Source organism: Argentina anserina, chromosome 2, assembly GCF_933775445.1.
Source record: "Argentina anserina chromosome 2, drPotAnse1.1, whole genome shotgun sequence".
NCBI classification, from domain to species: Eukaryota; Viridiplantae; Streptophyta; class Magnoliopsida; order Rosales; family Rosaceae; genus Argentina; species Argentina anserina.
Genome location: NC_065873.1, coordinates 27,864,801 through 28,136,696, shown reverse-complemented (window position 1 = coordinate 28,136,696; position 271,896 = coordinate 27,864,801). Strand labels below are relative to the sequence as shown.

General features: G+C 38.3%; 46 protein-coding genes and 1 long non-coding RNA gene across 61 annotated transcripts in view; 26 read left to right on the top strand and 21 right to left on the bottom strand.

The window, feature by feature from the left end:
- LOC126785010 (glutamate receptor 2.8-like) overlaps nt 1-4,657 on the top strand; it is a 4,871-nt gene extending 214 nt beyond the window's left edge. Inside the window, exons 1-5 of the mRNA XM_050510577.1 lie at nt 1-1,202; nt 1,327-2,669; nt 2,916-3,228; nt 3,368-3,774; nt 3,903-4,657. The exon at nt 1-1,202 is cut by the window's left edge and continues 214 nt beyond it. Of these exons, the coding sequence (XP_050366534.1) occupies nt 905-1,202; nt 1,327-2,669; nt 2,916-3,228; nt 3,368-3,774; nt 3,903-4,496 (2,955 nt within the window). The 5' untranslated portion in view covers nt 1-904 and the 3' untranslated portion in view covers nt 4,497-4,657. The remainder of the gene's footprint in view (nt 1,203-1,326; nt 2,670-2,915; nt 3,229-3,367; nt 3,775-3,902) is intronic.
- Nucleotides 4,658-7,753: 3,096 nt separating this feature from the next.
- Nucleotides 7,754-11,561, top strand: LOC126785012 (glutamate receptor 2.2-like). Its single transcript, XM_050510579.1, has 5 exons — nt 7,754-8,051; nt 8,179-9,524; nt 9,749-10,061; nt 10,203-10,609; nt 10,740-11,561. Exons 1-5 carry the CDS (start codon nt 7,754-7,756, stop codon nt 11,337-11,339), a joined length of 2,964 nt encoding a protein of 987 aa, XP_050366536.1. The 3' UTR covers nt 11,340-11,561.
- Nucleotides 11,562-19,459: 7,898 nt separating this feature from the next.
- On the top strand, nt 19,460-24,382 carry LOC126785011 (glutamate receptor 2.8-like). Its single transcript, XM_050510578.1, is given in 5 exon segments — nt 19,460-20,973; nt 21,098-22,452; nt 22,679-22,991; nt 23,127-23,521; nt 23,656-24,382. Coding segments are annotated over 5 exon segments (2,940 nt in total). The 5' UTR covers nt 19,460-20,690; the 3' UTR covers nt 24,250-24,382.
- Nucleotides 24,383-25,084: 702 nt separating this feature from the next.
- On the top strand, nt 25,085-29,851 carry LOC126785013 (probable alkaline/neutral invertase B). Its single transcript, XM_050510580.1, has 5 exons — nt 25,085-25,252; nt 26,186-26,688; nt 27,401-27,832; nt 28,166-28,724; nt 29,420-29,851. Exons 2-5 carry the CDS (start codon nt 26,254-26,256, stop codon nt 29,713-29,715), a joined length of 1,722 nt encoding a protein of 573 aa, XP_050366537.1. The 5' UTR covers nt 25,085-25,252; nt 26,186-26,253; the 3' UTR covers nt 29,716-29,851.
- A 5,787-nt stretch (nt 29,852-35,638) lies between these two features.
- LOC126783663 (glutamate receptor 2.8-like) lies at nt 35,639-39,591 on the top strand. Its single transcript, XM_050509169.1, has 5 exons — nt 35,639-36,029; nt 36,162-37,486; nt 37,793-38,105; nt 38,250-38,656; nt 38,842-39,591. The coding sequence occupies exons 1-5, from the start codon at nt 35,666-35,668 to the stop codon at nt 39,406-39,408; spliced, it is 2,976 nt and encodes a 991-aa protein (XP_050365126.1). The 5' UTR covers nt 35,639-35,665; the 3' UTR covers nt 39,409-39,591.
- A 1,013-nt stretch (nt 39,592-40,604) lies between these two features.
- Nucleotides 40,605-45,609, bottom strand: LOC126782853 (histidine kinase 5). Of its 2 annotated transcripts, XM_050508183.1 has the most exons (12): nt 45,497-45,609; nt 44,329-45,146; nt 44,189-44,245; nt 43,849-44,076; nt 43,449-43,749; nt 43,211-43,341; nt 43,055-43,104; nt 42,506-42,843; nt 42,320-42,423; nt 41,438-42,229; nt 41,185-41,355; nt 40,605-41,093 (listed from the first exon to the last, which is right to left on the bottom strand). In XM_050508183.1, exons 2-12 carry the CDS (start codon nt 45,052-45,054, stop codon nt 40,956-40,958), a joined length of 3,036 nt encoding a protein of 1,011 aa, XP_050364140.1. In that variant the 5' UTR covers nt 45,055-45,146; nt 45,497-45,609; the 3' UTR covers nt 40,605-40,955. The 2 variants fall into 2 exon arrangements, with proteins under 2 accessions (XP_050364140.1, XP_050364139.1); XM_050508182.1 differs by having other exon boundaries at nt 40,605-41,355.
- An 8,289-nt stretch (nt 45,610-53,898) lies between these two features.
- On the top strand, nt 53,899-58,336 carry LOC126783109 (ubiquitin carboxyl-terminal hydrolase 18-like). Its single transcript, XM_050508511.1, has 11 exons — nt 53,899-54,399; nt 54,919-55,093; nt 55,197-55,285; nt 55,386-55,471; nt 55,565-55,730; nt 55,844-55,967; nt 56,366-56,523; nt 56,668-56,752; nt 56,924-57,136; nt 57,219-57,280; nt 57,426-58,336. The coding sequence occupies exons 1-11, from the start codon at nt 54,146-54,148 to the stop codon at nt 58,111-58,113; spliced, it is 2,100 nt and encodes a 699-aa protein (XP_050364468.1). The 5' UTR covers nt 53,899-54,145; the 3' UTR covers nt 58,114-58,336.
- A 262-nt stretch (nt 58,337-58,598) lies between these two features.
- On the top strand, nt 58,599-61,546 carry LOC126783110 (F-box only protein 13). Of its 2 annotated transcripts, none has more exons than XM_050508513.1 (2): nt 58,599-58,805; nt 60,055-61,546. In XM_050508513.1, the coding sequence occupies exon 2, from the start codon at nt 60,072-60,074 to the stop codon at nt 61,335-61,337; it is 1,266 nt and encodes a 421-aa protein (XP_050364470.1). In that variant the 5' UTR covers nt 58,599-58,805; nt 60,055-60,071; the 3' UTR covers nt 61,338-61,546. The 2 variants fall into 2 exon arrangements, with proteins under 2 accessions (XP_050364470.1, XP_050364469.1); XM_050508512.1 differs by lacking the exon at nt 58,599-58,805 and adding an exon at nt 59,308-59,490.
- Nucleotides 61,547-62,048: 502 nt separating this feature from the next.
- On the bottom strand, nt 62,049-64,087 carry LOC126783416 (MATH domain and coiled-coil domain-containing protein At3g58360-like). The gene is made up of 4 exons (XM_050508881.1): nt 63,842-64,087; nt 63,608-63,730; nt 63,356-63,513; nt 62,049-62,974 (listed from the first exon to the last, which is right to left on the bottom strand). The coding sequence occupies exons 2-4, from the start codon at nt 63,727-63,729 to the stop codon at nt 62,313-62,315; spliced, it is 942 nt and encodes a 313-aa protein (XP_050364838.1). The 5' UTR covers nt 63,730; nt 63,842-64,087; the 3' UTR covers nt 62,049-62,312.
- Nucleotides 64,088-66,215: 2,128 nt separating this feature from the next.
- On the bottom strand, nt 66,216-67,246 carry LOC126784324 (F-box/FBD/LRR-repeat protein At3g26920-like). The gene is made up of 4 exons (XM_050509794.1): nt 67,152-67,246; nt 66,662-66,790; nt 66,395-66,590; nt 66,216-66,253 (listed from the first exon to the last, which is right to left on the bottom strand). Exons 1-4 carry the CDS (start codon nt 67,191-67,193, stop codon nt 66,216-66,218), a joined length of 405 nt encoding a protein of 134 aa, XP_050365751.1. The 5' UTR covers nt 67,194-67,246.
- Nucleotides 67,202-69,395, bottom strand: LOC126783174 (putative F-box/FBD/LRR-repeat protein At4g00315). Of its 2 annotated transcripts, none has more exons than XM_050508590.1 (3): nt 68,167-69,395; nt 67,724-67,852; nt 67,202-67,651 (listed from the first exon to the last, which is right to left on the bottom strand). In XM_050508590.1, exons 1-3 carry the CDS (start codon nt 69,172-69,174, stop codon nt 67,382-67,384), a joined length of 1,407 nt encoding a protein of 468 aa, XP_050364547.1. In that variant the 5' UTR covers nt 69,175-69,395; the 3' UTR covers nt 67,202-67,381. The 2 variants fall into 2 exon arrangements, with proteins under 2 accessions (XP_050364547.1, XP_050364548.1); XM_050508591.1 differs by having other exon boundaries at nt 67,498-67,646.
- Nucleotides 69,396-71,396: 2,001 nt separating this feature from the next.
- LOC126783470 (E3 ubiquitin-protein ligase AIP2) lies at nt 71,397-72,928 on the top strand. The gene is made up of 3 exons (XM_050508946.1): nt 71,397-71,923; nt 71,997-72,442; nt 72,546-72,928. Exons 1-3 carry the CDS (start codon nt 71,560-71,562, stop codon nt 72,693-72,695), a joined length of 960 nt encoding a protein of 319 aa, XP_050364903.1. The 5' UTR covers nt 71,397-71,559; the 3' UTR covers nt 72,696-72,928.
- Nucleotides 72,929-73,402: 474 nt separating this feature from the next.
- LOC126783499 (uncharacterized) lies at nt 73,403-76,597 on the top strand. 2 transcript variants are annotated; one of them, XM_050508975.1, is made up of 9 exons: nt 73,403-73,936; nt 74,022-74,225; nt 74,302-74,359; nt 74,450-74,512; nt 74,595-74,670; nt 75,166-75,281; nt 75,535-75,624; nt 75,725-75,856; nt 76,218-76,594. In XM_050508975.1, the coding sequence occupies exons 1-9, from the start codon at nt 73,581-73,583 to the stop codon at nt 76,350-76,352; spliced, it is 1,230 nt and encodes a 409-aa protein (XP_050364932.1). In that variant the 5' UTR covers nt 73,403-73,580; the 3' UTR covers nt 76,353-76,594. The 2 variants fall into 2 exon arrangements, with proteins under 2 accessions (XP_050364932.1, XP_050364933.1); XM_050508976.1 differs by lacking the exon at nt 74,450-74,512 and having other exon boundaries at nt 76,218-76,597.
- Nucleotides 76,598-80,726: 4,129 nt separating this feature from the next.
- Nucleotides 80,727-84,940, top strand: LOC126783306 (uncharacterized). Its single transcript, XM_050508752.1, has 2 exons — nt 80,727-83,937; nt 84,590-84,940. Exons 1-2 carry the CDS (start codon nt 82,736-82,738, stop codon nt 84,636-84,638), a joined length of 1,251 nt encoding a protein of 416 aa, XP_050364709.1. The 5' UTR covers nt 80,727-82,735; the 3' UTR covers nt 84,639-84,940.
- A 475-nt stretch (nt 84,941-85,415) lies between these two features.
- On the bottom strand, nt 85,416-88,108 carry LOC126784577 (probable flavin-containing monooxygenase 1). Its single transcript, XM_050510043.1, has 5 exons — nt 87,626-88,108; nt 87,141-87,381; nt 86,360-86,538; nt 85,906-86,255; nt 85,416-85,799 (listed from the first exon to the last, which is right to left on the bottom strand). The coding sequence occupies exons 1-5, from the start codon at nt 88,106-88,108 to the stop codon at nt 85,451-85,453; spliced, it is 1,602 nt and encodes a 533-aa protein (XP_050366000.1). The 3' UTR covers nt 85,416-85,450.
- Nucleotides 88,109-90,514: 2,406 nt separating this feature from the next.
- LOC126784413 (uncharacterized) lies at nt 90,515-93,769 on the bottom strand. 2 transcript variants are annotated; one of them, XR_007670922.1, is made up of 3 exons: nt 93,583-93,769; nt 91,311-92,736; nt 90,515-90,832 (listed from the first exon to the last, which is right to left on the bottom strand). It is a non-coding gene; the product is annotated as an uncharacterized LOC126784413 (long non-coding RNA). The 2 variants fall into 2 exon arrangements; XR_007670921.1 differs by having other exon boundaries at nt 91,311-91,377.
- A 6,799-nt stretch (nt 93,770-100,568) lies between these two features.
- Nucleotides 100,569-103,291, bottom strand: LOC126782075 (3-ketoacyl-CoA synthase 10). Its single transcript, XM_050507237.1, has 3 exons — nt 102,860-103,291; nt 101,745-102,373; nt 100,569-101,441 (listed from the first exon to the last, which is right to left on the bottom strand). The coding sequence occupies exons 1-3, from the start codon at nt 103,289-103,291 to the stop codon at nt 100,877-100,879; spliced, it is 1,626 nt and encodes a 541-aa protein (XP_050363194.1). The 3' UTR covers nt 100,569-100,876.
- A 1,905-nt stretch (nt 103,292-105,196) lies between these two features.
- Nucleotides 105,197-109,501, bottom strand: LOC126783247 (DNA cross-link repair protein SNM1). The gene is made up of 10 exons (XM_050508677.1): nt 108,694-109,501; nt 108,421-108,576; nt 107,937-108,335; nt 107,751-107,814; nt 107,371-107,588; nt 107,170-107,283; nt 106,801-106,906; nt 106,356-106,567; nt 105,890-105,993; nt 105,197-105,515 (listed from the first exon to the last, which is right to left on the bottom strand). Exons 1-10 carry the CDS (start codon nt 109,261-109,263, stop codon nt 105,371-105,373), a joined length of 2,088 nt encoding a protein of 695 aa, XP_050364634.1. The 5' UTR covers nt 109,264-109,501; the 3' UTR covers nt 105,197-105,370.
- A 1,590-nt stretch (nt 109,502-111,091) lies between these two features.
- On the top strand, nt 111,092-115,192 carry LOC126782426 (3beta-hydroxysteroid-dehydrogenase/decarboxylase). Of its 2 annotated transcripts, XM_050507668.1 has the most exons (12): nt 111,094-111,403; nt 111,498-111,587; nt 111,677-111,810; nt 111,923-112,093; nt 112,224-112,349; nt 112,594-112,673; nt 112,916-113,114; nt 113,620-113,725; nt 113,835-114,009; nt 114,127-114,283; nt 114,415-114,481; nt 114,700-115,186. In XM_050507668.1, exons 1-12 carry the CDS (start codon nt 111,172-111,174, stop codon nt 114,843-114,845), a joined length of 1,683 nt encoding a protein of 560 aa, XP_050363625.1. In that variant the 5' UTR covers nt 111,094-111,171; the 3' UTR covers nt 114,846-115,186. The 2 variants fall into 2 exon arrangements, with proteins under 2 accessions (XP_050363626.1, XP_050363625.1); XM_050507669.1 differs by lacking the exon at nt 113,835-114,009 and having other exon boundaries at nt 111,092-111,403; nt 114,177-114,283; nt 114,700-115,192.
- Nucleotides 115,193-116,090: 898 nt separating this feature from the next.
- On the top strand, nt 116,091-120,177 carry LOC126783699 (uncharacterized). Its single transcript, XM_050509215.1, has 10 exons — nt 116,091-116,607; nt 116,689-116,789; nt 116,951-117,053; nt 117,169-117,431; nt 117,742-117,873; nt 118,159-118,281; nt 118,471-118,599; nt 119,175-119,392; nt 119,506-119,659; nt 119,753-120,177. Exons 1-10 carry the CDS (start codon nt 116,409-116,411, stop codon nt 119,969-119,971), a joined length of 1,641 nt encoding a protein of 546 aa, XP_050365172.1. The 5' UTR covers nt 116,091-116,408; the 3' UTR covers nt 119,972-120,177.
- Nucleotides 120,178-120,882: 705 nt separating this feature from the next.
- On the bottom strand, nt 120,883-122,645 carry LOC126782829 (transcription factor MYB1-like). The gene is made up of 3 exons (XM_050508156.1): nt 122,456-122,645; nt 121,834-121,963; nt 120,883-121,734 (listed from the first exon to the last, which is right to left on the bottom strand). Exons 1-3 carry the CDS (start codon nt 122,586-122,588, stop codon nt 121,071-121,073), a joined length of 927 nt encoding a protein of 308 aa, XP_050364113.1. The 5' UTR covers nt 122,589-122,645; the 3' UTR covers nt 120,883-121,070.
- A 1,786-nt stretch (nt 122,646-124,431) lies between these two features.
- On the bottom strand, nt 124,432-126,978 carry LOC126783651 (replication protein A 32 kDa subunit A). The gene is made up of 10 exons (XM_050509157.1): nt 126,800-126,978; nt 126,570-126,680; nt 126,392-126,489; nt 126,181-126,222; nt 126,002-126,079; nt 125,334-125,403; nt 125,114-125,218; nt 124,955-125,034; nt 124,727-124,798; nt 124,432-124,622 (listed from the first exon to the last, which is right to left on the bottom strand). The coding sequence occupies exons 1-10, from the start codon at nt 126,905-126,907 to the stop codon at nt 124,541-124,543; spliced, it is 846 nt and encodes a 281-aa protein (XP_050365114.1). The 5' UTR covers nt 126,908-126,978; the 3' UTR covers nt 124,432-124,540.
- A 1,285-nt stretch (nt 126,979-128,263) lies between these two features.
- LOC126782935 (protein ACTIVITY OF BC1 COMPLEX KINASE 1, chloroplastic) lies at nt 128,264-133,067 on the top strand. The gene is given in 15 exon segments (XM_050508291.1): nt 128,264-128,817; nt 129,050-129,256; nt 129,428-129,517; nt 129,648-129,756; nt 129,759-129,793; nt 130,091-130,255; nt 130,381-130,521; nt 130,605-130,784; nt 131,028-131,223; nt 131,388-131,515; nt 131,693-131,764; nt 131,957-132,069; nt 132,155-132,302; nt 132,406-132,475; nt 132,627-133,067. Coding segments are annotated over 15 exon segments (2,028 nt in total). The 5' UTR covers nt 128,264-128,508; the 3' UTR covers nt 132,692-133,067.
- Nucleotides 133,068-135,073: 2,006 nt separating this feature from the next.
- On the top strand, nt 135,074-140,707 carry LOC126782288 (uncharacterized). 4 transcript variants are annotated; one of them, XM_050507505.1, is made up of 13 exons: nt 135,074-135,143; nt 135,380-135,536; nt 135,652-135,755; nt 136,061-136,219; nt 136,645-136,866; nt 137,042-137,119; nt 137,505-137,926; nt 138,028-138,138; nt 138,242-138,720; nt 139,100-139,268; nt 139,816-140,055; nt 140,155-140,286; nt 140,393-140,707. In XM_050507505.1, exons 3-13 carry the CDS (start codon nt 135,656-135,658, stop codon nt 140,522-140,524), a joined length of 2,244 nt encoding a protein of 747 aa, XP_050363462.1. In that variant the 5' UTR covers nt 135,074-135,143; nt 135,380-135,536; nt 135,652-135,655; the 3' UTR covers nt 140,525-140,707. The 4 variants fall into 4 exon arrangements, with proteins under 4 accessions (XP_050363462.1, XP_050363461.1, XP_050363463.1 ...); XM_050507504.1 differs by having other exon boundaries at nt 136,058-136,219; XM_050507506.1 differs by lacking the exon at nt 136,645-136,866 and having other exon boundaries at nt 136,058-136,219.
- Nucleotides 140,708-142,049: 1,342 nt separating this feature from the next.
- LOC126782995 (uncharacterized) lies at nt 142,050-144,820 on the top strand. Its single transcript, XM_050508369.1, has 4 exons — nt 142,050-142,195; nt 142,758-143,797; nt 144,220-144,256; nt 144,463-144,820. Exons 2-3 carry the CDS (start codon nt 142,902-142,904, stop codon nt 144,254-144,256), a joined length of 933 nt encoding a protein of 310 aa, XP_050364326.1. The 5' UTR covers nt 142,050-142,195; nt 142,758-142,901; the 3' UTR covers nt 144,463-144,820.
- Nucleotides 144,821-145,521: 701 nt separating this feature from the next.
- Nucleotides 145,522-147,924, bottom strand: LOC126782876 (cytoplasmic 60S subunit biogenesis factor REI1 homolog 1). Its single transcript, XM_050508214.1, has 5 exons — nt 147,679-147,924; nt 146,762-147,337; nt 146,496-146,665; nt 146,067-146,282; nt 145,522-145,908 (listed from the first exon to the last, which is right to left on the bottom strand). The coding sequence occupies exons 1-5, from the start codon at nt 147,781-147,783 to the stop codon at nt 145,749-145,751; spliced, it is 1,227 nt and encodes a 408-aa protein (XP_050364171.1). The 5' UTR covers nt 147,784-147,924; the 3' UTR covers nt 145,522-145,748.
- An 847-nt stretch (nt 147,925-148,771) lies between these two features.
- Nucleotides 148,772-153,864, top strand: LOC126782833 (protein KAKU4). 2 transcript variants are annotated; one of them, XM_050508160.1, is made up of 10 exons: nt 148,772-149,163; nt 149,467-149,537; nt 150,149-150,234; nt 150,688-150,767; nt 150,858-150,979; nt 151,216-151,392; nt 152,056-152,245; nt 152,445-152,534; nt 152,895-152,982; nt 153,090-153,864. In XM_050508160.1, the coding sequence occupies exons 1-10, from the start codon at nt 148,911-148,913 to the stop codon at nt 153,508-153,510; spliced, it is 1,578 nt and encodes a 525-aa protein (XP_050364117.1). In that variant the 5' UTR covers nt 148,772-148,910; the 3' UTR covers nt 153,511-153,864. The 2 variants fall into 2 exon arrangements, with proteins under 2 accessions (XP_050364117.1, XP_050364116.1); XM_050508159.1 differs by having other exon boundaries at nt 152,886-152,982.
- An 812-nt stretch (nt 153,865-154,676) lies between these two features.
- On the top strand, nt 154,677-157,782 carry LOC126782517 (COP9 signalosome complex subunit 5a-like). Its single transcript, XM_050507774.1, has 6 exons — nt 154,677-155,120; nt 155,737-156,018; nt 156,102-156,249; nt 156,364-156,446; nt 157,235-157,312; nt 157,426-157,782. The coding sequence occupies exons 1-6, from the start codon at nt 154,722-154,724 to the stop codon at nt 157,513-157,515; spliced, it is 1,080 nt and encodes a 359-aa protein (XP_050363731.1). The 5' UTR covers nt 154,677-154,721; the 3' UTR covers nt 157,516-157,782.
- Nucleotides 157,783-165,684: 7,902 nt separating this feature from the next.
- LOC126785025 (plasma membrane ATPase 4-like) lies at nt 165,685-171,950 on the top strand. The gene is made up of 16 exons (XM_050510598.1): nt 165,685-165,949; nt 167,302-167,421; nt 167,524-167,760; nt 167,854-168,615; nt 168,707-168,829; nt 168,915-169,019; nt 169,102-169,246; nt 169,367-169,531; nt 169,715-169,953; nt 170,050-170,082; nt 170,178-170,259; nt 170,346-170,506; nt 170,590-170,763; nt 171,016-171,198; nt 171,316-171,497; nt 171,653-171,950. Exons 1-16 carry the CDS (start codon nt 165,890-165,892, stop codon nt 171,747-171,749), a joined length of 2,868 nt encoding a protein of 955 aa, XP_050366555.1. The 5' UTR covers nt 165,685-165,889; the 3' UTR covers nt 171,750-171,950.
- Nucleotides 171,951-172,084: 134 nt separating this feature from the next.
- LOC126785026 (peroxidase 16-like) lies at nt 172,085-174,087 on the bottom strand. The gene is made up of 3 exons (XM_050510599.1): nt 173,801-174,087; nt 173,477-173,674; nt 172,085-172,757 (listed from the first exon to the last, which is right to left on the bottom strand). Exons 1-3 carry the CDS (start codon nt 174,008-174,010, stop codon nt 172,185-172,187), a joined length of 981 nt encoding a protein of 326 aa, XP_050366556.1. The 5' UTR covers nt 174,011-174,087; the 3' UTR covers nt 172,085-172,184.
- A 2,094-nt stretch (nt 174,088-176,181) lies between these two features.
- On the bottom strand, nt 176,182-181,766 carry LOC126784323 (disease resistance protein At4g27190-like). Its single transcript, XM_050509792.1, is given in 4 exon segments — nt 176,182-177,168; nt 177,529-180,378; nt 181,540-181,661; nt 181,664-181,766. Coding segments are annotated over 4 exon segments (3,900 nt in total). The 3' UTR covers nt 176,182-176,343.
- Nucleotides 181,767-187,374: 5,608 nt separating this feature from the next.
- Nucleotides 187,375-192,041, bottom strand: LOC126783342 (uncharacterized). Its single transcript, XM_050508795.1, has 13 exons — nt 191,869-192,041; nt 191,684-191,731; nt 191,496-191,544; nt 191,343-191,391; nt 190,727-190,797; nt 190,171-190,229; nt 189,904-190,002; nt 189,615-189,672; nt 189,054-189,190; nt 188,913-188,969; nt 188,374-188,471; nt 188,033-188,217; nt 187,375-187,739 (listed from the first exon to the last, which is right to left on the bottom strand). Exons 1-13 carry the CDS (start codon nt 191,944-191,946, stop codon nt 187,675-187,677), a joined length of 1,053 nt encoding a protein of 350 aa, XP_050364752.1. The 5' UTR covers nt 191,947-192,041; the 3' UTR covers nt 187,375-187,674.
- Nucleotides 192,042-193,183: 1,142 nt separating this feature from the next.
- Nucleotides 193,184-195,787, top strand: LOC126783138 (uncharacterized). The gene has a single exon (XM_050508542.1). The coding sequence runs from the start codon at nt 194,006-194,008 to the stop codon at nt 195,263-195,265; it is 1,260 nt and encodes a 419-aa protein (XP_050364499.1). The 5' UTR covers nt 193,184-194,005; the 3' UTR covers nt 195,266-195,787.
- Nucleotides 195,788-198,582: 2,795 nt separating this feature from the next.
- Nucleotides 198,583-202,735, bottom strand: LOC126781997 (uncharacterized). 3 transcript variants are annotated; one of them, XM_050507136.1, is made up of 6 exons: nt 202,512-202,735; nt 199,881-201,093; nt 199,734-199,784; nt 199,559-199,657; nt 199,172-199,333; nt 198,583-199,030 (listed from the first exon to the last, which is right to left on the bottom strand). In XM_050507136.1, exons 2-6 carry the CDS (start codon nt 201,066-201,068, stop codon nt 198,845-198,847), a joined length of 1,686 nt encoding a protein of 561 aa, XP_050363093.1. In that variant the 5' UTR covers nt 201,069-201,093; nt 202,512-202,735; the 3' UTR covers nt 198,583-198,844. The 3 variants fall into 3 exon arrangements, with proteins under 3 accessions (XP_050363093.1, XP_050363094.1, XP_050363095.1); XM_050507137.1 differs by lacking the exon at nt 202,512-202,735 and adding an exon at nt 202,087-202,501; XM_050507138.1 differs by lacking the exon at nt 202,512-202,735 and adding an exon at nt 201,967-202,079.
- Nucleotides 202,736-206,809: 4,074 nt separating this feature from the next.
- On the top strand, nt 206,810-208,096 carry LOC126784322 (uncharacterized). The gene has a single exon (XM_050509791.1). It carries the CDS (start codon nt 206,810-206,812, stop codon nt 208,094-208,096), a length of 1,287 nt encoding a protein of 428 aa, XP_050365748.1.
- Nucleotides 208,097-208,703: 607 nt separating this feature from the next.
- On the bottom strand, nt 208,704-209,081 carry LOC126784321 (uncharacterized). The gene has a single exon (XM_050509790.1). The coding sequence runs from the start codon at nt 209,079-209,081 to the stop codon at nt 208,704-208,706; it is 378 nt and encodes a 125-aa protein (XP_050365747.1).
- A 614-nt stretch (nt 209,082-209,695) lies between these two features.
- LOC126805502 (trans-Golgi network-localized SYP41-interacting protein 1) lies at nt 209,696-219,695 on the bottom strand. Of its 3 annotated transcripts, none has more exons than XM_050532274.1 (9): nt 219,554-219,695; nt 218,390-219,316; nt 212,956-218,208; nt 211,757-212,633; nt 210,995-211,677; nt 210,690-210,831; nt 210,486-210,567; nt 210,282-210,396; nt 209,696-210,120 (listed from the first exon to the last, which is right to left on the bottom strand). In XM_050532274.1, exons 1-8 carry the CDS (start codon nt 219,602-219,604, stop codon nt 210,294-210,296), a joined length of 8,118 nt encoding a protein of 2,705 aa, XP_050388231.1. In that variant the 5' UTR covers nt 219,605-219,695; the 3' UTR covers nt 209,696-210,120; nt 210,282-210,293. The 3 variants fall into 3 exon arrangements, with proteins under 3 accessions (XP_050388231.1, XP_050388232.1, XP_050388233.1); XM_050532275.1 differs by having other exon boundaries at nt 209,696-210,101; XM_050532276.1 differs by having other exon boundaries at nt 218,399-219,316.
- A 4,242-nt stretch (nt 219,696-223,937) lies between these two features.
- LOC126782065 (probable WRKY transcription factor 17) lies at nt 223,938-225,672 on the top strand. Its single transcript, XM_050507225.1, has 3 exons — nt 223,938-224,788; nt 225,064-225,189; nt 225,312-225,672. The coding sequence occupies exons 1-3, from the start codon at nt 224,049-224,051 to the stop codon at nt 225,475-225,477; spliced, it is 1,032 nt and encodes a 343-aa protein (XP_050363182.1). The 5' UTR covers nt 223,938-224,048; the 3' UTR covers nt 225,478-225,672.
- A 2,791-nt stretch (nt 225,673-228,463) lies between these two features.
- LOC126782572 (exocyst complex component EXO70A1) lies at nt 228,464-231,589 on the top strand. Its single transcript, XM_050507840.1, has 2 exons — nt 228,464-228,684; nt 228,994-231,589. The coding sequence occupies exon 2, from the start codon at nt 229,001-229,003 to the stop codon at nt 231,038-231,040; it is 2,040 nt and encodes a 679-aa protein (XP_050363797.1). The 5' UTR covers nt 228,464-228,684; nt 228,994-229,000; the 3' UTR covers nt 231,041-231,589.
- A 6,441-nt stretch (nt 231,590-238,030) lies between these two features.
- Nucleotides 238,031-239,366, top strand: LOC126783341 (protein OXIDATIVE STRESS 3 LIKE 4-like). The gene is made up of 2 exons (XM_050508794.1): nt 238,031-238,739; nt 238,834-239,366. Exons 1-2 carry the CDS (start codon nt 238,417-238,419, stop codon nt 239,231-239,233), a joined length of 723 nt encoding a protein of 240 aa, XP_050364751.1. The 5' UTR covers nt 238,031-238,416; the 3' UTR covers nt 239,234-239,366.
- Nucleotides 239,367-240,626: 1,260 nt separating this feature from the next.
- LOC126784453 (uncharacterized) lies at nt 240,627-241,705 on the top strand. The gene is made up of 2 exons (XM_050509915.1): nt 240,627-240,962; nt 241,325-241,705. The coding sequence occupies exons 1-2, from the start codon at nt 240,627-240,629 to the stop codon at nt 241,505-241,507; spliced, it is 519 nt and encodes a 172-aa protein (XP_050365872.1). The 3' UTR covers nt 241,508-241,705.
- A 375-nt stretch (nt 241,706-242,080) lies between these two features.
- LOC126783715 (uncharacterized) lies at nt 242,081-242,736 on the bottom strand. The gene has a single exon (XM_050509230.1). The coding sequence runs from the start codon at nt 242,469-242,471 to the stop codon at nt 242,265-242,267; it is 207 nt and encodes a 68-aa protein (XP_050365187.1). The 5' UTR covers nt 242,472-242,736; the 3' UTR covers nt 242,081-242,264.
- A 1,285-nt stretch (nt 242,737-244,021) lies between these two features.
- LOC126783279 (F-box protein AFR) lies at nt 244,022-246,033 on the bottom strand. The gene has a single exon (XM_050508719.1). It carries the CDS (start codon nt 245,240-245,242, stop codon nt 244,097-244,099), a length of 1,146 nt encoding a protein of 381 aa, XP_050364676.1. The 5' UTR covers nt 245,243-246,033; the 3' UTR covers nt 244,022-244,096.
- Nucleotides 246,034-248,604: 2,571 nt separating this feature from the next.
- LOC126783251 (pentatricopeptide repeat-containing protein At5g10690) lies at nt 248,605-252,500 on the top strand. Its single transcript, XM_050508685.1, has 12 exons — nt 248,605-248,807; nt 248,890-249,072; nt 249,137-249,269; nt 249,422-249,519; nt 249,680-249,841; nt 249,952-250,020; nt 250,212-250,347; nt 250,600-250,832; nt 251,124-251,201; nt 251,590-251,658; nt 251,856-252,032; nt 252,154-252,500. Exons 1-12 carry the CDS (start codon nt 248,661-248,663, stop codon nt 252,424-252,426), a joined length of 1,758 nt encoding a protein of 585 aa, XP_050364642.1. The 5' UTR covers nt 248,605-248,660; the 3' UTR covers nt 252,427-252,500.
- Nucleotides 252,501-252,835: 335 nt separating this feature from the next.
- On the top strand, nt 252,836-254,437 carry LOC126784448 (uncharacterized). The gene is made up of 2 exons (XM_050509911.1): nt 252,836-253,090; nt 253,686-254,437. Exons 1-2 carry the CDS (start codon nt 252,891-252,893, stop codon nt 254,152-254,154), a joined length of 669 nt encoding a protein of 222 aa, XP_050365868.1. The 5' UTR covers nt 252,836-252,890; the 3' UTR covers nt 254,155-254,437.
- A 346-nt stretch (nt 254,438-254,783) lies between these two features.
- LOC126784455 (probable sarcosine oxidase) lies at nt 254,784-256,340 on the bottom strand. Its single transcript, XM_050509918.1, has one exon. It carries the CDS (start codon nt 256,267-256,269, stop codon nt 255,064-255,066), a length of 1,206 nt encoding a protein of 401 aa, XP_050365875.1. The 5' UTR covers nt 256,270-256,340; the 3' UTR covers nt 254,784-255,063.
- Nucleotides 256,341-259,846: 3,506 nt separating this feature from the next.
- On the bottom strand, nt 259,847-263,457 carry LOC126783536 (trifunctional UDP-glucose 4,6-dehydratase/UDP-4-keto-6-deoxy-D-glucose 3,5-epimerase/UDP-4-keto-L-rhamnose-reductase RHM3-like). The gene is made up of 3 exons (XM_050509018.1): nt 263,333-263,457; nt 261,304-262,892; nt 259,847-260,294 (listed from the first exon to the last, which is right to left on the bottom strand). Exons 2-3 carry the CDS (start codon nt 262,840-262,842, stop codon nt 259,851-259,853), a joined length of 1,983 nt encoding a protein of 660 aa, XP_050364975.1. The 5' UTR covers nt 262,843-262,892; nt 263,333-263,457; the 3' UTR covers nt 259,847-259,850.
- Between the last annotated feature and the right edge of the window lie 8,439 nt (nt 263,458-271,896).

Below are 271,896 nucleotides of genomic sequence, written 5' to 3'. Positions count from 1 at the left end.
TAGTAACTTCTAAAGCTTTCAGCTTTCAACTCCATTATTTTCATATTAATTACTTCCTTATTGTCACATCATGTATATGGTTAATCTTGTTTTGTCTGGTTGAATTCTCTGAGTTTGTGAAGCTTCCTGGAAATTATGCTTATTTAATACATACAAATGTAGACTACGTGACCTTCCAACTTCTACAAATTGGTATGCTTCTTATATCCTCTAGTTGCCAAATAAAATCTTGCGGAATATTTACAGCTAATGTTGGCTCTGTCATAACAAAGACTCATTCTTCATTGGGAATGTTCAGAAATAATACTATTAGAATTGAGATTTTAACATTTTACTAAAACTAGTCCTGCGTTGCTCACCCAGACGAATTTTTACGTTTTTGATGTCGATTTAGTTTGTTATGTTTGAATATTGAAATTTGAAGTTTGAACTAGCGGCACCAATACTAAACTCGAGACTGCTAGAGAAGCTTCCTGGTAATGTTACACTGGTCTTGATATCCCTTCTTTATTCCATGATTGCCAGCCCAAACCGTTATTAAATTGCTATGACTTCCTCTTTTGTAGCATTTGATCCTTTCTGTGTCTTTCTCTCAAAGTTACATTGTATGATAACTCTATTATAGGTATATGATCTTGTCAGAGTGTCAATTACTTTTGGTTTATTTAGCATGCTTGTTTTCCAAGATTTTTTCATATTTTGTCAGATCTCCTTGATGGATTTCATTTGTCAATCATGTTTACATCAAACGAAACACAAGTAGTGTTTGTTCTTCTCTGCATTTAAAGCATTCCAATGCCTGCGTATATAATGGGTTGCTTGCTGCTGCTTCTAACATCATTCCAGAGTGACTCTAGTATAAAACCAGATTAAGCAGCAGGCACTCTAAATATTCTGATTTTTGATGAGGAACAAGCATATCAACCTTCACCTCCTTATTCCTATTATTTTCTTATTTCCTTCCTGTTCATGGGTTTCCTTGGCCCTGGCACAAAACGAAACCATTATCCCAGTGCATGTGGGGGTTATTCTTGATGACCTTGAATATTCATCCACAAAGGATATTTGGTTGAGTTGCATCAATATGTCTGTCGTAGACTTCTATACTAATCATCCTCACTACAGCACAAGGATTGTTTTGAAAACGATTGTTTTGAAAGCTAGTCATAGCAAAGAAAATGTTGTCAGTGCAGCTGCTGCAGGTTCTTACTCGCTTGTTCTTTTCGCAATTCATTTATAATGAGGGTGGTTCATCTCTTAACTTTCATCTATTGGATTCATGATATTCACTTTTACTTATAATTTTACTTCTCTGTTGGGCTGCAGCTCTTGACTTGATAAAGAAAGAACAAGTGAAAGCCATCATCGGGCCGGTGACATCCATGCAAACAAGGTTTGTTATTAATCTTGGAAATGAAGCACATGTTCCTATTATATCATTTTCTGCAACAAGCCCTTCTCTTACTTCTCTCCGGATCCCCTATTTCTTTCAATTTGCACAAACTGGTTCTACCCAAGTGCAAGCCATTAGTGCAATTGTTAAAGCCATCGGATGGAGACAAGTTGTGCTTATCTATACAGACATCGAGTATGGGGATGGAACCATACCGTGCTTAACTCACGCTCTGCATGAAGTAAATGCTCATGTGTCATACCGCAGTGTCCTTCCCCCATCAGCCACCGATGGTCAAATTGATCAAGAACTTTCCAAGTTGATGAAAATGGAAACCAGAGTCTTTATCGTCCATATGACAACTAATCTATCCTCTAGATTATTTGTCAAGGCAAAAGAGAATGGGATGATGAGTGAAGGGTATGCATGGCTCACTACTAATGAGATACTTAATAGACTACAGTCACAAAGTTCTAATGTCATTGATTCCATGCAAGGTGTATTGGGTGTGCAAAATTTTGTTCCACCAACACAGGATCTTGAAGATTTCAAGATAAGGTTGAAACAGCAATTTCATACAGACAGTCCAGCCGTTGGTGCTGAATTGGATGTTTTCGGACTTTGGGCTTATGATGCTGTTTTTGCAGTGGCCATGGCAATTGAACAAGTAATTGGTCCTCCAAATAGCTTTCCTGTCCAAGAGTCAAATGCTGCTTTCAACAGCTCCACCGATGTTGGAGGTTTACCGGTCTCTCCCTATGGACCGAAACTTCTCACAGCTCTGTCAACTGCTGGATTTGAAGGCATAGCTGGACCTTTCACAGTTGTTGGTAGGAAGCGTAACTCTTCTAATTTCCGGATAGTCAATGTAAGTGGTGGTTCGGCAAGAACAATTGGCTTTTGGACAGTGAAAAAGGGCCTTCTGCAAACATTGAATACATCACCAGGTTCGAGTAAAGTTTCAAATTCTAAATTTGACCCTGGACCTATTACGTGGCCAGGAAATTCTCACTCTGTTCCAAAAGGGTGGGAGATCCCAACCAAAGGAAAAATACTGAGGATTGGAGTCCCTGTCAAAGTTGATTTTAAGGAGTTTGTTAACGTAACATGGATCAGCACCAACACTGCAAATGTGACTGGCTTCAGTATTGATGTCTTCAAGGCTACACTGAAACTATTACGATATGATCTTCCTTACGAGTTCATTCCTTTTGCAAAGCCTGATGGCACCAGCGCTGGCACTTACAAAGAGTTATGCTATGAAGTACATCTTGGGGTAAATTCTATAAATCTATTAGAATAAACAACGTCATGAATCATGTCATATTGTTCATATACATCCATAATTTTCTTTGTTTGTTTTTCGTATCATACATTTTGTAATTATGAGCTTTTGATACTGATTAAACTTCTGTTTCTTTTGCCAAGTTCTTAATGGAGACAAGAAAAAGAAAAGAAAAGGCCATTCATTTTATTTCCCCCTTTGCTGATCGAGATGATAAATATTCTTATTACTTTACAGAATTTTGATGCCGTGGTGGGAGATACAACTATTAGACCAGACAGGTCATTATATGTGGACTTTACAATGCCATACTCAGAATCTGGTGTAGCAATGGCCGTGCCAGTCATCAACTTGAAGAGCAAACATGTGCTGGCTTTCTTGAAGCCTTGGACACTGGACCTGTGGCTAACGATTTGTTTTTTCTTCATCTATATTGGTTTTGTGGTTTGGGTTCTTGAGCATCGAATTAATAAAGATTTCCGCGGCCCTCTCTTACATCAAGTCGGCACCAGTTTATGGTTCTCGTGCTCAACCGTGGTGTTTGCACATAGTAATCTCTCTCTGTCTCTCTTATCTAGTTACTAAAGTTCAGTACGTGTATTAGCTGCATATATATTATATTTAATTTTTTAATCAAAAGTTTTCAGGTATTATTTTTTTATTGATTAACTTTCATTTGCTATTTACAGGGGAGAGAGTTGTTAGCAATTTGGCTAGATTCGTTATGATTATCTGGCTGTTTGTTGTGCTTATATTGACAATAAATTACACAGCCAGTTTATCGTCACTGTATACAGTAGAACAACTCCAGCCAACCGTTACTGACTTAGAGGTTCTATTAAGTAGAAGGGAAAACATAGGCTACATAGAGAATTCTTTTGCTTACGATCTCTTGAAACAAGTAGGTTTTGAAAATTCTATGCTGTATAAATTTGGAACAATGAAAGAAATTGATGAAGCTCTTTCAAAAGGAACTGCCAATGGTGGTATTGCTGCTTTTGTTCACGGAACCCCCAAGATGAAGCTTTTTCTTGCCAAATATTGTTCTAAATATTCTATGATTGCACCGATCTTCAAAACTGATGGATTTGCCTTTGTAAGATCTCTCTCCTATCTGCCTACATATACACAGTGCATCAGAAGATTTGACTCTTATGTTTGGAATTTTTCATGTTTTTAATTTTATAACTAGTTTTGTGCATGATTCTGTTTACTTGCTTACAGGCGTTTCCTAAACGTTCCCCACTTGCAGCCGATATTTCACAGGCGATCCTAAACATGACCAGAGGAGTTGAGATATTGAATCTTGAAAAACAATGGATCGGAGAAGAATCTGGTTGTCAAGACTCGAGTGATGCGACCATTTCCAGAAACAATCGTGGGCTTGGTAGTTTTTGGGTCCTATTCCTCATTGCTGGTTTGACTGCAGTACTTGCAGTAAGCGTGTATGTAGCTTCCTTCATTTATAGGCATAGGTACGTGCTGGTGCAACCAGGTGATGCAGAACCCTCAACATGGAGAACTATCCAAGCTCTATTTAAAATTTTCAATGAAAAAGACCTCGACTCTCACACTTTCAGAAGGAGTAATCGACAGGAAGATGCAGTTATGAACTCACCCAACAACTTCCCAGGAGCTTTAGTCCACCACATTCCGGATCACACTGATCAAATGTACTCTTCATTTGTTGGAGAGCAACAAACAAGCACAATCCCTGAAGCGCCTTCAGACGTACCACTTCCTTCAGATACTGAGGTCCTGATCAGAGTTGAGGAAATGCATAGAACTACTTCAAACACGGCTCAAGAATACAACTGATCAGTGTCACATACATACATTTCATCACTGTATGCAGATTGAATCCAATTGATTCTCGTAGTTTATAACTTTTGATATGACCATGTAGCTGCATGATGGGCGAGGTCCATATTTTTTAGTTGGCTTCACCTTTTCTAAGTATTTATTAGCTCATTGATTCAGGCCCTCCAGTTCTTCACTGATTCTGAGAAGGAATTTTCGTAATAGCATAGGCACGCCTTCATGCAAGTAACTGATTCTTTTAAATATCTGACGCTCTATCCGGGCATTGTTCAAACCAATGAAAAAGACCCCAACGATCAGGCCTTCAAATGCAAGTATCAGCTAATATTCAAGCCGAAGAGATACCAAGTCTGTAATTTCTGGAGAGCAAAACATCCTCAACTGAACAGGCCTCTAAAGTTAGCGATGTTGTTCTTGGCAATAATTCAAGAATTCCAGAGTTGGACTAGTGTAGCTCAAGATGGTCTGGTCTATCGTATTTTGGTCCCGGCCCACTTTGTGATATTGGACCTGGCTATGTTTCATAAACCTAACTGTTATGACTTAAAATCCACAACCTGATTCTCGAATTTTGGGTTAGGGCAAGTCTGACTCTCATTTTCTTTATGTTGCATCTGATTTACTCCTATTTCTGTTGCTATGATTATGAAATTTACTCCAAGGTAATTTTTTTGTTTTTTTTGTTTTTTGACTTGGTACAATGTGCTTGAATGGATTCAGTGTGGTGTGCTATTCATTTTCATTGATAAGGTTCCTTCAATTTGAAATTGTATGCGATTTAATGTGAATTTCATAGTCTGGAGCACAATTGCTCTTGTATGATAGCTGAAAGTGACATTGTGCTTTAGTAAAATGAGCAGCTCCATTAGTTGATGGTACAAGGAGTTGATATGAACTCGGATCACGAGGAAGAAGACGTATTAGATGAATAAATGATTCAATATCGTCATGCAATGTACTTGAGAGTTGAGTCTAGTTATATAAATGAAATTCACTTATTTAATCTGCCAGATTTTCTGACATAATCCCCATATATCATTATGTACAATAAAACTTAGTCATTACTTAGAACTTAATAGTTTTTAGTCAAAATCATATGGCTTTTATATGGGTTCTAGATTTTGTTGTTAATAGATGTCCAGGAGACTCCTCACTTATATATCACCTAATTTCAAAAGATGTTTCATTTGACACTATTAGCAGATTTTATATGTTTTGTTTATTGTTACTTGGGAGCTTCTATTCATTACTCCTAAAATGACATTTGAACCTCAATCTTTTTCCTTCATAGTTTTGACTTAGTCAATACATATGAAATTACCAAAAAACATATAATAATAAAAATACAAGAAGGGAAATAATTTATTACTTATCTATTATAAAATACAAATGTAGATAATTATCTTTTATATTTATTGCTAGACAATCCAAAATGGGATATCTAATTGCATTAAATGATTTAATTGATTACATTCTTTTTTGATAAACATCATTAGTCAATAATTAAATGTAGTTGATAAACATCAAATTGAATGTGGACGATTTAATATATAAACTATATAACTATATCGAATTTCTTATAAATTTCAATTTGAGTCAAAAATTAAAACTCGTTCATTAGAGGTTAGAATATTTCATATACGTTGATGTTATTATCAATGAATGAAAAATATAGTTTATCAATTTATTATGAATTTAGAAAACGAGTGAAAGAGTAATCGATTAATTCGAGAAGATAGTTTGTGTAATTATTATGCATTTTTTGAGTTGTATATAATAAATAATTTTGAAATAAATTAGGAAGAAAATTAATAGATAGTAGTATGATTTGATATATCAAATTAGATAATAGACATTTTAGAAAAACTTTAGAGGTCTAAATAATATTTTATGTATCTATAAAAGTAAAATGGATGTCTACTAAGTACGAAGATGTAAGTATGAATAGAAACTCTCTTTTTTTACGTACGTAAAATACTGTAAAAAGAAAAGAAAAGAAAGATCGATTAAACAACTTCAAAGATTGAGAGATGTTTTCCATCCTAAACCTAGTAACTACTAAGATTGCTCTTTCACCTCTTTGTATCTTTTGTTCATGGATTTTACCAGGCACATGCCACATTAAAAACCAGCTGAAATGTCAAAAGCAGCCCATCTCAACGTCAAAGCAGGCCCAACTTTTTAATTGGGGATTTATCTTCATCAATCATCAGTCATCATCATCACTCTCCAACTTTTCATAAACCCAGCAACAAACCGTCGCTTTCTTGCAGTCTCCGATATGTCAACGCCGTTCGCCACCGTAAAAAAAGTCAACTCTCCAAGAAAACGCGGGCATATTGTCCATATTAAGACAACTTTGATAAGTAATCGAGTCTCTGCCGTTTAAATTGAATTCTGCTCTGCTTTGATTTTTGAATCCCTTACTCCGGTGAATCAATGAATCATGAAGATCAGGACCAAGTCTTTTTCAACTCCGTTATTTTCATAATAGTTGCTTCATTATTGTCACATTGTATGTTAATCTTGTTTTGTGTGATTGAATTCTCTGAGTTTGTGCAGTTTCCTGGAAATTATGCTTGATTTAATGCATACAAGACTAGATTAAGTGACCATCCAAGTTCTACGAATTGTATGCTTCTTATTCTTGTAACTGCCAAACAAAATCTTGGAGAATATTTACAGCTAATATTGGCTCTGTCCTAAGAAAGACTAAAACTAATAATACCACATTTCTTGTGATTCTAACGTTTTACTAAAACTAGTCCCGCGTTGCTCACCCAGACGAATTTTTACGTTTCGATGTCGATATAGTTTGTTATGTTTGAATATTGAACTTTGAAGTTTGAACTAGTGGCACCAATACTACACTCGAGACTGCTAGAGAAGTTTCCTGGTAATGTTATTCAATTGCTATGACTTCCTCTTTTGTAGCAATAGCATTTGATCCTTTCTCTGTCTTTCTCTCAAAGTTACACTATGATAACTCTATTTTAAGCATATGATCTTGTCACAGTGTCAATTACTTCTGGTTTATTTAGCATGCTTGTTTTCCAAGATTTTTTTTTTAATATTTAGTCAGATCTCATTGATGGATCTCATTTGTCAATTATGTTTACATCAAACGGTTGCATTTAAATTTTTCCAATGCCTGCGTATATAATGGGTTGCTTGCTGCTGCTTCTAACATAATTCCAGAGTGACTCTAGTATAAAACCGGATTAACCACCAGGCACTCTAAATATTCTGATTTGATGAGGAGCAAGCATACCAACCTTCACCTCATTGTTCCAATTCTTTTCTTATTTCATTCCTGTTCATGGGTTTCCTTGGCACTGGCACAAAACGAAACCATTATCCCAGTGCATGTGGGGGTTATTCTTGATGACCTTGAATATTCATTCACAAAGGATATTTGGTTGAGTTGCATCAATATGTCTGTCTTAGACTTCTATGCTACTCATCCTCACTACAGCACAAGGATTGTTTTGAAAACGATTGTTTTGAAAACAAGGCATAGCAAAGAAAATGTTGTCAGTGCAGTCGCTGCAGGTTCTCAATTCTCACTATTTTTTTTCGCAATTCATTTCTAATGATGGTGGTTTAGCTCTTAACTTTCATCTGTTGGATTCATAATATTCATTTTTACTTACGATTATACTTCTCTGTTGGGCTGCAGCTCTTGACTTGATAAAGAAAGAACAAGTGAGAGCCATCATCGGGCCAGTGACATCCATGCAAACAAGCTTTGTTATCAGTCTTGGAAATGAAGCACATGTTCCTATTATATCTTTTTCTGCAACAAGCCCTTCTCTTACTTCTCTCCGGATCCCATATTTCTTTCAATTTGCACAAACTGATTCTGCCCAAGTGCAAGCCATTGGTGAAATTGTTAAAGCCTTCAGATGGAGACAAGTTGTGCTTATCTATACAGACGTCAAGTATGGGGAAGGAACCATACCGTGCTTAACTGACGCCTTGCATGAAGTAAATGCTCATGTGTCATACCGCAGTGTCCTTCCCTCATCAGCCACCGATGGCCAAATCGATCAACAACTTTCCAAGTTGATTACAATGGAAGCCAGAGTCTTCATCGTCCACATGACAACTGATCTATCCTCTAGATTATTTGTCAAGGCAAAAGAGAAAGGGATGATGAGTGAAGGGTATGCATGGCTCACTACTAATGAGATACTTAATAGACTACAGTCCCAAAGTTCTACCGTCATTGATTCCATGCAAGGTGTATTGGGTGTGCAACATTTTGTCCCACCAACACAAGATCTTGAAGATTTCAAGATACGGTTGAAACAGCAATTTCATACAGACAGTCCAGCCGTTGGTGATGAATTGGATGTTTTCGGACTTTGGGCTTATGATGCTGTTTTTGCAGTGGCCATGGCAATTGAACAAGTAATTGGTCCTCCAAATACCTTTCCTGTCCAAGAGCCAAATGCTGCTTTCAACAGCTCCACCGATCTTGGAGGTTTACCGGTCTCTCCATATGGACCGAAACTTCTCGCCGCTCTGTCGACTGCTGCATTTGAAGGCATAGCTGGACCTTTCACAGTTGTTGGTAGGAAGCGTAACTCTTCTAATTTCCGGATAGTCAATGTGAATGGTGGTGCAGCAAGAACAGTTGGCTTTTGGACAGTGAAAAAGGGCCTTGTGAAAACATTGAATCCATCACCAGGCTCGAGTGAAGTTTCAAATTCCAAATTTGACTTTGGACATATTAGGTGGCCGGGAGATTCTCACTCTGCTCCCAAAGGGTGGGAGATCCCAACCAAAAGGAAAACACTGAGAATTGGAGTACCTGTCAAGGAAGATTTTACTGAGTTTGTTAAAGTAACTAAAGATCCAAGCACCAACACTACAAATGTGACTGGCTTCAGTATTGATGTCTTTAAGGCTGCAGTGGAACTATTACCATATGATCTTCCTTATGAGTTCATTCCTTTTGCAAAGTCTGATGGCACCAGCGCTGGCACTAACAAACAGTTGTGCTATGAAGTATATCTTGGGGTAACTTCCATGTGAACAAAGTCATGATCGTATTGTTCATATACATCCATAATTTTCTTTATTTGTTTTTCGCATCATACATTTTGTAATTACGAGCTTCAGATACTGATTAAACTTCTGTTTATTTGGCCAAGTTCTTAATGGAGACAAAAGAATAACAAGTGAAGGCCATTCATTTTTCTTTTTCATTTGCTGAGATAATAAATATCCTTATTTCTTTACAGAATTTTGATGCTGCGGTGGGAGATACAATTATTAGACCAGACAGGTCATTATATGTGGACTTTACAATGCCATACTCAGAATCTGGTGTAGCAATGGCCGTGCCAGTCATCAACTTGAAGAGCAAACATGTGCTGGCTTTCTTGAAGCCTTGGACACTGGACCTGTGGCTAACGATTTGTTTTTTCGTCATCTATATTGGTTTTGTGGTTTGGGTTCTTGAGCATCGAATTAATAAAGATTTCCGCGGCCCTCTCTTACATCAAGTCGGCACCAGTTTATGGTTCTCATGCTCAACCGTGGTGTTTGCACATAGTAATCTCTCCCTCTGTCTCTCTCTAATATATTTACTAAAGTTCAGTAGGTGTATTAGCTGCATATATTATATTTAATTTTTTAATCAAGAGATTTCAGGTATTATTTTTTTATTGATTAACTTTCATTTGCAATTTACAGGGGAGAGAGTTATTAGCAATTTGGCTAGATTCGTTATGATTATCTGGTTGTTTGTTGTGCTTATATTGACAATAAATTACACGGCCAGTTTATCGTCACTGTATACAGTAGAACAACTCCAGCCAACAGTTACTGACTTAGAGGTTCTATTAAGTAGAAGGGAAAACATAGGCTACATAGAGAATTCTTTTGCTTACGATCTCTTGAAAGAAATAGGTTTTAAAAATTCGATGCTGAAGAAATTTGGAACAATGAAAGAAATTGATGAAGCTCTTTCGAAAGGAACTGACAATGGTGGAATTGCTGCTTATGTTCACGGAACCCTCAAGATTAAGCTTTTTGTTGCCAAATATTGTTCTAAGTATTCTATGATTGCACCGATCTTTAACACTGGTGGATTTGCCTTTGTAAGATCTCTCTCTTATCTGCCTACATTACATAATGCATCAGAGATTTAATTCTCATGTTTGGAATTTTTCATGTTTTAAATTGTATAACTAGTTTTGTGCATGATTCTGTTTACTTACTTGCTTACAGGCGTTTCCTAAACATTCCTCACTTGCAGCCGATATTTCACAGGCAATCCTAAACATGACCGGAGGAGATGAGATATTGAAACTTGAAAAAAAATGGATCGGGAAAGAATCTAGTTGTCAAGACTCGAATGATGCGACCATTCCCAGACACAGTCGTGGGCTTGGTAGCTTTTGGGTTCTGTTCCTCATTGCTGGTTTGACTTCAGTACTTGCAGTAAGCGTGTATATAGCTTCCTTCATTTATAGGCACAGGTACGTGCTGGTGCAACCAGGTGATGCAGAACGCTCAACATGGAGAACCATCCAAGCTCTAATCAAAATTTTCAATGAAAAAGACCTCGACTCTCACACTTTCAGAAGGAGTAATCGACAGGGAGATGCAGTGATGGTCATGGACTCACCCAACAACTTCCCAGCAGCTTTAGTTCACCACATTTCGGATTACACTGATCAATTGAACGCTTCATTTATTGGAGAGCAACAAACAAGCACAATCGCTGAAGCGCCTTCAGACGTACCACTTCCTTCAGATACTGAGGTTGTGATCAGAGTTGACGAAATGCACAGAACTACTTCAAACACAGCTTCAGAATGCAACTGATCAGTGTCACATACATACATTTCATCATTGTCCAAAATATGTGTATGCATATGGACGAAAGATCGTCAACTAAACTAGACCCACTTCTATTCATTTCCTTCTTGTATCAGGGTAATCAGCCACATATGTAAGTATTTCCTCAACTAATTAATTGAAGTCCCATAATTCTTGTATGTATCCTGATAGTTTATGGACGAAATTGTCCAGCATTCCTTTAAAGTCTAAAGTCTAAACACCCTCCCTGGCCTCCCAGTTTGTAGAATTCACTTTCAACAAAATATGTGATTTTTATTAGAGATGAAGTAAAAAAAAAATTATTTTCGATAAGGTTGCACAAACCGCTTGTGTTCAATGGGCCGTTAATTCATAATAGACATCGTTTCCTTCATTTTTGTTTTTCTTTTTTTTAAATCATTCCTAATTTGAGGGGGACAAGAATCACAAGTCAGTTTGTATATTGCTTGTGTGACTAAGATTTGTTTGGGCATCTCTAAAGACATGTTGCATGAGCTGCTCTTAAAACAATCACAAATTTGCTTTTGAATTATTGTCGTGAATCTCCAAGAGATATTTCATCCTTGCTCTTTATAGACTTATGAGACTCCATAGTCTGGTTGTCCATTAAATAGAGTTTATCTTGTCCTATTGGTCAAGAATGACTTGAGGAGCTAGGTTCCGTCCCACCAACACAATGCAGACATCAACAAAATATAAACTAACGAAAGCATCCCTATTAGATTAGTGGAATGATCACCCTGTTTTTTTTTTTTAAGAAATGAATCGAATTCACCCGCTAGGAAACGCCATAACGACCACAAATGATCAAGAAATAGGATGACAGTCATCCTAAGGCCAACTTACACTAGGAATGTAAATAACTGCGCACATAGCGCTTATGCAAACTAAAAATAAGATAAAAAAACGAAATTAACTCCACAAAACCTAGAATTTAGCAAATCAAAACAAACGGCAAGCCGAACAACAATTGTGTACTAAACAATGCTTGATCTGAGAGCTATAGGTTAGGGGAGGATCTTCCCTAACAGAAACTAAACTGAAAAAACAGAAAACCACACAACCCTAATTATCCGCATCCACGGATCCACCTTGACGAGTTTGAGGTATCGGACCCTCCCACGCCTGAAAGCAGTAGCTACTAGCTACCTTCAAAACAAGGATTGTGGGAGGCTTAAGTCGTGCATGGCCCAAAATGGAGAGGAAACAGACTAGGCCAATACGGGGAAAAGCCAATAAATTCACCCACCACACCCAATCCCCCCGGCCCACCTAAGACCAACCGTATGGCCTTGCCGGAAAAACCTCCGCCGACCATCATCGCCGGTGAACGGCTTCCGGAGGTCTGACTTGACCCTCCACCATATATAGGTCGACGCTACAGCCTACAAACCAAACAAGGTAAAACAGAAAACCAGCGTTCTCCAACCGAAGTTAGGCTAGCCTCCACACCTCCGCCGTGACCTTGCTAAACCAGAAATTCAGATCACCAATCTCAGCACCGCCCAAGGATGGAAGAGTAGATTGATGAAGCAATCCCGACAAGACGAGCGCCGCTCCCGTCCCTACAAACACCCGGATTCAGATCTCAAAAATATGAGATTTCACCACCTCCCATGCCGGAAGTCGGAACCGTGAGCGAGCTCCTACCGGAGGAGGAGCGCCGTCACCCTAGCAGACCGCGAGCGTCGCCCTGCCAAAGCAAGCGTGCCGCCACCTCCACAAGCAGTACTCAGTAGCACCATAAAAGCCAGGAAACCAGATAAGGTTCTTAGTTATTCAAATTAATTATTGTACAAGGCCGGCCTCGTCTCAACAAATTTAGATGAGTATGCTTCCTACTTTGTACTGCTTTTGACAACAAGAAAAAAAAAACAGCTCTTATGTGGACTCGATACAAATGATTAACGCCAAATCTGTTCTCCTACTCAGAGTGTACTGATGGTTCTATCTATGTAAAGTTGTAAACAACAGAAAACTAGTAACAGCAACTATCGTTACCTACTTGAGATTAAAAAAATGTTTATCCCCATTTCGTTCTGAACTGGCGTACTTACCTATTGAGAATTTACTAAATTACGTACTTGGTGCTTGTTCTTTCTAGCGTCCTAATATTCCATAGCGACTGAAAACATGATAACTGTTATAAATATCTCCGATATATCTCCGATATATCTCCGATATTAAAAAAACGATACGATAAGTTGCTTATCAGTCTATTATATCGGTGTTTTTTTTATTTTTATTTTTTAAAACCACGTTGTTTTGAAAAAAAAAATTAAAGAAAATAAAAGTTTCGTCGATAACATTCGATGACAACAGAGTTTATGATAAATGACCACCTCTATTTTTATTAATTAATATTATTTATGTATTTTAATTGTCGAAACAATCAAATATTTTTTTATGAAGTTTATTTAGTACATTTACTTTTATAAGTTTTAATTTCTCAAGTTTATTTGGTATATTTTGATGTATATGTTTATAAATATATTAAATTTAATTAAAAATTTATAAAAACGATAAATCCGATATATCTCGATATATCCCCGTTATATCCTTATTTTACAAAACTGATACGATGCCGATAACCGCTATTTAGACCATTGGCAGCATGTATCGAAAGATTTGCAAATGTGTTCAAAATGGGCCTTTCCAACCTCAATCTTGTTTTTTCTCTGTTCTTTTTCCTTCTCTTACTATCACTTTCAATGGCCAAACCTCAAAACAAACCCAGTAATTTGGTGAATGTCGGTGTTCTGGTCGATGATCTTAATCAATCTGTGACGGGGAATATTTGGTTGAGCTGCATTCAAATGGCCGTCTCCGACTTTTATGCAGTACAACACTAGATTGAACTTAAAAGTTAGGGAAATCGAACCGAGTAGTGTCTTGATGCAGCTGACGCAGGTTAATTTTCTGAATTTATATGGTTTCAACTATAAACCATACATATATATAAATATGTAGTGTGTGTGTATATATAGACTTTCTAATCATGTTATCACGTCTTAACAGTTTAGTATCAAGATATATTTGAGTAAATCATCTCAACAAATTTTCAGTCAAATTGATAATCATCAAAGTATCTAAACAGTGAATTTAACTACATGAACGGTTCTGGCTAAACATATTTTATTTGTTCATTGATCTAATACATTATTACATTTTCGACACCTTAAAAATTACAAATTTACATAAATTTTGCAAAGATAATCAAGACTTCTAAACGTAGAACGGCTATTATCGAAAATTATGATCATAAAGAATGAAGACCTGCATATATGTCTAGATGATATGCTTGTAGTTTTATTTTATTTTGTGGTTCATCTTCTTTCTGAAACTTCCTTCTTTCCCATTGGGACACAGCTGAAAACCTTTTAAAGAATGAAGGAGTTCGGGCCATCCTTGGGCCCGCAACATCTATGGAGACAAGCTTTGTTATTAATCAGGGACAAGAAGCTAATGTACCCATCATATCATTTTCTGCAACAAGTCCTTCTCTTACTTCACTCAGAAGCCCCTACTTTTTTTCAATTTTCTCAAAATGACTCCGCTCAAGTAAAAGCTATCAGTGCCATTGTTCAGACTTTTGGCTGGAAACAAGTTGTGCCCATTTACGAAGACACGCCATTTGGGGAAGGAGCCATACCATATTTGACAGAGGCATTACAAGATGTTGGTGCGCGAGTCCCTTACCGCAGTGTCATTTCCCCATTCGCCACTGATGATCAGATTAGAGAAGAGCTTTACAAGCTAAAGACCATGCAAACTAGGGTGTTCGTCGTCTACATGATGCCCGAATTATGCTCTAGGGTTTTTGAGCAGGCAAATCAGGTTGGCATGATGGCCGAGGGCTATGTATGGATCATCACCAATGGGATAACTAATAGTTGGAAGTCAATGAACGTCACAGTCCTCCATTCCATGCATGGAGTGTTAGCTTTGGAAACTCATATCCCAAAAACAAAAGAGTATGTTACCTTTAAAGTGAAGTGGAAACAAGAATTCCAGAAAAACCATCCAAACATCACTGGTGCTGAATTGGATATTTATGGGTGTTGGGCTTATGATGCTGTATTTGCGCTTGCCAAAGCTGTTGAACAAGTGATTGGGAGTTCTTCATTTTTCCACAAGCAAAATGATCATGAACAGTTGACACGTCTCAAAAGGTTTCCACGCTCTCCCTATGGTGTAAAACTTCATAGAGCGCTGTCATTATGAAATTCCCAGGCTTAGTAGGAGATTTCCACGTTCATGTTGCACCGAGGAAACTCATTTGGTAAAACTCCGGTAAATAGGGTATACCGGGGTTTTAATATGTCAAAATGTCTTTTTTTGTTCATCGTAGGTACAGACAATCAAACTATGTCTAAACGGACGAAATTTTTACGGGGTTCCTAAATATATATATATATATATATATATATATATATATATATATATATATCAATCACATTTGCTGGTGTCGATCGACCCGTATTTAGAACCGGAGTTGTCAATTGGCGAAGAGTCCACTTATGTATCATAACCTTTATACTAAGTTTAAAATAAAACCATCGCATTATGAAGTGACTATATGAATGAAACTTCTCGGGATTAATCGACACCAACCGATATGATCAGTACTTATATTTAATGACCCTGTAAAAATTTCATCCAATTCGAATCTCATTTGACCGTCGGAATTTCCGGTAAACCAAAAACACCACTAATATGCCCTAAGGGAGGACCAATTACAAATATGCGAACGCCGAAAGTCATTTGCATATCTGAAATCACCTAATTTTTGTTATCTATCGTGCGTGGTCGCACTAAGGAAACCCATTTGGCAAAGCCCCGGTCAATGAGGTTTCAATATGTGAAAACACCTCTTTTTTGGTTGATCGTACGATAGGTAAGTTTTAAGTTTTAATTTCTTAAGTTTATTTGGTATATTTTGAAGTATATGTTTGTAAATATAATAAATTTAATTAAAAATTAGCAAAAACGATAAATCTGATATATCTCGACATATTCCCGTTATCCTTATTTTACAAAACTAATACAATGTCGATAACCGCTATTTAGACCATTAGTTTTGATTATGAATTTTACTCCAAGGTAATTTTTTATAATAAAAAAAACTTGGTAAATTGTGCTTAATCTGGATTCAGTGTTGTGTGCTATTCATTTTCATTGATAAGGTTCCTTCAAGTTAAAATTGTATGCATGCAATTTAGTGTGAATTTCATAGTCTGGAGCACAATTGCTCTTGTATGATAACTGAAAGTGACATTGTGCTTTAGAAAAATGAGCGGATCCATTAGTTTATGGTACAAGGAGTTGACATGAATCTGATCACAAGGAAGAAGCCGTATCTAATGAATAAATGATTCAATAAAGTCGCCGCAAATCTGAGTGTTGAGAGTTGAGTCTAGTTATAGAAATGTAATTCACTTGTTCAATTTGCCAGATTTTTGACATAATATTCCCCATATTTATCATTACGTACTTGTTGTTAATAGATGTCATGAAACTCCTCACTTATATATATCCTAGCTAATAATATATACCTAATTTCAAAGATGTTGCATTTTACACTTGAGTAGATTTTATACGTTTTGGTTGGTTAGGGCATGACAATTTCTCGATGAAGTGTAGTGATCAAGAGAATATTGAATCATCATACCCTTTGTTTATTGTTACTTACGTAGAATACTGAAAAAATTATAAGATCGATTAAACAGCTTCAAAGATTGAGAGATGTTTTCCACCTTAAACCTAGTAAGATTGCTCTTTCCCTCTCTGTATCTATTATCTTGTTCTTTTCTTCATGGATTGCCCTTAAAACCGAAGTTTTAATTGGAACAAAATTTAAACATTATAGATATTATAAAATAGTTAAAAATATCAAGCAACGATAAAATGTCAGCAAGTGAAATGCAATATTTAAGGTATCGTCGTTTTCCATGTGCTATTAGGAATAACAAAATAAGCTAAGTCATTGACTTTGTTGATTGATTATGTTTCACTAAATGAACTGCTTGATATTTGAATCTTAATTATGTTTTACTATATGAATTGCATGATATTTGGATCACCATCATGGTAAAAATATATGGAAAGTTTGAGTGTCAAACTTTCTGTATTTTATCAATTTGATCTTGCTTGATTTGTGCAGTATGGGGGAGAAATTCTATATAAAGGAGCTTCTGTGCATATAGAACGTTGAACTCTTTGTGTGCCATAGTGCTTTGTGAAAGAGCTTCCTGCTATAGTCATTGTTATAATTGTTATTTCTGGTTATTTGCACTTAGTGCTCATTCTAGACTAGACTCTGATATATTGATGAAGGTTGTATTCAATAGTTGATAGAAGGGTTAGTTTGCTATGTTTGCTGATGTTAGCTGTTGTCAAGCTATAATTGATCAAGTAGATCTTGTTGGTCTGTAAAGTGCTAGTTGCACTACTTGAACAATTTGTAATCGATTTATCAATAGTGGATTGTTGATCGTGTACACTACATTGAAAGTCTCGTAGTAGTTTTACTTTAAATAAAATTTCCACAATAGTTAAGTCTTTGTGTTAACTTATTTTCTCTGTGTTTTATTATTAATTATTGTCTTGTTCTTCCATACGGTGTTTTCAAATTTTTACAATGATTCATCTACATTGAAATATAAATACTTCTCATAACCCATTCTAATAGCCCAAAGAATGTCTTACCCTTGATAATAATTAGAATTTTTTATATTAACGGCGTGTAATTTTAGTAGGATATGTAATCATTCATAATTTATTTATAATTTAGTAATATGGCAACAACAGAATATCCCCCCATGAGGCCTCGCGCCCTTCAACGGGTGAATAGTTGGGCCCCACGTGGAATGACATATATATTCATGTGAGGAGATACAGCTCAGCTCGGCACAAATGATCAAGTATTATGCATTTATACTCAGAGTCCCACATCGCCATCTCCTCGCCCTCTTAGGTTAGGCTAAGTCTGACTCTCATTTTTCTTTATGATGCCTCTGACTTACTACTTTTTTTTTTCTATTTTTCTGTTATGATTATGAAATTTTACTCCAAGGTAAATTTTGTTGTTCACTTAGTACATTGTGCTTGAATATGGATTCAATGTGGTGTGCCATTCATTTTTATTGATACGGTTTCTTCAAGTTGAAATTGTAAGCAATTTAATGTGAATTTCATATTCTAGAGCACAATTGCTCTTGTATGATAGCTGAAAGTGACATTGTGCTTTAGAAAAATGAGCGGATCCATTAGTTTATGGTACAAGAAGTTGACATGAATCGAATCGCGAGGAAGAAGATGTATCTGATGAATGAATGATTCAATCTCGTCGCTGTGAATCTGAGAGTGTGCAATGTACTTGAGAGTTGAGTCTAGTTATTAAAATATAATTCACTTATTCAATTTGTCATATTTTATGACATAATGTTCCTCGATATTTATCATTACGTACAATGAAACTTAGTCGTGGTTTTTAGTCAAATTTATATGGCTTTTATATGCGCTCTAGACTTTGTTGTTAATAGATGTCCATGAGACTCATAATTAATAAAAAATCACCTAATTTCAAAGATGTTACATTTGACACTTGAGCAGATTTTATACGTTTTTGTTGGTTAGGGCATGACAATTTCTCGATGAAATGTAGTGATCAAGACTCAAGAGAATATTGAATCATCATACCCTATGTTTATTGTTTTTTGGTTAACACCCTTTGTTTATTGTTTATTGTTTTTAGTCAATATTGTTACAGCTTCAATATTGAGAGATGTTTTCCATCCCAAACCCAGCAAGATGGGCTTGTCTGCTGTGCAACAAGGTATGGTATACACACATGTGTGTGGTGAAAGAGGCTTATCGTATAATGCACGCTGAACCGAATTTTCCCAGCAAGATTGCTCTTTCACCTCTTTTGTAGTTTTGTATCTTTTCTCTTGTTCTTTTCTTCAAGGATTTTTGCCAGGCCATGCCACATAACAAATCAGCCGACAGCCCACAACCCATCTCAACATCATGGGTTTATCTTCATCAGTCATCATCATCACTCTCACCCAGTTTGCATAAACCCAGCAACAAACCGTCGCTTTCTCGCATTCTCCGATTTGTCAACGCCGTTCGCCACCGTAAAAAAGTCAACACTATCCAAGAAAACGCGGGCACACTACATTGTCCTTATTAAGATAAGTAATCGAGTGTCTGCCGTTTAAATTTAATCCTGCTCTGCTTTGATTTTTCAATCCCTTACTCCGGTGAACAATGAATCATGAAGATCAAGACCAAATCTTTTAGATAGTAACTGCTAAATCTTTCAGCTTTCAACTTTCAACTCCGTTATTTTTAACTGCTCTGCTTTGATTTTTGACTTTTGAATCTCTTACTCCGGTGAATCAATGCATCATGATAATCAAGAGTTTAAGACTAAGTCTTTTTAGACAGTAACTTCTAAAGCTTTCAACATTCAACTCCGTTATTTTCATTATAATTGCTTCATTATTGGCACATCATATGTATGGTTAATCTTGTTTTGTCTGGTTGAATTATCCGAGTTTTGAAGCTTCCTGGACATGATGCTTGATTTAATGCATACAAGACTAGACTAAGTGACCATCCAAGTTCTACAAATTCTATGCTTCTTATTCTGTATAAATCTTGGAGATATTTACAAGCTAATCCTGGCTCTGTCCTAACAAAGACTCATTCTTCATTGGAAATGTCCAGAAATAATACCATAAGAAATGTGATTCTAACGTTTTACTAAAACGAGTCCTGCATTGCTCACCCCCCAGATGATTTTTTAAGTTTTGATGTCGATTTAGTTTGTCATGTTTGAATATTGAACTTTGAACTAGTGGCACCAATACTATACTTGAGACTGCTTAGAGAATTTTCCTGGTAATGTAACACTGATCTTGATATCCTTTGTTTATTCCATTATTGCCAACCCAAACCGTAATTCAATAGCTATGACTTCCTCTTTTGTAGCATTTGATCCCTTTCTCTGTCTTTCTTTCAAAGTTACAATGTATGCTAACTCTATTTTAAGTATATGATCCTGTCAGAGTGTCAATTACTTTTGGTTTATTTAGCATGCTTGTTTACCAAGATTTTGTCATATTTAGTCAGATCACCTTGATGGATCTCATTTGTCAATTACGTGTACATCAAACGAAACACAAGTAGTGTTTGTTCTTCTCTGCATCTAAGGCTTTCCAATGCCTGCGTATATAATGGTTGCTTGCTGCTGCTTCTAACATTATTCCAGAGTGACTTTAGTATAAATCCAGATTAAGCAGCAGGCACTCTAAATATTCCAATTTGATGAGGAACAAGCATTCCAACCTTCACCTCCTTATTCCTATTATTTTCTTATTTCATTCTTGTTCTTGGGTTTCCTTGGCCCTGGCACAAAACGAAACCATTATCCCAGTGCATGTGGGGGTTATTCTTAATGATCTTGAATACTCATTCACAAAGGATATTTGGTTGAGTTGCATCAATATGTCTGTCTTAGACTTCTATGCTACTCATCCTCACTACAGCACAAGGATTGTTTTGAAAACTAGGCATAGCAAAGACAATGTTGTCAGTGCAGCTGCTGCAGGTTCTCACTAGCTCGTTTTTTTCGCAATGCATTAATAATGATGGTGATTTATTTCTTAACTTTCATCTGTTGGAATTATGATATTCATTTTTACCTATGATTCTACTCTTCTGTTGGGCTGCAGCTCTTAACTTGATAAAGAGAGAACAAGTGAGAGCCATCATCGGGCCAGTGACATCCATGCAAACAAGGTTTGTTATTAATCTTGGAAATGAAGCACATGTTCCTATTATATCATTTTCTGCAACAAGCCCTTCTCTTACTTCTCTCCGGATCCCCTATTTCTTTCAATTTGCACAAACTGGTTCTGCCCAAGTGCAAGCCATTAGTGCAATTGTTAAAGCCATCGGATGGAGACAAGTTGTGCTTATCTATACAGACATCGAGTATGGGGAAGGAACCATACCGTGCTTAACTGATGCCTTGCATGAAGTAAATGCTCATGTGTCATACCGCAGTGTCCTTCCCTCATCAGCCACCGATGGTCAAATCGATCAAGAACTTTCCAAGTTGATGACAATGGAAACCAGAGTCTTCATCGTCCACATGGCAACTAATCTATCCTCTAGATTATTTGTCAAGGCAAAAGAGAGTGGGATGATGAGTCAAGGGTCTGCATGGCTCACTACTAATGAGATACTTAATAGACTACAGTCAAAAGGTTCTACAGTCATTAATTCCATGCAAGGTGTATTGGGTGTGCAAAATTTTGTTCCACCAACACAATATCTTGAAGATTTCAAGATACGGTTGAAACAGCAATTCCATACAGACAGTCCAGCCATTGGTGCTGAATTGGATGTTTTCGGACTTTGGGCTTATGATGCTGTGTTTGCAGTGGCCATGGCAATTGAACAAGTAATTGGTCCTCCAAATACCTTTCCTATCCAAGAGTCAAATGTTGCTTTCAACTGGTCAACCGATGTTGGAGGTTTACCGGTCTCTCCATATGGACCGAAACTTCTCACCGCTCTGTCAACTGCTAGGTTTGAAGGCATAGCTGGGCATTTCTCAGTTGTTGGTGGGAAGCGTAATTCTTCTAATTTCCGGATAGTCAATGTGGATGGTGGTGCAGCATGAACAGTTGGCTTTTGGACAGTGAAAAAGGGCCTTGTGAAAACGTTGAATCCTTCACCAGGCTCGAGTGAAGTTTTAAATTCCAAATTTGACTTTGGACCTATTACTTGGCCGGGAGATTCTCTCTCTGTTCCAAAAGGGTGGGAGATCCTAACCAAAGGAAAAAAAATACTGAAAATTGGAGTTCCTGTCAAGAATGATTTTACTGAGTTTGTCAAGGTAACAACAGATCCAAGGACAGGCACTACAAATGTGACTGGCTTCAGTATTGATGTCTTTAAGGTTGCAATGCAACGATTACCATATCATCTTCGTCTTCCTTATGAATTCATTCCTTTTGCAAAGTCTGATGGCACCAGCGCCGGCAGCTACAGTGATTTGTGCAATGAAGTATATCTTGGGGTAACTTCTATGTGAACAAAGTCATGATCGTATTGTTCATATACACCCATAATTTTCTTTATTTGTTTTTCGCATCATACATTTTGTAATTATTAGCTTCAGATACCTGATTAAACTTCTTTTTCGTTGGTCAAGTTCTTAATGGAGACAAGAATAAGAAAAGGAAAAGACCATTCATTTTTCTTTTTCATTTTCTGAGATAATAAATATCCTTATTTCTTTACAGAATTTTGATGCTGCGGTGGGAGATACAACTATTACACCAGGCAGGTCATTATATGTGGACTTTACAATGCCATACTCAGAATCTGGTGTAGCAATGGCCGTGCCAGTCATCAACTTGAAGAGCAAACATGTGCTGGCTTTCTTGAAGCCCTGGACACTGAACCTGTGGCTAACGATTTGTTTTTTCTTCATATACATTGGCTTTGTGGTTTGGGTTCTTGAGCATCGAATTAATAAAGATTTCCGCGGCCCTCTCTTACATCAAGTTGGCACCAGTTTATGGTTCTCGTGCTCGACCGTGGTGTTTGCACATAGTAATCTCTCCCTCTGTCTCTCTAATATATTTACTAAAGTTCAGTAGGTGTATTAGCTTCATATATTATTTAATTTTTTAATCAAGAGTTTTCAGGTATTTTTTTTATTGATCAACTTTCATTTGCTATTTACAGGGGAGAGAGTTATTAGCAATTTGTCTAGATTCGTTATGATTATCTGGTTGTTTGTTGTGCTTATATTGACAATAAATTACACGGCCAGTTTATCGTCACTGTATACAGTTGAACAACTCCAGCCAACAGTTACTGACTTACAGATTCTATTAAGTAGAAGGGAAAACATAGGCTACATAGAGAATTCTTTTGTTTACGATCTCTTGAAACAAGTAGGTTTTAAAAATGATACGCTGAAGAAATTTGGAACAATGAAAGAAATTGATGGAGCTCTTTCAAAAGGTGGTATTGCTGCTTATGTTCACGGAACCCCCGAGATTAAGCTTTTTCTTGCCAAATATTGTTCTAGATATACTATGATTGCACCGATCTTTCAAACTGCTGGACTTGCCTTTGTAAGATCTCTCTCCTATCTGCCTACGTATACATAGTTCATCAGAAGAATTGATTCTCATGTTTGGATTTTTTTTCATGTTTTTAATTTTATAGTTAGTTTTGTGCATGATTCTGTTTACTTTCTTGCTTACAGGCGTTTCCTAAACGTTCCCCACTTGCAGCCGATCTTTCACAGGCAATCCTAAACATGACCGCAGGAGATGAGATATTGAAACTTGAAAAACAATCGATCGGGAAAGAATCTAGTTGTCAAGACTCGAGTGATGCGACCATTTCCAGAAACAGTCGTGGGCTTGGTAGTTTTTGGGTCCTATTCCTCATTGCTGGTTTGACTGCAGTACTTGCAGTAAGCGTGTATGTAGCTTCCTTCATTTATAGGCATAGTTACGTGCTGGTGCAACCAGGTGATGCAGAACCCTCAACATGGAGAACTATCCAAGCTCTATTCAAAATTTTCAATGAAATAGACCCCGACTCTCACACTTTCAGAAGGAGTAATCGACAGGGCGATGCAGTGATGGACTCACCCAACAACTTCCCAGGAGCTTTAGTCCACCCCATTCCGGATCACACTGATCAAATGAACTCGTTATTTACCGGAGAGCAACAAACAAGCTCAATCGCCGAAGCGCCTTCAGACATACTACTTCCTTCAAATACTGAGGTTGTGATCAGAGTTCAGGAAATGCACAGAACTACTTCAAACACAGCTCAAGAATACAACTGATCAGTGTCACATACGTACATTTCTTCTCTTCATAGTGTACATATGACCATATGGTTCCTGTAGTACTGTATCAGGCTTCCCCCTGTTCTGTATGTATTTTCTTAACTAATTCATTGAAGCCCCATAATTCTTCGGAGTATCTTAATGGTTTATGGACTAAATTTCCCTACATAAGGACACCTCAAGTAACTAGCAATTGTAATGGTGAAAGATATATATGATAATAGATAGAAAAAACTTGCGTAGAAACTAGTATATACGTGTGCATCCGAACTATCTTTTATTTGTCTACTTTTCGCAATGTAAATAAAAAATTTTAACCGTTTAAAGGTAAATTAAATTAATAGAGATCATGTTTGCAAAAAATTGATGTAAACAAAAATCGTCTTCATAATCGATTGCATTAAACAAATTGACGGTTAGACTACTAACTTTCACCATAACCGTTCATTTGTTTGATGCAATCGACAAAACAAACGATTTTTGTTTATATTGATCTTTTACATAAATGATCTTTAGTAATAAACTAAACTTTTAAACGGTTAAAATCATGTATTTATATTTCCAAAATGTACAAATAAATGAGATTTTAGACGCACGCGTACATATTAGTTTGTACGCAAGTTTTTTCCATAATAGATTGCCAAACCCAACCTTAAACGGATTAGATGGTGATTAATGTTTTGTCATAACAAAATATTTTGAGGCTTTAATGGATACAATTAAGGTAGGCAGTATATATAGAAATTAATCATGTCGGGTATAAATAGCCCTCCAATAATAGAGCGTCGCGTGGAATGTCGTAAATATGATTTATGAGTTTGTTTTTTTTTTCTGTGAACAAAAGATAAAGTATAGAAGTGAGTCCCGCATCGCCATCTCCTCGCGATCTCCGCTGTCTCCACTTTTGCATCGAAAGAGCAACTCCCTTCGCTTTCAGTCTGAGTCTGCAGATCAACGAAGGTGACATGACGAATAATCCACAACCTGATTCTGGGTTGGGGTAAGTATCACTGTCATTTTCTTTCTCATGATGCCTTCATATTCTTTCTGTGCATGAATATGGATTCCGTGCTCAGTGCTCTTTAATTAATTGATATGGTGTGCTGTTCATTATGTTTGATGATGTTCTTTCGAGTTGAATTTGAATGCATCTGAGGCTTGGATGATAGCTGAAATTGACATTGTGCTTTAGAAAAAAGAGCGGATCCATTAGTTTAGGGTACAATGAGTTGACAATGAAATGGATCACGAGGAAGAGGACGTATCTGATGAATGAATGATTGAATCCCGTCGCCGCGAATTTACCAGCGCTGGATCTGTTGTAGGTTGTAGAGCAGATGCAGCCTCAGTAGCTACTAGCTCATATGCTGGTGGGACTTCAAAAAATCCAGTAGTAGCTAGAACTAGTGAAAGGGTAGTTCACCAGACCCCACCTTTCATCTTTTTGCATCTCTTTGTTTTGATGGCTAGTCCCTGAAAATGTCGTAAGTTAGGGAGTGGGTCTTAAAATGGTTGTAAAAGGTTTATGACAGAAGCAGGGTTCGTGAGCGAATAGCCTCCGCCTGCGTTTGATCAGAACCATCATTAGTGTGGCAGACGAGATATGAAGATGTGCTGGAGTGGAGGGCCATTGCAAGATCAACGCCATCGAACTTTAACAACTCTGCCCTCCGGGAAACCAGATATTGCATTTCTAGATTAATAAGGCAACATTTCTTTATGATTGTCAATTATCATTCCATGTGAATACTTCTATAAGTTTACATCAACTTTTACAGTTATTTACATTTGGTGTTATGTATGTTTTAAGAACGAAGTAGTTAAACTAAAAGCAGCTGATATGTCGTTTATAATCACCTAGGAGAGGTGGAAATGGATGATCAATGTTTTTATGCTACTGATGAATGGTACATCTATGGTGATTGATGTGCAGGTGTTGATCACTAAACTAGCCATTTGGGCGAGTCGCCAACTTACCATCCACTTCTAAAACCTACAGAAATGTCATCATTCAATGGGGATGTGTCTCAGAATGGAAATCAAAGAAATGTGGATTCCCTATTTACTGTTGGAGAAATTGAGGAAATTGAATTTTCAAAGCTATTAGAAAAACCTAAACCTTTGAATATGGAGAGACAACGATCATTTGATGAGAGGTCACTCAGTGATTTATCTGTGGGAATGTCTCCACGTCTGTCAGCTCGACATCTGGAGAACTCTTCCAGAAATTATGAACCACCTGAATTTTTATTTTCCCCATGTAGTAGAAGGTCAGTCATTAGTTGTACTCCTAGATCACAGGCTGGATTTGAGCCACATCCAATGGTGGCTGAAGCTTGGGAGAATCTGAGGCGTTCATTGGTGTTTTTTCGCGGTGAGCCGGTTGGGACAATTGCTGCAACAGATACATCTGATGAGAAGCTCAACTATGATCAGGTAGAGTCTCTGTTGCTCCTACCTGTGGTATTTTTCTAATCAGTATCTTCCTTCATTCGATTTATTCTTAATGTTTGGAAGCCTTGTGTTTTAATCTTAATGCTTAAAACTTGACTGTTGGATGTTTTCCATCTGTTTATTATTCATTCTTGTGGTTATACTATTATGAAAGGGGTATGTTCAGACAGTTACTTTTGTAATTCCCTCGAGAATGAACCATAATGTTTCATGATGCATCCAAGTTAGAGTGCGATAATTCATATAAATAAGCTTAAACGGTTTAATTTTACCATGATCATCAGTCTTCCAGATGTCTTGTGAACACTTGATATGTGATGACGACCATATTCATATCAAAACGTTTTGAGGAGCATGCATGTGGAAATTTGGGGAAGATTGTCTTTAGTGCAAATAAGCCTTTCGCACCCTTTGAGGAATGAGTGGCAGAATTTATTCATCACTCTTGGATTTTGCCACCTGTTCCCAGGTTTATTTATTAGCTGATTCGATGTTCTAACACTAATTTTCAAACAGTGAATGTGCTGTCTTAAACTATGCCCTTGATATTTTCATGTTGGAGATTATGACACGCGCACACACGCATAACTTATCACTTCCCTTTGTGTTTTTGTAATTAAGATTTACTACTGTAGGTAAATTCAGTTCTTTGAAATTGGAAACACTAATTGTCTCTTCTTATGAACGTCTGAAGGTGTTTGTGAGAGACTTTGTCCCCAGTGCGTTGGCCTTTCTAATGAATGGTGAACCTGAAATTGTTAAAAACTTTATCTTGAAGACTCTCCGTCTGCAGTCATGGGAGAAAAAGATTGATAGGTTCCAGCTAGGAGAAGGTGTAATGCCAGCTAGTTTCAAAGTACTGCATGATCCAGTCAGGAACACTGAGACTTTAATGGCAGATTTTGGTGAGAGTGCTATTGGAAGAGTTGCGCCAGTTGATTCTGGATTTTGGTGGATCATACTGCTTCGCGCATACACAAAATCTACTGGAGACACATCGTTGGCTGATCGACCTGAATGCCAGAAGGGTATGCGGCTTATTCTAAGTTTATGTCTGTCAGAGGGATTCGACACATTTCCCACCCTTCTTTGTGCAGACGGATGCTGCATGATTGATCGAAGAATGGTAAGTTTTGTAATAATGTTTTCCTATAACTTAGTATATAATAGATGCTGTTAAGCAAACTGTGGATGGATAATATTTTGACTAGTGACAGTCTTTTGTATATGAGAATATGAGGAATATTTTAAATTTTGGACTTGTAGCGTGAATGATTGTAAATGACTGTTTGAATTAAGAAAGTACATGGGGTTGCTCATCTTGGAGATATTCTTGATCTTTTAGCTGTTATTCTGTCAATAATAAAGGTTCCAAATCTATGTAATTATGCATTTGGTCATGTGCTGCCTACACTTCAATTCTTATACTGACTTACTGCATTGATTAATTTGTTTCTAGGGTGTTTATGGATATCCCATTGAAATTCAGGCGCTTTTCTTCATGGCTTTAAGATGTGCTTTGCTTTTGCTTAAGCATGATGATGAGGGGAAGGAATTCATTGAGCGAATAGTAAAACGCCTTCATGCCTTGAGCTATCACATGAGAAGTTACTTTTGGCTTGACTTTAAACAGCTGAATGACATATATCGTTATAAAACTGAAGAATACTCACATACAGCTGTCAACAAGTTCAATGTGATACCAGATTCTCTTCCGGACTGGGTCTTTGATTTTATGCCAACACATGGCGGTTATTTTATCGGGAATGTGAGTCCTGCAAGAATGGATTTCCGCTGGTTTTGCTTGGGGAATTGTATAGCGATTCTTTCATCCTTGGCCACCCCTGAACAATCAATTGCAATCATGGATCTCATAGAGTCACGATGGGACGAATTGGCAGGAGAAATGCCACTAAAGGTTTGTTATCCAGCCATAGACAGTCATGAATGGAGGATTGAAACAGGAAGTGACCCAAAAAATACTAGGTGGAGCTACCACAATGGAGGTTCTTGGCCAGGTATGTTGTCATCACTACTGTTCCCTTTGCACATAATTAAAGTAATATTACATCCAATATTTTTTTGGGAGATTGGAGATTAGGTCTATCAGCCAAATTGGAGTTTGGTATTTAGGGAGAATAGGGGACATTATGATTGTGTTCGAATTTTAAATTGAATGTGTAAAGGTAAGTTCATTTTTATAAATTATCAGTAAATGACTAGGAGACCTAGGAAGATATGTTTAGGTTCCAATAGAGCCACAACTATTTCTTTTTGCTAATAGTTTAATGGTTGTTATGCAATTGATTCAACGTTGTTGTCAACTGTCCCTATTTTTTGGTAATATGGTAGTGTATTTTCCTTTATACCTATGATTTACTGTTTGATACATTATCAAGACGTCAATGTTATCCGAAGTAATGATCTGAAGTCTGAAATAGTGATATGAAATGTAGCAAGAATGTAAGAATTTCCTAGGATGGAGTAACAGGTGCAAATGAGTTATAAGATTTGAATTCCCCATATTCATATGAAAGAGTTAACTCTATCTCAAACATATTTAAAGGGTTCATTGTTAAAGTGAAGTCTTTTGTCTCGGCTTAAAACTTATTACTCCATATTACATACCTGCTTAGATTTCTCATCAAGATACTTGGATAATGCTGAGACCCTTAACTATCTACTGAGTACATATTGTCTACGTGGTTTACAGTTCTACTATGGCTTCTCACTGCTGCATGCATCAAGACTGGACGGCCCCAGATAGCAAGAAGAGCTATTGAACTTGCCGAGAGCAGGTTGCCAAAAGACAATTGGCCCGAATACTACGATGGGAAATGCGGTCGTTACGTCGGGAAGCAGGCTCGCAAATTCCAGACTTGGTCCATTGCAGGTTACTTGGTGGCCAAGATGATGCTGGAAGACCCATCCCATTTGGGAATGATAGCGCTTGAGGAAGACAAACAGATGAAGCCTGCAATGAGGAGATCAAATTCGTGGACATGCTGATTTCTATTGTTCAACCTACGACCACTCTCCAGTAAAGGCTCTCCATTAAAGGGTTGCTCATCATGTGGGGAACCAATGACTAATAAAACTGATTGTAATATCATCTTTTCATAGTACAGAACATTTCTTTTTCTTTTTTTCTCAATGTGTTGTTTGTGTTGTTTTTAGGCCAATATGTAGCTTTTAAACTAGTGTTGTTAGTTACAACTTAGCTCAAGGTGTGACTAAAGGCTGTGACAAAGCAACTCTTCGCAAAACAACCCTTTTCTAGGAAATAACTTTGGCAGAGAAAGTGCTAATACAGACGGGAGTAGTCAATCTGAGAAGTTGAAAGGGGTTGAGGAATGGACTCTTCCAAGCTCCCGTCACTCCAATCTACGTGCCCATTACGCAAACTCCTTTCCAGACATCACTCCTGCAGTCGTGGAGCGGACATTGCCTTGACAAGTCAAGCAATGCAAAGTGTTCCTAGTACTACTCAAGTAAACAATTAGAAGTCACATACACTATGTTACTGTGAGAGCATTCACACCCATAAATTGAATTTGTTCAAGCAAATGGTATGGTCAGAAGCAAATTTTGCTTCAAGCAAATCGATTTCATATTTTGCTCAAGCAAATCGATTTTTTCACACACCCATTTACAATTTGCTTGAGCAATTCAATTTTGTCTTGTTGTGAAATAATTAATTTTTTTACCATATATATTTACAACCAATAATAATGTGTCACGTGTCATTATCGACTCGATATTATCCAAAATTTCCGATAAGATTTTCGACTAATAGATAATTGACAGGTGTCACTGCCACGTGTCATTGTCGGTAAAATAATTGGAGCAGATTTCCTATAAGATTTTCGACTAGTAGAGAATTGACACGTGTCACTGTCGGCAAAATAATTGGACCAAATTTCTGATAAGATTTTCTACCAATTTGCTATAAAACGTCTAATATCACTCATTCTATACTCACACTATTGTGAAGAATCCGAGCATATAACTCATCCTTCAATCTAAACACTTAGCAACATTTCCTTGTTCATCACTTTGATGAATCCTTTCAGCTTCCACAATTTTTTCAGGCGGAGACAACGTCAACAAGAAGAGGATGAGGATATGGAGAAATCATTCGTGAATCAGGTGGTCATGGCGGAAGCACAACACAATGATGAATCAACACGAGCAAGCGGTTCACGCCGCGGTAAAAAACTGAATAAGCCACGTCAGAGGCTATCTAGGAGACGCAATCTTATGGAAGATTACTTCATCGAACGTCCAATTTTCGACGCTCAAGACTTTCACCGGAGGTACAGGATGAGCAGAGACCGATTCAACATTATCATGACGGACCTCTGCAACCACGACATGTCTTGGCATCAAAGAGAAGACGCCACTGGTTTGCTAGGGCTACTTCCCCAACAAAAGATGACCGGGGCTCTATGAATGCTAGCGTACGGGTCAGTCGCAGATCAGTGTACTGAAATTACAAGGATGGGGGAATCGACTACCCTGGAATGTATGAAGGAGTTTTGCAGCCAAGTGGTTCATCTCTATGGTCTAAGATACCTCCGCAGTCCAACAGCGGCAGACCTCACACGACTACTAGGTAAAGGCGAACGCCGAGATTTTCCATGTATGATTGGAAGCATCGACTGCATGCATTGGGAGTGGAAGAACTACCCAACCGCCTATCAAAGGGCATACTCGGGGCGAAAGGGTCGCCCAACAGTTATCCTAGAGGCAGTGGCCTCGTATGATACGTGGATATGGCACAATTTTTTTAGGTGTCCTGGAGCTAAAAATGACATTAATGTGCTCCACCTATCGAATGTGTTCTCAGAGATCCTTGCCGGAAGAGGCCCAACTGTCGTATACGAAGTCCACAGACAGAGGTACACCACAGTTTATTATCTGGCTGACGGAATATATCCAAGGTACTCTACATTTGTCAAAACAATTTCCAATCCCCAGACGCTGCAAGATAAGCTCTTCGCAAAGAAACAAGAGGCATACCGGAAAGATGTGGAAATGGCATTTGGCATCTTGCAATCTATATGGGCAATTATACGTCATAGTTGTACATTGCACCACAAATCGGTAATGACTACCATCATGTTAGCTTGCATTATATTGCATAATATGATTGTTGAGGAAGAGTATGTGGATGATGAGAATGATGATGAGGAAGAAGAAGAAGACTTGCAAAACCCATCGAGGGCTTTCCGGGTTTATGATGGGCCGGTGAATGCACAAGGGAATCGAGTTCTTTTTGAGCCAATCAGTAGAGATGGAGCTAATATACAACGGTTTCACGACCGTGTTGCTGATCTCGAATCCGCTTACATCCATCGAGAGCTCCAGAGAGACTTGGTGAAACACATTTGGAGAGTGGAAACCGGTGAAATACTTTAAATATGTTTTATTGTGTGTTTTCATGATGTTTGTGTTTAATTATTAAGCTTGTGTTTAATTTCAGTATGTGTGTTTAATTTAATGTGTATTTCAATTTCAACTTAATAAATAAATTGCATTTTATTTCTCGAAAAATTTAAATTACATAAAATGACGAGCCGAGCCCAGATTTATTCTTAGTACAATACTATAACAACTATGGAAAAAGCACGCGACTTGGGTGATAACAATCCGAATATGTTTCATCGGTATGTTGCTCTTGACTAGCTTCTCCTTCATTAAGGATTGCTAGTTTCCTCTTGGTAAAATACCTTTTCGAGATTGGGGTCATAGCCTCCAAATCCATTGTCATGATCTTTGTGTCACTCTCTTGTTTCTTCAATCGTAACTCTTCTTCCGCCCTTGCTTCTTTCCGCTTTTGAATGTTTATGTACTCCGCATAATAATTAAGCTCACTTTCATTATGGGCTAGCCTCTTGGTATGCTATGATGCTTGGTCACTTGCAATGGTATGCAAAACCTCCACCCGTTGCTCAATAGGAGTCTTACCCTGTTTCTTTTGGCGCCTAGCTTCCTTTGCCGCCTTGGTTTCCATTGGTCTAGGTGGACTCGATGGAGCTGCTGTGTTGCTTTGAGGTATCTCATTCAATTGATCATCATCCAAATTGATGGTTGGAGATGATTCAGTTGCGGAAGGAGTACCGTGGTAACTACTTGCATATAGAGATAAAGTAGTAGGTAGCACCGCAACGAAAGATGGATGATCTTTAACCACTTCCCAACATTCAAAGTGTGTAAACTTTTTCTTCTTGGCATTATAGTAACATGATTGAGCTTGTCGTTCCTGATGTAAAAAACTTATATTAGGTACTTATTTAATTACATAATTTAAATAAATTGGATAAAATAAATAATGTAACAAATTAGATATATTAAAACAAATAATGTAAACAATGCTACATATTTAAACAAATTAAATAAAACAAATAATGTAAAAAAAGTAGATATATTAAAATAATTAAATATGTAAACAATGCTACATATTTAAACAAATTAGATATAAAATTACATAATTTAATTCATATAATCAAATAAAAATTATAATATATAATAAAACAATGTACTTACTTCGTCCATTAGCGAAGTGCCGCTAGCTATACGTTGTCGTGATGCCGCTAAACATTCGCCCCATTTTTGCAAGAGTAGGTTGAACTTGTTGTAGTGAGAAGCGAGCGCGATTCGGGTCCTCGGCTCCTTCGGAGGTTTCTCACCCGGTGCTAGCACTCAATTTTGCATATAATCGCCATGAATTATCTCCCACAATTTGTCACTCTTTTGTTTGTTACTGTCATATTCATCAATGCTATGACGGACAAAAGAAATGCACATTTGTAAATCTTCGGAAGGAAGCCAATGGGTGCCCATTATTTTAGAAAAAAATGCTAAACAAAATGAGAGAGGAGATGGAGAAAGATGTGAAATTTGTTATGCACAAATTGGTGTGAGTTGATCAAATATTGAAGTAGTATTTATAGGCAAATTTTTGGGAGAGTTTTGAAAATTTTGAGATTTTTTTACAATTTTTTTAGTTTATATCCGTTCTGATCAAATAGTAATCGTTGCCTATTAATTTTGACCGTTAGATCGAAATTTCTGATTCAAAATGGAAGGCCCAGATCTATTATACAGTTGGCCCATTCAGTAAGCCACGTGTCAGCCATTCATTGGCTCGTTAAATTTTTTTAACCGCGCCAAACAGAAAAAAAAATCAACTCGTGCCTGACGTCATCCACATGTCATGGGCTCCGCCAGGCGGTCGAGCAATCGCCGGAGCAAACTTTGCTCGAGTGGAGGGGCGAGCAAACCAGTCCGGTTGACTGGGCGAGCACCTCTCGTCCGGTGCGAGATCGAAAATCGGTTTGCTCGAGCAAACCGATCGGTCCCCGTCGCTGCTCGAGCACTAGCTCCTCCACTGCTCGCCGGTACGGATGCTCTGAGTTTAGATTTTAGACCCTAGTTGATTTCTGATTTTCACTTGAGGTAATCTAGATCTAGCCTAGCATTAGGCAAAAAGGAGTCTACTTGTGTAGGTACAATTAATAAAGCAGAAACTAATTGTTGGAGAGAGGAATATGATACATGTATTACTAAACTTTCCAAGCACACTGTCGCTTTTGTACAGAAAATACCATGAAAAATTTACACTAGGTTGCAATCTGGGAGATATTGCTCAAGCCTCTCTTTCAATTTTTGGCGCGTTACTGGTTTCGGCACAAATGAGTCCATCCCATTTGCAAAGCACTCTTCTGCGCTCTCTGCAAATGCATCTGGTGTTATCTGCAACCAAAAAAACACAACAATTCTTTATCAAAGTCGATCACATTGTAAACAAGACTCGAGTTCATAGTGTAACGGTTGGCAATGCTCACCCCATGCCAATGATTGGGATTCGTTTTGCACAAGGCTTATGTCCATGGCCGTTTTGTTGTGTATTTGAAGTAGGCACGGATTGCTCGATTCCAGCTTTCTCTGCAGCTTCAATTTCCAGCTGCCAGTTTCTTCGAAAGAGCGTATGGTAGCTTGTTGGCCGTCCATAACTGGCATATGAACATCTTGCAAATTCTGGACAAACCAAGAATACCAGGACCACACATTGATAACATAGTTGCCATGGATTACCTTAATTTGCAGAGAAAGAAAAGATGCAGACGAAGCTCAAAAGAGAGAGAAGAAGTAGAACCTTTCTTTAATATTTCACTAAATGAAAAACTGTACAGAGAAACAGAAATATTACAATACCACACTATTTATAGTCTCAGAAAACTTAACTCTAACAGCATAGTAATTTTAACATTGACTTTGACCTAGACAATATGGCAAGGCCATGAGCTGCGCTAACACACATCCCATCGGGAAAAGAAAAACAGAATTACACTGAATTCGCGTAGGGTTTCCTGGACATTTATGCGCCGTAGTCATGCGTATAGGACCAGGTACAAGTATACCTCATTTGTTAGTCATTCGTATAGGACCAGTTACAAGCTAGTATACCTCATTTGTTAGTCATGCGTATAGGACCAGTTACAAGTATACCTCATTTGTTAGTCATGCGTATTGGACCAGGTACAAGTATACCTCATTTGTTAGTATCCAGCGACTTTTCAACAAATTGGAAAGTAGACTGTAGACCAGCATGGTTTATCATAGCCGGCCAATTACAGACTCGCTATCACGTTTCTGGTAACCATAATTATCTTTCCATATGCCAGTCTTCTAACTCTTCTTGCGCTGCTGTCAATATTAAATAACAATTTATTGCAATGATAATTTCTGAGTACTTGCCCAGCTATTGTATTCAAGGACGATATAACGTTTGTGTGTATATTTTACTCTAAAAGCTTGGCTTCCCGGTCTTCGAATCGCATATCGATATATATTGGAGTTGCTTAGCTAGATAGGTTTTGTGCTATGAATGTCAACGGCTTATTTCCTATGAGAGGAATCATAAGTGGCCGGGTATAAATAAGTTTGCCTGGATATGCATTTCAAAAAAGAAGTTTGCCTGGATCTTGAACTGTCATTGAATCTGAAATTCAGAAGACTCACGATGATCAACAAAAAGCACCCTTCCCACCTTAATAAGCGTGCTCTTTTCTCAATCTTTGTCATATTTCTTTCTTTATCGATATCAATGGCCAAGCCCCAAAACAAAAGTCCTACTTTGGTGAATCTCGGGGTCGTTCTTCATGACCTTAATCATTCAGTTGGTGGGAAGATGTGGTTGAGTTGCATAGAAATGGCCCTGTCAGACTTCTATGCATCTCGTCCTCACTACAACACTAGGTTGGTCCTGAAATTCAGGGAGTACAAACCAAATAGTGTGCTCGGTGCAGCCAACGCAGGTTATTTCAGTCTAGCTACCTCTTTGTAATCTGGAATTCCGTTTATCCATCTCCAAGTTAAATTTATAAAGTTATTCGGAACTTTTACTCACGTTTACTATTTTTTTTTTCCTCTTTTTCGTTGAGATGCAGCTCTTGATCTCATAAAGAATGATCAGGTACAAGCCATCATCGGACCAGTGACATCGATGGAGACGAGCTTCGTTATTTCTCTGGGAGATCAAGCACAAGTGCCGATCATATCATTTTCTGCCACAAGTCCTTCTCTTACTTCACTCCAAAGTTCCTATTTCTTCCAGTTTGCACAAAATGACGCTGCACAAGTGAAAGCCATAAGTGCAATCATTAAAACATTCGGGTGGAGACAAGTTGTGCCTATATATGCAGACACTGTGTACGATGATGGAATGATACCGATTTTGACTGACGCCCTACAAGAAGTTGATGCCCGTGTCCCCTACCGCAGCGTTATTTCCCCTTCCGCAACTGATGATCAAATTAAAAGCGAGCTTTATAAGTTGATGACCATGCAGACTCGAGTCTTCATTGTTCACGTGACAAGTGATCTATGCTCTAAGCTATTTGCTAAGGCGGAAGAGGTGGGAATGATGGGTAAAGGCTATGTTTGGTTGATCACTAGTGGGATTACTAATCGTTTAAGTTCGATGAATTCTTCAGTCATCAGTACCATGAATGGAGTAGTTGGTGTGCAAACTTATGTCCAAAAGACAACAGAGCTTGAAGATGTCAAATTCCGGTGGAAAAGGCATTTCAGAAAACACTATCAAGATGTCGATGCTGAATTAGATGTTTTCGGACTTTGGGCTTATGATGCTACTTTTGCCATAGCAATGGCAACTGAACAAGTGCTTGGGACTACAAGTAGTATTGGTTTCCAAGACCCAAATGCTTCTAACAACTTGACAGGACTTGACACACTTCCTGCCTCTTCGTATGGTCCAAAACTTCGCGAAGCCCTCTCGACTACTGAATTTAAAGGCATTGCCAGCGATTTCAGCGTTGTTGATGGGCAACTTCAGTCATCAAATTATTATAGCATTGTCAACGTTGATGGTCGCGGAGCACGATCAATAGGATTTTGGACACCACAACATGGATTGGTGCGCAGATTGAATCCGGAAAGTTTTGAGGGCAATATTGGACCGATTATTTGGCCGGGTGATTCAGTTGACGCTCCAACTGGATGGGTAAATCCAACAGGTGGGAAGAGGTTGAGAGTAGGGATTCCTGTCAAGAATAGATATGATGAATTTGTAAATGTTATGAAGGATCCTGTGACTAATCAAATATCTGTTAGTGGATTCAGTGTTGATGTCTTTAAGGCTGCAGTGGAATCATTACCATATGCTCTTCCTTATGAATACATTCCTTTCGCGAACCCAGATGGCACCAGCGCCGGCAGCTACAGTGATTTGTGCTATCAAGTATATCTTGGGGTAAATCTTTTTTCGATCTTTTTTCCCAAGAAAAATCTAAAACTTTCTTATCAAACCTGCAAAAAAATTGGCTTAATACCATTTGATCTGGCAGCGCATTGGTTTCCCCTTTGCACTTATACTAAATTGGAATATTCGAGTCTAGGAAATAGAATTCAAATTTGACACTTCTTAATATGAATTTTTGAGGATGTGAATAATTCATATGTTTGTGAGCTCGATCAATATCTTTCTAGATTAATGATCGAGCGTTTATCTTCTTTATTAAGATATTGATTACATATATATATATATATATCCTCGCAGAAGTTCGATGCTGCGGTCGGAGATATAACTGTTACCAAAAACAGATCAAAATATGTAGATTTCACGACGCCATATATTGACTCTGGCGTAGCAATGGTTGTGCCCGTCCTGAGAAGAAGGAGCGAAAATGCATGGGTGTTCTTGAGGCCTTGGACATGGGATCTTTGGCTAACAACTTCTTGTTTCTTCCTTTTCATTGGTTTTGTGGTTTGGGTACTTGAACATCGAATTAATGAAGATTTTCGCGGTCCCCCTTCACATCAAGTTAGCACTGGTCTCTGGTTCTCCTTCTCGACAATGGTTTTTGCACACAGTAATGTCCACTAACTCTATCAGGATTCGGATTACTGAAAAATAGCTTTAATTGATATAACTCGCAGTAGTAATGAAATTCTTTCTTTGATCGATGGAGTTTCTATAGCCAGTGCTCAAAAGTTTATTTGCTTTCTGCATGCAGCTGCCAAAGTTGTCAGCAATTTGGGCAGATTTGTGATGGCTGTATGGATATTTGTTGTGCTAGTGTTGACAATAAACTACACAGCCAATCTGACTTCATTATACACCGTTCAAAAACTCAAGCCAACTCCAACCGGTTTAAAGGATCTTCTGAGTGAGGGGGAAAATGTCGGCTACACAACCAATCCTAATGTTTACCAGTACTTGAAACAAGTTGGTTTCAAAGATTCCAAGCTTAGGCATTATCGGAATTTGGAAGAAATTGCTGAGGCTCTTTTAAAAGGGAGTGCAAATGGAGGTGTTGCTGCTTTGGTTGATGAAACCCCCTACTCGATGCTTATTGCTTCAAAATATTGCGACAAATATACCATGATTGGACCCTTATTTAAAACAGATGGATTTGCCTTTGTAAGTTATATATATATTATCTCTCCTCTACTCTAATATGCATTGTTTAATAAGCAATATGATATAATCAATAGTCATTTTCTTTCCATTTCTGTCAAGGTATTCGTATAAGTATTTATATATACCACCGTTATGATTTTTTTTCTGGATTTCTCTTTACTAATTTGTCGAGGTGGCTATTGCAGGCATTTCCGAAAAAATCTCCTATCCTACCTGATATATCATTAGTTATCTTGGATATGATTAGGGGACAGAAGATGTCCAGCATTCAAAGCATTTGGATTAAAAATAATAGCAATTGTCAACGCTCAAGTGCTGAGAAGGAGTTTCGCAGTAGTATTGACACTGATAACTTTTGGGTCTTATTCCTCATTGCTGGGACAGCTTCAACACTCGCTCTCATCATATTTGTAGCCTCCTTCATTTACAGGCACAGATACATCTTCACGCAACCAGATCCAGATGGTTCATGCCCCTCTACTTGGACAAAGATTCAGACCATGTTTACTGTTTTCAACGAAAAAGACCCCAACTATCACGCCTTCAAATGTAGCCAACCCCCTAGTGCAATTGAGTCCTCACCGAGCCACCCGCATAGTCCAGAGGACGATCGTTCAAGCCACACTGATACCGATTTCGCATTTTCTGGAGAGCAACACACATCCGCAACTGATCAAGCCTCTCCAGAAAACGCTCCTGCTGCCCCTGACGTTGTAGTAGCCTTGCAAATAATTACTCCTAGTACAGCTTAGGACTACAGTTGTACGTAAACCATTAGATTGTAGGGCTATAATTCGGTCCTGGTTCCTTAAGGAACCCGTTGGAACTGAACCGGTTTTATACAGTTCAATTTGGTTTGTGTAAAAAAAAAGTTATCACTCGAACCGAACCGTTTTATATACAGACGGTTTGTTTCGGTTATAGTTATAAAAACATATAAGAACCGTTGGATTTAAATCATTATAAGACTAGATGTCTATGTGTTCCCCTTGAACTCTTGTTGCTCATTGCGAGTCTCTCAGTCTCTCTTTTTTTTTTCAGTCTCTCAGTCTTCAAACTCCTCCTCCGCCGCCTCCACCTATCAAACTAGGTCATCCCCTCCCTCTCCTCTACCTCCGACACTATCATCTCTCTCTCCTCCACCTAGCTTCAATAGACCATTCCGATCGTGGCATCCACTTCTCAGTTCTTAGTTCGCGCTGTCAATATGCACTGCGGCGTTCACTTGCTAAAGTCCGGCAACGAGTCGGCCCACCGAATCTCCACCAATAGTAGTCCACTTCTTCACGAAGTCAATTCGTGCCCAATTTCCAGGTTTGAGGTAAGATTCTTGATCTCCACCAACTTTTTGATTTCTAATTTGAACTTGATCTTGGATTTTTTTCAATCTTGTTTCTAATTATAATACAATGGAAAATGGGTTTCTGATCAAAGAGGGTTTAATATTTGATAAATAATTTTCAATTTTGTTTCTAATTATATTACAGTGGAAAATGGGTTTATGTTACAGTTTTAGTACGACTGATGCTTTCATTGTAATGTGCAGATCTTCAATCTATGGATCAGAGGGAGTAATTCTTCTTATGAATATGATTATGAAGTGACGATATTGAGATTGTGCTATGGTGGTTATAGATGATGCAACTCATGTCTTTAATTTCAGGAACCGTTTTGGAAGCGGAACCGAACCAATTCTAAATAGTTCGGTTTCTAACGGTTCCTACTTTCAAATACACATAATCTGAACTGTTTGAATAACACAGTTCGGCTCACGATTTCTGTAATTTTTGGTGTTTTTGGAACCGTTTATAGCCCTATTAGATTGTAATCTATTGATTGGGCCTAACCCAGATGGTAATGAAAGACCCAAGCCGATTGATTAAAAGCCCAAATTTTCCTTGTTCTTCCATCCTCCACTTCTCGCTCTATCGCAGTTACGCAGATGAGCGCAATCAGTCTCCGGAAAGTCATCACGCGGCTGCCGCCGGAGGTCAACCAGCAGGCCAAGATGGCCGATAATTTCGACCGCACGAAGACGAAATCGCCAGATTGCAGGACAAGTACGGCGTCTGCACCAAAGATAAGTAAGCGATCCAACACGACGTCGTTAAGACTCGCTAAGATTCCCCATTGTTAATTTCAATTCGAATTAGTAATCTACTTAGGACAAAAAGGATTTTGCTTGTGTATGTACACTTTCATAAGCTGAAGCTAATTGTTAGAGAGAAGGATATGATACATGGATCACAAAACTTTCCTAGCACGCTGTCGTTTTTGTACAGAAAAAACCATGAAAAGTTTACACTAGGTTGCATTCTGGTAGATATTGATCAAGCTTCTCTTTCAATTTTTGGCGCGTTACTGGTTTCGGCACAAACGAGTCCATCCCATTTGCAAAGCACTCTTCTGCGCTCTCTGCAAATGCATTTGCTGTCATCTGCAACCAAAAAAATACAACATTCTTTAGCACATTCAATCACATTTAAAAGAAGAATCGAGTTCATTGTGTAAGGGTTGGGAATGCTCACCGCAATTATTGGGATTCGCTTTCCACAAGGCTTATGTCGGTGGCCGTTTTCTAGCGTATTTGAATCTTGCTCGATTCCAGCTTTCTCAGCAGCTTCCCAGCTGCCAGTTTCTTCGAAAGAGCGTATTATTCTTGTAGCTTGTAGGCCGTCCATGACTGGCATATGAACATCCTGCAAAATTCAGAACCATGAATACCAAGACTAGGATTTTTTGTGTTTAAAGAAACCAACAAGTTGTGTAGAATTTGCATACCATCAGGATGAGATCATATCTACAGCGCTGAAATGCGCGCACGGCTTCAGCTCCGTTTTTCACAACCTCTATGCTTTGGCCCAACTGCTTCATCATTGACTGTGCCACCATAATGTTGATCTTGTTGTCTTCAACAAGAAGAATCTTAGGTTTCGATGTTGATTTAGGTATTTTCGAACTGTTGCCAGAGCTACACTCTGAATCTTCATCTGAATTTTCCTGTCTCGTACAAGTTCCTTGAGGTTCTTTTGTCTTTGCTGGTACACCATTTTCTCTGCTTGCCTCTGCATGATGATTTGAATCTGATGAAGAATTTTGGGATTGACTGTTTGAGTCATCTTGACCTTTTCTGCCTCTAATAGATGGAGTTTCACCTTTAGAATTCGAGGTGTGACTCACTGACCTCTCTGTTTCTGATAATGTCTCGGCAACATCATCAACTGCTGAACAGCAATTTTCAACTGAAATTGTCTCCTCTGGTCTGATGTTGTTATATGGAAAAGAGTATGTATTTTGGGACGGTCCATTGAGTTTATGTGATAGCAGTTTATGATTCCTGCTAGTGCCATTGGAAGAGAACAGAGAGCCTAATGTGAGTGGTTGGAACTGGATATAGCTTTCAGCTACTTCATCATCAGTAACAGCATCGTCATAATCAGCCATATCCGTGAGCTCATCAGGATCATCAGAGTTTTCGGAGGATGTTGAAACCTTGTAAGGTAATACAAATGTGAAAGTGGATCCACAATGTTCTCTGCTAGACACAGTTAGTTGGCCCCCCATTAGTTCAACCTACACCAAAAACATTCAAGCTGTTAGCTTATCTAACATTATTGGTTGCATTGTTTGATAATATTGGACACTGTGGACAGAAGTATTTACCAATTGTTTGCATATTGCTAATCCTAATCCTGTCCCGCCATATTTTCGAGCATGATCAGCACTCACTTGCATGTATCTTTTGAAAAGGGTTGGTAAAGCTTTTTCTGATAGTTAAAATCATAAGACCAATCAGTAACTTTCAAGGATAGGATCATTAAACTAAAGTTGATGAATCTTGAAGTTTACCTGGTATTCCAATTCCTGTGTCATATACATCGCACCGTAACCACACTGTTTTTGTTTCAGATGAATGAGGCTTCTCCTCTTTATCTCCATTCATTGAGGTTTCGCTCTTTACTGGTGTATTAGGTTCGTCTTGAATACAACTAATTTGGTAAGGTTCGTTCCCACGGAAAATTTCTCCATTACAACAATTTTGCAATGCTGATTCCTCTTCATTCAATCCACTCTCTAAAACTGTTGATTGAATCGTATCTGATTTTTGCAGACATCCAGAAGTTGGATCCTCTACCATATAAAGTTTTATCCCAACTTTTCCTTCATGTGTAAACTTGATTGCATTACTGCAAAATGAACAAATTATTAGAAATTCTGGCCCAATGCTCTCTGAATTTACATATCATATAGTGTTCATTAATGCGGCATATTGCAATTTCTCATTAGAAGGGTTTGTGAATCTTTAGAACCTATGTAACACAGAACCACTGCATAAAATAAGCTTTTCATATATGGAAACCTTGACTAGAAAATTAATTAATCCTCTGAATTACATACCTGATCAAGTTGGTTAGGATTTGACGAATCCTTAAAACATCTCCAATGACCTGAAATTGGTACATATTAAGGGATCAATTGTCATGTATAAAAGGTATAAATGCTAGTCTGTTGATTGCTGTCAACTATATGCTGAAATGTCTTCTGAATCCTCACCTCCACAGGAACATCCTCCATAATATGTCCTTCCAAGGTCAAAACTTTCTGTAATGATGCTGCTGCAGTCTGTAGTACATGCTTAACTACCTGTCTTGGCCGGAACTTCGTAGCCTCCAACTTCATAACTCCTACACCAATAAACGAAATAATATCAGCTTAATACTCAGAAATAAAAACAGACTCATATATATAGGGCAGATTCAACTAGAATTGTTTGAAGAGGAACAGCTCATACCTGACTCAACCTTAGAAAGGTCGAGGATGTCGTTTATCAGTTGGAGAACTAAATCTCCTGAAGATAACATGACTTCCAACAGCTGCCGTTGCTCGCGGTCAAGTTTTGTGGTGGTAAGAATTTCAGCCATGCTGACAACCCCAGAAAGAGGAGACCTTATCTCATGAGACATTGTTGCCAGCATCTGTTTTGCTCGCATAGTCTCCTCGGTTATGTGAATCGTCTTGTTCAGCTCAGTTTCTTTGGCCTTTTGGACAGCTATTTCCTCGCGAAGCTTTGCCATCTTCTCTCTTTTCCTCACCTATTATGCCAGAATTGTAACACAAACAAACGACCATCAGTATATATGAGCACAAGCCTTGAAAGAATCGTATAAGAAAATGATTGAAAACTTTGTCACCTGATCAGACACCTCCATCCCCATATAGTTTATACCAATTGTCTCCCCTGCCTTGTTGAAAACAGGTTCCACATATATCAAAAACGTCTTCGAACCAAATAATTCAGTCTCAAATGTAATCTCCCTTTTCGCAGGTATCCCTTTCTCCAGAACCTCTCTCTTGAAGTCTTGAGATTCCTTGACTCCAGCCCCAGTGAATATCTCAACATCTGTCTTCCCTATAATATCCTGATATAACAAAACCAAGATCTTAACTCTCTGTCTAGTGTCACTCACAGCATTATGTTAGGTAGCAATCTAATCACTCCCTTGAATGAGAACTTCAGTGACAATAATTTACCTGCTCTCCCAAACTTGGGAAGTGATTGTAGATAAAGCGATAACGCAATTCTTTATCCTGAGACGCAAAGTTATAAAGATGTCAATCTCTTGAAGGTAAAATTGATGCAAAATCAATGTGAGTAACGCTATTCGAGTAACCTGATGACCAATAACAACAGGTGCATTCTGAAGTACAAAATGCAAGAAATTATCTGCTCTTTTCAGAATCTCAGACAACTCATCAACGGGCGATGACTGTCTTTCGATACTCTTAATGCTTTCCTGCAATTGATCGACGAGAATCTGCTCTCTAGCAACACTTGCTTCCAATAACCTCTCCAAATTCATAGCCCTTTGTTTCCAGTACACAACACTGTCGTACTCGGCTTCTGTCTCAATTCTCTTCCTCTCCACAACAACATCAAGCCTCTTTAGAGGAACATCCGGAGCCCATAACTGATATACTTCATCCAAAATGGAAATGGGGCGTTTGTCACCTCCATAGCTTTCTGACTCGAAGCGGTGCTCTTCCAATATCTCCAATTTCTTAAGCTCAACTTCCTGCTTTTGCTTGCTGAGAATGTCGAGTTCTTCTCTCAGAAGGCGCACGACATTCGCCTGCTTGTATTCCCAGTGCTTTACAAGGTTTGCTAACTGGGAAGAGCCTGTATCTGTATGTTTGGTTAGTTCAAAGAGCCTCTTGAAATCAACATTAGTCGGTTTCTCTTTCAATGTGACCTCTTCTAACATGTCTTGATCTTGTCCTGGCTTTTCCATGTTGAATTGTTTGTCGGAATCTATATCCTCAGGCCACATAGAAGGGAGGACTTCCTCCAATTCCATTGCCATTTCTTCAATATTATCGATCTCCATTTCACAAACCATCGAATCCGGCTCAAATTCGCATCAAATTTAGGTGTCTCCAGAGCACATATCAAAAGGAAAATGCTACCCTTTCAGTACGTAGTCTCTGCAGTCTGCACATTCGATAATCAAAACAAAGAACAGAAAAATTAGCATAAATTACGAATCTAATCTCAAAAAGTAATTGAAGCCTGTCATTAACATATTGGTGGATTACTCTTAGTTTATTAGCTTGAAAACAGAAGTGTCTAAATCAAGAAAAGGTTGCACAGTTGCACATTCAGAAAAATCTTGACGAGATCAGCACAAATAGTCTTAAATCGTTTCAACTAATTTTGGATAAGGCGAGGCGAAAAACCAACTTGCCAAAATGATGACAATATCCATGAAGAGAAAGTCAAATACGACTTCATGGGCTTAAATCTTGATCAAGCTTCAGAATTGCATAAAAGCATATACAAACCTTTTTTGTGGAAAATTCAAAGCAACCCTTTCATGGTGAAGGAATCAAAGCAGACCCTTTGAAGAAGAAGCACCAGAAGAGAGTCTGGAAATGGCCAAAAAGGCTATAAATGCAGATCTGGGAGGAATCTAATAAACTGATTAATTAGTTAAAACTCAAAAGCCTAGCTTCAGTAGTAGTACTGGTATTGAATCAGTTAGAGAGAGAGAGAGAACTCAGAAAAGCATGTGAGGAAAAGAAAGCTAATAACAAATGTGGGAGAGGAAGAGAGAAAAACAAGGGGCCATGTGCATCTGGAGGTCAAAAATATTAGAGAATTATTGGGATGCCAATTTTTTAATCGAACCTGGAGCTGAAACTTGCTATTTAATTCAATGTGTTTCTGTGTTTTTGGGTTTTTGAAGTGATCAAATTCAGAGAGAGCTCATCTCTACTTCTGCAAAACAAAAACCCCAGACTTGCGATCAGCTATGGCTAATTGGCTAAGCTATAAGTCTTGGTATGAACTTAAAACGAAGAAGCAGTTGAGGACTTTGAGAAAGAGAGAAAAATAGGTTCTTGTGGGAGTTGGAGTTTTTATATGGGTTTTTAAATGGGGTTTGTTGTTCCCCGCCTTTTTCCCAGGTGATGACGTGTGTAGCACTGCACGTGAGGAACACGCGCTTTACTAAGAAAGGGAAGGGAAACGAAGAATAATTATTCTGTGTACCCGCCACACCACGTATCACTGTCATGTGTTGTATCAAGCCAATTATATTACGCCATGATATAATTAACATGCACGCGGTGAAAATGACAAAAGTTTATTTACATATAAAAACCAATCAGAAACAATCACAGTAAAAAATGAACCAATAACATTAAGAGGTACGGCACGTGGGATATGTGTCGGATATATATAAAAATTTCTCTGCGGTGAAAATGGTAAAAATTTATTTACATATAAAAACCAATAAGAAAGTCACTATAAGAAATTAACCAATAACATTTAAGGGATAAGACACGTATGATATGTGGCGGGTATATATAATAATTTCTCAGAAAGGAAATTGATTTAAGGAATCTTCTTATTTATTCACAAAGTAAGCTTTAAGCTTTTGGATTGTTTTTTTCGATTAATTTTCAAAGTAATTTAAGGGACTCAAATCACTCAATTCTATTTCTTTTGCAAAATTAGAATGTACAGGACTTTGAAAAGAAAATATTCCTTGCCACTTTTGGTACCTTTATATATGAACTAATTACATGCATGCAAATATTATAAAAAATGCATGGTATATGACTAAAAGAGAGTCCAAATAATTATTAATTCTTAATTCACCAGCAAATAACAGATAGCATATGATTAGTTGAAAATAATGGGTTTGATATAACTTTGTCAGATCCATGCATGGTACTATCTCAGTCTGTATAGTTGTCTATAGTTTATGTGTAACATCAGAAATGGAAATATATATATTACATGCATTGTGCATATAGTTATCTAAAAAATCGAAAATTAAATAAGTATTAATCAACTATGATAGCAATGTTACACGTGATTAGGCTGTGCATGGCATCCAGGGATGGCCAGGTGGGATGGCATAGATGACTTGAATATATAATTCACCTAATTAGTTACATTATGACAGGTCTATCTCTATAAGTCTAGTACTAATCACGACAAACGTTGTTTATGACCAACACGTTCAATGAACGTTTACCATGTATGTGTCTTCTTTCTTGATCAGATTAATCAACGTTTTGTCTCAGCAATTCCTTGATTTAAGACCTATAATTAGACTAATTACAATAATCAACTAATATATGGGCGGTCCATGCCACGTCTCGTCGTACATATCATCCTAGTTTACTGCTCTCTAAAGAAAACCTTAGCTCCTTTACGTGAAAATCCCACAAGATGAAATTTTAATCCAGGGATTTCCGATGCACCCGCTCCTCTTTTATTCTAATTTTTGTGTGTGTTTGCTTGAGACAGCTTCCCCTAACCAAGGGACTAAATAATCCCCCGTTAATCCATTGGTTCGATCCAATCCCATTCATCGTTCGTGTACTTGTCAAAGCACTGTCTTAGGGTTTCTGTTAATTATAGCAATTTGCATTGACATTTTTAGGGTTTCATGTTCTTGTTTTTTTAACAGCAACTGGGCAAATGGATTGGTGTTCGTATATCCTACACAAATGAAGACGGAGCACAACATGTGGATGAATTATAATACACGTATAAAAGAGAGTACAAAGCCCAACATGCAATCCACCATAAATTTTGGAGCCAAAAATTAACCAAAACCTTTGCTGCCATCTGATCTGTCCTTGTTTGGTCGGTTAATATAGATTATAGAAGGAGAGTTGGTTTAGCTTAATTAATCCATGTATCATGTATGTCAAATATTAAGCACATGCATTTACCTAAAGATATTGATATCAATTTGTTTGGTTCCGGCGAAGCTTATTCATAGTCATCGCCCCCGATCTACTAGTTCAATCGATCCACTGTAACAGGATCGGAACACGTCGTACGTGTTGGCCTCGGATCCATGCACTTCTATATCTATATACGAAAAGTAAGTATTATATTCCGAGTCTCTCAGACTGATCGAATGCTGACAGTGTGCCACAGAGGGGACGGAATCTGCAGTTCACAGTCGTCGCCGGCGAACATGGCTTCTTGGACGTGTTACGTTGAGTGCGGGGCCCATAAGTTTTCCGCATTAGTGGCGCACTGTTTATACGACAGCTATGTGATCCATTATATATCGTATAAACAACTCGGCTGCTAGCTGCTGCATGTATAATTTGTTTTGTTTATGTGAGAAATATAATATCTTTCTGCTGAAATTATTGAGATATTATGGTTAGAGACTTAGAGGTGTTAAATTGCAGTTAGGTCCGAGTTCAATGGAGGTCAACCTTGCATAATTAGGGAGTTGGAGACCTAGCTAGGCAGCTTGGAGTCTTGTACATTTCGATATCGCATCGTGTGCCGATCGATCGAACGACCGAGAGGAAAATAAATCCAAATGCCAACTGCGAGCTATACAGCCCAGAATAAGAACTGGCAGGGAATTATTTGGTATTTGGCATAATCACATCGATCATCCCTGTTCCATCAAAAGTAAGCATTTGCAAATTGGCATCAAAGTAATTAAGGTGGTCCAAAACATGTCGCCTATAATCATCGAGTACCTATGAGGCTATGAATCAACTGTGGAGTGATTTGATCACACTCTTCACTAAGGTTGTAGATCGATGGAGTGAATCATCAATAATGAGTGTATGATATGTCCCAAGCAATCCCGGATTTGGGAGCCAAGGAAGAGCAAGTCTAGAAGACACCATACCAGACCAAACACAATCCAGAAACTCCGGATTAAACAATCTAATCAACAACCTTAGTATTGGCCGGATTTATAAGAGGAATAGTCCTAAAGACAACTCCCTGACAAAATGACCTAACAAGTTCATATATTCACCTTACAATCGGACCTGAAATATTTAAGATGATATATACAAATTGTACGTTTAGTCATAAGGAAAAAGGCTAATTAAGAAGATCCAGGCCGACCATTGGCTAATTACGGATTAGACTAATTAAGGAAATGATGGATATGGGGATTGGACAATCAGTTAAGTGGCGGACAACGCCATTCCGGGTTTTCTTGCTTAACATGGTAAACTATCCCCACCTAGCTAGCATACAATTTGTATCAAAATCCTAGCTTTTTAGTGCTAGACTTTGATCCTCGAGAAATGTAAATCTATTGGTAAAGAAGAAGATCGAATGCATATCCCTGTCATCGTTCGTATTATCTACTTCTTACTTCTTAATTCCTATATATGATATCTATGTACTAAGCTAGTATGCATTTGTAAAATTTTAAAGACAATAATGGTGTGCGTGCACTAATTAGGACCAACATGCATTTCTTAATGTGGCAATGCCCACTCGTACCAATATATTAGTTTATATAGTTCTCTATGTACACTAAGAAAAAGATCAAAACTCGAAAGAATGTAAAGAGAGGTCCGGCCCCTGACCTTTTTCCTCTTTTATAGATTCGATGAACTTATTGCATTTTGCGGAATGATAAGTACCCGAAGCCTATATCAAACAAGTAGTTTTCGAGTTAGGACTGCAATATACTCGAGCACTAACTCAATGAAAAGAAACGAAATTTAGAAGAGATCGATGAATCCATTAGCATTGCTCCATTTATTTCCCATGAAACAATCAAACAATGGTTCGATGATTAAAGCAACGTAGCCTTTCGGAACAGGACTTCGGTTGTTGATACATGATTAACTGCTGTTCCAACAATCTAAGAGAATCATTAGGAAATAAGATTAGGTTCGTCCCCTCTTTGTTCAGTCGGAATCATTCAAAATTTCAAAATCGAGACAGAAGGATTTATATGGGCCTAGGGTGCCCAAATCCATAACAGGGCCACACCTATTACTGGCTTTCTAATGGGTCAATGTTTTCGGTTACAATAGACGAAGCAGAGGCCCAACACTGATCACACTCGTCACTCCTCAGTGATCCTCCTCCACTGTAAAACCACACTTCATTGTGAAAAACAGAAACCTAAAGAGCCGCACCAAAATTGACGAAGCTAAACAAGTCACCGACGTCGGAGAAGAGCTCCGAGAATACGAATTACTTCTGAACAAGACGAAGGTAAACTTCGCAACTGGTTCTCATAATGTGTGTGAAATTTTATTGCTTTAAGTTGTATAAGTGTTCCAAATTGCATGTGCGTTTGAGTTGATCATCCACAATATGAGTTTGTAGCGTTTATGAGTTTGGGATTATTACATGCACTGAGATCAAGATTCTCACTGTTATGGAGTTGTGCTTCATTTTTTCATCCTGGGTTTGATAGATAATGAGATACCCGCAGTGTCATAGTTGTTGATGCTTTTGCTTTTGATAATGAGATACCCGCTAAAGTCATCATTTCTCATATTTAGTTATCATATATATGATTGGTTGATGCTGAATTTTGGGTGCAGTGTTTCTTTGAGCTTTTGTGGATATTGTCGATTTGGAATTGTGGCATTGTAATTTTGGGTGCAGTTCTTTTCTTGCTGATATCAGTTGGGTTCCTTTGAACTTAATTTATCTGTGAACATGTCTACCATCAATGACCTACCAGATCATATATTATCTGATATCTTTGCAAGATATTACCTGTGAAACCAGTGGTGGATTCAGGATCAGATCATTGGGAATGCTTGAACTTAACAATAAAAAGATAGTGGAGAATCTCGACGGTGCAAAAGAATTTTACTAATTGAAATCAAAATCAATCTACCTAGTCAATGAATGTAATGAGGCTTACTCTTCTAATGCATATATACAAATAACGTAAACTAACTAAATAAATATTCATGTAACACATTGTAATCCATAATCATTTACAAGAGCTAGCATTTTATTAGCGGTTCGAAAGGTTAAGAAATGATCAATGAAAGATTGCAATTGATCAATTAATCTTAAGAAAGATAAGAAGTGAATATAGTTTAGATCTGGACTCGTAGACGAGACATTTCATGAAACCATGAAGTAATTTTTTTTTTCGAACGCTTGGATTTGGACTCAAATTTGTCATTTTAGTCTAATAGACACCTATAATCATTGAAAACAAATACTCATATATATCAGACAAAACGGTGTACATAGTCAAAATCAACCACAAATACACATTTGAATAAATAAGCAACGTACTAGCTAGTAATTAACCTAGCTAGCATTCTAGAAGAAGAGATATTTGGCTAAGGACACGCTATTGATGAAGAAGAGTAAGGTTTGGAAAGGAAGCAAATGAGTAGCATTGGTTATTTGGGGATGCTTGGCTAAGGAGATTAGGAGAATTCTAAAAATAAAAAATTTAAAACCTAGTTTTTTTTTCTCTTGTTTTGAGCTTGGAGATGCTTGACTGCTTGAGTCACCCTAAAAATAGGCTAGATCCGCTCCTGTGTGAAACCTGTTTTGGTGCTAGCATTTGTTTGCAAATCGTTCAAGACTTTGATTGCCAGTTCTGATTTCATACACCTTCATCGTGAAAGGAATATCATGAGAAATGCTTCAGATTATCTACTTGTCCGCAGTACAAAGAGAGATTTCATGTCATGCGTTTATGCTAGAACATTCGCCAGAGATTTGGATATACACCTTCATGCAGATGTTGTGTCTGAGTTGGGTAATGATTTAAATGTTTATGGTTCATTTGATGAGTTGCTTTGCATATCCATAAGGGAAGTGGATATAGATGCCCATATATACTTGTGGAATCCGTCAAGTAGAAAAAATCAGAAGACTTCCCTTCAGCCTCATCCCAGCCACATATGATACTCCAATTAATGAACAGGATTATTGAGTTACTCTTGGATTGGGATTCCATTCTGCAGGTGGCAATGACTATAAGGTTATAAAATTTGTGCACCTTGCAACTGACTCTGAAAATACTTTTAAAGTTGAGGTATACAGTCTTAATTCGAATTCTTGGAAAATAATAAGTGAAGTTCCCCAAATTCCAAGGCGTGCTTATTTTCGCCAAAAATGTACATACTTGATGGAGTTTTTTATTGGCTCCTACACGACGATCTCTGCCTGTCTCTTGTTTCTTTCGATCTGCAGCACGATTCATTTCATATCAGGAAATTTCCTGCTGACTTGCTCCCACTTATGTATCCAAATTGTATGCAAGTGTGGAACAATTCCCTCTCTTTGTTTCATCATAGATATGAGGGGTTGAACAGCTGCTGTCGAATATACATTATGAACATGGAAACGAGTAGATTGGATCTATTCAGGACGCTTATCATGGGATCATGGACCGTAAAAAACTTGGGGTTCAACACAAGTGCCAGCGGGTGAGACATTGATGTGATTATCAGGTTTAAAAATCATTGAGCAAGACTTGCATCAATGGTTACTGTAGGGGAATAAATTGAGCTAGGTCTGTTTGAGGCATGCTGGTACGTGGATGTTTATAGAGAGAGTCTAATTCTACTCAACTGAAATCTGATCCAAGTTGTGGTTTTCATTTGGGTTTATTAGTAACTGGGGTTTTGGTGGACTGAACTTCAAATTTAGCTGCAGAATTGGCTTGCTCATCAGCATGTTGTCACAAGTTGAAGGTCAAATCCAGATGTTGCAAGTTCCTATTGATTTGGTTATTGCACTTAACTTTAATGGTTTCGTTAGCTCCAGGGGTTAATGTGTGTCATAACTGCATACTGGCCTATAGTTTTGTTTTGCGTTATGTTTTTAGTGTAATACTCTTCATTTGCTGTTTGTTCTACCTATTGGACTTGAAGAATATGCTTTTTGAGTGTATTTTGGGTCCTTGGTATGGTCACTTTCGTTGGCCAGGCTTATCTTCTTACTTTTTCAGTGTCCGGAGGAAAAAAAAAGGTTCAAAAACAATATGCAACAAGAGATTTGCGGTGAGATTATGGATAAAAACAATTGTTTAGCTCTCAGAATCTCTAACAAATGCCATGTTTTAAGGCTATCAGTTTGATCATTTCAGGTTGAGATTAGTAACAAATAAGAAGATGGTGAATAGTGGATTCTGAGTTTCAGCAGTGTACTACGCCAAATTAACAGTTTATAACATTACAAAATACTGGTTCTATTCCATTAAAAAAAACAAACAAAAATGGTGAGTTGAGCCAGTGCGAGAAACATGAGTAACACATCGAACTCATGAAATATATTGCCAAGAAGACGCTAACAAGTGTTCTAATTGAGAATTGAACCGGGGTGACAAGAGTAATGAAACAAGTTTGTAGCATTTTAGGTGAGCTAAAAATTTCAATGGATACTTAAAAGTTTAGTTTATGTCTTATGATATGGAGGTTATCATTGAAGTGGCTTGTACACTAGTTTCGTGGGTGCTTGTCACTAGTCTAAATCAAACTCCAAATAGGAGTTATCAGAAGAAAGCTTCGGCTCTAGCTCGGCCACAAATTTATGCAAATTGAAGAAATTCTTAAAAAAAAAAAAAGGCAATACGAGTCGCGGTTTTCTTGTTTATAAAACTAAGAAACTAGGAACTTTCTTTCCTAATTCAGAAGTGAATTATTCACTCCCAAGTTCCATCACTCCCCCCAAACTCCAATGCAGTACATCAAAGCATCACATGTTCAGCTTTTTCCATATTAGTAAGAACTACCTGTATCGATAAATAATGAACGCAAAGCCTTGAAATGGCAAGGCTGAGTAGACCCAAATCGACAGAAATGACGTCGTAGTCGCTCCCCATTGGCAGTGACCTGCAACAGTGTGACAGGCACGTGACCCAATCATGAAAAAAAAAATCCCAAAGTTTAAGTCCAAACAAATATTGTTAACTTGACCCCAAAGCTAATAAATAAAACACACAGAAAAGAAGAAGAAGAAGAAGAAGAAGAGGAGGAGGAAAGAGCGAAGGTGTGTTTTTTGTGTATATAAAAATATAAGCTTTCTCCCAATTGGCTTTCCAAATTGGATTTTGGATTAAAACCCTAATCCCATAATCCCCCAATTGAATCCCCAAGAGAAGAAGAACAAAAAACCCTGATTGGGAGATTTGGGAGGGGGCCAAAAACCCTAGAAAGTGGGTCGTCGATGAGAAGAGGAGGGGGAGAAGAGAGGCGTAGATGCATGTCGCGGCGGGAGCGAGCGTGGATCTGAACTGGTTCCTGAAATTGATACTGACTCTGTTCGTTGCTGCGTTTGCGTTGCTTCACTTGGTCAAGAACACGGCCTCGAAGTACTTTGAGGTCGACGGCAATTTCGAAGCTGATCGGACGGCTCAAATGCCCGGCGTCCCCAACAGCGATAACCCCGCCTGCGCCGTCTGCGGCGCTAACGGCGTCAAGAAGTGTTCCCGCTGCAAAGCGGTGAAGTACTGGTAATTGCTTCAGTCTGTAAAGATTGGTTTTTTTTTTATATCTGATTGGGTTTAGTTTTTTGTTTAATGGGTGGGGTTAATTTTTTACTGTTTGAGATGAATTATGGTAAAAGGTTTAGTCTTTGATGATAGCTATCTTCTGTTTGATCTTAAAGGTTTAGTCTTTGTTATTTTTAGTTTTAGGGTTCTTTATGGTGATTCTTTGTTGTCTTTATACTACTTACATAGGGTAAATATTGCAGTTAACTAGGTTTTGATTCCGAAGAGGTTCTGAGTTATGATGGCTATCAAATATACTGTAGATCTTCTGTATATAGTAGTTTATAAGATCGATCGTAATGATATGATGAACAGGAGGTTTGTTAGGTAATCGTGGTTTCATGATATCAAGGTTTTCTGAATGGAGGAATTGGTGGGGAATGTTTGATGTTATGAAATAGTGTATGTGTGTTTTTATTAGGAAAAGTTTAGTGTTTGTATCTGGAAGTTTTTATAAAATATCCTTGCTTGTTTTCACAGCTCTGAAAAGTGCCAGAGGGAACATTGGCGATCACATAAGACTGAATGCGGCGCAGCTCAGAACACATCGAGCAATAGTAGATTTAAACCTCCTGTTGTGCGTAAATTTTTTAAAGGAATTGCACTTGTGCCTACTCATGGAATGATCTCTAAGCGTCTCAAACAGCCCAAAAAGGTAAAGTTCTAGTTCTTTTTTCAGGAGTAGTTTTTTCTTTCATATTCTTTGTAATTTCTTGTCGGACAGGCAGATGCATTGACAAAAACCTGATAATTTTCAGATTCTTTTCCCCTATGACGAATTTGTGAAACTTTTCCATTGGGAGAAGGCCGGACTTACTCCTTGTGGGCTCTTAAACTGCGGGAACAGGTATGTGTTTATCACTCACATTCTCACGCTCATGTGACTCATATCATACATGTTGTTTACCTACAAGCTTATTTATATATCTAATGTCATGTCATTGCAGTTGCTTTGCTAACGTTGTTCTACAGTGCCTTTCGTCCACTCGACCACTCGTTGCTTACCTGTTAGAGAAGGGTCATCGGAATGAATGTATAGTCTGAATCCATTCGTAAATTACTTTTTGTTCGTGGAGGTTATGACATTCTTGTCTTATTTAACAGTTGTTGTTTGTTTGACTTCCAGGCATACGGGATGATGAGTGGTGCTTCCTCTGTGAATTTGAAAGCCATCTTGAAAGAGCAAGCCAAAGTTCACAGGCCTTTTCACCCACCAACATTATCTCTAGACTACCTAATATTGGTGGAAACCTTGGCTATGGGAGGCAGGAGGATGCTCATGAACTCATGAGGTTTGTGTTACTTGTACTGTTTTATGTTGCTATTCTATTCAGTGCATTGTTGAATTTAACAATCTAGCGTTATATGATGGTTGGTCATATAAGTTCTTTGTATTCTTTTGCAGGTTTGCTATTGATACAATGCAGTCAGTGTGTCTTGATGAGTTTGGTGGAGAGAAAGCTGTTGATCCTAGCTCTCAAGAAACAACCATCATTCAACATATATTTGGTGGCCAGCTACAATCTCAGGTTATGCATCTTCTGGTCAAATGTTTTACCTCTAGTTTCATAATCTGTGTTTTCGCTACTTGTAATGCCAAGTTACTTACAACTGCCTGTATGTGTGGTGGTTCTTATCTTTATAAATTTGTATTGTTAGTTTGTCAGTGGTCTAGCTCATTTTGTTTATTCTGTAAACATTGTAATTGAATGTTTTTGTTTAAGCATGCGGACTTTGTGTATTGTTGTTTTGTTATCGGTCTAGCTTATTTATTCAGTATACGAAGAAACTGAATGTTCTCGTTTAGCATGTGGATTTTGTGTGTTTGTGCGTGGTACAAAGTCTCTTTTGAAGTAAATTTGATGCCCTTTTTCTACACCTGCCTATTGCCTTCTGATGTGTTTTCTGTTTTCTGAATATTCTCCAGGTGATTTGTTCAAAATGCAATAACATATCAAACCAATACGAGAATATGATGGATTTAACTGTTGAGATTCATGGAGATGCCTCATCATTGGAAGAATGCCTAGTCCAGTACACTGGCAGGGAGTCGCTTCATGGTGAAAATATGTACAAATGTGATGGGTATGAATGCTTCCTTATTCTGATCATTCAATGTTTCCCTACACTTCCTTGCGGTGCATTTATCTTAAGATAATTCCATCTATTATTATTTTTACTTTTCCATTATGTGGTTTTCTATGAGTTTTAATATGTTGCTGCTAATAGGTGCAATGACTATGTCAAGGCTTGGAAGAGACTTTCGGTTAAACGTGCTCCAAATGTGTTGACAATTGCCTTGAAAAGATTTCAGGTTGAACACTATACTCTTCTTATATGGGTGTTAATTTTGGTTGGTCATCTTGGTTGATGCACATAACTTCTTACGTCTTATTTCTTTAAATGTAGGGATTTATATTTGAATATTACTGCTATTTGATTACTTTCCTGATCCCCGAAATTATTATGTTGACAAACATTTCAGAGTGGGCGCTTTGGGAAAATCAACAAGAGAGTTACATTCCCTGCAATACTGGATCTCAGTCCTTACATGAGTGAACAAGGAGATGGTTCAGATATATATAACCTCTATGGTGTCGTTGTCCATGTGGATATGTTGAATGCTTCGTACTTCGGTCATTACATCTGTTATACCAAGGATTTTCATGGAAACTGGTACAAAATTGACGATTGCAAGGTAATTCCTATCGCTTTGATGACTTTTATATGCATAATCTGCCCAAGAAACTCTTTGGCTGACTTAGTTTGCTACTTTACAGGTTACATCTGTTAATTTGGAAGAAGTGCTTTCTCAGGGAGCATATATGCTTTTATATAGCAGGTGCATATCTGTTGTAGATTTAGTTTAATAAGATAGTTCAGGGTCTATATGTGATTGTGGCTGCTAGTCCAACCACACTGTACGTGGCAAAAGCATTATGTTGGATACTCTGGAAAATGATCCTGCTTTTTCTGTTGTTCCACAGGGATCAGGCACGATCACCTTGCCTAAGCATCTCTGAGTCTCCAAAGAAAGAGGGAGAAATGCCTGATGCTAATGTTGAAGTAGAGACCCTCCCAGATGGAGTAGTTAATTGTTCACCTATGGAGACTGCAGACCCAACTCACCATTATGTGTCTGAACCATCGGACATTAGTCTGTCCCGACAAACAACCAACTGTGTAGAAGACTCATCTGCTGTACTAGAGCATTCAAATGGTGTTACAAATGTGTCCCATCTAACATCACCATCATCTGCTTCAAAGGAGGTTGACATATATGAAGAGGAGACACTGAATTCAAGGTCGAGTCCATCCATTTCGTTGGAGATTTCTGGTTACTTGAAGTCTCCTGCATCAGATCTAGATGAAGTAAGACATGCAAATGGCGTTGATGTAGCTAATGACAAACCATGTCGGCCTCTGTCTGAGGAAGCACTAGAATGCTGTGAGAAGGATTGCTCTTCTGCAGATGATATGGAGTGGGAGTCGAGTACAGCCGTGGCACAGGCCATTGCAGTTTTCAAGAGCAACGGGACAGATGCAGTGGCACAGGAAATTGAAGTTTGCAAGAGCAATGGAACAATTGATGTGGCCAATGGAACGGCTTCTCCAGTTGAACATCTGGGCTTAATGAACGGAAACGGATTCTATAAACAGATTGATGACGGCTAAACAATCAAAGTTGGATCTCTGAACAATAATCATTGGTTGTTCATAATTCTTTGGCTCCCCTCATCATTAGAAGAAAAGATTGAGCTGGGATATTCTTGGTCTGGGGTTTCACTATTTTGCAGAAATCCCAGATGTCACTAAACAATTTAGCTGGGGAATGGTGTCATAATGTAATCGAAAGTTCGAAACATCATAATGAGTGGGAAGATGTTTTCTTTTTTGGCCTCTGTATTTTCATTTCAATCTTAAACCTCTACGGTAGAACATCGAAGTTCAAATTTTTTTCTTTGAATCTTCTCACTCAACCAAGATTAACCCTATGTAATGTATTGGATAATAAACTACAAAATGATAGGTCATGTTCAAGTGGAGACCCGAGCCTGGTAGAGGCATGTGAGATCTCTACGTTAAAAGCAAAAACGACTGCACGGTAAAATAGGAACGTAATCAGCGGCTTTGTCAGTTTTGTCTTTAGTTGTTTGTATTTTCTGGTCTGAAAATTGCTCGGTTGGTTTAGAGTTCTGAGGACTGGAACAAGAATCTGGTCCTGGAAGGCATTGACTTTGAAGACAGGACAGACAGTTTTTTAAGTTTCACGAGTGTGGCATTAGCATCAAGAAGAGCCAGTAGAGCCTTAGATTCCTCAACGAGGCCACGACTTCTCGCTTTTGCTTTGCTCAAAAAATGCAAAGGTCAGCACCACAGCATCTTATTTTAGCCCCCTTTGACAATGTGAGCTCTTGTTATTTTCTATTTGTAATTTTGTATTGTATTGTAATGCAAGCTATGCAAACATGCCCAGATGCTCTCTTTCTCTTTCTTTTAGGTTAAAAACTTGGGAAAAGAAGACTAAAGTGAGTACAAAAATGTATTCCAAATGCCCTAGTCTTTGTTTGAGCTTAAGGAATCCAAGGCCAAAGAGAAGAGGGTAGAGACTAGAGAGTAGAGTCAACTATATACTCTCTCTCTCACTCTATATGAGTCTCTACTTTCACACTACTGTGTATTTGGGTGTGTGAGTATGAAAAGCAATACTCTTTTGGTTATAAAATGGATGAGAAAGCAAAGCAAAGCTTAAAACCTTAGTGCTCCTCCTCCGCTCGTGTATTCTTATTCGGTTTTTGTTACATAGTGTCAACCCTTCTTGCAAAAAGAGCTACACTGGAAGCCTCCCACCTTCCTCCCCTCTTCACCTTTCTTTCTTTCTTTCTTTCTTTCTTGCTTTGCTTTGTTTGCTTTTTTCCTGTCTAACCCCATCTAAGTCTCAACGCCCCCATTTTAAAGACCCACCAGCAAAGCCTTTGCTACTCTCAACTATCACTCTCTTGGTGTTTTTGTGTTTCCATTTTAGACTCACAAAGCCATACTTAGGAGCAGGTACATTTGCTTAGTTTCTCTCTGTTCTATCTTCTCCTTTTTGTTTTCTTGTTCATTGTGTTTTGTTCTTACTCTTAAGTTCACTAATTTTCCTTTGAATTGTAATTATTGGGTAATTGTTAAGGTTATGCGTGAATGTGGGTTGCTAAGTTGATTCATTGGTCAAATTTGGAACTTTTTTTGTATGTTGAATTCGATCTGTGAGATTGTGTATGTTGGAATTCTGGGTCTGACAATTAGAAACCTTCAAGATTCTTCTGGGTCCTAGTCTAGTCTGTTTGATTTCTGTCTTGACAGCCCAGATAATGCATTTTTCTCATCAATGGTTACTGTTTTCATCCCAATCTGTTTCTTATTTCTTGCTTGCCGGTGTTTTTGAGTAACTTACTCCTCAGAGTGTTCTTTATGTCCTTGAAAGTTGGAATCTTTATTCACTAAACTCCAGAGTTCTCTTGAAAGTTGAACTCTTTATTCACAACATTTTGCAAGTGTTCGAAAATTATTGTGCAAGATGGGCATGAATATAGATTTCACAAGTAACACTCAGTTTTTTTATTATTGCAGTTGGTTTTGTCTAACTGATGGAGCCAGAAAATTGCTCAGCTTTGATGATGACTCGGAAGAGAAAGTCCCAAGAAGAGAACTGCATTTCAAGCACATTTTTGATGGATGAGCTTAATGAAGACCTTCTTGAAGGGGTCCTTTGTAGGCTACCGACCTCTGCATTTTTCCGCCTCTCTTCGGTTTGCAAGAGATGGAAATCAGTTGCAAGCTCTTCAAGTTTCAAGCTTGCATGCTCCCATATCCCTTCTCGGGATCCATGGTTTTTCATGGTCGACTCTCATCTTAATCGATCCATTGTGTTTGACTCTGCTGAAAGAGACTGGAAGAAACTTAACCATCCACCTCTCCTCCAGAAAAGCTCCAACTGCAATGCCATGCCTGTTTCAGCCTCGGGCGGCTTTATATGTTTCCGAAATCCATATGGCAACTTTGTCGTGTGCAATCCTGTGACAGGATCCTGCAACGAGCAACCTCCACTCGATCCAGCCCTCCAAAGTCTCACATTCCATGCCATTGTCATGAGCGCATGTCCCAACAAGCATGATCAGTCCTCGTACAAGCTTGCAGTTGTCTTTGGTGAGCTTCCGAAGCTGTCATTCCGTGTGTACAACTCCAGCAGCGGTTGCTGGGAAGAAGAGATTGCCTTGTCCAAGAAGTTCAACGATGATGATATTTCAAAAGAACTTGATGATTCCACTGAATTTGACTCGAATGATGACAGTGTGTACTTCCTCAGCAAGGCAGGAAATGTAGTGACGACCAATATGCAGAGAAGCCCATCTAAGCAATACTCATCAGTTATCACTAGCAAAGATGGCGAGGAAATAGTCCATTTCCTTAGCTCCTCGGGTTCAATTGTTGCTTGCAATCTGACCTCCAAGTGCTTCATTGAGTACCCGAGGCTACTTCCCGTCTTCTATGAGTACTCCATTGACTTGGTGGAGTGTGGAGGGAGGATGCTGGTTGTTCTGTTGTCGGAATTCTTTGAAAGTGCAAGCCTTAGGATTTGGTGTTATGATGAGGATGTTCGAAGTTGGCAACAAATTGCTGCAATGCCTCCATCGATGTCACATGAATGGTGTGGCAAGAATGTGGATATTAACTGTGTTGGGGCAGGTAACCAGATACTGATATGCTTAAGCTCAGCTGAGATTTCTAGCTGTGTTATGTGTGACTTATCTGCTAATGAATGGGATGAATTGCCCAAATGCTTTGTGGATGGTGAAGCCATCGAGTTCATGTCTGCTTTCTCATTCCAACCAAGGATCGAGGCTTCTCTATGATTTGGGGTTCTTGGCGTCGGATTTTTTTTTTCTCTTTTGTTATATTATTTCTCAAAATTCTATTTGCCTGCTGCTATGTTTAGGCAATTCTTAGCCCCTCATTAATTTGGCAGAAGTTCTTCTGTTTCTTACCTTGTGCGTTAGATTATATTATGATACATTGCTATTTTCAAAAATAATCTTTAGCAAAGGGGAATTGACCTCCAGGTTTATAGCTGAAATTGCTCTTGCATTTTTCGGAAGAGGAACATCAATGTTAAGTTGGTAACACATATCAATGCTTAGTACAATCAGAAAGAAGTTAATCCTGAATTTATCTAAATGATCTTATGAGCTACAATGTTAAGTATGTTCACTGCATCTGATTCTGTACTATTGTGTACCTTAAATAGATACTGCTTAAATTGTAATACAAACCATTGGCTCTACTTTTCTGAGTAGAGATATTGTGGAAAGAAGAATTTATGTTTTAACTAGCTATAGAAAGAGCTTTTATACAGTGAGACACTGAGACCAACTCTGCACCCAAAATGTAACTGTATTCGCTCTTTCTTCGTCTTTTATTTTTCCTTTGCCCAAAACTAGTTCCACAGGCTAAATAGATGAGCCTGTGGCTCTACTCAGAAAAGTTAAAGAACGTCCCTTCGGGGACATCCGATAAAATTAGAACGATACAGAAAAGTAAAAAAACTTGCTTAGCACTGTTATAGATAAAGCGAGAAATTCAGAGTTCTTGAATTACAGAACTTAACACAAGTGAATCATTAGAGTAGAAAATACGTGCATGGATATGATAACAAAAGCTCAACGAGAATGAAATGAAGTAATGACGATTACAAAGCATTATATTTTAAATGCAAACAACTCAGAACATACTGGTCTGATCCTACTGGAAGTAAAAGAAAGCAAACATAACATAACTGAGTCTTAATTGAACAAGATAGTACTTGACTGGATAACATTCAAATTCTACATTTAAGCCAACGGATAGCCAATTACACAATCCACATCAACTGCCTTGTAAAACCCCTGTTCTGCCTTTGCCAAATCTTCTTTTGCTTTCTCAAGGTCTAACTCTGCAGCTGCAAGCATAGCCCTCCGCCTCTTTATTTCATCCTCCAAAATATTGACATCTTCTCTCATTCTGCCCACTCTTCCTGCCATGTTCTTCATACCAAAAACAGATTCAACATGAGGCTGCAGCCAAGCCAGGTCAAATTTAAAGGTCTCGAGCTCCTCCCACAAAAGCTGAAGCCTCTCATAGCCATCTTGGTTCAAGTCCTTCACCTTCGTAGTCTTCAGGAAATGAAGGAGTCGACCAAATGTTGTAAATGCACATTCCACAAACGTACGACTTCTTTTCTGTTGGTACTCTTTCAAAATAGGGTGTGACAAAAATACTTCCTCTAACAGTGGATGAAAAGCCAACTCTATAAGTCCTAAACCCTTAAAATCCAGAAGCTCACCACTTTCTTGGTCTAATATTTTAATATCACACTTACGGATGGAGACATCGGCTTCAACAATACAAATGTCATTTACAAAATGGGTTTCAGAAAGGTCACGGATCTGACTTAAAGGCATGAATGAAGTGAATCCCCAGTCTGACTCCTCCGAATTAAACTCATGCTCAGTGACTATCAGAAGAAAAAGATCATATATCATTAAACGAATACATATGATTAAGAATTGCTAGCCAACAAGTATATTATGTTTTGCATCTAATATCGTGATTAATGAATAAAAAAACATGAAGAAGAAACAAACAACATGCATCAAAAATGAAAGAAACATATATCTCAGAGATTTGCCTTGCATGAAATAATGGGAAGTAAACAACATGAACTGTAAGAGAACGAACACACTGGTATTTACTTATAGCCGTCAAAATGTTCCAAATACCGGCGAGGAGCAGTTTTAAAAAAAATGATAAGATTAAGCAACTAAATAAAAAGATCACGAAAAAAATATTCATTTAGGCAACAGATATATATATATATATATATATAACATTATACCTTTTGTTATTGACAAGGAACTATCAAGTTGATTAACCAATGTTAAACTATATTTAGCATATATAGTCCACCCAGACGCCAATGTTGAGTGATCTACGACAGCTAAATACAAGGATATGTAGTCCACACTGTTCCCCTTCGGAAATAGAAGCACCCGCCTGATAACTTACAGTGAAAAATAAGTACGAATAGTTGCCTGAACATGTAGGAGAAACTGAAATATTTACGTTGGTATGTATAATTTATACGTACCATTTAAAACCGCCGATGGCAAAAATATCAGAATAACACTTGCGGTCCTTCAAGTTGGAGAAATTTTCAATTTTCCACTTGAATGTCCCAGATACAAACTCATCTTCTTCCTTCTTTTCCATCCTGCAAACAGCAAAGATGATTCTTATTTCGACTAAAAGCTGCAAAGATGATCTAACCGTAACAAGAACAACAACACAACGGAAATTAATTCGCCAAAAACCATATACATACTTCTTCTCTGATCTCTCTCCTCTCGCTGCTCAGCCCAGCTAATTTTATCGAAGACTAAATCAGGGGCTGTGTAGGAATCGGTGAAATCTTCCAATTGTAGAAGACAAAAGGCTACCTGTGATTGTACAGTGAACTTGATTTCGGGAAACTGGCGATGACTCTGAAAACGAAGACGGCTTTTATTTTTAGGGAAAGTTAATCATAACTTCCCACTACCTACAGTATTAGCCGTGTCTCTTCGTCTCTTTTTGAGTCTTTTCCAAAAGGCAAAATTTTAAGTATCAGCACCGAGAATTAAAGTGACTTTATTTTCTAATATATCACAGTGGTACATGGAGCTGAAATCTCAACCCAATTTACGTATATGCTGTCAGTTTTTCTGTTAAGCCATGCGTTTCCGTCAAATGTATCTTCACTGATATAATTATAAGTTATATTTCGTATCAACAGTTTCACCAACTTTTTAAACTTCCTACCATGTCCATTATTTGAGAAAATATATGTATTTATTGGGATTAATCAGTGGCGCAAAATCTCTATTTTAATTGTAGTATAATTACACCTAATTATGGTATATTTGTTAATAAATATAATATAATTGCACTTAATTAAGATATGATTGCTAAAATTATGATATAATTATATGTAATTATGGTATAACTTGCTTCTAAATATGGTATGATTGTGTAAAAATTAGTATTTAATTTAAAATTTCATACTAAATTGGTCCCTCCGAGATTTTCGGCCCCTGCAGAATTTGGTTTCAAGATCCGTCATTGGGGTTAATAATGTAAATAACAAGAACAAAACATAATAATTAGAAGAAAAAAAATATGGAAACGTGGGAGAGCAGAAAGATGGCTTCACGGACACGTTCAATTGTAATACCCTTCTTTTATTTCAACGCGAATGGAACGCGTGTGCGGTAGGCTAGTGAGGGTAAATATGTTTCTGTGATGACTAAAAACAAACAATGATCTTTTCTCATTTCTGCATTTCCATTAGTTGGCCGAGATCCCATTCTCTCTCCCATGTTCTTCTCTTTCTTTTGTTCTTCACTCTCACTAGCCAAACTAGCATAGATATGTGTAAAATCCCGCCGTCAACATCACTTGTAGTGAAAATGCTGCTTGAAAATCTCAGTTGCAGACTTGCTGCAAGTTTACGATCAACAACCAAAACTTTGAACTACGTCAATTTCCTTCGATTACTTTTGGTTGATTATCCTCTATATTTGGGGTTTTTTTTCATCTTCTTGTTCAATTATACAAGCTTGATTTGCTTTGGAGTGATGGTCATTGGCCCAAATAGAGAGAAAGAGACAGAGTGAGATGGTCGGGTGATCGATGATGATGATATGAAATTAAGCTGGTGATTTGTTTGTCTATTTTGTTTATATGAAATATTCATGAAAAAAAACTAAAAGCCTAAATTCAAAGTTTGGTGCGTGGTGTGTGCTGAAGAACAGGAGAGAGAGAGAGAGAGAGAGAGAGAGAGAGAGAGAGAGAGAGAGAGAGAGAAGAAGAAGAAGAAGAAGAAGAAGAGGAGATCAAGGTGAGAATGGAGGTAATACGAAAATACTAAATGGTCCTTTAATATTGAGTAATTACATAAGATGATAACACTGTTAGACTGTATGTATCAAATTTGTTTTGAATTTCAAACGACATAAGTAAATTAACTTTAATTCTCGGTAGCCTATATACTTTATGTACTAATCTTAAATTTTTGCCTTTCCAAAATTATATCTTAATTTTATTTATTTATTTATTTATTTTTTATCTTACGGCTCTTATATTTAGGAGGAGATGGAGATGAGGAGGTCGAGTGGGTGAGAAGGGGTGGTTGATCGGGTGTGTTGAGTTTTGTTTTGTTCTTTAAATTGAGAATCGTGCATTTGATCTGATGGAGGAGGTTGAAATTCTTCAACAACTTGGTGCTCAATAACAACACTCCATTTATGTTTATTTCTGAAAAACTAATGATAAAAATGTAGATTTCTTAGTTCGTATTTTAATAATACTCTCCTACTATATAGTAGTAGTTATATATATGGAGGGCAATTTTATAATCCCTTAGCTACAGTAAATCACAAAATAAGAAGTTCTAAATATCTCAAGGATTACTGAATCCACCTTATTCTGATCAAATCTAGTTAAATTTTAATTATAATCAAATTGATACAAGTTTATGTTAATTTCAATTATCACGTATGATACTATACTTTTTTTTTAAAAAAGACTCCTAATTAGTAGTTACGGTGTTTTGCGACCTCCACGGCCCAGCTCATCATCCAAAACCACAATTCCAGAAAGCAAAACATGTGACCTTTTAGAAAGAAATCGCTTAACTAGGGGGGAAAAAAGGGGTCTAGTCAGTTTACCACTGCAAATGATGCATACTTTCGTTTTTCTGCAAAAGATGTCCCCAGTATTTAACAAGCATGCCAAAAGATCCCCCAACCGACTGCAAGTTTATTTACAATATGAAGTGAACTCCCTGCTGAAATCCCTTCCTATGGAATACTGAAAACTCCTTCTCAAATTTTCTTACCGACACAGTCTGTGTAAATCAGCATTTTATCCAGAAAAGGACCATTGTTCAGGAGATACTTGGCTAAATCCCTCTCAGGCCACTGTCCCTTGAATCCACTTATGGAGATGGTCTTCAGGTGTGATAACAAGCAAATAGGCACATCCTTTGGCTCCCTCCATTCACTCCTCGGATATCGTCTCTCACACAGGGTTTTCTGACCATGAAATGAATAAGAATCAACGTGCTTGAACAATGTTGCATTTAATGAAAATCTATGATACTTACATTTTCAAAGACCAAATCTTCGAGATTAGGTGTAGAGTGCAGAAACTCAGGCAGTACTTCCCAGTAGTTGCAATTCGAAAGGACCAACTCCAATTGTTTTAAATTATCAAAAACAGGGAGCTGCCAAACCTAGATGTTAGACACAAATATGGTTTCAGATGAAAAGTTCTGATATAAAATATAGAAATGAAATAATACAGATGCATCTTTTCTCACTATGACACCATGTGTTGGATGATTTGAACAAAGTCCAAATGTGCGGATGTGCCATTATAAGGGAATGAACTATACAATCCTCTTATACACATACTCTACCACTCTACTTGACCTTGTGTCAAACGAAAACAAAACTAGCAGTTTCCACAAATCTATCAGCCATTCCTTCGTCTTATCATTACTCTTGTTTTGATTACAACTTTGATGAGTTTTATCTAGCTATAAAACCCCATTGGGAACGTAAATGTAAACAAAGTCGCCAATCCAACCATACCCAGTTTTCATCATCCAAAACCCCATTTTCAGAATGCTGCATTTCTTTACGTTGAAAAGTAACCGATTAAATTGAAAAACAAGGGTGTCTACCACTACAAATCATACGGCACAAGCTTACAATAGTTTCAAACAGTACTAAGCGTGCCAAAACTTTCACCAACAGACTGCAAGTTTGTTACATCAACTGTACAACTCTTCTGCGACCAGGAGATGGATTGAACTCCTTGGTTACATCTGAATGAACTCCACTCGGCCCTTCCTCTGAAACATTGAAAACTCCTTGTGAAACTTTCTTAACGCAAACACACAGTCTGTGTAAATCAGCATCTTATCCAAACAAGAACCATTCTTCAAGAGATACTTGGCTATTTCCCTCTCAGCCTGCAGTCCCCTGAATCCACTTATGGAGATGGTCTTCAGGTGTGATGACAAGCAAGTAGGAACATCCTTTGGCAGACTCCATTCACACCTCGCATTTTGTTTTTCACCTTGGCTTTTCTAATCATGAAAAAAAAATCAACTTATTGGGTATAAATAATGTTGCATTTAATGGAAAGATATGTTACTTACATTTTCTAAGACCAAATCTTCGAGATTAGGGGCGGAGCAAAGAAACTCAGGCAGCAGTTCCCAGTATTTGCCATGCACAAGAACTAACTTCAGTTGCTTCAAATTATCAAAAGCGGGGAGAAGCCAATCCTAGATGATAGACACAAATATTGTTTCAGGTGAAAATTCCCGATATCAAAAATAGAATGAAATGATAGAGATGCATCTTTTCTCAATATATGTTGGATGATTGAACAAAGGCGCTCAAATTCATCATCTTGTACATATATCCTCTACTTGACTTTGTGTCAAAAGAAAACCAAGCTAGCAGTTTCCACAAATCTATCAACCATTCCTTCGACTTCTCAAAGTTTGGAGATAGGAGATAAATCTTCTGAAGTTTTATCCTGTAATCTTTCCCAAAAAGTAAACAGTAAAAAGAACATAAGCACAAATATACTAACCTTTGACCAAGGAGCCACAAGAGACAGATATCTCACATTAGAAACAGCAACCAGAAGCGCAGTAGCACAAGAAGGAAAGTGAGGGGGGTGTTCTCTTCTAGAATCTTTGACATCTATACTGGCATTAACCAGGGACTTGGCTCTCATGAGAACATAATTTGTGAAACCATCCCTTCCAAGATCAAGTTTTTCAAGCTTTGGGGCATCGATATAAACATTAATACGAGTCTCAAACTGCTCTGAATCATATTCAAATACACGAGAACCTTTTCTCCCCAACCACACATGAAAACTTATGTTCAGTGTCTTCACTTGAGGCACCGAAACATTGAAATTGTAACCTATATCAGCGTCCCCAATGTCCACATTTCCGTCGATAATTAGATCTTCAAGCACAGAGCAGCACGAGAACAGATTTTCCATTTGAAATAGATTATTACCGGACAAGGCAACATGGAGGACTTTCAGACTTGGAAAACAGCCTGATGCAGGAAGATCAGTAGGAAAGTCGAAGTCCCACACAGCTAGCTTCAAAACCCTCAATGTCTTGCACATCAATAAGCACCGAGGTATCGTAAACACAAATTCCTCACCCATACAAAATTCAAAGTCCAATTCAACAACTTTACGCCTAACAACAGCGCAAAACCAGTCATCAATGACAGCTAAATCAATAGCAAAGTAAGGGGGTCTGACAACCGACAGCGAGAACTTTGCTATGTCTATGTTTCGAGCATATAGTACAGCGCAGACAAACCTCGCAAAAGGATTACAATCATCATCATCATGCTCATCAGGGAAATCTCTACGGTCGTCCAAGTCCAGATTGGGAACCAAGTTCCACATGTTGTTCCATCTTTTAGACAAAACAGAGGTCCTTACAGAATCTAAAGTGGGCATCAATCCAAGTATGTGAAGAACTATTTCATCAGGCAATGTACTGATCCTATCAATCCCACCCTTTTTTACTACCTTCTTCTTCTTCTTACTTCTGGACCCAATCCCCATTTCTTCTACCAATCCTACCCTACTCTATTATCAGCTCCAAATTTCTTAAAATTAACAACAGGGCTGAGAATGAAACGCAAACACAAATGAAAAGGAGGCAAATTTACCCGAAATGTGTGGAACTCAACCTTCCATTTTCGTTTTCAGCTGCTTGGCTCTGGTTAGGGCTCGTAGTTTTTCAGCTAGCTTTTTTTTAACTCAGCGAGACTCTCTCTCGCTCTCTCTCGCTCTCTCTTTCTGTGCCTCCGTGTGGCTTTATTGCTTTATACCGATTGGCAGGGGTCGACAAGCAGATCCAAAAATCGAAAAAAAAAAATCATATCCAAATTTAAATTGAATCTGAAACCAAAAAAAACGAAAAAAAAAAACTAATCGTACCGATTATATTTGGGTTAAATTTTAGATTCAGTCTCTCATAAATTGAACAATAACAAACCGACTTAAATAACTCGAATTTAACGGTTAATATCATCTTTTTTGTATATTTTACTTTTATTATTTTTATTAAAAAAAATAAAACTAAAACTACATAAACCTAATCGACCTAATCAATCTTACGGTCTCTCTCATCTCTTATAAAAAAAACTTACAACTTTTTTTTTTAATCATCACTTCTTAGTTTAACACTAAAAATTCACTTTATTCCGCAATATCAATCCACATAGCTCCTCTCTTCTCCCTTTTCTCTCCTCCATCCTCCCTTAATTTTCATTTTCCATCGCCTCTCTTTGTACCGTAATTCTAAAAATTGAATTTTCTAATCAATTATTTTATTAATGTTCCATATCCTTAATGAGTATCGATAACGGCTCACATGAGATGTGAAAAAAAGTTTGGACAGACTATGCGACCTACACGACAAACTTAGCGAGGTTCAATTACCTAAACTCACAGGGAGTGCGAACATTTTTGTTCCTCTCTAGTTTTAATATAGTAGAGTTTTTTGTATTTGAGCTAAATATAGACTGTGAAGATGTTAGAGTTAATCAGGCGTGGAATAATCAATTTTGAACTTTTGTTTTTCATCTTTATATTAAATTATGTATTTTGGAAATTAATGTTTAATATTACAAATTTTATATATGGGTAAAACCGAAAAAAAACCCTAACCAAATTGAACTGTACGGGTTGGATTGGGTTTTGAGTCACATGCAATCTCTTCTCAAATAGATTAGGTAAAATCAGTCACATTCACACGGTCAGTAGCTGACCATGAAATTCATGCTCAACTATTATTGGATGTAAATCCAAAAGTAAGAAGAATATTTTAAAAATTAAGTTATTTTGTTTTCAACCCTTGGATTTACATTAAATGGTGGTTGAGTAGGAATTTCATAGTCAGTTACTGACCGTGTGAACGAGATTGTAGGTAAAATAGGCAGAGACATTCGGTCAATACTTCACTCTTTCATCTTTCCTTTTATAGTCGAGTTTCGAAAGCTGTCATGTAAGAAACTAAAGAGGATTGCAAAAGCAGTGGAACAGTCAAATTTGAGTGCAGCAGGTTCAGTTTTAGGTCATTTAAAATATAAAAATTGAACTGAATCGAACCGAATTTAAATCATGAGTTGGGTTATAAGTTTTGTCTAAAATCGAACCGTATTGACTCGTGTCCACCCTTATCGATTGAAATGAGCCAACAATCAAGAGGTTTCTCGACCAACCCCGCAACTGCTATGGGCCACCAATAATTCTACTTGAATGAGGCCCAAAATAACATTTAATGTTAATTCTATCATACCGCGGCGAACCACGTATCTAAATTCAAATTTGGCGGACATTGATAAAAGTTTACATGTTAGTAGTTAAGGAGGTAAAAACTTTGGACATGACTTAGTGTGCACGTTGTTCTATTTATGATCGTTAACAACATAACCGAAAATTGATACTACAGCACATCTGCACATGTGGTGGTTTGATATATGATGTTCGTAGTCCAAATAAACTCATACGAATCAAATTTTATTCAGAAAATCTCGACCGGAACGTGCAACTATACAATTAAATCTTAATTTTCTATATATTTCGACCACCATACATCCCTATTAAGATTTATATTTACACACCACTGAAATCTCTATATTTATCAACCCATATCATAATGCTCATAATTTGGCCCCAAATTTTGATGGGTGACGACGTGACGTGGCTATTAACCGGGGCGTATATAAAACAATGTCTTGGGACTGTCCACAGGGGATTAATAATCACGTTCCCGGCATTCTTCGTTTCGGCTTCGGTGACCTCCTGGCCAAGCCGACCTCAGCATTTATAATCACATGTCCTAAACCCCAATTCCTACAATTCCAAATTTCTAATCCCAATTCTTTCATCGAAACCAACTCAATCACATATAGCAACTAGTCCAATCCAATCCAGACCCAAATGGATTCCGAAGACGAACAATACCTAAAGCAAAGATTAGACGAATTGCAGAGAGACGTCTCCAAGAAGCTTAAATTCGAACCCGCCGTCGCCGCCCTCACCTCTCTCCTCCGCGACCGCTACTCTTCTTCCTCCCCTCCGCTCCGCAACTCCTACTTCGCCGTCGTCTCCCGCGTCGCCACCGTCTTAAAGACCCGCTACACCTCCCCCGGCTTCTGGGCCGCCGGCCTCGCCCTCTTCCGCCTCGCCCTAACACTAGTCTCCGCTCCCGCCGAGAAGACCCAGCTTCTCAGCTACATTTCCGACGCCGAGAAAGTCGTTCGCCAAGACGACGAGCCTCCCAGCCTCTCGCCCCCGAATCAAGGTTTCAGACCTCTCCGAATCTCCGACCTCGATTCCGATTTGGTGTTTTTCTAACCCTAATTTTGCATTGCTAGGGTTTCTCTTCGAGGGCCATCTGACGGTGGATCGGGAGCCGCCGCAGCCGCAGTGGCTGGTCCAGTCGAATCTGATGGCCTCCGCCGCGACTCTTTTCGCGGCGGAGTCTTCCGGTGCGGGTCGGCCTGTAGCCGAGACCGGCAGCAACGACGGCGGCGGCGAATCCGAGAGCGCGGCGAATCTTCTGCAGTCGCTGATTGACAACCTGGACAGCGTTTTGCCGCCGGGGATTCTGGAAGACGTGAGAGGTGCGCCGAGGGTGCCGCCCGCGAGTAAGAAAGTGGTGGCGAGTCTTCCGGTGATTACGATTACGGAGGAGAAGCTGAAGAAGCTTGGAGAGGAAGCAGACTGCTGCATTTGTAAAGAGAATTTGGCTGTGAATGATAAGATGCAGGAGTTGCCTTGCAAGCACACATTTCATCCACCGTGTTTGAAGCCTTGGCTGGTAATGATTGTTACAATGTAGCAGCTTATGATGTGATTTTTTTGTGTTTTGTTTTGGATTCGAGTGAGTTGAAATGGTGTGTGTGATTTTTGATTTGTGGCAGGACGAGCACAATTCGTGTGCGATATGCCGGCATGAGCTGGAGACTGATGATCATGCGTACGAGAGCTGGAAGGAGAGGGAGAGGGAAGCTGAGGAAGATAGAAAAGGCGCCGCTAATGCGGTTCGGGGTGGTGAATACATGTATGTTTAATGTTTGGAAGAGAGGATGCTCTACTCGAATAATATGTTGAATTGCAGCTTCACTTATATGTTATGTTCATTCACATTGCACTGGCTGTGAATCCTGCTAGATATGTTGTATCTCTGTCATTGTAAGTTGTAATTTAGACATTGAATAGAGTAAATTCAATTCTACATTCATATATTTGTTTTTCTCTGTAATACATTCTTATAGATGATGAAATCAGGCTATCATTTGATGTTCCTTTTCACTTTTTACATCATATTTGCGTCATGGTATATTCAATTATTCATACCAAATACCTGGCCCGTAGTGGCTTTTTAAGCCATAAGAGCAACCATTATCTCAGACTTGCTTGATTGTGCTTTTCCTAGAGCCTTTGACATGGTTCAATTTTTGTTTTGTTTTTGAAAGGGATTCAAATTCTAGTTATTTGGATCGAGATGTGCAGCTTTAGTTCCGTGTTTTGGTAGCGCTATTGCAGCTGGACAATGCGGTTCAGATTTTGTTATGGAGAGCTAGAGCAAAATCCGCTGTGTGATTTCTACAGCTTGCTATCGGCTAAATTTGGAAACGAGTGTAAAACTAGGCCCCCATTCTGAAGTTGGGCTCAAGTCCAATACACTTTGTTTTGAAGTTTTCTTAAAATCTGGTATGAAAGAGACGTAATAGGATTCCTATGACCAGGGATTCTTGACATCAGGAAATGAAAAAAATGATGCGGCATTGCAATTAACGCGAAATCTAGTGGCTGTCGAAATTTGCCGTTTTGAGGCAAAGGGTTCGTTGAAACCGTGGCGCAACCGTCGCACACAAACCCAACTCACTCTGTTCTTCTGCTTTATCTCACTCTGACACTACTCAGCTCAGTACCGAACCCACCCATCTCATAATATGGAAGTTACCAATTGTCTCTCTTCATCTTCCTCCGCCAAATTTGGATGCGTGTACGACTTCCCTCAATCCCAAACCAATCGTAATATCCACAGTTGCTTCTTCCCATTTCCGGGGAAGACCAGAGCACTTGTCGCAGTCAACGCAGCTTCATCAGCTACCACCACCACCACTAGTGTCGGAAATGGTTATGTGGGACCTGGGAGTTCGACTCAGAGTCAAACCAACACCATCCGAAACAACACTCGGAGTGGTTCTTGCCTGGTAATCCCTCCGCCGGCCGGCAAGAAGCCCCGGGCTATCATCAAGTTTCTCGGCGGTGCCTTCATCGGAGCGGTTCCTGAAGTCACCTACAGGTCCCCACTCTATCAAAGTTTTCTTCTTTCTTTTTAGGTTTATTGTCCATAACATCATATTTATAGTGAAAATTGATTCTTGCAGCTACTTGACTAAGCTATTGGCCAAGGAGGGGTTTCTGGTTATTTCAGTGCCGTACAATGTGACCTTTGATCATGTCCAAGCTGCCCACCAAGTCTATGAGAGGTTCAATTCATGCTTGGACACCATTTTAGCCTCTGGATTGCCGAATGCTGATCTCTCACCAGCTCAACTGGCTGAGTTGCCAGTGTTCTCTGTTGGCCATAGGTAATTCGAATTGAGTGGTTATGAAGTTTTAACCTTTGCAGCATTCGTTTGATGAATTGTCTTGGCGTTTTTGTAGCAATGGTGCATTACTACAAGTGCTTGCAGGGAGCTATTTCTCAGATAGAATCCCAAAGGTAGGGTCTGTTTTCTTGCTTGTTACAAATTTTGATTGTGGACTGTTGTCTATTGAGTTTGACGAGAATATTATGTTCTGTGGTAGTTAGGCTAATGCCATAATCGCATACAACAATAGACCAGCAACTGAGGCTGTCCCTTACTTTGAGCAGGTGCTTAATATCAACCCCTGTTTCTACTAATATGTTAGAATTTCGGATAAAGGTTACTAAACCTGATGATGGTATTGTGCAGCTTGGACCATTAGTTAATCAGATGATCCCTATTGTGGAGGCATCTTCAATTCCTTCTATGGCTAGGACTGCCTCAGGTACTTTCTTGCCTCTGAAAGTTATGGTTTGCACATTCTAATAGAAGTAGATCCATGCCTTCGATCCTGTTTACCAAACTAGGAAAACTACCCTCTTGGTTTCCTATCATGCCACATAAATCATTTACAATTGCTTGCTAGAAGAGCATTTACTGCTTATATTCCTTGTTATTTTTATAGTCACATAGATGTTTATGTACGGTATAAACTATCTTTTAGTTGTCAAGTCTGTCCTTAAAAGGAGTGTTGTGTATAATTTTGTATGGTTCAGGGAGAGTAAGTACAGAATCTTCTTTATCCCATGATGTAATATATTCTGATAAGCCACATTTTTTCCCGATGCCTCCACATTTACTACCCATCATCTTCTTATAATTCTTTGAACATGTTTAGCTATTGAATTTCACTGCATGCTATGTCACAGATTGTGGGATTTCACTACAGTGATAAGATATATATCTGATGCTCCCTCTTTACATGTCCTCCCATATCTAGGAGATGCGTGGAAGGCCTTAATTAATGCAGCTGAAGCAGTTCTACCAGACAATGAAAAGGAAACTCTCAATTCATTCACTAAATTTGTTGATCAGTTGCCTTCGGTGCTGAATGAGGTATTTTAGTTCAAAAGATAATCTGGTTTCCAATAGGAATCATGGTTTGCTTTATTCAACTTGGAGTGGTGCTTGAGATAATCTCTTAATTTATGGGGATTCGCCGTGCACTAATAGAAGCTAGATCTGCTCATTGGTTTTTTTTTTCATTTGTTTCGGAAGAATTCAATTACTTGTACCTAAACACATAATGTCGGTGTTTAGTTATGTGCATTTCACCCTTGCTTATTCTACAGAAATAATTTTCTGTCAGGTAACCGAAGGGACATCAGAATTCAAGCCAACACCTTCTGAAAATCGTGACTTCTTTAAGTGCTCATACAATGTGAAACATACTCTACTGGTATGGATGATGTTTCACTATTGAATCATCTGTATCACAATCAAATTTAATGGCAATAATATGTCCTCCGGTTTCAACTAATATACCCTTTTTGCTATAGGTGAAGTTCAATTTTGACGGAATTGATGAGACAGATACTCTCAAGGAAACATTAGAGCCTCGTGTGGAAGCTATTGGTGGGACACTAGAAAAGGTCGAGATAAGTGGTAACCATATCACACCATGCTTTCAGGTGAACTAAATTCTTGTTGGCTGATGTAGTGTGCTTTTAAGCTTCTTTGCTTCTGTATATATCTTCTTCTTTTTCCTGTTCCGTTTTCTATAGAATCCAAAATATTGATTGAGTCTGGAAGTAGAAGTTTATGTGTCATTTTTAACAAGTTGAATTTATCAGATTGTAGGATTTGTACCTATAGATGCTACGCATGAACAATCTCTTAGAATGTAGTCTTCACATTTATAAGATCTCGGGTATTGGGATAACTGCATTTTGAGCTGCATTGCTGCTTGTTCGCTTTATAAAAAGCACTCAAATTTCCTACTCATTAATCATTATCTTTATATATACTCATTCCTATTCTTGGTATCTTCAGGAGCCTAAGTGGCAAGTAGGTGCCTTGTACACTCCAGCAGACGCTATTGCTCAGTCTCTTAAAACTCTTTCACTGAATGACATTAGAGTCCTATCCAGAACTATAGTCGACTGGTTTCAACGTTTTGAAGATTGAGGCACCTAAGCTTGAAAAGACAGATATACACATTTGAGCCCCCTAAAACCAACAGGGGAGCCAGACTGCATTACCGTAATTTTCATTGTTATAGCTGATTTGCTTGTATATTATAGGATTTATAGCCGATTACTTGCTCAGTGGCGCTGGTCTCAGTGGTTTGTATGTTTTAATGGGCCTCTGGGAATCTAAACACTTCAAACTTTATTGGGTTTACTGACTCTATTTATGAATGTTGAGGCTGTTGGCTCTATAAGAAGACACAATTTCCGATAAGAGGTATTCTGTCCTGGAAACTCATGCAATTTATTTTTATGGACACTTCTCATGCGTGTTCATCAGTTCATGTTCTTTCCCGCAATTTTCGAACGGCGAATTTCGATCAATATAAAGGACTTGTCATAGGAACAAAGCCTCGGTCAACAATAGGAGGCCAAGACCATTTTTTTTCTTTTCCAACAATTTTCTTGACTAGTTACATGGTTTCAAGCGGCCTTCAATAACAGTCAAATTCAGACGACATCACATGGCGTCAAGAATCGCTCTACCAATGAAGTGAGGGAAATTATCTACGTACTAAAGTAAGACCAGCACAGATTTTTATTTTTATTATTATATGAAATTGTTACTACAATTGTGTCATAGCTAGCAGCCTAGTAATTCAATCCCACCCAGAACCGATCTGTATATAATACCATTTCCCTTCAGTTCAATTATTCATCAAGAATTATGCTTTGCAAATAAATTAGCAAATGAACGGGACGGGGTTTTTGATTTAGGCGCAAGTAGCTAGCTATCCCCATTAATAATGTTTGTGAGCTATAATTATATGCACCGTTCTGTTGCTTTTGCATGCATGTCACCCAGCAGCCCTTATCATGTTGCCGCATTTATTCGACTCAGAAAACCAAAAACCCTAGCTGTAGCTGCAATGAGATCATTATATTCATCTCAATCCTGTAAGGAACATATCATCAACAATATTTTGCTGATGATGATATGTTTTGCTGATGGATAAGTGGATAAATATGCATGCATATGCAGAACACAGTTAGATCGATCAAGAATGAATCGAAGAATGGAGGGTATGCGGCTTTTAGTGACCCCCGTAATGGTAGTTTTGGGCCATAGCCATTGGTAGGTAGCGTGATATGCAGATGTGAAATATACAGGTAATAAGGATTGGTTTCGCTTGGTTTTTATTGGCTGCAACTTGGTAATTACAAGCCAAGTCGTTAAGGCAAAGGGCAGCTCCGATCCTCTGAACTGTGATGTTTTTTCTGGCCGGTGATGGATGATCAATCAGTTTCTTTCTAGAAAACACAGCAGTGACTATTCCATCTGCGTCGAAAGGGCGGGCGAGGTCGATCATATCAGAGTTGGTGATAGACTTATGGTCATGGTCCACCGCCACCCCCCACTTATAGCGGAAAGTGACCTTACAATATTTTGGGGGTTAAATGAGATCGATCCAGTGGGAACATCATCACCATTTACTCGCCAAAAGCATCGGTCGATCTCTTCTCTCTGTGTGTGTGTCAACTTTGAACATGCGGTTGAACACCTTATAATGCTAGCTAGCTTCTACTTGCATGAATCCTCTGCTGGCCTCTCTCTGAGGTCCCTAAGCTAGCTAACTAATTAAGTCCACTCTCAATCTTACCACTTTCATCGGTTCACATTTCACATGCACACCAAGAACATCGGTTCACACAGAGAATTTCTACCACTTTCATGAATCGGATTCATGTCCTCCCACTTACAAAGATGAGATGTTTGGAAATGGACTAAAAGTTTTCTCAAAAAAAAAAGAGACTAATTTGTACTAGGCCACCTAATACAATTTTAACCAATATTCTTTTTTGAAAGGTGGTAGAAATTCTCTGGAAAAAAGAAGCAGAAGAAGGTAAAAGGTAAAAACTACTGATGGGGTTAGGGGGTATTGATGGAATAAGGCGCAGGCTTTTGAAGCTGGGGTAGGCCGGGGTCACACTGGCTGCCTATTTTCCGTTCCGTTGTCTATATCCCACGTGGCAGCTTCGATCTGATTGGAGCTTAAACATCAGACCACGTGGCAGACACAGTAGCAGCTTCTTCAGTGGCAATTTGCCGTTGATTATGACGCGTCTCAGTCTTGCCAGTCGGCCCTACCCACCCCTTCTTTCACAAATTATTATTTCTATAAATTAATTAATCCCACCAACAGATCTCTTGCAATATGGTTATGTTTTTTTTTGGTAGAAAATTGTTCTAAGCTTCGCCAAGAAAGATGACAATATTTGTACCAAAAAAAAAAGATGACAATACAATGTGTTAGTGAACTTTCTAAACATTCAACATCTGTTTTAGACTCGTTTTAGAATCGATAATAATAATTGACGTTTAGAGATTTAGTCTCGTTTTAGACTCGATAATGATAATGGACGTTGTTAAATTAGAAAAGTATTAACATCCAACAATATAGTGTCAAAACGTTCCGCTCATACAAATGTCTATTATGTTTTCGCTAGGCTAGGTATCTTTTTTACGGTAACAGAAGCGGTCTAAATCTTGCCGGTGAGCTTCTTAATAAGAAACTCACTTACTCACCAATCAGGTCGGATAGATTCAATTCGTTCATTAATTTATTATAATTCAGTACTCATCAGATAACTAATTTGGGCGAAGATTTTCAGAGTGATTTCATCACCGTGAACTAACATATGTCCGGTGAAAATGTTGATGTGTAGTCAAAAACATGATTTAAGTCAATGTCCGATTAGGAAACTCACAAGTGAGCCACTAGATATAAGTTTTACCCTTCTTTTGCTATTTCCATGTACAGTGTCATCGTGCGTCTTCCGCTTAAATCAGATTCTCATTAACAGTCATAATGGCTTTAATAGCCCCAGAGAAAGAGGGGAGAACCTGCAAGTCTCTCTCTCTCGCTGAAGATCACTCTGAGCCTCTCTCAGAAGTACAAAGCTCAGTGGGCGCCGAGTGACCTTCCCTTCTCTTCTTTTAGTGTATGATACCCCAAAACCTATAATAAAGGCGTTTAATTTTTTCACAGAGCGGTGGGTGTGAATATGATACAATCTCTGTGTGAGAGAGAGAAGGATACAAGGTGCGAGAGAGGAAGAGGCGGTTGGGTTTTGGTGGGTGAATGTGATTCGTCAAAACCCATCTGTGGTTTTTAGTTTATAATTTATCTTCGAATTCAAGGAAGGCACCTGCTGCAATATGTTGCTGTGGAAGCAACCCCATTGGTGGAAGCTGGCTGCTTGGCTTTGGTTTCTATCATAAACAAAAACTCATCCATCCATCCATCAAAGCTTTTTTGATGTTATCCACAGACACACACAGCAGGCCAGTTTCTCTCTCTCTTTCCTTTCCTTCTCTCTTATTATTGCAGTTTGCTCATTATTTTATTCACCATTGTTATCCCACATCTGCATTGTCAATCCTAAAGATCCAAGCTTTGCCTCAAAGTTATCTGCTTGGTTTGCATTTTGTGATCTATATGGCTTGTTAGAACCTCCCAACTTATCGGAATGAGAAATGGCATAACCCTTCGGAGTGTTCTTATTATTAAACAAGAGCCACAGCAAATCAAAACGTAACTGTTAAACCTTGGTAATTCTTTGATGAAATGTTGGTCCAAATAAGGTTAGTTTGCAACTATGTACTAGTAGCTAGCTTCAGTTGCGTTTATGCAAGGAATAGTTTGTCACTTCGTCAAAGTTGAGGTCTTTGTATTGAACTCATCTGGATGGTTTTACTTGTTCAATTAGTACTGAGTTAAGGAGCTGCCCTTTTTTTCTTTAGGGAAAAGAGGTTACTTTCTCAACTCAATGACGTGAGTGCTTGCGTAGCTTGTCAATTTTTTTCACTCTCATCCCATTCTGCTATATGTTTGTTAGATGTTTTTAGATTGTTGGACGGCAAGACAAGTCAGCATCTTGTATAATACGTTTTATCCACTTGGATTCTATGTATTTCTGAGAACTGAACTCCCCAATTATATGAGGAGCTCAGAGATTGCATACATCAGGACTAGAGATCACATTGGAAGCTATTTCAATCCCTAAAATCTCTAGGGCAAATGTAAATGAGTTTGTCTTCGACTGCTGAGAAAGCAATTGGATTTTCTTACTCAAGTATTACATAAAGTCGTATACTTCATACGATGATGATGTTATCGTTAATGTTTGCTATTTCCTTTTCGTGATCTTGGAAGTTATTTCCAATGTTATTTTTTTTAGATAAAATGAGAAAGCTAATAAATGTGAAAGAGAATTTTGTGGGGATTAACTTATTTCTACTCAGCATTTAGAAATGTCTCTACTTCAAAAATTTCAGGTTTTTCTGAGAACTGAAGTGGTTTTTTTTTTGGGAGGGGGGGGGGTGTTTGATACCTTGCCTAAGCAATAGTTTTGATTTTGTGAGATTTGAATACTTGTAGTTTGATCTTCTAATCTGTGGAATCAGTAAAGAGACAATGATCTGGATTATAGCTATTAGTAATCACTTCTCACATTTGGATGAAACTTTCTGTGCAAATCCTCTGTTCACTCTCTTACATACTTGCATCTCGTTCTGCATACAAATCTATGCAGACATTTCTGACAGTCAAATAGGACGGGCAACTATTTGAACAGATATTGATGATCTCCCTCCTCTTTGGGGTATTTCCAACCTCCCAAAAAAAATTTGCTCACTGTTATTAATCCAGAGGTGTATAGCTTGATTAGAAGAAGCAAATTATTTACTGTACACTTGAGTAGTGGATGCTAACTGTAAGTGCGGCCAGTAAACTCTGATGTGAGGCAGAGAAGCCATGCCTCTGCCACCGTTACAGTAAACAAAATAGCAGTAAAAACTTGATTAGAAAAGGCAGTAATTAAAAGATCTAATAATTTGAGGGAAGGGGCTAGGAAGGAAGGTATGGAGCATTTCTGTCCCGTAATATGGTGTGGAAATGCCTTTGCAAATAGGTCCAAGTTATCTGTCTCACTATGAACAGATTCAAATCATGTTGAACAACTTGTATAAAACAGAAACTTTGGATGGTTTCCTTTTCTCACTATAAAAGAGATTATATAGAAGTTACAACAGTAATGGAGATTCTTCTGTCAGTCTATTGTAGGCTTCTGCTGACGTTTTCTGGAGAGTCTGGTCCCCATTTCACTCGTAGACAATACACTAGATTATCCCTCAATTCTTTGATGCCTAAAATGTCCTCTCTGTACCGTCCAGTTAATACGTAGAACCATAAGATACACAAATTAATATTAAGGAAATTACTATTGTCTTTGAAAACAATTGTTCTTCTTTCCATTTTCTCAGTTGGTTTGGTATCTGGTCTAGGGGATGGAGATGGCAATTCTTGTTTTTGTGATGTACATATTTATTAGAACACGCTGGGAGGTTTCTATGGTCTGTGACTTTGAATATTTGGTGAATTTATGTCCTGGTATTGCAGGCATGCCAAGTTTACACCATCTGTTATCACTTTTATGATCACTCATCCAAAATCAGTTTTAGGAAAATAAATGTCTGTTGAGTGGTCAATGTAGAATAATGTCGTAATTGTACACGGCAAAGCTTCTACACAAGAAATGGTTGAAAGTTATATGGCAACAGTTCACACTAGAATTTGTTCTGTTAGGCTTCAGTTGACTGCAGTTTAGTACTGGACTACTGGTTTAACGAGTGCACACGCATATGAGTCTTAAGAACATTGCTATAGTTTCTTAGTTTCCTTTTACAGAATGGTTTTTCTAGTTATATATTGTGATGTGATTCTATGACGATAAGCATTTGGTAAATTATTAATACTTGATGTGCATAATATATCATTTTCTTTGTTGAGATGATGATTTGAACTTATGATTTCCATTTTCATAAGTCATCACTTAGATTGAAACTAGTGAGTTACTTAATTCACACTAATGTTTTGCAGTCATTTTTGAACATTTTATTTAAAAGTTTACAAGTTTTACTCAGCTCTAATGTTCTGTAGTCATTATGGACACTTTATTAACATTACAACTTGGACTCTCAGAAGTTTCCTGCAAGAACTCTATTAATCAAAAGGAGGCCAATTTACATCTCTAGTGGTTATTTAGGCGAAACTTCCTAACTGCTATTTAAGGCGGGTAATAAAACGGTAACATATGAGGTTTGCCAAATCAGGGAAAAATACAAAGAAATTTAAAAAACCTAGACTGTCCCCAGCTATTTATAACATCCATGAGGGCCTCCGGACTTCTTCAGATCAACCTGTGCTTATCTGCTGCATAGTGTACTTTGTTCTTCAGAATATAGGAAAAACCCATGATTCTCCTCCCAACCTACCACCTCTTCCTTTCTTCCCTTCCTAGCTAAACACTAAGAGAGATATGAGGCAGAGTCGATACTCAAAGCAAGAGACTGATCAGTTAATGGAAATTGATGACCTTAGTAAGCTCAAAGAGGAACCTCATCATCTTTCTGGTGCTTATATCCGTAGCCTAGTGAAACAACTCACCTCTTCAAGAACCAGAGACACCATGAACCCCAAAGACCTCCTTCATTGTGGCACCAAATTTAGGGAAGGATTTAGTGAAACCCAAAATACACAGCAACCCCAACAACCTCAACAGCACAAAAAACAAGTTAGGAGGAGACTCCACACCAGTAGACCATACCAAGAAAGGCTCTTAAACATGGCTGAGGCTAGGAGGGAGATTGTCACTGCTCTAAAGTTTCATAGAGCGGCTATGAAACAAGCCAGTGAACAACAGCAACAACATCAAGAAGAAGAAAAGCAGCCACAATCGCAACAATTGCTGCCTCAACCCCACTACCCCTGTTCTGAGCCAGAAGGAAGGATTAAATCTAGGAGAAATCCTAGAATTTACCCATCAAATTCAACCAATTTTTATGAAACTCTGCCTTACTCATCCAATCTTTCTCATCAATATTCCTCTTTCCCTAATCAATTTTCCTGGAATTCTTCGAGAATTCCTCCTCCACCTCTTTATGAGAATTTCGATTTCAAAGCTCTTCCAAGCCAGACCCTCGGCCTGAATCTCAATATTAAAGATTTCAACAACATAAACACTACCCTTTACCACAACAGCAATAGCCCCCCATTTCACTCAACCTCAGGCTCAGGCTCAGGCTCATTCTCAGCTTCGACCTCATCCCTATCATCATCTTCTTCCCCAAGTCTCTCTATTGCCACTGATCATGAACTTGCTGGTTCATCAGCTGCAGTATCACGCATGGAAATGGAGGCCCCTGCAGTAGCTGATGCTGACGACTCTGGCATCACCACAAGCGGTGGAGATGGATTGCATGCAGCAATGGATGATGAGGAGATGGCGGAGATCAGATCAATCGGAGAGCAGCATCAGATGGAATGGAATGACACCATGAATTTGGTAACTTCGGCATGGTGGTTAAAATTCTTGAAGGCTGAAGATGATGATGGATACCACCTTCCATTTGATGAAGTCCTGGAGTTTCCGGCCTGGTTGAATGCAAATGAGGGCAGTTTTCAACAGCATTTGAATGATTACTACTCAGCAGACTATTTTCAAGATCCTGCCTTGCCATGGTAAGAAATCAAATAAAATTCATGAAAAGATGGCTTTTGTTCGGTGGCTTTCGTTGTTGCATAAGGGTCAATCACTTGTTTCAATAAAGTGGAAATATTATAAGTAATTGCGTCATTAGGAATCTGTTTCATTTTGTCAGTTTTCTCAACTTAGTAATTGTATGTTTGAATCTCACCAGCCATAGTTTTGTGTTGTTATTAGCATGATGTTACCTGGACCCATTGGCTGGCCATTAAAATGGGTGGAAGGCCATCAGAAACTGTTACCAGCTTGATCAGCTTCTTTGTTTCTAAGTTTTTTCTTTGATCAGTACAGCTGAGAGCCCTGTGAGTTTAATATGAGGAGAAGAAGAGCTGAGAGACACTCAGTGCCTCTAGTTTATATTGTTGAAGTTGGTAATCAAAATATTGTAGGTCTACATGTTCAAGTCATTATATAATGGCAATTTATTTAGCCTGCCTTAGTTCGAGTACTTTACCAACTCACAGGGAATTTTTCTTTTTCAACTGTTAGTTCTTTCTTCTTTTTCTTTGCTTTAACCTTTGAAGAAGGACATTTGTTTCGTTGCATGTCTCACCATTCAAGTCATTTGATAAGGTTGCTAACTCCTTTCTTGCTCTGTTTTCTCCTTGTGATTATTGTGACAAGCAGCATGGACATTGGAGAATTTGAAGGTTTTGATGGTGAATGGCTAGCTTGAGAGAATGACAAGGATTGATGTTTTTTATTTAATCAAATCTTTGGCTATTTTTTTATTTTCCAATTCTTTACATACTTTGTATTCCTTCCTTCTAGTTTCCTTTCATGTTGAGGATACAATAAAGGCTTTGCAATATATATTAAATTTGGCAAGAGCCAAGGCCATGGAAGAAATAATGAAGGAAGAGAAGAGAGGGGAGTGTCCTGCCTTTTGTCTTTTTGCAGCTTGATATTATATATTGAATATTTGATGCAGTTGTGTAAATCTCAATCTTTCAGGGATGTGGTTCTTCCGCCATATTTGATTTCCATAGTGTTATATTACCAACTTCCTTTATAATACTACCAAGAAAAAAAATGATATTTTCTTTTTCTAATAATGAATTCAAGAAACAATTGGCTCTGCAAATGGTGTTTCTGATCTTTATATGATCAAAAACGGCCAAAATTTACAGCTCCAGTTTTGTCTTGTGCATCAAAATAGGTTCATTCAAACAGGCAGATAAGTCACAAGTCTCTCCCAGAAGATTAGCCCTTCCGTCTTTGACTCCAGAAAACTTTGACATCTTCAATTACAAAAGGCAGCTTCTTGACACAGCAGGGTAACAAATTGAAAAGAATTCATAAGAACCAACTGTATAAAACCATACTTCCATTCTTTATTGATAAACATCATATTATAGCTTATGAATAATAAAAGATAAATGATAGATCAGCATCCAGGCCAAATGACCCTGAACATAAGTGATAGATGCATAGATGATAGACCAGCATCTATAGCATCTGTATGTTAATCTTGGGGTGCAAGAAAATTCAATCCTCCTCCTCTTCATTATAGTCTCGGCTGTTATAAGGGATAAAAGCCTCTGAAAACCAGTTGCTCTTCCTCCAAGACTTCCATCCCATCTCTTCACAAATCTCATCACTGTGATTGATGCTGAAAGTGGAAATGCAGTGTCTCTTATAAAACCTCGTCGTCCTCTTCATCACTTCCATCTCTCTGCTTATCTGATCAAGCATTTCTTTCACACTTGGAAGCTTGAACTCGTTGTCGACAACTCTTGATAGCCATTTGCACCTCAACTCTGCTGTGTGCAGATTTGAAACACTCTCTATGAAACCCACAAATGCCATGTTGGGAATCAATGGATGGATTGTACCCCTTCAAATAAACAATCATTCAAACAATCAATGATGTGAATCAATGCACACTACATGTCAACATGTCAACATGAAATCGATATTGGTATTTTCACTATTTTTAGTACCTGTATAAGGGCATAGTGCCAGAAGCGTCGAGCATGAGACTGCGGAAAGGTTCAGGTAATACTGATTGTAGCTTCTTCTTTCCCTCATAACCAGTAGCAAGAAGAACAACATCAGCCTCAAGTCTGGTCTTGTCTTCAAACTCAATTCCACCATTCCAAAACCACCACTTTGATGCTCTTTTAAACTGAATGTTACCCTTGTCTGCCTCAGGGAAGAAGTTCTCAGGCAAAATGGCCATCTGGCAAGAAGCATAGTCCTCCAAAAAAGGGTGCTCCGGTTTCAGGCCGTACTTCTCTAGAGGAAGCTTCCACAGCAAGTATGACTCTATGAACTTGGAAACTGCCTTTCTCTGTTTCACCAAAGTATCAAATTAGTATGAGTCTTATAATTCGATTTGATGATTCTACACTATGTTTGCGGTACAGATTAATGTAAGGGAAAACATGAATTTACCATTGGGGATGAAAAAAGGCAGAAGAGGGATTTGAGGAAGCTCTGGTTTGGTCTTTCATGAAGGAACTGAGAAGACCTTGTTGAGTAAAACAGAAAAAATGGAAGTCCCCAAATCCAATATGATGGAACAGTCCAATGCAAATTCCTCACTACCATAGTACACGGTTGCCCATCTGATCCTGTAAAATCCACCAACACAAACTTTTTAAAACCAAGCACACCAGAAAATGTTACTTTGAACACAAGATTTGAATCTACTTGATTATTTGTCACATTATATTTTTGGCTAAACTTCATAGCCAGTGTCATTTGGTGTGCTACAAATTGATGTCATTTTAGGGTTTAGCTGTTTTGCAACGTTGCATATTATACATACCGAATAGGACGGTAAATAGAGGGCTGTCTTAAAATGCACGTGGGTGTGTGAGGTGTGTTTGTGTTGGATTAGACCTGCTTCACCCATAGAATTTTCCGTCATTTTAGGCCAAATTAGGTTGTTCTTTGTTTTTATAATTTAGGTTGTTGCTGATAATGCTACAATAATTCTAGATCAAAGCGTGTGGTCAACTTAATTTAATATGTTGCTTCTGTCACTTTTCATACTGACAATTTTCACCAGATTGACCAACCTGTCCCCCTTTTCCTTCTAAGATAAGTTATAAGCTGAATAACAGGATCAATGTCATTTTATTCTCGCTTCCTGATTCTCATTTCATGTTAAATTTGCGAGTGAATATTTTTATATTAACCAGAGAGGGTTCATATGTCGTTCGATACGTACCTTGGTTAGCCTCGGCACACTCGAGTGCCAAATCTATGGCGGACTTCTTGTAGCCGATGACTGCAACCTTCTTGCCCTTGACGAGCTCACGTGCAGCTTCTTCGTCTAGCTTAGAGTAGTTCATGGAGTGCAGGACTTTTCCTTTAAACACTTCTTGACCTTTGTTGCGAGGGAAGCTTGGTATTCTTGGTATGTCTCCATATTTCCCGATGCACACCACAATGAACTCGAATCCATACCACTGCTTGTTCCAAAAGTATGTAAGCTTAATTAGTATCAGACTATCGAGCAGGAGTATTACGTATCAACAGTATGATAATAAGTATATAATATGGTTACATAGATGGTGTTTTGCTCTGTGATTTTCGGAAACATATTTTTACTTCGATCAGTTATGCAAATTTCAGAAAAAAACACAAGAGCGTGCATGCAGATGACGGAAAAACTACTGGTGCAACTTAAACATGCATTTTCAGAATAATAACCTCAATGGTACTGTCTGGATGATCGAAACTTTGAACCCCGACCTCCCAAACAGGGTGGCCGGCCAAAAGATTCCCATACTCCCCGGATTTCGAACTTTCAGATGTTTGAGTACTGGTGCTATCACCACCTACGTAGCGTATTTCCACAACCTTGGAACCGAACTTGACAAACTTCAAGAGGTCGAAGTGTGTGGCATAGCCATGCAAGTAATCCAAGACCTCAATATGGGAAGGAAAGTTTGCATTGTCTCTCTCAGACCAAGGATAGTCGGAGAACTCAAAATCACAACGAGGAGTTTGGAGTTTGGTGGAAGCGTAAGAGCAGTGTTTCCAAACTCCCCCGATCGAGTCAGTGGCCTCAAAGACCACTGGACTGTGACCAGAAAGTTGTTTGGCGGCTGCGATTCCGCTAATACCAGCTCCTATGATGCCTATTTTGGAGACTGAGTGAAGGTTGGTTTGGTTAAGAAGCTGCGCAGCCATATTTTTGGTGTATAGCAAAAGGCTATAGCAAGAAGAAGTTGGAGAATGTTGGTTATGGCGGCAAAAGCTATGAGATGGTAACGAACTCTTTTATGTGTTGGAGTAACGAAGAGCTTCAGGGTATATTTATAGGTGTAAGTATTGACATTTTCTTCAACTAACCTTAATTGTATACTACCAAAAATGGTATTATATTGTGCATGACTAAATGTTGTTGGTGACTTGGTGTATAGATTCAGTGGTAGTCAATTGACAATCTATATTATTTGAAGTATCCTCTCAGGTCCCGACCTAGCTAGTTGGTAAAATCTAATTTCTGTTTCATTCTACCTCTGTTTTGAATTAAGAGTGGCTTTCCTACGCATGTATTCCACATCTTTTTCTGCATTTGAAACTACTGCAATGCATATTAACTTGGCTCCTTAATCCTTATAATCTATGTTTCTATACTTTTGTCTCTCTAGTTTCAACATCTGTAATCGATCAAAACTAGTACGTGGTTCGTATTTTAAAACTTGAATATAAAGACTTGTAGTTCTAGTAGTTAACATAATAAGCAATTAATTGACTTGAGAACATGGAGAGTGAAATTGGCTCATACATGTACATTGCTAGGGATGAAAGCTATTCGTTAAAAGGTTCTCTTATACAGGACTTTGAACCCAAGATACATGACTTGAGCTTTGATCATTATAAGCTCGCGATCGATCAATTATTTTAGTCATATCATTTGATATGATTCATCCCACATACTAGTGTACTAGTACTAACCTACCTCATGATCATAGAGAACAAGTTAATTAGATCGTACCCTGTACCATATATCGTTTTTTTTAATTTTGAGAGGAAAATTATTCATTGAAGGACTGGGAGACATATATACATAGTTATATGTGGGATTGGATTAGTTAGAGAAACAAGACCAAGACTGGTTTGAAATGGATCGTAGCGTTCCCATGCATGAAAATTAATTACTACAAGTTGAAGTTGACCATGCATGTATATTAGAGTTTAGTAATCGATGAAGTAACCAAATTAAGGTCAATTAATGCACATGTACGTACGTATGTTTGCTCTTTGGGGTCTTCAAGTCCACTAAATTCAATTATAATTGAGATATATAAGTTAATTAGTTTCACTTAGCACAGTGATCGATCATATGTCGTCCCAGTGCATGCACTAATTAAGCTGAGAAGGGTCTGCGTGTCCTAATCATTGCATATTATAGTACTAAACTAATTATACGCGCTCTGTTCGTTTAGTTAAATTGTCAAATTATTCATAGCTAGGGCTTAATTAATCTAAACAACTCAATTGTACGTTCTCTGAGATTGAGTAGCAGAGTACGTATGGATAATTTAGCCGCGGCGAAGACCACATGCCAAACCCCAACGCGGTGTGTAGCACGTTGCCTTGCCCCATAAGGCTATAAGCTAACTAATTTGATTTGATTAGTTCAATAATCACTCTAATTTTCTGATTCAATTTATTCCATGATCATGTGCCTTTTTACTCCCAATTTACTACCTACTTACCTATATTTGAATAATCTGAGATTTTGTGCTGTAGTAATTGCCTTTATTAAAAGCCTTCATAGATTTATCATGCATTTATGTACATTGAGTTGATTCTCGAGAATAACATATCGCATTTATATGTAGTTAGAAATGAAGCCTAATTATAAGAAGTTTGTAACGGGTTATCACATCAAAATGACCATGAGCTCTACGTGATGAAATCTTGACCTATTATTAGTAGACTTTCCTATTTAAACTATCATGTAGGTACAAATTTCCGGGTCTTGATGCAAATTAATATGGGTTACGTTTAGAGAAGAAGCACTACAAAAAAAAATTTCTTTACCCACTTTTTTGTTTCGTGGGTATAGCTTAATTGCCCACGATATTCTGTCTCTGTTGCTTTTCCCCACGGTGCAGCGACGAAATTGGGAAATGTCGGGACTACTCCCGTGGCTATTGCCAATTCTCTCACGTATATACTACATTCGTGGGATTTGGGACCCACCTCCATATCTGATCAACTATCCCACGTTTTTTTTTGTTTCGTGCGTCTGACCTTTCTCATGTTCATTAAAATGGGCCCACTCATTAATTGTTTGTATCTGATTATGTATTCAGTACCATTTGACATAGTATTCTACTTTTATTTTCACCTCTTGAGGTAACTACTTAGCAGTAAAATAAAAAATTTCATATTTACCAATGACATAATTTTATATTATTTTTCCTGAATGTTCTTTTTCATTTAAATTGTATACAAGAATTTATCTCCAACTTTTCAACCTGTCCTGCGTAACCAATTTTCACAATCCAAGATTAGTCAAAATTATAAAAAAGAAGCAAATATTCATAAAACTGATATATATATAGATAAACAGATCTTCAACATCTGTTTTTGATTACATCTCCATCATATCAGTTGATGATAAAAAGATGACAACAATATTCACATAGATTCATCCTTAGCAAAAGTGCAGGTGGACAAGACTAGATTATAAATGACATATATTTCAATCTCTCTCTGCATCACATACATTTCAATCAAAATAACGGAAAACAAGACTAGATAACCATGTAGGACATAAATGACATAATTCTCACTATTGCTTTATCTGCGTTCTCATTTATTGTTGTTCCATCTTTCTTCAAGTGAGTTAGCTAACATTGTGCACCTACTTGGAGGCGTGCCTCCATTTGCCTTCTTCTGATGATTATAATTGGACAACATATGAGTTCATAAATACAGGCCTCTATAATTGTCTAAACATTTAGTATGATAGTTGAATAGCCTTTACAAGTGCTATGGAAGATATATTTGTAAACATACCAATAATAAAATGAACAACATCGTTATTAATGCATTCACATACTTCATATAACCACATAAATTTGTGTGCAAGGTCATATAATTATTTTTATGCTACATACAGTTGGATACAACTGTACAAGTGGCCAATTTGAAAATAAATAATAGAATAAGGTAAGTTTAAGCACACTGGGACATTGTTTGGCTGATATAATGGAAATGATAATGCTTCATTCTCAAATACCTACTTACAATTATTAAACCGTGTAGTGTAGGCAAATTGAAATGTCTCTGTAGTGTGTAGTCATATCTATATATTTAAATTTCTGGATCATCAATTCATATAGATTAACCGTCTAAAATAAATTTCACTTACATATTTATGCCTCAGCTGCACATATGTCGTTGTCCCTATTGTCAAACACTACTGGGTAAGATTCAGCCTGGAAAAGGCATAAACAGACTTAGAAAATCGCAAGGAAACAAATATGAAATATACATTATTACTCTGTTGACTGATTTATATATGAAACTTCTCATCAATTGAAAAGCCCAAAATGTGTAAAAAGTCTTATCGGAAACTTTGTAATTAAATTTTAGCAAACCACATTACTATTTGGTGTAATATGACAAACACAGTAATTAAATAAACTCTTGGTTAATTATTGGTAAAGAAGAGTACCCCAATAATTGTACAAAAACTTATAAGCCGTATCTTATTGAATTAGCTCATTGTGTGGAGAATATTGTAGCCATTGACTACTCCATAATTCTCAGCTATGTAGATTACATTTCTTGAATCACTGTGAGGTTTTCACTAATTATAGTGCATACAATTATATTGCTGCACATATTTTCTCTCAGATTTAAAAGAAAGTCCATACAAAACAAGTATAGGAACCACAATTTGTAGAAACCTTTGTATACTTTTGTATCTATCGTTAAGGATATGACTTTACCAAGAAACTTAGTCAGTATTGGACTATTGGTTATTGATATGAGGGAAAGAAACTCTGATTTAGTATAAATTTAATAGACAAAATTAAAACCTAAGATAAAGAAAGCAATTGTCCATTTTATTGTTTGCTCTGCTAAACTTTCCATATAACAAATTAGAAATTCATCAGCAATTTGTTGAGATATTAAGACTATGAAGACTAGTACAAGTTAATTATTTTGCGTACTATGAGTGGGTGCACACCAACTGTTCAATATTATGCCTAGCTGAAAATTGTGACAGGTTTGAAGCAAGATAAACAATGAAGACCATGTGAAGAAGCCTCAAGATATGCATGTGCTAGAGATATCACCTTAGTTTGCAATCTAAAAATAAATACCCAATATTAACTCGGGAGAACCAGCCATAAAGATTTCATGCCAAAATATTACAAGTCCATTAGCATAATAATAGCAAGAACATGGTTTCACTAGTAACTCATATTACACAATTAAAATTTCACCAAAAAACAACTAGTGAACAACCAAAATGCAATACGAATTTGAATTTCATTTGGGCACCTCCCTAGTAACTTAATTGCTCCTCAGGAGAACTCTAGGGTTCTTGCTATTAGATTATGCATAAGCAAGTATATCTTGATTAGAAAAAGCAAACTTACCAGAATGCTTACCCGCGCTGCAAAACCATGGTTAGCATGGAATAACTTATATTCATATTGCACTTATGAATTCTGATATGATGCTCATATACAACACTCACATATCAGTCCATAAAAGATGCCCTCATGCATTGCGGTGGTGTTGTATTTTTATGATTATTGAAATCTCAAGGCCAAACTCAAACTCTGTCCTAAACAGGGCACGTAAGTAAGTTAGGGTGTTTGGTCCAAGCACTCTTGGCTCAATTGTAGGGTGTAAAAGTTGTCATCTTTAGGGGAAAAATGACCAAACTGTTTTTGACTTCTAAAACCTCCATATGAGACCATTCTACAACAACTAGCCAAAGTACACGCTAATTACCTTTCACTACTAATCTATGTCTAAGCAGTGATTTGCCAACACATCTACACCTATAATTGATATCAACCTCAAGTGGTGTATGCATGTACTAGAGATATCACCTTAGTCTGCAATAAAAAAATGTAGGGGGAAAGATGCGCTCTAATTGACAAAGAGCCAGCATAATGCAATCAGAATAAGGTATATGCTTGACCTGATGAATTTCTTTGATAAAGCTTTATGAAATATGAACTCACCTCCAACAATGACGATTTTTGTGGATTTTATTGCAAAAAATGTTGGGACTTTATTGCAACCTAGCCTTATAATCCACACTCGTTACTGTCAATTTCACTCACCCTTTATCAATCATAGTTATCAAACAATACTCTAATTTGCAATTCGTTGGGAGAAAAAAATAAAACAAAAATAAGACCGACAAAGTTCATATATATAGAACATCAACAGATCATCCCTTTACTAATCAGTAAAAATCAAAATTATTAATGATTAACGCAGAATAAATTAAATTCATAATCTTTAATCGTTCCCAATTCATGTATAACTTCAGAAAATTATTATCAAATTAAAGAAAGAAGGAAGACTTTTGGTTTGTGAAAGATAAATAATGCTAGAGAGGCAAGAATTCTAGCTATAATAAGAGGTTATTCTCACACTAATTTGAAATTGACCTTTGTAGTAGCAAAGATGAGGAAGGAGAGGGAATTGCGTTTCAATGCTTTAGCAGTCAAAACACGAAGAAGACGTCAGGGAGATGAAGAGGTCGGAGTCGGAGGACCAGAGTAGTGGAGGTTGTTGATCGGGTTGAAGATGGAAGCTCTGATTGGCATCCCTCTTTCATGAAAATATTGCTGGGTTTGAGAGGAGAAGAGAGGAGGAGGAGGTGGTAAAGAGGTGAACACGTGCAATATACCCTAAAACATAATATTTGTCTTTTTTTTTTCTTTCATGAAAATATGCAGACCACTGGATTGAAAACATATTCTACTGTATAACAAAAATTATCCCACGAAAAATGTAATATGTGTCATGCTATGCCAATCTCAAAATTAAAAACAATATATAAAAAGAAACAGAGAACTGTTTCATCTTATCCCACGTTAATGGTATATTTTATACTTAAATTTTCTCACATTTGACCAATCTGTGAAAGACTCATTTTTGTTGACATATACCTATTCCATGGCCCATACAACAGTGTACTTTCTCACGAAAGATTAGTGCGCTTTGCCCCCATTTTTAGTAGTGAAGGCATATGTCCATGTCTTGCCGTCTTGTGTACGTAAATAGTTACTGTTATATATTGAATAGAAGTCTAAATGTTCATTTGACAATTTGTAAATATACGAACAAATTAAGTAAGCAATTCATGGGTAATTTTCATAGAGAATCGACAACACCATAAACTAACTTTGTTTAAGTACCTGTCCATGCCAGTGCTGTGTAATCAAGAATTTCAATTTTCTTCAGTACATAGGCATTAAGGTTAGGTTTTCGTTTGTTTATCTTTTATCTATCTGAATAAGAAAAAATGAGAACTACATAAGTATTTGACTTGAAATTAAAATAAGTGGAAGTTCTTGGGTGTAGTTGATGGTCCTTAATCGTGAGTCAATTGACTCAGTAATTGTGGAGAAATTATCCCATATACCAGAGTCCACGAAGATACCTTGTTTAATTATTAACCACTTGCAAATATACATTATTATGGTTTCCTGGTTTTCTCTGTATATTTTCAAAACCAGGGGATATGCTTAGCTTTTGGTCTTTGTTTGCTTATTTTCCAGACTCAAGGTCAAGAATGTGCATGAAACACAACGTTCCCCAGACTCCCAGAGGCCCAGAGGATTCATGTCTTGACTCTCTTGATTAATATAGATCAAACACAACATGCATTAATCAAGAAAAAAAGAATTTACCTCAGTCTACGATATTTATAAACGAGTTTTGCCCATGCAATGTCTGCACGAGCATGATGCTAGCTACATGGACTATTAGAAATGAGTCGTATGTACGTTTGTCAGTGAAACCAAATTAACAACTCGATCGTTAGTTTTGTTTAGTATTTTTCCAGCAATTTGTTTATGTTCATTGGTTCTTGAAGTGTGATATTACGTATTTCTCTTGAGAGAAAGAGGAGAGAGCTAACTATACTTAAATTGATAAGAAGGTTAAGCTAGCTTAGATCAGATGCTTCGTCATACAATGCTCGATGGGAATACAAGCTGTCAAGACATTTAACTAGCTACTTGTTATATATACTTAAACCATGCATGTCTTAATCAGTCAACCATTTAAGTCCCTCCAATGTGATCTGCTTGATCTGGGTCATGTTGTAATAATCCGAATTTTTTAGAAACTAAATGTCGAGTATTTTCAAAGTGTTAAACTTGTGAAATTAATTCAAGACGACAATTGGAGGTTTGCGACATTTCGAAATGAAAACGGAAACGTTCTCGGATCGTTTAATTAGAAAACGTAACGTTACCGCAACGTATAGATCGACTTTTATTCCGTCGCTCGGTTGCGAAAACTTCCTTCATGAAAGTCGTAGAGCTCATCGATACGAATTCGTGGACACATCATGCGTTCGAATCGGACGTCGGACGCGAAAGTTATTAACGTCAGAAGTTCGTTTCCGATTTTGGAAATAGTATAAAAGGAAGAAGAGGAGATTAAAAATCAGAAAATCAGATTTTTCTAAAAATCAGCTCGGGTACTGTTCACCCGAGCTCGGTCACTGTTCACCCGACCCAAAAACCTTCTCCGGCCGATTTCTCCACCATCCGACGTCGCCTCGTGTCGTGCCACCTATCAAACTGACGGGCTCGACGAGCTCCATCTTTTGGGCTACGCCTTGCACTCCGGCGACAACCACACACGGTGTAGCAACCGCCGGAAGTTACTGCTGTGGCGGTGCCGCCTCCTCCGGCCACCATGGCTCGAGATTCTTGGGGGGTTTTGCTTGTCTCAGTCCCAGCAACATACCCACAAAAGGAATCGAGCCAAATCGAAGTGTAAGTACCCGAATCAAAATTTCAATTTCTAGGGTTTGTGAATAGTGCCGATTTCATGTTCTTCGTTGTTTGGACTGTTTAGACTCGGATTTAGACCTTGGTGTCAACTAGGAAGTTGTTGGAAATGTTGTTTAGGTTGTGGTGGTGAAATTTGGTGATGATTGGTGGCGGTCGGTGAACAGTAACGCCGAATGAATAGGAACTGTGAATAGTAACTCCGCATGAATAGTGATCTGTAACAGTACTGTGAATAGTGATCTGTAACAGTAAATGTTAACAGTGTCACGGTAAAACAGTAACTTTGAACAGTGTTATGGTAAAACAGTAACTATGAACAGTGGTTTAGTAAAAACAATGATTAGTAAACATGAACAGTGTTCCGTGAACAATGTTTTATGAACAACATTTAGCTGTGCTGAACTCGTCACCTGATATTTTAAGTATCATTTTCTAAGCATTTATCGTGCTATTAGGTGACTGACGAAACAAGTGAGAAAATTACTTTCAGGGTCGTGGAAGTTGCACGCAGGAAAAAAGGTGAGTAAAATCTCACTTATTTACGAATCTACCCTTGCGGTGATTCAAGATTTTTGCAAGAGTTTTTAAGATTGAATTACGACACGTATACAATATAGTGGATTACATATATATCGTATAAATGGTAATAAGTACATATATATATAGTTTGCTATATTATATACTGTTATGAATTCATTGGAATTGGTCATTTCGAATGACGAGAATTAAATATTGAGCATGTGATTTGATTTTTGTACAATATGAGGTGTGATTATTGTACGTGGTTTTAACATGAGTTTGTTAAAATGTTTTGTCTTCGGACGAGTTTTTGTCTTCGGACGTGTTTATGAAATATGACATGTATATGATATAATGGATTATATATATATTGTATAAATAGTAAATATGTACATATATATATAGTTTGCTATATAATATACTGTTATGATTTTATCGTGATTTATGTCATTTCGTTGACGAGATTTAAATATCGAGCATGTGATTTTGATTTGTACAATATGATGTGAGATTATTGTACGTGATTTTAACATTGAGATTGTTAAAATGTTGATTTGTCTTCGGACATGATTTTGGTACAATGTGATGTGAGATTATTGTACGTGATTTTAACATTGAGATTGTTAAAATGTTGATTTGTCTTCGGACGTGATTTTGTACAATATGATGTGAGATTATTGTACGTGTTTGGCAAGTCGGAACCTAGTCTTTGGCCGGGCGAAAGTTACGATACAGTTAGAGCTCTAGTCTGTCTGCCTTAGTACTGCATGTGAGGTAACGGGTGGTTATCTGCTCATGGGTACTCAGTTTATTTGGATGTTGGGTAGCGGATGGCTATCCAATATCAGCGGTGTATTACGAGAGGGGTAACAGATGTGTACCAGTGTTCTTAGTACCCGTATTATAAATGCATTTGGGTAACCAGAAGGGTTACTTAATTTCTCATGAGCGCTTCTTTTTCTTTGGGACAACCAGATGGGCCGTCCACTGACTCATGAGTGCATTTATATTTGTTTGATTTGTGGATTTTCGTATATATTGATATGCGAGTTATATATTTTCATTTTACTCATACGAGCTGTAAAGCTTACCGGGTTTGTGTTTACAATCCCGGTGCACCAATTCGATGGTGTAGTGGATAACTCCGCAGGTGTGGATTAGCAGGAATTGACGGACCGCTCAGAGGACTTGAAGTTATTTATCTCCAGCTTGCGTGAGGATTTGGTGTGACTATCTTGTGAGGATTATACATTCCCAATTGATATAATGTTGAATTATATGTTTGGTTTGTAATAATTGGTTTTCTTAGTTGTATTGAGAACTCAGTGATGATCCGCTGTGCACGTTAAATGATTTCGATTTCATTGAGATTGTTTTGGTGTTCTAACGACTTTGAAATTTTGAGTTTTTAGGCTTGAAATTTTAGGGTCGTTACACATGTGGCCATAATGCCATGACTAGCTCATCCACTGTTACCTTCTAGCAGTTGGCTCATCCACCATAGAATTTTCCGTTAGCGAGCTATATACACATTTAAGCCCGGCCTGGCCATGAGATGATTATGCATTATATATAAGATCCACATTAATTACAGCCTGCGATAATTAATAAGAAGGCACATTAACTTTGGTTCATTTATCTAATTACAATCCAGTGTAGTCTGATAAAAAAGTAAATTTGCCGATCACCTTTATTTGACCACCTCATGTCCACCTACCTAGATAAATAACACATGTCATAAATTAACTATGGTATAACCATAGTTATCCATATAAATTAATAACAATAAATTCAATTTTTTATTCTAATTTTACATTTAACAAAATTTTTATAGTTTAATTTTTCTTACAATTTTCAGGTTTATAGTTTAAAGTTTAGGGTTTAGAGTTTTTTAATCATCGCAAGCTCTAAAATTCTAAAACTCTAAACCCTAAAACCTAAGACTCTAAACCCGAAACCCGAAATCTTAAACTTTTTATATATAATATATATTTATAATTATTGAATTTAGGTTAAAACAAATTAATAATATTTCAGATTTTAGAGTCAATTATAGTCTAACCATAGTAAATGAAAAAGACACATGACGTTAGTCTAGGTGGATGAGCATCGATAGACAAATATGAGGTGGTCGGCAAATTTGTTTCCGTGTAATAGAATTCATTATTGAACTTAGAGTTAAACACTTAGATCTTAGGTACGTACTAACTTAACTATAAATTGATTTGGTACGGTGGTGTTCCTCACTCATCCTATAAATTAATATTAGCAATTTAGCAGTATAAATTTTGACTCAAACCAACGTTCGAATGCTCACAATATATAGTTCAAAATATCAAACTCCAGATTCACTATATATTGATCCACTTAAGAAGGCATCCTTTTATTAAATAAACATGTGCCACATCCCAGGGGCCTCAGGGCACTTATCACTTGCGTACAATCATCTTATATATAAATGAACATAACTTAATTTGTTGATCAGTAACTTGGTTTTATTTCAGAGACATGATTAATCACTCGCTTAGCCAGCACCATGACGTCCTCTAATTTCTGATTCAGCGACATCACAACGGTGTAATCGACGTCCTGCAGCCCGATTTGGCACACGTTGCTGAAACTGGCAATGCGACTTAACACCGCACTCTTCAAGGCATTGACATCTGAATCTATGGTTGCCTTGTTAAGATGTTGCATCCTCTGAAGCACGCTTTGCGCATCGCTTAAGCTGTCGATCAATCCCACCACGCAACTACCAAGCGCCGCCTCATTAGGCATTGCCGTGGCCTCCATGGTAGTGAGCCGTGGGATACTGTTGATGAACTTCTGGGTGTCGCTAATCCCGTGAAGAGCTGTGTTTATGGCTTCACCAGCTGCCAATCGCATGCCATCTGTTTTCTCATGTGCGCTTACTACACCAACTGCTAAAATGGTGCTAATAACTAGAACCACGAACATGATCATCATATTCTTAGTTGCCATGGAAGTAATGTGGTACAATTCAATTAAAGTCTGTAGGCCAGTTTATCGAGATGGGAATACTTGATGAATTAGGCCTGCAATATCATTTTATATGCAAGATATAAAATACGGGGGCTTTTGCAACTGATGATTAATTAAGGTCATGCTTTTGGGATGGCGCATATATGAGTTTTGTTGAGTAAGGGAAATTAACAAGAAAGACAACCAATATTGCATGCCCCCACATTATGGTCATACGAACGGAGAGGCTCAGTGCTGTCGTGCCAATTTGATGATTTCGATCAGAAGAGATCAGTGTATTTAAGCTTTGGAGATTTGCGTTGGACTAACTCTTACGTACATTTCGTCCTCCAAAAAGAAATTCACACTTTTGATATGTTGCCTAACATATTCAAGTCGAAATTAAAGCATTAAGTTATGAACATGCGTATTTGGAGGAGAAAGCTGAATAAAAATAAAAGTTAATTGATTAGTAGCTACTTATTGATATCGGCTACATAGATCTGAATTTTTAGTATTCCCTTTTTGTATAGGACATGTACAACAGTGTCGACCTAGCTAGATAGCTGGGTCATGCATGCTTTTATTTGCAACTGAAAGCATCAACATGCATGCATATGTAAACAAGGTAGACATGATAATTAAGGAAGTATTATTGCAATAATGCGTGCCAGAAATACTATCAGCTAGCAAACCACTTCTTTTTAATGCGATAATTCGTTGACTATCGAAGTCCTAATTCATAAACAGTGAATTTTCGAAATCCTAATGCTATGATCGGTGTAACTAGATGAGAGGACGATGATACTCAAGCTAGTGTTGCTTTGAATTCGCAAGAAACTCATCAATATTTGTGACATGTGATGTCGATAACCCAACTAGCTAGCTCCTGCTTTTGTTTTGAACTCTAAGCAACAGCTAGCTTCTCCTTACAATACGTAATTAGTAGCACATCAGATCATCATTAATTAGAAGGTAACATCACAAGGAAATTTTATTGCAATCATTCAATTCAAGGTATGCATTTCATATATATATAATTCAGAATACGTACTATATATTCACACATCGTTTTGGAAGTGCAAATAACATTTGGCACGAACGTACAAAACCCTAATCCAGGTACTTTGAAAACAACTGCTTTACAACATCGATCTTTATGCCCGAAAATCCCCTAATTCTGGATGGATGTAAGCTGGGCAACAGAGTTCACATTCCAATCTGCTCCCCAGATACCTTCTTTATGCTGGACATATCGATGTCTTACGTTCAAAGAGAATTAAGGAGGATATTATTGAGGAGAATATTAAATAAAAAGAAAAAAAAATTAATAAGGTTTTTAGTCATCAGTACGTATTGTCCATATTAACTAGCCTTCTTCAACTTCAGTAATCTCCGATCACAACCCTAGCTTAGCTAGAGATCAATATCAATTCATGACCGGGTATCTTTCAATGCAATCGAGCCATGGATTCCTTGACGGTTTCCTAATCCGGCGCATGGACCGCCAAACAATGCTGTTACACTTGAATCCAGACCCGAATGCCAACTGCCAAACTCGGTCTCCTCTCTTCACTTTCTCCTGTGCTTCCATGTAAGCCAGCTCATACCATATGCTACTGCTCGAAGTGTTGCCAAATCGGTGCAGCGTCATCCTCGACGCCTCCATGTTCTCGTCGCTGAGCTCCAGGTTCCTCTGCAGCTCATCCAGCACAGTCTTGCTGGCCGCGTGCACGCAGAAGCGCTCAAATGCCAGTTTGAAATCAGGAATGTATGGTCGCTTGCTGGAGGATAAAGAGAGATGTGAATCTCCATTGTTGAACAAGTGCCTCGAGACCAATGTAGCGAAAAAGAGGAGCTGCTCCGATAAGGGTAGGACTAGAGGTCCGAGAGTGGTGATGTTGGTTTTCAGTGCTTCACCACCAATTTCCACCAGCTCTTTGCTGATCTTTAGCCCCTTGAGCCTTTTCTCATCTTCTTCTTGGTATACACATCTGCATGTTCAAAATTGAACTTTACGGTTAGGTCTAAAATTCAGTAACTAAAAGATGGTGTCCTGTACGAGAATCAATCGGATTCAGAGTTAAGTTTGGTCCTAGTTTTTGATAAGCCCCCTACACATTAGGGTAACTTCTCCTACTTAATTAGTGCCCGTCCTATAGAAATGCTGAAGGACCATTTAGGGTCTATATCTGCAATTATTAAGTTCCTGGATAATCTGGTACGTGACATATTTATAATCATGTTATGCTGTTACGCATAGATATAATGTTTTGAAACTGTGGTTGAAACCTAACCTGAAGCTACGGTCGTCGGCGCCTTTATGTGTTCGAACGATGTGTTCAAGGCGATATTTGGCACGGGGGTAGTCACGGCGACGATTGGAGAGAAGCACGGCAGAGCAACCCATGCGGAAGAAACAATTGGGAACCAGCATAGACCTGTCATTTCCCGGGTACCAATTATATCCCACCGTCTCAGTGCTAACCACCAAAGCATAGTTGTTGGGATTTGCCTGAAGCATGTCTTTAGCCAAATCAATGGCTATGATCCCAGCGCTGCACCCCATGCCACCCAGATTGTAGCTCAAGATGTTACCCCTCATCTTGTAGTGATTTATGATCATGGCGGACAAGGAGGGTGTGGGATTGAATATGCTGCAGTTCACCACAAGAACACCTACGTCCTTGGGACGGACCTTGGTCTTTTCGAAGAGCTCGTCCAGTGCTCCGAACATCACCATTGAGGCCTCCGCTCTACCTTCTTTCATGGTTGCAGTGTTCTCAGTGGAGGTGATCACTGACTTTGGGATGTAGGTCTCGTCTCCTAAACCTGATGACTTGAGAATTCGAGCCTGGAATTCGAGGCTTGGTTCATCAAACTTGCCTGATTGTCTTGCTAGCTCTATGAATTGCTCTTTTGACACCTAAAACATATCACTAACATAAGGTACTGTACAAACCAATCTGCCACATATAGCTAGCCAGCTAGAAGATAAAATCTCGATCATGCATGTTTGAAATTTACAATTGGCAATTTTTGTAAAATTCACTCGAATGAAATTTCATATTATTCCATAACTGTGAGGTAGGGAAATTACAGCTAGAAAGTATATTAACATGAGATTTCCCTGGTTCCGATCGTATGATATTTGCCTAGTTCCTTAGAGAGGAAAGTTCCATAAATGAAGTTATGAACACGAGATTTGCCGCATATAGCCCTAAATCATTTTCATCACCAAATATTTAACAAGGAACCTTGCATTTCCTAACACAACAAACAATATATATTTACGTAAATCATAAGTTTTAAGATCTATTTCAACAATATTCAAGTTCCTTGAATGATAATTCAGATTGACGATCTAACAACCTAATATATCAAATTGGTGAGAGAGTGAGGCAAATAGTACCTTTAGATCCTCGCTAGGGCGAAAGCAAGCAAAATCAATGAGGTAGATAGAGCGAGGGCGCGACATGAAGTAGACAGACAAGGTGAAGACAAAGACCCCGAAGAAGCCAAGCACAGTGGCGAGGTCATAACGTGCATCAAACCAGAGCTTCTTCCACAGCTCCTCCCTACTGAGACTCCCAACCTCAGCACTGAAAACCACGACTAAAATAGGTATGGTGGCCAGGTATATAGCATTGTTGATGAGGTGGTGGTACCCCAACTTGACGTACTTGAGGTTCACCGACTGGAGAAAGTCCGGCAGGCGCCTCCGGACCCTGACGGAGAAGGTGAGGGAGCCGGCATTGGGGCCGGAGGACTCGATTCCACGGTTGACTATCTCGGTGGATAAGAGATCTCTCTCACTGGCCATGTCTGATGGATTAACTGACATTGTTAGTGTCTGTTTTGAGCTTGATGAAGAGAGGAGGGTTATATGTATGAAGAAGAAAAGGTGGTGGTTGGAAGAAAGTAAATGCAAACACCAACCAGAGGCAGCTAGATGAGGCTGATTAGTTGGGACTTGGGAGGCTTTGAAGAGTCTTAAATTCTTCATTTATTGGGTTTCTTCAAGTCCAAATGGGAGTCTTCTTCTTGCCTTGGTTGTTTCACTCGTCTGGTATACATGGTCGACGATGATGAAAGCAAATTTGCCGACCTGTTATCTTACCACCCTCGTGCCAACTCACATAAATTATTGACACGTCCTAGATTAACTATAATATAATTATGGTTATTTTTATAAGTTAATAATAATAAATTATATTTTTTTCTAATTTTATACTTAACAAAAATTTTAGAATTTATTTTTTCTTATAATATTTCAGATTTTGAGTTTAAAATTTAAGATTTAGAGTTTTTACTCTTAAATATCGCAAATTCTAAAACCTTAAACTTTAATATCTATTTGGATATTAATTTTTTTAATAACTATTTTAACATGCATTTATTTTTCTATATCTACTGGGTACCCACGCCCTTGAACAACATTCTAATTTTTTTTTTTCGATTAGAACAACGTTCTATGTATGCTCAGTGTTCTAGTTCAATTTTTGTATCCACTGAATTGTTGTGGGTGGAGTTTGACTTAAGTATGTGTTTAAAGTCACCTTGGCTCCAGTTCTCGTTTCAATTTGTCATTGGAAGGTAAACGGTCAATTAATGGTAAATCACAAACTATTTTTCATCCTCAAAAACTTTGTTGGTCTTGCTTGGTAAATAGACAGTAAAGTTTTGTTGATAAAGTTCGTATAGATTTCTATGGATAATTATTCAGATGATCATAAGTACAATTGATTGAGGCTCATATATGCAACACACTTGCTTTCAATGTCATGTAGTTCCCAGCCTCTACTAAAATTTTTACTTTCGTATGGATCCTTACTTTATGTAATTATTTGTGGTTTGATGTTATTTTCTTAAATAATATATAATTCCTTCCATGCATGATGCAAAAAAAAAAAAAAAAGAGGAGAGAGCATGTTCGATGCGACCTTGAACGAAGCTCAAGTATGGAACTGTCTATCTCCAAGCGTGGGTCTTGTGACAAAATATCAGACCAGCAAATGGTTTTACATAAATGTGAGTTAAAGTCAAATTTTAAAATGGGTTAAAATTAAAATTAGAAGAAAATATAATATATTGTTATTAGAATTATATAGAGAACTATGATTTGATACTAGTTAAAGAAAGACACGACATTAATCTAGGAAATAGACATAAAGTGGATAAATAAGAGGTAGTCGGTAAATTTGGTTCGATCGATTATAAGTTGAGCTACTGGCGATTTGGTTTTAAGGAGGGTAGTTGAAGTGTTTTACGTACAGGTTACTAAATCTCATTAGCTGTCTACACCTTTACCATGCTTTGTTATAAGTTCAGCTACCATCCCCATTCAACTGTATTTACCAGATTTGTTTCATGAAATCTTCAGGGAATGAGAAGTGCCATGTCCTTGTTGAATCGAAGACACCAACAAAGAGAATGAACCAAGAATTCTCACTGATGCATACAAGACATGCGACTACTGTGCTAGTCTGTTTTACATTCAGGGTGTACCATATTCCATGACATTGGCTACTTGTGTTGCAACGACATCTACATGAATTCCGATCATGCATTCATAGCTTCAGGACCCCAATGGCTAGTCATACTAGACTACTAGTTGTTTGGCTCTAATACTTGAATATGAACGGCGGCCAACGAGCAAAGTCAGCTAGGTGCTCGATCTGTAATTAGTAATTCCAGCTCAAACAAGATATTGATCTAGCAAAATAGACTTCTTCGTCAACGCAATTTCGCAAGTTGCTGGGTCTTTCCTTTCATTATCATCAAACAAAGAAATCAAGTCCCCCACTGGCACTCTTATATTTGTTGGAATGTAACGTTCACTACAGAACAGCAATACAAGTAGTATTACAGATTTTATACATATGTTTGTGATGATACAGCGGGAATTATTATGGACAAAGAATTAAGAAGACAGAAGGGAAATCATGGATTTTGCTGAATCAGGGCCATGGTTGTTCACGCTCGGTATTATCTGTACGGGAGACACAAGCTTAACAAACTGCCTGAGTTCTGTAAAGCTCGAATGCTCACTGTATGGCACCTCATACCTGGAGGATAGAACAAAGGGAACATCATCTCTAATTACTTAAATCCTTTATTGTGCAGTTTTATTTGGAAAAACATGCATACAATTCATGGTGTTTCACAGTTCAAGCCAAAATGTCACCCACAACAGGCTTACAACTGGAACATGTTTGAAGTGAAAATGTAAAATTTGGCTGCAGGGGTAAATGTTCATTACACGAATGTTTATTAGTATATTTGAGCAATCAATCGAAATTTAGTTCACTTTTTGCTATTCAGGCACCATATCAAGAATGACTGTTAGTGTATGTTGATCCCTTTGTTCTAACCATTACTAGATAACATTCAGGAAACTGATAATTGACACAACTTAATCTTCAAGGAGAGTAAACGTTACCTTATAATGGTACCCTGCTGCCATCGTCTTCCAGGAGACTTCTTCTTTCCTTTACCAAAACTCCAGCCAGTTGGAGAGAAAGCAACAATAAGGCTGTATCGACTCTGATTATTAAGCACATACCAAGGATTTTGTCAACAACGGTCGCTTCTAAACTACAGTACACAAATTATTAGGACTAAATATCAGTAGAATTTGAATTCATGAAAGCAACTTTCTTAGTCATGAAATTGATGATCTGATTATACTACTTGACATCACATCAGGGTCAACTAGTCGAGTGCAATTCATGATCTGATTATACTACCTGACATCACATCAAGTCAACCAGTCGAGTATCTTATCCTAATCTAATGATCTGACAAGTTCTACCAAGAGATTGTGCGGACTTAATTGCAAATCTTATGATACATTTAATACATAATTGTCAGGTCTTAACATATGACTGAAAAAGGTAAATTCTAACCGCATATTGATTTGATACATGCTTCAGTCGCTTGAAGCTTGCTAGCGTCCACATTGGCACCGCATGAATTTGGCTTTCATGTTCATTCAATGTAAACCACTGCATATCCTCCTCAGGGAAGTCCAAACATTTTAAAATGTGCAGCTTTCCAGCAGTGACATATATCTTTTTCCGGAGCACACGAGCAACCTCCAAGTAAAGGCGTTCCTTTCCTATTGTAAAATGATAACGCAACACAAGGATGAGGAGGGAAGATGAGCAAAACCAGGTCAAAGAGATAATGGATAGCAAATCAACCACCACTTGTGGTGATCTGATGACAGAGCAAGGCAAAATATGCATTTAGACTCTTAGTGGAATTCATAAGCCAAAAGATACAAGGCTTGCCAACCAAGAAGATTAAAGGTTAAGAAGGTAGGAAAGATGAGAGAAAAACTGAGCTTACCAATTGTGTAGCTGCCAATCAGAAATAGAGTTCTAGGGTTGAAAGTTTCAGCTTGGATTGCATCGATGACAAACTGAATTACAGCCTCCTGCTTCGGAAAGTCATACTGCAAAGAATTAAAAAAAACAGGAGTTGATTTCACTTTGGTTCTTGATCCATATAATGTATAAAGACTTCATATGGGTAGGAGACCACAATTTGTTTAGTGTAAAAAGAATAAATAGTTTCAACTTGTCTCAGACAAAAAGTAGTTTATGCCTAAAGTTACTGTCATCATACAAACTAGCTTGTAGATTGAAATTCTTCAAATGATTACAACTAGAGCCAATTGCTTTTGACATAATGCAATAATCCATGTGCCTGAGTTACCTGTGGGTTACAGTAAGTGGTATCAAGGATAAGGGTATGAATAGAAGATGTTCGGACAACAGACATGCTTGCTGCATCCTCACTAAAGCGAAAGTCCCCTGTATGTAGAACAGCCTATATAGCCAACAAGAAGATGTGACAATTTTTCTTTCTTACAAGAAAAGAACACATCTTTAGTCATAGGAAGTACTTTTAACACACCTTACTGCTGGGAGGTTCAAAGAGTATAATTATAGAACCAGGACAGTGGTTTGCATCCAAGCATGTAACACCAACACCTGCAATATTGATTTTTTGGTTAAGGGGTACTACTTGTATGTTGTCCCATGGAATGCCAAGCTTCATGTTTACAAGCTTAGCTGTAATGGAGGAGCAGTAGATCTTTCCATGACAAAATGACTTTGTTAGACCTTGATAATCTGCAACAACAAATGCAATCCCATCAAACCAGACAACTGTTGACACACAAATAACTGCATATATTCAGTGGGATCAACTGCAGTATATGACCTATACGTCTCCAAACTCACAAAGCAAGATAAAATTCAAAAACAACATATAATAACAATAAAGCAACTTACGATCCATGTGAAAGTGAGTGAGAAACCAATGAGAACAATCTCGTCTAAGATATTTAAAAGCATCCTGCAAATATTAAGATGTATGAAGTTAGCAACAGTACCTGCTTTATGAGATAAATGAAATAAGGTAATAGCATTCATAACTTATCCTTAAGCTCAAGAATGGATCCTAGCATAGCCACTTACCACTCGAAATGGTGTTCCTGGTACGCAGCACCACAAGGGAACATCCCTGAGTTTCCTATTTGTCGCATGATTTTTCACAGCAGGACCTTTACCACTAGAACCTGACCGACGCTTTTCTGCCCTTGGCTGTTCTTTAGAGGTGCTGCCGACCTGCTTCCTAGCACCACAAAATCCTGAAAAGTAATCTGTAATCAACTTGTTTGAAGCTGATTTACAACTATTACCAACTGCTCCTCCTTCAAAACTATCATTGAGCACCTCGACTCCATTAACACTCCTGTTTCTTGGTTGTGCAGTTTGCGCTTGAGCTCCACTACTAGTCCCTTCTCTAAGTTGAGCAATTGCATGCATAATCTTCTTCCGCGGACCAAGTGTCGTAATGCCAATATTAATCAAATCCTAACACAGTTATACGAAACAAATCAATCAAAAACACAAACACAATCCAACATCCAAGCAAGAAAGCACATGCCAAGATCACTACCTCTTCAGTAAGCCACTGCAGCGCATCCCAATCAATCTCCTCCCTCACAAAAATATCCTCATACTTCTCCAAACCAAGACCCCTTATCCACTCAATAACTAGCCCACGAACTCTCGCCCCCATCGCCTCACCATCGATCTCAATCCCCTTGGGTTCCTGTCACAATATAAAAAACCAAATCTTTAGACCATCAAACACTTCATACTTACCTCCAACATTCAAATGTAGCATTTCACAATCAAAAAGACAAAATCTTTACACTTCAAAACTTACATCCAAAGGCTCGACTTCTTGTTTGTCGAGACAAGCATTGGTATGAACCTCTCTATCTTCATTACCCAGCTCAGAAATATCAACCCCACATAGAGGACACAAAACCAAACCGACATTCTCATCCTCCACAATCCCGTCACCTCCTTCTTCCTCAGCCCCATTCAGCCTCAGCAGCTCATCAATCTCCTCAAACTCATCCCCATCATCATCATCACCATAACCAAAACCCCAATCGCCTCCAGCCTTAATCAGCCTAGACTCTATCGAATTCCGCAGGTAGCCCCCTTTGAGTTTCGACAGCCCCTTCTCATTCCCCGCATGAGGAGTGACGTCAGCGGCCGGGAAAAAGTCGAGGCTTTCGGGTAGGGAGTCCAAGCTGCAGTCTTGGATTGGCGGAATGTTTTCCTTGCCGGGAGCAATGGGGTTGGCGGCGGAGAGCTTGGGCTTTTTGGAGGGGTTGCGGCGAGCTGCGGCGGTTTGGGTGAGTGGGGTTTGGAAATCGTCGTCGTCGTCGTCGTGGTAGTATTGTGTGGGATTGAATGAAGGTTTGAAGTTGGAGTTGGAGGCCATAAGTCCGGAGAAACTGTAAAGTTGTGATCTTTGAATTTTGTTGACATTAAACGGAGGGAAAACCAAAGTGAGTCGATTTGGCTTCGGCGCGCCTGAAGGCGGATCCAGAATGAGAGATTAATTTTTCCATTCAATTAATCCAACGGCTTTAATACGCCGCACCCATTCAGTAATATCTTTGACCTTTTTCGCAACAAACCTTAATATGAAGTATTTTCATATTCTCAAATCTCAATTACTAAAATTGCGTCCTATCATACACGTTGTGATACAAGATTTTTTAATATAATTCACGAACCAAAAGAAACAATACGTGTCTATTTCAAACCTCATTGAAGTATTTATATTTAGTGCGTTATCGATATTAGTACTTTGATTTTTATTTAATTTTTTTGTTAGAATCGTCGATAAAGTTATATATTAATGTAGGAATGTAATATAAACATGGAATACTCTCTAAGGCTTCGAAACAATGAAACCATGCGAGCTAAATAAGCAAAACATATCTAACTCTATGCTACCAAACTATCAATGAGAACTCATAAAAATAACCAAAGAAATCCAGAACCATAACCAAATATGAATCTACTCACTTATTATCCCACCATGGTCATCATACTCAGAAGAGATAACCTAGAAAGATCTAAAAAGACCATCCGACTCCTAAGAAATCCTCAACAAGGACAACAAAAATAGCATTGCCGGACTCACCCTTGCGCTTCATAAAATATCTACCCGCTATCACATATTTCATAATAAACAAAACTTCTAAACAAAACTTCATGATATAAGTACCAATGTGATACGTATGATAGACCAACTATACAGCAGTTCCGCATACTGCTGAGAAAAAATGGCACCAACTAGGTGCGAGCAACCAATGACAGGAACTAACACCAATATTAACAGTGTTAAGTTAATTAAAACTCATTACCTGGTAAAACATTCTGATAAAAAATGGTAAAAACATTTTACTATTGCTGTAATTCCTTGAAAACTGGAAAACTGGAAAACCTTCTGCACATTGCAGCCAAAGCCTCCACCGCCAGTCCGCCAGTCCAACCTACTCCTCATCCTATAACCCTAGTATTCACCACCGCCACCCCAATTTTCGACGTGAAAACCTTCTTGACCCACCAATCCCGTCGACTCTCTCTCTCTCTCTCTCTCTCTCTCTCTCTCTCTCTCCTTGCCGCAGGAGTGCATGAGTTTTTCTTGCAACGTTGAACTGGCACCATTACCTTTCTATCGGCGGCACGTGGGAAGCCAATCCTCCCTTTTCCAAATCAGAGTTCCTAACTAGTTGTTTGGTAAGTCAATTCCTCAGCCTGAAGCATCTGATGGTTGTGGAAAGGCGATACCGCGCGTTAAGGAGGATGAGATGTTGGTAAGTTTTAAGAGCGTTGGGCGGAGGAGATAGGAGGAAGAAACTTATCTGAGATTCGAGCCTCTTTGACCCAGATCCCCGACGGTATTGTCATATTCCGGTCATAGATCGGCGGCGGACCACCACCTCTAGCTTCGTACTTTCGGCTATAACGTCGATCTGGTTATAAGTCATCAGATTCTAGTTGGAAAAGAGCAGCCTCTGGAGCTCCAGCGTTTCACTACCAAGACCGATGACCACAAAAGGTGATTAAAACTTTTCGAATTCCAGTTGTGTTCTGACGTTCCTCAGTTTTTACTGCAGTCCAACTCTTTCATCGCTAAACGACGTTTGCAAACTGTTAGTGGGTTTGACCAAAAAACAAAAAAAACTGTTAGTGGGTTGGCGAATATTGTGACCCACCCGACCCGTCGTCAACCCGACTTCTCTGATTCTCTTTCTTCTCACTCAGCTCTCTGTCACCTTCGTCTCTTACTAGTCCAAACTCACTCACTCAGCCTCAGATCCATCGACATTTTCCGATGGCCGGCGATGACAGATGGTGCGTCGTCACCGGCGGCCGAGGCTTCGCCGCCCGCCACTTGGTCCTCATGCTCATCCGCCAAGGCATCTACCGCGTCCGAATCGCCGACCTCGGTCCTACCATCGATCTCGAACCTTCCGAGTCCGCCGGAGTCCTCGCCGACGCTCTCAACTCCGCCCGCGCCGAGTACATTTCCATCGACCTCCGCCGCAAGGATCAAGTTCTTCAAGGTCAGTACGCTTCAGTATCTCAATTTGGTCAAGATTGAATTTTTACAGTTACCGATTGAGTAAATTTGCGTTCTTTGGATCAAAATCTGTGTAGCATGTCAAGGTGCTGAGGTTGTGTTCCACATGGCGGCTCCCAATTCGTCGATCAACAATTTCCAGCTCCATCATTCTGTTAATGTCGAAGGTACTTAATCTGAATTACAATGTGTAGCTTCTGATTGGTTGCGATTTTTGACTTGTTTGATAATGTTGGTGATCAACTATGCTATGCAGGGACTAAGAATGTGATTGATGCTTGTGTTGAGCAGAAAGTGAAGAGGCTCATATACACTAGCTCCCCTAGTGTTGTGTTTGATGGGGTTCATAGCATTGTTGATGGGGATGAGTCATTGCCATATCCACCTACGGTAGGCGCAAGCTTAATGTTGGACTATTGATTATTGCTATTGAATTTCAAATTTTCAATAATGCTTTATGTTTCTGCTTTGATATTCTAGATTGTCTGCATTTTTGTTTCAGCACAATGATACTTATTCGGCTACTAAAGCGCAAGGAGAAGAGTTGGTAATCAAGGCGAACGGTGTTAAGGGGCTTCTAACCTGCTGCATACGTCCCAGCAGCATTTTCGGACCCGGTGATAGGTTGCTTGTTCCGTCTTTAGTTGTTGCCGCCAGGGCAGGGAAATCCAAGGTACTTTAGTTATCCACTAGATTACTTTTAGTGTAAAACACACACATACACATATTCAAACGACATTTTGAAATGTGAGTTGTTAACATACCTGATGCTCAATTTCTTCTGCTCTTTTTCAAATGATCAGTTCATTATAGGAGATGGTAATAACATTTATGACTTCACATACGTTGAAAATGTGGCCCATGCCCATATATGTGCAGAACGAGCTCTAGCATCTGAAGGGACAGTTGCAGAGAAAGCTGCAGGACAGGTAAATTTGTGTTACATAAATTTCTTAAATCATGTGTATGAAGGCATATAAATGTTGTCAGAATGGAATTGAATAATCTAAGTATGGATTTACAAATATGATGCAGCTTCTTGACTGAGCCATCACTTCACAATTTGTTTCATTACATTTTTATTTGGATATCTGATTATGTCAAGATATATTATATGAAGACAGGTTTCTGGGAATTTTGGCTAAAAAGAAATTCTCTTTTTTTTTTTTGCAGGCATATTTTATAACCAATATGGAACCTATCAAGTTTTGGGAGTTTATGTCACTTATTCTAGAAGGTCTTGGCTATGAAAGGTACATCCTCTTCATAGTGCTTTCAAATAAGCGTAACCTTTATGTGATCACTATACTCTACATCCTCGGTACCTTACTGTGTAGTTTAGTTGGTTTTTTCTCTAATACTTCAATTGAACTTCTACAATTTAATATAAACCCGTAAATTGGCAATCTCTCTTTTCTGGTCTCTCTCTCTCTCTCTCTCTCTCTCTCTCAATGCTCATGTTGCTTTATTTCACCTGGATGAGTGTTGTTTGCAGACCAAGGATAAAAATCCCTGCAGCTGTTATGATGCTAATTGCCCATGTGGTGGAGTGGACATATAAGCTTTTGGGACCATATGGGATGAAGGTTCCACAGTTGACACCTTCAAGAATTAGACTCCTCTCTTGCACCAGATCTTTTAAATCTTCAAAAGCACAAGATCGAATTGGCTACACAACCATCATTTCGCTTCAGGTTCTATTATGTTTACATACTAATAGTGATCAACTTCTTTGGTTAGCTCAATAAAATTGCAATTATCTGAGCTCTTAAGTCACTGGATCTCCCAACCTAATTCACATTGATTGTGGACCAATCAACTTTTAAGCCACTTGAGTCATACCCACACTTGAGGGCTGAAAATCTAAAGTTGTCATTGGATGTCATTACCAATGAAAGTTTCCAATCCATGTGTTTTTGAATTATGATTTTCTAAAGATCATACTTTGTATGGTGGGTATAACATATTGAAATCTCTTCTAACTTCTAAGATGACCCTTTCAAAAAAAAAAAAAGGACTATAGAAGCCATAATATATTGTAATTCATGACTAGATATGCTTTTCTATAAGCTTCACTTTCTTTTTAATGGTGCACGGACTCATAAAGTAATATAAAAGATGGATTTTCACTAGACATTTGCATGTTCAATTCTTATTTAGGTGCTTTTCTTATGACAATACGTTATTTATCTTCTTCAGGAGGGTCTTAAGAGGACAATTGAGTCCTACCCACACTTGAGGGCTGAACATCGACCCAAAAGAGAGGGGCCATCTAAAGCTTCTGTGTATCTTGGAAGTGGCAAGGGTATGCTAATCATTTTATTTTTGTGTTTCATACTTGATAAAGCTGATTCAGCATACGAAATTATATATTGTTATAATGAAGCAATTTTTTTGCACTGTTGCTCTTACAGTTGCTGACGCATTACTGTGGAAGGATAAAAAACAGACATTCAGGGCACTATTAGTTTTGATTACAATCTACTTCAACTTCATTGCATCTCAAGCTACAGTTATAACTATCATTTCAAAGAGTCTCATGTTTGCATCAATATTGGTATTCATCTTCGGAAATTTACCAGAAAAGATGTATTTTCTATAACCTCCTTCCCTTATTTTTTTTGGGTGTGAAACTGCTCTTTGAATCAGCTTCCAATATGAAGCTACTGAGTTTTTTTTTTGTTTTTTTTGTTTTCATTTCTCCAGCTTAGGATATGAAATTGTTAAGTTTCAATCATCACATTTTCACTTATCAGAAGAGATGTCACAACAAATTGCTGGATCGATGGCCTCATCCTGGAATATATCGGTGAAAACTTTAAAATCTCTTGGGAAAGGAAATGACTGGATATTGTTCCTTAAGGTATTGACCATTTTCTGCTGTTCTTAACTTCCTTTCTTCGTATGGTTATCTATTCTTTTGATAGTGTACAGGAGTTCAGTAATGCAATGATGCATGACATTCACCATGATATATATTTTGCTGTTTTTTAGGTCGCTCTATCGCTATTGGGTCTTAGCTTTCTTGGAGGCATTTCACTTCAGAACTCATTTATTATAGGTCTCTCTCTCTCTCTCTCTCTCTCTTGCTGTTAGTGAACTTTTCTGAACTAGGGTGATGATGGTTCTTATATAGATTCATTTGTCCTTGTGTGAACTGGTTGCAATGTCATAGCTGAAACTTTTCCATGGAGGAATGTATTTCAATCGTTGTTGAAGAATCATGTTTCTTTCTCCGTTGCCCTAACTCTTAGTTTCTATGTTCACCTATGCTTCCAGGAGTTTCGACTGCCTTTCTAGCCTTCTATGTGTATGAAAAGCATGAAGAGAAATTTGATGCCATGGTCCTAGAAGCTTTCTCTCATGGATGCAAACTGAAGTCTGAAGTAGTCCGAAAATTCAGTACATCCAAAAAGATTGACTAGTGTTCATAGTCCTGCTGCCTGCATCTTGTCATTCTGGTATGATTGTGTGGAAATTCATAGAAAAAAATGTGCTGTCTCGGGTTAATGTTACAACTAATTCTTTGTAGATAATTGTATGTCCTCTTTGTGTATTTCTCCATCTTTTGTTTCCAGATCGGGATGGGATATGAACATGCTTTTCATAGTATTCTTTCCTCCTTAAAATTTTAACTTCACCCACTTTTCATCATTAGTTGTTGAATCTTGCTTGGCATGCCCATTGACACCCTCTCATTGTCTTGGTGGATTCACTGGTTAGGAATTTCCTCAAAGACTAAAAAACAGTACAGCAATTTTGCTTTGTGGTTTGTAGTATCTGGGGGTCGTTGCTAATGTCATATTCCTACCTTCATATAAAATAGCCCGTCCATGACATTATGACGTGACTAATTGCGTGTTTGAGTAAACCATAACCATTTATATGTTTGGAGTCACCACACAGGTGGCGTCATCGGTTGCACGTTACATCTCTACACTTAAATTCATATTACAAACCTGTGCATCTCCTAATTAAGAATTCAGGTCAACTTTCTGGTGACACAGAGGTGTCAATTATCATGGAAAACGACTGGAATCTGTAATGTACAGCCATTCAACTTCCAATAACCCCCGCCAGATATAAGCAAGTACAAATTGCAACACCACTGGCCATAAGAAAAATACGATTTCCGGAAAATTGGGATTCAAATCTGGTATCTTATTCATGCTCAATCGACATCTTCATGATGTATAAACATCCCTTCCGTGTTTTACTATGGTACAAATGTAGCTTATTTGATACAATTATCTAGTTAGATTTTCAAAACATGTCACGTTGATACTTTGATGTATCTAACACTATATTTCGATCATGACAGTCAGGGCAATCATCTAGTCATTTCTCAAAGATGTCATATCGATATAAACCATCTTGATGCTCCAAGCTAATCAGTAAACACCAAGCAAATCATGCTCAAATTAGCATCGTTGTCCATAGTGTGGGGGACCCGACTCGAAAACCCGACTATAGGCCCGCCCGACTCGTTGAAACAGACACCAACCTTTTGACCAGGCACTCTCATGCTTCTTGTCTCTTCGAAATTTGCTTGCATCGCAATTCCCGTTTCTCACTTTTATTTTCTGGAAAAACAAACCCCAACTTTTTTAAAGTAATAGAAGAACTCAGATTCATACACACACACCTAAAGAGATCACATAGTTCAAAGAAACCTCGAAACCTTTACATTCAGTGATTCACAAACCTCAATATTGACTAAACCCATCTTCAAAAAACCACTCTTTGTCTCTGACCCTGACCTGTCTGCTTTGCTTATCTTCACTTTCCAATAAGATTCCCATTCCTTCCAAACACTTCCACGCTTCTTTTCCCTTTCTGGGTTTCAATGGGTTCATGTCATTCTTCCTTTCCTTAATTGGGTTCATCAGTTTTGCTTCCAAGTTTGAACCTTTTTTTCCCGCCCAGTAATTCTACGTTGTTGTTCTTGTTGTTGCTGTTGAGAGTTTTGGGTTTTGAGAATTGAAGTAATGAGTGGAGTTGAAGTGATTAAGAGCAAGGGATGTTCTAGATTGTCTGGTGGGTTATCTTCTCCGTTGCCTTCGTTTAAAGTTCAGAAAGCTTTTGGACCAATGTCTGCGGCAGCCAACTCTACTGGGTCTGAGACGGTGGTCCGATCAAAGGCACCGTTTTCCGGGCTTGTTATATGTGTTACTGGGTTGTCCAAAGGTAAGAAAAATTTGCGAGCTTTATTTAAGTCGGTAAATTGTTGAGTGTGTGGTAAATAGATTGTGGTTGTTGATTTTGCAGAAGCGAGGAAACAAGTGATGGAAGCAAGTGAGAGGTTGGGTGGGCAGTATAGCCCTCATTTGCATCCCCAGTGTACCCATTTGGTTGTCCAAATATCCTTTATATTCGAAATTATGATATATACAGCTTCTCTTTTTTGGGTTTTTAACTTTTTATGGATGTGTGATTGGGAGAAAAGTGTCAGTGTTCTTTGATAGGTTTGAGGTTTATGGTGAATTGATGTACATTGTAAGGCTTGTGTGATTTCTTTAACAAGTGTTACAGCTTTGGTGGTCGCAAATTTGAGCATGCTTTGAAGCATGGATCGAAAAATGGCCTCTCAATTGTTACGATTGGGTGGTTTGTGGATAGTGTTAGGAAGAATGGTAAGTATGATGATCTTATATACTTATTTCTTGCATTGCTTTGACGAATACTTTAGAGGTGAACTCTGTTGCATGTACATTTGATGTAAATCAGTTGCGTTTTAATGATTTGCAGTGAGGCTGAGTGAATCACTCTATAGTATCAAGAGTTTGGGACAGAATGGTGTTCGTTTGGATGAATTGAATAAGGTTGTTGGGTTTTCTGGTACGGAAAATTCTTGTCTTCCTGTTGGTGCTCATGGAACCAAGCAGTTAAGCACGATTGAAGAACCACAATTCTCTGGTAGAGAGACTAACTGTAACAGAAGTTCTGATGCCACTCTATCTGGTCACTCCATGTATGTGGACTTGGATATATCAGCTGATCTGAGAAACAAGGTAAAGTTTGATTTCAATGTAAAAATTAATGTACTTTGGGGAAATATACTCTATCCGGTCATTCCATGGGTATGTGTCTGACTTGGATATATCAGCTGAACTGCGGAACATGGTATGGATTTAAAAGTAAAATGTACATTAGTTTTAACTTTTAAGAAATGGGTAGACCTTGGTCTCCTCTTCTCTAGCTAAAAAGAAAGACTTACTAGTGTCATTATTATTGTCCAATGTCAGTAGATAAAATTGAACCCCTCTGAGTTTGTGTGAAGTTTCTTTTTAGTGTCTCATAATCATTTCATCATCCTAGCAGGTTATTCAGGCTGCTAGTAGAGAGGGTGCCACTTTCCTAGATCAATGGTTTGTTGGTTGCCGAGCCAGTCATGTGGTGTGCGAAGGGTCTTCTAGTCGTAAATATCTTGGTCACTCGAGCAATATTGTTACAGTGAGAGCTGCAAGCCGTTCTTGTTTGTATATTATTTTTTGGTCAAAATTCGTGTGGTTGATGTTTATTTGATTCAGGAACATGTGCAGTCTAGGTTCATTTAGGGTTTATGTTTGAGACTAAACTATTATAACAATAATCTTTTCATGTCCTGCAATAATTTTTGGCTGTCTCGTTTTCCCTATTGTTGTGACCTGCAATTGTAAAGTTCCCAATAAGAGATTAAAATAGTTCTCTGATTACTTTTAGGACAATAAAATTAATCATGTTTCTGATGTGTCTCAGCCGCTGTGGGTTCTGAAGACAGTGAAGGAGAAGTATGTGCAAAGACTTGTGCATATGTCTGCAGATTTGGCCAGGCAAGTTGGTATAGTGCTTGAAGATTTGCAGAATAAAATCGCAGATGAGGTATTTTTCTAAACATTACTGTGTAAATATCATACTTGGACTTCTTTTTGTCTCTCTCTGCCTCAAGCCCTTGGTCTTCTCTGGAATGCAATGCTGAAGTGTGGTAATATAATTTTGTTTTGTGTAGTAATATGAGTATTGATTTTCCAATTCCTGCTGCTGTTAATATTATTTTTCTTATTCTACTAGGAAGCAACTGTGCAAAATGTCTCTGAAGATGCTCCGATTTACAGAAATAAAGTAACACTTGAAAAGAGGCAAAAGATTGTAAGTTCTGCTAAAACTGGGGTTAGAAATCGCCGTGGTCTTCGAATGCAGGTAATGGTTAATTGTGTTTGGTTTCTATGGTGTTTTATCAATCTGTGCTTTACATTTGATTAGTACTTAAGTTTTGCGGTGGGACCAAACCATAGATTTGTTCAAGTTACAGAATTACCTTATATCAGCTTAACTTGAATATAAAACGTAAATGAGAAGGTGCAAGTTGCCTGGTAAACTCTGTTTTCTGTTCACAGTAAAGATTTTTTATTTGTCAATTAAGACTTAAACAATATGAGCCAATATTAGCAATTGTCACATGTTTTTAACTCTTTGTTAGCTGACATGTAGTTAAGGGTCCTAGTGTTGAATTTGGCCGACTCTTCCAGCTGGCAGAGATGACTTGTTAAGCTCAAAAAGGAAATAGGTGTCTATAATAGGTGTTTGAACTACTTCATACCAGTAATGTAAGTGGTACAAACACAAGGAGACGATCAGTTTCCTGCAAATTAATGCCTTTTTTAATGCATTAGAAGGATGTTCAATATTGCTTGCTTAATGTTAACAACATCATTCGATATATAATGTTGCTAAATAATACGTCACAGAAGTTGCGTGCTCTGTTGTTATGGCAGACTTGTCAAACCCCGATATGTCCAATAACTCCCGGCAGCCTTCTGGATTCTATTTGCTGGTCAATCTCAGAGCCAACTTCGGCGGCATCACTCTACTCGGAGACTTTCAGTTCTGAAGATGTTGATGAACATCAAACATCTGTATTCTTTGATGCAAAAGGTGATGGCAAAGATTCAGAAGCATCATTTGCCAACTTAACTAGACCACTCAAGGAAAGGTAGTTGATCATTTTTGATTCCCATCCCCCACCAGAAGACAATAATTCCCAACTCCCAAGATTTGTTTGTTGAATTTCACGCGTATCTCACTCTTTTATGTTATTGTCTACAGTGAGAAATCGGAATTAATATTTAAAAACCATTTTCTTACCATCCTGTTCCCAATTGACCGATTTGCTGAGATGGGACCATCCTCCAGAACGTTATTCAGCAATGATGGGTTTACATGCTTGCAGGTTTTAGATCACATTTATGCATTTTACCAGGTACTCATTTATAGTCAGTTATGCTGCTCTCAGCTTCTGAGCCACTGGTTTAATGGAGGTTCTCATAGTCTCATCTGCCCTTTTGATTTGCAGGAGAGCATGTCAGTCCATGAAATAGAGGCGGCAATTCACACGGACTCCAAGCACGCAGATCGACTTCGATCAGTGTATGCAAGTAAAGAAACAGCTGAACGTGGTTACGTGATTTTCAAACGGATCGACTTCTTAGGGAGCCGCAGAAGTTTTGAAATGTTGAAGCGTGTTAACGGGGACAACAACAGTAATGTGTATGAGTTGTTACTCAGAGCCTAAAATCATCTTACAATATATCTATGGTAAAACCCTCCATCTCACTTGATGGAGCTCAGAAACTGGATTTGATACTGATCTCAAGGAGATAGCCAGCTAGTACACCGAGTACTCAATTATTTATAGGAGTGCTGGACTTTGTGTGCATGTTTGGTACCCCGTACCAGTGTGAGCCACTCTATTATTAATACTCAGCCTACTCTCAATTGAGTACCCTTACGGCCTTACTCAAGGTTACTTTGTACTGCGTTTGGTGAGGAAGTATTGCTTAAGGAGGGACTGAATGACTGGTTCTTTTATTATCCTCCATTTCACTGGGTACAATATGAACCCAGAACTAAGACGAAATTGAACTATGGCTCAAAATCAACCCAACCTTAACTAACTTATTTATCTTTTTTTCTCACCATAACCCAATCAATTCATAAGGTTGAAATTGAACTGTGCCTTTACAAAGAAGTAAGATCTGGGGTCATATTGTCCATGGAGCTCCACTATGTTGGTTGGCAGTTGTTTAAGAGTGAGAAGAGCAACAGGAGACGCAGCAATTCAAGGTCGGAAGCGTTGAGGTACTCTGTTTTGTTGAGTATGCGTGAGAAAGTGTGCAGGTATTCCTCTGTCAATGAAGAAAATGAAGGGGTGGAAACATAAAGTAGTTTCAGAGAGAGAGAGAGAGGTCTTATCTAAGGCCAACAAAAGTAGTACCCAAGTCAACAACACCTAAAGGAGGTGAGAGGGAAACACGGCCTTAGCTAAGGTCATTAACATTATACCCAATGCACACCAGACATAGTATTAGGTAGTTAGCATTTCTTAGTTAGCACAGTGCTGGTTAATGCCGTCTACAAAACTTGCACTGTGTGCACAAAGTCTTGTGATTTGTTGATACCTAGTATAAGAGAGGAGAATAATGGTGGGATTTGGTGGCACTTATTACTAGGTTTTATTCACACCATTCCAACTAAACATGATGAGGGCCTAGCTAGCTACAGCAAAAAAAAATCTAAATAGTAACTACTGAATCTAGAAGCTCATCATGGGAAGCAATAAAGCTCACACACGTTTTATGTAGATGTCTGATATCGTACAACCACAAAGATAATTAACTCAACATGACATTTAGATCATCACCAAGCCAATCATCATCGGACTCCAGAAATGATGCCAATGAACCAAAATCAGCAGCCTGAATATTCTTGTCCATCATCTGCTTAGGTAGTACCAAAACCGGACTGCCGTGACGATCATCATCTCCATCAATGGCATTGTTCAGATTCCCAAAGTCACAGTCCAGGATCTTACAGAAGTCCTCATGATCATCAGTGTTGAAATCAATCATAAAATTCGTTGGCGAACTTCCCAAATGATCATCACCGTCGCCGGTGGTATTTGTAGTAGCTGTTGTGGATGCTGAACCATCTTCGCTGGTCATTTGTGAGTCGACAGAGTTAATAGCCTTGACCAAGTCGTTGGTATTATTCATGGCTTCATTATTAGAGAAATCATCAAGCCTTCTATCATGTACTACCGGACCGGCCGTACCAGCAGTTGTAGTAGGTGGAAGCTGCGGTGGAAAGACAGTGTTGGCCCTACTGAATTGTTGCTGTGGCTGCGTCTGGTCAGGGGTTTTATGGAGAATGATATTGCATTTGGACAGAGATGAAGTCTGAGCGGCTTGTGCCATTTTCTTGGACAAGTTGGAGTTCCAGTAATTCTTGATTTCATTGTCTGTTCGCCCGGGAAGTCTTCCTGCTATTAGAGACCATCTGCATAATAACAAGAAAGCCAGTTCTGTAAAACAACTACGTCTTCCTAATCACTTCGATCACCAGAGAAAAAGAAATAAACAAAGGAGTACTACGTACCTGTTTCCAAGGAGCTTATGGAGTCTGATGATTAGTTCTTCTTCATCATCTGAAATGCTGCCTCTTTTGATATCAGGTCTCAGATAGTTCATCCAACGAAGCCGGCAGCTCTTTCCACATCTCTTTAGACCTGCAACATCACCATCTATTATCATCAGGAATATATATCTGCAGTATATTGAATTACATATCCATACCACTGCATGTTCTTAATTTGCATTAGTATAATGCTACACGTACATTACATTGTTTAATCACTATATAATTATATTTATATGTATACTTAATTAGGTTATTACTGGCCGTCATAAAGCAGTCAACCTACTCCGGCATCTCATCCCCAGAAGGCCAGAATATGAAGAAGAAGAAGCAGATTTCCAGATTAAGTAGCCAAGTTGGGATGATGATGCAGACTTAGTTGTTAGATCTCCTTTTCCAAAAATTGTTGAAAACAAAGCTTTCTTGGGATTACATCCGTTCAAAGAAGAAAGTTTGCCATCAAAATTCAGATCCCTTAAAACACAAGTAATGCTATATTAAGAAAGCAATGATCTCTCACATAATTAACAAGCAAGCAAAATGAAGAAGGTAGCTAATTATTAGGATGGAATACTGTACTGACCTGTTTCTTTAGCAACATTACTCCATTTGCCTTCACCATGGTTCTTGATGTAATCCAAGAGCAACTTGTCTTCTGCTTCCATCCAAGCCCCTTTGTTCAGTCCATCCTTAGAACACCGAGGATTTCTACCCATCGTTCTTATTTTATTGCTCTCTGAACTAACTAGTAGTAGCAGTAGCAGTAGAAGTAGTGTTCGATGGGTTTGAAGGCAATTGGCACGAAAGATTGTGTCTGGTTTTTATAGGTAAGAGCCCGTCCGAATCTCCATTATTGAATTAGTATAGTTTTTCTCTGCATATAAAATGTGCGTCACTCATTTAGAGATCTGAGGATTCCGAGCCGAGCACCCGACCCAAAGAAAACAAAAGAGACTTGCACAGTCTGTCTTAAATAAATTCCCAACGTGATGCATGGCCCCAATAAAAAATAAAAATAAAATCTCTGAGCAATCATAATAGAAGATTTTACTATACACATGAATATACCTCATACTACGTGAAATTTAGTGTTAGTTGATACAAAACCCCCCTAATCAATGACTGGAACAAGTAAAGAACAGGTAAACAGAATTATTCATAATAAATAGTACATAATGTCTGTACTAAATACTTAAAACAGATTTAGAAATATGGAAATGTTGCCTAAATTTAGAACAATTTGTAATTTTTTTTTCAAGATTGGGAATAATATTCAATTAATTATCATTGTTGTATTGCCTATTCAATTGTCTTATTTTATAAAACTTAATAAATTATGTTTTAATTTATAAATTTAACAGTAGTATAGTTCCGCCACTGGGGGTCATCTAGGGACAGTCACATCGTACTTTCAATTTTTTTAAGGCAAAACGAGGATATCTAATTTAGTGAATAATGGAACTTAACAACTTCATAATACCTTATACAATCAACCTGCCATATTTCATTAGCAGTGCTAGAACCCGGACGTAAGGCTAGGCCTCTCGGACTTGGGCTGAATTCAGTTTTTGATACAAGCTACTCGAATATGATTTAGTACTCGTATCGAAAATTTACTCATTACGTTTGCTTCTCATAACAAACAAACAAACAAACGTAGATGCCGCACTCAAGGAATTAATGTCGTTAATATGTTGCCCCGATAGTGACTTAACAATATCCTCCGATACCTTTTTCTATAACAAGACGACGGAAAGAGATTGCTATCGGGGGCATATCAGCTGCACCTACAAGTCTGCAACTGGTTCTTTCTTTAGGGTTAATCTAGATCACGTGGTAGGATCACTAACATGTGCAAAATAATACTATTTGAAAATTGAGAATTTAAAATGTGATCATTCACCATCATCGTCTCTCTGTACTTCGTAGTGCAAGCAATGACAATTGTCATTCAACCAAGTCTAAATTATGAGCAGAAAGTTCGTTCCGGCTATGTTGACGTTTTCGGAAGACCAAAACCCAACAGGCTCCTCCTTTCAAATGAGTCGCAGGGTTGAAAATTCGTTAGCCGCTGAAAGTTAATTGGGGAGCTAGGCCAGGCTGCCCAGAGCAATTATTTTTATGGCTACGTCCGTACTAGCCCTGTGGAGTGTGGATGCATTGTTTGAACTTTGAAGGCATTCAAACTTGAAATGTAGGTGAAGTTGCCACTGTGGAAGTGTGGCCTTGTTGCAAGCGAGGGCCATTTTCATTATGATAGGGTGTCTTGCCAATCAGATTTGCCACATTGCAATTTGCGGGTCTCGTTTTTAATGCAGGTTATCTGCTTCCTCGTCCGATACCAGTTTGAGGACCACGGCGAATTAGTGTGCTTCATGTCTAGTCTCTTCATGAGTACTCTTTTCGTTTGAGCTTCATGTCTAGCCTCTACGAGTACCCTTTTCGTTTGTGGTAGTTAGTAGTTAGTAGTTAGTAGTTAATCATGAAATGGAATCAAACACTTGGGTCATTTGTGAGAAGAATGGGGTAAGTAAAATGTTTTCAGTCTACAATAACACCTGAAGAAGCAAACTTTTGCAACTGAACCACCAGAGTAACCGTTTGATAGCAGAGAATGCTAAACCAAAATGTACACCAACATTTCCAACAGTTGATTTACTGAAGCACACTAGATACTAGTTAACTTATAGTGAAATTCATCAATTGTGGAATATAGTGTGCCTTCTTCTTCAAGAGTCCTGATACCATCCCTGTCACAGAAAGGTAAAAAAGAATAAGTTACCCCGTACGCATTATGGTGTTTCTGGCTTCATGTGCGTGTGCATACATGTTAGGAGGGGGAGAGAAAGTGTACATGATCTTCTCCATGGGAAGCTTTAGGTGCTGGGAAAGCTCCTGTGTGGTTATTCCATTTCCGTTTGCGTCACTACAGTAGAAAATCAGTACCAAAAGGTCAGCATAGAAGCCTAAAAGGCACCAATAGAAATTGCAGGTTAAACATGTAGCACCATACATGGGGAGCCAACCACCTTCCATGACACAAGGAAACTATAAAACCCAAAAAGGAAACATGGTAACTCACGCGCTTGAGGGCTGCAGCATCATATACTCATGAATCAATTCATGAACGCTCTTTTGTCCATCAGCAGTAAATTTCCCCACCTACAAAAATTGAACCATTATTTGCACATGCTGCCTTAAAACAGTTTGAAAGGTAACTATTCCAGGTCAGATAACACACTTGGTTAGATGAGGTTGTCTGATGTCCACTAGGCTCACTCTTTACAGGAGTGTACACAGATGATCCCATAGGCTGAGGTTGAATTACAGCACTTCCCTTCAGCTTCTACAAATGTAATTACAGCATAAATAAGAGGACACAAGATACACATGTTCATTGTACATCATCAAGTGGACTAAATCAAGGCAACGGTGTCGCTACTTCATATTGGCACAGATACCTGTAACAGTAAGTTGTTATGTATGCACTCAATGTAGTGGAAGGCAACTTCATCAAAGTTCTTCACTGGCCTGGACCACAAACCAAATTTCAAATTTTATGCTATTGGCTGGTTTAGTTCTAGGAAAGGCAGTATTGACAAAGCATGATATAGAGCAGACATATTTTCAAAAGAAGTATCCAACAGACATGCAAGACTATCACGTTCATACAGTGAATCAAAAAGACTAATTTAATTTGACATCATGTTGCCTCACAAAAGAACAGACTCAGTATAAGCCAAAATTCAACAGCTATAGGTTTAATCACGTTTGTTACAAGATTAGCTATTATACAAAGTATTTCAACAGGACAATATTTAACATTTCTCCAGACACCACCAACAAATCAATATTTGTTAAGCTTGATGACCTTTGAGAAAGCTTACAAGACAAACAAAACAGATATTGCTCATGTATCCGGCACTTCATGCCCTGTTTAGATAGTATGCAGATACAAATGTGTCCATGCTTAATGGCATAGTTATTTCCAACTGAAGATTGATTATATGACTGGTGAAAGATATGGCTCAGTATAATAAGTAGGGTGAAGCATTAAACACCAAATCCAAATGAAAACCTCCAAACATGGCACATTTCTGGAAGAAATAGATATTCTATATGTCTGTACCTCACTGAGAACGCAACTATCTCTCGAACACCTTGAAAGACTTTCAGATGTCCATTGACACTAACATACATTCCATCTCTACAGAAAAGTAGATATGTGTCAATTAATAAGAATCTCATGCTGTCTATAGTGTTAAATAGTATCAATAGGAGTGCTCATAATTTCAGTATGGAACTTACTGTATTTGCTCCATTTCTGTTGAATCAAAACTCTCATTGACCCTACGAAATAGACAAACACACATGGAGTTCAGCTGTATCAAATCTGAAATCGAGACACACTTTCTACGTCCTATTTGTAAACCACATGGAGCAGAAAAGAGCTCAACAGGCTCCTAACAGCTCCAGCAAACTCATACACAGAATCTAACTGGCATGGAGCGGAAAATACCATCTTCGGCATTTGATTCGCCCCGTCCCATCATCGAGCATAAAGTTAACACAAGTGGCCTGCTCAGCTTTCTCAAACACCATCCCAAGCACAGATACCTATAACACAATCACCTATCAGAAATCCGGCAACCACATCTTAAAATTGGGGAAAATAAAATGACAAAAGGCTTTAATACATTGGCCACATCAACACCGTCGATCACAAAGTTCGATTTCTCATCGCCGGACTGATGCGCTTCGCTTATCTGCTTCACCGTCACGGGAACCAGTCCGTGACTCTCACGACTCTGCGAAAAACAATCAAAAGTAAACCACGCGCCGACTTTGACCGAATCCCTAATCACAGTGAAATAGCCCTAAATCTGTTATTCGAGAGAGAGAGAGAGGAGGAGGAGAGGTGTTTTACCCTAGACGCCGAGGAATTGGAATCGCCGCCGTATTGAGTGGCCTGAGAAGACATGAAGCCGCCGCCGGCGAAGGCGGAGTTGGCGTCGAATTGGCTGCCGGAGAACATTTCTGAAACCCTTGGAGAGAGAAAGCGATGTGGTCTAGAGAGAGAGAGAGAGAGAGAGTGGGGCCGTGTGGGATGAAGTGTGGTATTTTTTATATCGAGTATTTAGGGATGACAATTATTCCCGCCAAAGCGTTTCGATTTCCCGCTCAATCTTCACCCTCTTTCCCGTTCCCAGTCCGGGTCGGATCCGAATGGGAAGTCGAATATTTATATGTTTACGGGCAGTGGACTCCATACAGTATAATACTCTTTTGTGTTTACAAACGTACTAGCATTTCTGCACGTGTCATGCACCTGTGAAAGGACTCCTCTTATGCTTCATTTTTATTTGTTCTTATTTTTCTGGAAATTTTTTGACAAGAGTACACGAAGTATAACCCACTATTAATATCAGTGTTTAATATTCCAAATTATTAACTTAGGTACATGACTTTTAAATGTTTAATCAAAACCTATACACCTCGTTACCAACACCGTTACTCCTACGTAGTTTATGTTTTTACTAGTGATAATATGGTAGCTTACTCTCCTCTCTTGCATATGGAGTTTTGCTTCGATGCATCTGGTTGCAGATTGTTGGGCAATTTTTCCAAAGACTAGCTTCATTTTACTCATATTTGGAATTTGTAAAGGTGGAGCCTTTCATATAAAATCCTTCAGCTATCTACCTAGGGGTGAACATTAAAAGCCGAAATCATGATCTCGTCGCGATTCCGACCTGAAATTCATAAGGAACGAGACGGAAGTCTAAAAATGAATTCTCACCCATGAACAACCTCTAATCCCTATACATGAATGACGACAACGAAGAAGAAAAACCGTCAAACCCACCGCCGCAATGAAAGAATACAACCCACATCCCAACAAGCGCAAGACGATCTCTGCTCTCACCGCAACCGCCACAATAACGGCAAGTACCATGCTCGACCCAGAGCAGCACCAATGGCTTGAACCGGAGCCAAAACCAACAGAACCCTCCTCCTCCTCCTCCTCCTCCTCCTCCTATCACAACAAACCGCCCTGAATTCCAAGGTCGACCAAGAAGAACAATAATGTCAACCACCAAGGCGACTCTAAGGGGAAGAAGAAGAAAGCTCGATCTATTTTGTATTGTTTTGGGTTTTGATCGATTTGTCGGAATCAGACTGCAATTTTTTTTCCTTTGTTATCTTCAATCTATTCTTGAATAGACTGTTTTGTCTCTTTAAATTGGACTAAAATAAGATTACAAACATGAAAGACCTATCTAAATAACGTGTTCCAAACGTGAGACCGAGTTCCAAACCGCTTTCAAAAAAAAAATTCTCCGCCTTCATCTGTTAATCCATAAGATTCCATTTCAGATAGAACAGATGATTTGGCAGTGTTGAGCACATCACGTTCAAATCACAGCCACTTTCCCCTTTACGTTTTCGACTATCCAAATTTACTGTCACACAGTTTATGTGGCCTCCTCTCCCTCTCCCTCACCCATATATACTTTTTTTTTAAACTCCAAATTTGTTAAAGTCGTTACACCTCCACTCACCTCTCTCCTCTCTTCCCCTATGCCTCGTCTTCAAAACCACCTCCACTGAAAACCACCGGATCATCACAATCCCATGAATTCCGTTTCTGTCACTTGCACGTGCCCCGCTCCCTTTCCCGCCAAGCATCTCAGCTCCGCCGGAGCTCGTACTTTTCCCGGTCAGAGATATGGACCGTCGGGAGTGTTTGATTACAGGCGAAGAGTCCGAAGAGGCGGGAGGAGATTCCGAGTTTCGAATGCCGCCGCGGTCGGAACAAGGCGGAGGTTGGTGTCGTCCGGCGGCGGCGGCGAGATCAGTCTCGGCAAGTCTAGCGCCGCCATGGAGCAGCTCGACTTCGAGCGCGGGGTTTGCGTGCCGTTTCGCAAGTATACTCCCGAGACTGTATGCGATTTCATCCACGCTTGATTGAATCAGCCTAGTTCTATTTTGATTTTTCATTATAATTTATGTGTTAATTTAATGAATCTAGTAGCTTCTTGTGTTTGTGAGCTGGATTAGTGTTTAGTTTTAGGTGAATTTGGATGATTCTAATGTTGAAGTTGTTTTTGCTTGGATTTGTGAGGATGTTATAACTGATTTGTTATGATTTTTGTGCTGTTTGGTTATAATTTAGGTGAGGAATAAGGTGTTGGAATCAAATGGCGCAGTTGCATCGCTAATTTCGAGAGGTGTGGAGATAGTGTGGACTTTGGGCTGGTATTGGTCTACTTTGATGTATGACTGCTTCGTCGGAAGGGATCAAGAAGTTGTACCAAAGCGTGCTCGACAGCTTAGAAATCTCCTATGTGATTTGGGGCCTTCTTTCATCAAAGCTGGCCAGGTGAGAATGACATTGGCAATGAAGTTGAATTTATAATGACTAGCGTGTTTTTATTTTGAATTATCTTTGCAAATTAGTAAAACTTGTTGTATACCTGCCATTGAATTATGCATTCCTATGTTTGCTGATTTGCTCCATGGAATGCACGACTGATTTGATTCGTGTTGAAAGGTTCTTGCAAACAGACCTGATATTATCAGAGAAGATTACATGAACGAACTCTGCATTCTCCAAGATGATGTTCCTCCGTTCCCAAATCAGGTAAAAACCACTCAATCATGAAATTTATCTGTTTCCAGTTGCTTTTATCATGAGACACTATAATGGTGCATGGGGTCTGAAAACTTATGATTGTAGTCACGTATCTGACTCAACTCCACATTGTTTTCAGGTCGCCTTCAACATAATTGAAGAGGAGTTGGGTCAACCCCTTGAAGCTATATTCAGTAAAATTTCGCCACAGACTATAGCAGCTGCCAGTTTGGGTCAAGTTTACCGAGCTATTTACGTGACACTGGCGAGGATGTAGCTATTAAGGTTTATCCGATACCATCAACTTTTCCAAACTTGTCCATACACATGAATTTTAGTGTCACTGCTGTTCAATATATCTTGGCTAGCTAGTACCAACTTTTTATGCTTATCTCATATAATATATATCTCAATTTCCTTTAATTCGAATTTTGAATACATTCCTGAAACAAAAAAGAAGGAAAAAAATTAAAAGAGATATTCAGGTGTCTACTCGGGTACTTTAGTTGCAGGAGTCATATTTTAATGGATTCAGAACAAGCCTGAGCAAAATTTAATATTCCAATTCTTTTGTACTTGCAGGTTCAAAGGCCACATATAGAACCTATAATACATAGGGATCTTTTTCTGTTCCGTACTCTTGCTTCATTCTTAAATGGAATCAGTCTACAGAAACTTGGGTGCAATGCTGAACTCATTGTTGATGAATTCGGTGAGAAGCTTTTGGAGGAGCTTGATTACACTCTGGTATCTTTCAGACCTGCTATATAGAAGCACTATACGGTCTTTACCTCTGCTACCATATTTGGAAGTAGTTGCATTTTCTTTCTGTAAGTTTAATTAATAATAAAACTCTCTTTCCTCTGTTACAGGAAGCCCGCAATATTGAAGATTTTCTTGAGAACTTCAAAGATGATCCTACTGTCAAGATACCTGAGGTTTACAAACAGCTTTCTGGTCCACGTGTTTTAGTAATGGAGTGGATCGATGGTATCCGGTGCACCAACCCACAGGTAGAATTGTCAGTTGGAACAATGTTATTGCCCATACCAGATTGTCACTTATCTGTCATTAATATCACCACCTTGTGTTGCAGGCAATTAGAGAAGCTGGCATTGATGTAAATGGGTTCTTAACTGTTGGAGTCAGTGCTGCGTTGCGGCAGTTACTGGAATTTGGATTGTTCCATGGAGATCCACATCCTGGAAATGTGTTTGCTATGTGTGATGGACGTATTGGATATGTTGACTTTGGGAATGTCGCGGTGCTTAGTCAGGTGAATATACGCACTCCAAAGACATTTGATATGTATATTAGGTCTTCCTTTCTATTTGATTCATTTTATAGGGAGTGCCATTTTTGCATTTGTGTTGATAATTGGGTTAATGGACAAAATCAATATTGCAGTAGACAGGATCATATGATGTCTCCCTTCAATAAGATATTAGGGCATTTTATTAAGATATAAAGCCTTGAGTTTGTTACTAATTCTAATTTACTCAAATATCTCTTATTTCAGCAAAATAAACAGATTTTGATTGATGCTGTCGTCCATGCCGTAAATGAAGACTACGTTGAGATGGCGAATGATTTCACCAGGCTGGGATTCTTGGCTCCTGGGACTGATGTCTCTCCTATTGTGCCAGCTCTAGAAGCAATCTGGCAGAACTCTCTTGGAAAAGGACTGTCTGACTTCAATTTTCGAAGTGTCACTGGTATGTTAATATCCCCCAAATCTGATCTTCATTTCAGTTTCGTTTTTATGTTTCTCAACATCTGTTTAAGAACTCTTTGAAAGACCATTATCCTCTATTATATATTGGGCTTGAATTCAGGACACTCGTAATAATTGTATGAACTATGGGTTCTGCTGGTGCAGGGAAGTTTAATGAATTAGTCTACAACTATCCCATCCGTATTCCAGAGAGTTTTTCACTTGTTATCCGATCTTTATTGACTCAAGAGGGTATCTGTTTTACTTTGCAGCGAGATTTCAAATTTCTTGAGGTGAGGACAAATACTTTTCTTTCTCTCTCGCACTTTTATTTTAGTATGTGTATATTTTCTACATAAATACATTCAACCCTTGGATAACAATCCACAACCTCAGATATACTATTTGGTATATCCATCTTATGACGGGCAACTTTCCCACCCTAATGCTGACAATCTTCAATTATATAGGTTGCCTATCCATATGTGGCAAAACGCCTCCTAACAGATCCAAACCCGGCTCTGCGTGAACGCCTCATACAAGTAAGTTGAAGGTTGTATATTGTGTCTATAATGTCCTTATAATATGTATTTAATATTGGAGCACAAGTTCAAATGTTAAAGTGCCTTCCATTCTCAACAACTGATCCTGCATGAAATGAACCATCAAGCATAGTGGTTTTGGAACTATAATCATATAATAAATTATAATGTGCAATTTTTTTTTCTGTTTAGGTACTATTTAAGGATGGTGTTTTCCAATGGAAGCGGCTAGAAAATCTCATTGTTCTTTCCAAAGAAAATGTGTCCATGATGAGCAGCAATCCTGCATTGCAAGCAAAACAAATGTCTGTATTATCTTTTGACCAATTTAGTTTATTCTTCTGCTTGGGAGTTGTAACCCTTATATATATTCTTTGTACTCATGTGCAGTCAAGGGTTAAGAGATTTGCAAGTTAACAAGAAACTGGACCTCACTGACACCATCAAGGATGGAGCTCGCCTTTTCATCTTTGATGAAGGAATCCGTAGAAAGCTCATTCTAGCTTTGACGGAAGATTCAAAGCTTCACATAGAAGAGGTATAATTTTAGACCATGAACACTATTACTCAAAACAAAACTTTAATTTTCTTTTGCACTATGTTTTGACAAGCTATGCTGTCAATGTCTTTTCTATATATAGCTTGTGGATGTGTATAGACTGGTCGAAGATCAGATAGACATACAAACAGTTGCTGTCGAAGTAGCACGAGGTACAATTCATTACTATTTACTCTGTATATTCAACTTACTATTACAGAACTGGGTAGAAAAGCGAGATGAAGTAAAAACCTATACTCTCCATTTCATATTCCCAATTACTTTCTATGTTGATATCTAAAAGTTTGGTGCTGCGACTTGCAGACTTCCCATCGTTTGTGCGGGATATGATGCTTTCGTGGAGTGACTCGGTCTTAACTGATAGATAGTTGGACGTTTTGGAGTAACTGGAGAGAGAGAGAACTTACTATACACTACTGAATACACTACCGAAGTACCGAACCAATCTTAACCCCTATTCTTGTAAGTATAAAAAAAAAACCTATTCTTGTACGACAACCGGTTGTCTGAAGTTGTAAATTGCTCTGCAAATGTTGTAAATGAGAGTACTATGCCTCTGTAGTCTGTATAGAACCAAACATTTTGGTATAGCAAGTACGTGCAATTTGTATGTATTGCCAAACATTTTGGTATAGCAAGTACGTGCAATTTGGTATAGCCAGAAAGGGATCTCCTTATGCTGAAGAAAGAAAAAGGGTGTTCTGTAAGAATGTAATTCCGATATATCATATATGATGCAAACTTCTTCTAGTGTCGTGGTCTCAGTAACTCGGAAGAGAAACCTGTTATGTTAAAGATTGTTATGATACATTAAAATATGCAGATACAATGCGGGCTAAGATATTACAAAATAGACCTTCTATAGGAAAAGAATGAGTACTCTTATTCAGTTATTCTGATGAAATATATTTGTGCAACCTACAAATTAATCTGCAGCCAAAGAACCAGAAAAAGAATTCTACCATCTCAGTAAAAGCGTCATTCATTTAAGTTAAAAACAGACGAATAATGTCCTTTCTTTTCTGGCTAGTCAACCAATTACAGAAAAATCGACAGTCGCCTGAGAACGCCGCCGGTTTCAGTCGAGCAACCGACTCTTGCTGGTGCCGTTCTAGACTTAATAGGGTTTATTGAATTTGAGAGCCAAACGCTGCTTTACTTCGTTGGAAATGCTCAAATAGGCGTCAAATACAACCAGAGGCATTTAAAAAGTCAGTTTTACCCCTGTGCTTTTTCCATATTTTGCAATCTCACCGCGGGAAGTTCTTGTGCAGCTGTGCCGCGTCGATCTCTTTTCTATTGCCTTGGGTCTTTGCTGGTTTCGTCACAGAGAGCCGCACAGTGAGTGAAAGACGGAGAGTAATTTGAGTTTTCTGTTTCTTTGATTTGAAGTGTATATGTGCTCGTCTTGGTTTTGATTGTGTATTTGTGCTGTCTGAATTTATATTCAGTTTGAGTGTTCAGTTTCACACACTACTGTGAGTACTGAGTACTGTCAATGAGTTTTGTATCGCTGATTGCTTTGGATTACAAGTGAACAGTATTTCTTGGTGGGTTTGTTTGCATCTCTCTCTCTCTCTCTCAGAGACTCTGATAATGGAACAAAGGAGTACTGTTCTTGGTGGGGGAGATGTGCCTGGGTGAGTTGTCGATCGAGGTGAATGAGAGGGGTTGGAATGCAGCATATGTGGAAACAGACTGTTTAGTGAGGAAGATTGTTATGCTTTTGCACATGATGGGGTTCTAGTAAAAAGGGTTGGAGATTTTACGATGGCTGGATATGCAAATGGCGCAGCTCATCCAGTAGTGCGTTGTTTTTGGTTTGGGATTAGACTCGAATGGTCATGGACATCATTTTATGATGATACACCTGTTACTAGTGCTCCTGTTGGAGAAGTGAGTGGGGTATGTTTGTCTACCGTCGATATTTCCATGTATGTACTAAAAGGAAAAGAAAACAGGTGATTGACCAAAAACAAAAAAGAAAAAAAACAGGCGATCGTTTAAAACCTCGTTGTATTGTCCAACACCATTTGTTATAGCGGCATAGTCTACTATTATTAAGTTAAAAGTTGTGAGTTCGACTCACACAACACTAATAATAATATTTTAATTGTTTACCGTACGGTCGTTCGAAGTTAGAAATTGAAGCAGTGAATGGTCGAATTGATATGAAGCCAACTCGATATTGTGGCAGACACTATGGCTAATCTTGATCATTATAGTGATACTCTGAATTGATGAGGTTCCTTTGAGAGTCTTACTTAAAATTGCTAACTCTAGACATCATAGTCTTTAGTTTATGCACTAAGGAGCGGCGTATAGAGTGTCCTCTTTTTTCATGGCGAGCCGATCCACATGAAACGTTGGGGTAGAGCATAGGTTCAAGGCAAAATTACCTTAATTAATAGTAGAAATTACTGTAACTAGCCTCGTGTCTGTGCGATGTAAATGTTTTCATCAGAATGATGACATATATTTGTATAATTTAATTTGAAGTGAAAACTCATTATTAAAACACGTTAGTGGAATATTTGTATTTTACATAATTATTCTTTTATCTATGTGTGAAAATAAAATTAGAAAATAGTAAAATTAATAGTTCATAAAATTTGTAAGGGTTACTTTATAATAGTACAGATGAGAGGTAATTCAAAAAACATATATGAATACGGACACGAAAGTACAGTAATATTGTTTTTTACTTTATAGTAATAAAAAGGGTTCAGGCGACGTTCTCCTTCAATCTTGTTGCAATGTCTAGACTCTAGAGAGGAGCGAAGAAGACCAGGACGAACCATCTGCCTTGCTCTTTACCAGGTAAACCCTAATTCCTAATACCTCTCTCAATTTAACTCACTCACACCCACCCCTAATTCTCTCATCCCGCCCCGAATCAGCAACAAGTTTGCTTTTTTACTTGCTTCAGTTTACGATTTCCAAGATTCCATCTTCCTCAAATTTAACTCAAGAGCTTTTGTATGATCCCAGTTATGTTAAATGGAATGATAGTGATAGCTGCTGTTGATAATTTTGATGAATGTTACTGGGTGCAGCTTCATCATTAATGTGGAAGAAACACAAAGCAGTATGTTCAATTACAATAGCTCAAAATCAGATTCGTACATACGCTTTTCGACATTGATAAGCTATTCTTAGGTTAAGCTTACAACAATTTAACAACCCTTGATTAAAGGGTTGGGCATCTATTGGGTATGTTCTGCTTTGCTGTATTCAGTTTCGAATTTTATTTTGTATTGGTTAGATATGCTATTTAGTGTCTGTGTGCAAGTTTTTGTGGCTTTAATTGGGCTGTTTTTGTTTATAGGACCATGCCTCGTAAAGGGAATTTCGGACTTGATTACGATGATGAAGACTATGATGCCTATGAAGATTATGATTATGACGATGATTTGGGAACACAAACTAATGGTTAGTGGTGTTTTTATATTTCTCCTAGTTGCCTGTTCTTAATGTTGATTTTGTTTGTACACGGCAGCTGTTGGATCAGTCTTTGATCACTAGAGAAGACAATTTTTATTTTAGCATGCAAATGCTTATGCAATCCAGAAGATGTTGGAGCTTTTAAGAACCTCGTAATGATTTACTAAAGTGCAATCTGAACTCTTAAGTTTTGTAAAATGCCAACTCTGCATGTTTTTCTTCTTTTCATCTGTTTGCATTATACAGTTACTGCTTGTTCACTGACTGCTAAACCTCTATCTGTTATATAGTAGGTAAAGAACCTGAGCCAAAGCAGGAAAGTGTAAAGCGTAATATTTGGCGTTGTTCCATTTGTACATATGATAATGAAGAGAGTTTGACTGAGTGTGACATTTGTGGGGTTCTTCGCAAACCTATGGGTGGAGTTGGAAGTGATATTGAGAAGAAAACAGGTAATAAGGGTATCCATGCTTGAATCAATTTTTGATATACTTTTATGTACTTTGCAATGAATGAGAAACTGTGTTATTATTTCTATCACTATTTTTGGCTTCCCTACCCTGTGACAAGGACACTCCTTTAACTCAGCCCCTTTATTTTCATGATCATTCTGTTCATGTTATATATATAACGTAATCGACAAAAAATGTTTTACTTAAAAGAATTTGTATGCACTTTTTTGGTTGGGCAAGGAAACTACAATTGATTCCACTATATTTTGAGGTCACTCTTGGGGTGGATATCATGTGCTTCAGGCACCATATTGTAGGTTAGTGTCCTTGTTACTCGGGCTTATTTCAATTTCGTAGCCTCCTACTATATGAAAAAGAAGAATCAAGTTTATTTCCCTTTTTTAGAGTAGATCTCTTTCATGCAGTTGAAGGTAGATGCAAAGATTCTGGAGTATCCGTAATGGCCAAGTGTCTTTTTGCATTGTTGCCGCGCAAGATAACCCAAAAGGCTGTATCATTTCATCAGCAGAAAGATGATTTTCTGATAGAAGAGGGAAATAAGTTCTACAGGCTTGGGGATATCCAAGGACCCATTCATGAATTCCAAAACGCTTTTATTATTCATAAGAATGATAATATTAATATAGGTCTGCACCCTTTTCAAAAGATGAAATGGATCTGTAGAACTAGAACTAGAACATCACCACTTCATTTGCTGAGATAAACCAAGCATATATTTGTCTTTTGCTTCTTAAAAATGTTATTAGTAGAGATTGTGACTTACGTTTGTCAGTTATAACGATTCTTGCCTTCATGAAACAGCTCCGTTCAAGTTTGATGTTCCATCCCCAGATGATGTGGTTTCTAACGGATTACGATCCTCCAAAGTGGGTTCAAAATGTACGTTCTCTTATGTTATCATAACTCCATCGTGGATATAATTTGATTCATCACAGATTCCACTTGAAAGAAAAAATTCTGATATTTTTATTTAAGCCATGAATGTTATCTTATAAGTTTTATCATTGCACTGCTGTATAAGGTAATGCAAACATGCTGAGTTTGAAGAAGGTCTAGAGTTTCTTGCCAAAGCTGGACAAAAATTACTTCACATAGTTTTGATTAATTTTTTTTGGGTTTTTGATGATGAGTTTCTTTTGAGCCCACAGAAAACATCGATTTAGCTATTCAAAAAGAAAACACCTATTTAGAATACAATGAACCCTATTAGTCTTTTGATCAATTCGTCTATACTTATGGTCTGATCATTTGTCATTTCTTGCAGCCAGTGTTGGTGACTTGCAATTTTCAGGAGATTCCTCAAAGGCTGTTAAGAAGAGTAGTGAAGTTAGTGCACAATCAAGTGCTGGATCATCTACTGCAGCACAGAAAAATCAACAACCTAGATTAGATAAGGGAATTCCATCAGGAAATAGGGCAACTAGACAATTCAATGGTAATTTGTCGGAAAGTTCATCTTTGCAGCCAACAAGCTCTCATATGGAAGAGGGCATTAGCTCTTTAGTAATTGGAGCCAAGCCAGAGAGTCTGACTTCTAGCTCTAGTAATGTTTCTTCCGATGCCAGGTCTGGGCATTCTAAAATTACTAACTCTAGAGGATCGCATTCAAAAGCAGACTATAAACCTGAAAAATGGATGCTTCCTGACGAAGCTGTTGACACATTGACTCAACTGAATCTGGCAGTTGTAAGCCTCCTAATCTGGTTTTATATCCTACTATTAGCACCAGTGTTGTTACTGTCTGATAGGGAGTGAAGCCAATTATTTAATTTCACATGTCAATGTAGGTCGGACATGTTGATTCTGGAAAATCGACACTCTCGGGTAGACTGCTTCACCTTTTGGGACGGGTATCTAAAAAAGACATGCACAAATATGAGAAAGAGTCAAAGTCACAGGTAACGTCACAGTCGTCACTGCATTTCAGTGTGTGCTTTCTAACCCTGATGTTTCTATAATTATTGTGTTATGACTGTTAACTTGTGTTTGTTATTTATTCAGGGCAAGGGATCATTTGCCTATGCTTGGGCATTGGATGAGAGTGCAGAAGAAAGAGAAAGAGGAATAACTATGAATGTGGCTGTTGCATATTTTGATTCCAGAAAGTATCACATTGTTGTGCTCGATTCCCCTGGCCATAAAGACTTTGTTCCAAACATGATATCTGGAGCAACACAAGCTGATGCTGCAATACTTCTTGTAGATGCTTCATTTGGTGCATTCGAAGCTGGTATAAAGGGACAGACTATGGAGCATGCACAACTTATCAGAAGTTTTGGCGTTGATCAAATTATAGTTGCAGTTAACAAGATGGATGTTGTTGAATACTCCAAGGATCGGTTTGATGAAATCAAACAGACTCTCGGAACATTTATCCATTCCCGTGGTTTCAAAGATTCTTCAGTGTATTGGGTCCCGTTGAGTGTCATGGAAAATCAAAATTTGGTATCAGCACCTTCTGATGCTCGTTTGTTGTCTTGGTGAGTTTGCTAGCTTTCATATAAAATGAATTATTTATTCTCACGTGCCAGCTAAGAAGTCCTGTTTATTTTAGTCAGAAATTAGAATTAGGAAGTATGTTTTTGTTAGTTTGGCAAACGGTAAATCAGGAAAGTGGTAGTATTTGTGTCTCTTGCCATAAAATAGTTGAACACAATTTGGAAGCTGCGAAATGTGATAATGGGATGCAACTTGTATATTACATGTTCCATTAGGGCCTTAAGTCATAGCAATGATGAAATGGTAAGCTGCATGTCATGATATAGTTTCCATATTTAGCTCACCTTGTCAGGAGAAGTGGAGAACTTATAAATTATGTGCTATTTTGCAAGCTAATAGACTGAGGTAATTGAAATGTAGGTATTGTGGACCTTCTCTGTTGGATTCAATTGATTCCCTTCAACCTCCCATTAGAGATTTTCAAAGGCCACTGCTCATGCCAATATGTGATGTCATCAGATCTACTTCTCTAGGACAGGTGTCTGCTTGTGGTAAATTGGAAGCAGGAGCTCTTCGAAGTGGATCAAAGGTATGTTGAGATAGAATAAGAGGTTATAGTGTAGTTTCCACATGAAATAATATGATTAAGGTTATCAAAAGCAATCAGACAAATATTTGGTGATTCCAAAATTGATAGTTCATTGAATCCAAGTCATAGGTTTCACACTTTCCCCCGTTGAAGGATGTCCACACATACGTAAGTATGCACGTATGACATATGAATGTATACGACTAAATCTTCTTTTATGAGCCAATCAAAACCAGTGGTGGATGCTTGTTTGCACATATTGTCCGTATTACAACAATCTGATGAGAGAATATTTTTCGTATATATACATTATAGTAGTCAAGAAGGAGCAGTTTATGCTTGAGTATCAGAGTTCATTGGTAATTGTGTTGTTTGTTAAATAAACAATGTATCTGTTTGAGATATCTTAGGTGACAGTGATCTATGTGATATTATTATGCTTATATTTGACCAGCTCAAATCTAACTAAATGAAGTATGTACACGACAGCAATTTGTAGTTCTAGTTGTATTAAAGCCATAAGCCCATAACCATTGATATTTTGTAGGTTCTGGTTATGCCTTCGGGAGAAGTAGGGACTGTCCGCTCTTTAGAACGGGACTCTCAGGCATGTTCCATTGCAAGAGCTGGTGACAATGTGGGTGTCACTCTGCAAGGAATTGATGGTGGTCATGTGATGGCAGGGGGCGTGCTCTGTCACCCCGGTTTTCCTGTTGCATTTGCAAAACATTTGGAATTGAAAGTTCTTCTTTTGGATATTGCCACCCCTATTTTAATTGGCTCTCAAGTATGTATCCTGTTTGAGAACAGATTCTTTGCTGTTTCCACTTCAGTTTTTTTTGTGGAAAATGATGCTAGTCATGTAACCTATTGCTGGAATATGCAGGTGGAATTCCATATACACCACGCGAAGGAGGCTGCAAGAGTGGTAAAAATATTGTCATTATTAGATTCAAAGGGCAAAGTGACGAAAAAGTCTCCCCGCTGTCTTCTTGCAAAGCAGAGGGCTGTTATAGAGGTGACTAAAATCATGACCATCTCTGCCTGTAAGAGTTGCATGTTACTCATAGTATAGTAGCAATAGTAATGTTTATTCCAATTCTTGCTTCCTCTGCTTATTTCAGGTAATTTTGCAAGGGCCAGTTTGTGTGGACGAGTATACAAATTCTAAAGCCCTAGGTAGTGTATCTCTAAGGGCATCTGGAAACACTGTGGCCCTCGGCGTTGTAAGCCGGATTATAAAGGAGCAAGAGTAGTCCGAGCAGAGTTACAGTTGTCATGAGAGAAGAATGGAACCAATTGTTCATGTACACTAGTGATCGCCGGGATGGGTTAGTTCAGTTTTGCCGAGTGTTTTGTTTTGGGGCTGATTGTTGTATGTACATTAAACAGTTCTGGATCATCTACACGATGTTCACCATTTCAAGTGGTTCGTGACAGCAGACCCAAGCCGATACATATTTTGTATCATTTATTGGTTCTTTCATGCTTGTCAAAAAAGTCTCAACTCTCAAGTGATCAAAAATGATCTCAAGTGTCAGTGCAATTTTATGAATTTCTTGACCGCAGTTTACCTTGGCCAGATCTGGGATTTGAAGGTCAGATGTAAATTCAATAATTCATACAGAGCTGAAAGTCCGTATAAGGTTGCTGCTGGACTTTTCCTTCTCTAGGGGTGCATTTCTCAGGTTTCAATATTCATCAGAATAACAACTCTAACTTGTTCTACATCTCTACTTATGATCCACAGTTTATCTTAATAAAACCAAGACTTGTTCAAATTAACCCATCAATGTTTGGATGATCCTAACCTATATAGCCTTTCTTTATTGATAGTGGTAAAGCCACTTGCATAGCTTTATAAAAATGCACCATCAAGCCTCAAAATTGTTGTTTTCATTTCACGTTACACAAAAATAGAAAAATGGAAGACTTTTGAAGTGTGGTCTATGGAACACGAGGATCTCCAAGACTTGACTTTAGAGCGAAAATTACCACTTACTCAACCTGGGTGGGCAGTGGGCACAACTCTACACCCAACAAAGTCAATTCTCTTCTCCTATATATTCTAATCTTCTTCTTTTTCCTCACACATTTTTATAAAGTATTATCCTACCGAACAAATTCATTTTTGATAAGTTGAGTGAAACAAATATCCAAACAAATTTCTTGTATAAGAAGAAATCAAGTCAAATGGGCGTGATCCCATGCAAGGAAAAACTTTTGATTGTTTTCTAGCATTCAACATATTAAGGAAAGTAGGCATATAGTTTCATACGTTACAAAAACAATTTGACGTGTATATGTGTAATGATTGTACCGTATGTGCTTATTTAAAAAAAAAACACCAACTTCATTCCTTAAAAATGAAAGATAGCTAATTACTTTTTAACCTCGCTATAAAAGATTTTGGTGCAAAACCCTTTGCTTAATAAAGTTTTGTGCTAGTAATGAAGTGCACGATTATAACACCTCCATGGTCCTTCATATAAGCTCGTGTCGTTGTGAAGCAAAAATATAAATTTCGCATACAAGATGCAATGGGTAGTTATAAAACTATCACCGTCAAATCAAATGAACTCGGTCAAATTACTAAGGTTGTATCTGTCATTTGGTTTTGGTTAATTATTATTTTACCTCTTATATGACCCAAGGAAAAATAAATAAATTACCTTTTATAATTCCCTGATTTGGAAAACCGAAATTACAAAAAGGTCCCCACCAACCTACTCTGCTACTCCTTCAGAAACTGACCCTCCCAAAATCACAGAGACCAGCAAAACCAACAAGAACTCTCTCTCTCTCTCTCTCTCTCTCTCTCCAAATCAATTAAACAAAACCCAAAAGCGAGCATTAAAATTCTCTTTGGCCCTCTCTCTTATTGGGTCTTAGCTTCACCTAGCTTCTCCAAGATTCTCATATATTAGGTGAGCCTGCTTCCAGTCCTTGTTGTTTTCTGTCTCCAATTTCTGGGTTTTGTGTGGTTTCTTTCCTGAGAATACTATGCTACTTTGTTGATTATGATGCTTATTTGATTTGAATAGCCTTGTAATCAATATACTTTACATCCACAATTATGAATTGACTAGATTTTGAGCTCCCTTTTGTTGATGAATCATTAGAGTAGTTTGCTGGGTTTGTTACTTTAATGCCTGAATCATATGAGTTATTGGATTTCATTAAGCTCAAATAGGCTTGAAGTTGCTTGTTGGAATTGACTTGATGGCTGTTTCTGCTTTGTTGACTTTTTCTGTTGGGCTTCTCTAATCAACGTTCACAACTTGAAAAATTGGGAATGAATGTAAGGCATAACATGTTGGCTGCTAGAAAAGGAGATAAACTTATATGTAGTGTTTGGTTTGATCAGCTAGGCTATATTCATACAGTTGTCTACTGTTCTGCGTTGTCTGGTTTTGGTTTCAATAGGTTATTGATGAACTGTCTGAATAAGATACAGTTTGAATGACTATCTTACACGTCTTCATATAGGTGTTATTGTCTTGGATGACTGTCTCCTAACCTGGAAGTTCAGTGGGTTTGTCCTTGGAGTATAAATTTGTTTAGGTGGTGTTTCTGATCCGAGTGTGGGGTGTGCCTCATGCGATTGTTCCTATTCTAAGTAGTATCATTTTCATGGCTCTTGAAGCTTCTAATGGAAGGGGGCTTCCACCCAGTTTATTCAGTGGGGATGATATTGAGTTAAACACGAATTGGGAAGATGTGACTTGTCCTATATGTTTGGATTTCCCCCACAATGGTGTACTCCTCCAGTGCACATCACATAATAATGGATGCCGTCCTTTTGTCTGTGACACAAGCCACTTGCACTCAAATTGTTTGGACCGTTTCAAAACTGCAAATGGTATGTCATCTCCTTCAAAACCTGATGCTGGTCCGACAAGTGACACTGAGCCAGTGGCATCAGAAGATAAATGTAGGCCAACTTGCCCCTTGTGTCGGGGCGAAGTGACTGGATGGGTGGTGGTTGATAAGGCTCGTGTTCATCTGGACGTGAAGAAGCGTTGTTGTGAGGAGCAACGGTGCACATTTACAGGTACATACTTAGAATTGCAAAAACATGCTGAACTGGAGCATCCTCATTCTCAACCATCAAAAATTGATCCTGCTCGGCAGCTTGATTGGGAAAATTTCCAACAGTCTTCTGAGATCATAGATGTTTTGAGCACTTTACATTCGGAAGTCCCTCGGGGGGTTGTTTTAGGAGATTATGTGATTGAATATGGTGATGATGATACTGGGGATGAGTTCGAGGACTTCCGTGGGGATGAACGTAACTGGTGGACCTCCTGTATATTGTATCAGGTATTTGATAACTTGAGGAACTCCAGAAATAGAAGAAGAGCAAGAGTTGGTGACACTAGGCGAGGAGGCCGCCGAGCTAGCTATGATGCAAATTCTGATGATGGCTCTGTGACATCTATTGATTTCACAGACTACCGGGCAGATGATGTTGATGATGAGTTTATGAGTTCAAGTGGCTCCTCTAGAGGTGGCTCAAGTCATCGCAGGTAGTGATGCCTTTCCGTTTCTGTATAGGATGCCTTAAATCATTGGATGCTCTTTAGATCTTGTTCTCTGAATACTTCGGATTTTTTTTCCTTCCAATTACAATTGTGTTTTATATTATAGTGTTCTATTCTGTATCCCCTAGCAATCTTTTTAGACAAAACCTGCTCTGGTCTGCAAGTGTACCATCTACTGCGATACCTTAATAATTGCAACACTTCATTGATTTTCTTGTTAGCCTTGTCACCTGATCTATTTCATTGGGTCAGTGCCCAGTAGGAACTTTGTATGGGGTTTGGGGACCTCAGCATCTGCACTGACACCGTTTTTCTTTTGTTTTAGTCTGTGAGAGGAGGGTGACCCTAGAATTCATTGGTTTTATGTCAAAACCTGTGATTTATGTATATTTCTCTTGTATTTGCAGCTCTCGAAGACGTCGCTCTCGCTTCTATGACAATTAGGTATGCTCCATACATAGATCACCCTGTGCATCTTCTTTCATGTAGGTGTAAGTTTTCCGTACATATGAGGCTGAACATCGTTGCTGATATATAATACCGAATGTTTTGTGTTGTTGATTTTGAAAACTAACTTCATCAAATTTCATTAATCTGATGTAATGCTATTTTGATAATGCGTTTATCTCATTACGTATATCTTCTGGCAGTGCTTGACAGAATAGGAAGGAAAGGAAAGACGGAAAGAGATCTATTGGAAGTCAAGAAGTGGAAAGCACTGGGATGCTTGCTGTGGATCTCTTCTAAGTTTTAAACATGCAGAATCTGCTTTTAGATACAGTGCTAGCTCTTTAAATCTTTAATTAGATGTACTGGGTAGAAACATGTCAAGATCCATTGGCTGCACAGATCCCTTTGTTAGAACATCTTGCATTCAGTTCAGTGGTCTTAAGGATTGGTGTGATATATAAACAGATACGGTGTAATCAAGGTATGATGTGTCTTCTGTTAATCCATTTCACTTCGGTCCAGACGTCCAGTGATCTCACTGGAATTAAAAAGAGGAAATTGGCATCTTTTTATTTGCATTTTCTTTTTCTTTCCTTTTGAAAATTTTGATCAGGTTGAAACTGCATAGCATACTAAACAGTGATCATAAATTTGATGCGTGATCGTAAATATGATGCAAACCTAGTTTAGATAAAAGTCAGAAGACATTGTAGATAAAAAGTCAAGAAGACAATGTATACTTCGGCAGCAATTTCAACGACAATCAATGTCAATGTCTAAAAAATGCAAGCCTTTCTTTGTTACATACCATCTATCTGGTTTTGCCGATATCTAATTTACATGTATTTTACCAACTACTACCGCATAATAATATGCGATGGGTGGAGTTCTGTCGCATCACTAATTCGTTTCACTAAATTGATGCAAATTTTTGGGAATAAATTTATATAGCATTTTTAGTTCCTCCAATACTTCCAAACAAGCTAACTAATTGTGAGCACAGGGAACGCGCAGAAAAGTAATAAATTATTTACAAGCGGTAAATGTGAGTGCAAGAACCAACCTCTTTAAACGACAGAGCCAGACAGCCAGTTTCTCTCTGTTTAGTTTTGGCCGAGCGCATATTCATTGATATGCACTATGCAGGCAAGGCGTATCTTCTTACTTTTCAAAAGAGCGTTAGAATCATGTAACTTGGATGATAGACAGACACGCATCAGTCCTGATATCTGAACTAAACAAAATTGATAGGATATCCATGGTCATGAACACGAAGCTAGGACTTCAGCTAGACTTCATAACTGCTTCTTAACAAATGACAATAACAGAATTTACAGAAAAATACAACTTCATAAGTACTATAACCTTGGTACTTGGGTAATAGCCAATGTATTTTAATATTGTTTACTTATAGAAACTATTACTGAAATGACGAGTGCATGAACAGCATAAAATTTCTTGGACATTGAACACTCCCCTAAAAAAACTAGTATGGAACGTTACTGGGGAGGTTTCGGATTACATTGCTTTTCATTCCAATCTTACTACGCATGGCCTCAACTCCCGATCTTCTCATTTCCTTCAGTACTTTCATCTGCACCATTCGTTCCTTTGATTGGACAGTTGCCAACCCCATGCTCTTGTACCTAAGAAGAAGGAACACAATTATCTACATTAGCAAAAGCTTATTATGTAAAGTCAGACAAAGGAAAAGTAACAAATAGAAAGTTCTCTTTGTTTAACTCAGAATCCAGGTTAGATGGGTGCACTGCTTCATTATTATAACAAGGAATTTAAAACAAACCTCGCAGCCACTGCAGCTGTGATGGCCATATGGTTAGGTGATGGGCGTGGTTTCTGGCGATAATAGCGCATAAATTCACGGGAACCAAGTGCTTTGCTTGATATCCCATGGTCAGATCTTGTAGTAATGATGAGCTCAGCGCCACCACTTCCAAGTTCAACACTGTTGGCCGTCTCACCTGATACAACTAGTTGCTTGCCAGCCTCATCAACATAACTACAACCCAAGATACAAGCAGTCCAGGTTATATATACTATCACAAACTAATCCTTCAAACTAGTAACATAAAAAAGAGTGGCTCAAGATACAAGCAGTCCAGTTTAAATATACAAACATTAACTAATGCCTGAAACTAGAGATGTATCATAATAATTAAAAAGGAGCAGCCAATAGAAGTACTGAACAAGCCAATGTATAAAAAGAGCAAACCTGCTGCTGTAATCATAGAAATCTTCCAGCTCTGCTTCTTCTTCTTCGTCACCATCTCCATAGTGTACCTTACAGTGGCTTTTCGCCACCATATGCTTCCTAACTGCTTCCAAGCTGTTAAACGGTTGACATCTATCATTGCAGTACAGACACATACAATCCCTTTTAACCTGAAATAAGCAAGCCGTGAAAGTGAGCCAATTTCTGAAGGGCAAAGCCCAATAGGTAACAAGTTCTCAAAACAAACGTGTTAAATATTTTAGTACCTTAAGACCAAGATAAGTAAGGAGACCTTTTGGGTCCTTCAAATACTCGATATCAGGAATGAAGAATCCATGGTGTTTGTGCATGTGAACCATGCAGCTCTCTAAAGTCTTGTGCTCTTTATCGCACATAAAGCAACATGACGGATCCAACTCCTCATAGTCGTCGTCATCATCTTCATCCATAGCCTCATTAGAAGCCTGTCCATCTACATTTAAACCAGTCAAAGATTTTGCCAACTCATCCTCAGAATCAACCTCCTCCCACTCATCTTCACCGCCTTCACTCTCTTCACTCTCCTCATCAATTTTCCCACTAACGGAGGGAGCTTTGGCACGAGTGGGAAGCGGCCGGACTATCGCCTTGTCTTCTTCTTCATCACCAGTCCCCTGAGAAGCCCGCGCAATGTGACTTCGCGACTTGAGATGCTCAGCATGAGCCTTGGCACTTCTATACCCTTTCCCGCAAAGCGCACAGCTGTAGAGCATCGGGGTTTCATTTGCACCCTTCTTCTCCTGAGCAAGCGCAGCTTGTCTCGCAAGAAACAATGCTTCTGTCACTCCAGGAACACCTGCCACCTGATGTAACATCAAAAACACAACCAAAGTAAGATCACTTTAAAAACAAAACTCGGCTATCAAGCACAGAAGACATTATAAAGAATCCGAATTTCTCCGCAAATCATATCCATAACGAACGAAGATTTTGTAAACAGTAGAGATGAATCTGGAGAATTCTCCAGCTCATCAAAGCATGACAGTTGTCAAATTAGGTACGGGAAACAGGTTTTATATTTATACATAAAGCGAGCAATTTCTATTCATCCGAGAAAACTGGAAATTCTAAATCCCTAATCAGAGCCCTAATTCATAAAATGAAAGCTCTGCGAATGAAGAAGAAGAAGAGAGAGAATGAGAACCTTGCGCTTGAGGTTGTAGCGGTGCCATTCGGACTTGTAATGGAGGCGCTGCTCGGCGTCGTCCCTGAGCTCTTTGTTACAGGCGTTGCAAGCTAGCCCTGACATCGTCGATCGGTTGGAATAAAACGGTTGCGTCTTGATATCGAAAGGAGGTTGTGGCGGTGGCGGGGAGGAAGGGTTTTATAGGCGGGGAGGAGATGCGCGACGGCTCGGAGTCGGTGTGTTTAGGGAAACGGTGGGTATGAAGCCTCCTTTTCTGCTTTGCTTTGATTTCGCAAGTGCTCGCCTCAGCGTCTCGTAGGTCTTAATATCTCATGGGCCTTTCACTCTTTTAAGGGGGTTTGCTGGTTCTAATAAGGCCCAACCTCAGGCCCATTGGTTTTTTGTTTCGCTGATTTGATCAGGCCCATTGCGTTGCGTGAAATGATAGTGACAGTCTCGCCTCTTTGCCTCCGTTATGTGCGTCACATTGAAACATTGTTGTAGTTCTTCGAACATTTTCGCCAATTGTACGAATGGTTCCTCCTCTTGAAATATTCTACTCTCTATACACGTATGCTCATTACATCAAGAAGAGGTTCCTATTTATCAAATTGGGCAATCAAAATATTAAATAGAACTTTAACTGTGATCGAATTAGCAATTTGAACCTAGAGAAAATGGTAAGTTAGATCGCAAGTGTGCCAAATGGTGCAAGGATTTTCAGAGTATTAGAATTTTAGAAGGTTCTCAGTGTAGACGACCTTAGCTTGTGAAAAATCATTTTTTAAAGGACACTATAACTCTATAACGAAAATTTTTTAAATAAAAATTCTTATATGCACGGCCGTGTAATTATATGATACAATCTTAGTCATTCAAAATAACGTAGTTAATAAGTATATGGGTGTTAGTGTGTTACCATCGACTTTTTATTGTACAGTATGCGGAGATACACGTCGAGTTTTTTTTGTTGGAAAGAAAACCCATTAATGGAAATTTGAAAGAGAAAAAAAGGCAACACAAGCCTCACGTGTCGTAAAATTAAAAAGTGGTTGCGCTCCTCTAATCCTTCCGCAGACAAAAATAATTAAAAAAAGAAGAAGGAAATAACCGCTACAAAGCAGGGTCGTCTTGATTTCTCAACGGAATCCATCTCTCCCTCCCAAAACAAACAAACCCAGAAGCTTAGAGAAGATATGTCACAACTCCCTTAACCTCTCTCCTCAACTAACTCCTTCTCTCTCTCCGCCATGGACTCTATTCCCAGATCCCGCCAAGCCCTAGAACCCGGATCCGGCGGGAAGATTGTCCGAACCCGACGACCCGCTCGCACTCGGACTCCCTACGACCGCCCTAATTTCACCGCCAATCCTCCTCCTCCTGAAAACCCTAATTGGCTCGCCAGGTTCATTTACTCCCCTACTCGCTCCATCGTCTCCGGCGCCGGGAAGGTCCTCTCCTCTGTCTTCCGCTCTGATTCCTCCTCCTCCTCCTCTTCTTCAGGTTCCTATTCTGAGCTCCTATTCTTCTATGTGTTTGTTAAGCTCGTAGTTAGTGTTACGATATTTCGAGTAGGAATTAGTGAAGTTTATTACTATTGCTTAGTTATTAATCGTTTTACTGTTAACGAATTTAGGCTATAGTGAACTTAGTTGTATAAGTTTTACATGTTGCGGATTAGGAGTAGCGAATTCAGAGAGTGATGTGTGGCATTTCTTGCTGTAATTTTGCGTAAAGATAGCTGGCTATTTCGGCACAGGGTTGTTTTCTTTTATTTTTACTGGAGTTTATTGTGTACTTTTTCAGAGATTGGTAGCGATGATGAAGAAGGTGATGATGATTATGTTTCTTCTCAAGAAGATGATGGATTGAACAAGGTAAATTTATGTGCATGTCATTTCATTTCATTTTTGCCGTGTGTGTATCAGTATGCTTCAATTTTTTTAATCTTTTGTGTGATTTTGGTGTGTGATAGTGAAGATGGTTTATGTTTGTATTGCTGGTCACTCTTTAAATTGCATAAACAGGATAGAGTAAACCTGCCTGCTATATCAGTGGAATAGGATAAATAAGTTCAATATTTAATTGGCGCTATAAATCATACATATTTTTCCCACTAACCCAGATATTAAGCGTATTAGAGTTTTACTTCCAGTTTCGTATCATTAGACATAATGAATAAGCATACCTACACTTCTATGATGAGCTAAGCGCGTTTTTTTAATAATTAGTCGATTGTACTCGGGTTGTAAAAGGGCTGTTGTTAGAGGTTTAGGTAATTGACCTGATTCAGGGTTTAGGGTTCAAACGTCCTTTTAGTGGTTACATACACTATGAACTGTACCTCATTAGTTAAGTTCTGACCTCAGCAACGTTTTCAAGTTCATGTCTGTATAGAATGCATGATACGTACCCACACAGATATAGGTTTTCTGGTCTCCTTTTCTTGTTGTTCTACATGCACTACTGATTTTTGTGGTTGACTTAGAGAAATGGGACATCAGAAACACTATTCAGGCAGGGGGAAACCAAGCATGCAATTGAGCAGCTGCTGAGGCAGGAGACCTTCTCAAGGTAATACTGTATTTCATCGAAGCAAAACCTTATTGAACATGTACATGTCAGTTGTTGTTCTCTTCTTCTTTTTCCCTGGATCAACTGCTTTTTAGTTTATGTTAGCTGTATCCCACCTTTTAATAAGTAAGAAAGAAAGGCTTATTGATATATCTTCTACGATTTGTTCTTTAACTTTTAATACTTCCACGAGTGCTGTATTCTTGATCTCAATTTTATGTGCTGAGGAATATTGTTTGAGGAACAATATTGGTCAGATCTCCTTTTAGAAAGAAATGGTTTGATTATAAGTTGAGGGCATGCATATTGAGGGGTTCTGTGAGTTTAACATTGGCTAAGTTGGTTCAAATATGTCGCCTGTTGAAAACAATATATGCTTATGCATTGTTCTGCTAGATTATTCTTCATTTTTTATTTACTAGTGGTTTGATTTTATCCTCGCCTTTTGTCCAGGGAAGAGTCTGATAAGTTAATAAAGATTATTAAATCGAGAGTCATAGCCACCACTGAAGATGCAGAAAATACCAGACCAAGTGAGATGCCTGACAATATAACTCACAATAGAAGTTCTTTTAGAATTGCCAGTTTTCCATAATTGACTTATGATGTTGATTATATTCCAGATATGGATGCAACCGATCTTTCTGCCACAGCTGTTTCAGAGGCCAAAAAGTGGGTGATGGAGAAGAGGTTGGGATCGGCTTCAAAGTCAGAGTTAGGTCATGGAACAATACTGTTTCCACAAGTGAGTTCTCTTTCATTTGGTATTGAAGCATGGCTCCCTCTTTATATCTGACTCTCTTCCCTCATGTCTGTTCTTGTGTCATAGAAAATAAGTATACCACTGCGTCTCCAGTTTGTCAGAAATATGGCATAGACACCAAATTGCAATTTAGTAATTTTTCTGTATGATTATGTTTTCTATGGAAGGAGCGACATTTTCATGTTGGTTTTTACTTTAATTTGATTCTATTGGTGCAGGGTGCTGAAGATGATGGTGGTTCCCCAGTAGATGTGGCCAAATCGTACATGCGGGCACTACCTCCATGGGCATCTCCAAGTCAGCATGGAGAACTGCGATCTACATCACCTCTAGGGTTGCAACTCTTCAATGAAGAAACCCCATATTCAATTGGTGGAACTTCTGTCACATCCAAGGTATTGTATGAAATTTCTTGTAGTGTACTGTTTTTATTCTTTGGGTGTTGTGACTTCTTGGAGGCTACTTACACCTTTACAAAGATACCAGGTCCTGAATTTTTGATAAAAATGCATGTGACGATCCCTTGCCCCCTTCCTAGATAAAATTGAGGTCGGAGATAGTGCAAAACTTGAAATATACTGTATTATTTTGGATGAAATAAGTTTTTGAAATGAGGTGATGACTTTCCTGGAATCGTGTATAAATTTGGATGAGATTCTGATCATGGTATCTAGTATGTGTATCTAGAAGCTTAATCCACGCTGAGTTTCTGATTTTAGGAAGAGATAGTATTTGCACTGAAAAGTAAGAATGTTAATCAATGTTGTGGATGCTGAGGCAGCTAAGACTACCAATAGCTTACCATTAACTGTGGATAGCTGTGAACATAGGCACAATATTGGCCTACACTGATTAAGTTTGATTATAATGGATCTTCACTAATCTTTTTTATTATTATTAATACGGTAATGGAACCAATGTTGACCTTGAACTTTTATTTCTTTTATTGTTAACTGTGTGAACAATGTCTTCGCACGTGTTATAGGACGTGTCTTTATTTCGGGGTTTTCTGTTGATTCTCATTATTGATGCCTGTGCGATCTCAAACTTCAATGCAGCCAAAAAGGGACGCCCCTGCTACTGGGTCATGGAATATCCAGGAGGAAATACGAAAAGTGCGTACTAAGGCAACCGAAGAAATGCTCAGGTCTCTACCTTCCTCAAAAATTGATTGGTCTACGTTTTCTCTGGAAAACAAAAGCACTTTGAACTCTCTGCCAGATGGAAAGCAAGAATCTAATTTGGGAGGTAAGCTTTAGAATCCTATAACAGCTGCAAATTTAACTATGGGTCCATCTTTTGGCAAATCGACAATCCATAGCTCTGATGGTATTCCCCTTTGTGGTTTAGTTAGAGTAATCTTTCATCATCTGTAGTTGAACTGGCCAAATTTTCTAGTATAAAAAAGAGTAAAATGTAACTTGGATCCTCATTATCATTCCTTCAGTTATGGGGAAGACACAAGATGGGCTGCCAAAAGAAGCTTTGGCTGGTGGGACTGAACAGTCGAATGCAATTGCAGGAGAAACCATACAATGTAAGCTCCTTTGATTCACTGGTTGCCAGGGTGCCGCCAGCATTATGCTGTTGTTATTGTACAGCTTATAAAATTACCATGCAATAACCAAATCCTGTATGTTCCATGTGAGTTGTGGCTTATATGTTACTGTTTGATTGGTGTATCCTCGTATGTGCATATACATTTGTTTTAAAAGGTAGACACTGTATAGTAGAGAATATCAAGTATGCCATGTGTGCAAGTAGATTTTTGATATATCTTTACTCATTGAGATATAGGCAGTTTAGAGTTCAGGTAGCTTTGGTGATGCAGTTGTCTACAACGCATATGTTTTTATACTGTTATGAGTTCTGAATTTTTATACATTAGTTGTTCCAGATTCAGAGGTGCATGACCAAACCTATTCTACAACACAAAAAGAAGTGACTGCTCATACCACTAATGGCTTCCCTTCTTCAGCTCCGAGGTTAGCGTTTGTTGAACTACTGTAATTGCCTGGGGTTGCATTGTCCATGTATAATCTATTTATCGATTTTGTTTCCTATATTTCACTTTCTTTACCCAATTGTGTAGGGGAGAAACTACTGTGCCAAATGGAGGAATAAATCAGGTCAGTTCAAGTCATGAGAAGATAGTTACAACTCTTCTTGTGGAGGAAACCTATGAGCTTGAGAAGGACCTATCCAGGAATAATGAAATGGATATTGATGGTGCAACTGGCCCTGATTCTATGCCTTTAAATGAAACCAGTGTCGAGGCACCGAATGTGAATGAAAATGATATAAATGGCACAAAGGAGAACGACAGTGCTGCAAGTGGCTCCCAAAACAGTTCAAGTATGCCGGATGAGTTATCACAGGAGCTGACCCAGTCTCAGCCAAAATCAAATAACACTGTGGTGGCCAAGGAAGAGGGTGTTGTTGAGAAGCCAAAGGCAAAAAGACTCACCAGATACAACAGAAGAGGCAGATCACGGGGAAATATCGGCAAATGACAGCTAAAATGCACCTATGTATCTTAGCCTGTAACTTATTGTACACTAGTCATTGTAATCTGGGAAATTAATTTCTTTTTCTTGTTCTCTATCAGTGAGGTAGGAACTACTGTTGGGTATTTAACTATTTATGCTGCCGATTTAGTCCTTGTTAGCAAAACTTAAGTTGGATACCGTAAGCATTCTCCAGAAGTAGAATTTGCAGAATTGTGTACTTTGACAACCCCATTGTAGGTTTGGGTTTAACATTATGTGAAATATTCTTCTAATTGGGTTCTAACTCATCAATCTTCTCATTTTGCATGTACAGTATTACGTCGTTTCTTAATTTGAGGCTAACATCTTTTGAGTCAACTTTTTAGTCACATTATCTTCACCGTTCAGTATCTAGAATATGCACATGTATCATTGGTGAAGACCTGCGTCTTCACTGTCCAACTACAGCCTCGTTAAGACCTAAGTGGTAAGGCGTCTTCACTGTCCAACTACAGCCGAGAAAGGTGCCGAATTTGTTGAGTTTCTACCTAACTATGCTTTTCTCTAGTTTTGACTAATCTTATTAATTTTATTTTTTTCAATGTAAAATATAATATCTTCAATACACGACGTGTATATTCACATACACATTAGTCTCTACATATAAGTTATTTTGAATGACTAAAATTGTACCGTGTGCTGTGCATACGAAATTTTTTTCGAAGTTCTCGTTGCATATTGATATTTTCACCGGTGAGTTTCTAGGAAATCATTAAGATTAGATTCCTTTCACCTACAAAAAATAAAAGTGCAAAAACAAAAATACAAACTGAGGGCCCAAAAGAGGCCTTAGCCTAAGCAATCCAAAACTGGCCCAACCATGAAACTGAAAATTTAACACGCAGAGGTAAAATTGTCTTTTCACAACATATCCAATCTTCTCTTGCATTAAACTGAACGTATCCGACCTTGTTACGACTATAATTCAAGGTTTTTATAATTTAGAACTCAATAATACGCTCAGAAACGCGCCGTAAAAGGTTGAATACGCACCGGAAACGATTGAATACGTTCACGTATGTTACCAATAAGACTAATTTACCCCTAAGTGTCTTGCAGTTGGGCATCAAATCACCGTCAACACTTCAGAGCCCAAATGCATAGCCCAGTCTTCTCTACGTAACTTCCAGACTAGAAACCAACCGACTGTGAGAAATCGGAGAGTGACGACCGCCATGGACGCTGAAATAGCCCAGAAAACATGGGAGCTCGAGAACAACATAATCCCGATGGAGACGCCGCCGGCGAGGAGCAACACGGACCCGTCGGCCGACGCCATCTTCTACTACGACGAGGCGGCTCAGACCAAGTTCCAGCAGGACAAGCCCTGGCTTCACGACACCAACTTCTTCAAGCGCGTCAAGATCTCCGCACTCGCGCTCCTCAAGATGGTCGTCCACGCGCGCTCCGGTGGGACCATCGAGGTCATGGGACTGATGCAGGGCAAGACCGACGGCGACGCCATCATCGTCATGGACGCGTTCGCTTTGCCGGTTGAGGGGACCGAGACTAGGGTTAATGCCCAGGCTGATGCTTATGAGTATATGGTTGATTATTCCCAGACTAACAAACAGGTCCCTGCTTTTTTCTCTTTTCTTTTCTTTATAAACCCTAATTTCTGCTGTGGGAATCTCATCGTGCCATTACTGAATTGGTTGCAATTGTTTACTTTAGAAACCCTAAGAAATCCAATTGCTATTCTAGAAGGCTCAAGTTTAGGTTTTTATGGCTCTATTTAGTGTGTTGTGCTTGTGAATATGGTGTTTATATAACTCTAGTTTCATTGTAGGACGTGTAGGAAATTGTTTTACAAATTGTTTCTCAAGTGATTTTGTATAACTTGGAGTAGAGTACTTCTATTAAGAGTCCTATGTATTTGTTTTTTTTAGTGTTTCAAGGTTAATACACTTACAGAGTGTGTTCTTGTGTAGGTTTTGTAGCTATATATTGTGTGTTTGTATGTCATAGGAGCAAAAGGGATGACCTTGCTTGTGAATGAATCACTACATTGAATATGGTGTGTACATGACCTGCGTTTTACTTGTCTGCTGAGATATAATGAGTTGATAGAGTTCATAATGGGACATACAAATAGCTTTCAAGATAACTTGGAGTAGAATTGGAGTAAGAAATATTGAGTCCTATGTATTAGCTGCTTTAGTTTTTTTTAAGGGTTGTGTTATTGTGTAGGCTGGGCGACTGGAGAATGTTGTTGGATGGTACCATTCTCACCCTGGTTACGGATGCTGGCTTTCGGGTATTGATGTTTCAACTCAGATGCTGAACCAGCAATTTCAGGAGCCTTTCTTGGCTGTTGTTATTGACCCAACTCGGACAGTGTCTGCTGGAAAAGTTGACATTGGTGCATTCAGGACATACCCAGAAGGATATAAGGCTCCAGATGATACCATCTCCGAGTATCAGACCATTCCTCTTAACAAAATTGAGGACTTTGGTGTGCACTGCAAACAGGTTACTGGCTTTTTATCTCACAGTTCTCTAAATGATGATTTTGTTTGCTGTTGTCTTAACTCCATTGCCAATTGTTTCTGCAGTATTACTCTCTGGATATCACTTATTTCAAGTCTTGTCTAGACTCCCACCTCTTGGATCTGCTCTGGAACAAGTATTGGGTGAATACTCTCTCTTCCTCACCTTTGTTGGGTAATGGAGACTATGTTGCAGGACAGATCTCGGATTTAGGTACTTCCTTGGCTGTTGCAACCTACTTGAGTACTTTTTATGTTATATTTCTTGTGATGATTTAGATTTATAGTATTTTAGAAAATATCAAGTCATTTCCTTTTCATTATGCAGCTGAAAAGCTGGAGCAAGCAGAGAATCATTTGTCTCATTCCCGCTTTGGACCATTAGTAACACCCTCACAGCGAAAGAAGGATGTAAGTCTCACGTCCCCATCCACATATCTCTGATTTTATACAATGATAAAGTTCTCTTCACATTCAACTAAATTATTGACCAATTATACTAGAACAAAGGCAAGTATATGTAGGGAAGGTTAGAGTGAGAGAATGGTGTCCATATCTCTAACTCATGTATTTTACTCAACTAGTCATAAAGCACAAGAAGACAGCCATATTAATTTTACTAAGAGGGTTTTTCAGTGATTGTGTCATTCTATGTTTGAGTTTGTAGATATTAAAGCAAACTTGAATGGTGATTTGAAGACAAATTTGCATATCTGAAGTTTTGAGACAAACACATGCCAATGATTAGATCCTTATTTATCACATCATTTTATCCACTCTTTGTTCTTCTATGATTTCCTCTCTTTCATATCAGAAGACGTCTAGTCCACACAGGCGCACACGCACTCCCACACACATTAAAACATGAACAATCCACTAAATGGAGATCTGTTATCTGAATATACCTGTTTATCTCTACATTTTACTGCCAATTGGTATAGTAGCCATGCATAACTTTTTCAGTGTGGTCTATCATTTTTAGTTGATCACATTCACAAGCCATTTAGTGATATAGACCCATATTACTTTGTAAATGTAAAGCTGGTACTTTCATTCCTTTACAGGGCATAATTGTGATTTTCCCCCTTTTTTTTATTTGAACAAAAGGGCATAGTTGTGAATTAAGGGGAAGGTTCTAGCATCTTGTTGGTTACATGCCCCTAATTTCATAATAATTATACTGCTTTCACGAGTTGCAGGATGAATCACAACTTGCAAAAATTACTCGGGACAGTGCAAAGATAACTGTGGAGCAGGTGCACGGTCTGATGTCACAGGTGAGCATATAAATGAACAGCTGAAGTGCAGAGTGTTTTCTTACCATATATTAGGTTTCATTGTATCATTCCATTCGTTAACTAATTCATTCCTATCTGTTTTTTTTATTTAGGTCATCAAGGACATTCTTTTTAACTCCGTACGGCAATCCAACAAATCCAGCACCGAACCAACTGGCCCTGAACCAATGATTGAAAGCTGATTTAGCATTCTGGTGGCAGCAACAACTGAACCTATCCATATACGTTTCTGAGCGAATTTTGATCCAGTCCGGTTTACAGTTTATAGACTGATATTTGAGTCCATTGTTGCTTGCCATACTTTTGTAAAGCCCTGAGGCTCCCTGTGGTGTTGATGGTGGTTTTATAGGGATTGCCATTTTGCTAATGCTGAAGTTTCTAAATATCTATTACATTTAGTGCTTGTTGACAAAGCTAACCGTTATATTGTAAGTAGGCCTTTATCATCCTCTATGGTCTTACTAGGTTTGTTTTGTCTCTACTTTAGCTCAGCTTTTCCAGTGCTGGGTTGGGCAACAATCATCAATCAACTTCTCTTGTTACTCTTGTTTGAATGTCCTTAAAGGAACATATTGTAATATGAGATAGACAAGCAAAGCCTGTGGTGGCTGCTTTGGACTTTTCAGGAGGCAACACTTAGAAATTGGTTTGGCTTCTTAGGTTGAAACGGAGTACATGCAACTAAATCACGGTAATCACCAACCGAAGCATCATGTGTTTTTGACAACATATTGTCGATGAGGCTCTGCTATGATGTGTTTAGTGCGTTGCCAATTTAGCTAGAAATCCCAACAGATGGGTTTGGTGGCAACAGCATGTTGGCTAGAAATAGAGAGAGTCCGAAACACATGAAAACAAATCCAAGGCTAAGGTACAATCTCAGACTGATACCGAATGCAACACTGTGACCTTTTTTCTCTGTATGAAGAAATGGATGGTTGGCAAGAAAATTGGACGGTGATATCTGATATGAAGGATCAAGGTGCAGGTTCAAAGCATTAGTGGCTATCACATGCAGAGATAAGCAAAACCTCGTGGGTCTTTTTCCTTCTGCAGCAGCTTCTTACTTCTTCGTCTTCTTCATGATCATATTTTGGTGCAGAGATTATATGCAGATGCGGCAAAGTTGAACTTGGGACCTCTTGTCACCAATACCCATCTTTTTCAGTTGTCACCATCCCCACTATAGAGAAAAAAGCCTTCAACAAATCTTCCCACTTTTTATCTTTAGTGGGTTTTGTGTGGACTCTCCAAGCAAATCATGCCTCTCATGACTTTCCCCCCAACTCCTTTCTTCTCTATCTCTCTATGTGTGTCTCTCTCTCTCCCCACCATTTTGCTAGCTAGGATTAGATTCTTACAAGATCACAAAAAGGTTTGGTTCACAGGCAATGGTCCTCTTTTGAGTTTAGCTAACCTAGCTAGCTTGATATCTAACCCTGCTTTTGTGTATATAACTTCTGATCACTTGTGACAACTTCACATGCCAAGAACCCTCCACCACTAGCCTAGATATAGCCCTAACTATATGCAGTGTCTTTGGGTTGGCATGTAGCTCAAATGATGGGGGGGACATTTCATGAGCTCACTTAGGAATTTCCCAAATAGAAAAGATTTATATGCTCCTCAATTAGTTGTGGACTAGTTTAATTTGTGCTTTCATATTGATGATCCATGTGCCTTGATGAGTTCATGCCCACCTTAATTAGATAGTCATACTTGGAGGTTTATCATGTCTTGGTGTACAATTTAATTTCCTATTTGCATGTAAAGGATAGGGAGCCTTTCAAAAAAAAAAAAAAAGAGGGATAGGGAGATGCCTAAGAATCCAAAATCATTCATTCTTTGTTTTCTCTTCTTGTTTTGTTTCAGCGTAACTTAAACAAAGAAAGAGATGGCAGAATCAAGTAATCCTAAGTGAAAATGAAACCTGAAGAAGAGGTTGATTTCCACATCTCTCTCTATGCACTTTGTTAGGAAAGTAGGTCTTTCAAATTTGAGAAAATGTGTTAATATTTTATATGGCAGGCAAAATTCTCAATTAGATGCCTCATGCCTCTCCTATTACGAAGTCAAATTCAAGACGTGAGGACCCCAAATTTGATTTTGGGCATCAGACTCATTACTACATGTCTTAAGGATGGTCACTAGGTCTTCCATTGGAACATAAGTTTCAAACAGAATACTATAATGAATGGTTAAGTTCAATGTCTGCCCATTCTCTGCACTGAAAAGTGAAAAGTACAAACCTGCTGTCTTTAATTTCTTTCTCTTGTTCAATTATTCTCACAAAACATGGGTTTGTTTGTGATACATTGCTATATACTATACAGCAGGGGATGAATGGCTGGCAGGGGATGTCAGAATTTACACTCAATGGTGGTAGTGAGATTGTGTTGTCTGATGTGCTGCTGTATGTTATACAGCAGCGTAGGATAGATTTTCCCACAAAATATAAGTCGTTATGAATTTCTGGGGGAGGTTATACCAAGTAAGGTATAGCTCTCAATTCATTTTAAAGTGAAGGTATAAGGTTAGCAGAGTTAAACAACAACTAGTCTCCAGAACCTTAATCCCATGATGCAAGAAATAAGTGATTAGGTACTTCAGATTTGAATCTAAACGCTCGACCAATTTATCTTTTAGAACCTAGTATCCTTTAGAATCAAGTTCTATTAATACACATATCACACAACCATAACCCCCTCTAAAACCAAAGGTCTAATACACATTCCTAACTCGAATACCGTATTAAACATCAGAATCCTCTAAACAAGCTTAATTATACAGTCAATGAAGTATATATGTGTAACATTATAAAGAGAAAGGGTCACAAGGAATACTGTCACAAATAAAATGCTCAAGCCACTTGCTAAGTGAATTGTCTAATCCCCATCAACTGATTCCAGAAAAGTTACACACGTTGGGTCTCGGAACTCCCATCATTTCTCCCGTACAAAACTAAGAACATAGGCTGATCGAGATATTGGTTAAACCTTTTGCTGTTAATAGGGTATATAAGTACTAATTGAACGAAGACTCGATCACACTCACGTACACGATTGCAAAGTCCATGGCTAGCTATACCCCTTATGATCGAGAATCTTCTTGTCCTAGATAGCTAGTGATGTGCACGAAAGCATTGGTGCCAATAAAATTGGAGGCCTTGACTGAGGACGCTTCATCTTTAGAAGCAGTAGCAGCTAGCAATTATTCTCTCATGGCATCTTTGCTCTCTGCCTTTCTTTTCCTACAATGAGGCTATCTGCTTTACGTACATTTCGATCTGTGTTAATCTTATAATTAATTCTCTCTTATTTGGTCGTAAAGGGTAGGGTTTCCAATTTGAAGGGACCTAAATGAAGCTGGTGGGTCCTCTGGAACCAAAAACCCTGGACCAGTTTCACTATTACAGGGTTTATTATGAATAGGAAAGATGCTGTCTAAAACCGTTGCTGATATTAACTCATAATAATCTGGTTTTGCTAATCGGCAGTGAGTTCTTAGTCCCAATCAAAGTAGTGAAAGATCACGCGCATTCACATGGGATGGGCACGAGATGGGACGAGACGAGCCTAATCTTGCATCTCGTCCCACTTATTAAATTTGGGATGAGATTAGAACAAAATTTGTGTTTTAAAATTTTGTTACACCATGGATCAATCCCATTGGGATTAGACCGGGCATATCCCATCTTCCGGGACTTTAAATAATAAATATTTAATTTACTACAAATAAAATTTTAATACGAATTATTATAATAAAAGAAACATATAAAAGTTTCAAATATCATTCATCATCTATTTCGATACCCTGAGTTAAATTATTATAAAAATAAATTAATCATTCGAATTATAGCGTTATAAATATTGTACATTAAAATTCTAGTTTTATCATACAAGAGAAACATATATAATTATATATTGTATATAAGATTAGATAGGTTATAATTGCTAAGTTCATAGAAATTTGTAATATACAAATCGTCTTTAAGTATATCATATAACTCGAACCATATATTAATGAGAAAATTAACCGGGACTTGTTTATCTTTAGGTAATGAACCAAGGTCCAAAATTCATTATTTGAAATTAGTCATTTGCTTCTAAGGTGTTCTCATAAATTATAAATGTATGGTGATGATAAAATATTTGATAGTTAAAATTCAAATGAAATTTAAAACGGGATGAGACGGAGTGAGATATAATTTATTCGTCTGACATCACGTTTTTAAACTTCTCTCCCGTCCCATTCCAGTAAATTCCGGGACGAATCATGATTCAAGTAATTTATGTCCACCCCTACATTCACCTAACGAACCGACTTTTACTGTGGAAAGTTCCTTCTTCTTCTTCTTCATCTGGGTCTGGTGTGGTAATGTGGTACAAGGATCGTTCAATCCGTACAGAATTTTAGGATGATTCAAATGGTCGAATTCAAAGTCAAGTAGCGCATGGTTTGGAAATGAGTTGTTGAACGATGCAACCTCTCAGCAAGTTCAATTAATAGCACTGTCGCTATAGAAGTCTGTTTCAATGCATGATTCTCTGTTTGTTTATACCACTGTTTGTTTAATTGTTTATATGTAAAAATACACGTACCCAGATGAATATAATTCGCATGAGAACATTCTGCAGATCGATTAAAATAAATAAAATGCAGAGAGAATAGAAAAAAGTTGCTGTAAAAGTCATTAATTAGAGGCTGCTTCTTGACTGCAATATGTTTTTTTATCTACAGGGAGGCTTGTAATTTAGCTCGTCCATCCCTTCCAGAGTCTCGTTGATTAGTAATTTGACCTAATCTCCGTTACTAACTAATGACCATTGGTCTATATATCTTCCTACTTCCTAGTTTATACCGATCGGGTATGAAGATGTTAAACCAAATTAACCTACTCTCTCCACATGTTATGTATGTATGGTGGGCGTCTAATTTTGACCAAAAGCCTCGGATTAATTTTCAATATTTAGTCCACTATTTTTCACGGGTTCTTGCATGTAATACTTCACCTGTAAGAAATAAAACTTGGTGGTAGCCAAAACCATTTTGACACTAGACATTATAATGAAGCTCCTGACCTAGAATGAGTAGCTTCTTACATAGGAAACACGGACCTTTACAGTTTAAACCAATGAAAGAGATAGATCGATGTTGGATTTATTTTCGTTGACAAATACAGTAAAAACTTTATTTAATTTCTGAAGTACGTATGGCAACGTACGCTAATATTCATAGGTACGGTAATTCTAAATTTCTAATTCGAGGGTCGAAGAGTTTTGATGAGCAGATTTACGTTATAGGCATCGGCTTCTTTGATGTTTCAAGATTCAAACAGTCTTGGCCTATAATTATGGAAATCATATTCTGGTGCGCGCAGGTAGCACAATTTTAGGGGTCAATTATCCTTTGAAATCTCTTGCGCAATACCGAAACAATTACAACTCACAATGCAGACGCGTACACCAACTGGTTTTGAGGAAAAGCCAAACTCGATTACGGCAGCAGATTAGTCTGAATTCATTTTATTGCTTGTGTTTATGGTCCTCTGCCTCGTGCAATTTCAAAAGTCTATGACAATTTTTTCTTCGGAAATGCCCTATAAATGAGGTCATGTAGTCATGAATCCCCTCTCGTAGTCATGGTGAGAATCGAAGATTATATGCTTTACTACCTACATATAGGATAATCAAGTAAAAGTGACGTAAAGACAGTAGTTGGGGTATATAAATGACACAATAAAAGTTACATCTTGTTTAGTATGAGACGCTTTACACTTTAAGATCGAAGCAATTACACCTTGGCATGGCAAGGCATTAGGGAACTAATTATGATATTTTAGCAACAGACAATTACAGATAAACGTTCATATCAAGCGTGCATGACGAGTGACTGTCATAATCGATCAAATTAAGTTTAAGCATAGGTAAAAAAAACCCATATATAACTTAATACAATTGTCCTAATTCACCAAATATCTTGTACGTTAATCTTGACATGTATACTTGCGTGGTCGGTACTGTTTCAGATATGAAGGTTATTACAATGACAAGATGACTTATACCTATTCACATAAAATATTTATCTCAATCAATTCTGAAACAAGAGAAAATAAGATGCATTTCCATCCTAATTACGTATATATAAAAAAATTAAACATAACAAATTAGTTCACCCACCCGTTTTCCATCCATTTCTCGCATTTCATCTGTCTCACATTTTCCATATCTCACATTTCATATGTCTCAAATTTTATACATCATTAAGATAATACATTCTCACTCTAAAATCATTCGTATAAGAAATGAAACGACTTTTCCTAACTAAATTAGGTATGAAGTCTTATACGGTATGTCCTCAGATGACAGTGGATTTGGTTGTCTCGTATTCTAATGGTAATCAAGCCTGAAATACTTCTATAGGGATTTCACATGAGACAAATTGAACAACATAATCTATAGTCCTAAATATGCCTCAATTTATAATTAATTTTGCAGGGGACAAAATTATTGTACGGCTCAAGTAGCAGTGTACTTTAGACCAACATTTAAATAATTTTACGTTAGGTATAATTAATCGGGTATTATAATAACAAATTTGTAATTCCTTATTTTTCGCCACAGAAGGGTCCGATCCCAGTCCAATTGCTCCGAAACGCTGGGCTGAAAAATCAATATAATAATATATTATTTTCCATTATAAATTAAAAATAATAGTATGAAATACCATATCTGCCTTCATGGACCAGCAATAGTATGGAAGCTTCGTGCCTCGAGTCATTAGAGGTCGACAAGTGTCCACTTTGAAAACTATTTTATACGTTTAATAGAAAGATTGTGATAGAGAGAGATTTCTGTTATGGTAAAATACGCCACCCGTCGCCGCATGCCAGGGCGCGTGCTTGTCACGATCAGTTCTTAGGAAATCTACTGTTCGGCTAATTTGGGTTGTTTGGAGACATACTATTTCTCTTAATTAATACTGATTTTTCATTCTGATAATGTTCAGATTATGATCGCAGATTACCTGGATGGAATCATGGAATAATTGGGGTTTACAAATTGATAGTCAATTTATTTTTGGTTCCAATCATTTGTAACTTCTGGGTAGTGAGAATGAGAGATATTAGGGTATCTAAATTAAAGAAACTCCATTATTTTTCTAATTAAGTTGAAAAGGAAACAATTGTAGGTGCAAATAAATTTTACTTGTGATAATTTTACTATATCACAAGTACTGTACTAGTGCTTACCATTTTACAGGGGTGTGATGTTCATTGCTACAACTAGTTTTTTATGAGTAGAACTCATAACATTTTTATTTCCGAATGAGATATTATATGCACAACCAAATAATATACGGTGCGATGTTTTGACTCAACTCAATCATCAAAGTAAGTAATTAAAGATCTAAAATTGTAATTATATGTAATTTCAAGTACTTAATTATTTTGTAAGTATTTCTTTTGTTTTGTGAACAGCGAACGGCAAATCATTTGGGAACTGTGGCACCTAACCCCCATTCTGGTGCACTTTGATAGTGGAAGCACTAAAATCCCACATATATGTAATTGGACTCATCTAGTTCCATAGTGATGATTTGTTTTATTAACAATAGGAAATATTTTAAAAGTAAAAACGGAGATGATTTTGGATGTTGTCTAGTAGGAGAGTGTAACTACGTGTATTTCTATTAAAATTTTGTCTTATAGAAATTGATTTAGTTGGAAATAGGGCTGAATTTAACTTTGTTTTAGTTGTAACACTCTTAACCGGTACAACTAAAATAATTTTATTGTGGAACATCCGTATACCGATTTTAGAAATAAAAACTAGCATGCTATTGAGTGCATTATGAGACCTATAAGCTTAGTAATTTGACAAAATCTAGATATTTATATTTAATTTTCAACAAAATTAATGAAGATGAGCATTTTCTTGCTAGAAACACTCAATCAGTTTGGACCATTTTAAATGAATTCCCATGGCATCATCATACGAAAAAAGAAGAAAATTTGAGAATCCCAACCCAACCCCAAAAGCGAGATGCCAATTAATTAGTCAACCGTATTAAAAACCACCAAATGTCCAAACCTCATCTCCTTCCCGTTGGTTTCCACATCTCATTTTACCACGCAAAGGCTATACCCGTCATTTCCCCTCCCCCAAACCAAACCCTCACGGGACTCGACCTCCCCTACCCAATCCCCCACGCGCGCGTGGGCACCTCAATCGCCTAGTGTGTGGGTCGCGTCGGGAGGAGATGGGCCCCACACCTCCAACGCCCCCCTAAGCGCGAATATAAATGACGCTACTGAGAGACCCTTCTTCCCTCTCATTCCTTCACTCCTCTCCTTCTCCATTCTCTCTCCCGAAAACCCGGACCCGAATTCCTGACCCGATTCGGCCTCTAATCCTCATCTCCCCTAAACGTCGTTCTCCCACCATGACTCTCTCTAGGGTTCCCGCACTATAAAAATCCTCCTTCGCTTTTCTTATTTTGTCACAACCGAAAAACAAGTCTCTAGAGCTCCGGTGAGCTCCCCACTCCGCAACCATGAGCGGCGGCGCTAAGGCCATCAGCCTCGAGGAGATCAAAAACGAGTCCGTCGATCTGGTATAACAACACTCTCTCCTTTTCTCTCTTCTCTCTGACTCTGCTGCATGCGTTTGGCTAGCTCTGGTAAAACGAAGCCAAACGCTGTGAGAATTTGGATCTATGTGAAATTTCTGGAGATTTTGTACTGCTTTTGGTTTGATAATACTGTTGTGTGTTTGTTATGGTTTTCGTTGATGATGATGATCAGTACACTCGTCGTTGTTTTTCAGTCCTTTTATTCTCCGGCGAATATTTTATTTTGTTTCTTTGTAATTTTCTACTATATATTCTCGCCTCACCAGACGGAGGTTTATTTTTGGATTATTATCCGTAATTTTTTTTTTGTTATTTGTTTCTCTCTGCGGCGGTGACTGTTTTAGTTTTTGACAGTCAGTTATTTCGGCCTTGCCGTAGTACGGTCACACACACGAGCACCTTTTTTCAGGTTCACACCATCGGAAAAAGTTAAGGCCAAAAATATTACTGGTGGGCCCGGAGGCCCGTGTTTACGGCCCAGATGCCTCTCTTTGGCTTAAATTCCAAGCGTTATTTTATTTTTACCGAAATAAAATCAAGAAAAAAAAAACAAAATGAAGAGGTTATGATTTTGCTTTTGTTTTTTTAGGAGTGTGGGTGTGATACGCACCCGTAATTCACACGGAATCAGCGGCTTGACAACACAAGCTGATTTTGCTCAGAGAACATGGCTGACTATGGGAATATTAAATGACTTATACGCGCTTCTTTGATGCCCGTGTTTCATACGCGCCTCTGTTTTAAATATTTCTTTAATTTTTGGTTGTTCATTTTATATATTGCAATGTTGTGTTGATGGTGAATTGAATATTTCCATTTGTGACCTGGGACTGTGATATTTTCTGTTTTGTTTCCTCTTTTGTTTTGGGATTTGAATGTTCTTGGGTGAGTACCTTCCCTGTACCTCATGTGTGCTTTGATATATTAGGTAGCTGCAATATTTATTGTTGGCAATCCCAATATAATTTCATTTACTTCATGTTGGTTTTTTAGTCAATGTGCTTGACTATTTGTCCCTACAATCAGTCTGCACATGATTTATTTATTTTTTTCTAATTTCACTTGAGCTGCAAGCTAAATCAGATTTGCATGTCTGTTTTGTAAATGGATTGATTGTTTTCATGGTTTTGGTAAATTTGCGGTTAGTCTACTGTTGTGGAAATGAGCTTAACCATAGCAAATTAAATCGAAATATCATACATCTGGGAGTGTTGTGATTGAAATAAGTCATTCTGATGTAACATGAGAAATTGTAAGAAATCTGTTGGTTGCATGCATTTAGTCCTGAACTTGGTTATATAGCTCACTTGTGTGTGTGCATTTTCTGTGTACAGGAACGGATTCCAATTGAGGAAGTTTTTGAGCAGTTGAAATGTTCAAGGGAAGGGCTTACCGCCGACGAGGGTCAGAACAGGCTCCAAGTTTTTGGGCCGAACAAGCTAGAGGAGAAGAAGGTATGTTTAGTTATTTGTTACAGACAAATGTTCTCTTGTACATGTTGTTTAATTATTTGAAAGTCTGGTTGTAGCATATGATAATTGTGTCTCTCTGAACAGGAAAGCAAAGTACTGAAGTTTTTGGGGTTCATGTGGAATCCCTTGTCCTGGGTCATGGAAGCTGCTGCTATAATGGCTATTGCGTTGGCAAATGGTGGTGGAAGGCCTCCAGATTGGCAGGATTTTGTTGGAATTATGGTCCTGCTGATTGTTAACTCTACCATCAGCTTTATTGAAGAAAACAATGCTGGAAACGCGGCTGCTGCACTTATGGCTGGTCTTGCTCCTAAAACTAAGGTAAAGATGAAAATGTTAAGCTTCATGATATATGTGTCTTGTGAGTATTCTGCTTAATATGTTTTTGATCTTTTTAATGGCTTCATGACATAGGTCCTTAGAGACGGTCGATGGACTGAGCAGGAGGCTTCAATTTTGGTACCAGGAGACATAATCAGCATAAAGTTGGGAGACATAGTGCCTGCTGATGCTCGTCTTCTTGAGGGTGATCCTCTGAAGATTGACCAGTCTGCCCTAACTGGCGAGTCCCTTGCTGTTACTAAAAATCCTGGAGATGAAGTCTTTTCTGGCTCAACATGTAAACAGGGTGAGATTGAAGCAGTTGTCATTGCAACTGGGGTACACACCTTTTTTGGTAAAGCTGCACATCTTGTGGACAGCACCAACAATGTTGGGCATTTCCAGAAAGTTCTGACAGCAATTGGGAACTTCTGCATTTGTTCTATTGCGGTGGGAATAGCAATTGAGATTGTTGTTATGTACCCAATTCAGAAGCGCAAGTACAGGGATGGGATTGATAATTTGCTTGTTCTCTTGATTGGAGGAATCCCCATTGCTATGCCTACTGTATTATCTGTCACGATGGCTATTGGTTCGCACAGGCTTTCACAGCAAGGTGCCATCACAAAGAGGATGACTGCCATTGAGGAAATGGCTGGCATGGATGTATTGTGCAGTGATAAGACTGGGACCTTGACCCTGAACAAGCTTACAGTCGATAGAAATCTAATTGAAGTGTTTCCCAAGGGTGTGGAGAAAGAGCATGTAATCCTTCTTGCAGCAAGGGCTTCTAGGACTGAAAATCAGGATGCTATAGATGCTGCCATAGTAAATATGCTTGCTGATCCAAAGGAGGTACTCATGTCTCCTATCTACTTAGGTGTCCGGCTTCTTTAGTTCGAAGGCTTTAAGATACTTTTATTTGATACCCTACTTAATTTGGCAGGCGCGCGCTGGTGTAAGAGAAATCCATTTCCTTCCATTCAACCCTGTTGAAAAGAGAACTGCTTTGACCTACATTGATTCTGATGGGAACTGGCATCGAGCTAGCAAAGGTGCCCCTGAGCAGGTAATGACACCTTACACTCAATTTATGGTATTGAGCTATTGTGTTCCCCATAGATGAATCCAATATTTCTGATCCTTTATGACAGATATTAGAACTATGCAACTGCAAGGAAGATTTCAAGAGAAAGGTTCATGCTGTCATTGATAAATTTGCTGAACGCGGGCTTCGTTCTCTTGGGGTTGCAAGACAGGTTTGATATATTTTACCTTCAATTCTACTTGCTGCTGAGTTGACTAAATTCCCAGATCTCATTGCTGTTGTCAATTCTCCAGCAAATACCCGAGAAAACTAAAGAGAGTGCAGGAGCACCGTGGCAGTTTGTTGGTTTGTTGCCGTTATTTGATCCTCCTAGGCACGACAGTGCAGAAACTATCCGCAGAGCTCTCAATCTCGGTGTGAATGTGAAGATGATCACTGGTAAGTTCATTTCTCCATGATTTTTGTAGTATACCATCAGATTTTCGTACTTTTTCTTTCCCCAGTTTTGGTGCTGTGGTGTTTGGGTCATTGTATATAATTTTGCTCCTCATTGCGCAGGTGATCAGCTTGCCATTGGTAAGGAAACTGGACGGCGGCTTGGTATGGGGACAAACATGTATCCGTCTTCTGCATTGCTTGGCCAAGACAAGGATGCAGCCATTTCTTCCCTCCCCATTGATGAATTGATTGAGAAGGCTGATGGATTTGCCGGAGTATTTCCAGGTGTGTTCTATTGGCTCTTTGTTTCTTTGAATGTTTAAATTCTACCTATAGTTGTTTCAATTGGCCATACATTAGTAGATGTCTTTTGGCCTTGGTAATAGCTTCATAATTTATCCCTTTGTTTTCTGTCTGTTCTTTTAAAATACCTTTCATTTTTCCTAAAACCACTTCTGCATATTGTAGAGCACAAATATGAAATTGTGAGGAGGCTACAAGACAGGAAGCACATTTGTGGAATGACTGGAGATGGTGTCAATGATGCTCCTGCTTTGAAAAAAGCAGACATTGGAATTGCTGTAGCTGATGCCACTGATGCTGCTAGAGGTGCTTCAGATATTGTTCTGACTGAACCTGGATTAAGTGTGATAATAAGCGCAGTACTTACAAGCAGGGCCATATTCCAGAGAATGAAGAACTATACTGTTAGTAACCCTTAATTGTCTTTGCAGAACTATACAAATAGATTTTGATGAGCTCTTTGAATCATGCCACTCAACTTCTTCTACTCTGTTTTGCAGATCTACGCCGTTTCAATTACCATACGTATAGTGGTATGTGAATCGATATTAGATTTTCAGATGTTAGTGTTGCTCATTGTATCTTATGCTTTGTCTATTTGTTCTTATTATGCTATACTTTCTGGCAGTTTGGTTTTATGTTCATCGCTTTGATATGGAAGTTTGACTTTGCACCTTTCATGGTATTGATCATCGCTATACTAAATGATGGTAAGACAATTGTTCCCCCTTTATACAGTTTACCATTCTAAATTAGGGGGATATTTGGTCTGATCTTGTGATTACTGTATTTTTAGGTACGATCATGACAATATCCAAGGACCGAGTGAAACCATCTCCAATGCCAGACAGCTGGAAACTGAAAGAAATTTTCGCTACCGGCATTGTTCTTGGAGGTTACATGGCCTTGATGACAGTAGTCTTCTTTTGGTTGATGATAGATACAGACTTCTTCCCGGTATGTTTAACGTGCTCGAGTTGTTCAGGAAAAGCATATTTCTCAATTTTATTCTCATTTTAAATCTCTCATCCATTATGCAGGATAAATTTGGTGTACATTCTATAAGGAATAGCCCTGCTGAAATGATGGCAGCATTATACTTGCAAGTGAGTATTATTAGCCAAGCCCTTATCTTTGTCACAAGGTCCCGCAGCTTTTCCTTTCTGGAACGCCCTGGACTTCTCTTGCTTGGAGCTTTCATCATCGCTCAATTGGTAAGCTTTTTCACAGCCTTAGTACTTTACATAATTACTGTTTTTGACTTTAGCTGCAAGAGTATTCTTTTATTAATGCTGAAAACACTTTCAAAGACTATTACAGTCACTTGTGTTTTTTCTTATCTGTGATACAACTAGTATTCTGGGAAGAGCATTATTTGAAATACGCATAACAAGTTTTAGTGGGTTGCTTTGACATCTTTGATATTTGTTTACGATACATAAGTAGTTACATTTTGAATTTGGCAGGTGGCGACTTTGATAGCGGTCTATGCCAACTGGGCTTTTGCACGGATAAATGGATGTGGGTGGGGATGGGCTGGTGTAATCTGGCTTTTCAGTGTGGTGACATACTTCCCTCTCGATTTTCTTAAGTTTGCAATCCGTTACATCCTTAGTGGAAAAGCTTGGGATAACCTTTTGGAGAACAAGGTATATGTTTATGATTTATTAGTTTAGAGACGAAACTTTCCCCAGTATTATGTGTTGATTTCAGTTCCTGCAAGTTACTTTGTCATTATTTCATATATTCTCTCTCCCTGTTTACAGACTGCTTTTACTACAAAGAAAGATTATGGAAAAGAGGAGAGAGAAGCACAATGGGCTACCGCACAAAGGACCCTACATGGTCTCCAGCCACCTGAAAGCAGCAACATCTTCAGCGACAAGAGCAGTTACCGGGAACTGTCAGAGATCGCAGAACAAGCCAAGAGAAGGGCCGAGGTTGCCAGGTAAGCATTTTGGGTTCTATCAATGTACCCTGTTCAGATTCTTGAAACAATTGTATTTATCATTTATCATTTAACCTGACTCACATAAATCTATTTGTGGCATAGAAGCTGTTGTAATGTTGCTAAGTGGATTTATCTTACTGTTGTTGTTGCAGGCTCAGGGAGTTGAATACACTGAAGGGCCATGTTGAGTCCGTTGTGAAGCTGAAAGGGCTCGACATAGACAATATCCAACAGCATTATACAGTTTGAGGAGAGGAGCTTTAGTGGGGAACAAAGAGGCCAAGTGCTTCGATGATGATGATGAATCAAGACTTTAGTAAATTTGTGTTTAGATTAGAGCTAAAGTAATAACCGTATGAGAGAGCTAAACTAGTGTACTAGTTTACGTTTTTATGGTTACCTATTTGGCAAGCCAAATAACATGAATTACAGTTTTCGTTTTTGCTCATAGATCGTCTTTCAGTGCTGCATGCTTTGGATTATTAGTGTACATACGGATTTCACCTTCTGGATTATTACATTATCAATGAAATCGGATAGAAGGATTTTCATTAGCAATTTTTGTAGTTCTCTCTTCCTTCCAATTAGGAAGTACCCTGTTTTCTGAGCTCTTGTTTTCAAGATTGACATCAGAAGTTCCTTGAAGTTTTCTTAGCTAGTAGACTATAAATTTCTTATGATGCATTAGTTTACAGCAGTACAATCGCGTCTAATTTCACCTTGTTTTCCAGTCTTTACTCCCACTCTACCAAGCTTTGTAATTGCAGCCACGAATGCATGCTCAAAGGCTGTGTTGTTTGCTGCAAAATAGTTGACAATGTGCCTTGTTCTGGCGTCGGTAAACAAACACTGATCAGAGGTAAGCAGCCCTCTTCCTTGCTGAAGGTTCTTGTAGTACATGTTATCGAACCTCTGCGGCGTTGTTGGGTCCAGAGTAATCGCAGTTCTCGGGTCTACATTCTTCGGACACTGTCTCCTGAGGCTCATTGCGTAGTCCACATTCATCGTCGGATCAATTCTGTTCTTGCTCTTGAAGTTGTGTATCCGGTGGCCGAATCGGTCGCAGTGTGAGAACCCGATCGTATGAGCCCCGGAGAGAGCAACGAGATCGGTTATGGAGAGACCATGCTTGGCAAACATAGCTTTCAGCTTGTCCACTCTAAACTCAGGCTTAGGAAGATGCTTGCGCACACTGGTCTTCGTGGACACCCTTCCATCGAGTCTCCCCAATTCAATTCCATAGAATGGACCTCCACTCTGCACCATAGAGTAGCTAAAAACGTTAAAAGGTCTCGGAGTGGTAAAAATAGTGATTGAATTCATGATGATGCAGAGTGTTGGAAAAGAAGCATCTCCCTTTTCTAGGAATGAAAGAAGACAAATTTCTGTCCAAATGGTGAAGACTGAAGTCTGTGAATTGGCTTCGACACGAAACCGCACTACGTGTGGAAGTGGCTGTGCATGAACCATTATCACTTTGGACCCTAGCATATTCATTTTGTGCCCCTAATATATCATCACTATTTTACCAAAACCCCTTTACTTTTGGGGAAATTCTGTCCTACGCAGCTGCATATGTGTAATCCACCGTACACACTTCCAATAATTACTTTTGGACCAATAATTATCACCTTCATCACCTAAAGCCCTTCATAAATGGTGACATATTGAACTACCACATGGCATATAGGTTCGATTATTGGGTCAAAACCCTGGTAGAAGACTAGAAGTAAAGGCTTTCATATCATATTAGACTATCATTATCTCAAATTATTATGTTAATAACTATTCTAACAAGAGCAACCGCATTTCTAATGTATATAATCTCAGTTGATCGAGCTGATATTATTGGTTTTAAACTATGATACAGTATGATGTTGGACGATGACTGAATGTGAAGGAAAGTTTATGGAAATGAATGATGGTATGCTGAGCTAAACGGAAGAGGATATGAGAAATTGAGAATTTTTGATTACCAGTGATATAACATCTCTTGTGGCCATGGCAAGAATGTCAGCGCAAGAAACCTTGTTCCTACAGCCAGCCACTCTATCAACAGCAGCCTTGGCTTTGATCACCGTGTCAAACCCGTCTCCGGCGAGTGACATGTCATCCGGGTTGTCCTTCTCCGCCGACTTGTTCCTAAAAGCTAGAATCACTGAAGCATCACATCCCTATATACACACACATCCAAAACTCCCACCTCAGTTTCATTTGCATACCATCTTCGATATGATCACAATTACAAAATAAGCAGATAGATAAATAAGGTTAAAGTTGTTTAGGACAGAGAGACTTACCCGAACAAAGCAATCGTGGAAGAAGAGTCTGAGAGTGCCTGGTGCAGTTGTAAATGTCTGCTCAAACTTCTGTTTAACTGCGGCATGGACAATTGATTCGACATTCGGGCATGTGTTTCTGTAGTGATCAACTCTAAGCTGAGCACTAGTTGTGCTCAGAAGAAGAAGAGGAAGAAGAAGAGAGAGCAAAGGAAGAAGATGGGAATTCATTGTTAGTGTAATTAAAAAGTTGAAGAAGTTGGTTTTTCTCTTGATTGCACTGTGAAGTATAAATATTAAAGCATGATGGGGGGTGGGTTGGATCTACCTATAAAGAACCTCTAACAAGAATTGGGATAGTAACTGAGGCATGGAGCAAGCAAGGCAATAGTAAAATTAAACCCCATAAAGGAATGTCTGGGTGAAAATTGAAAAAAGATGGTGAGTTTTGAAAAACTAGCTACTATGACAATTGGCAAGCATGCTTGGCCTAGGTAGTACCCTATTGATTAAGATGTTTGGCTGGTTTTGGGGGTTTCCTAGACCCTTTGTCATGGTCAGTTGGTCACATTAAAGTAATAAATTGCTTCATTGCTTTAGTGGGAGGATTGTGTCAAATCCATTTTGGACTTCTGTATCTCTTTTTTTTGAAATGGACTTCTGTATCTCTATGCATTGAAGTTTATGCTTGGCACATGAGAAGCAGATAGGATTTAGAAATCTATAAAGCCCATAATCGCTCCAGAGGAACAAGCATTCAAGCTAAATTTCCAAATTTGCTATTGCAGATCACGTTCTCTGGTGCCTTGTGGGGTTTTAGGGACAAAGTAAGTGTAGGGATTACATTAGTTACCAATAAAAAGTGAGAGCTGAGAAGTAGCGCACTAGTTCCCGCTAACTTAAGTTTCATTTTTCATAAGAACAGTGTTGATTATTGTAATGTGGCAACTCCAGCATTGCCATATGGATTATGGGATGACCGAGAATATAAAATAGGATTGAGAACATGTACTGCTTTATTTGAGGATTTGAACTTTGAAGAGCGCAAGCTTCCTCACATAGTTGAATCTAGATCAGATTCAAAAGTTAAGTTGTGTTCGTGTTATGCAAATCTTGTTTGAAAATTGAGACTTGAGAAGTAACAATGCATACGAGACCATTCAAGATTGAGACTTTTATTTCAGTTTCGGCCTCTCTCCTTAACCTCCCGCTCATCCTCTCTCTAAACCCAAAAATCAACACTTTTTCTTGTCTTGTTGATGTGGCAGGCTTTGATCGGCATTCGGGTCTAGCATTGCTGTTACTTTATTAGAGAGCACGGGACGGCTGGAAATTGGCCGATCCTTTTAATATGGAGCAGCCCACAGTACTTGCTTGGAAAATCTACAATTCCATGTACAAAATTGAAGTTCTACAAATTAAGCAAATAGTACCTCGCTGTTCACACAAAGTTATCAGGATTTCATCGTCGATTTATAAAAGACCAAATGATGCTGCATTATGTTGAATGGAATCCAAAAAATGGAAACTTCTTTGAAATACTATAATAAAAAGTGAAAAGAAAAAAAAATCCGAGCAATTGCATGATGGAGGAGCACGAGCTCTTACTCGGTTGATTCATGGAATTGGTGAAAATTAGAGTGAATCAAGTAAGAGACGAAAACGGATACCGACATGGAATCGGCATTGTGGGCATAAGTAGAAATCCAGAGTCAAAATCCTTAGAGCAAATGCACCGCAGCTTGCCCCTTATTTAGCCCAAAATGTGGTGGATGAGTTTCTTGTTGCCCGATCAAAAGTCTGGTCGATCACCTCCACTGGCAGCGTTTGCCATCTCCTTTGGTCGACCAATAACCATTGTTTTGGCCACATTCCTTCTCTCTTTCCAGTTTTAACCCTGTATAATATAAACCTTAGAAGAAATTGTGTACATAATGTAGACTAAAAGCTCTTGCCTCTGGCGCTGCAAAAAAGTGGCAAAGCAAAGGCAATTTAAGAGGCAAAACATCACCTCTTGCCTCTGCCATTTGACTGTAGCGATGCATTTGCTCTTAAGCAGCATATCATCGAACGCCTGGTGGGCAGCGAAACTGCATAGTAGCCACCACGGCGTCCTCATCCTCTTCCATCGATTCTTCTATCGTCTTTTCTCTCTGGAATGACGAAACCTAACCCAGTAATACCATCCAAATTTTGGAGCCAGCAACTTGAAATTGCTGATTCCCCCATCCCTAAGCATAGTCATCCGCCATTGTACTACTCAACGGTTCATATGTCCATAGTCACACTTAAAATAGTACCAATGTAAAAACGACATGTCGTAATTTTTTTATTATGCTACATACCACACGGCTATCTTTCTTAGAATCATAAATCACACCCATAGTCACACTTGCAACAATTGTACTGCTCTTTTTTTTTTTTGGACAGTTCAGAATGTTTGGAAAACACAAGTTACATGCACAAAAACATGGTTTCCTGCAACATCAGCTAAAACTACTGTGAACTCTATCCTTGCTCATCTCACCTTCATGGTGCTTTTCAAAACACTCAAGACCCCTGAGTTAAGATGCTTGCAGAAGCCTAACTGCCTTGCGCCTCAGCCTCAGTCTTCCAGCAACACTGTCTGCACTTGGTTCAGCCACAAGAATAAGCTTTTTCTTGAGCTTTGAACTTCCTTTCGATAAGGTACTGACAGCTATTTTCACTTCCTTTGGTGTGCTGAGGGATCCAAAACAAAACTTCTCAATATCGCAGCAATCGTGGATCTGGACATGTTTCATTAGTGGCCACTTGAAATTGTATTTGCCTCGTGAAAAGCTTCCGAGACGTGGCAGATCATAAAGTTCCAAAAGACGTAGCTGAGGGAACATGTTTTCATCCTCTATTTCTTCACCCTCTAGTGCTGCTGGTACTATCTCTTCAATCTTCTTGCAGTGTTGTATCTCTAGTTTCTGGAGCTTCACGAGACCTCTGGCAATTGAGGGAGAGAGCGGAGTTCTCGAACTCTCACAATACCAAATTAATAATTCTCTAAGATTCTGAAAGGCTTGATGAGATTGTTTGAAAGACACCATCTTGTTTATTTGTGTCCCTTGATTTCCTGACTCAGAAGTTGTTAAAGCAGTAGCATTCCATTCATCATCGATTATCAATCTTCTAGTTTCAAAAGTCTCCTCCAGTGAACGACAGTAGGACACAAATATGTGCCTCAATTTCTGCAATTTGCTATGCATATGTGTTGGTACCAAATGCGGTAGTTCGCCACAACAGTAGACCTCTAGCGACTTTAGTTCACAAAAGGATTGATCTGCTGAAAGCTGGTTGCTCCATATCTCTTTGAACTTCATGCTGGAAGTGATTATTTCTGACAGGACTGGGAAGACAACCTGCATGCAAATACATCACAGTTTACAACAACTCTGTTCTTATATTCAGTTTATAACTACATCACAATTCACAACTTCATCACAGTTGACATGTTTTAATGATTTTTTCAATGCTTGTTAAGATTTAAATTTGACGTGAGATTTGTCAATTTAGCAAAGTTATATTTGCCATGTCACATGCCAAAATTTGAATTTGACCAAAAATATTTGGCATCTCTATTGGAGTCTTGGAGATGCTCTAAGTGAGCAAAAACTAAAAAAAAAAAAACTAGCGACGGTTTTATATTCAAGGCCTATGAATGAAGTAGTTAAAATTTGAGCAATAAATCTGTTACGGCGAAAGAGGAGAAGAACAAAAACCTTGGTGTCGAACAGAGGTTTTCTGATGATGTCATGAGATTGTTCCCTGCTCATGTCTTCTGGTAGCCTTTCCGTCCCCTTGGAAATATTTTTTCTTAGGGAAGTGAAGTGTGGTAGATGATCGACAGTCAACTGTGTCAGACTTTTGAAGTTGATCACTTCCTCATCATCATCTTCAAAGGCAACAACCTCTTCCAAGGAGGGGCAGAATTCTACTTTTAACACTTGAAGCAGTTCTAGAGTGTTTCTCATTACACCCCATTCAGATCGATTGTTGGTCTTCTTCCAAATATAGGTCAATGCAGGCAGATCTCTTAATCTCAAACTCCGCAGTTCCTTGAGAGACCCTGTTGGCAGCTCACCGTGAAAAATCTCTTTCAGCTTATCTGCAGACAGGATCTCCAAGGAATTCAAGAGAGGAAAGATGGCGCTGCTGCTATGTGGAGTAGCAGTAGGTTTCACAAGTGTCGTGGTATCAATAAGATACTCCACAGAGGTCCGGAATGTAAGATGCTTCATCTTTGCAAAATTGACTGTTTTTAAGACATCCAGAACTTGAAGTTGAGTCCCAGTCAATTTTAAATAAAAAAAGCTGGCTTTCTTTAGCAACAAAGTGATTTCACGACCCACAGTGCTTGCATCGAGATCATGAACCCTCAAGTAGTTGCCATCATGGTAACGGATCATATATTCATATTCATTTGATCCTATGGAGATCTTAAATCTTTGGAGGTTGTTAAAGAGAGTGGTGGCTAGATTGAGGGGTGGTAGAACAACTTGTAAAGTAGTCAAACGGGTCAAGGAAAGCAACTCTGCAAGTAACCCGGATTTCCAGTCCACTTGTTGTCCGGAGGTCTGCCTTGGTATCCCCCCATCCAGCAGCTGCTGCACTCTGCAAGTTTTTGTTTCGGTGGAGTCTTGTTTGTTATTCACCCAATCCATGGCCTCGAAGCTATTCCACATGTACAATTCTTCTAGTTGGGTTAAACTTGATATCACACCTGGAGCTATTGCTTTCAGATCGTAACAATCCGTCAGATCAAGAACTTTGAGATCAGACAAGTTTTTAAATGTTGATGGCCATTGCCCGAGTCTCTTACATCCACGCAAACTAAGAATCTTGAGTAACCTCAGCTCCCCAATTGCAGATGCATCAAACTGTACATCACGCCAGTTTTCTAGAAGCAATGACTGAAGGTTTTTCAGACCTGCAACTGATGTCAGTAGCGTGTCTATTGACTCAAGTGACAACGAACTCACAAACCCCCTGGAAATTAGTAGAACCTTGAGATCATCTTGCACTCTATTGAAAATTGTGGGCGGCAGCTCCGATACACTTGCACTCTCTAACAGTAAAAGCACACAACGCCCACCAATAATCAGCGACTTGCAAACAGCAGATGACTCGGAAATAGGCCGGCCCATCAACTCCAGAAGTTCCTTTGTGCCCTTCAACACAATTCTCTGTTCATCAACTCCATGGTCATCTTTCTTTAGTACAAACCCTCCAGAAGAAGCTGTATGTAAGGCAACATCATGCACCACATCATGCATCCTCAGATGCTTCGGGTCAGCATCGATGCCTGACAATAAAAAGCGACTTTTGAGTTTCTTCACCAATGATTCCACACGGTCTCTTCCTTTAACCATTGAATCAGTGCCCTTAAAGAGCCCGAGCCCGAGTCCATATCTTACTAAATCTTCAATCCATATATCAGCGCTCTGTTCAAATATGCAACACATCAAAAAACCAGATTTGGCTTCCGGACCTGGTAAACTCTCGTAACAGAACTTTATTGGCCCGTACACATGTTTTATCACTCCATCAACGTTTTCTGGGTTCCCATTTCCGAGTTCCACCAGCGCATCAATCCATATACCAATGCTTTCACCTTTCAGTGCAGTTCCAACAGTTGAAATTGCAATCGGCAGCCCATCACATTTCTCCAAGATCTTTTCTGCTACAATATGCAACTCCGGATCAGATAATTGGATGCAACTTCCTGCTCTCTTCTTAAACAGACTCCAGGCTTCTCCATACGGCAAACTATGAATGGGGGAATTCTTCCTTGTGTCCATTTCCTTGAAAAGATCTTGTTGTCTTGATGTCACCAAAACTTTACAACTAGGAGAAATCCCTATCTGCAACAAAAAGTCTGGGGGTGTCGTCCAAACATTGTCCAACATTACCAAGATCTTCTTGTGGTCTTGAGATAATCTTTCACGTAGCTTAGTTGCTCTGGGACCTCTCTGTTTTACGTCCTCAAGTAGCTTGGCGCCCAGATATTCTGCAAGTGCACCTTGAATCTCAATCACGTCATCGGCGTTGTCATTAGATTCCTTACAGGATGCCTCTATATACTCATCAAACAGACGCTCTTCCTATGCTTTTTTATGAACTTGCCCCAGCAATGTCGTCTTCCCCATGCCTCCCAAGCCGCATATGATAATCGGATTGATTTGATCCCCCTTCAAGGCTTCCATCACAGCGACAAAGGTTGATCTTCTCGAGTCAAAATACATATTTTTCCCCTCGGAAGCGAGTATCTGTTCACGGTTTGATGCTCCTGAGGAGCTGGCTCCTTCATGGAAGTTGGTTCCTAGCTGAGTAGTGTGTTCTGAGGGTTGAAATTTCACCTCTGGGTGAGGAGCAGGATGCGCTATAGTCCCCATATCTTTAGCACAAAGCTGATCAACCTTCAGAGTCATCTTCTTGGCTTTCCTTCCCAAAGAGTGACGGGACTTCAAATTTGGAAGCCAACCATTACAGCACGCTGCCCTTGCTGCTACACTTTCTTCACTGAAAATTGTCTTCTTTTCTGTTATGATCTCGTCCAGTGTTTTAAAACGCTAAGGCGTACCTCAAGGCGTTTTTCCGAGAGTATAGAGTCTTAAGGCGTAAGCGTAAAAGGCGTAAGCCTTGCAACATAAAAATAATAAATAAACTTATTTAAGTGTAACTATTATTCTTGTACATATTACTTGAAGAATAGCTTATAAAACACAACAATTGTCATGCATACATATATTAAGTAAAGTAGCAAAAGTCTAGAACCATACAATTCAAAAGGTTTACCAGCATAACTTGATCTACTGTAAGTCCCGCAATTATTGACGAGCTAAGTTGAGATCGTATGGTGATTATTTTATAATCTCGGTGATTAATTCAGTAAATGCTCGAAAATATTATTTGTGAGTTTCGATTAAGTGAATCTGTTGATCGAAGAGCATGATATTAAAGTATACGTTACGACGAGAACGTAGAAATTTTCGGAGAATTTTCTAGGTTCCAGAGTTAATATAATAAAGTTTGGAAATATAAGGAATGTATTTGGAAAATGGGAATTAGTTACGGTGCGATCTTAGCCGTAGAAATTGATCAATTAAATCCTAGCCATTGGATCAGTAAATTGGCTATGATTAATATTGGAAAGAAAAACAAGAAGCTTCATTTTATCCCAAAAACAGATTGAGCTCCCGAGTCCCGACCTTATTCCTCTGCAACCCAACGACCGCGCGACTTCCCGACATGATTCCGCCGCCGTCAGGCTGTCTCCGGCCAGCGCACCAGTCCGTTGTGACCTCGTCCTCTCTGTCGTCCTCCCCATGTCATGCCTCGACCTACCGCCGCCGGAGAAGGGAGAATCGAAGAGGGGAAGCACCGACTGTTCTGGGTTTTCTTCCGGTGAATTTGCAGCGTTTTCCGACGTCTCTGACCACCGATTGGGTTGTTCATGGTAAAGATTCTCATCTTCACTTCGTGATCTACGTGTTTGTGTTCTTAGTTTATTGAATTGATGAAGTTTTGATCTCTTTGGGTTCTGTGATGCGGCTCCTCTCCTGTTTTTTGCGCATTAGTGCGCGTTTTTTGCGCTTTTTGTGCCTTAGTGGAACGCTTTTTGCGCCTGTACACCTTTTTCAGAAAAGCGAGGCGTTTTCGACTAAGTGTTGAGCTTTTTAAGCCTCAGGCGAGCCTTGAGGCGAGTTTTTTAAAACATTGATCTCGTCTACATCACCGAGCCAGCGATCAACTCCGGGACCAATAGCCAGTAAAGCATCCCTTGCAGATTTCACATGCAGCTTCACTCCATTTTTTTTGTCAACGAGATCCTGAACCTGCTTGTGGGACCTCCGATGTTGCTTTTGTAACAAAACATATAACCCAACTCTTGCCAAGGTATTTTCAGTGTCCATTTTGCAACCGGCACAACGCCTTCTGTAACAACCAGGTCTACCATTTCTCACAGTACCCTTTTTCTGTCACCAACGGAGTGAGTAACAAAACAATTCAAGTGAGAAAAGGAAGCAATTGCTGAGAGAGTAGTAAGAATATTCTGAAGAAAGGAAAGGAACAACCAGAGTTTTTTGTTTTTGTTTTTTTAACAGTGGTTGAGGATCGGATGAAGATTAAAAGTAAGAAGCTAGAGGAAGGAAAGAACGGAAGAAGACATTTTTTCTACCAATGATGCAAGGAGGAAGACACGAAAGAAAGGAAGGGAACGTTTAAGAGTTTTTTTTTCTTCTTCTTTGTCTGGATGAATAGAACAGACTGACAATGTATTGAAGCAAATGCTCGAAAAGGATTCTGGATTTTTGGAGCAATAACGAGGAGAAGGAAAGAATGGAAGCTTAAACGTCGATATGAATTCGAAGTAGCCCATCAATTTATAGGGAGGAAACGGATTGTATACACTTGTATGATCATGCACCGGTGATTATTTTAATATCAATCACCAATCCCAGCCATTTACATGTGGGTCAGTCATTTATCAACCCCAGGTGGTAATTTTAACGGTTAAAGACTTAGTTACTTCTAACGTGTACAGTTGAATTTTGATAAATGAATGTTCGTTAAATTAATAATTTCAATAAAATAATAATTTTATCTAATCTTAAGTAATAAATGTTTCCGCTTAAGTAATAATTTTTTCCGCTCCCAACTCGGGACCAATTTATATTACTAGGAACCTCACTAAATGCATAAGATAATATTTTTTTTGAAATCTCTATAAGTCTCATCGAATATATAAAGTAATAATTAATTCACTAAATAAAAAAATCAGTTAAAATGATTAATAATTAATCAAATATATAAAAGAAATAGTGAATAAAATTCATGATACAAATTAAGGAAAGTAATTATTTAAACTTATCATTTAAAAGTTACTCTGAGGTATGAAATTATACCAAATTTGAAGAGTGAATAAATATACAATCCTAGCTAAAATAGACATAGTAGTCAAACTAAACGATTATCATCAATTCAGCTTGAATAACAACAAAATTTTCTATAAATTAATAATTTATTAATTTTATTGATAAATGAATGATTTATTCATTTATCAATAATATAATAATCCCGCTAAAATAATAATTTCTTTTGGTCCCGGTATTATTCATTTATACAGGTTGGGATGTTCTATTTGCACCTCTAAAAACCTCCATAATTACTTATTGTACATCTCTTTTACTTTTTAACTACTTAAAAATCTAAGTACACCTCTTTTTATATACTGAAATGCCCTCCAATCTCTCTTATATCCACAATGGTCGTGGATCATGTAAACTCTGCAGAAAAAACCAAAATCTTTTTCTCTCTATGAGAATGGTTACCAAAACCGTCAAAGCTCTTCTGGTCTTGGATTTGACCATGAGAGAAGGATGTAATCATCACGTTGGACCTCTTTTACAAGTCTTGAATCAATGCAACAAGACTTCTATTGTGCAACAAAATAAAAAGAACATAGAGCACAATAGAATAGTAAATGCACCTGGGTTTTTAAGAATATATTTTTGATCAAAGACAATTTATGATAATAGATTTTGAGTATTACTAGCAAGATGATTGAATCATCCCAAGAGACAATGCCCAATTTGAGTTCCAATTACAATTACAGGCATGAGAACAATTGTAGCAAGATTTGATCCTCGTAGTATGCTAATTAAATCAATCCTCAATCAATTGTAGAAGAATTTGAACTGCACAAGGTTAATATAATGTATATTGTGCACTCTCACGAGTTTAAAAGAAAAATAGCATATATGCACTTTAATGTCTTTTCATGTCAATTGATAAGGTCAAACAAATATAGGAAAATGATGGAGCTGTGCAAAGTACTTTTGGAGGTGCAAATAGAACCTTTAATAGAGGTTTTACTGCATATTACTAAGAAACTCACTAAATGCATAAGATAATAATTTTTTTGAAATGTTTTTAGATCTCATCGAATATATAAAGTAATAATTAATTTAATAAAATTTAAAAAATTAGATAAAATCATTAATAATTGATCAAATATTAAAAAAAAAATGAATAAACGCATAATACAAATTAAGGAAATTAATTATTTAAACTTATATTTTAAAGTTACTTTTAGGCATGAAATTATACTAAATTTAGAAAAGTGAATAAATATAGAATCCTAGCTAAAAATAGGCATAGCAGTCAAACTAAACAATTATCATGAATTTAGCTAGAATAATAATAACTCTTTATAAAATAATAAATTAATTTATCGATAAATATTTTATAGAAATTCAGCTAGATAATATAATCTCACTAAAGTAATAATTTATTCTAATCCCAAAATTATTCATTTATATAAATTTTACTATATTTTGATTCAAACACTAAAAAAATAAACATTCAATGACAAAATGACATTGATGCTGAATTTCTATCATGATGCATGTGACCCCATGCAGCCGGTGTTGGTACGGTGCGTTGAATAATAGGGGAACACGATTTCTTTTTATTTTTCTTTTATATAATCTAGTAGTTCATCAATTTCGTAAGAGTACCATTTTCAAGTTCATGTGCTTTGGCAGCGGAAAATTCAAGATCTAGGATTTGGTTCATTAACAAGTGCACCAACCAATGTACCTCCCAAGTTCGTCATAATTAATTAAGGGTTGTGCTATTAACACATTTTAAATTGCTATTTACACATCCTCTTTATGATGAAAGCCAATTATAAAATTTATTTTAAGAGTGAATTTGTGAATTTAATTAATTTATAGTGATAGAATAATAATAAAAAGGTGTGTAAGTAGTAGTTTAATGCGTGTTAATAGTATAATTCTTAATTAATTATTATCTCACCTATAACCAATATTTTGGAATCACATACTCGTTTTTGGAAAATTATATGGTGCAGCGTTGCATGCGTGCAGCGCCTCTAATCCACATTTCATACATCCCACGGACCCCACGTGTATTTTAAGACACCCTCTATCCACCGTTGGATTCAGTATGTATGGTATGCAGCGCTGCACCATAGACGAATCCCCCGTTTTACATGTCAATGAGTCAGAAGAAAAGGACTTAGATAATATGCCTCATGCATGAGGATTAGTCCTCTATCCTCTATCCTTATCCCATGAGGATGAGCATGAACCACAGAACCAAGTATTGGTCTCACCTTAAACATGAAACAGAACCAAGTCTTGGTCTCATCTTAAACATGAACTACAAAACTAAGTCTTGGTCTCACGATTAACATGAAATAGAACCAAGTCTTAAGGTGAGACCAAAACAATTCTCTATTTCTGAATGAAAACAAGCATTTGTCATTGTTACACTATTGGTGCTTAATAAAACAATCTAAAAATTTCGATTCTTAATACAAAACAATAATCTCACACAAACATCATACTACAATTTCATAGACAAAGTATTGTAAAAAATAAAAAACGAACAAACTCGTGGAGATGAGTTGCGAGAATCACACGTTGTAGGAACCTTAGAGATGTGTCTTCAACGGTGATTTCGGTGGAGATGAAATTTATATATGGGGGAGAATGACTTGTTGTTTTGGTGAGAGATGTTTGAGGTAGTATTTTGGTAGAGTTTTGACTCTTGAATGCAAATGAGAAGTGATCTTATTTGAGAGGTGAAGCCATGTATATATAGAGAAAAGAGGGAGGGTAGGCTTGGTTTGAACTTGCTTCTTTCTTCATATTATAATGTCATGCTTTAATTCCTTAAATCATGACATATTTTATTCCCTAAATCATGCCATGTTTTATGTCTTTAATGATTATCTTCTATTTAATTGTTGCATGACTTGACTCCATCTCTTTTTCTTTAATTATCTCTTCAATCCAATCTGAAAATAAGAAAATAAAATCACAAGTAAGAGATAATTAGTTTCGAAACCTAACAAGGATTCCTAGTCAAACTAGGACTCTAAACCAATTATGCGTTTTTAACTCATGTAAACACAAAAATGCATCAGATACCGCCAAAGACTCTTACTACGAATTAATGACTCAATAGTACAACAATAAGGGCTAAGCAAAGTACAAATTGAGGTAAAAACATGTTAAAAATGTCGCACAAAATGCTCCTATCAGTGCTTAATGTAGGTAGCTGAAATGACCGACCCACATCCCTATCAGTACAAGTTGATTTACTCTAAGTTGGGGAAAAATTATGTGAAGAAGATAAAGCCTTCCACATCTCACATCATTGATTCCAAAGTTTGGAAAGCTATCTGGCAACCATGTTTTGTTCCTGAGATCTCTAATTTTATGTGGTGTGCCCTTTCTAATGCTTTGTCCACAAATTGGTGTATTTTTAAGAAAAAATCATTCCTAGTCCGATGTGTGAGCTGTGTGGAGAGCATCAGTAAACTGTGGAGCATTGTTTGTTGCTTTGTCCTTGGACCAAGGCGGTTTGGTTCGGTAGCACTCTTTGTTACATTCCGGATATAGCTTCAATTTCTACTCTTGATGTTTGGCTGCTTGCTATGTTTAAGAAATTCAGTGGTGGGGATGGTGATACTTTTAACCTTTTCTTGTTAGTTTGCTTCCATCTATGGGAATATGGAAGCAAAGATGCAAGGCAGTCATGAAGAAGATTCTCCCAGACCCGGCTGCTACAATTGAGCGTATTCAGCGCAGTTTTGCGAGTGGTTTGCTGTTCAGCCTATTCTGCCAGAAGGGAATGGGGAGGTTGGTCAGGTGGTCAGGTGGCTTCCTCCTCCTCCAGGTTTTGTGAAGGTGAACTTTGATGCCTCTTGGAATTCAAAACAGCCTAAGTGTGGATTGGGAGTGGTTATTCGTGATGAGAAGGGTGTGTGTTTAGTGGGAGCAAGTCGTGTCAGTTCTCATAATTATGCGATTGAGGCTTAGTCTATGGCGGCTTTGGTAGGGCTTCATATGGTGGCTGACATGCATCACAAGAAGGTGGTGATAGAAGGTGATTGCAAAGAGATTATAAGCGCTGTCAAGGGTGAATCTTGTGCTAATTGGAGGTCTGTCCCTTTTTAAAAGAAGATTACTCAGTTGAGTGAGGCTTTTGATGAGGTATTGTGGAATTGGATTCCGCGTGACGCTAACCGTTCAGCGGACGCTGCGGCCAAGCTTGTAATGGTGGAGTTGAGCTCTTCGGAATGGGTGGAGACACCCCCAACTTCCCTTTGTCGGGTGTTGAGGAACGATGGTTTACCAGGACCGCCCTAATGTCTTGCTGTCTGCTTTATTGCTTTAGTTTGGTAGTTGTGTTGTTTGTTGTGGTCTTGTGTTTCTTTCTTCTTGTTTATGTTCTCTGTGTTGTTCTCCTTTTTTTGGGCTTTGCCCCGGTTTATTGAAGTTTCACTTTGACAAAAAAAAAAATGACCGACCCACATGCCCCCCAGTTTGAATTTGCATTCACCAAGGAACCAACAGCAGCATATTACCATTTTTTGAATTGTTTTAGTGATTTTTAATAGTGTAATTTTTCCTTATTGCAAGTGTCAATTTATGACGGTGAAATATATGAATGCAGGTTGGTAACTTGGTATCAATTCTTTTTCATCTTTTTCCAACCTTGTGGTTCTCAAGAATGCCCTAAAAATAATGCACTTCTTATACTCTAATTCCACAAATGAATACCAAGTTGGAGGTATCAGGGGAGGAATATATATACAATAGTGTATTCTGGGTGCAAGAAGTAAATTAGATACACCAGACTCCTCCTGAGATAGATAGTTCAAGGACATTATAAGCAGGTGGTCTCATATATACAATGATGAGATGAAACAAGAAGACGAAAAGTCATACTGATTTAAGCCTGTAACTAAACAGCTAGAGCTATCATTTTCACGGAACCAATTGTTGCTATGGCTTTGTACAAATCAAGATCCAAACACAGGTGTGATATCAAGGGGATTCCTCCTGCACTTCCCGAAGAGCTTGTGGCAAATTTAATACGATCTCCGCATATGCTGGATTAGGGACAAAAAACACATAAGCAAAGTTGTATGAGAAAATGCAGATGCATATGAAGCCTATACATGGACAGCGCACTTAATAAGTGCACGAAAAATGTTATGGCCTCAAGAAACCAACTCTATGATCTAGAAAATCTTTGCTTTTAGCTATACAAGGAAAGTTGCAGCTAGTGAGCCGTGGCCAATCTGGTTAGCAGCCTAACACACACCATAGAGACAACTCTATCAGGATAGAGTTTGTTATCGACAATAATATCCATGGAAAAACATCATATATTAAAGTATACCTTCCGGTAAGCTCATTGTTCTCAAGGCATCCTCCGCATAAAGGAGACAAGTTGGGCCTTCTAGTGTATTCATGGTTGATGTATTTAGACTGAATCTCCGGATTTGAATCGGCCAGGCTACCACACTAACATTAGTTGGAAGTACTGAAACAAGATCTGCATATTTAAGCTTCACAATCACCTTGCTGCAAAAGAAAGAAAATTACACTCTTCAGCGTGATGTTTAATATCTGTACTTGAAGGATGTGATCTATTCAAACAAACAGGATCTAATCAAACAAGAGGGTGTAATTTAGTTTGATGAGTTTGAAAGCATATTATATGCGGAAAAATGTACCAACCAGCCAAAATCAGCGATGGCAAACAAAATCAAATGGTAGGTCATGCTACAATGAAGTTCTTTAATCTGGTTCCCATATAACTCCTTGACAAGCCGAACCTACATGCAAAATCAGCAGTATCAAATAAACCCAGTTATAATGATGAATATATAAATTTCATAGGAGAAACCTAATAACTTTAAACAGGGCTCTAACACAAATCCACCACAAAATGCATGCTACTTCCAGCAATTCTTTTCACCTTTCAACACTTCAATTGTAATCTAAGTGCCACATATATTCAAGCTTTCATCAGTTCATGGATGTCCAGAATGCACAGTACTCCAACCTCAACCCAAATCTAAGGGGGCAAATTTGAAAATTGAACAAAAAAAGGAAGGACACTTGGTTTAACCTAGTCAAGTTCACAGCAGCTCGAGTGCCTACATATGACCCTCTTTATATTGGTAGTTACAATTTGCCTTCATATATATGCACACATATTGAAATATAAAGTCAGCTGAATCCCCTTTTAACCTTTAGATATGTCAGTATAATACCTGTTCCTTTCTGTCCACATAAGCCTGCAAAAGCTCTCCAACATAATCTATAAATTTCTGCAAGCAGATCATCCAGGATACAATATGAGACCAGGTAATAATATCAAGCACGCACGGCCAATGCAGGAAACCAAAACATACCATAGCATTGGAGGACAGAAGATCATTTTCTGCTTCTCTTAGTGGCAAAAAAAATGGAATTGTGTGTTCAATGACAGTCATCTTCTCTAGAAATGACTTGCTCTCAAGTACTAAATGGTATATATCACAAGGTTCTCCTGCATCAACACATAAACACAAGTTAGCTTACCAGTACTAAGGGCAAAAGGCTCATGAATGTTTTAACGCAAAAATAATTGGATGATCTATGAAACCTGACTAAACTTAAGGCAACGGAAAGAGAGAGATGACCTCTTAATCTTGTTTACCGATCAATCCTCAGTCTGCTAATGTCACCAAAAGAAAAAATCCCCCCCCCCCCCTTTTTTTTCTTTTACAAAACGCACCTCCATGCACCTATCCAGTGGAAAATTACTCATGGAGGAAATTGTGGTTTGTTAAAAAAAGGGGTTCCAATTTCAATCAGAAAAGTCCCTTCTTGCTAGCATCAACCTTCTAATTGTTAGCTTAGAAACATGTCGTGAAACCATAGCGAACACTTTAATCATTATTTGCTTAACAATCCATTTTTACACACCGTACCTGCATAGGATGTCTCATACAATATACCAATTCTTGCCCCTTCCAAACAACATATCACCTGTTCACAGAATAATTTCCCCAGATAGTCAGCAAACTTCTCCCCCGCAACCATTATAAATATAATAAGTATACTAAATGCAAACGTATTACCATTTTTATGTCATCAACTTCCCCTTGAATACATTTATTACTCAATTATGATAAATTGTACTTATATTCTTGGAAACTAAGACCAAAGAGGTTAGCAAACCCCTATTACTAATTATGTACAAGTCTCGGTGAAAGTTACCTTATCCCCAACTTTGTAGGTAATTCTCTCTTGAAATTGAAGACTCTGCAACATGCTTACATCTCTTGCCATTGCCTTTCTTTCTACCTCCATGTGAACCTGATTAGAGTCTAAATCAATTAGATTAGGCATGTATTCATGCTTAACACGAGACATGCAACAGCATAAGGAAAATCAGATGACTACTCAATATTGAATTCTAACCTTAAACTAATAATGAGAACCACATCAAATCTCAATAACTTAAAAAATTTGACAGAACCATACCCGTTCTCTTATTGTGGCTAACAGTCCATCATTCCATTGTTCACCATCTAAATAGATCTCTGCAAGAAAGAAAGAATCAGAAATAAAAATTAGTTCATAGTCAAATAGAAACAAAACTTGCACGCCTTAAAGAATAGGAAGGTTTGGGGAGAAAGCATATACCAAAAGCAACTAGCTCACAACATATACTGCAACTAGCCTAAGTTGATGGACTCAGTCTCTAGACCTACACATGTACAGCATGATAACCCCATTGACCAACCCAGAGGGACAATGTATAGCGATACTCAGAGAGGGTTCTATTAGACAATCACACAGTAATCCACAATTCCATAAGACTCAACCTGAACGTGTTAGAGTCCATCAAATTTTGATAGACTTAAAGCCACTGCAGTTCAGAGAAGATGCATGATTTTAGATTCGCAGACCCCAGAGTTTACCTCTAACTGCACTCACAAACCAGTGAACCAACGAAAAAGAAACTTGCCATGATAAACTAAAGCTAGATGCAACTATACCTTTTAAATGAAGCACACAACATATAATATAGAGCTACCTTGAGTTTGTAAAGCACGTGCAGCTTCAAAATCCTTATGTAGACGCTCATAAATTGTCTTGTCAGAATCCCTGTCAAATCAATATGATAAACTGAATACAAAGGTGGTTTCTGCATATTTATGTATACAAGATAATTTACTAAAACAAGTTTCTCCACATCCATTATCTTGAAAATGATGCAATAACTTCACGAAAACCGTGAGGTCAATAAACGCAACCCTCGCTTTGATATCCTTTTGCCCGAGTACGGGCATAACATCCATGAACATAACTACTTGTACTATATATGGATGATATATCTTTAATACTAGTTTAGTACTTGAAAGAAATGACTCTTTTTCTTTAGACAACAGAAGGAAATGACTAGCATTCAATTGATGAAAACATGTACGACATGAAAAAGGAAAACAAGGATAAATACAGTATATAAAAAATGTAAGATGTATTATTGAGCCAGGATATACAAGAGAGCTGTTGGTAACAAAGTCACTCAAAAACAAATTTTCTAAACAAGGTAACCTCAATAAAGTTTTTAAGCAACAAAAGTTCCCTATCTCAATTCACATAACCAAAAATACATGATGAAAACTATATGATTTCGAAAGGGGGCTCACCTAGACATCCGCTCCGTTAAATCACCATGCCTCTTGAAGACATTTGACACTATCAAGTACAAAAAGTTCAGACACTTGAAAGAAATCACAAAACACCGGAAGCAAAATAAAAATAATAATAAAAATAAAACATAAACAAAAGATTGGTTTTACATCTAGATCGTGTCGCCTCTAGCCGAATATCATCCTCCTGCATATAGTTCTGTTACAAAGCAACACAAAATAAATAATCAAACTCTCAAATCATCAAAATTACAATAGCAACCAGATCAAAATACCACATTTCAGACTATCAACCACAATAATACATTCAGAGCAGTAATAAGTTAAAAGTTGGTTACCAATTCTCCCATATATCCAGAAGAACGTCCACTTGGCGATTCAAATTGCTGCATTATTTCAACAAAAATTGTACTCCTCAGCCCATAACATCTCAGATTAGCAGAGCAATGATCGATAAACTGATATATGACTCGAATTGGAAAAAGTCGGAAACTTTATGATAAAAAATGAATGAGAAACTGACCCTGCGAGCCGATTCGCCGAGAATAGCGATTTTTCTGGACCTCCGGCGCAGAGAATCGTCGGTGTCGCTGTAATCCATTGGTGATTTGCTCGGAGAGAGCAGAGAGGAAAGAGCTCCGAATCAAAATTAGGGCTTTGTGTTTTTGAATTTGGGTAGACAATTAGGAAATTAGGGTTTGCAGGTCCAGTCATTTTAGGTCTTGACCCGAACCCGAGACCGATATGCGGCCCTTTATAAGTTGTCTGTCTCCCGCAGACAAGGGCCCAATTAGTGGTGAGAGAATATATCCACCTTATTTTCTTGTAATGGAAAATTCACAGTTGCCTGAAAAACACATAACAAAATGTGTCTATTTTTGTTTTGGACAACAAAATAATTACTACAGCTTTGAGGTTTTTCCGATTTCCACTATAAGTGGTGGATTTGTTGTGCGCGAAATTTTAAACTCTCCAAAATGCTCATTAATCTAAAATGTACATAAAATCGAGCCATAAATTATCAAGTCACCAACCATATGAATTAACATTAACAAACACTAATCCCACCATCATAGCCCGATGAGACTTAACTTAGAGAAACTCTATTCACACAAGCTAAGACAATTGATGCTAAATTACAAAAGCAAATATATAATGGAAACCTATATGCCCATACGAGCCATACCAATACCACCACATGGAAATCCAAAGCCACCAATTGCTCCATACGTTGCTAATGCTCCAAAATCATAGTTGCCTTCGAGCCTTCTGTCACATTAGGCACCAACGAGCTTAACAACTTCACATCTTTCAAAATTATCTAGAGTGAACAACAATCACATATGTGATACAACTTCACCAATGCAAGAGACGACTTTCACCTCCGTGATCATAAAACTTGACAAACTCTGACAACCTACTTCGTTATCAATCGAATCGTTAAAGTTGATAAACCTCAAATCTTAAGTTACAAATCACTTGATGAGCTTATCAATCTTAAATTGTTGGACGTTTTTTTTTCCGATTACAATCTTAAATCGGATGTTGCTGATGCAAGAACAAGTATTACAAACTTACAATGATAAAAATAAATATCAAGAGGGGAGGGAAGAGAGAAAACCAAAAGAATCAAGGAAAGAAATAGAAATAGAAATAGAAGGAGAGAGAGAGAGAGAGAGAGAGAGAGAGAGAGAGAGAGAGAGAGAGAGAGAGAGAGAGAGAGAGAGAGTAATAAGCAGCAGGGCGATCGAGCGAGCAAGTTCGACTGCTTGAACATAAATCAGCAATCAAAATTAGACCCAAAAAATAAAATTTCAAAAAAAAAAAAGAAGAAAAAAGGAGGAGGAGCGAGAAAGCGAAAGGCAAAGCTCCCAAGTCACTGAGGTTCGATTTGCCTCTGCAAATTTCGTCAAGGTCAGACTTCCATCAATCTCCGAACCCACCCTCCTCTCCCTCAAACCCTTTTCTCACTATTTCAATTTCTCTTTTTCGCGCTTCATTGCGCTTCTCTCTATTTTTTCGTTTTCAATTTCTCTTGCACCCCCAAATTCCCCCCCCCCGCTCAAGTTTCGACCTCTGTTTCGCCGGTGCTCCAATTCGCCGGAGCTCACTGATCTCATTCCCGGAAACTTCGAAATTCCGAGCCCTGAACTTCAGAGCTCGCGAAATTGCCCGAATTCAATTCCGGGGTTTGCATTGGCAGAGTGGTGCAATTCAAGTCCGACAAGACTCCGGACCCGAATTCAAGGTGATTCGGAGTTAGGGTTTTTGATTTGGATTGGTTTTGGGTGAATTAAGTTGATTCTGTAGTGGGTTTTGATCTTTTAGGGTTTTGGGATTGAGGTGATGGGATTTGGTTTTGCATTGTGTAGATTCTGGTTGAGACAGTTTGGTGTGGTTTGGAAATAAGATTATAGTAAGTCTCAATTGAGATTTGGGGTTTTTTTTTAAATTTTTGTTAATTATTTTGAATTTTGGGGGTTTCTGGATTGTGGCTCTGTTTGTTGTGATATGAAGAGTTTTGATGATTGAATAGGCAATGAGTGATATTGGTGACTGTAAGTTTTCGTTTTTTTCGACATAGGAGTATACAGTGTTTTTTCATTTTGGGGGGTTTTTGTAGATTATTGTGGATGGTGTATGAATCTGTGTGTTGAGAAATGCAACCTCAGCAGTTGTCGAGGATCGATTTGGGTGATTTGAGAGCTCAGTTAGTGAAGAGGATCGGGCCCGAGAGGTCCAAGAAGTATTTTTATTTCTTGAACAAGCTGTTGAGTCAGAAGCTGAGCAAGAAAGAGTTTGATAAGTTCTGCCACCGGGTGTTGGGGAGTGAGAACTTGCCGCTGCATAATCATTTTATTCTTTCGATTTTGAAGAATGCGTGCCAAGCTAAGATCCCGCCGCCAGTTCATTCATCAGGTCCTGTGAAGTCCGGTGTGCAAGCTGCAAACAGTTCTCCGAGTAGAGAGGACGGGCACGAACAAGGTGGGAATCTTTTCCCTAATCAGAATCAAAATGTGTCTGCTTGGTCGAATGGGGTTGTGCCCCTGTCTCCAAGGAAGGGGAGGTCCACTATACGTGAGCGGAAGCTAAGGGATAGGCCTAGCCCACTTGGACCAAATGGGAAGGTTGATAGTCTGTCGCATCCATCCATAGGTTCAGAGGATAATGGCAGTAAGATTATCGTGGAGAATGGGGATGCGAATGCATTTGATTTTCAGAGACCAATGCAGCATCTTCAACCAGTTGCTGAGCTCCCTGAACGTGAAAGAGATGGTGCAGTTAGGCGACCCACTGGAAAACCACAGATGCTCAGCAAAGACCAGGCCAACTTAGCAGTTATTGAATATGGGGAAGAAGCGGAACAATCAAACCGTTTGAGTTTCTCCAGAAGTCCTCTTCTTGCTCCACTTGGGATCCCGTTCTACTCGGCCAGTGTAGGTGGGGCCCGCAAAGCTGTTTCAGCAGGTAGCAGTTGTGATTTTGTTAGCTCTTATGACAGTGGGGTTTTGTCTGATACGGAGACCCTGAGAAGTCGTATGGAGCAGATTGCTGCAGCACAAGGTGTTGGAGGAGTTTCTATGGGATGTGCCAATACGTTGAATAATGTGTTGGATGTGTACTTAAAGCGATTGATCAAATCCTGTGTTGAATTGGTGGGATCAAGGTCTGCTTCAGAGCCAAGAAAGAATGCTGCACCAAAGCAGCAGATTCAAGGAAAGGTTATCAATGGCATGTGGCCAAGCAACCACCCACACATGCAGGGCAGCAATGGGTTGGAAGTTCCGCAGGAGCAAAGACAGCTACGCTCAATATCTTTGCTTGATTTTAAGGTTGCTATGGAGCTAAATCCACAGCAACTTGGAGAAGACTGGCCATTGCTGCTGGAGAAGATCTGCATGCAGTCAGTTGAGGAATGAAAGATCAGTAAGAAGATGCCCTTCATCCAAAGTTGTGGTTGGGTTGGTCCGTTCCAGTTCAAAATCCTGACAATGGTTGTTCTAGATCATTGACACAACTAATCATATTCACATCGTCAGGATGAACCAGGTGGTTCCTAAGTGGGTAAAGTTCCAGTTTGTCCAAGATGAAATCATCTGTGCAAGCATCAAATGGCTGTATTTGCTTGCTGCGGAGCCAGGACCGGTCCAGATCTAACTACAACCAAGCAAGGGGTGCGTTGAAATCAAACCCCCATGTTTGGTTGTTTTGTTGTTGTTTAACATTAGATGCTGCTGTATTTGCAATCACTCAAGATCTCAAGCTGTTAGTGTAATTGCAGCCAAGGAAGAGGAAACTATAAGAAAATTTTGCAGGGATACTGTTCTGTAGCTCGGTGAGAGGTACAATTCCTTGTGTAAGAGCTGCATTATGCTCTGTATGTATTTTTAAAGTCTGAGAATTGATTGGAATTTCAATAACAATAACACATTGACATCATTGAATTATTTTTGATAGCATGAATTTTGTTTTTTAGTAATTACACATCGTGATTATATATCAGCAAGCAAGCAAAAGCATCCTTTGTATGCGCACACACATATATAATCATGACTCATATCAACCCGCTGTCTCTCTTCTTTGTAGAAATGTGATTTAACATTTGTTCTTTTCATAAAACTAGCCTTTAAGTTTCTTAGCTCAGCCTGTTGAACTCAGTGGTGAATTGGCTTCGTCATGAAGAGTATGAACCAAGATAAGAACTATCACAAGCAATAGTTAGTGTACAACATATACACACACACTGTTACTGTGTCCACATCAAGTTCTTTGCATATTTCGAAGCTTTTCTGTAGGTAAGTAGAGCTTTAGATATTGATTTTATAATCAGACAGATTCTTTCACTCAATAATGTATGATGGGCACCTGTAGTTTGAAATTTTTATGCATATACTCTTGGATTGAATAATGGATACTTGCAGATTTACTGCAATTGTCTAATGTCTATTATCACAGGATGCTTTGATACTTTTTGTTATGGTTGAATTTGTATTCTAAAAATTTTTGATGTATGATTTGTACTAAATCACTTAACAGGGCTGCTCACAAAGTTTTGTTCACATGCATTTTAGACTTTTTGTTAGAGCAACGTGTCTAATCAATGTTAAGATTCAAACTTGAACTTTGATCGTGATGGTAATATTTTTCATGAACAGAAATATTTTTGTAATTTATGTACTTCACTTATTTGTACATCTGTGTATAGGCAAATATACTCTCAAATGCATTTACTGGCGTTCTCCATCTTAAACTTTTGCCTACTATTAGGTGTCTAAGCACAGTAACCGTTCAAACTTAAACTTTGATCATGCTTTTCTGATAACAGAAAGAAGCTACTTTGATAATTAAGAACATAAATTAGTTTGGTCAAGGTTTTCTGCAAACTTCATATGGTAACCATATTTGTACTTGTCTTATGTTTATTTTATTCTCTCTTTCCTTGTTTGCTTTTATGCATTTACCAATTTACCAAAAAATACAGATAGGTTACTCATGGAAATGCAGTTTTGGAGTAATCTAGGTTGTTGTCTAGAAATAAATGTTATTTCTACTATATTCATTTAAGCATACTTATAAATATGTTATGATACCATATTCTTGCCCAGGCCCTGTGGAAATTCCTTGGATAATGGATATTTCTTATGTTAGCTTTTTTAGATCTGGAATTTTCTGGTTAAGGCTAGTTAGAAAGTTTCCACATTCATGTCTAGGCTTCTAGAAGGTGGAAGAAGGAACTGTTGATGATTATATACGCACATGATCTCTTGTTCCATACAAATGCACGAGTTTCCGAGTTAGTTTCCTGCATCTACCTTTAAGTTTGTATTATTCTGCAATTGTTAGGGAGCTTCTATTCAGATTCACAGGTGGTAGAGAATCCAGAGTTGGGATGCTGCATATTCTTCCTATTATATCATTGTTGGTACTATGGAGCTAAATAGACTTGATGTGTCTGCTGGATACGAGCCTACCTAGACTCACTTATCTCGGGAACCGTTGCGGTCCTCGTCATCTTGTATGTCCACAATCGTACGTATGTACGGTTTGGGATATCCATAAAGTAGTACCACCTTCACAGCTTAACTTTATGCCCATTCTAGTTCCTACACACGTCACTATTGCAAGGCTCGTGGGAATTTTGGAAGCTGTGCTCACTGATTCATTCACTGGAATCCAGTTGGTCAATATCTGCCCACTGTTGGGAACTTCTTGGTCCCAACCCCTTTTGCCCACTCCTGAAATTTTTTTGTCCAAGAGTATACACCTATGTAGTATGTAGTATGTACCTTTCCTTTTCGAATATGTCGTTGCCCTCTTTGGACAAAAATAGGCAGTAAAAGTGTGAACTGTAAATGCAATTCTTTTTCTAGACAAAAAAAGAATAATAACAATGATTTTCGGTTCATGCCACAACAATCCAGAACAGGAACATTCAAAACTGAGAATTTTGGTTACTAGTTAGGTGAGATGAAAATGTACGAAGAGCTCTCCTCCAAAAGACAACTGCATTTTGGGGACAGTGGCTATGGTGAGGGCGAAGCCACTGGTTTACACAGACCCCATGATTACTACACTCGCATCACAGCAACCCACTCATCTTCAGTCACACGCTTACTGTCAGAAAAGAGAGAACAATGACTCACATTAGTATGGAATCGAAATCCTTGTCTTCATACCATCAAGGAGAAGTTCCCAGACTACTACTACGATGAAGCATCAAGCACGCAGATGTGGTTGCTCTCTTCATCTTAGCAAATTTGCATTCATGGGTACTTCCCAGTTCCTCTGTTTGCCAAGTCCTCTTAGCTGGTGACGGAAGAGAAGGAGCAATTTTTCTTGAGTGGGATGGTTAGCTAATCATAGGGTCTGGTGGAGCTGAAGATACCTTTCCTCTTACATTCGGATTCTTGGAACTGAATATGAGAGGGAAAATGCCATAGCAGCTATTCTGTAGTATTGCTTGCGTTGGAAGTCCAACCAAGGCCCTTACTGACATTCCTAGGCCACTTGCAATACCAGTGAAAGATAAATCAGGCTCAAAATTTTTCATGTTCTGGTGGATATGAAAACGGGGGATCAATCATTTTCCAGATGTAACTTCCTTTTCTAGATAAAATGTCATCGCCAAGTTCCTGAGATCTGCATGGGTTGATATGTGAAGCTCCAAGATCACGTGGACAAGGTACCAAACTACCACTAAAACAACCATACACATCTTTTTTAATTTGGCAAATAACAAGAAAATAATAACTTATCGTAGAAAGAAAAGGGCACCACTCTGTTGTATGTATTCACAGTTCACAAGAGTGCAGAGTTAATCGCTGTAATTCCAACAGCTCGGGTTTATTAACTAATTGAGGTGAAAGACGATTGATCTGTACATTAAAAGGTTGAGAACTAAAACAGGAGAAAAGGGAGGAGAACCAAGTTTTGTACAATGAGGAATGTCTCTCACTCTCGCTCTCTCTTCTCTCCTCCAAAAGATCTCAATGATTGAATTATGTGGAATAAGCTGATGAGGGTGATGATGGTGGTGGTGACGGGGATGTAGCCGCAGCTGCCGCAGCTGCTGCCTTGCATATAGGGCACCAATTCTTAATCCGCAGCCACTGATTTATGCAGACTACATGATAACTATGCTCACACCGCAACCTCCCAACTTCATCTCCAGCCACATACTCTTCCTGTGAAAGATCAACATAGACTGTTAGTCTCCTCCAGAATCTTATACACGTGTGTGCAACCCTATAACTACACCAAATGTGAGAGCAGATACATTGTTCGTGCAACAAAAGAAAATCATTATTGAGCTACAGGTAAATGACCTGGCAGATACTGCATTTGACTTCATCCTTGTTATCACAGTCTATGGATGCATCCTCCAGAGGTTCGGATTGATATATGTTTTTCTTAATGCAATCTGTCAGTGATTCTTCTGGCAATGCTGTGCTTACAGAGCCCATTCTCTCTTCTAATGCTAACAATTCCTGCCAGTGAAACGCTGTAAGCAAAACTAACTGCTGAAGTTAAAAAAACAGGTCGGAAAACATTGTATTGACCCACCAAGAGTTGATTAGTAGCATTCATTTTATTACAGCGGCATCAATATAATGAATCGTTTACATGCAGCATGACTGTCAGAATATTATTAAACCAAAACAGAACATCGAGATGTACTATTGAAATGTTGCAATATGACAGCAATATCAAACCTCATATGACATGTTATCGATATCCAGTCTCATGTCTCTATGCTGATCATAGAAGTTTAGGCCATTGAGAAAGAAATTGGTCTCCAGAACAAGTATTTGCTGCAATAAGAGCCATAACAGGTTATCAACCGAATTCAAACAATTGAAGACAAACACCAAAACCTAATTTGTTTACCTCAAACGATAGCTCTTCATCATGCTCAATCCTCTCAAGTGCCAGCAACACCTACACAAATTTATGAAGTCAGCAGATTAGATGATGAAGTCACTACATTAGTTCTTTACGAATCTAAGATGAACACAATTGTTTTTTGTATGATACCTCTGCGATCCCATCCCTGTTGTAGCGTCGCTGACCATCCTGATTCATCAGAGACCTGGAGAAACCAATATCTGCAGTACCAGATCGCATGATGCCACGTAAACTTCCACCACTACTACCTGGTCTACTGGTACTACCTGGTCTACTGTAAGAATTTGCCCGACTTAAAGAAGCTTCTGAAGATAAATGTCGTGATGAACTAGCACCATTCAAGTCAACAGACACATCAGGTTGAGAGATATGAGGGCCAACTGACGAGGATCCATTGCTTGACATGGTAACATTTACTTGATTAGAAATCCTAGCCCGTGTGTGACCAGTGACAGTTCTCCGAGTTCTAACAGATGCAACACTATTATCCCTGTTAGGAGGTACATTTCTACCTCTCCTTGAATCAGCAATTGAGATTCCATGGCTTAAAGTGGAATTTTTCCCTGAAGATGACCCATTTATCTTCTTCCCCTTAGAAGCTGAGCTACTTTCTCCTTCAGAAATTCTTTTCTTTACGATCTCCCTCCTATTGATGCTCGAGTCTGATGATGAACAACTGGACGGAACAACATCAGATACCGAATTGCACTTTAGATTTCTTAAGCCATTCCTGGTTGTGCTAGGTCGTGTTGTCTGGTTATTGTTTTTAGATCCAAAAGGAACTGAAGAACCCAATAAAGTTTCTTGGTTACGCAATCTAGTTCTCTGATCGAAGTTCCTCCGGGATCTTGTATTTGATAAGACATCAGAGCTTCCAACTTCCATCAAGGAAACTTCACTAGACTCCCCACTTTTAGACTCGGGATGAAGCCCTCTCTGAATCTTTCCAGGTGGGGGAGTAACTTCTGAAACTTCTGGATCATCCTGAACACTGCTGGTTTCAGATGAATCTGTTTCCAAATTGCAAGATAGCTTTTTGCAGGGTTCTCTAATAGATTTTCTTGAGCTGCCAACAGAAACGCAAGACCTAGAGGAACTGCCAACAATCTCTTTCCCACTTGAAGAAGACCGGAATGCAGGCCTTGAAGGTTTGGCCTTTTCAATTTGAGCACCTTTCACAGAATTCAGTCCACTGCATCCCAGTCTGCTGCAGACCTGAGCATTACGATCTTTGTTTGGAGTATCCCTCAAGACAAGACCAGGCCCCTTTCTAGAGACAAGTCCATCACTTGCTCTTTTACCGGAATATTCATCCATGAAGGGCGGTCAGGGTCCTTCAATTCTATAAAAGCAGCAACATCAATATTTCATATCAGATATGCCAGTTTCCAAGTAGAACAATAGTAAGCTTCGAAGTTCTGATATACATCGTCAGTAATTGAATGAACCTTAGTGAGCATTAACTGTTTATAACTAAAGAAAAGCTGCCAAGCACAGGTTTAAGCAGAACAAATGCTTCATATGTAAGTAAACTACACACAATTATTGCAAAGAAAAAGGTCAGACATATAGTCACTGACAACAGAATAGAAGAGACGTATAAAAAAGAACTGGAGAATCTAGTATAATGAGCCAAAGTGATTGAGGTTTGAGTTTCAAGTATCTAAGCCTAAAAATCTGGGCCCTGGAAAGATTGCATTTAAACAACTTATGATCAAAGTTGAATCTGGGAGCCAGACACAATAGCTGACTCAACCTTCTGGAATTAATAAACTCAACCAAGTAATACTATTTGGTTTCTGAAGCTCCTTGGTTGTTGTAAATAACATAAACCAAATACAGACCCCTACATCCATTCCTTAAGGATGATAAAGCCAGATTGATTTGACCTGGAATTCTTACTCGGCATGATGCTGAAATTCAGACAGATATCATTGCCACCATTATGACATATTTATGTCATCTTGCCGAAAAGTTGTTCTACAAACTACTCCATATACAGACTACATCTGTATTGCAATATGGTATCACTACAAATGTCTAATCAACAATGATGCATTTAATTTCATATCGGCACAACTTTGAAGTTTGAACATGTACAAAAAATCCAATACATCATACGCCATAACCAATCAGAGAAGCCATAACATGCACTGATAATCAGATTGAAATATGATACTAGGATGAACAAATCACAATATAAGCATATTTGGACCTCCTCTGTTTCCATTAGTTGAATCGTTCCTGGAAAGAGAGCTCCTAATAGGAAATAGAACCCTATAGTATTGATTTTGTGATAACACAAAAAGGAACAAACCAGGAGTAGAAAAAGGACCTAGATAACCACATGCCCCTTATATCATCCCCAAAAAAGTGGGCTTCCCATTCCTTATTATTTTCTTTGAATTATTCTCCATACGAATTAAGTAGCTCTGGTTACAAAAGCCTCTCTCTCTTTCTATCTCTCCCCCTTGATTTAAGGGCTTCAAAAGCTTAAATCTCTCACACATAAAACAACCAAAACAGAATTTAAAGCTTCACAAAATACTATTACTTATTGATGAGCAAGAGGAAAATCAATAAAAAAAATAGAAAGATGACGATCATGATGCTGATGAGGATGAAAAACCGAGCTAGCTATGAACACCAAGAACTGATTATCGTAATTAAAAAAAAGAAATTAAAACCCAGTGTATACGTGAAGTCGTGAACAATCAGCGAACTTAAAGAAAGCGAAAGGCTGATGATTCTTTGTTCTACCTAATAATCTTCTGGCGGCGTTTGAATACCCAGAAGCGAAAAGCTGAAGGCTTTGGACTTTAGATAGAGAAAGTCTAAGGCTTTGGACTTTAGAGAGAGAAAGTTTGAAGCTTTGAGCTTTAGAGAGAGAAGAAAGAGAGGGCTCTCTCCTTTTCGGAAGAGGCAAACAACGTTTCTCTGAGAATGAGAATGAATGATCCAACACCCTCTTTGGAAGCTTAACTAAAACAACAACCAAAGTACACCAAAGCAGTGCCGTCCCTGTGGGAAAAAAGGGTGGGTTGAGTTAGATGTGAGCCGTTGGATCAGAGCCACGGTTTAGGGGAGGAGGACGGTGACAGAAGGGTCAAAGAAGCCGTCCCCTAAACTCTTCTCTGTGGCACATTTTAGGTCCATTTTGCTTTCAACCACGCAATGGGGTGATGCGCGTGTTGTGCAGTCGCTTATTAGATGAGGATCATGGGATAGTGAATAATAAGTCGATACGCTTATGTGGATAGGCTTAGGCTACGTACCCGACCCGTATGAGAGTTGTATTCATGTATGTAGAGCCACATAGGTTTCCCTTTTTATTAGTGGTCGTAATTATGCGCAAATTAGAGAGGTTTGGAACTTTGGAAGGTGTTATAGTCATATAGTGTCATATCACGGAATTTATTATTGTTGTTTGACTTATTTCACTCTTAATCTGTTAGTAATCGTTTAAGCTCCACAACGTAATTTATTTTGTGTGAATAGCGTTAATGAAAAGATAATGTATGAGTGTGCGATCAACAATTAACCTGACAAGCCGATTAGGTGACTTTGATTAAATGCTATGTAAAATCTATCAACAAATTCTAAATTAGTTAACATCTTAACTCAATACCGTAGAGGCGTAGATAGATAATTTGGGTTTAAAGTAAGTTCTTCCCTTGGCTAGGACTCTCAAGTACACAAGTATTCTATGATTTCTATCCACAACACCGGTAGAATTGTCAAAGATGAAAATCCACAGAATCTTGAAGGAGGAACTTGGGGAGCACGACGTATTGTGAACTTGTGGCTGCATGCTCGCTCAAATTAGAAACTCCAAAATCGAATTGTATATATATATCTTACACACTGACAAGGATGGCAGAAGATAGAAGCTAACATGTGAGTAAATTTGATGGGGATTATTATGGCATTTTCCCTTGCTGCACGTCTAGTCGTATATGGTTTCAACCCGACCAAATATATGGTTTCAATTTTCATAATTCATTCGTATCTTTCTTCCTCATATCTTCATCATAATAGTTGCTTGATAAAGAATAAGAAGCTCGATCCTGCAAGATCTTCTCTGGCCATTAGTAGTACTAAATTATATCACATTGTGTTATGCCGAAAATAAGTTTTGATGCAATAACCTATAAATGCACTCTTAAACGCTTCCATCGATCTAGCTCGTTATATATCTCGCATTTATTTGTCATTCTATGGAATTACCATTCTAATAACGAACAAATAAATGGCTTTTCCTGTGAAACGATCAAGCCAATTAAGCGCGTTGTTTAACATCCGTGGATTCCGTGCTAACAAAAATACTTAGAATATCAAGACTAGTATTGTACACCAACAATAAAATGAATAATTCCCAAAACCGTATAAACACTTTCCTAGCCTTCCCATTCCAATGTGGAATAATACTATCCAACACGTAGGGTACGTAGACCCTTTACCTTTCCAAATGAGAGACTGAAATGTATATTATACCATATCTACCAAACTCTGATAGATACAAGTATGATAGTATGAGTTCGTGCATCAGTGCATGTCTGCCTGTAGCATAAGAGAAAGATGATTAATTAGCGTCTGCCTAAGCTTTCACCAGCCACGTACGTACCATCTGTGATGTAACCGTAGTTGTGTTTGCTCTTCTTGTTCTTTAGCGATAGAGTCTATTAGGATAAGCTTAATGCCATAAGCATTGTCGTCGAAATGATTAAGTAATGGCATGGGTGGCCTGCACAACAAGGAAATTAAAAGCAAAGCAAAGAGTTCATATTTTATGTGGCACAAATTCAAAACAAATGTGAATACCTAGCTACAATAGCACTTTGCACATCAAGTTCGTATACCTAATCAGTGATCAAGTCCATGACTATAACAAAAGGCGCAAGAACAGCTTGGTCTAATGCTTTATGCCTCGACATGTATAGGGCCACACTAGTATACTAATATACAATATGATCAGTACGTACGTAATCACAATTTATTTTCCCGATGTTAATGGGTTCCAAACCAATAAATAATCAACAGCTATTGTTATCCAATTTACAAGTAACTGAAAGCAACCAATAAATAAGTAAAATGAAACAAAACACTTTCCAAGTTGGACGTGGGTAATGACTTATGACATTAGAGAGTATTTACGCGCTAGCTAACATGAGAAATGTTATTGGCATACTTTATAGACTGATTCGGGTTTAGGGTTTCTACCACTTTGAACTACATTTTCCATCCAAATTAAGGGCATAATTAACTGTAGGTTAGGGTTAGATTTATACAAAGAACCTTCACATCTATCGAACTTTGGGCGTTCAACATAGACCCTATTTGCATCCAAACCCTTTTGTAACAAGTAACAACGCATTTAACCAGCCAATTAGTGTAACTCACTGTAACATCAGTTTTGCCAAATAACTGAAACAAATCTCTACTACTATAACCAGAAATTCTTATATGCATGACTTATATGGTACATGACACAACATTAGTCATTGAAATTAATTTATATTTATAGTTCACCGTGTATTTATACAATTTTCTCTAATCTAAGCCATTTAAACTGTATGTGAAAATACACGCTGTACATTGAAAATACTTTATACTAAAACGGAATAATTATAGATCATAATCGCCGGCCCGTTTTTTATTTTAGAACATATTTGATCATATTACAGATTCCAAGTTTTGGAATGAAGCATATCCGTTCCGTTAGTACCAACTTACTTCTAAAATATTGATGAACCAGATTGAAACAGTCAACATGATGCCACACGTCTCGATTGTTGATGATGAACAAAATTAGACATGCACAGATCTTTTGATTTGATTCTCTCATGGCCTCCAACTAATACCGAACCAACTCGTCGATCTCTCTCTCAGATAAAAGAGTTGTGCGATCCATCAATATTAATAAAACAGCACCACCAGTTTTTCAGATTTGAGTCGTGTGCACGTAATTCCTTGTTTCTTTTCTTACAGTTTTGCCGCAAACCCGGCCCTCTTATATTCCTCCTCCTTTCATACCCTTAATTTTACTCTTCCTTCAATTTCTGCTTCTATCAAGGTACGTTATCTTCCTCTTCCTCTTTCTTTTCCTTCACTCTGTTCTTTCTGATTTACATTATTTACGCCATATGCATATGCACAGGTCCATCTTCTTCTTCTGTTTTTGCCTCTTTAAGTTTTTAACTGACTTTAAGCATTGTTGGAAACATGTTTCTTTGCTTGGCATTTGGATTGATGATGTATACCATCGTGCATGCGTATTTTTTGATGATGGATTCTTGTTCTAGTGAAAAAAATTCAATTTTGAATCCCTTTCCTTGGTTGCTTTTATACGCATATATAACATAACAGATGCATGGTTGTCATATAAAAGATACAATTTCAGTTGCTTGTCTTTGGGGTTAAAGATGGAATGTTTTGATACGTATAGTCGTATAGAACAACAAGGTGACACCATTCAATCCTAAGGGTCAGATCATAGTAGACTTTAAAATTATCAGACATCAATGATGAATCATTGAAGCTTTTACATAAAGCTGTTGTAATCCAGGATCAAGAGTTTCATTTTCTTCCCTATGCTTGGATTTGTTTTCACCTAGCACACAACAAAGATATTTGGGCCTGAGAACTGGGGTCTTCTGAGCCGGCCAGTTTGCTTCTACAAACCCTTATTAACCTTTTTGTTTACCACGGCCCATATAAACCTAGATATTGATGTTTTTGTTCATTTTTGAGCGACCTTGATGACAAACTGGCCAACTGAACCTGACATCGAGTTTCTTGCAACAAAATAGGTTCAGATAATGGAATAATATGTTGTTAGATTGTCAGATTTTGGGAAAAAGTTTCTCCTCTAAGAGAGCTATATATTCAATTTCGCAGTCATATTTGTTTGTTTATACTTTATAGATCATGAGCAGCTCATATAAAACATATAAGAAATCCCAAGTTCTGACTAATGATTCTGTTTAAAAAATATGCAGGGAGCTAGTAGCATTTGAAGCTTATAAGCCAACTGATCATTACAAATTTCAGACACATAGATGGCAACAAAACTAAAAGAAAGTACTACTCCTGGGAGGGAGAGGAAAACTGGCGGCACATCACCAGCTAGCCTCACCAAAAGATCCACAAAACCAACTACTCCTGATAAACCTTCTTCAACCTCAAACTCATCATCAACAGCAAAACCACTCCCAAACTATTTGAGATCAACCGCAAGCTCATCACGCCAGGTTCCTTCTCTGACCAAGTCCAGGTCATTAAAGAAAACCCATGACGCTGATAATCAAGAATCAAAGTCCCCAAAGCCTACACTAAATAGAAGAAGATCCTTTGACAAGCCGCCGTCACCTTCAGGACTACATAAGCCACCCAACTCCCCAGGAAGAGAGTTTAGGGAGACACCACAACGGTCGAAATCTCTTTCGGTTAAAAGTGTGTCGAATGTTCCAAAGCCCACCAGTAAACCTGTATCTGCATCCAAACCACAGGCTTTGCCTGCAAAGACTAGTGGCACTAGTTTGAGGAGAAGCACAAGTGGCATTGCTTCTGGTTCAAGTAAGAAGGATAGTAGAAGTAGTAGAAGTACTACTAATAGTTCAAGAGCTCCAAGGAGTCAGGACATAACAGAAATTCTCAATCTTGAAGCTAATTTAGATGCTTTGAATTGCCATGAGGTTGGAGAGGCGGATAAGATTGAAAGTATTGAGGAAGACAACTCTCAAGACCTTCCGGATCCTAAATTAGCTGAAGAAGAACAGGTTGATCAGCAGCAAGATCATGCTTCAGATTCTGGTCGTGACACTTCGTCTGTTAAAGATGCTGCAGAGGAATCAAAAGCAGATGTGGATACCAAAAATGAAGAAGTTATCCAAGCAGAGAAAAATCTTGATGGTCACCATGATCAAGTTGAGGAGGTTAAATACACTAGCAAAGATCATGAAAGTAATGACAATATTGATCAGGGTTCGAATTTGACAAGTGAGGATACAAAGGTGGAGGAGGCGATCAAAGAAAACAAAGAAGACGAAAGCAAGAATGAGGATAATTTGGAAGCTGTTGACGGAGAAAGCCATGAGGTTGATCAAAAGGAAGGGCAAGATGGAGATATAAAAGAAGAAGCAAAGGCAACGAAAAGCCCGCAAGAGGCTGCTGCTGCTGCTACTCCAGGGAATAACAAGAAGGAGGCGTCCCCTGCATACAATGATGTGATTGAGGAGACTGCAACTAAGCTAATGAGCCAAGATCAGAAGAGAAGGAACAAGGTCAAAGCTTTGGTTGGGGCTTTTGAGACTGTCATAGATTATGAATCAGGATCCAAACCATAATTGGCGTTCTGGTTATAATACAATCAATCTCTGTAAATCTAACACCCATTAATTTGACATATGGAGCAAGTCTTTCAAATATTAGAATGGGAGAGAGGTATCACTGAATTTTGGTTTCCCTTATTTTGTTGATGAAATGAAGTTGTATAATTCCAATTATATAACATGAAATAATCTGTACATTGGTTTTGCACATGTTGCTTGGAGATTGGAATAATTAACACAGATAATTAAATATACAAGGTTTACAAAGAAAAAATCATTTCTGATAGACATATATGCAGCAGTATTACTAAATACAGAAGAAAATGCAGATGTTTTTCTGCATAAATTTGCTTTTCATCTGTTAGAAATTTATCTGGGATATATTAGCTTCCACTCATTTTGAGGCTCTTGCCAAGTTCAGATGATTCATATTAGCAGTTGTAGATTACAAATTAACCATTCAATTCAGAATTTGTGATACATAATCTTATTGTGTTTGAAAAACTACATCCAGTGGCTTTCATGAAAACGCCCAAATGAAGTAGTAGCAATGAATGATACAAATTTCTATCATCCTAAGTTCTTTGAAAAAAAAAAGCTCGAAAAAGTAGTACGTGCATCTCTAAGAACTCTCCCTCCTGCAGTAGCTTAGCTCCAGAGAAACCTGTCTCTCAAATCTGAGCTGCCGCCGAAAATTAGCAATGAATGCATCAGCCCTTTGATCAACATCCTCATAATCAGTCGAAGAAGAACGACTAATAGTGCTATGAACTCTTCTCAGCTGTGAGCTATTCTGATCATCAGATGTATCAACCTCTTCCATGCAACACTTCAAACTGAACCTGTCATTGAAGCTCAAACACCGCCGTTTAGCTGCAGCACATCCAAGAAATGAAGCAATGCGCCACCGTTGTAGTTTAAGGCCAAGCAAAATGAGTCTCACTTTCTTCACTGCTCTCTTCAGGTGGCTTACAAGTGACAAACTCCCGACTCTACCCATGACTCTAATGTTGTCTCGTTGGAAATGAATATGGTGGTGACTAATGAAGAGGGTGATTGGCTTTTATAGAGCTGAAGAAAATTCTTCAGCAAGAAACTGCTATGACTTGGTGGGTCACAAGAAAGCGTGTTGGAGAATGATTGGGTCATTGGCGTGTTGGAGAATGAGATGTGACACCTATTGTTAATTCTATATATTCGTTTTAAGGTGGAAATTACAGGTATAATTTGGTTACATATATGACTTATGTGGGAGACGGGGGAGTATAGGCAAGTGTGAAGTGCGGGAGAGATGTGTTGTCAGAAATGGAAGAGTTGTCAAGTAATCGTTATTTTGTAATGTAGGAGTAAGATATAGTTGTCATGGTCATGGGGGCCATTACTCATTTACTTGCTACCTAAGAATTTGCAAAGCTATGCTGGCTATGCCTGAGCTGTTATAGACTATGCATGTGTGTTATTCAGGAGATAAATCTCAGGAGGGAAATGGAACATGAATCAGTTCACAGTATGGTAATGATCAAGAGGAAGAGATCAATCTCTTTGAGAAAGATGAAATCATTAGGGGCTTATAACCGAAACACAGTAATAGGCTTAAGGCTGGAAGCAAGCATTAACCAACCAATTCAATTTTATACCTTCTAGTAAAAAAAACTGGGTCAAAGCATTAACGCATGCCGACTTTTACACGAGTAACCATACAAAACACTGAATCGGAGTTTGTATAACTAAATTCCCTAAATTTGTAGAGAACCTAAATTTATAACAGCTATGATGTACAAGCTTTGGTTGAGTTTTGGGTAATCAGTAATCTATGTTGCCCTATCATGAATCTCTTTTCCTTATCATGCAACCAAGTTTCTAGGATTCCTTCAGATAAAAACATTGGAATCTAGGTTGCCTGGTTGAGAATAATAAATGAATCTCTAAAGTATTCTATAGCAAGGCCAAAAAAAGAGAGCAGATTAAGCTCCAATTGATAGTCCAAAATAAACATATTCGCGACCCATGTCCATCTCGCCTTAAAATTAAATGAGAATCTGCATCAGACGAAATTGGAACAAATGAGTATTGAACATGAGAAATATCATAACATTTAATATTCAGGTCTATCAGTTGAGCAAAATTAGATAAAGAGGTACACCAACAAAGAGCTTTTATTCCTAAACTACAAACAAAGAGGAAATTAATAGAAACTAACCCAATCAGCTTTTTAAATCGCAAGACTAGCAAGAAGCGCATGCAGAAAGGCCCAATAAAATATAATACCAAGCCGCAAAATTGGTTGTCGCATTAGCGTTCGATCACAAGAAACCCTGGCAGTGTGTACAAGATGATTAGTTCATTCATAAAATCCAGGTAAGTTTAAATGATAAACTATTAAGAAGGGATTGCATGTGCATACCAGAGGCCATCGATCATGTCAGTCACAGGTCTTGTAAATCTAGGAATCATTCTTGATGTAGTGAGTGACTTAAAACCATGAACTGCACAGGAATAAACAAAGAAGATCACTTAATACAAGTCAGAAACACCTTCAGTAAGTTAGCTCATCTAGTACTAGGGAAAAGAGTGGTAAAACATGGTGGCAACTACTACTATAGATTACCCTTATCTTCATCTTCATCTTCCAATCTACTAGTACTCCCAGGATCCATATCTATGGCAATTGCAACTTGCTCACTATTGCCTTTGCGTAAACTGCGGACTTGAGATGCAATGGAGGAACCAGATGCCGCCCATTTGTTAATCTACACAAAACAACAAATTCCTCAATGACAATCCGAGCAGAACTATTTTGTATCCCTAAATTCATAGAACATCTTAAATAAATGAAAAAAGAAGAAGAAGTATAAATGAAAAGGGCAAAAAGGCATGCAAGTAATATAATAGTAAGCATATCAAACATCTCACCGCAGGCTCAACTTCATGAATCTCTGAGGATGAGCTAGTTGCCCGGTCGTCTTCCACACCTGCAAGCAGATTTAATCGTGATTCCTTCTCCCGCAGAGACTTCTCAAGAGTCTGTCCCTTGTGTGTTAATTCTTCTACTTTAGTCCTTTCTTCTTGCAACAATATATCTTTTCTTTGAGCTGAAGCCCGCAGATCCCCCAATTCAGATAATATAGAATCAATTGTCTTCTTGAGTACTTCCTTTTGTTCAGGGACGTCACTGTTGTTCTTATCTTCAAGATACTCACTGTGCACCCCAAAACGAGCAATATTAATATTGAACCATGTCAGTAACTCATGGATCTCATCTGAACTTCCCTTGTTACTGACTTGTGATGCAACCAGAACATCATTGGTGCACCTAGTGACCTCTTGCCTCAAGAAAGAAATCTCTGCATCCCGATCTTGCAATTGTGACTGCAGTTTTTCAACTTCGGCAAGGAGGCTTGCAGATAGATGATGCAGCTCGTCAAACTTATTCACAGTGATCGAAAGCTTTCTCATAACCTTCCCACGAGAAGCCTTAAGGTTCTCTAATTCTAAGTTCTTTTGTTCCACAATCTTTTCCAGTTCCTTGATCTTGGAAGTGATACCTTGCATCTGTACCTCCTCTTCATCAAGTGCTTGCATAAGCTCCTCAATTTCTACAATCACACAGAATAATTAGAATTTAAAAAACATAGAGATTACGGTACACTGGATAAATGCAAATGAATAACTCACCATGATCTTTGGCAGCAAGCACATCAGTTAGTGATCTGATCCTCTGTCGTAACTCATCAGAGGTGCCCTGATAACCTTCCAGCTCCTTCACTCGCTGCTCAAATACGTTACGTTCACCTCTCATAGCTTCCAACTGTTTCTCCATATCATGCACCAAAGTTTTCGAAGATTCAAGGTCCTCCGAGTAGCTGCTTGCAGTAGCTTCAGCTTCCTTGATTTGACTTACAAGCTCCATGAAAATCCTCTCCTTTTGAACGTCCTTCTCTTGAAGCTCTTTCTGCAAATTTGAAATGGTAAGCTTCATTTCCTTTTGGCTGCTTTCCACTATTTCAGCTGTCAGAGAAGCAAAATCATTAGCAGCCGACAATAGCCTGTCTGTCAATGACCTAACAGATTCCTCAGAGTACAGCTGACCCTCTCCACTTAAAGAGGGAAATTCTGTCGTTTTTGATGTCATTCCCAAATCTCCAACAGCCCAACTATTTCCCACCAGTTCAGCTTTTCTTCTGTTTATTTTTACAACTGAACTAGTGCATGCTTCAAAAAGCAAGGCAGCATTTCTATGCAAGACAAGAAGCTCCTTGTCCTTTTCCTTCTTCACCACTTCCATCTGCAAAAAGTCTCTCCTCAAAGCTTCCAATGACTCTTTTTTGGAAGTTATCTCTCCATGAACAATTCCCACCAATCTGGATATACTGCCAGTTTTGTTATGCAAAGACATTGAGTGTTCATCCAATTTTTCTTTAAGCCCATTAATATCCGTCTTGAGCTCTTGCAAATAATGTGCTGTGTATGTGAAGGTTTCGATGACAAAATTTTCATCAAAATTCCCATGCAAATTGGGGTCTGACCAAGGATCCATTGAAATAGAGTTATCCTGAACAGAAATCCAAAATTAGAGAACAGTGCTTCAGATCAAATACAGAACTAAAATCATAATAATATTACCATAACTTTCCCAAGCCAGAACTTCTGACTTTAGAATCATGCCGACTAATTTCAGGCTAAACAGAAAAGGATGCAAACTAAATAATTCGGAGGCATACTATAAAAGAGAAACCTATACACACTACATCAGGATCCTGGCAAAGGAAGTCATAAAATAGAAAAAAGCCCAAACCATCGAAAGAAGGTTGTGATAATTAAAGATGGCAAAACACAAGGTAATTTACAAAGCAGAATATGGATGGTGAAAATACCTTGTTTGAATTGCTCATTAGAAACCCACCAGCTGCAGTGAAAGGGTGAACATCAACCACATTAGCACTATTCAAGTTGAGAATTGAGTCAATACCAGACTCCAGGTTATTCAAAAATTCCAACTCATTGTAAAAAAGACCGGCCAATGAATTGCTAATATCATGGAAACCCATCCTGAGTTGATCTACACCAGATTTCAGCCCAGCAAATTCAGAAAATTGGTTTTTCCTTTCCTTGGACTGAGCAGTAGATAACTTTTCAAGACTTGAAACAGCTTCAAGTTTGCCGACCACAGCAAGATCCATTTCCTTGGAGAGTACAGAAAGTTCGTCGACAGAGTTTGCTAGCTCTTCCTGGAGACCATCATTCCTCTCTTGAACCTCATTCAGTTCTGCAAGGAGTAGCTCTGCTGCTCTTTTTGATTTCCTAGCCTCTTGCTCAGAAGAAGTTACATCTGCGCGCAAATCAACGCACATTTTTTCAACTTGTTCTAACTTCAAAACTGGATCACGAGAGTTAATATCCCCCCCTACATCAATTTTATCTAAGATATTCACAATCATGTTCAAAGTATTTGCTTTCTGCTGCAAATTCTGCTCAGTTTGATTCAAACAATTCCTCAAGAACAAGGTCTCAGATTCTAAGGCTTCTACTCGACCAGGATATGTAGACAATTCCATGAAGGTTTGTTCATACTCTGCAATTTTAACTTGCCCCATCTTGATTTCTGATCTCAAACGTTCCACCTCAGAGTTGACCTCCTCAATACTTTGTTTCAGACTGTCACGGTGTTGTATCAGTGACTTCCCTTTTCTGACTGCAACATTTAACTTTTCTCTAACAGAAGCTGACTTCTGCTCCTCTTGATTAAGCAGTGCTTGCAACTCATTTACTTTTTTGTGTAATGCTTCAAATTCACTAGTCATAGATTGTTGCTTCTCTAGATATACATCCCTCTCCTCCTTCACATCCAAAAGTTCATGTTGAACCTCTTCCAACTCTTTTTTAAGAACATCTATATCTGATTCCTGGGAATCGAGTGTATTTAGGCTTCTGGATCCAACAACTGTCTCATCACCATCTCCAGTATGGAGACTTTCAGCTGCACCCCCATGCACAGGTTTTCGCAAGGACAGCATTTCATAACTCTCCAACAGCTTATTCAATAACCCTTCCAAGCAGTCAATGCTACTACCACCAGAATACTCAAATTTTGATCCAGAGATCTCCAAGGCATCAGTAATCAAACCCTCTAATCTTCTTAAGTCAGCTTCTATGCTGAGAATTTGATTTTCATTTCCATGCATCTTGGCTACATTTTCTTGCAAATCAGTAACTTCTTTCTGCAGCTTTTCATTCTCAAGTTCAAATTCAGCTGTCTTTGTTGAAAGCTTCTCCCAATCATTGACCAGAGCCTCCAATCTTCCAGATAGATGATCTCTCTCATGGATAAATGTTTGGAGGTCTGCCTCAAGGTCAGCCACTCTCCTTTGCGAGTCTTCCAAATCAGCAGTTAGTGATAAACAATGATTTTCAAGGTTAACAACCTTCTGCTGGAGAGACATATTATCTTCCTGCACTTCTGAAAGTGCTTTTCTTAACCAATCGATCCTATCCTCTGGCTCAACAGACCGCAGATGTGATGGCATGTCAATCCTGTCCAAAAGCTCCTCCCATCTCTGTATTATGTTGTTCCTTTCCATTAAGGATTGTTCCAACATTTCATTCTGTTCAGCCAACCCATAAAATTTACTCTGAAGTTCATCATATTTCTTTTTGATATCTTCACTTGAATCTGAACTTGGCTGTACATCATCTTTCCAGGACTCTGTAGCAACAAAACCAGCATAAGAGTACGAACCTCCTCCAGCAGAACTCTTCTGATCTGAATCAGTCACAGGAAAAGTGTTTGTAGCTGTCCTAGCCAGCCAATCAATCTTCTCAATAATATCTCGTGAATGAAAATGCTCTGGCAGATCAAGGTCTTCCAAGATCTCTTCTATTCTCTGAAGCACTGAATCTTTGAGAAGGAATGATTCTCTTAATGCAGTAGCCGAATTGCGAATATAAGAAAGTTCTGATTCCAGAGCTTCCACCCGCTCACCAGACTCTGAATATGCCTGAAGTTTTGTTTCAATCTCAAGAAGCCTAGCATCTTTCATTTGCAATTCCTGTGAGAATCTTTCCAGTTCAGCAGATTTCTCATTAAGGGACTGCTTCAGACCATCTCGCTGCACAATTAAACCTTTTCCCTTGGTGACTGCAATGGTAAGCTTCTCTCTAAGGGATGATACCCGTTGCTCCGACTGTTCAAGTTCATCTCCTTTCCCTTGTATCTCAGAACGAGCAACAAGAAGTGCTTCCTCCGCCTGGTGTAAACTTTCCCTTAGAACAATGAGTTCACTTTCATGCTGGAGACACAAGGCATTTAGCTGCTGTACTTCTGCCTGCATTGAAGTCAGCTCCACCACCTTAGATGCAAAATCTTCCTTAGATAAGCTTACCTGCACATCAGCCTCCTCACATTTCTGAATAAGACAAGACACAAGTGATTCAAGGTGTGAAGCAGGCGTTGTAGTCAATTGGAAATCAGGATGTTCCATTTTCAGCAGCCCTTCAACATCTCCTATTAACTTTTGCAGAGCAGTAGAATCAAGGCATCTTTGTTTCAGTTCCTCAACTTCTTCAGCTCTAGCCATCAACTCTGAATCTAGCTTCTTGTTAACAGATTCAAGTTGCAGACTTCCCCTCAAAAAAGATTCCACAGGTTTTAAAATGGTTGCGTAGTTACTGTAATCTAGAGGATCAGCAAGCTTCTCAGGTTCTACATACATATTACTTTCATCTGTAGACCCATGCAAAACTGAGACAAATTTAGAAAGGTTGCCATACAACTTCTGCAACAACTCGCTGGACATTTCATTCTTTCCATGCAGATCATCATATTTCTCATTCAATTCTTTGAATAAAGTAGAGACAGTTTCATGATCTGTTTGTGAACTTTCAAGTTTTTCCTTCAATTGTTGAATGAAACTGATGGCATCCTGAACAGAAGCAACAGAATACCTAAGTCTGTCCAAAGAATTGTGAGTGACTGTTGTAGTTGTGGTGACCCTACCGAGCGATTGATCAAGCTTCCCAATTGCTTGAAGAACTGGATCAATAGTTGAATTCCAATGGCACTCAAGTGTCAAAACATTCTCAGCTGCTACCTTGTGAAATTTTTCCAACTGCTCAGGGATCTGAGATACCATAACATTTGAAATTAGATGTAGATCATGCAATCGACTCTGCAATTGACTAGTTCTTGATTCACACACATGTAGCTTTCTGTCAACTTCCACGTTTTCTGCTTTAAGATTAGTGACTTCTAGTTGTAAGCTATCGCAGAGATTCAAAAGCTCAAAGTTCCTAGATTCAATGATTTCCCTATGTTCTTCTAAAGCTTCATATAGGACCCTGAGCTCAATGTTGGTTGCTTCAAGTTTCTTGCTATATTCTTCTAAGGCCTCATTCTGATCCTTTAGTTCACTGGAGGTGGCATCAGCATGTTTCTTATCATCTCGCTCCTCCTTAAGCAGTAGACTGGCGTTTGCAGCATCCAGCAGCAACTGCGTAAATAATGCTCTCAGGTTTCCAATTTGCCCTTGTACTGACACAACTGTATCCTCTGGTGATTGATCATCGGATAGAGTTGGCCCCTCTGCATGCTCATCAGAATGAGCCTTCAACTCGAAAGCTTGAATCATTTTTGATACCTGAGGTACATGCACTTTATCACCTGACTTGCTTAGGGATGTGGAATGAGCGCACAGGCTTTCAACTTCCTGTACAAGATTATACAACATTTTATCTGCCTTCTCCAAGTGTCCTTGCAGTGCAATAAACCTATCAGAATCATCCACGACTTCCTTCCCAATATTAGAAATTGGTGAAACCCCTACAACAGATAAAGATTTATCCACCAGTAAGGAAGCTTCACCATCAATTTCCCCATGAAATTTCTGTGAATTATCATTTTCAATAGCAAGATCAAGACCCCTGCTAAGTTCAACTTGGTTCCCAGCTGGAGCTGGTATATCAAACCCACTGTTTTCAACCTTGCTCAGCTTAGCTTTAAGTATGTCCAGACTGCTAGTAAGAGAAATATTTTCATTGATGAGCTGCTCAAGGCGTTCTGTGGTTTCTTTTAGGTCAACCTCAAACCTCACTCGTTCTTCACGTTCTGCAGAAAATCGTTCTTGAAGAACAACAAGCTCAGTGGAAAGTCTCTCATTCTCATGCACAGAATACTCCCTCTCCTCCTCAAGCTTCTTTTTTCCCTCCATAACCAAAGCAAGGTTCCCATTCAGGCTGGCAATTTCTTCCTGCAAAGCTGATGCTACTTTCTTACTGTCAGCCAGTTCAGTTGCAAGCTTCTCATTTTCACAGAAAATATCCTCCCTATCTTGTGTTACTGAGTCCAAATTCCCACTTAAGTTTGATATTTGAGTAATTTGACCCTGTAGAGTGGCCACTAAAATCTCACAAGCAACCAGGTCAGTGAAAAGTCTTTCATTCTCATGCACAGAATAATCCCTCTCCTCCTCTAGTTTCTTCTTCTCCTCCGTAACCAAACCAAGACTCCCACTTACACTGGCAATTTCTGCCTGCAAAGCAGATATCAGATTCTTACTGCCAGCCAGTTCAGTTGTAAGTTTCTCATTTCCACAGAAAAGATGCTCCCTCTCATGTGCTACTGAGTCCAAACTCCCATTTAAGTTTGATATTTGACCTTGCAGAGTGGCCACTACAGTTTCACAATCAACCAGGTCGGTTGAAAGTTTCTCGTTCTCAACAATATATAATTTATTTTGTTCAGTAAGTTTACTTTTAACTTCATCGGCTGACACTATAGTCTCATTTAAGGTTTCATTCTCCACCTGTAAAGCTTGTACCAAACCTTTACAATCAGCTAATTCTGTTGACAGTCTGAACACATCCTGCTGTGCCCTTTCCAGGTTGTTATGCAGATCATTTGCTCTAGAAGTAGCCTCTTCAACCTCCAACTTTGCCGCATGAAATTTGTTTCCAAGCTCCTCCTTCTCAAAAGCAACAGCCTGGAGTTCACCCCTGCACAGTGCAAACTCTTCAGCAAGAGATTGGTTCTTCTCACAAAGTTCATCGAGTGAAGCATGAAGAGAAGATGTTTCATCAAGCAACCCATTATGCCGATATTCAAACTGTAGTTGCGTGTCAAAGTGCTTTTCAATCTGCAAGTGAAAGACATCTTCGGTGAAATTTGGGAGAACACCTCAAACCCAGCAACAAATGAGACTCTAATTATACTTCAAACCCTCAAGTATCCTAATTATCCAATAATTTTTTTCCTGATCAACATTTAGGAGAAAGTATAATGAAAATAAATAACAAAAGGAGAAGAGCACAACCTACATCTGTTACCTGATCTTCTCTGTCCTGCACTGAGGACGTAATGATATCTTCAGGCGAAGACTCCTTCCCGCTACTAGGAATTTGCGATTCAACAGTAACGGACATCCCTTCTGTAATATCGGCTGGAGCAATTTGGGTTGATTCAGCAACTTGTTCAGACATACTCAAATTTTCGGCTTCTCCTCGAGAATCCACTGTATGTGCAGTGTCCAATGAAATGTCTCTTGCCACCTCAGCATCGGCAGTCCCAGTAATCTCACCTTCATTAGGAACAGAAGAGTCAGCACCAGGTTTACTATCCTCCACTTTATCTGATGGTAATTTAGCATTTTTCTCCAATTCAGTTTCAACCACACTTTTCTCCTCTGTAATGGGCAATACTGAGGGACCAACATCAGCTACAGCACTTGGAATTTCTGATTCACCAGACATGGGCATCCCCTCAGTAATATCGACTGAAGTATGTATGGCTGATTCATCATCTTCTACAGACATATTTACATTTTCAGCTCCTCCCCCAGAATCCACTGTATGTGAAGTGTCCAATGAAATGTCCCTTGCCACATCAGCATCAGCAGTTCCAGTATTCTCACCGTCATTCTGAATAGAAGAGTCAGCATCAGGCTTACTAATTCCCACTTCCTCTGATGTTGATGCGGCATTTTTCTCTGATTCAGTTTCAATTACACCTTTCTCTTGTGTAATAGGCACTGCCGAGGGGCCAACAACATCTACACCGGTATCAGAGTCTGCTGTGTTGACAACTTCTGAATTAGAACCTACAGCGGACTCAGTTTCTCGGTCATGGACCTGAGATAACGCTGCAGGTTTAGCTGCAGCCTCATGCTGCTCTGATTTTCCAGACTTTTTCGAGGATTTTCCCTGGCTTCCACTGCCTTTATCTTTCTTCTGACGGTATTGTTGAAGCTGATAAGTGATAACAAATGTAAAAAATATCAAACAAATATCTCACTTCTGCTCTCTAGTTGTTTTCTACAACATGTAACCGGATGTAAGAAAATACCTACAGGCATTACGGAAACTAATTCTTACAATGTATCTATCTAAACCAAACCTAATAAACCAATAGACCTAGACAAGTTACAGCTCACATAGAAGCTGGAATTACGAAAGCTAGTCTGCTATGAGGCAATGTGTTGGTACCTTTTTACGGCCAGCAGCAAGCAGATCGGTACGGCTCTTGTTCTTGTCCATCCGTCTCCGATCCACTCCGTACTTGCTCCCCACTCTGCCTCCCCGGAAATCACCACCGCCGCGTGTCAGTCACCATTAAATCCAGCTTTCTCTCCCCCTTAACAGAAACATCATTACATTGCATAAATACTCGATTTGTTCATTCATAAAATAAATAAATAAAAACTGCATAAAAATAACAGAAAATCATAATTGAAGCTGACGTAAGCTTCATGCTCAATTCGACAGGCACAGCAGCTCTAATTGTGATTAGGAATGAATTAGGAGATTTCTAGAACCTAATTCAGCGGCAGCTAATTAGGGACGATGACAAATAAATAGCAACGGGAACAGCGTGATTGAATGAACATTGAAAACGAGATCGATAGGTTACCTGGATTCAGCAGCAGCTCGATTTCTAACAAAGCGTCGTGGTTTTGGTGCGTGAATTGCTCAGTTGGCTATGGAGGTCAGGAAGGCCCCGCTCTCTGTGGTTGGGGTGGTACGTGTGGTTGCTTCCCTTGGATCTAACGCAACCTTGGTTTATCTGAGCAAGGTGAAATGTCAATTAGAAGAGAAAGGAACAGCGACGTTGTATGTTTTGGTGGTGAATGGTGATGGTGCAACTGCGTTTTCAACAATTCAAGCCCAATTTTGTTGCCTCTTCTCGGGCCATCATGAGTTGGGCCACTGGGGTAAGGATCTCCATTACAATAATCGGTTAAAAATACTCATGTTATAAAGAAAAATGGGAAAAGATATTATCATAGAAATTGGTCATTATTATCAAATGCAAAATTAAATAAGAAATTAGCAAAAAGAAAACAGGGATATAGTTTCTGGTTTTTGAAGTGCACAATGTGGATTCTCTCCACGTTCTTACATAAGTAGTTGAAGTCAGGAAAACCGTCCTCGATCAACTTAGTTTTTCCAATTAGTATAAAAAAACTTGCTTTTAGCAATTAAATTGGTAATTAAGGGGCCAGAAGGCAGGAGTTTCCACCTGCAAATTAATCTTCTTCTTTTTTTCCTCATATAACATAATATTTATGTTTTTTAAGGGGTTTGGAACACAACCTAACTGGGAAACTCATACCCACGCCCGCATTTCATTTATGTATTTTTTTTTTCGTTTTTGTATCTTTTGACATGACAATATGTATGTGTGAAATGTAACTTCGGAAAATAAAATACGGTCGCACGAGCACAGTTCTTACCCACGCGCACACGCGGGTGCATGAAAAACTAGTGTTATAAGTTTAAATCTCAGTTCGCCGTATTTTATAAGTTTAAATCTCAATGAGATATATGACTAAATGTTACTCCAAAATGCTGAGTATAAGGCGTTTGAAATCTCTCAAGACAATAGCATCCGGAACATAAAAATTCAAAACATGAGACTCTAATTGGTGACTAGTGAGTGAATTGTAACACGGGGCATGGTAAATTTTCTCTCCCTCTAATATAAGTCACAAGTCGCGAACTCGTGATGTATAAATTGTTGATAATATTCCACTCTGCTAATCAGTTCTTGTTTCATCTAGATGGAAGTATATCATATTTTAAGTGGCTAGCTAGACGATCTACTATTTACTTTATATATTAGGAATATGATAAATGTCTTGAATCGACCAAGAACTACTCAATATTCAATACCCAATGTTATGTGAACCATACGATTCATACAGATCAAAACAACTAGGATGTTCTTGACTCATAATTAAATACGTGAATAAGTCACATTTGCCAGTCCGGTGCTATGTATTGGGGGATTCATTCACAAGCTTCAAGATTTGCTATAAAATGGATGTATAGACAACCTATTTTATTTGACTTTCAGCTTGTGATACAAGCTCATTGCTTAGGAGGAGAATAAACTATGGCATATGGTGCTATCTCTTTGTCAATGAGAAGCATCGAATAGGAGATCTGATTTGATTTGTGTTTTCGTATCCACCCAAATATTCTTAACAATGAATCAAATCGTATGCACATCAAACATGGCCACAACAAAATAATTGTTGTTAGACGTCCCTCAATAATTCTGAATTTAGTAATTGTGTGCAAAGTCAAATCACTCGAATGGAAGATCATAGATTTACATCAAAGACGAAAGATTATTAGGTTACGAAATACACATCAACTTAGAATCGAAGTAATTGACTCGTTTTCCCTACCTCGATAGTCTATTCGCCCTAGCTTTCATCTCCTCTTTTGCCTCATGTATATGAGGGCTGCCAATGACCCTTTTTTTTCTTCGTTTGATCTCTTACGATGATGAAGGGCGAGTGCGACTTTTCTTCACAATGGTCGTAGGTCCTGCCAGTATTGCTGTAGTGATTCAAAGTAAAAATACAAATACAATCAGTAAAAGATTTTACGAAATAGGTAAGAGCAAGGTTCAAAATATCGGTATCGGGGGATATATATATTTTTTTAATTGAGATATCAGATATATCGGGGACATTAGAAGAAAACAAATATTGTTCATCTTCCGAATTTATTTATTTATGTATTATTGAATTACATACAAGCAAATACAATTATTAATTTTATTTAGTATTAAAAAGAGGTTATAGCTACTTGAAAAGATGCACGTTAGTCAACAAAACTACAATACTCTGCTCAATACATACGAGCCATATAGTACGAATTGTAATAGTTAACATGATAGTCATGTATATTTTTTGAGCTACCAATAGTGTTTTCCGAGAAGGGGATAGTAAGGATGAACCCAACTCGATAATTGATCATAAATGTTTCCAAATTGACCATAATTGTAAATACGATGACCAGATTGATAGTTGACTTCATGTAATTCGTTAGACATCCCACTGTGCTATGTGCCTAAACTGATATAATCAAAATTTAAGGCAACTGAACTAACATCATATAAAATACTTTGATCATTAATGACTCCTCTTATCATTCTCCCACACATATTTTGTTGTTGCGCACCATGACCACATGTTATAGATCCATGATTCTCATTTTGGGTAATATGATCAAAATTAATTTCATAAGTAAACTGCTCAAATCTTCTACCTACATAAGATTGTTCATATTTAAACTTTTTATCTCCACCACCTTGTCGACTTCCACCACTACCGTCACCATTACCACTATCACTATCACCACTATCACCACCCCCACCACCATCATCATTATCTGAACTATATAGAGTTGCTACACCACCCCACACAATAGCATTATCATAATCATTTTCGGGTCTCTAACTATATCAGATAATATTTTGTTTACATCAATTCCAAAATTAGTTGCATTTTCTACGACATGTGGATCCATTTTCATCATCGAGGTATGCATACATAATCCAATCATGAAAGGGATCAATGTCATTTTGAAGTGTTTCACTAGCAACATGAATTAGATTGATATAGTTGTTTTCATTGATCACATTATTTTTTGCTGGTTTATCACGTAGCCGTAACTTCATGTTGTAGTAGTATACGAGTTTTTCCAACTTCATGAGACTACGTTGTGACCCTTTATTTTGGATTCCCTCAAGGTCAAGGAGAGCACTGGTCACTGGTCACTGATATGGCTTGACTTTTAAGAATTAAAACTTTTCACTTCTCATCTCGATATCTTTTATGAAAAATTAAAAATAAGCCAATTGAAAGATTACTCTTATAGTCTTATTTTTTTATATCTCTCGAGGCTCGAGATGATTAATTAATAAAAAAATTCATATCAAAGAGAGTCTCAGACATCTTCAAGTTGAGTTAAATTTTTTTAAGTGAAAAATTTCAGATATTTCTCTAAAATATCTAAAATATATCCGGATATATCGTAAATATTAAAGAAATATTATATATATTTTATGTTATCGGAAAAATATCACAAATACAATAACAAATAAGATAATTACTCTTAAAAAATATTATTTTTATATATAGAAAATATGAGGAAGATTTTATAAGAGTTCCAACATCCAACCACAATCTCCATTAGATTATATAACATCAATTAAACAACAAATTTCAAGCTTTGTGAAGTTTGCTCACAGTGATTAATAAAAGTCATACACTTGTAGCCAAGTCCAACCCCAACACTCTATTCTGGTCAAATGTCATCCCTTCATTTTTAATGCACCTCACGAGATAGCGTCTTCCTAGTTGCCCCCACCCCCGGGTCCCACCCCTCCCATCTAGAAAATTGTTCTAAAGTCCATCCCTAGAAATCTTCAACCCCATCTCAGCCGTCCGGTCACAAGCCCCACTTTGACTCCTCTATCCACTACCGTCTCCCCCGGTCACCCGGTCACCTTTCTCCCCCTCCTATATCAGACCCCCTCACCCCAAGCCACTCAAACCCTTCCTCCTCCGACTCAAAACCTCCTCTCTCCTCTCGCCCATGGTTTGCTGAGCTCTCCCTCGCCCATGGTTTGCTGAGCTCTCCCTCGCCGTTAAAAAACGCAGCGTTTTGGATTAGAGAGGAAAAAATGGCGGTGGAGATGATGGGCAGCTTTCCGAAGATGGAAGATCAGAAGGCTATCCAGGAGGCCGCATCGCAAGGCTTGAAGAGCATGGAGCACCTGATCCGTTACCTCTCTCATCAGCAACAAACTAACCAACCCTCTTCTCGCCTCGACTGCACTGACCTAACCGACCACACCGTCTCCAAGTTCAAGAAGGTCATTTCCTTGCTCAACCGGACCGGCCACGCCCGGTTCAGGCGCGGACCGGTCTCCGTTCCGGCTCATCACCATCAGCATCATCAGCAGCACTTTACATCTTCTTCATCTCAACCCTCCACCTCCTCCTCCGCCTTCCCTCCCTTGCAAACCCTCAGCTTGGCTCCGGCTCCCTTCGCCGCCGCTCCGGCGACTGTGAAGGCTGCGGCGGAGACGAACTTCGCTCACTCCATGACGCTCGACTTCACCCGGCCGAACGTTCTGACGTCATCCAACCCTAAGCAGTGCGCCGATATCGAGTTCAGCGTCTCGTCGAGCTCATCGTTCATGTCGTCGGCGATAACCGGAGACAACAGCGTCTCCAACGGCAAGCTCGGCCTCTTCATGACGCAGCCTGCGCCGGCCGTCTCCGGCGCCAAGCCGCCGCTCTCAGCCGCGCCGATCAAGAAGCGGTGCCACGAGCACGACCACTCCGACGACGTCTCCTGCAAGCTCTCCGTGTCCGGATCTGCTTCCGGGTCGGGCAAGTGCCACTGCTCCAAGAGAAGGTAAACGAGTCGGTCCTCTCTCTTTCCCTTGGTGAGTTTTCAGTAGTGAGTCGAATCGTCCGGGTTTATAGTCAACGCGTTAGGTTGGTGGGCCCCGCGAAATGGGGCAGGTCACGCGTTGACGAGAACGTGATAAGATTCGCTGCTTGCTGAAAACTGTACTCTTTTATCTTCTTTTGCCCTACGCATGGGGTTAAAAGACGTTGATTGATTAAGCTTTGACTGAAGACTTGAGAATTTTTTTTAATTCAATTGTTTATAAATTTTAATTACAGGAAGAATCGGGTGAAGAAAACAATCCGAGTGCCGGCGATTAGTTCAAAGATCGCCGATATTCCACCGGACGAGTACTCGTGGAGGAAGTACGGCCAGAAGCCGATCAAAGGCTCACCTTACCCAAGGTGGTTTACTGGGTTCATAATTTATATTACAATTACAATATAACTGATATTGCATCGCATACTTGCACGCCGTGTCATTATTGTGGCGAATTCTCATGTGGTTGTGATTTTTGATTTTGCAGGGGTTATTACAAGTGTAGTACAGTGAGGGGTTGTCCGGCGAGGAAACACGTGGAGCGAGCACCGGATGATCCGGCAATGCTGATCGTAACGTACGAAGGGGAGCATCGGCACGCACCGGAGAATGTGAGTGGGGGAGTTGGGTTGGTATTCGACTCATCAGCGTGAGTGAAAGAGGGGGTGGAATGATGAGAGGGTTCTTGCTTTGTTTTGTGTAACGTTCAAGTAGTTGATGGGGAGAGGATGGATGTAAATATTTTTTTCCTTTTTGTTTGTTTGTTATTTATTAACTAGGGAAAATGGGGCAGAATCTCAATCTGTCATTAATCAAAGAGACCTTAATCAATTTAAGATTTAAGTTTACTCTATCTATTTTTTGGTATGTGATTCTTTTGAGTCTTAGAGGTAAAGAAAGAGGGGCATCCAATGTGCCCCAAAAGTCAATAGAGTATAGTAGAAATTAGAAGGGGGAATCATGAAGACTTAGGAATAAAGATTAGGGTGTCAATTTGTTTATTGATTACATTAGTTGGGTGTTTGTTTACTTAAATGAAATGAATTGGTGCCAGGTGGGTGGAACTGGAATGCTTTTGTTATTCAAGTCAAAAGAATGCTCCTCCTTAGTGGTGGACATTAGGCACTAGCTGCTGGTTTTTTTTTTATAGAAAAAAAAAGGTGCAATCTTTTAATCTAGTGAAAGAAGACTTATGTGTTACATTACTAACATTAGTATCCCAATTGATTTGTGGGTTGGACCAAGATATTTTATGAAAGTCTATCTTAATGCACTGGTGCTACATAACCAATTCTACTTTGTCTTGTACGTGTCAATAACGTGTGTGATCCCTTGTGAACTACCTGTTTAATGCACCAAAATAATGCACTGCCAAACTGAGCTACATATAATAACTTGTTTTGATTTAAAGAACATTGAGGGGTTGACTTCATTTATGTGAATTCATGATGGATAGGAGGGAAGGTGAATAAGGTGACAACCTAGATAATTTGATTCATTTTCTATTTTTAGAGTTGGAAATAAGCAATGGGCTTAGTAGTTGAAACTTGTTAATGATTGTTGGCCATGCTCATTAGCTTATAGCTGGAACCTAATGCTGGATCACTGCGCACAGCATAATTGGATTGATCAGTGGAAATTAATTGTTCTTTCACTTCTTGGTCAAGTCACTCAAGTGAGATGGGCCCTCTGTACCGATTTGGGCTGAAATCCAAATTGGAATCGGATAGTCCGATTGTGAATCAGAATGAACCTGTCACAATTGGAGCTTAATGATGCTTTCAACAATGAGGTTCACCTGTCATTAGTGGAGTTTTTTCTTGATACAACAAGAAAAATTACAAACTGAAGCCTCTACCCCTTTAGGGCATCCAAAATTGACAAGATCATATAGAAGGGCTCGAGCTCGAAGCATTAATACTGGTTATATAACTATCATGATAAGTATTGTAGCACTTTAGGGAGATCCAAATCCATTGTGTACGTAGCTTAACTCCGTAATAACTCTCCAGATCACTTGGGTTTAAAATAGTATAAGGGAATAAAATTTCTTCCCTTATTTGTTTTCCTTAGTTTTTAATGACAGTATCTGTAATTAAGATTTTCGGGCGTTAAGAATGTCGATGCAGCTCTTGAACTCAATACGCAAGCTTGGGAGTCAAGAAACGTTTACATACTGTTTGTGAGCTTTGTGCAGTTGCTGCAGTAAGCACAGTTTCTGGTTTGATGATCATTGCAAGGTGATGGTCATAGATAGATAGAGGCAGTGCAATCATGGTGAACAGGCCAACTAAGATAATGAGACACTCATCAAAAAAAAATTCATTTTGTTGAAGGAGATAACAGGAAACCATCACTCTCCTTTATTTCACACTCAGAAATAGCTTGGAGTTTCACTCTCATCAGTCCCATGGGTCCCTAAGAATGGATTCATGGAGATATTTACAGGTTTAGTAATAATGACTTTTGCATTATGATCAGATGAAAAGAGAACAAGAGAGATTAATGGAATTATTTGGAATGATGTCAAAGGAAACATAAATTTTATTGTGCAGTAGAATATTCTTCATGTCTTTCTGGATCAGAGTAGTACGCTTTAGCAATTATTCATTTACTTTCCTCTATCTTTCTGTAGTGGAAGTCCTGAAAAAGGGGTGACATTTTACTTAGATGAAAACCAGATCAAGGGAGATTCAATGAAAACTTGCAAGGATTGGTATATTACTTGCAATGAAGACATTATCATAAAATTAGGACAACCTTTTCTAAGATCAACTACTGGCTATATTGACTGTATATGTGAAAATGAAGGAACCGTATCTTCCCATGTGAATATGATTTGTTTTTGGTATTAGTGTAAACTGAATACACGGGACTAGAATCAACAAATCTGGCCAAATGATGGTACAACCATGTTACTCATTTCTATTTTAGTTGGATTTGTTGTACTAATCTCTTGACTTTACACAACAGAGTGCCCAAGAAAGGATGAAACTTTCCTTACAGCTTTTCATAGTGAGGAGAGTATCATATTCGACCTAAAATATAAAATAAATACACACGTAATTAACTTTTAATATCCTGAGTAATGAAAAGAAAATCTTCTAAATACAAACAAACAAATGGAAAAAGCTAGTTACTATCTAGAGGGATCGACTTATAGTATCCGAGCAAACCAATGTCTATACTTACCTAATACCTATTATATAAGTCTTTTATTTCTCCAAACCTCTCATAGTATTCTAGAAGACATAGACAGATTATACATAATACTTTGTAAAACTTCTCATTGTATAAATTTGATTATGTGTATCTTCATAAAGCTGTCAATTCCACCCTAAAACCCAACAATTGTTGACCATAAAATAATTTCGGTTTTGAAATCACTGATTTGTTAAATCAAAGTATATTTTGGCTTCTAATTGTTTTTGACCGCTTGATGCACTCAGATCCTCTGTGTAAAGCTATTCATTATTTGAAATTTCAACATCATACGGTGGAGGCTGAAAGGCACAAAGCTTAAAAGCCTAAAACGAAAACAAAACAAAAAAAGGAACAAGAAAAATAGAGTTAGTTTCTGCTGGCAAATGTTTAAGAGAGTGTGTGAGAGACTAACCGTGTTCAAGTTAGAAGAGAGAAAGTTGTGTCTTACTGTCAACCACTTTGGCTCTTCTCGTCGGACTCTGCGAAAAATAGCAACCTGTAAAGTTCTTCCTCTCAGACTCTGCTCTCATTCCCATTCTCTAGTTAGGGTTTCTGTATCACCCCCCCCCCCCCTCTTTCTCTCTCTCTGTGATTGCTGAAGACCCGGTTCAGTGTCTGATTCAACTCGGCTGCCCTGGATCTCTCTTTTTCTTCAAGTAAGTTTCTTGCTTTATTTCATTCCTTATCTTGATTTTGGTTTGCTGTGTTTTTGGGTTTAGTTGGTGTGTGAGTAAAGTTTTATCTGTGTTGGGTTTTGTTGGTTGTGAAATTTGGTGAACACCCAGATGAGGTTTGGTTAGAAATTGGCAGAATCACGCTTTTAGAGCTTTTAGAGATAATAAAGTTTTAAGCTTTATGTTTATATTTAGCTGCTTTACTTCTACTTTTTTTTTTTTTTTGAATTTGAGTGAGGAGTAGTGAGTTTCAGAGATTTGATTACTGGGGTTTCTTGTTGGATTGGTTAGGATTTGAATGGCTCAACCGGTGAGTGATAACAGCATTCAGAATTTGATATCTGCAAGCAAGTCACTGAGGCTGAGCTTACAGAAGTCACAGGGGTTGGGGTTGGCTCTGGAGAAGGCAGGGTCCAGATTTGAAGAGATTAACCAGAGATTACCGTCTCTTGAAGCTGCGGTTCGGCCCATTCGGGCTGATAAGGAGGCCCTTGCTTCTGTTGGAGGTCACATCAACCGTGCTGTTGGCCCTGCTGCGGCTGTGCTTAAAGTGTTTGATGCTGTTCATGGGCTTGAGAAGTCGTTGTTGTCAGATCCCAGTAGTGATCTTCCAGGGTATTTATCGGTGTTGAAGCGTTTGGAAGAGGCTTTAAGATTTCTGGGTGACAATTGTGGATTGGCAATTCAGTGGTTGGAGGATATAGTAGAGTACTTGGAGGATAATGCGGTTGCAGATAAGCGGTATCTTTCGAATCTGAAGAAGTCGTTGAAAAGTCTTAGAGAGTTGCAGAGTGATGAGGGAAAGACTTATCTTGATGGGGGGCTTTTGGAGGCTGCCCTGGAAAAGTTAGAAAATGAGTTCCGGCGGCTCCTCACGGAACACAGCATGCCACTTCCAATGTCCTCGTCCTCATCACTGGGAGACCAGGCTTGCATTGCGCCGTCACCGTTACCTGTCATGGTAATACAGAAGTTGCAAGCTATTATTGGACGAATGATTTCTAATAATAATCTTGAAAAGTGTATATCTATTTATGTTGAAGTTAGAAGTTCAAATGTAAGGGCAAGTTTACAGGCTCTGAATTTGGATTACCTTGAGATATCTATTGCGGAGTTTAATGATGTGCAAAGCATAGAGGGGTATATAGCCCAGTGGGGAAAGCATTTGGAGTTTGCAGTGAAACACTTGTTTGAGGCTGAGTATAAGCTGTGCAATGATGTCTTTGAGAGGATTGGATTGGATGTGTGGATGGGTTGTTTCGCAAAGATAGCGGCTCAGGCTGGTATCCTTGCATTCCTTCAGTTTGGGAAGACTGTAACAGATAGCAAGAAAGATCCAATAAAACTTTTGAAGTTGTTGGATATATTTGCATCTCTGAACAAATTGAGACTTGATTTTAACCGGCTATTTGGAGGAGGAGCATGTGTTGAGATCCAAAACTTGACAAGGGACCTCATTAAGAGTGTCATTGATGGAGCTGCTGAAATTTTTTGGGAACTTCTTCTTCAGGTGGAGTTACAAAGGCAGAACCCACCTCCTCCAGACGGGAGTGTTCCAAAGTTGGTCAGTTTCATTACTGACTATTGTAATAAACTGCTTGGGGATGATTATAAGCCAATCTTAACTCAAGTTCTGATCATCCATCGAAGTTGGAAGCATGAGAAGTTTCAAGAGAAACTCCTTATTAATGAGGTTATAGAAATTGCCAAAGCGATTGAGCAAAACTTGGAGGCTTGGATGAAGTTATATGAAGATCCCTCCTTGGCCAACCTTTTTGCCATGAACAACCACTGGCATCTGTACAGGAGCCTAAAAGGAACTAAGCTGGGAGCTTTGCTGGGGGATTCTTGGCTAAGAGAACATGAACAGTATAAGGGGTATTATGCCGAGGTATTCTTGAGAGACAGCTGGGGGAAACTTCCTAGTCATTTAAGTAGGGAGGGTCTAATTCTCTTCTCAGGTGGTCGTGCAACCGCCCGTGATCTTGTCAAGAAGAGACTGAAAACCTTCAATGAAAACTTTGATGAAATGTATAAACGACAGTCAAATTGGATAGTGTCAGACAAAGATCTAAGGGAGAAGACATGCCAGCTCATAGTGCAGGCAGTTGTGCCTGTTTACAGAAGCTACATGCAGAATTATGGTCCCTTGGTTGAGCAAGACGGTAGTTCAAACAAGTATGCAAAGTATTCAGTGCAGACTCTGGAGAAAATGCTTATGTCTCTCTTTCAGCCAAAGCCTTTGAGATATGGTAGTTTCAAAGGTACCAGGCAGCTGAGTGGGAACTTCGACAGTGGAGTAAAAGATCTTCGACGTACTACCTCTGCAGTTGTATAATCATCCAACTACATTGTTTGTTGTGGAATCCTCAACAGGACTATCCTAACTTCCAGATGGTTAGCTTTCACTTTGTACATACTGACCTCCTCAGTGGCCTGGATTAAATCGTCCTATCAGATTGCCCGAGAATTCTCCAACATATGGAGTCCTTGCAAAGCATCTGAATCTGATGAAGAACCATGTCCTGTTTGCTCTGCTCCCTGTCGGGGTTCTAGACCCCATGCCCACTGATGAACAAAATAATACCATCCAATTTCGATCCCAGGGTAGATAATATATTCAGGTATAGTCATACATTCTTGTTTCATTCGATCTTTAGTTGGGTTACTGAGCTTAGGCAGTTGTTAAATTCTTTGTTATAAAGTACATCAAGACGTCTACCTTTGATTTTAAGTTATTATTGCTATTTATCTGGAGAAGGTCATAATCTAGTCACCTTCATTAGGTGCTTGTTATTGTTTTATGAAATGAAAACTTGAACTTGTAAAACAGCCTTGTACTACCGGAGTATTGTTCACTGATGTAATCATTCTGCTTCAAGCTTTGTTCTAATCATCCACCCCTGACCCCCTCTTGTTTATCTTTTTTCTTTCTTTCTGAAAAGCAGAGTACCTAGTCCCAGTTAGGTGCCTCCCGTAATATTATTATTAGAATTTATGAAAGACATGGGGGGAGACGTGTGACCTAAATCCCGCTAAACAACATAAACCTGATTATCATTGTACTGTATAGTAAATATTAAATATTAGCACAGTCTTATCTAACCAAACATTATCTCCGTAGAGTAAATCCTAAATAATAACAGGAGCCTCGTCTAACCAAATATCATCAGGAACTCCCAGACTAGCAAGAGCTTCATCTTTTCTCCTTGTTATTCATGATACAAAAATCCAAACATCCTCCGAATGAACTGATGCTCTAACTAAAAAAGGAAATACCATCTGATATGCAAGGATTTCTAGTTTGCACTAAAACCCTAAAAAAAATATCGAAAGAAACCCGCTTTTGATTCCAAAAATTGACTCAAGCACATATAAAACGCAATGACAGCCCGCTTATTACTCGTGTAATCAGTCTCGCTCTTATCATCGATCCATTTCGCAATGACCACGTCTAGAAGTGGTAAACGGGCCAAAACCGTGCTCGTACCGGCTTATTTATTTATCTTGTCGGGCCATTTGCTTAAATATTAAACCCGGTCCGGTTCATGGCTCAAGCCCATGTCGGACTAGACCCGGGCCTGGACCAGGCCAAGAAGCGGGCCGACCCGGCCCATTAGCATTATATGAGACAATTAAAATAAAAAATATTATGTATTTTGAATATTTATTTTATATAACTATTTAGAGTAGAAAAATAAATAAAATACTACAACACATTTCATAATCTTATTTTTAAAACGTTACATATCTCAAAATAATGACGTTTTATTCAGTATTTTGATAATATTTGTGAAATATCAGTAGTACTGGGTAGTAGCGGCAAATTCTAACACTTGAACCTTTCTGCAAATGGCTTCGAATCTGTTCGGGTATCTAATTCTCTAGCATAATATTACCTAATGAATATCTGTTTGAATTCACGTAATGATTTCAATTTGAATTCATATTTGTATGTATACGCACGCATATAATTTCTCTACTTTAAATTCATCTTTCTTGCAACTGAAATAGCTTACTAGATTATTTGTAGCAGTAACAATGGCAAAGGAATTACCCCAACATATTATAGAGAACAACATCCTCACTAGGCTTCCCGTCAAATCCTTAATTCGATTCACCTCCGTTTCAAAACAATGACGTTCCTTATACTCTATAACCCTAAATTCGCCAAATCTCAATTTGAAAGAGCCTCTACGAAGAAATCCATTACTCACGGAGTCACAGAATCCTCGTGTGCTGCAACCGCCCTCCGAAGCTCAAATCCCTAGACTTGGAGTCGCCGTGGTTCGGACACGGTCCCTCCTCTTCCAGGAAGCTGCATTTTCCTTTAGAGCAGCAACCGGTGAGCTTCGACTTTCTAGGCTGCCTGATATTGTCTATTCGGACTATTCCTCGGATTTTAGCATTGTGCCGATGCTTTTCGGTGCTGGCTATTCCTCGGCCGCGGGCAGCTACAAGGTTCTGATATGCAATGTGCTTGTTTTTGAAGAAGAAGAGGGGGAGGGAAATCTCAAGGAAGTGCGCATTTTATCACTAGGAGCTCCCATTTGGAGAACGGTTGATGCTGATATTGATAGCCTTGGCGAAGAAATTTTTTTGATGGTCTGGGGACTCTTTCGAATGAGGCGTTTCATTGGCCAAGTAACCCTGGCAATTCCAGATGCGATCTAGTTGCTTTTGATTTGGCCAGGGAGGAGTTCCGGTTAATGCAGCCGCTAAATCTTGGTGATGATGGTAGGAGTTTGAACTGCGGCCAGCTAGGGGTTCATGGAGGGTGTCTCTGTGTGTCAAGTTCTGCAGATGACAATGCTTCTCCTCTGTCTGTTGATTTTTGGGTGATGAGAGAATATGGCGTGCATGACTCTTGGACCAAGCTTTATATAACCTGGATTTTTCCAACTTGCCTGTCATGCCACTGCTTGACAAAGCACGCTGCACTTGGTATGCTATGGAATGTGGCACAGTTGGCTTGTTATGGACTAGAAAAGGGAATGTGCTCATGAGGATTGATCATAAAGAAAAAGAAAAGCTTGGCATGTATATGATTGAGGGGAGCCATGTTTAATTTTTTTAATATGAAGAGTCTAATTTGGATCGAAGAGAAAGAGAACGTTGAAAATACCAAGACCTCATCACAAAGCCGAAAGAAGCCCAAGTTGGGATAATTGTTTGCTCTCTGAATTCAACTGCTGGTTGGTATTCTCCATTTTACTGTTTTTCGTGCATTTGATTAGTATCAGTTTGTTATCTGCCATTTTACAGAACCTGTTATTGATTACTTAATCTTCCTTTCGAACACATGACTATTAGTCTATTACCATTTCTCATGAGAGCATCAATAAGTACTTATTCCAATAGTGCATTGGCCAGCATAGAACAATTACCATGTCTATTGAGAACTTGAAGAAATACGTATTTGCAATATAAATTAACTTCAGGGATGGTTTTGCTTCTAATTTGCAAAGAGGTTGCGAATAATTTTTTTCTTGTCCCTTCCGTTTTCTTAAGTTATGATTTCCCGATCTTGCTGTTGTTTGCATGTAAAATTAGAGTGGGATTAGAATGTCTCTCATGATACTAGCAGGAATGATCTCCAGACCGGTCATGTTTTGTTATGATGTTTGCTATGGTGATTGAAATAGTCAGTCCATATTGGTAACCAATTTGTTTTGATGCTCTATCAATATAGAACACATGATTGAGTTGCTTCTTGTTTCTAGCAGGCTTGCAGTTGCTATTGGAACCTGGGAAATCAAAGAAAGACCACGACTTGTTTCATTCTCCTTGATTCTTGGCTGATCTTGGAGATCTTTTCGATTTTTGTCTTTATTAGGCTAGCTGGTAAGACTGGAAATGGTGTGCTCTACTAGGTTTTTCATCAGGAAAATTGCAAATCTGAAACTCTATTATCTTTTGGATTAAAAACTTGGGACCTTTCTTTACCTTTTGATTGGCCGGCCGGCATCTTAGATATTTGGTTGAAGTCTCCCATGATCCAAATTCTTCCGTGCTCAAAGTTTCGATTCTCGGCTATGTAGATATTAATTTTAACTGTTATATTTGAATTTTTAATAACAGTTAATAATTATTATATTACTAATGTGTTAAAGTACCGATATTTTGAGCATGTAAGACGTTGTCATGTATCATATTTAACAATTGAGAAAGTCGTAGAACAATATACTTAGGCAATATATCATTTTACTCGTATCCAAGTTTCTCATCTCCTCCGACCCAGGTGCTCAATTCTTATGAGAATTGAGAAGGTTGATTAATTCCTTGTTTGTATGGTAAATAGATTTTATAAACGCAAATCAAGACCATTGTGTCTCTCTCAATCTCATTTTATCAAGTCTTACAAGTTAGGTTTATACTGTCCGGAAATGAAGGACATGCATGATGACGAGGAAGACCATGCCAATAAGGATAAGAAGTGCCATTAATAATCTGATAATGAAACAACACGACTATGTTCTCATCAATCTCATGCATAGCATCGTTTCCTTATATTGGAGGACTAGGGACGATGAGACTGTGACATATCATTTTAGTCATTCTCTAGCTTTAAAGTTACCCACGTCTCCTATACATGACAAGATATAGAACACGACATTTAAGGTATGGGTTTCTTCATACTCCAATACAGTTGATCATTCAATTCAAATGGCATGAAGGCAATTTTCATATTACTTTGCTTAAATTATTGATCATGGATTTTATTTAGTTTATCCAGGATAAGATACAGTAGGTTTGCATATGCGAATGAGCTAACTGCTAGGCCACTACGGCCAGTTTGGCCCCTAGTGATTCTTTTAAAATATGTGTTTGTATATTTAATTAGCAACTATTTTTAAAAATTTTATTTTTACAATTTTTTTAACCTACTTAAAAATTACATTGAAGTTTATGAATTATGAAATAAGTTGATTTATTAAACATTTTAATTAAATTATTTGAGAATTTAAATTTATAATTTATACAAAATTAAGTACCAAATTCAGTCCATAACTAGTCGGTCTTCTCGGCTTGACCTCGTACCCACCAATCAAATAATTTTGTTACGTATATAATTTTCTTAATTAACAAGCATAGGTTAGAAACTTAGAATATGTGTCTGCCAATGGGGCAAAGTCCACCTTCGTAACGCTTAACAAATAAATAATAATAATTTGGGTGCTTCTTTGTGTCAAAGTTGTCCTCAAGCATAAACAAGTGAACCCAATTACCCAAATCTTCCGTGCTTTTACAAATCTAGACCTCTTACTTTTGATGAATCACTCACATATCCCTTGAAATGTTTTTTATTGCGTTGAGACTTGTCAAGTATTTCTTCCGTCGAGTTCACAACATTTGCATGTTTTTTTTTTAGAATTAGTAACTCTCCTTCTTTGCTCTTTTCTAATGATTAGTTACATCTTACGGCATCTATTTTTTAGATTTTGTATTGGTTGTTTTATAACATGTATAAGGTTTTGATGTACTCGAGAGTGAGGTGTTATGTTGTAAAATAGCAAATTAAAAACTAATGAGCTGTTATTAAACATTTACCCTCTTTAAAAAAATTGTACGAAAAAATGAATGTTTAGTTATTCATTATAAAACTCATCTTAGTATAGGTGGTTGTAAGGAGTGTGGCTGACTAGCTGTAATTTCGTATTTTTGTTTATTTCAAAATTTCTTTCTTTCTTACCTATCAAATTTAGCTATAATTTTACCCTGGCATCAATTCTCCAAGATGGGATGTGTCTGCCTACCTGTTCATCCAAGACTGATAAGATTTGAATGAAAAGGGATCCATGTGTTGATGATACTGCCAATTGCATTATCAACCACAGCTTAGATAATTGGTCGCGTTCATTATTGAAGTGAATTCTAGACAATTTCCTATAGGGACCCCATAAATCATATCCCCTATGGGGTTTCATTGCTTTGCTTTAAATATTCCCTTGTTGGTATTATTAAAGCTAATCCAAAACCTAACCATTGTGTGGTTGTTTTGGGTGGCGACTCGATCGAGCAAAGATCATATTTATTGGACAAATATGATATCATGTAGATATGACCAGTGACTTACGAGGACAAGAAGAAGATGCCAATGGAGGCCAAACTATAATTTACCACGGATTAAAGTTTACAAATACATTAGTAGGCTTGTGTCATTTTCACCTCAAAAATAAAAGTCATGCATATTCACTGTATACGATATGAATCAATACATTATGCACCTTGAAAAAAATAAATAAAGACGTTAATTGCACATGATATTATAATTCAGTGTCTATATTTAGACCCGTCGTGAATTCTATGTTTTATTTGTTGATGTTTTTGAGCCTTAACAAAAACCTTAGATAGACCATGTGGTAGTTTATTATCCACGGATTTCGTAATGATAAATCACATCATTAACTACTAGTTGCACCAAGAAAATCCAGCTCCTAATTTAGCCAGCAGAGATATTCATATATTTTTAAGGCAACATGGACAAGATTCTATATATTACACCCTCGTCATGCCCTAACCGACCGTAATACTTGTTAATCCTAATTAACAAATAGATATTTACTGTGGTTTCCCTTTTTTTTTTTTGCTAGAAATATATGCTTGACATGATTTGTTTTTTTTCCGTCTGTTCATATTTTAATGGCAGAGATAAGATAGGAACCAAATCGGTTTGACAAATTCCATGTGAACAAGAAAAGGGAAAAAAAAAACTAGTCCTCCATCTTTCACAACTGCCTCAAGAAGAAATGGAATTTGAACCACAACTCTAGTAGATATTTCATCTAATATCCATGTTCGTTTTTGAAGTGGTATTACACCAAGAGAATTGTGCATGTGCTTTTATTTTTGAAAATTAATTGTGTATGTATAAATTAACGACATGAAAATGAAACGAGAAACAAGTTACAACCATATCAAAATAAATTATTAAGAACTAGATTACGTTGTGATAACTTGTATGACAAATATATATGGAATACATACAACCGAAGTGGAAATTATTGATCAATTAATTATCAAAAATAATTTCAATTCGTTTTTTCCATGAAGATAATTTCAAATTTCTCAATTTTGGTAAGTAAGTTATAGCACTTTGCCAAGTAGCATTAGGAGTGGTAGAAGATTTGTGGACTTGATCTCAGAAAGGGAAACATGATCGCCTTCGGTCCTAGAAACAAAATCGATTTTCTTTTTTCTGGTTCCTTAATTTTCTGCGGTCGCCACGTCATGACGAAGGCGTGGCACCTTCCCTATCTCACCGCCGGCGGAAGTTTAAAGCCCCCCTCCTCTCCTGTCTCATATTTTATCGCGCTCTCCAATATAAATACACCTCTTCCTTTACCTTACTTCTGTTCCCTTCTCTCTCTTCACTTTCTCTCTTAATTTATCAGTTTCTCTTTTTTATCCTCCTCTCTCTATATCTCTCTCACCAAAAGAAAAATCCAAAACACTGTGGCAAATTCCAACTCTTCTCCTTCTTCTACCTCTCAACCCTCTCCAAAACGCAGCGTTTTGTCGTCTGTCTCCTGCCAGGGTCGTCTTTCCAATTGATGACTACAACCCCAGTTTGGAAGCTCAAACGCAGAAGGAGACGCAGCGGCGAAGGCTAAATCCGTAATTCTACCACCGCATCTAAACTAATCTGACTTCCCACCACCTCGTACTCTCCGACCAAACTAAACCAGACTCCGGAGTTTTGCAGCTTTTGTTATGGACTTTTTGGTGGGATCCACCTCCGCGGCGACGGCTTCCTGTCTGTTTCTCAACCAGAACGGCGTCGTAGGCGGCGGAGGCTCGGCGATCGGGGCTTTGGGGCAGCTCAACAAGGCCCGATCGGAGCATGAAGACTCGTTCCTGAGCAGTTCGTCCTCGTCCATCGGCGCTCCGGACGACAGTGACGAAGAGAATGAATCCAAGGAAGGGTCCGGTGACGTCACTGACAGCGAAGAGGTTCAGAGCAAGTTTAACGGCCGACCAGGGGGACTGACATGTATGGGATCAATGAGTTCTCTGGAAGATTCTCTCCCCATCAAGTGAGTGATTAGATCTGAAATCTTTGATCCCAATTAATTTAAGTGTTTAATAGAGTTTAATTAAGTTACAGATCTAATTACTTCGACCATGCAGAAGGGGATTGTCGAACTACTTCACCGGAAAATCGAAATCATTTGCGAGCTTGTCGGATGTTGTGACGACCGCTTCGACGGTGAAGGAGCTGGAGAAGAGAGAGAACCCATTCAACAAGAGAAGAAGGGTTTTAATCGCCTCAAAGTGGTCGAGAAAGTCGTCACCATCGTCTTTCTACAACCACCCAAACCCAAAGTCCATGCCATTACTAGCATCCTTAAATGAAGATGAAGAACAAGAACCAGAAGAGACGCAAGAAGACCCATCATCAGGGCAATCTTCATCAGATGAGAAAGAGCCACGCATGATCAGAACACCGAAATTGCTTGACAGGGGATTGATGAGCTTCAAGTCCAGGAGTTGCTATTGCCTCTCAGATCTGCAAGGACATGAACACTGAGCAAGAACCAAACCACCCTCACTTGGCATGGGGGCAGTTTTTTTTTTTTTTTTTTGTCTCTGGTTGTTGTAGGGTTTGTGTAATTGAAACTTGAAAGCCCACTATCAAAAAAATGAAATTATAAAATGTGTATTTTTTTTTTGATTACATAAAATGTGTATTTTAGTAATATGATTCGTTTTGTTTTCTGTTTGGAGTTATTGTTTTGCCATTTTTTATGTTACAGGATAAGGATATACTTTGATCAGCTGATTCGGATAGGGCAGAAAGACGAATTTGCCCTACCGGTCAATAATGCAGCTGCCGAGATTTGGGTATAAGATATGGTGGCCTTAAATATTGCGTTATATCATTTATCCTGATCTTATACCTATCCATAAGAAAAAAGGAACAAGAAAATAAGGTATCTTTCTCAGTAAGATTGAGCTGGACACAAAGATTAATTTAACTAGGACTACATAAAGTTAAGGTGAAGAAGACAAATAGCTTCAAGCATTTTGTCACGGCGATGCAACCTAAGAAGACAGCCCAACCGAAACGGATTGAAGTGGGGAATCGATCGCCCGAAAAAGCGAAAGAACAACCTAAATGATCGTTATCGTGTTTGAAAATGCCTGAAAGGGGTAACTTATCTAATCCACTAGAGAAAATGAGGGTCGAATAACGGGAATGGATTTCTTTCTAATGAAGCAACAAGGATGTGGTGGTGCTTGCTTTGGTTGACTGCCTTCACGTCTCACCCAACTCTAAATGAAGTTTTGGTTATATACAAGCACCTGTCAACAGAAAAAACCAAATTTGCTTTTGGGCGACAGTGAGAGGAAATTTGGATTTCTTGGAAAATAATTGAATCTAATCAATCTATTGAAAGATTTTCAGACAACCGAGTCATTTTCTCAAAAGAGAAAAATTGAATGGAAAATCGACGTGTTTCGGGTACGGTCCAAACCAGTCTAATATTGTGGGTTATGATTGATAATCACATTGATAACCTCCATTAATATGTGGGAGCCTTGGGAAATTTTTTGTGCCCCAAACCACAGCCCTTATTTTCTCCTTGAAACTACCCAGGCCCAAGAAACCTATAATATGTATGGAGAAAATATTAAAGTTCTCTGGATATGATATGGTTTTAGGCGGATGCTTGTGCGGTCATGGTCATGTCACTCATGTGTAACCAATGTTCTTTACTTAGTTCGGTGTGCTCCGCAACCTAAATTCGAATCATGAAGCTATCATAGTGATCAAACATAATGTCGCATTACATAATTGAAGCATTTCGCACAAAGAAATTAACTTATGAGTCTACGAAGTCTTTGAGGTACGCTAATTTTTGCATACGAGTTTACACTAATTTTGCATAAAGGTGTACACGGGGTGTTGATGCTACTATATGATGGCCTGTATCGTCTCGCCACTTCGTTTCACTCCCTCCTTTTCCCATCTCTCAAGCACCCGAGTTCGATTCGTGCCAAAACCTTCTTCCCGACTCGGATTCAACTCAATGTCTCAACCGGCCTCGGAAGCCAATCCGGACACCACGAAACCCGAGACCGCCGACGTCGTCGTTCAGTACGTGGTGCTCCGGCGAGACCTAATCGACTCGTGGCCGCTGGGCAGTGTGGTGACACAGGGCTGCCATGCCTCCGTCTCCGCCATTTGGTCTCACAAAGACGACCCTCACACGCTCCAGTATTGCAGCCCTGCAACCATTGATTCTATGCATAAGGTAGAACCCTTAATCCTGTTATGCACCCCATTAGCAGTCAACATGATTTCAGTTTCTTCGTCAGTGCGATGCTTCAGAGTTTGGTACAGTTACATAGCTAGAGATGCAAGCTAGAATCTGTTGGCTCAATTTAAGGTTATATTGAGGTTTTGTTGTTTCAAACTATTGCTCATTCAGTTGTGTTATCGAGATCTAGACTGAAAACTCGGGCATATCATTGTAGATTGTAAGCTACTTATAGATTGTAGTGCTGATTGTTTAATTTGGCAATTGGCTTGTATTGACTGCTGGAACTATTAGCGTCGTCGATGTCTCGATGATCAGTGTTAGTTTTAATGTGTTCTTAACAATTTGTTGTGCAGGTTACTCTTGAGGTGAAGGGAGAACCCCAAATTTTGAATTTATCTGAGAAGCTCAAAGCTGGTGGCATTGAGCACAAACTGTGGATCGAGCAACCGGAGAACTTCCCAACATGTCTCGCGACGAAACCTTACCCCAAATCGATGGTATCTTCGTATTTTAAAAAGTTGAAACTCTGCAAGTAATGTCGGACTCATTCTTGCCTGTTCTCATACCAATTTTAGTTGATTGGCACTGACAGATAATGTGCTTCAGAGGAATAGATTCTAAAATTCTGCAGTTTTTATATACCATTGTTTATAATTTAGTTAATTAACGATTCTCAGTGAGTCTATGTGAATGGCGTGATATTGTGCCTTCTTTCATGTCTTCTATGGCAAGAACTCTATTGGTTTAACAAAATGAATATCAAGCGCAATAGTAATACTAACGTGACACCCTCCCAATTCGACCTTGCAAACCTAGGAATAAACTAAACTAGTAAGGAAACCGGCCTTTCTAACCCTTCAATTATTCTGACCTCTATAGATGTAGCAATTTTAGATTTACTCATTTCTGGTGTTACTGATTGAAAGAAGTGGTTACCCTTCGTATCTATTCTATAGGTCATGAATGTCCTTTTAGAGAGATTTCTAGGAGAGGGGGAGTTGCTGAAGTAAAAACCATGAAACTCTTTTGGTGATGGTGTGGATTAGCAGGTGAAATCTATAGAGTAGCAATTCGGTTGTCAATTCATTCAGAGCCACACTGAGATCAAGAATGAGAACATTGAAACAAAATCTGGATAAAAACTACACAAAATTGTAGCAAGTATAAACAGCCTTGTCATGATATCAAAACATCCCTAACATAAGAAACAAAAGTCCATACACATACACAACTGCAAACTTTCTATGTTGCAGAGTTCATACATGAACATCAACCTCTGTTTTATTAGTCCTATCACTGATTCGGCACTACCAAGTGTCTATTACACAAGCTGCAGTAGAACTGGCGCTTGGTTTTCCAATATAGAGGGAAGAAACAGAACCTCCACTGTCTCTCTATATCCACGACTTGAACCAAACCTCCACAGAACGGGCACGCCCCCGGTGCTGGTTGCCTGGAGAGAACCGTATCATCTTCATCGCAAACAAACACCAAACACATCGCTCTTTCTTCCTCTTTACCTCTAAACTTTCTCTAGCTCTCTTTCTTGTAAGATATATGATCGCAGAGTTATGCAAGCCTTCCTTTCTGAAATCGTTGTTGTTTGCTGGCTGGTGGATTTGGTCACAGAGTTCCGAAAGGTATCCTATTTATAGGGTTTGCTTCTTGGAGTTTCCAATTGTGAAGAACAGAAAGAGGAAGGAGCTTTCTTAACGGGAAGGGTCTAGATTCTGGAGGAACGTTGCTTGATCCAGAAACTGAAGGAGAGAATGAAGCTAAGGTTTTCTGTGTAAGAAGCGTGTATGTAGAATATTCCAAACTTCGCACACGTGTTGTGTGAAACGTCAGGACCTAAGATAAGAATTCTTTCTATATCATTTTGTGCTTGCATCATAAACGTGTTGGTGTTGCTACTTCATTACCCTTTTCATATTGATAATAATCCCTGCAATTTCCTCCTGACTGCCAGTCCATGCTAAAAAGTAATTAAACTGAGAACTGATAAAATGGAAAACAGTTGGACTTGATTGAATTCGGCTTTGAATTTTCTATGCAATAGTTAAGGGAGACCTTAAACTCTTCAAAGCCTCGACAACTTATTGGTCATTTTTTATAAAGTTTGTAGGTTTGAACCGGTTCTAAAATATTGATTTTTTTCTCGGAACCGGAATTGAAAAAGAAAAAACGGTCCGGATTTAGTAGAATTTGTTTCCGGAACATGAATCGAATTGAATCGTAAATATCGGATCAGTTTTCTGGATTTTTACGGTTCTAAAAAGTTTACTGTAATATATATTTATCTCCAACCTTAAATAATAATCATATAAAATACCAACTTCAAAATGTAAATACAGAACGTCAACAACCTCTTTAGTATAATTACTCAATGATCAACAATTAACATACTCAATTATTTCAAAAAGAATTGAGAGAGAGACTGAAAACCTTGGATAATTTGGATTATATGGAGTACTAAATAATAGAGGAAGTCAGGTCGTAAGACAAAACGAATAAGTTTTTTTTTAGTTTATATAGTAATTAATCAGAGTCTAAGAAGTAAAGAAAAAAAAAGTGATAAGGGATGCGACGACAGAAGATGTTTCTTTTAGGAATTTTTCTTATATAACTGTGAATATTCGATTCTACCGGTTCCAAAATCATTTCAAAAACAGAAAACCAGAATCGAATCAAATTAGTTGTTTCGATACGATTCCTCTAAAGTTAGTAATTTATTTTGTTTGGAATCGATAATTTCGGTCAGGTTCTAAGCCGTTCGGGTCTAAAGTCTCAATCCTAAAAGTTAGTGCGATTTTGGGCTAACAGTAAAAGAGCAGAGCAATTTCTCCACCTAATCTTACTCATGATTATCGTCAGTTTTATATTACTATAACTAAGCACCGCTATGAGTTGAAATAAACCAATTGGAACCTATGAAATATATTCCGCCAGATTTGGATAAGATCATGAAATGATTTGATAACCCACCAAGAGATGATTAAAGGTTGGAGAGTGGGTTGTTTCAATCAAGGGTGGAAACACAAGTAGCTGTATAGAAGAATATAGAAATGCCGAACGAGGCCAAAAACAGGAACATAATTGACTGGAAATCCAATTATTCGATACATTCAGGCATAAAGCACTTGACAACTAGAAGGAGTAAAACCCCTAAATGCAGTTGGAGCTGGCAGGACCTGCCACTCAACTTGTAGCTCACCCTTTTGTGCTTCCGATTCTGACAGCCTTCCTATTCCCACATTCAGCCCACATGCCACCACGTATATGCTACCCTCCACCGCGCTCACTGCGAAAGGCCGTCTAAGTGCATCGCACGGGAATTTATCTCCGCCGACGTACCTCCATGTGTCTTTATCGTGGTCGTACACCTTCATCGGACAGTCACCATACTCTGAGATCACCAATAACTTGTTGTCCACAACCGCACTGATGCCTGTCCATCCTTCCCTCATCCCGAAACTCATATCTCGCCACACGTCCGTCTTCGAATCGTAAACCAGGCCGCGTGGCGAGAAGTTAAAGGGCCATGTCCACCCTTCGGTGACGTACATTTTATCCCCCACCACATGGGAGTCGTATTTGGCAAGTCCGGTTGGCATTGTTGCAATTTTCGCCCATGTGTCTCTTTCAGGATCGTAGCAGTCGACGCCCTTGACCGAGTCATTCTCACAAGTTCCGCTGCCGCCAACCGCTATGATATTATTATTGATGCTCCCTGCGTCAAAATGCGATCGGGCGGTCGGCATTGGAGCCGCGCTGGACCACTGATTGGTAGATGTACGATACACGAGGGTGGACCGCATAGAACATTCCGCGTCGGATCCGCCCAACACGACTAGCATCCCCTGACGTGGCAAGGAGGCGCATGCTAACCCCGGTGGACTGCCGGCCTTGGAATAATGCCCAGGCATCGGAGGTAGGACAAACCAACGGCCTGATCGAGGGTCCAGCGCTTGCCACTGAATCTTGGCCGTCAATTTGTTGAACGCGAAAACGAAAAGGTAAGGGAGTGGGAGCGAAAGTGACTTCTTGCAGTGAAGGAAAGCCGGGTCCGAAATGGCTTTGTTCCACGAAGCAGAGACCGAACGCACCAGAGCTTGGTATGGATAGGGAAGGTAGAGCAGACACAGCTCGGCTACCTCGTCTGGAAGTCCGGGAATCAACGGCTCGGATTTGTTGCTGCCGCTTCTGCTCCTTACTACGTCGGAATTCTCATGAGTTTCTAGGTTTGATGCAGAGGAAGTCAGAGCTGCCATTGTTGAAAAAGCCACGAGCACAGAAGCTAATCTGACACGTACTATAACACAACTGCCCAGATGAAGAAAAGGCTGTAAAAGCTTAACTGCTTATTAAGCAGCTGTGTTTGATGATCTGACTCAGAGAGTTAGAGAGTTAAAGAGTTGGAGTAACTAGTATCTGTGTAAGCTGTGCTGAGCATTTCACTCAGTTTGGTATATATAGTGAGAAAGAGAGGAAGGAGATCATGTAGATGACGAAGCAAAGATTCACTTTGCGGAGAAAGGTGAGCAGGATTATTGGGTCGTCAAATGAAGTGGAGTTGTTTATATGGTAATCGGGTCACTTTAGGGTTGGAGTGAAGAGAGTTGAGAGAGAGAGAGAGTTATAATAATGGGATATGCATCTAGAACAACGCGGAATATAAGGTTTGGGTTTGAGATGGAACAAGCACATATATATACACCGGCGGATCGGAAAGAAAGAGACTTGTGTGGTGGCCGGGATTAAACAATTGGAGCAAGAAGACGGAATAGTTTAATTAGGGGAAATGAGGTGGGATTGTTTTTTTCTGAGTAACTTGTTCAAGGGTACAAAGGGTTTTGGGTGAGATTTTAAACAAGCTAAGGGGTCCGGTGGCATGGCTGCTGCATATACATTGGGTTGGTTGCGGTTAGATCCAATTGAAGCAGTGGTGCACTGCATGGTGATATGTATTGATGGGAAGAAGGTGATGATTTATACAAGTTGTGGGGTAGAAGAGGGGAATATAGATGAATCGGAATTGTAGTATTCTCCATAGGAGACTCATGATCGATCATGTTACTTAATCGAGTGTTCCCCATGATAATGGTTTTTGGCCCACCTCCATTCCATGGCGGTATGATTAGGGTTAGAGAATATAACATTGACCAAGTCTTTTTTGGATATTTTTGCTTAGGTGATAAAGCATCTCTTATTTGGGATTTCCAATCCATGTGGTATTGTTTGTATGTTAAATATTTATTGAGGATACTATCATCGGTTTTCATCTTCTTTAGTTGATCATGCACTACTTTGTTTCTAGTTAATATATCATCTATTTGGCGAGATGTTTCTTACTGAGCTTGTTCTTGACACCTTACATGGAGTAACTTAGAAGGTTTAATCTCCTCTTTCATTCTAAATTTTAACCAATTTCTTTGTTTTGGGGCAACAACAAAAGGCTGGACCATCCAATGTAGGCTACAACTACACAAATCACTTGTGTATCAAATTTCGTTTGTTTCATTTTCAAGGTTTTTCGATTACACATTTTCAAGGATTCTGTGATATACGTTATCCATCTACTCAAACACCACTTGATATTGTGGACCAACCCATTATGATCGAGTGACTTGAAGACAACCCCCAATTTTCGTTTCCAAAAACGAATTAAATCAATGTCATTCGAGTGTTAACTAGACGACCAATAGTCCAATACATCTAGTTGTTTGCATTGAAATTTCCACGCACCCGTCCTTTTAATGGGTAAGAGTCTGATTATTCCTGAATTTCTACACAGTACATGTCATCATAAATCCAAAATATTAAAAATAAAACTTATATATAATTTTCGAAAGTGATTGAAAGGAACAAACGCAGAATGAAAATGAACGCAGCATATGGACTGATGGACTTGGAATAGAAACGCAAGAGAGGCCAGGGATTTGTTGCCCACCACAAAAAAAAAATTGAATTCCGAGTGTTATGTCGTTTTCTTGTGTTTGAGAAGTAATCTGATCCCTCTCCAGAATTTCGTGAGCTGATTTTGCAGGTAATTGGGATCAGTTTGAACATCATAGTTAATTTCAAAGACACTGCTCATCCGAATGAAATCATTAAAAGCATGGAATGGACAAATTAAGCTTCATCTTCTACAATTGCAGCTTCCTTCATTCCAGCTCCACACGACACATTTCATTTCATATTCGCAATCGCTATGTCAGAAGTCGGAAAGTAGTTGCTTTAGAATTTCTAATTCTAATGAAGCTCAAAAAGTTGATTATGATGTGTTGTTTGTAATAGGCTATAAAACAAAGACGTGAACGGTGTCCTATATGGCTATATGTGTGAGCTGATTGAGGTAGAGTGAGTAACTATCATCTGAAGAATATACGGAGTTGTGTGTAAACAGGTATTCCTAAAATCACCGATGTTCAAGTAAACAGACAAATAATATGCAATCTCGGTCACTCGTTTGATTACTAATTATTTACATGGGATAAATATAAAAGAAGTTGTAAAGGACAATAATAAAAAAGACAATTGATAAACTGGGAAGGAGCTCCGTGTTAATAGAAATCGCAAGATCACAAATAGGGCGTCAACAAGACCTAACCAATGCGGCGTTAATGAACACTAAAAGAGTTGAAGAACTAATTACACACTTGACTTTGCAAACTATTAGTGTCAGTGCTGCTGGGGGCGTGAAATCCGCATTCCGGACTTTATATCTAATCGTGTCATTTCAGTAACAAAGTGTCATTGAGTTGGTGGGGAAATGCATCAACCAGCATGGTTATAAGCAATGAGAATGTCACTTTTTCCCCCCACTAAACAAGGTCTTACTTAGTTGCTTGTCTGACATATAGACAAAGTGCCTTTTTATTTGACAAGATTGGTCTCTTTCACAAATTGCCGGTTTTTTTTGTTTAAACTCAATTTCATTTTGTCTATTATGCATAGAAATGTTCTCTTATCGAACATATCTATGTTGTGATTCGCTTTGTACATACAGGACAAGCAGAAACTTGAAACGTAAAGCTATGTTAAACAAAAAGAGAATTCTAAACGTGCAAATCTCTTTTATTTCCTCCCACATAATCATGATTGTTAATGACAAACAAAGTATCAAACACAATAGATAAACAAACCAAAAACAAATGTACTAGATTTAAAGAATTAGAAAAGCCAACGAGGTTTGGCTCAGTTAGTAAGGGTGAATTTGAGGTGTATCACTCACACATTTTCGATCCCCGCTGCCAGCAGACCTTGTTGGCTCGCGATCTTTAAATTATCCTGTAGAAATTTATATATGAGGTTATGTGACAAGTACGTGTCCGTCGTAAGTCTTTCAGGATTGAAGTTGTGGATATGACCTGGCGATGGTGTCGTAGCGTAACTAAGCTCTCACACAAAAAAAAAAAACTTACCTAGGACAAACATTTCGACAGTGCCACATAGACACACAGTGTGACCTTGTTAAAACATAATATTTGCACTAATCGAAAGTTCAACAATAAAGTATTTGGTCATATCAACTTTGGGCCGGGCCTCAGATAGATAATTGGACCCATATGACTAAACAAAAGGCCCATGCGAGTCCTACCACTACTTTACCCGCCAAAGAAATCAGTCGGAAACTGACAGACGTTATCCGCAGATGGCCGATGGGTAGCTCTCTCTCACCATTAAACAATGCAAACCTCCTCTCTCTCCTTCGCCGTCTGTTCCTATTTTCCGATACGTCGCCGTCGCATCACCACCGCCTCTCCCCGTAAATCCAACCTCAGGCGCCTCACCTCCCGCGTCGTCCAGCTCACTCGCCGTAAACAGCTCCACCAGGTCCTCATTGCTTCTTCTCAATTTTTCCTCTGAGCAATTTTTTTGCTCTTATAAGTTTGATAGAGGTTTTGTGATTGTGCAGATAATAAAGGAGATAGAGATCGCGAAGGAAAGGTACGGGAAGCTGAACACGATAGTGATGAACGCGGTGGCGGAGGCGTGTGTCCGCTGCGGCGATATCGACTCTGCACTGAAGGTGTTCGACGAAATGTCTAAGCCAGAGAGCTGCGGCGTCGATACTGTCACCTACGCCACGCTTTTGAAGGTACTAATCCTCATGCTTATTGACAATGTGTTTCGAAAGATTTGATAATGTGCTTGTAATGAAGGGATTGGGCGGAGCGAGGAGAATTGACGAAGCATTTGAAGTGCTTGAATCTGTGGAGCGTGGTGATGCTGTGGGAAGTCCAAAGCTATCAGCACCTCTTATTTTCGGACTGCTCAGTGCTTTGGTTGAGGCAGGTTAGTGACGCCAATTAATTATTACTATGTGGCACATTTTGATGTTGTGATTCTAGATCAGGCAATGGTAGTATCTGAAGTATTCGGAATATATGCGCTGTTTTATGTTCTTATAAATGTACATGTGCTGGTTGCCTGTTTCTGTAGTGCAGGAGATTTGCGCCGAGCTAATGGACTTCTTGCACGGTATGGTTTTCTCCTTCGAGAAGGTGGCAGTCTTTCACTCACAGTCTACAACTTATTAATGAAGGTTGTCCACTGACCTATATATGTAAATTCTTTAAAAGATTTTTCCATTTTCATGAACTGAGCTTTGAAAGATAGATACATTATTTTGAACATGCATGATCCTAAATTTGCATGTCTAGTTTGATGTTGTTGCTTAAGGGTTTGCTGCTTCTGATTTTCAGGGTTGTATTAAGTCAGGCCTTCCTCAGAGTGCGATAGACATGCATGACGAAATTATACGTCTAGGTTTGAAGCCTGATAGGCTCACCTATAATACTCTAATATCTGCATGTGTAAAAGCTGGGAAGCTGGATGCCGCTATGCAATACTTTGAGGAAATGAAGGTCCCAAGCTATATGAAAGGCCAGTTTAGAGCCTGTGTATAATATTCTTATACTTTTAGGTTGTCGGCTGCATTAAGAAACTTACTGAAGTATTGTCCCTCATTTTGTAGGATGAAGCACAGAAATATAGTGATCCTGGTCTTTTCCCTGATGTCATCACCTATAGTACATTACTCAAGGTATACATATTTTTCTTCTGAATACCTTAATGAAGTTATATGAAGATTCATTAATTGAACCAGCTGGACGTTTTGTCCCTTTTTCCTCCATCGTGGAGTTGGAAACTTTGAAATCTTTTGTTAGCTAATAACGTTAAAGTTCAGTTCCTATCATCAAGCAAACTGTGATGTTTCTATATATTCTTTGGCAGGGGTGTGGGGATTCCAAAGATATCCTTATGGTTCATAAGATTGTTTCAGAAATGAAAACATATATTGGTTTGTTCATTGATCGAACAGCATATACAGCAGCAGTTGATGCTTTGCTAAATTGTGACGCAATAAAAGGTATGCTGTGCGTAAAACAGTTTATGTTGCTATCATTCTCTGATGTCTTCTGATTATGAATGCCATTTGCTCCATGGTACATTGTGCAACATCATATATGTGAACTGCACCAATTATTCTTGTCATGGCTGAATTAGTTATAACATTTCTGTAATTTTGCTTATCACATATAGAAAGATGCTAAAAAATTTACGTCTTAAAATTTGAATCTACCGCTTCTGCTTCTAACATTAAATTTTGTCTGATGATTAGGTGCTTTATGTATTTTTGGAGAATTATTAAAGCAGGCAGGTGGAAATCCAGAGTTGAGACCAAAACCACACCTCTATCTTTCCTTGATGCGTGCCTTTGCTGTTAGAGGAGATTATGAAACAGTGAGGAGTCTGCATAAGCACATGTGGCTAGATACAGCTGGAACTATCTACCCAATGATTCATGAAGAAGCTGATCATCTTGTTATGGAGTCAGCTTTAAATGATGGGCAGGTACAATATCAACTCCCTTATAGTCTTCATCATTGTGGTCTTACTGCTTAAGTCTCTTTCATTTCCTGATTAGTGATTACCTGGATTATATCTGAGCCTTTTGGATGCTGGTTTCTAAAATCCAGGTACTTCACAGGATAAGGACCCTTTCTTTAGATTTTGTATCTCTCTGAAGTACTACTTATAATGCACACACTGGTTCAGTCATTGCTTGATTTAGCTGCAATGTGATTAGTATGAGAAATTGACTACTATTCGCCATTCAATGTTATTTTCCATTTTTGTTTTTAGGTAGATTTGGCCAAAAATTATCTTGGAAGCATAATTACAAGGTGGAAGAGAATACCGTGGACAAGTCGAGGAGGCATGGTATGTAGTTTTCTTGTACTTTCCAGGACTATGTATGTGACAAGATATAACTAATATGACTATTCGTCTGCGTTTGTCTCCTCTGACAGGAGAGGTACCTGTTGATGTTTTAATTTATTTTGACATGCGTATAATTATATAAAGTATCACCAAGATATTGAAGATTTTCCTGAATATTTTAAGCGAAAACCTGAAATTCAAGTTCTTTAGACACCTGAAATCAAATATTAAGACTTCAGGCTTTTGTTACTCAACTGGCGCTTTCTACGTTCAAGTTCAAAAAATTTATTTAGCTAGTTGGTGGTTTACTATTATATATTTAACTTGAATTTGTATTACACTACATGTTCATTTTCTGCCTGGTATAACTTCTGCCCTTGTACTGCAGGTTGCTCTACGCACAGAGGCCTTGTTGGGAAACACAAATTCCATATTGACTCCTTATCTGCTCCCTCAGGTCCTTGCCTATTCCTTGTCCTTAGAGTTGTAGGGTAGATAACTGTACATTACCTAATGTTCAAAGACTTGGATAATATACTGTTGTCAGTGTTATGTATAGGGCATGAGTTTACATTGAATGTGTCATACTGAGTCTACAACCTGAGTGGCTGTGTTTAACTTTTGTTGTCTGATATTTACACTTTTTGGATTTAGGTATTGACTAGCGATCCGATTGAAAGCGTGATGAAGCCCTTTGAAGCAGCACGTCCACTTCTTGGGACTGTAAAGTTGAACAAGGTAGCTATGCGTTTCTTTAGAGATTCAGCAGTGCCTATCATAGATGACTGGGGTAACTGCATTGGAATATTGCACCGTGAAGACTGTACAGAGGTAAATCATTATGATGTTACAAACCAAATGTTTTCTTTTCTTTCGGGTACAGTCTGATAGACAAGCACTTTTGTCTCGACAATTATACATAATATGGTCTCATTTGCATACTATTTTGTAGATGGATGCCCCTCTTTCCTCAATGATGAGAAGTCCACCTCCCTGTGCCGTAACAACCACATCGATCGGCCATGTGGTGGATCTAATTGTGAAGCACAAATTCAAAATGGTGGTCATAGTAAACCGTAGCTCTTTGTTTGGTGGTACTGCAAATTTGAGGGCTGTTGGTGTTTTTACAGCTGAACAACTGTGTAAACTGCTTGTCGCACCAGAATCAGAAATGCCAGGATTGAAACCTTCTTTCTGTAGAAGTTTAACAATGTGCTGTGTATGAGAAGACCATAACCCTCCTTGTAAATACAATTTTGTTATACATTTTAGTGAAAATAATATCCTCAAAGGCTTTAGCTAAAACAGTGTATCGCTTATGAAAATGAGTAATTATGCCATTTGATAATCGCTTCGATTTTTACGTTGCCCTCTCAATTGTATTCATGTTGTCACCTACATACTACCAGTGTATATTAATACGTATACCAAGTTGGCTCTAAGGTGAAAGTTAAGGTAGTAAATCGGCCTATGTCGTCTGTAAAAATTCCAGTAAGAATTGACAGCAGATATGATTTAATCACAGCCGTTAATAGAGCTGACTTTAATAATTTGGCTCCCCATCACTTCTCAAAACGCAGCGTTTGCTCTGCAACTTTGCATTATCAGATTCAGAAACACTGAAAATGAACTAAAAGCCTAAAAAAATCTCAGCTGTAAAACCCTAAGGTTTATCGAAGCGGGTTGAGAATGGCGCAGAGAGCGAAGGAGATGATGAGGAGCGTGATGAAGAAGGTCGGAGACAAAAACCTGAACCCGCGATTGAAGCAGGAGCTCAAGAAGAACCGATTACCCGACCCGAAAATCGTAATGGGTCGAGCCCACCGTGGCATCTTCGCCGGCCGCCACATCCAGTTCGGCAACAACGTCAGCGAAGACGGCGGCAACAAGTTCGTATCTTTTACCTTCTATTTCTCTTGCGTTTTAAATTCTAGTATTTGAGCCATGTTGCATGATACAAATCATACAACAGCTTTGATTATGAACCCTCAATACTTTGGGAATTAAAGTATTGAAGTGACTTGATTTAGTTTGATTTGGTTTGCTGGGTAGTGGGTGCTGTGTGAATTTAATTTGTATGATTTATCTTGTGTTGAAATATAGTTGTTGAAATTGGCATTGGTGCATTGATGTTAGAATTTTGAGCATTGTTGATGTAGAAATTGTACTATTAAGCTATTGGAGCTAGCTTGATCATGAAAAAAACTATTATGCATTCGATTTTTTGACTGGGGATAGTTGCTTCTTCTAGGGATTCTAGATAATGTGGACAATATTATCAGAGGTTTTTGAGTCTCATACTTGTTTACTATTGCCAGGTTTAGATGGTTTTGTGATTTAATGGTTTCTTTTTGCATGTTATACTACGATTTGTTAAGCTGGTTTAGCATATATGATGCTCTTTAAAGTTGTTGTTTTGGTCTATGATTTTGTAGAAGTTGGAAGAATGGGTTTCTGATGAACCATAATTTTTTGTGGTGATAGGACAAGGAGGCATTGGAAGCCGAATGTGCAGGAGAAGCGGCTCTTCAGTTACATCCTAGACCGTCAGATTCGAGTCAAAGTCACTACCCACGCTTTGCGTTGCATAGACAAGGCGGGAGGTATTGATGAGTACTTTCTGAAAACTCCTTACCACAAGATGGACACTGAAATGGGGCTTGTCTGGAAAGCCAAAATCGAAAAGCTGTATGAAGAGGTTGGCCAGACAGGGGGATATGCTTTCCAAGCACCTAACGGTGAAGCCAAGGTTGAACAGGAATTTAAAGAATTAAAACTAGATGAGAGGCAAGTCAAGAGACAGATGTATGGTTGGTCGAAGAAACTAAAACAGATTGAGGAACGCAAAGACAACCAAATCACTGATAAAGAAGCTCATGAGGAGGAAGGTGCAGGAATTGAGGAAGGAAGCTCTCATGTTGAGGTTCATGAGCAGTTGGTCGCAAACTCCTGAGTTGAACTCTTGAATCGGCTTTTGGGATGTTCTCGTTTTTGTCAGCCAGACCCATTTCCGGACTTTAACTCCTCAGGGTTTTCAGGGTAATTCAATACTAGCCATAGTTAGCTGATAAAGCAGACTTTGTGATCTTTTCTGATTGTGAAAATTCAGTTCCTTGCATTTTTATATGCAATTTTGTATCAAATAATCCATTATACTATGCTTTCGAATCTGATGAGCTCCTATGCTATGGAGAGGGCAGATTCAGTTAGCTGCTCTTAGTCAATGAAACTGGATGAAATTGATGCTGGACCAAATTATCTTGTGAGTTTGTAACTTCATTGTTTCAATGTTTTGGCTTGTCCCACTCTGTTACTGTGCATCGGTCCCATTCCCAGCCTAGCTTCCAATCTCATCTTGTCAATGTGATTAATCTTCTCAGTTGATCATGGTGGATATATGATTTCCCCCCTCATAGTTGCCCCTAATAAATTAGCTGAAATAGGAGTGAAAGTAATAATAGCTATAGAACACAAAAACCTGTCATGTACTTCTCGGTAGATTATTTAGTTCGACATTCAAGAACCACATTGATTCAATCATACAAATTTTGTACAACAAAGTTATATGGTTTTTTTCTTGCTCAAGAATATTTTCAGTTCTCATATCTGTACTACAAGGGGTGGCGAACTGACTCGACCTTTTCTGTTGAAACGAATGCTCTATAGATTTTCATGGCTTTGCCTTTGCATATGCTCTTCCCCTGTTTCTGGCTCGGCCTTTTTCTAGTTGGGCATCACACGTTCTGAATTGCATTATCAACTACAAGCACACAGGAACATTACAGATGGCATCGATAAGACTACCATAGACGTACATTTTCTTACATAGACAACAGTTACAACAGAAAGGTAGTGATTTAGTTTATAGGTAATCTTTTGCGTTGCCTTTTGGATTCTCTTGAAATCTTGCTATCCTGAAGTGCTTTAGCTCCACTCCTTTAGCCTCTCCACTAAGTGCAAGGTCAGCCAATGTCCTCCCTACCACCGGAGCCAGCTTGAACCCGTGACCGGAAAAACCGCATCCGATCACCACATCCTTCCCGAACTCACCCCCTAAGAAATCAATCACAAAATCCTCATCCGGGGTCATAGAATACATACACAACTGAGTGGCAACCGGCCCTCCGGAGTCAACCACACCGGAGAATGTCGTCTCTATCCACTCCTTCAAAGGAGCCAGCGGGTTCCCGGGTCCCCAAGGCCTCTTATCCGGGTCACACGGGTACCCGCCATGCACCGCAACCTTGATTAAACCCGGATACTCCAATGAGGGTGTGCCATAGACATATGGAACCCCATAGCTAGCAAAAGTGGGGAAGTCACCTCCAATGGCGTAACCAGCTTCATGACCCTCCTTCATCCTCCAATAACACACTGTGGTCTCCAAGGGCTGTATAGGCAGTTCAAACCCACCAACCGTTTTAACTAACCTCTTAGTCCAAGCCCCAACTGTCATCACACACTTCTTACCCCAAAACCTCTCCCCATTTCCTGTCCCAACCCAAATGCCTCCCTTCACCTCATCTCTCTTTATCTCCGTCACCTCCATGTTGTCCCTCAACACGGCGCCGTTTTGCAGCGCCAGCGTTTGGAACATAGACACAGCCTTGGTGGGCTTGATCACACCACCGTGCTCCGTAGCCAAACCCACCCACCCCTCCGGTAACTTGATTCGACCCGAGTACTCCTGCTCCACTTGCTCCCGGTTCAGAACCCGGTAAGCTATCTCGTTCTTACGGCAGCTGGCTACAACTGCCTGGAAAACTCTGTTGCTTTCTTGGCCCATATCGAAGTGGTGGGCCTTGAAATAGACATTGTAGCCGATTTCAGACTCTGCTTGTAGCCATAGCTTGTAGGACTCGAGTACCAGAGGAGCGTAATAGTCATCTGGATACGTAACCCTAATCGTACGGGACTCGCCGTGGGAGGAGCCCCGGTGGTGAAGAAAGTCGAATTGCTCGAGCAGGAGGGTCTTGTGGCCCCGCTTGGCGGCCTGGTAAGCGGTGGAGCTGCCCATGATTCCGGCGCCGACGACTATGACATCGAACTCTTGGACGGAAGATTCCATCTCCGGGTTTTTCGTGGAAGATGACAGTGTGAGTGAGTTGGCTTTGGCCTTTGGGATTGCCACTTGGTTTGGGGTTTGCGATCTGTGACTTGGAAGTAAGTGTGACGCAGCTAAAGCGGGCTAGCCTTGTTTTTAACATGGAAGATTCTTAAGAGGCGCCACTGTTTTTTTCAAATCTACGATATTGCCACTGTGCCCTTCTCTTCTCTTGGTGACGCCTGGTGTTCCATGCAGTAAAAGACGTAGAGGGCAGTGTTTTGGGGACACGTAACTGCGGGGAAACCCTAATCTAGAGTAAAAGTAAATTGTGTGTTTTAAAAACAATATAACAAGGAAGTGGAGTGGTAGACCGTATTATGGCGTTAAATCTAGCGCCGCAATCTTACATAGTATATCACGATACATTGACATATCAACAATTAAAATTATATAAAAATGTTATTTTAAATGAAAAACAACCATATTCTTATTAATCCAACCGTTCTAAATTATTATAAAATTTTATATTTTTTGTTTTTTATCATTTCTTCTTTTTCATCACATGTGATCATTATGTTGTAAGAAGTGATATCGTGTCATCATTGTGAATATAAATATGTAATTGTATTCTATACTATTAATAATTCAAAAAAATTGCCAATTAAAACGCCTATAAAAATATATTACTAATATTACACTATAGATTAATTAAAGAGGAATTCTATTTGCACCTCTAAAAGTGTGGTGTATACCTCCACAATTTTTCAAATTATATTTAACTTTTTCAACTCACATTAAAATACTATTAAAGACAAACATAAAATATATAAAAAAATTATATATTATTTTTACCTTACTCTATCTCTTTCATTTCCTCTTTTCACTTACAACTATCAATGTTTGAGTTAACAAATAACATAGGTTATTTTCATACTAATCTCTTCATTTCTTCATCCTTAACAGAATCCCTCTATCTGATTAAACATGCAATCAAGATTGAACACAAAACAAAGAGGAGACATTGGGTTCATGATTTTCGGTGATGATCGTTGAGAAATTTATGGAGTTCTCCTTAAGATTAATCTCAGTCCCTTTAATTAAACTTTAAGAGATTTTGGGTTCTGGCCGCATATTAACAATTCAGCTTTTGGTTTATGTTTCACGATGGGAAGTTGTAAATATATCGAGTTATATTGAATGAGTAGGGAAGCTAGATGCCGAATACAATTGTAATGCCAGGATGCAATGGGATTTCTAGTCGGTGATTTAATAATGAGGAAGAAAAATTCCAATTGTCCTTCATGAAGAGACCACATGTCTAGACCTCCTCTTGGAAATTAAAGTGAGATAGTTTTGATACATAAACTCTTGTTGCATGTTCTTCAAATGTAAAAGTTAAGTTTTATATTGAATCATGGTGGCATAATTTTGTCCAATCCAAACGGTTGAGAGATAACGAACGAAGCTAACCACAACAAGAACACATACAAGAGTTCTTTGCAAAAAAGATTAATCTGATATTTTCTAAACTCAAATTCATCATTGGTGGGTGGGGATCGAAATGAGCGGAGATGTCCTGCTCAAAATTTTATTCAGCAACAACGTATCACTTAGTTGGAGAGTGAGGGCATTTTGGTAAGAAAAAAGAGGTGTACTTAGATTTTTGAAGAGTAAAAAAGTAACAGAGTGTAATAAGTAATGGAGGTGTAAACAACACTTTTCCAGGTGCAAATAAAACCCCCCTTAATTAAAACATTTATTAATATATAAAGACTATAACAATAATTAATAAAATGATGTATAAAGATATAAATTGAAAAAGAAAAATATCAGATAACCACCTATAACTTCCCACATTTTATTTTTCATCCACTAAAACTTGAAAATGAAAAAAAAAACAAAAACAAAAATTCTGTAAATGCTAGTTTTGATAACCATTACACTTATCTTTCTTAATTTCAACTATTTTTCAAGAAGATAATCGAACTAAAGAATATGAATAAGATAAAGTATGATATGATTTATAAATGCATGCAAGTCAATAAATTTAGAAGAAAAATATTATAGGATCCAAGATTATAACTCCAAAATCCTAAAGCATGACGACTGTAAGATTTGGTTGAGAGAGCTTCATTATTTGATATGACACTATATTATAATACATTATCGTCTTCATTCCTTCAAGAGTTCAAGTAGTCGATTCAGCAATGGAGATACGCAATCAATCATGAAGTTAGCTTTATATATTACTATATATGTAACAATTAACAAATCTCATTTGCGTGCTAATTCGATTGGCGTAGTGTCAAAAGAACACGTATGCACTATGTTTCATGCATCTATCACATCATTCACATGTAGAATGAACTCCAACCAATGTAGGTCGTTCGAAGTTGATCCAACAATGTAGGCCACGAACGTTGAGAATGAACATCAGCCCTTCTTTTCTGTCATATTCAATGTGCAATATATACGAACCAAGGAAAGCAACTGAAGAGAAACGTGGGGTTATGGTTTGTAATCGTGGAATATTTTGTTCCTGTTAAGTCACCATTCATTATACGATTTATATCGATGATATTGATAATCATGATATCATGCGCAGTTCAATAGTGCTTCGCAACAACCGCATCATCATTGTTTATGTAAAGGCGTATATTTACCAATATTCTATTGATCTCTTCTAGAGTTCTAGTGCTAAGAAAAGCCAAGCTAAGGCCGTTTATCATATGCCGTTTGTGTTCGTCCCACATTCCCACTTGCAGATTTTGAATGATTAGGGTTGGGCATCTACTTGCAGTTGAACTAGCTATAATCTATGTCAGTTTATGTCAATCATGTGAAATATTCATGCTATCTTCAGTAAAGGAACCAAGTCGATCAGTTTTCGTATATTTGCATTTTAGTACTCTCTTTTCTCTTTCGTCAGTTTCGGGTTTGATATATTGTAAAGATTTAAATAAGGGGCCTTCAAATAAACCTCCATCCAATGTTTAAAATACCTAATTAATTAATAATCTTCTCCTCGAGTTTTTATGAACCCCATCTCTATTGATCACAGTACGATCTTCTCCTTGTGAAGTATTCATGCGTCGTTATATAAAAACCATGATGTTTGTGTGTTATCGATCACATGATAGTTCTTTTGGAGCTTATGAAACCCCCATCTCTATCGATCTGGTTTTCTTGAGCCATATTCTCTCGTTCGTCTGCATCAGTCTCTGTCATGGAGGCTGATACAACGATTGATATATAGCGATAGTGGGATCATTATTCGTCAACAGTCCTCTATCTGCAAAAAAGCTCGGCTCACTCACATTAATTCAAGGTTAATGCCTTGAAATGTCACTGCTATATTCAACAACTGGTATTTATCATCATATAATTTACCGATCTGTTAAAAAATGTTAATCATGAAGCATATGTTCATATACACCTTTCCAAGGTCTCCGACAATAAGCGGATTTGTGTATACTTAATGGAAGATAGAAAAACAGTAAAACTTTCATTCTGCAGATCAAGGGTGTAGGTACAGAGTCAAAGGTAATCTTCGTAACCTCCTCTTTCTCTTTAGCACCAAGGAGTAACGACAGGGTGAATCTTCAAATCTTCTTGTTAGCCTCGAAGACAAATTTTTTGATCGAATCTTTAATGGACAACAATTCAGGAAACTCCCTTTTCAGCTTTGAAGCATCCAATTCATTGTTACTCCTTGGTGCTACAATAACCTTGGCTTGTTCTTCTAGGTCAAAATTTTGCCACTTTAACTTAGGGTCAATGTAATCCCTATACATCTCTAGAATCTCATTGTGGCTTATGACTCCTGGGTTGGTGAAGTTCCATATTCCTCTGCAGCTTCTCTTGGCCATCTCAATGGATATTGGTAGGAGCTCATCTAGCACGGTCATACTATTAGGTATATTCACCACATTGTTGTAACGGGAGATCTTCGTGATGAAGTTTCTTGGGTTGCTGAGGTCTGATGAAATCGGCATTCTAACTCTCAATGTGCATACATTGTCATATTCCTTTAACAAATCCTCAACCTGCACAATTTACCATGTTCTTAATTTGTAATATATATATATATATATATATATATATATATATATGCAGTCTCTATCCAGAGTGAAGCTTCATTCTGAAATTACTGAGTGAAGTTCCAATTTTGGCACACTTTTCGGTCAAATTTTTTCACCATAAGTGATTCAATATTTAGGTATGTTATTCAAGATCATCTCTACAAAATTTCATCTAATTCGGACATCGTTAAGGTATTTAAATTAGATTAAATGAATGAATGAATTAAAATTGTTCAACGTGAACCGTTCGTGTAAATCTCAATTTTGAAAGCTCAAACCATTATCAAATTGGATGAAACTTTGTGGACATGATCTTGAATAACATACCTAAATATTGAATCGCTTATGGTGAACAAATTTGACCGAAAAGTGTGCCAAAATTGGAACTACACTCTGTAATTTCATAGTGAAGCTTCACTCTGAAATTACAGAGTGAAGCTCCAATTTTGACATATTTTTCGGCCAATTTTTTCACCATAAGCGATTCAATATTTAGATATATTATTCAAGATCATCTCTACGAAGTTTGATCCAATTTGACAATAGTTTAAGCTTTCAAAATTGAGATTTATACGAACGGTTCACATTAAACAGTTTTAATTCATTCATTGATTTAATCTAATTTCAATACCTTAGCGATGTCTGAATTAGATGAAATTTTGTAGAGATGATCTTGAATATCATACCTAAATATATATGTATATCAGTCCCTATCCAGACTATGGATATAGACTATATATATATATATATATATCCATGTTTGTCATGGATGTTATATCGCCAGTGTTGTCTGAGAGTGCAATCTAGATTGATACTCTGATATAATATACGATATATTCGACAAAAAAATATAGATTTCAATTGGGTCACCTAACATCGAATGCATGTGAATGTATGATATGAAATGAAATAGCCAAACCATGAAACACTGATCATTGATAGAATTTAAAAAGAACAAGTTTGAGTTTATTACCATAGCTTTGGTCTTGGAATAGAAGGAACCGGTGAAATTTGGCTTGTCCTCCTCCTTGAATCCATTGCCTGATCCTGGGCGGTGATCCTTGTCATACTCAAATATGCAGCCGGTTGCAAAGTTCATCATTAACAAATCTTGTTCCTTACAAACATCAGCCAACGTAAGTGTCCCAACAACATTAGTCCTAATCGTTTCAGTCTCGTGTGACTCACACCAATCAACATTAGGCCTTCCAGTAACCCCAGCCGCATTGAAAACATGAGTTGGTTGTGCTCTGGTTATATCCTCTAGCAAAGTTTTTTTATCTTCCAATCTTCCCTTCCCATACTCATATTCAATCCCTCCATCCTGACAAAGCTTCCCTAATAACCCTCCTATCCAACCAGTCCTTCCGTATATCAGAAATTTCAATTCCCCACTATTACTAATGTCACTGCATGATCTAGTCATCCTGGTATAGCCGTATTGAAAGAACCATGCTTCATCATTACAGTGATTAATCACAGAAATACTGGGGTGGGGGCGCAGTGCAGCATCCACATTTCCCCACCAATTTGGGTTCTTAGTGTACCACTCCATCGTCAGGTTCAACCCCTTTTCCCAATTAGTCCTCACCTCCCAACCCAAATTCTTCAGCTTTTGATCATCCAAGAAGTACCTTTGGTCATTAAAAGGCCTATCTTGAACAAAATCTATAGCTTCCTTTGGATCCAAACCAAACATCTTGCAAATATCCTCTGCCACATCGATGACTGACCTTTCTTTTTTTGTACCAATGTTATACACATGCCCTATTACCCCCTTATGAAGAATCACATCAAATGCTTCAGCAACATCATCACAATACAGATAGCTTCGAACATTTGACCCATTTCCATGAATCGGCAGTTTCTCGCCTTTCATAGCGAGTAGTATGAATTTTGGGATAAGCTTTTCGGGGTATTGATGAGGTCCATAGACATTGTTACCTCTAGTTGTTATTGTTGGCAGGTCATAAGATCTGTGATATGCCATGACTAACATTTCAGCCCCGGCTTTCGTCGCAGAGTAAGGATTTGTAGGGAGGAGTTGAGAGGCCTCAGGGTTTCCAATGTCACTTCCCATATCAGTCTCACCATACACCTCATCAGTACTAACATGGATGAACCTCTTGATTCTCTTTGTAACCTTGCAAGCTTCTAGAAGTACATGGGTGCCATACACATTATTATTTGTGAACTCAAATGAATTGCCAAACGAATTGTCCACATGAGTCTGTGCAGCAAAGTGCATAATGGTGTCAATCTCCTCAACCATCAAGAGGTGATTGACAAGGTCAGCACAAGCAATGTCTCCCTTGATGAACTTGAAATTATGCGAGGCTTTACATGCGTGAAGGTTCTTGAAGCTAGAGCAATAGTCTAGCTTGTCAAGGGCAACAATCTTGTAGTTAGGGTAGTTCTTGATTAATCTGCTGGTGACATGGCTGCCTATAAATCCTGCTGCACCTGTAATGAGGATGTTCTTTGGTGCATAGGGGGTTGCTTCATGTACCATATTTACAGTCCTCTTTAATATTTCTTATAAGCAATGTTCTTCTGCAACCTCTGAATCATTCGTTCAAAACAATATAAGAGTTTTGCTACGAATTTTGCTAGGAATTGAAGTAGATTTAATCATTAATTATAATCACAATTATGAATTCATTATATATGTTTTGATTGTTTTCATAGCAATCGTAAACACATTCTAAGCACCGCTGCGCATCCAATAGAAACCAATTTCTTCGATCTTTTGTCAAACCCTAGTTTCAAGCAGGCTTCACAGACTCAAAATCTGCTAGGTCCGATCAATAAAAATGGTCATCTCCCAGCTACCAATATGAAATAAGCAATAAATTTTGGTTTTAAGATTGGAGTGAAGCTTAATTATGAATATTGGATATCATAATATTCTGTAATCTGATTCAGTCAAACAAAAAAAATTCTGTAATCGGAAAAGAAAATGCAGACATCCTTTTTTTTTTACATGAATATATGATACTTACACGTTATCATAAATAGCTGATTGAAGCGGTAGCCATTGAAGATCGATCTCGAAGCAAACCAAAGGATGCAGATTAGGCAAATTGATTATTCTGCGAACTTGAGAAACAATGGAAGATGAGAACAAACTAAGATGCGTAATGGACGCAAGAGGTGATATTATCGATCGATCTGTTGGAGGTGATTAAGGGGGTATTGGACTCTGACTCACTCTTTACTTTTTGGCAACCTCTAATTTTGTTACGTGGTGCTTAATCCACTTAATAAAAAAATCAAAAATCAAAAAAATCTGTTATTTCTGCAAAGCTTAATTAGTGATATGTAGCAGTGGTGCACCCTAGCCTACAGTGCCTTGCATCAGCTGTATCGTAACATTATGTTCTATTATCTGTATCACTCAAGAAATCAATATTGCACAAGCTTCGCACCACAAGTATATTAAACAGGAGAGGGATCGATGCAACGAAACTGCAGAATTATCATGTATTCATGGAATATAAATGTGTAAGTATTTTTCTAATATCGATTTGTTGAATGTAAGTTGCGTTAACAGTCGACTAATTATGCTTGCTCTTGCTTGTAAATACTAAAGAGTATTATTAGATTTATAGGATGCCCGCATGACTTATCTTCTTCATTATCTGAGCCGGTAGAATTAGCAATGAAAGTCATTCGATCATACTATTTGTTAATGTTGTCAATTTTCATAGCGATATGTTCCATTGTAATAGAGAAGGTTTCTAAATTTTAACGAATGGATCCAGCAGGGCGGCGAAGCGATGAGCTCTGACTTTGATTATTCGCCAGCTAGCCAATTAGGGTTAATTTTCTATGGCAGCTAATTAATCACCTTCTCTGTTTCCGACTGCGTCAATCAACCATGAGAAACTATTGACAACTACACGTCTACACCATATTATAATCTGACCGCCTCAACTCGAGCTAGGGTACGTGTATCGTGTAAACGACGGATATTTCCAAGACAAATGAATTTGATGGATCCATAGATTTTCTTTATGCAGTGGTATAGTGATTAATGGACAATCTCTACTACGAGGATCCATCTCAATCACTCAATCTTAAGATTCTTAACAGGATAATTAACACCTTCAGAGATAAATAAAATACTAACGTAATCTCGCCATCTTCAATTTGATAGAAATTTGAGATCCATATATGCCTCTCTCAAAATTCTAAGCTCGGAGACGAGGGGAAGTGGTATAGATCATGACTCCTAAATTGATTTATTACATCAACCGGCTCAAGTCCTCTCATTTACTACTTTTAGAACCAAAATTACAATTTTTATTGAACTAAATTTACAACATATAGTGGTTTCTGACCGTGGCAACTCTTTAACCAGAGCTTAAATGTGACATTGGTCAGGAGTTCGATCGTTGGCGGAAGCATTACACATTCCTGTGTGTCTGATAGGCCTATTGTAGCGAAACGCTCGGTCGTGTTGGGCCACTGGAGGCATTACTGTGACCAAGGCGCCCATGCTGTAATGGTCTGGACTGAAATTACGATGCATGGAAGCTTTACTGGAGGTCCGATTCCCGCTTTGGAATCGGAAGCGGAAGCGTTCGGAAGTGTGGCGGAAGCACGCTTCTGAAAAAAAAGATTTTGGAAGCGCCGCAGAAACGCAAGCTTCTAGATCGGAAAGGCCGTGGAAGCGCGAGAATTGTTGGGTTTTTATAGTTTTCTTCTCTTTTTTCCGGCTCTAATATAAATCCCTCTTACAATCTCCATATTTTAAGGACTCGATAATTCATGAAGATAAATCAAAATCTAGAATTGAATGAAAACATATAAAATATATAGTTGAAGCGTCGTTCAAGCAAGTTGAATGAGATTTGATGATTTGTTTAAGTTTTTAGTTTTGTGTGAGACAACAAGGGCATATAAGATTATACATGAGTTTGATTTGGAGCAAGATACTGATTGAAACTAGATGAGTGAAAAATCAATGTTGTGGATTTTGGGGCTAGACTAAGATGAAGCTCAGAGAGAGAGCGCAAAGTCATTCAGCTTTAGGGCGCGCTGCTTATTGCAAAATGTAGATACATACATTTTTGATTTCACACACTTGGTCAGTGTGATTAGAGAGCTCGTCAGGTGTATGATAGATTAACTGAAAGGTGATGCGCATCATTTGTGGTTAGGTACACTACTAGTATCATGGTAGTTATTCAAGTGTTAGTGTTGTTTATTCTAGACCATTACAAAATGTTTGTTGGGCTAATTTTCTATCATATTGTTTTTCTATAATGTTTTAGTAATTAATTTTTTGTTTTGTATAATATATTTTTAGATATCAATATATATTATTTTATTATGACGTTTTCAAAACGTATTCACTTTTAAAAAAATTCAAAAAAATCGCTTCCGCGCTTCTAAACGTTTCGCTTCTACGTACTCGCACCCGATTCCATGCAATTTAGGACTGAAACAATTTCACATGGGCCCTATTAGAGATTAGTCCCATGCCGAAGGAATTACCTTCGGTTGTGGAGATACCCTGAAGTTCCAGATGTGGACTGTCTCTGCTCGCACTCGTAAGAACCACATGAGACTAGGGGGCCCATGGGTTATTGGGGTACATGGTCCTCGTCGTGAAATAAAAAAAATTAAAAAATTGACAACATGTATTTTTTATATTTACAAATAACTAAACGAGTTTAACACATTAACAACTATTTATTCATAATTTTATAAAATATTATGAATTAAGTAATTACAACTAATAGAATTAGAATTAATGAAAACATCACATTATTTACCCCAATAACGTACAATAATTTATTTTGATATCAATAAATAGAGGTATCACATACATGGAGGAGGTACCTAAAAAAATTCCGACAACAAGAAGAATGGTTAATTGTTAGCTAATATTGTTCATACTTTTATTTAGACCTAAAAACAAGCCGGGTCAAGTTTTAATTCTCAGATCAATTATATATATATAACGTCTGTGTACGTAAACATGCTACACGCCTCAAGGCCTACATTTTATACTATTGTAATTAGTTAAACTGATTAACAGCCGATCAAACCTGCATGCATGCATGATTCTTCACCGGCCGGTACTAATATTATACTACATTTTATCTGAGCTTTGATGCTGTTGATCTCATTCGAGAGGGGAAGAATGCGCATGAAGTACTTATATAGTACAGTTGAGTTCAAACCGGTCGGTGAACATTTTCAGTTCTTGTTTGTCCAGAGATTCGGGTTCGTAATTAATTATACAATTGCACCACGGGTCTTCCCCCCCCCCCCCCCTCTTTAACAAAAGCAAAAGTCTAAAATCCCTACCAGTGGATATGTCAGGCGTCGTTTTAAATTAAGATTTGATGTACGCACCACTAACGATCGGGTTTGTCTAATTGATGCATGGTTAAGCATAGCAGTTATAGCACGGAGCCATGAGAGAATGAAGCATAGCACGGGGCCCGGAAGAAGAGCTGCACACTTCGCAGTGTTGTATCTAACTATGTAAGATCGATGCTCACTAGCTACTGTGTCACTGCGTGTGTAAATCATCAAATTAATATACATGATAGTAACTTCGATTTTATATAGATATATATACATATATATATAGATGTTTTTTTTTGACATGAATATATATATAGATGTTGAAGAACGAACTTGAAAGCTAGCTTCAACTACGTCTCTTCACGCAACAATTACATATATTAATTAATTAACATATTGCTATAATATCTACACATGAATTATTTGATGTTAGCCAGACATTATCAGCAATCGAGAGCAAGATCCAACTTGCTCATCGAAGGAGGCAAGGAGCCAAGATCGAGCAACTCCCTTTCCAATTGTATAGCAAGCAAAACAATGCATGTGAGGCTCTCGTCATTCTCGTGCTCTCTGTCTTTCCTTTGGCCTCTTTATATCTACTTGCAGGTGGTTGCAGCCAACTCAATCGATCTAGCTACACCGTGAAATAATTCAACGCTTGACTTCGTCATTGGCTGCATCTAGCTATAGCTAGTTAGCTACAGTCCTACAGACAATACATGCAAGGCTGCGTTTTCAAATGAAAATATCAAGAACACATTTAAGTGCAATCTGGGGAAATCGTTATAATAATTTGTTCATAGCAAGTATGGCTGATGTATTATGTATATCTTTAGTCTTTATCAGTGCATGGATGCCGGTATTTGATGATTATACAATAAGTCAGCGTGATCTACATATAATTATATTATATTACAGTAATAGGCATGAATTCTTTCTCTTCGACTTTATAAAGAAGCGTGATGTATATTACGCTTGATTAATTTTTTTTTATTTCTTAAAGATATCCTTCTTACAAACTCCGTGACTGCCAAATTCCCTTGATTGTAATGATTTTGGGTGAATGTATTATCTCGCGTACGTGACCACTTAGTATTGGTATATAATTTCAATACGTATGAGAGTCGATCTAGCTACACGTAATAATCATATAATATAATCTTGACAAGAAAAAGGACGATTTTAACTGACATGTATATATATAACTCTATGATGTCGATCCTCACGTTAATACACTGCACATATTGAATATTGATCACTACTGTACCAGCTTTCTAATTGTAGCTAATTGTCTAAATAGCGGTTATCGGCATCGTATCGGTTTTGTAAAATAAAGATATAACGGGCATATATCGAGATATATCGGATTTATCGTTTTTGCTAATTTTTAATTAAATTTAATATATTTTTAAACATATACATCAAAATATACCAAATAAACTTGAGAAATTAAAACTTATAGACGTACATGTACTAAATAAATTTCATAAAAAAATATTTGATTGTTTTGACAATTAAAATACATAAATAGTATTAATTAATAAAAATAAAGGTGATCATTCATCATAAAATCTCTCGTCATTGAATGCTATGAACGAAATTTTCATTTTTTTAAATTATTTTTTCAAAACAACGTGATTAAAAAAAAACTTTAAAAAATGCACCGATATATCGGGTCAAACTCGAATTATGCAAACATGTTTTCCTACACGTAACTTGGAAGCATATTTAAAATCTTGAATGACAGAAAAACGTCTCTCAAGACAAAGAAATGTCTTTCAGAGAAAAAAAAAGAAACAAATTCTCATAACGAACTATGTATAATAATGAAGAAATAACTCTAAAGCAAAGGGCAAAAATTATGAACATGTAAGTTCATACAAACCGATCCATGGTAATTGATAACAATGTACCGTTTAAAAAATGCATAGGGGATATAATATGAGCAATGGAATGCCCTCTTACAAAAAGAGTATGAATAATGAGAGTACGACAATTTGAAAAAGTATATTCAATATCAAACTACGAGGAGAAAGCTCCTCAATTTTAAGAGCGACACAAATCGATGTCAATTCAAAATGTTTCAGACTTTGATTACAGTCTGTCACTAATTTTCCAAGATATAATTGTAATGACTATTATATATGCCTAAAATTTCGGTATTGAAGTACCTTTAGATTGGACAAGACCTTGATGCAATCGTTGATATACAACCAAGGTTATGAATTTTTCTCAATGAATTTAGAATATTCGAATATTAATCGAGAATACACGGTTCGATTTTCGGGTTCGATTTTTAATATTTGACTTTGCGAAGTACCGCATAAAGTAAAACAACTTCACAAAATATTAATATGACATGAATAACTGAATGCAAAGAAATGCACCATGCGATCCCCACAGTAGTACTGAAGAATAATCGTACTATATCCGTGGATATAAATAATAATATTAATAATGATCACTAATATATAATCATTCGGGATTCAAAATATACATGCATTATGAGATGGAGATATCGTTTTACGATTCTATCAAATTACTCTAAAGAATTTGAGTTCATATTCAATTTTCATGTCTTACCTATATACTTCATTGGCACTTTATGTAACAAGGGTCAACAAGAGACAATCGAACCCTCATAGGTTTTAAATATTTATGTCAATGACTTCCATATGAAAAATAATAATAATAATAATAAATGAGATTACGATTGGCATCCTTTACATTATCTCTAATAATTGCGGATGTAACCGCGTATTACAAAAGTTTATATGTCCATTTAGAAAGTATATATGAAATTTCTAAATTGAATCCCACAACATCAAAAGAAAATGAATTTCAGGATCTTGACATATTTGGGCTTTGACATATATGTGTATATATATATATATATATATTTAAAGAATTATATACAGACACTCATGTTTTGGATAAATAGAAGTAAAAACAAACGAAACAAAGAACTGTAAAATCCTATAAATATAATTTTATGGAGGAATTGAATAAATTATTTCATCCCTATATTTCATAGCCCCTTGAGGCTGAATCGTGAAATGTTTGATGCACACGTATATGCACTAACATCATATTATGTTTCTTATGTTCATTGTGATTACGTATTTAAAACTAATCATTCAAAGTTTATCGATCTCTTAAAGAAATTTGGATTGAGATCATCTTATGCAAATGACATGTATTGTCACTGTGTTCAAGGATTGAATCCAACGACAATTATGTGGATTAATTCAACCAACTTGCTGACATTTTAAATAATTTATGGTGTTAGTTGATGTGTCGACACACTGGTCACATGTCATCACACCATTCACTACTAAAACTAATGTTACTTATGCTAGTTACAAACTCACTTGGTCTCACGGAAAATGACTAAAGTACTAGTCTTGATATTGGTAAATTGTAATGCGCACCAATCTTTTCGTTATGGTAATGTAATTTTTGCATAAACAACTTATTACTCACTAGTTTTTGGCTATCACCTTAATCATTGTAAAAAAAATTACAATCGATAACATCGAAGAATCGAAATACTTGAGGTCGCCAAGATTGACACGGATATATAATCCTTGAACTCAACTAGATTAACCTACGTGCCAAATTGCGATGCCACATCGCATAATGGTGAAGCTAACTAATGTGAATAAATGTTCTTACTGGAGATGAGCATGCAGATAGTCCGATATATTGCAACTTTGACAAACGATCTCTTTTTCCGCTAGATATGTATAACTTTGATGAGATAGTCTTCCCGTCGTTAGGGGGAGATAAGAACAAAGAATGTTCAAGTGGAACAACAGGAATTGTCGTGGTTTGTCCCCACTGTGTCTCATCTTGATCCCCACTATTGCATAAGTGATGAGATCACAAATATTAGCTGTAAATAGGCTTGCAAGGTTCAAGGTCCTAAGAAGAGGACATGACGCCACCCAAAAGGAATTGGGCATTGCGTTGCCACCATAGATGGTGGCATGTTAGCACCATAAAGTGGCATAAATGGTGTCATATGCCGTGGCTCTCCAAGTAAGAGGGGGAGACTACCTTATGTTCGATATATACTCGATTAAAGGAAGAAAGCGAGTTTGGCACAATTGGATTCATTGATCTATAATCTCAAATCCGCCTCATGAGAATTTCTGGATTTTGGTTATCAATGGGGGACGCCTCAGATGTTAGAACAAATCCTTGAATATATAGAGATCTCTACCAAATACAAACCATATGAGGATGTATGATATTGAGTCTTCATATCGAACCATACTTCGTTGAGAAATAACAACGTAGGAATTTTGGCCCAATGGAAAGAAGCGATCCAGCATGAACTAAAGTTCACTAACAAAGAGATATGTATTTGGGCAGGTGAAGCCGACACCGCAAGTGTAAACCCTATCATATATCTTTGTTAGGATGCATATGAGAATTAAGAGTATATACTCACCTTATGGCGCAAGGTCTCTCACAAACGCACTGGAATCGACTACGAGGAAATATTCTTTTGTAATGGACTATAAAGAGATATTCTCGTAATGGAAGTCATTGTACTTCACTACCTTATCAGTTTGGTAGTTTCCGAAAAATTGACAAATGCAGCTTATAAATGGTGAAATAAGGTATCTCTATGGGGATCGAAATTAATATATATACATGAAAGTCATAGAACAGACTTTATCCACCTAAGAAATGGTTCTAGATCACGTAGCGTTACAAAATGAATTGAAACGTTCACGAAGTAAAATACTTGATTATGAATAGGGATCAGATGTGTTATGTCATTACGTATTCAATATAGATTTGCAGAGTCTTTTGATGAACTAAGAAGATGCCGCCATTACAAATCCTAAGTCGAGAATGAAAAGAATCATTGGGAAGACACAGTCTCAAAATGGATCTTGAGGACTGTAATATTGATGATTAACCATAAATCGGCTTTTAAGCACTCTAAATGTTAAAAAGTGAGGCTTCCATAGCTCCCATGATCAGTCGAAGTCTTTAAAGATAGATCCGTTTTCGTCTAAATGAAAGATGACGAATAAGTGTCAGGAAATGAGATTTCTTATATAAGTGCAAAGACGCATTATTGCACTTAACACAATATACTTGACTCAACCTCTCATTCGATGTATAGCTTAGCGCCCACACAACAACAATACCTAAAGGTTTAGGTTTATAGTCCCTATAAAGAAAAGATAAAACGACATGATGAGAATGAATTCTATTCACGTCG

Coding starts and splice junctions, on each gene's coding strand:
- LOC126785012 (XM_050510579.1), top strand. CDS start 7,754: ATGAGGAGCAAGCATACCAACCTTCACCTCATTGTTCCAATTCTTTTC. Junction 8,052..8,178: donor TGTCAGTGCAGTCGCTGCAG/GTTCTCAATTCT, acceptor GTTGGGCTGCAG/CTCTTGACTTGATAAAGAAA. Junction 10,062..10,202: donor AACCGTGGTGTTTGCACATA/GTAATCTCTCCC, acceptor TGCAATTTACAG/GGGAGAGAGTTATTAGCAAT.
- LOC126785013 (XM_050510580.1), top strand. CDS start 26,254: ATGTCATCATTCAATGGGGATGTGTCTCAGAATGGAAATCAAAGAAAT. Junction 27,833..28,165: donor GCATGATTGATCGAAGAATG/GTAAGTTTTGTA, acceptor ATTTGTTTCTAG/GGTGTTTATGGATATCCCAT. Junction 28,725..29,419: donor CAATGGAGGTTCTTGGCCAG/GTATGTTGTCAT, acceptor CGTGGTTTACAG/TTCTACTATGGCTTCTCACT.
- LOC126783663 (XM_050509169.1), top strand. CDS start 35,666: ATGCATTTCAAAAAAGAAGTTTGCCTGGATCTTGAACTGTCATTGAAT. Junction 36,030..36,161: donor GCTCGGTGCAGCCAACGCAG/GTTATTTCAGTC, acceptor GTTGAGATGCAG/CTCTTGATCTCATAAAGAAT. Junction 38,106..38,249: donor GACAATGGTTTTTGCACACA/GTAATGTCCACT, acceptor TTCTGCATGCAG/CTGCCAAAGTTGTCAGCAAT.
- LOC126782853 (XM_050508182.1), bottom strand. CDS start 45,054: ATGGTTTGTGAAATGGAGATCGATAATATTGAAGAAATGGCAATGGAA. Junction 42,424..42,505: donor CACAGGAATTGGAATACCAG/GTAAACTTCAAG, acceptor TTTAACTATCAG/AAAAAGCTTTACCAACCCTT. Junction 42,230..42,319: donor TAGCAATATGCAAACAATTG/GTAAATACTTCT, acceptor TTTTTGGTGTAG/GTTGAACTAATGGGGGGCCA.
- LOC126783109 (XM_050508511.1), top strand. CDS start 54,146: ATGCATGTCGCGGCGGGAGCGAGCGTGGATCTGAACTGGTTCCTGAAA. Junction 54,400..54,918: donor TGCAAAGCGGTGAAGTACTG/GTAATTGCTTCA, acceptor TTGTTTTCACAG/CTCTGAAAAGTGCCAGAGGG. Junction 56,524..56,667: donor AATATGTACAAATGTGATGG/GTATGAATGCTT, acceptor TGCTGCTAATAG/GTGCAATGACTATGTCAAGG.
- LOC126783110 (XM_050508513.1), top strand. CDS start 60,072: ATGGAGCCAGAAAATTGCTCAGCTTTGATGATGACTCGGAAGAGAAAG.
- LOC126783416 (XM_050508881.1), bottom strand. CDS start 63,729: ATGGAAAAGAAGGAAGAAGATGAGTTTGTATCTGGGACATTCAAGTGG. Junction 63,514..63,607: donor GCCATCGGCGGTTTTAAATG/GTACGTATAAAT, acceptor GTAAGTTATCAG/GCGGGTGCTTCTATTTCCGA. Junction 62,975..63,355: donor TTCCTTGTCAATAACAAAAG/GTATAATGTTAT, acceptor TTCTTCTGATAG/TCACTGAGCATGAGTTTAAT.
- LOC126784324 (XM_050509794.1), bottom strand. CDS start 67,193: ATGCAGCATTCTGAAAATGGGGTTTTGGATGATGAAAACTGG. Junction 66,591..66,661: donor AAGATTTGGTCTTTGAAAAT/GTAAGTATCATA, acceptor TTTCATGGTCAG/AAAACCCTGTGTGAGAGACG. Junction 66,254..66,394: donor GATTTACACAGACTGTGTCG/GTAAGAAAATTT, acceptor CATCTTTTGCAG/AAAAACGAAAGTATGCATCA.
- LOC126783174 (XM_050508590.1), bottom strand. CDS start 69,174: ATGGGGATTGGGTCCAGAAGTAAGAAGAAGAAGAAGGTAGTAAAAAAG. Junction 67,853..68,166: donor TTGTGGCTCCTTGGTCAAAG/GTTAGTATATTT, acceptor TCTATCATCTAG/GATTGGCTTCTCCCCGCTTT. Junction 67,652..67,723: donor AAGATTTGGTCTTAGAAAAT/GTAAGTAACATA, acceptor TTTCATGATTAG/AAAAGCCAAGGTGAAAAACA.
- LOC126783470 (XM_050508946.1), top strand. CDS start 71,560: ATGGATTCCGAAGACGAACAATACCTAAAGCAAAGATTAGACGAATTG. Junction 71,924..71,996: donor CCTCTCGCCCCCGAATCAAG/GTTTCAGACCTC, acceptor TTGCATTGCTAG/GGTTTCTCTTCGAGGGCCAT. Junction 72,443..72,545: donor CGTGTTTGAAGCCTTGGCTG/GTAATGATTGTT, acceptor GATTTGTGGCAG/GACGAGCACAATTCGTGTGC.
- LOC126783499 (XM_050508975.1), top strand. CDS start 73,581: ATGGAAGTTACCAATTGTCTCTCTTCATCTTCCTCCGCCAAATTTGGA. Junction 73,937..74,021: donor GTTCCTGAAGTCACCTACAG/GTCCCCACTCTA, acceptor TGATTCTTGCAG/CTACTTGACTAAGCTATTGG. Junction 75,857..76,217: donor ATATCACACCATGCTTTCAG/GTGAACTAAATT, acceptor TGGTATCTTCAG/GAGCCTAAGTGGCAAGTAGG.
- LOC126783306 (XM_050508752.1), top strand. CDS start 82,736: ATGAGGCAGAGTCGATACTCAAAGCAAGAGACTGATCAGTTAATGGAA. Junction 83,938..84,589: donor CAAGATCCTGCCTTGCCATG/GTAAGAAATCAA, acceptor TGTGACAAGCAG/CATGGACATTGGAGAATTTG.
- LOC126784577 (XM_050510043.1), bottom strand. CDS start 88,108: ATGGCTGCGCAGCTTCTTAACCAAACCAACCTTCACTCAGTCTCCAAA. Junction 87,382..87,625: donor ATCCAGACAGTACCATTGAG/GTTATTATTCTG, acceptor TGGAACAAGCAG/TGGTATGGATTCGAGTTCAT. Junction 86,539..87,140: donor GTGTGCCGAGGCTAACCAAG/GTACGTATCGAA, acceptor TGGATTTTACAG/GATCAGATGGGCAACCGTGT.
- LOC126782075 (XM_050507237.1), bottom strand. CDS start 103,291: ATGTCAGTTAATCCATCAGACATGGCCAGTGAGAGAGATCTCTTATCC. Junction 102,374..102,859: donor GCCCTAGCGAGGATCTAAAG/GTACTATTTGCC, acceptor GATATGTTTTAG/GTGTCAAAAGAGCAATTCAT. Junction 101,442..101,744: donor GCCGACGACCGTAGCTTCAG/GTTAGGTTTCAA, acceptor TTGAACATGCAG/ATGTGTATACCAAGAAGAAG.
- LOC126783247 (XM_050508677.1), bottom strand. CDS start 109,263: ATGGCCTCCAACTCCAACTTCAAACCTTCATTCAATCCCACACAATAC. Junction 108,577..108,693: donor AAGAAGTCGAGCCTTTGGAT/GTAAGTTTTGAA, acceptor ATATTGTGACAG/GAACCCAAGGGGATTGAGAT. Junction 105,994..106,355: donor ATGTATCAAATCAATATGCG/GTTAGAATTTAC, acceptor CTTAATAATCAG/AGTCGATACAGCCTTATTGT.
- LOC126782426 (XM_050507668.1), top strand. CDS start 111,172: ATGGCCGGCGATGACAGATGGTGCGTCGTCACCGGCGGCCGAGGCTTC. Junction 112,674..112,915: donor GAAGGTCTTGGCTATGAAAG/GTACATCCTCTT, acceptor TGTTGTTTGCAG/ACCAAGGATAAAAATCCCTG. Junction 113,726..113,834: donor GTATCTTGGAAGTGGCAAGG/GTATGCTAATCA, acceptor TTGCTCTTACAG/TTGCTGACGCATTACTGTGG.
- LOC126783699 (XM_050509215.1), top strand. CDS start 116,409: ATGAGTGGAGTTGAAGTGATTAAGAGCAAGGGATGTTCTAGATTGTCT. Junction 117,432..117,741: donor CAGCTGATCTGAGAAACAAG/GTAAAGTTTGAT, acceptor TCATCCTAGCAG/GTTATTCAGGCTGCTAGTAG. Junction 118,600..119,174: donor GCCGTGGTCTTCGAATGCAG/GTAATGGTTAAT, acceptor TTGTTATGGCAG/ACTTGTCAAACCCCGATATG.
- LOC126782829 (XM_050508156.1), bottom strand. CDS start 122,588: ATGGGTAGAAATCCTCGGTGTTCTAAGGATGGACTGAACAAAGGGGCT. Junction 121,964..122,455: donor TAATGTTGCTAAAGAAACAG/GTCAGTACAGTA, acceptor GTGATGTTGCAG/GTCTAAAGAGATGTGGAAAG. Junction 121,735..121,833: donor CATAAGCTCCTTGGAAACAG/GTACGTAGTACT, acceptor GTTATTATGCAG/ATGGTCTCTAATAGCAGGAA.
- LOC126783651 (XM_050509157.1), bottom strand. CDS start 126,907: ATGTTCTCCGGCAGCCAATTCGACGCCAACTCCGCCTTCGCCGGCGGC. Junction 126,681..126,799: donor CCAATTCCTCGGCGTCTAGG/GTAAAACACCTC, acceptor TGTTTTTCGCAG/AGTCGTGAGAGTCACGGACT. Junction 126,080..126,180: donor ACAGAAATGGAGCAAATACA/GTAAGTTCCATA, acceptor ACTTTTCTGTAG/AGATGGAATGTATGTTAGTG.
- LOC126782288 (XM_050507504.1), top strand. CDS start 135,656: ATGCCTCGTAAAGGGAATTTCGGACTTGATTACGATGATGAAGACTAT. Junction 136,867..137,041: donor GAATGATAATATTAATATAG/GTCTGCACCCTT, acceptor TTCATGAAACAG/CTCCGTTCAAGTTTGATGTT. Junction 138,721..139,099: donor GATGCTCGTTTGTTGTCTTG/GTGAGTTTGCTA, acceptor ATTGAAATGTAG/GTATTGTGGACCTTCTCTGT.
- LOC126782995 (XM_050508369.1), top strand. CDS start 142,902: ATGGCTCTTGAAGCTTCTAATGGAAGGGGGCTTCCACCCAGTTTATTC. Junction 143,798..144,219: donor GGTGGCTCAAGTCATCGCAG/GTAGTGATGCCT, acceptor TTGTATTTGCAG/CTCTCGAAGACGTCGCTCTC.
- LOC126782876 (XM_050508214.1), bottom strand. CDS start 147,783: ATGTCAGGGCTAGCTTGCAACGCCTGTAACAAAGAGCTCAGGGACGAC. Junction 147,338..147,678: donor GCTACAACCTCAAGCGCAAG/GTTCTCATTCTC, acceptor ATGTTACATCAG/GTGGCAGGTGTTCCTGGAGT. Junction 146,666..146,761: donor TTACTTATCTTGGTCTTAAG/GTACTAAAATAT, acceptor TGCTTATTTCAG/GTTAAAAGGGATTGTATGTG.
- LOC126782833 (XM_050508159.1), top strand. CDS start 148,911: ATGGACTCTATTCCCAGATCCCGCCAAGCCCTAGAACCCGGATCCGGC. Junction 152,246..152,444: donor GCAAGAATCTAATTTGGGAG/GTAAGCTTTAGA, acceptor TCATTCCTTCAG/TTATGGGGAAGACACAAGAT. Junction 152,535..152,885: donor TGCAGGAGAAACCATACAAT/GTAAGCTCCTTT, acceptor TTTATACATTAG/TTGTTCCAGATTCAGAGGTG.
- LOC126782517 (XM_050507774.1), top strand. CDS start 154,722: ATGGACGCTGAAATAGCCCAGAAAACATGGGAGCTCGAGAACAACATA. Junction 156,019..156,101: donor TTGGTGTGCACTGCAAACAG/GTTACTGGCTTT, acceptor TTGTTTCTGCAG/TATTACTCTCTGGATATCAC. Junction 156,447..157,234: donor CCTCACAGCGAAAGAAGGAT/GTAAGTCTCACG, acceptor CACGAGTTGCAG/GATGAATCACAACTTGCAAA.
- LOC126785025 (XM_050510598.1), top strand. CDS start 165,890: ATGAGCGGCGGCGCTAAGGCCATCAGCCTCGAGGAGATCAAAAACGAG. Junction 165,950..167,301: donor AAAACGAGTCCGTCGATCTG/GTATAACAACAC, acceptor TTCTGTGTACAG/GAACGGATTCCAATTGAGGA. Junction 168,830..168,914: donor GCAAAGGTGCCCCTGAGCAG/GTAATGACACCT, acceptor CCTTTATGACAG/ATATTAGAACTATGCAACTG.
- LOC126785026 (XM_050510599.1), bottom strand. CDS start 174,010: ATGAATTCCCATCTTCTTCCTTTGCTCTCTCTTCTTCTTCCTCTTCTT. Junction 173,675..173,800: donor TCCACGATTGCTTTGTTCGG/GTAAGTCTCTCT, acceptor GTGTGTATATAG/GGATGTGATGCTTCAGTGAT. Junction 172,758..173,476: donor CAAGAGATGTTATATCACTG/GTAATCAAAAAT, acceptor TCTATGGTGCAG/AGTGGAGGTCCATTCTATGG.
- LOC126783342 (XM_050508795.1), bottom strand. CDS start 191,946: ATGGATTACAGCGACACCGACGATTCTCTGCGCCGGAGGTCCAGAAAA. Junction 189,191..189,614: donor GTATGAGACATCCTATGCAG/GTACGGTGTGTA, acceptor GTGTTGATGCAG/GAGAACCTTGTGATATATAC. Junction 187,740..188,032: donor AACAATGAGCTTACCGGAAG/GTATACTTTAAT, acceptor TCCCTAATCCAG/CATATGCGGAGATCGTATTA.
- LOC126783138 (XM_050508542.1), top strand. CDS start 194,006: ATGCAACCTCAGCAGTTGTCGAGGATCGATTTGGGTGATTTGAGAGCT.
- LOC126781997 (XM_050507136.1), bottom strand. CDS start 201,068: ATGGATGAATATTCCGGTAAAAGAGCAAGTGATGGACTTGTCTCTAGA. Junction 199,785..199,880: donor ACAGGGATGGGATCGCAGAG/GTATCATACAAA, acceptor AAATTTGTGTAG/GTGTTGCTGGCACTTGAGAG. Junction 199,658..199,733: donor ATGAAGAGCTATCGTTTGAG/GTAAACAAATTA, acceptor CTCTTATTGCAG/CAAATACTTGTTCTGGAGAC.
- LOC126784322 (XM_050509791.1), top strand. CDS start 206,810: ATGGCAACAAAACTAAAAGAAAGTACTACTCCTGGGAGGGAGAGGAAA.
- LOC126784321 (XM_050509790.1), bottom strand. CDS start 209,081: ATGGGTAGAGTCGGGAGTTTGTCACTTGTAAGCCACCTGAAGAGAGCA.
- LOC126805502 (XM_050532274.1), bottom strand. CDS start 219,604: ATGGACAAGAACAAGAGCCGTACCGATCTGCTTGCTGCTGGCCGTAAA. Junction 218,209..218,389: donor GAGAAGATCAGGTAACAGAT/GTAGGTTGTGCT, acceptor TTTCACTTGCAG/ATTGAAAAGCACTTTGACAC. Junction 210,832..210,994: donor TTCATGAAGTTGAGCCTGCG/GTGAGATGTTTG, acceptor TGTTTTGTGTAG/ATTAACAAATGGGCGGCATC.
- LOC126782065 (XM_050507225.1), top strand. CDS start 224,049: ATGGCGGTGGAGATGATGGGCAGCTTTCCGAAGATGGAAGATCAGAAG. Junction 224,789..225,063: donor TGCCACTGCTCCAAGAGAAG/GTAAACGAGTCG, acceptor TTTTAATTACAG/GAAGAATCGGGTGAAGAAAA. Junction 225,190..225,311: donor AAAGGCTCACCTTACCCAAG/GTGGTTTACTGG, acceptor TTGATTTTGCAG/GGGTTATTACAAGTGTAGTA.
- LOC126782572 (XM_050507840.1), top strand. CDS start 229,001: ATGGCTCAACCGGTGAGTGATAACAGCATTCAGAATTTGATATCTGCA.
- LOC126783341 (XM_050508794.1), top strand. CDS start 238,417: ATGGACTTTTTGGTGGGATCCACCTCCGCGGCGACGGCTTCCTGTCTG. Junction 238,740..238,833: donor GAAGATTCTCTCCCCATCAA/GTGAGTGATTAG, acceptor TCGACCATGCAG/AAGGGGATTGTCGAACTACT.
- LOC126784453 (XM_050509915.1), top strand. CDS start 240,627: ATGATGGCCTGTATCGTCTCGCCACTTCGTTTCACTCCCTCCTTTTCC. Junction 240,963..241,324: donor CCATTGATTCTATGCATAAG/GTAGAACCCTTA, acceptor TTTGTTGTGCAG/GTTACTCTTGAGGTGAAGGG.
- LOC126783715 (XM_050509230.1), bottom strand. CDS start 242,471: ATGTGTTTGGTGTTTGTTTGCGATGAAGATGATACGGTTCTCTCCAGG.
- LOC126783279 (XM_050508719.1), bottom strand. CDS start 245,242: ATGGCAGCTCTGACTTCCTCTGCATCAAACCTAGAAACTCATGAGAAT.
- LOC126783251 (XM_050508685.1), top strand. CDS start 248,661: ATGCAAACCTCCTCTCTCTCCTTCGCCGTCTGTTCCTATTTTCCGATA. Junction 248,808..248,889: donor GCCGTAAACAGCTCCACCAG/GTCCTCATTGCT, acceptor GTGATTGTGCAG/ATAATAAAGGAGATAGAGAT. Junction 249,270..249,421: donor CAGTGCTTTGGTTGAGGCAG/GTTAGTGACGCC, acceptor TCTGTAGTGCAG/GAGATTTGCGCCGAGCTAAT.
- LOC126784448 (XM_050509911.1), top strand. CDS start 252,891: ATGGCGCAGAGAGCGAAGGAGATGATGAGGAGCGTGATGAAGAAGGTC. Junction 253,091..253,685: donor AGCGAAGACGGCGGCAACAA/GTTCGTATCTTT, acceptor TTGTGGTGATAG/GACAAGGAGGCATTGGAAGC.
- LOC126784455 (XM_050509918.1), bottom strand. CDS start 256,269: ATGGAATCTTCCGTCCAAGAGTTCGATGTCATAGTCGTCGGCGCCGGA.
- LOC126783536 (XM_050509018.1), bottom strand. CDS start 262,842: ATGGTACATGAAGCAACCCCCTATGCACCAAAGAACATCCTCATTACA. Junction 260,295..261,303: donor ATTCCAAGACCAAAGCTATG/GTAATAAACTCA, acceptor TAAATTGTGCAG/GTTGAGGATTTGTTAAAGGA.